The 288,358-nt window shown below is 46.0% G+C and overlaps 4 protein-coding genes and 2 long non-coding RNA genes across 8 annotated transcripts; 4 read left to right on the forward strand and 2 right to left on the reverse strand.

Annotated features, from left to right (window-relative positions):
- The first annotated feature begins 21,696 nt into the window (after window positions 1-21,696).
- On the forward strand, window positions 21,697-25,253 carry LOC138649023 (forkhead box protein A4-B-like). The gene is made up of 2 exons (XM_069739101.1): window positions 21,697-21,765; window positions 24,116-25,253. The coding sequence occupies exons 1-2, from the start codon at window positions 21,697-21,699 to the stop codon at window positions 25,244-25,246; spliced, it is 1,200 nt and encodes a 399-aa protein (XP_069595202.1). The 3' UTR covers window positions 25,247-25,253.
- Window positions 25,254-41,093: 15,840 nt separating this feature from the next.
- Window positions 41,094-136,604, reverse strand: LOC138649047 (dentin sialophosphoprotein-like). Of its 2 annotated transcripts, none has more exons than XM_069739131.1 (8): window positions 136,452-136,604; window positions 87,374-87,476; window positions 85,858-86,214; window positions 84,091-85,606; window positions 57,575-57,631; window positions 48,322-48,435; window positions 48,196-48,236; window positions 41,094-42,207 (listed from the first exon to the last, which is right to left on the reverse strand). In XM_069739131.1, the coding sequence occupies exons 1-8, from the start codon at window positions 136,569-136,571 to the stop codon at window positions 42,110-42,112; spliced, it is 2,406 nt and encodes an 801-aa protein (XP_069595232.1). In that variant the 5' UTR covers window positions 136,572-136,604; the 3' UTR covers window positions 41,094-42,109. The 2 variants fall into 2 exon arrangements, with proteins under 2 accessions (XP_069595232.1, XP_069595231.1); XM_069739130.1 differs by having other exon boundaries at window positions 87,266-87,476.
- Window positions 136,605-145,982: 9,378 nt separating this feature from the next.
- Window positions 145,983-186,049, forward strand: RELA (RELA proto-oncogene, NF-kB subunit). 2 transcript variants are annotated; one of them, XM_069739722.1, is made up of 11 exons: window positions 145,983-146,147; window positions 159,702-159,740; window positions 160,208-160,356; window positions 161,578-161,726; window positions 161,984-162,075; window positions 162,174-162,308; window positions 172,174-172,278; window positions 173,279-173,491; window positions 173,937-174,017; window positions 176,269-176,328; window positions 185,036-186,049. In XM_069739722.1, the coding sequence occupies exons 1-11, from the start codon at window positions 146,141-146,143 to the stop codon at window positions 185,626-185,628; spliced, it is 1,623 nt and encodes a 540-aa protein (XP_069595823.1). In that variant the 5' UTR covers window positions 145,983-146,140; the 3' UTR covers window positions 185,629-186,049. The 2 variants fall into 2 exon arrangements, with proteins under 2 accessions (XP_069595823.1, XP_069595824.1); XM_069739723.1 differs by having other exon boundaries at window positions 145,987-146,147; window positions 173,282-173,491; window positions 185,036-185,774.
- A 20,213-nt stretch (window positions 186,050-206,262) lies between these two features.
- On the reverse strand, window positions 206,263-260,493 carry LOC138649703 (uncharacterized). The gene is made up of 3 exons (XR_011315348.1): window positions 260,443-260,493; window positions 258,011-258,532; window positions 206,263-207,152 (listed from the first exon to the last, which is right to left on the reverse strand). It is a non-coding gene; the product is annotated as an uncharacterized lncRNA (long non-coding RNA).
- LOC138649475 (protein spinster homolog 1-like) lies at window positions 217,759-256,774 on the forward strand. The gene is made up of 12 exons (XM_069739951.1): window positions 217,759-217,812; window positions 224,993-225,215; window positions 225,390-225,455; window positions 225,604-225,740; window positions 248,112-248,263; window positions 248,515-248,584; window positions 251,731-251,873; window positions 251,964-252,107; window positions 253,837-254,026; window positions 254,245-254,310; window positions 254,679-254,943; window positions 256,764-256,774. The coding sequence occupies exons 1-12, from the start codon at window positions 217,759-217,761 to the stop codon at window positions 256,772-256,774; spliced, it is 1,521 nt and encodes a 506-aa protein (XP_069596052.1).
- LOC138649702 (uncharacterized) lies at window positions 258,364-261,839 on the forward strand. Its single transcript, XR_011315347.1, has 3 exons — window positions 258,364-258,494; window positions 260,986-261,062; window positions 261,547-261,839. It is a non-coding gene; the product is annotated as an uncharacterized lncRNA (long non-coding RNA).
- Window positions 261,840-288,358: the final 26,519 nt, after the last annotated feature.

Raw genomic sequence — 288,358 nt, forward strand, 5'->3', positions numbered from 1 at the left:
ATTCCCCCTTCACACCACATACTGCGTTCGCACCCATTCTCCCCATTCTGTATCCTCACCGATTCCCCCAGTCACCATACTGTGTCTGCACCCATCTCCCCTTCATACTTTCCCCCTCGCTCATCATACTGTGCCCACACCCACATCCCCACTCACCATACTGTGAATGCACCCATCTCCCGCACCCTCCCCCACACTAAAACTGCCCCATCCCTCCTCCACCTTAAATATCCCCCACCCCTCCCCCCACACAAACTGCCAAACCCACCCCCACACTAAATCTCCCCCCACTCCCACACTAAATCTCCACCACCACTCCCGCACACAAAAACTGCCCCACCCTCCCCCACACTAAATCTCCTCCCTCACTAAATACCCCCACACTAAATCTCCACTCCTCCATACTAAATCTCCCCACACACTAAATCTCACCACTCTAAATCTCCCCACACCTTCACACTAAATTTTGTCCACCCCTCCTCCCACGCTACATCTCCCCTCCTCCACACTAAATCTCCTATACCCCTCTTCCCAACAATAAATATCCGCCCACCCCCCACTAAATCGCCCCCACGCAAAATCTGCCTCACACCTCCCCCACACTAAATCTCCCCTCCCCACACAATCTCCTCCCACAATAAATCTCCACCCCTCCTTCCCACACTAAATCTCCCCCACACGAAATCTCCCCAGACTAAATCTCCCTCCATTCCTACACTACATGACCTGATAACGCTGCTGACGTCGCCCTGACCTGGCTATCAGAGCTTCAATTACGCAAGTACAATTGTTCACAGGAGTCAGTGCACTGCACCTTCTTTAGCTGGCTGTCTCCTTGACAGATAGCTTAGAGAATGGCCGACTACCAGTCCAGTGGGCGACAAAATGCAGCCCCGCCTGCTCCCCCTCTAGATTTGCCTTTGTGTATAAGGATTATCTTATCTGAGTCATGTGACCTTTGATACTATGATTATCGTTTCTGTATGCTGCTTGAAGCCTGTCTGTGGAGTTGTAGTCATGTAACCACTTGCTGATGACATAGCTGCCATGCAACTATCAGATGATTTTGGCGCCATGTCCTGAATTGGATGCATGCGCATATGAGATGCACTACCATTGGCTGATGAACCGACATATGGATATGTGATTCTGCAAGCGTCTGGGATTCACCTGAGGTTACCTGGACGACAAAGAAGCTGCATGGTGATTGGATAATAGAGCAAAGGGCCTATGGCTGGTCGAAACGTCGCATCTATGGCAGAATAAATGGAACCTTGAAGTTTTGTTCGCCTGAATTGGACGGTCACTCTTTGTGACTGCAGACTTGTGAATCCCCACATCGCGCGCACTGTGCGCTGTAAAGATTCGCTGGCGCCAGGACCAGGCGGTCTCGCGATTAGCATGCTTCCGGCCTCACTCAATACACTTTTATTAAGCAAGGCCGCACACATCTCGTCGGCACGTGACCGTACATCTGAAAATTGTATGACCGCCTGATCCCGATTCCAGCATCAGATAATCCTCACAGCGCACAGTGCGCGCGATGTGAGGAGTCACAAGTCTGCAGTGACATAGAAATGAATAAGGTCCCACAACAAGTGGGAAACGTCTCAGTGGTCATGTTCCTTGCCTATCATGGATTTTATAATGAACCCTGAAATTTTAAGTGGTTTATTTATTACTATACTTTGCTTATATAACACCATCATATTCCACAGCACTTTACAGACATTATTATCACTGGGGCTCACAATCTAGATTCCCTATCATTATGTCTTTGGAGTGTGGGAGGAAACCGGAAAACCCGGAGGAAATCCACGTAAACATGGGGAGAACATACCAACGCCTTGCCGATGTTGTCCTTGGTTGGATTTGAACCCAGGATTCCAGCGCTGCAAAGCAACAGTGCTAACCACTGAGCCACCGTACAGTGCTAACCACTGAGCCGCCATATACAGTGCTAACCACTGAGCCACCATACAGCGATAACCACTGAGCCACCGTACAGTGCTAACCACTAAGCCACCATACAGTGCTAACCACTGAGCCACCATACAGTGCTAACCACTGAGCCACCATACAGTGCTAACCACTGAGCCACCATACAGTGCTAACCACTGAGCCACCGTACAGCGATAACCACTGAGCCACCATACAGCGATAACCACTGAGCCACCATACAGCGATAACCACTGAGCCACCATACAGCGATAACCACTGAGCCACCGTACAGCGATAACCACTGAGCCACCGTACAGCGATAACCACTGAGCCACCGTACAGTGCTAACCACTGAGCCACCATGCTGCCCAAAAGATAACTGAATGCTGGACATTATTCATTTTCTAAATATCTCATGACTGCACAGCTTACTGTAGTATTTGGTGTTATTATTGGACGTACAGTAGTTAGTGGCTTTATTTGGGTATATTATACAGTACATTATTTTCCGTAGCTGCATTTATATGGCTAAAATACCCATGTGCAGGAGTTCTATCTGTATCATAGATACACGGTTGTATACAGAGAGTATTTTGCAGCAGGCCCCACAAGCCTATACCACCGGTTGCCATGGGTGACGGCTCTCGTGTACTAACCCTACGTGTTTGGCCTGCAATCTCTAATGGATGCCAGGCTACATCTATGTTACTTCTCATGGAACAACAAGTCTGTCTATGTATCGTCTTTGCAGTAGAGCAGTAAAAAGTCCAGATCTTCCTCTTTGGGCCTCATTATATCTGAGGTTTGGTCCTTTAGTTTTTTTCCACTCAGGACATCTGTGTATTAGGTGTCAGTCTGGCCCCACTTCTACCTCCTCTTTGTAACAGTGGCTGGAAGAGGTCTTCACATATAAAGACCCCCTGTGTTCTTGCTAATTTTCTGTATTCAGGAAGACCCCATAATGCTGATTTGCTCAGCGGGAAGCCATTAGGAGGGCATACAAAAGCCTGAAAACCCTTCCCACTCAATTAGGATGCATTTAAACAGCTGGGTGATGTGTGTGGGGCAGCAGTGGAGGATCTGCTTCCTCTTCTCTGTTTTAACCCTTCTGCTTCTATCATTAGGCCATGTTTCTATTGTATTGGTCTGACCCATTATTCAAGTTGATGTAATGAGTCCAGCTTCTTTTATGCAGTCTCCAACAAAAGAATGAATCTATCTATCTATCTATCTATCTATCTATCTATCTATCTATCTATCTATCTATCTATCTATCTATCTATCTATCTATCTACAGTCATGGCCAAAAGTTTTGAGAATGACACCAAAATTATATTTTCACATGATCTGCTACCCTCTGGTTTTTATTAGTGTTTGTCTGATGTTTATATCACATACAGAAATATAATTGCAATCATATTATGAGTACCAATAGGTTATATTGGCAGTTAGAATGAGTTAATGCAGCAAGTCAATATTTGCAGTGTTGCCCCTTCTTCTTCAAGACCTCTGCAATTCTCCCTGGCATGCTCTCAATCAACTTCTGGACCAAATCCTGACTGATAGCAGTCCATTCTTGCATAATCAATGCTGGCATTTTGCCAGAATTTGTTGGTTTTTGTTTGTCCACCCGTCTCTTGATGATTGACCACAAGTTCTCAATTGGATTAAGATCTGGGGAGTTTCCAGGCCATGGACCCAAAATCTCTATGTTTTGTTCCATGAGCCATTTAGTTATCACCTTTGCTTTATGGCAAGGTGCTCCATCATGCTGGAAAAGGCATTGTTGGGCGCCAAACTGCTCTTGGACGGTTGGGAGAAGTTGCTCTTGGAGGACATTCTTGTACCATTCTTTATTCATGGCTGTGTTTTTAGGCAAGACTGTGAGTGAGCCGATTCCCTTGGCTGAGAAGCAACCCCAGACATGAATGGTTTCAGGATGCTTTACAGTTGGCATGAGACAAGACTGGTGGTAGTGCTCACCTCTTCTTCTCCGAATAAGCTGTTTTCCAGATGTCCCAAACAATCGAAAAGGGGATTCATCAGAGAAAATGACTTTGCCCCAGTCCTCAGCAGTCCACTCCCTGTACCTTTTGCAGAATATCAGTCGGTCACTGATGTTTTTTCTGGAGAGAAGTGGCTTCTTTGCTGCCCTCCTTGAAACCAGGCCTTGCTCAAAGAGTCTCCGCCTCACATGCGTGCAGAAGCACTCACACCAGCCTGCTGCCATTCCTGAGCAAGCTCGGCACTGCTGGTAGTCCGATCCCGCAGCTGAAACAGTTTTAAGATATGGTCCTGGCGCTTGCTGGTCTTTCTTGGGCGCCCTGGAGCCTTTTTGACAACAATGGAAGCTCTCTCCTTGAAGTTCTTGATGATGCGATAGATTGTTGACTGAGGTGCAATCTTTGTAGCTGCGATTCTCTTCCCTGTTAGGCCATTTTTGTGCAGTGCAATGATGGCTGCACGTGTTTCTTTAGAGATAACCATGGTTAACTGAAGAGAAACAATGATACCAAGCACCAGCCTCCTTTTAAAGTGTCCAGTGATGTCATTCTTACTTAATCATGACTGATTGATCTCCAGCCCTGTCCTCATCAACACCCACACCTGTGTTAACGGATCAATCACTAAAACGATGTTAGCCGGTCCTTTTAAGGCAGGACTGCAATAATGTTGAAATGTGTTTTGGGGGTTAAAGTTCATTTTCTGGGCAAATATTGACTTTGCAAGTACAGTAATTGCTGTTAAGCTGATCACTCTGACATTCAGGAGTATATGCAAAGTGTCATTAGAAAAAATGAAGCAGTAGACTTTGGAAAAATTAATATTTGTCTCATTCTCAAAACTTTTGGCCATGACTGTATCTATCTATCTATCTATCTATCTATCTATCTATCTATCTATCTATCTCATATCTATCTATCTATCTATCTATCTATCTATCTATCTATCCCATATCTATCTATCTATCTATCTATCTATCCCATATCTATCTATCTGTCTGTCTGTCTGTCTATCTTTGTGGGACCCGATCCAGCAGCCACATCCCTAATTTTTGGCCATTGGATGGGAGCGCTGATAATCTCCTGGCATCTACATCTGGCATGGCATGATGTCACGATTAGAGATGAGCGAGTATTTCAATATTCGGTCCGGAAACCATCATCAAACATAAATTTGGTACAAATATGCAGCGCCCCAGGGTCCTGGTCATTGCAGTAATATCATTCTCCTCTAGGGGGGAGTGATGTTACGTTTGGAGGCAATAAAGGAGATCTCTTTACCAGGTATCACAAACATACAACACATTTCATACTCCAGTCCATCAGGGGGAGCTTTGCTCCTATTTATTAGGGCACTCTTCACAATTAGGGAAAACTGGTGGCCTGGATAGGAAGTTAGGCAGTTGCTGGCTGAGCTTTGCTCAGGTAGTTGGTCCCTGACAGGGGTGGGAGCCTGTCAGAGGCCTAGAGAGAAGGTCATGGAGCTGCGCCTGCCCCACGTGCGGCAGTTCCTAAGAAAGGACACAAACAGAGAGCTGTATTGTAGAGAGGGTGAAGAAGTCATAGCAAAGGAGTGGATACCAGAAGGAGTTCTGCCCTGCACAGGCTGCCTCCTTCTGAGGCGCAGGATCCCGGTAGCTGGAACACTGAGGGAGCAACAGTCCTTTATGCCTTGCTCCAGAGACCAGCAGAACAGCTAATTGCAAGTTACTGATCCGCCCCATACCCAGGAGGCAAGGTGGCACTCACGAGAGGATGGGGCATGATAGATGCCCTGTAAAAAGCTTCAAGCCACCAGTCATACGGGTTTGTCCTATCCATCTGGGGGACAGAGAGAGAGAGAGAAACATAACATCTACAACATCTGTGAGGACCTTATGAGAGGCTTAGCAGTAAGATACTACAACACCAAGGCGCTAAAGGAAGGCTACTGATTTCTATCTGGATAAGGGGACCCTGGATTTGCCTCCAAACCGGCCGGACTCTGCCTGCCCTGTGGTCTGGTGCTCTGGACTGTGGATGCTGAAGCCTTCAGTAAAGGTAAAGAGACTGCAACCTTGTGTCCTCGTTCTTCACTGCGCCTCACACCATCTACTCACTGAGAAGCCCTGGGGACACACTTTACCTGTGGGAAGGTATACCATCTAGCTGCCATAACATCACCCCAGCGGACCCCTAAAGAAGCGTCGGTCACCCTGACCGAATACCACAGGTGGCGTTACGAACATTATCCCTTTAAAGACCTTTCCCTTTAATACTGACGTCCCAGGGCCACGGACCGGGTCAGCCACCGTGACATCCCCCTTGAGATCCGAAGGATCCGGTACCGAGTACCCCTAGCCCTTGGGGGCGCTCCATATCTGGTACAAATATGGCAAATTCGGCTCCAGCCATCGTTTTCCGAACATATTCGCTCATTTTTAGTCACAATGACGACACGCTAGGCCAGCTAATGAAAAGTGGAGGACTCACATCGACGGCCACAGAATACTGTCTGCATGTAGCAACAATCTTTTTTAGCTCCCCCGTAAACATTTAGGCCGGGGTCACACTTGCGAGTGCAATGCGAGAAACTCACGCGAGTCTCTCGCCTCAATACCCGCCACTGCCGCTGGCACTCGGGACCTGAGTGTGCGGCTGTACGTATTTCTATGCAGCTGAACGCTCCAGCCACAAGTGCTGGCGGCAGTGTCGGGTATTGATGCGCGAGTTTCTCGACTTGCACTCGCAAGTGTGACCCCGGCCTTAGTTTCAACTCTGCCAAGCAGGCATGTCTAATGTCTATATTAACAAATAGGAGGAAAAAATGCAACATTGGCCAATCTGCTATGGAAAATATAGAGATATTATTTCTCCCACGCTTCCAGTTCTTCTTTTCTCTCACTTTTATGGACATCTTGTGAGTTTTACGTATGAACACGAGCAGTGGAAAAATTTCTTCTCACACTATAAAAGGTGGAAGAATTTTATTATTTTTCACTTTTACCAAACAGACTATAATAAAAGCCAGCACCTGCTATTTTATGTATAAAATATGGGAACTATGAGTTTGAGGAGAATATAATTCGTTTATTATAATTATTTTTTATTATTATTATACATTTTTATAGCGCCATTTATTCCATGGCGCTTTACATGTGAATACGAGGCAAATATAGACAAATACATTAAACATGAGCAGATAACAGGCACACGGGTACATAAGGAGGGAGGACCCTGCCCGCGAGGGCTCACAGTCTGCAGGGGATGGGTGATGAAACACTAGGAGAGGGTAGGGCAGGTTGCGCGGCGGTTCAGTAACTTCAGGATCACTGCAGGCTGTAGGCTTGTCAGAAGAGGTGGGTCTTCAGTTCTTTTTGAAGGTTTCTATGGTAGGCGAGAGTCTGATATGTTGGGTTAGAGAGTTCCAGAGTATGGGGCAAGCACGGGAGAAGTCTTGGATGCGGTTGTGGGAAGAAGAGATGAGAGGGGAGTAGAGAAGGAGGTCTTGAGAGGATCGGAGGTTGCGTGTAGGTAGGTACCGGGAGACCATGTCACAGATGTATGGAGGAGACAGGTTGTGGATGGCTTTGTATGTCATTGTGAGGGTTTTGAACTGGAGTCTCTGGGTGATAGGAAGCCAGTGAAGGGCTTGACATAGGGGAGAGGCTGGGGAATAGCGGGGAGACAGGTAGATTAGTCGGGCAGCAGAGTGTAGGATGGATTGGAGCGGTGCCAGAGTGCTAGAGGGGAGTCCAGAGAGTAGGAGGTTGCAGTAGTCGAGGCGGGAGATGATAAGGGCATGCACTAGCGTTTTTGCGGTGTCGCGGTCAAGGAAAGCACGGATCCGGGAAATATTTTTGAGTTTGAGACGGCAGGAGGAGGCAAGGGCTTGGATATGTGGCTTGAAAGAGAGGGCAGAGTCGAGGATCACCCCGAGGCACCGGGCGTGTGGGACTGGGGAAAGTTTATATTGTCACGTCCATGGATGTGGCTGAGAAGACAAGCTATAAATGCATAAAACAAAGCCAATATATTTAGCTTGCCCTACTAATAATAGAAACACGTGTTAGCATAACCAAATATAAGTTGCCATGTGAGCAGCCTGAAATTACAAGGATATTTTTTGTTGATCATATTCCTCAGGGGCAGGGCTCTCTCTCTGTATGCCATCCATTTACACTGATTGCACAATTATTAGGCAATTTATTGTTTTATGTTTTACATTTATTATTAGGCAATGTACTTTTGATGATTCATTTTATTATTGCACAACTACAGTGATGTCTGTCAATCCAAAAGGGCAAAAAACCTGAGACCTGAGTATTTAACCCCTGAAGCCCTGCTTTGTGTAGAACAGGCCATTGAATGATCAAAGCTTCCAGTCTCCCATGAAGAACATTGAAGCAAGTGAAAAGTAAAAAAAAAAAGTTTTAAAAAATATTTAAAAAAAAATAAAAGTTTAAATCACAACCCTTCCACACATTCAAAATAAAACAATTAAAAATATATTTTAAAAAAATCACATATTTGGTTATGCTGCATTCAGAATTGCCCGATCTATCAAAATATAAAAAGAATTAATCCGATCGTAAACAGAGTAACTAAAAAAAAACAAAAAAACGCCAGAATTACTTTTTTTGGTCAGAGCAACTCGGCAATAACGGGCCATGAAAACATCGTATCTGCACCAACATGGTTTCAATAAAAAACGTCAGCTCGGCACACAAAAAATAAGCCTTCACCCAACCCCAGATCACGAGAAATTGAGACATTACGGGTCTCGGAAAATGGCACCACATTTTTTTTAGGTAAGCTTTGGAATTTTTTTTACCACTAAAATAAAAAAGAACCTAGACATGTTTGGTGTCTATGAACTTGTACAGGAAAGAAATATATCTTGGTACCGTGTTAGCCAGTAGATAGAAAAATATTTAGAATTGAGAGTCCTCAGTGGTTGATACCTTTTAATGGCTAACTGAAAAGATGGTAACAAATTGCAAGCTTTCGAGACTACACAGGTCTCTTCATCAGGCAAAAACTAAAAGAAATTCTGAAGAATCACATATTTATGCACAACATAGCATAAAAAAAAGGAAAAACCATGGATAAGACAGGTGACATGAAGCAGAATTACCATGAGTGATAAACAGTTATGTCCATAAATGTTGGGCCACTTCTTAGATAAGGATTGTTTTATTGGGGTCTGGTTCTGTTGTGATGACCCCTCATAGTCTGAGGGGCAAGTTCCTTAGTTGATGTAAAAAGACATAAATCCATGCGACACATTCATTCCTGCAGTGAGAGTGTCAAAGTGGTAACAAATTGCAAGCTTTCGAGACTACACAGGTCTCTTCATCAAAGGCCGGCTTCACACTCAGCGTATGAAAATACGGTCCGTATATTACGGCCGTAATACGCTGAAATGCCCCGAAAATAGTGGTCCGCAGCTCCTCCGTAGGCAGGGTGTGTCAGCGTTTTTTGCGCATGGCATCCTCCGTATGTAATCCGTATGGCATCCGTACTGCGTGGTTTTCTCGCAGGCTTGCAAAACCAACATACCGCTATAGAAATGATCCATGTGTCCCAAAAAGAAAAAAAAAATATATATATACTGTCTATATATATATATATATATATATATATATATATATATATATATATATATATATGTCATTAGACACATATATGTATATATATTAATATTTATTCCAGCGCTATACAGCTTGAAAGCCGGTAATTCAATTACCGGCTTTTTCTTTCTCCTTCTTGAAACCCGACATGATTTGAGACATGGTTTACATACAGTAAACCATGTCTTCTCTCCATTTTTTTTGCAGATTCCACACTACTAATGTCAGTAGTGTGTATCTGGAGGAGAGAAGGTTTTTCCACCAACATAGAAGAGGATTCTTTACTGTTAGGGCAGTGAGAATCTGGAATTGCTTGCCTGAGGAGGTGGTGATGGCGAACTCAGTCGAGGGGTTCAAGAGAGGCCTGGATGTCTTCCTGGAGCAGAACAATATTGTATCATACAATTATTAGGTTCTGTAGAAGGACGTAGATCTGGGTATTTATTATGATGGAATATAGGCTGAACTGGATGGACAAATGTCTTTTTTCGGCCTTACTAACTATGTTACTATGTTACTATGTATCTGCAAAATTTGGCCGTTCTAGCTCTTAAAATAAAGGGTTAAATGGCGGAAAAAATTGGCATGGGCTCCCGCGCAATTTTCTCCGCCAGAGTAGTAAAGCCAGTGACTGAGGGCAGATATTAATAGCCTGGAGAGGGTCCATGGTTATTGGCCCCCCCCCTGGCTAAAAATATCTGCCCCCAGCCACCCCAGAAAAGGCACATCTGGAAGATGCGCCTATTCTGGCACTTGGCCACTCTCTTCCCATTCCCGTGTAGCGGTGGGATATGGGGTAATGAAGGGTTAATGCCACCTTGCTATTGTAAGGTGACATTAAGCCTAATTAATAATGGAGAGGCGTCAATTATGACACCTATCCATTATTAATCCAATTGAATGAAAGGGTTAAATAAAACACAAACACATTATTTAAAATTATTTTAATGAAATAAAAACAATGGTTGTTGGAGTATTTTATTCTACGCCCAATCCAATCACTGAAGACCCTCGTTCTGTGAAAGAAAAAACATAATAAACCAACAATATACTTACCCTCCGCAGATCTGTAACGTCCAACGATGTAAATCCTTCTGAAGGGGTTAAAACATTTTGCAGCAAGGAGCTTTGCTAATGCAATGCTACTCCTCGCTGCAAAACCCCGGAGAATGAGTCTAAATATAGATCAATGAGCTATATTTAGCTTCATTTGCGGTGAGGCGCCCTCTGCTGGATGTTCATAGATCGTGGGAAATTTCCTAGAAAGCTCCCAGGCTTTCTAGGCAAGTTCCCACGATCTATAAACAGCCAGCAGAGGGCGCCTCACCGCAAATGAAGCTAAATATAGCTCATTGATCTATATTTAGACTCATTCTCCGGGGTTTTGCAGCGAGGAGCAGCCTGCATTAGCAAAGCTCCTTGCTGCAAAATGTTTTAACCCCTTCAGAAGGATTTACATCGTTGGACGTTACAGATCTGCGGAGGGTAAGTATATTGTTGGTTTATTATGTTTTTTCTTTCACAGAACGAGGGTCTTCAGTGATTGGATTGGGCGTAGAATAAAATACTCCAACAACCATTGTTTTTATTTCATTAAAATAATTTTAAATAATGTGTTTGTGTTTTATTTAACCCTTTCAATCAATTGGATTAATAATGGATAGGTGTCATAATTGACGCCTCTCCATTATTAATTAGGCTTAATGTCACCTTACAATAGCAAGGTGGCATTAACCCTTCATTACCCCATATCCCACCGCTACACGGGAATGGGAAGAGAGTGGCCAAGTGCCAGAATAGGCGCATCTTCCAAATGTGCCTTTTCTGGGGTGGCTGGGGGCAGATATTTTTAGCCAGGGGGGGGCCAATAACCATGGACCCTCTCCAGGCTATTAATATCTGCCCTCAGTCACTGGCTTTACTACTCTGGCGGAGAAAATTGCGCGGGAGCCCACGCCAATTTTTTCCGCCATTTAACCCTTTATTTTAAGAGCTAGAACGGCCAAATTTTGCAGATACACACTACTGACATTAGTAGTGTGGAATCTGCAAAAAAAATGGAGAGAAGACATGGTTTACTGTATGTAAACCATGTCTCAAATCATGTCGGGTTTTAGGAAGGAGAAAGAAAAAGCCGGTAATTGAATTACCGGCTTTCAAGCTGTATAGCGCTGGAATAAATATTAATATATATACATATATGTGTCTCACTGACATATATATATATATATACCTATTCTATGTGTACACATTTATTCTACCTATTGGACTGTAAGCTGTCAGTGTGATTTTACTGTACACCGCACTGAATTACCGGCTTTTCTCTCTAACAGCGCTGCGTATTTCTCGCAAGTCACACTGCTTGTCCGTGTGAAATCCGTATTTTTCACGCTTCCATAGACGTTCATTGGCGTATTTCTTGCGCAGTACGGTGACAAACGCAGCATGCTGCGATTTTGTACGGCCGTAGAAAGCCGTATAATACTGATCAGTAAAATACGGCAGATAGGAGCAGGGGCATAGAGAATAATTGTGCCGTATTTTTTGCGAGTTTTACGGACGTAGTTTCTGCGCTCTTACGTCCGTAAAACTCGCAAGTGTGAAGCCGGCCAAAGACTAAAAGAAATTCTGAAGAATCACATATTTATGCACACTTTGACACTCTCACTGCAGGAATGAATGTGTCTCATGGATTTATGTCTTTTTACATCAACTAAGGAACTTGCCCCTCAGACTATGAGGGGTCATCACAACAGAACCAGACCACAATAAAACAATCCTTATCTAAGAACTGGCCCAATATGGTTCTGTTGTGATGACCCCTCATAGTCTGAGGGGCAAGTTCCTTAGTTGATGTAAAAAGGCATAAATCCATGAGACACATTCATTCCTGCAGTGAGAGTGTCAAAGTGTGCATAAATATGTGATTCTTCAGAATTTCTTTTAGTCTTTGCCTGATGAAGAGACCTGTGTAGTCTCGAAAGCTTGCAATTTGTTACCACTTTGACACTCTCACTGCAGGAATGAATATGTCGCATGGATTTATGTCTTTTTACATCAACTAAGGAACTTGCCCCTCAGACTATGAGGGGTCATCACAACAGAACCAGACCCCAATAAAACAATCCTTATCTAAGAACTGGCCCAATATTTATGGACATAACCGTTTATCACTCATGCTTCATGTCACCTGTCTTATCCATGGTTTTTCCTTTTTTTCCCTATGCTATGTTGTGCATAAATATGTGATTCTTCAGAATTTCTTTTACTTTTTGCCTGCTGAAGAGACCTGTGTAGTCTCGAAAGCTTGCAATTTGTTACCATCTTTTCAGTTAGCCATTAAAAGGCTCAACCACTGAGGACTCTCAATTCTAAATATTTTTCTATGAACTCGTAATGACCTGGAGAATCATAATGGCAGGTCAGTTTTAGCATTTAGCTATCATGGTAAAAAAAAAAAAAACAATTGAGGAATTACGGTACACTTTTTTGCAATATCACCGCACTTTGATTTTTTTTTTCCCGTTTTTTCAGTACACGATATGGTAAAACCAATGGTGTAATTCAAAAGTACAACTCATCCCACAAAAGACAAGCCCTCACATGGCCATGTTGACAGAAAAACAAAAAAAAGTTATGGCTCTGGGAAGAAGGGGAGCAAAAAATGAAAATGCAAAAATAGAAAACCCTATGGTCGTGAAGGGGTTAAGAAAATAAAAGTGAGGTTTTGTCCTAGGAGGATATCGGTGAGAGGAAAATTATTGGGCAACTATTACTGTCCAGAATTATTATGCAACTAAATGAAGTGTACATTTTCCCATCTCAAATGTTTATTTTCACCTGTTACAGCGAGAATAAGAACCAAATGGCTCAAAATATACAACAATATATGGAGTGCCCCCGTGAGCAGTGGGGTACTCGGTACCGGGTCCTTCGGTTCTCAACGGGGAATGACCGACGCTGCTTTAAGGGGGTCCGCTGGGGTGATGTTATGGCAGCTAGATGGTATACCTTCCCACAGGTGAAGTGTGTCCCCAGGGCTTCCAAGTGTTTAGATGGTGGATGGTGTGAGGTGCAGTGAAGAACGAAGACACAAGGTTGCAGTCTCTTCACCTTTTACTGAAGGCTTCAGCGTCCACAGTCCAGAGCACCAGATCACAGGGTAGGCAGAGTCCGGCCAGTTTGGAGGCAAATCCAGAGTCCCCTTATCCAGGTAGAAATCAGTAGCCTTCCTCTAGCGCCCTGGCCTTGCTTTCAATCACAGTCATAAGCCTTCCATCCATGGCATCTGTCACTTCCCAAAATTGTTGACAATCAACTTTTTAGGTAGCAGTAACCCCGGCCCCCAGACACTGATCAGAGAGGTGACTGTTTTCCTTCCCCATAAATCTCCCAGAAATTCATAAATTTATTTGCTTGTAAGAAGACAAAGTTCACGCATAGGCAGCATCAATAGTAAAAAGAGAAAGAGAGTGCATGCGCTCTTTGAAAAGACGGGACCCGTCGCTGGATTCCTACTTTTCACAGGCAGCGACGCATCCTGCGCCCATAATATAATAATAATAATAATAATTTTTATTTATATAGCGCCAACATATTCCGCAGCGCTTTACAAATTATAGAGGGGACTTGTACATACAATAGACATTACAGCATAACAGAAATACAGTTCAAAACAGATACCAAGAGGAGTGAGGGCCCTGCTCGTAAGCTTACAAACTATGAGGAAAAGGGGAGACACGAGAGGTGGATGGTAACAATTGCCCATAGACTTCCATTGTAGCCAGTGGCGGGCAGCGCAGGATGCGTCGCTGACCGATTTTCCGATGTGCAGAAAAAACGTTCCTCTGAACGTTTTCTCTGCCCGACGGACCTTTTTTTAATGCAGGATCCAGTGCACGACGGATGAAACATGAGGCCATCCGTCACAGTCCGTCGCTAATACAAGTCTATGGGAAAATGCAGGATCCTGCATTCTCAAAAAAAACGACAGATTGTGACAGGAGCTGAAAGACGGAAGTGTGAACGAGGCCTTAAGCCCCCATCACACATAGCGAGATCGCTAGCGAGATCGCTGCTGAGTCACAAGTTTTGTGACGCAACAGCGACCTCAGTAGCGATCTCGCTATGTGTGACACGTAGCAGCGACCAGGCCCCTGCTGTGAGATCACTGATCGTGTCGGAATGGCCTGGGCCATTTTTTGATCGTTGAGGTCCCGCTGGGTAGCACACATCGCTGTGTTTGACACCTTATCAACGACCTCGTTGACAGGACGTCCCATTGAATCGTCATGAAATAGCATCGTTCTACAGGTCGCTACAGTTCGCCGCATCGCTGCTGCGTCGTTGGGGAGATCGCACTGTGTGACATCTCACCAGCGACCACATAGCGACGCAGCAACGATCCCTGACAGGTCGTATCGTTGTCGGGATCGCTCAAGCGTCGCTATGTGTGACGGGGCCTTTACATGTCTCACACCCATAGATCTTAACGGCTCATTTACACATTAAATATGTGGACTTCTCTGAGATAAGACATCGGATCGCAGTATTATTTTATTAGGCTTCCTATGACCTATATGCCCGTATGGACGGCTCAGAAGGGTCGAAGCTACTGACAGATTCCCTTTAATTTAACCTTTTTAATATTAGCAACTAGCTGTAGGCAGCAACTGCCACTATAAATGAGATAGATCATGGGAGGCAGAAATGTTCACGATAAGAATATACTTTCTCCGTCTCCTCCGCAGTTATGCTGTGATCCTCTCATGTGACAAGATCGGAGCACAGAGCACGGACACGCGGCTCCCACTCGCAGCAGTGCAGGAGCCGAGGGTCAGTAGCATATTCCACCCGACGCTCTCGCATGGGATGTGATACATTAATTTGATTCTGGCCTTTGTAAAATAGTTTCGGCATAATGGTATTATTAGGTTAAGTTCACACTAGGCGTTTTTGCAGCATTTTTTAAATTCATTTTTTTAAAAGCAAATTTTCAGCTGCGTTTTACAGTACCAGAAAAGCCTATCAGATTTCAGAAACCTCATGCACACAGCTTGGGTTTTTTTGTCATCAGGATTTTGCGCTTTGAATGTTTTTTGAACAATGGAACATGTCACTTCTTTCAGCATTTTTCACCCATTGAAATTAATGGGCGGTACAAAACAGGAGCAAAAAGCACACAAAAATGCAGCAAAAACACTCAAAATGCAGCAAAAAAAACACAAAAATACAGCAAAAACACACAAAAATGCAGCAAAAAAGCATACAAAAATGCAGCAAAAACCACACGAAAAAAACAAGGAAAACCTGCTTTGCTTTTTTTCTGCAGCTTCTTTCCTACCAAGAGATTAGGTTTTTATGCAGAAAAAAAAAACGCTAAGTGTGAACATATCCGTACCTTTTGTGTGGCAACATTATGGCTAAGTCATTAACATTGATGGTTTGCAATTCTGGGGTCTTGGGTTCAAATCTCATCAAGGACATATGCAAGGAGTTTGCATACTCTCTCTGCCCCTGACTTGAGGGTTTTTTAAGTAACTTTTCTTTTTTTTGTCTTGTAATATTCGCTAAGGCTTAAGGTACCAAATTCATCAAAATGGTGCACACAGTTTATCATATATTTTTTCCTGTTTTTAGCCAATTGTGCTACTTTTTTGGGGGGGAAAAATACATCTTTTTCAAAATGTCACAAACAAATTGGACTTTTTGCTTAAGATACAGAAAATTACTCCAGAGGGGACTGGAGTAGAGTTATGCCAAATTTTGTGACTTTTTATAAAGTCATAAATAAAGAATCCACCGAAAACATCAAGAATCACTAAACTCTGCCTGCAATGCAGAAAATGGAAAAAACAAACAAACAGGTGAGTGCATGTAGAATAGGTAAAAAAAGGTGGAACTAGAATAATGATTTGGGTGCAAACAAAAAAAAACAGATGCAAAGGCAACGAAGAATCGGAGCCCCTGTGTCTATATGGGATTCCTCCAGGTTCTCCGGTTTCCTCCTACACCCCAAAGACAATACTGATAGGGAATTTAGCTGGTGAGCCCCAATGGGGACAGAGATGATGTCTGTAAAACTCTGGTGAATAAGTCTGCCGTCACACTAGCAGTATTTGGTCAGTATTTTACATCAGTATTTGTAAGCCAAAACCAGGAGTGGGTGATAAATGCAGAAGTGGTGACGTGTTTCTATTATAGCTTTTCCCTCTGATTGTTCTACTTCTAGTTTTGGCTTCCAAATACTGATCATATACTGAATGTGTGAACATGGCCTAATTGTTAGAGCACCTATAAAACCAATCACTGAAAATGCCACAGTGCAGGGTGATGCTCAGCAGGCTGAAGCACAGAGCTCTTGCCTGAGTGTGCACTTACCTATGTAAAGGCTCAATATGCAAATTGCCTCTTCGGAGAAGAAAAGAACTAGAACTCTGTTGTCACCTATTGGAAGAGGAGTCTATATCGACGCTAAATGACTTAGGATAAATGCAAAAAACACATACTCTATTTGCAGACACATGTTTTGGAGTATTTGCCCTTCCTCAGTGCAAAGCAAGAGATCTGATTTTGCTGTGTTTTGCTGTGTGAGAGGCTTCTGTTTGGGGTCTAAGATGTAATGTCTTTCCTGGTTGATAGTGACATGCCTGACATACCAGCGTAAGGAGACTTAAAGGTCTTGCAATGCTCCTCTGAGAAATTAAATATGCATATTGCCTCTTCAGAGAGGAAGATGACTAGAACTTTAGTGCCACCTACTGGAAATAGAACTCTTCAAAGTCAATATCGACCCTTTAACAAACTTTGCCACATGACTTAGGATAAAAGATAAACCAGATATACTGTTTGCAGACATGTATTTGGAGTGTTTGCCCCTCCTCAGTGCAAAGCAAGAGATCTGATTTGGCTGTTCAAGAGGCCTCTGACTGGGCCTAAGGTATAATGTCTCTCCTTGTGGAGCATGACGTGCTTTATATGCTGGTGTAAGGAGACTTATAGGCTTTGAAATGTTCCTCTGGGAAATAAAATAAGTAAAAGTAATCCTAAAAGTCAATATCAACACTTTTAAAAAGTCTTGCGAGATGACTTAAGATAAAAGCCAAACCAGATACTCTATTTGCAGACATGTGTTTTGGGGGTCCTTACCCTCCTCAGTACAAAGCAAGAGATCTGATTTGGCTGTACAAGAGACCTCTGACCGGGTCTAAGGTGTAATATCTCTCCTTGTGGAGAGTGACATGCCTGACCTGCAAGTGTAAGGAGACTTATAGGCTTTGCAATGCTCCTCTGGGAAATTAAATATGCAAATTGTCTATTCAGTGAGGAAGATGACTAGAACTTTAGTGCCACCTACTGGAATTAGCAATTCCGAAATTCAATATTGACACTTTATTGAGCTTTGCCAGATGACTCAAGATAAAAGCCAAACCAGATACTCTATTTGCAGACGTGTGTTTTGGGGGTGCTTACCCTCCTCAGTACAAAGCAAGAGATCTGATTTGGCTGTTGGGAAGCCACGCTCATGCCGAAGCATCAGCCTTCATAGTTGCACGAAACAAAGGGACTGTTGAGCGATCGGCGGGGGTCTGACGACTCAAATCCATACAGAACTACTACACATATTAGGTAGTACCCAATATTTAAACAAAAAATAAATGATAGATACTCTTTAAGTCCTTGACCTGACATAAAAATTAGACCTGTATGAAAGGAAGAACTATCTCTCCGTGGCAACATGATTGTTCCTGATGTTCCAGTTTAGTCATGATTTAAAGCAAAATGTGGGAAAAAAGAAGAAACTCAAAATGTATAAATGCCCATGCATCCGATATTTGTGGTCCCATTAAGGACTATAAGGTTCAAATTGTGGGCATAAGGATCATTGTGCGAGATCCCCGCCATTTTCAGGTTTTCACGCATTAAAATACTTATTAAATGAATTTGGCAACTAAGTATGGAAATGATAACTGCCTATAATTAATGCACATCTGGTTAATTTCTCAGTGTGAAATATAAGGCTATATTCACATTGAGCTTTTTTAGGAGTAGCAGCTTTTGGGAGGGGATCCACTCTTAAACCCACCAAACGCTTGGAAAACTATTTTAGGCCGGTTTCACACGTCATTGGCTCCGGTACGTGAGGTGACAGTTTCCTCACGTACCGGAGACACTGACTCACGTAGACACATTGAAATCATTGTGTCTCTGCACATATCAGCGTGTTTTCACGGACCGTGTGTCCGTGTGCAAAACACGGAGACATGTCAGTGTTCGTGGGAGCGCACGGATTACACGGACCCATTAAAGTCAATGGGTCCGTGTAAAACATGTACTGCACACGGACGCTGTCCGTGTGCAGTCCGTGTGCCGTGCAGGAGACAGCGCTACAGTAAGCGCTGTCCCCCCCCACGTGGTGCTGAAGCCGCGATTCATATCTTCTCTCCAGCAGCGTTCGCTGGAAAGAAGATATGAAAAATCCTTTTTTTTTTTTTTTTTCGTGTTTTAAATAAAGATCCCTGTCCCCACCCCCCTCCCATCCCCTGTGCGCCCGCCCGCTGTTAATAAAATACTCACCCGGCTCCCTCGCAGCTTCCTCTCAGCGCCAGCTTCTCCTGTATGAGTGGTCACGTGGGTCTGCCCATTACAGTCATGAATATGCGGCTCCACCCCTATGGGAGGTGGAGCCGCATATTCATGACTGTAATGGGCAGACCCACGTGACCGCTCATACAGGAGAAGCTGCGGCGAGGACAGGAGAAGCTGCGGCGAGGACAGGACGCTGCGAGGGAGCCGGGTGAGTATTTTATTAATAGCGGGGGGGGGGGGCGCACAGGGGGTGGGAGGGTGGTGGGGACAGGGATCTTTATTTAAAACACGAAAAAAACAAAAAAAAAGGATTTTTCATATCTTCTTTCCAGCGAACGCCGCTGGAGAGAAGATATGAATGGCGGCTTCAGCACCAGATGCAGGGGACAGCGCTTATCTCTAGCGCTGTCTCCTGCACGCTCCGTGTGGTACCCAGTCGGCACACGTGTGCCTCACGGATGGCCTACGTGAGCTCACGGACACGGATAACTCCGGTACCGATTTTTTCGGTACCGGAATTATCTAGATGTGTGAGACTGGCCTTATAGGAAATCCATTCTGCTGTTCATATCAGCTTTTGAGCATTTTTTTTCCTGAAGAGGTTTTTTAAAAAATTACTTATGGAAAAATAACGTGAACCTTTATGAAATTTGCTTCAAACTAGCCAAAAGCCAGCAAAATAAAAATATTGTCAATTAAAAGTCTGCAAAAACAAAGTTCCCCAAAACCTTCAAAACTGCTTCAGGAAAAGAAAATGCACCTGTAACAACTCTTCAAAAAAGGAGTGGCTTCTGATTTTAAAAAAAAGCTCAGTTTGTACACAACTTTAGGTGATGTTTTTTTCTGCAGCCAAAATCTCCTCTCTTGGCAGGAAAAATGCTGCGTTCAAAACAGCCATTTTTCAGCGTTTTTGCTGCATTTTTCTCTTTTTTTTGCAGCACTTTTGAGAGCAGTTTACGTGCGTACTTCACTACGGTACATGTTTAATAAAGTTAGTTTTTCACCAAAAAAGGCTTAAAAAACACTTAAAAATGCCATTGTGCTTTTTCAGAGTTTTCATCACTTTCTCATTGCTAAAAAAAATCACTGCAGATTTTTAAAAAAAATGCTGCAAAAAAGACAAGCCTGTGAGTAGATTTCTAAAATCTCATAGCTTTTGCTGATAGCCTAAAAAGCAGCTGTTAAAAAAAATTAGAAAAAAAAAAAGTTGCATGTGAACATAGCCTTAGGCTGCATTTACACTGGCCGATTGCGTCTGCTGTAAGCCAATAGGTGGCTGTTTAGTAGTCTATTAAGGTCGGCAGACTGCACTTCCATGTGCACAGAAGAATTATTTATCTGATCGCTCTGTGCTCATTTTCCTTGGCAGCACGTCTGGTCACGTTCACACTATCAATATTTGGTCAGTATTTTCCATCAGTATTTGTAAGCCAAAACCAGGATTTGTTGAAAAATTCAGAAGTGGTGGCGTGTTTCTATTATACTTTCCCTCTGATTTGTCCAGTCCTGGGTTTTGGCTTACAAATACTGATGTAAAATACTGACCAAATACTCAATGTGTGAACGTGGCCTACAGCATGATGTGAGGCCTACAGGGATTTTTAAGCAAGCTTAAAATTTATTTCACCTGATAAGCCAGCGTTTTGCTAGTTTGTTGGGTGATTGGCAACCTGCTTAGACAATCTGATATTCAGGAAAGGATCGTTCTTATGAAAGCTCATTCCGGACTATAAATCCACCCTAAAGTCCTCCATACACATTAGACTAATGTCAGTCGCTCCCGCCAAAATGAATGGGTTAGGCCGACACTCGCATGGAGGTGATGGTAAAGTGATTATTGAGGGAGATGTTGATCGGGCAAGTCCGATTTCGGACTGCCAATCACTTTGTTCTCCAGGAGATAAGTTGACGGCAGAGACGTCTGTAGAAGACTTTCTCATGGAGGACACAACCAAGCTCCTGTGTATGGGAGATGACTGGGCTTTTTTTTTTTGGAAGGCTGCATGAAGGACAGGGAGTAGTTCCTTTTCACTTTCACTTCATGGTGGTCAGGTGAAGTTTCTGTTCCATGAGGATTCCCACCACATAGTAGATCTCTTGAAATTGAGACAGGAAGAGCTTCTTGACCATTCTTTTCCAGAATGAAAATACCACCCTCACCCTACATCTTTAGGCATGGAGAACTACTTGATCCTATTAGCATTTTGATGAGACAGACTAGTGATTGAAAAAAAAAGAGATGGGCAGGAGGTGTGTGAATGAAAGGAGTCAGGGGGGCGCTACTGACTTCCTTTGTTTTGAAGTGATTTAGCTCCACAGGTAGCCGGTGTAGAGGTCATACATGGATTGAGGAAAAAGGGTGGAGATTTCTAGAAGGACAGGCCTATTTAAATGACCTGGTGGGTACATATCTAAATATCTCAGAGGATTGTTTCTCCAGGACACTTGGAGTCAACATTAGAAGACACACCCAGGGATTGGGGAGCACAAAACGCTTTTTTTTTTTTAGGGAGGCAGGACAGGTTTCTGTTCAACCAGGCCGAAGTCCAACTATGCTCAACAGAATCAAACTGGAAACGAAAGACCAGATGGACTGGAATTCTATGTACTCGGAGAACGAGGTAAGGTGCATTCCTTGGAATAAAATCACAAATATTAGTCAGGGACGCTATTCACTCAATGGTATTTCTATGCCAAAGCCAAGCGTGTCTCCAAAATGCAGAACAGGTTTTAATCATAGTTTTTATTTTTTTGTAAGGACTCGCTCAGTATTTTACATCAGTATTTGTAAGCCAAAACCAGGAATGGGTGAAAAATACAGAAGTAGTGATGTGTTTTTCTATTATACCTTTTTTTGTTTGTTCCACTCCCAATTTTTGGCTCACAAATACTGATGTAAAATAGTGACTGGCCTCCGTTCCCCACCTGGTTTAGACTTTGAACCACAATTCAAAAATACTGATGTGCGAATAAGCCCTTAGCTTAAGTTCCCACAATGAGTTTTTGACGCTGAATATTTTCACTGAGCAAAAAAAAAATGACAGGTCTTTAAAGTTCCGGCAAAGTGGTTGGGCTTCATTGAAATCTTCTTCTTTAATACCCAATTTTTTTTTGTTTAACCCTTGCGTGTATCAATAGTCTTGTCGGGAACTATCCAAAACTTTATTATTTGGGACATAAAAAAAAAAAATACAAACTACTAACTTTTTTTTAGCTACTGTAATGGGTACAAAAAAATCTGCAACATCAAATACTCCTTGTTGGAACATAGTCTTATCAATTAAGTTTTTTATGATTTGAAATGGTCTACTGTAGCGTTATATAGTAGGGAAGAGCAAAATTTATTAAAATATATGAATAATCTTTAGAATAAATGGGCTCCAAAGTGTGTATTTGTCTACAAAAGCTACATGGTATTGGGGTATGTTCACACTGCAGATTTTCAGAGTAATTTTTTTTTTCTTTTTTTTCCGGTCAGTATGAACCTAATGATTTCTATTTAAAATGATTTGCTGTTCAGACGTTTGAGCTTCAGGTTTTCAAAAGATGCCAAGCTTTTAAAAGAAGTGACCTGACCATGCGTCAGGCAATCTTTACAATACAAGTCAATGGGAAGGTAAAAATAAGACCCCCAGAAGATGCCTGGGCATCTTATTTGCTCCTTTCCCTAAGGTTTTCTTCATTGTTTGAGGCAGAAAAAATGTATTTTTTTTTTTTCTTGGTCATGAGTTGACTCAAAACAAAAGGAGTTTGCTTACAATTGTTGTGTGTCATTCAGGTCATGCCAGCCTTTGCCCACTTTAATGCCAGTTCTGATGCCCGGAACCCATTTGGCCAAGGCTGGAGTGACATGAGTTATATGTAGGGCATAACCATCTGTGTGTCCGCATTGCGAGATCAGTGGCCTAAAGTCGTTTAACCCTTTCAATAACGCCCTTCGGTGGGCACCTCACTTTAGAGTAATTTTGTTAATTAAAAAAATTGCTGAAACTAACTCCAGCATTGTCGCAGAACAATCGTTAATAAGATCGTCCTGTGCACATAGAATATATATTGTTCTTGGCAGCACATATAGGACAACGTGCTGCTCGGAATAATAACTTTTAAACTGGCTTAATAGCGTTTTAGGCAGAAGTTTATATGGCCTGACCATTGGACACCAGCGGTCTAGGGACGCTTATTCCCCAATTAACAGCCAGTCTAAATGCAGCAGTCTAGAATCTCTGGATTGGTTCTCATGGCAAATTTGCTCAGCTGCACTTGTTGATGACTCTTTGTTCGATTAGTAAAATATATTGGGGAGTAGCTGTAAATCCAAGTTCTTAATTGTGCATGTGAGGCCTTCAAAACCTGAATGTTCTTGCATGGACATGTAATAGATCTAGTCCTCCGCCTGATGATTTTTTTTTTTTCTCTACCGAGAAGACACTGGCCAAGTTATATGGTGCCTACAAATGCCAAGTTGTGGTGATTCTACAAGAATTTCTAACTGACCAGGACATACTATAGGTTTGTTGTAGGAAATGGTTGGGACATGGAATACACAGGACATTGCCTTCTATGTCTGGGTCTGAGAAGGTAAAGGACAGTAATTTAGCAAGTAATTAAACCTTATTGTTATTCCAATACCTTGTGTTTAGAAACTGCAAGTTCATTTGGTATGCCATTGCCAGAGAGAAGGAAGTGGGAGAAACTGTGAAGGGTCTAATCCTTTTATGCATATTAGCTAGCTGGCAGGAAAGATGTAGCCTACCTTGCAAAGTGACAAAAAAGCCCCCTCATAGACACATCACCCCAGCCATTATTAAAGGTATTTTCTAAACCTAAATCCATCAGACAAGAACATGTTTGATATCATTTTAGTCCATTCTCTTATATCTTTTATTTTTATTGAGAAGACCACCTAAAAATTACACTTATTATTGAATCAGATTGTCTCACTTTACATTCTATTGCTTTATTTCATTTAAGGTCTACTCTGGATTACACAACATGACTAATGGCCTCCAACCCACCTCCTTTATGTCTAGTGATGCCTCCACTGTAACGTCAAACATGACTTACATGAACAATACCATGGCAGCGCCCGTCAACAGCATCCAAAACAACCTTGTCTCTCTTGGCTCCTTGCCACATAATATGATAGGAACAATGACCTCTTCAGCATCGTCCTCTTCTTATCCACTTGACTATTGCCAAGGAGAGGCCGAATTTCAGAGAGATCCTCGAACCTACCGAAGGAATTACACTCATGCCAAGCCCCCTTACTCTTACATCTCGCTCATCACAATGGCCATTCAGCAATCCCCGAATAAGATGATGACGCTCAATGAGATTTACCAATGGATCATTGACCTCTTCCCCTATTACAGGCAGAACCAACAACGTTGGCAAAACTCCATCCGTCATTCATTATCATTCAACGACTGCTTTGTTAAGGTTCCACGTTCTCCAGAAAAACCTGGAAAAGGCTCTTATTGGACTCTCCATCCAGAATCTGGAAATATGTTTGAAAATGGCTGCTACTTGAGACGACAGAAGAGGTTCAAATGCGAAAGGTCCAAAATTGGGTCTTCAGACCAAGAAAAAAATGCTTGCAAGGTTGAAAATGAAGCGCGCTATGGTTTGCAAGAGGCTTCTAGTTCTTATGATGAGAATTCTTCATCTGAGTCTCCAAAAACTGTCTCAAACGTTGGTGAGAGAGACTCGTTGCTGCCAAACCTTCCACAATCTAATGGAGCCTCTCCAGCATGTATGAGCCCTGATTCAGAGCAAGGTGGGTCAAGCTCACAGCTCCTATATCCACTAAGCTTGTCTAATGATGGTTACCTCGGAATGGGAGAAGATCCACATCTGAAGCATGACCCTTTTCCCGGTAGACACCCATTTTCTATAACCCAACTGATGTCTTCTGAACAGGCTCAGACCTATTCCAGTAAAATGGATGTGTGTTCAACTGCTAATAACCTCGTCCACTATCCCAATTATACTACGGACTATCATAATAATATGGCGACAAAAAATGGAATGGACATGTCTACATCTCCCAATGACGGTTACTACCCAAACATGTATTCCAGGCCTATAGTCAGCTCTCTGTAATGTCATCTGCAGTTATGCTGGCTTTTTGGGGCTTTTTAAACTATTTTTAAAGGGAATGTGTTGTGATTTTAATGTTATTAATAATATAATAGTTATTGAATATTTTTAATACAAATTAAATGTACTGCTTTAACATTTTTATTTCTGGAGGGGGTGGGGTGCTGCCATTTTTTATTCGCTGGTGTGTAAATGTCTGAGCATGACACTTACACACCGCAAATATGGCAGCCCATGGGTATAGGAGACTGCAGTCAGTGTTTGACAGCATTGGCTGCCTCCAGCTGTGAACTAGGCACGGATTCTGCTCTTCTGGCTCAGTGTGACGCCTCATTCAAACGCCCATGCATTGGGCATCTGAAGGAGGCGCTATACGGACATGGCAGAACCGCGTATCTAATCTCATCATGTTTGAACCTCACACAGTGCCATGTATCTCATGCCCATGTGTGATCCAGCCCGCAGAGATGTGTCTAATCACAGTGCGAGACGCTCCCTGTATCCAGTCCCAGTGAGTGATACAGAGATGTGCATCTAATCCAAATGGGTGATGCACTCCCGGTATCTAATCCCATCTCGTGATGCAGCACCAACTAACAGAATCGACGCTGCTGGCCGTGCTCCTTCCACATCTCAGTATCACTTTGTAGTTACCAAGAAAATGGTGCCGCACTGGGATCCTAAACTTCTTCATCTCTTATCCTTTTGCAAACGCCCAAAAGGGGAGGAGAGGAGTGACATCACACACGTGAGCAGACCCCGCCCACATTTACTGTAGCCATAAAGTGAGCCAGCAGTACTCTAGGTTTTCATGGCAAACTTCATCAGCAGCTTCCCCTAGCCTAGCGTTTAAAAAATGTAAAATATCAATCTTTTTTTAATGGTATAAAATCTAAAAAAAAAAATAACATTTAGAAAAAAATAAAGCATGAAAATGTAAGTATTAAAATTGTTTTTTTTTTTTTATGGCACATTCCATTTTTAGGGGGTTTGTCGGGGCATACTGTATTGATGTCCTATCTGCTGGATAGGTCATTAGTAGCAGATCGGTGGGAGTCCGACACCTGGCGCCCCTACCGATCTGCTGGTTTCGGCGCTGGCCAGATGTAAACACTATAAACAGCTGCTGAGCACAGCTCCATAAATGTAGCGGCCGCCAGTGGCTCTTGCAGCACAGCGTCTGTGCAAAAGAATAGGAGCTGTGCTTCCGCAGCCGGCAGCGACCGCTACACTTTGAATAAGGCAGCACTTGGCAGTTGTGGCCAATGTGTCTCTTTACATATGGCTGGAGCAAAAGAAAAAGAAGGAAAAATAAAAACCCAGCAGATCAATGGGACCCCCCATTTCACTAGATAGGTCCTCAATACCGAATGCTTGGGGACCACCCCCCCTCCCCCCCCCCCATTTTAATTTATCCTACACATTTCTGCAAGACTCCAGTCTGCCAGCTTTGTAGAAACCCTAACTTTTAAAGACCGCTACCATAATTTCTTCATTTACAATTGAGATTAGGGTAATAACTTTGTAGTATTTTATGCTTGTCTCTAATACATACTTTGCTGATAATGGTGTTTAATGGTTTTAGTATTTGCTCTAAGACACCAGACAATGTTGACACAGACATTTCGAGTCAGCGCTTTTTGCCTTTTATAAAGTTTCTATGTACCTGATAGCGATCTGTGAGCGACTGCTGAAAATCAACATTTCCTACCACGGGAAGCAACATTTTAATGTTTGGAACTTTACAAATGGAAGATTTTTCACAAATCTTAACAACTTTAAAGTGTCTAAAATTTATAATGCTGGAACTGCCCAAATGACTGAGTGCCAATGTACTGGAGGATTAAGCCAGACTCAAGATTTTCTAAATCTTTGCAATTTTTTTTCCTCTTTTTAAATATGTATATAAAATGTGACATTTTTGCTTTTTTTTCATTTAATTTTGGAAAACTTGTTTGATATTGAACTTTGTTGATATTTTACATGTATCCTGTTTTTTTCATTTTCGTGTTTGTTTTGTTTTTTTTGAATATTAATATATTTTGCATAATTAAAACTGCTGTGTCTGTTCTTTAAATACAATTAAGTTCCAGTAATATCTGACAGGGGGAGGAAATGACGAATCTGGGTCTTATAGCTCTGCCAAACCTGAAGGGAAAACTACAGCTGCAGAATTCTGCTGCTTAGAGATTGTCCACCACTTTAACAATGGCTTAACCTTAGGATGTGTCATCCATGTCTGATCTGTAGGGGTGCGACATCCAGCACTTTGGGTGTTCTCTGTGCCGACTGGAAGTGCTCAGTTATGGAGCTGTAGAAGGTGCCACCTCCATGTACTGCACATCTGCCCCCTATTTAGATCACTGTGGGGCAGCTCCGTAATTGAGCGCTTCTGGCCGGCACCAAGAACAGCTGATGGGCAAGAGTGATAGGTGTCACACCTCCACCGAACACACATTGATGCCCTATCCTAAGGATAGGGCATCAATGATAAAGTAGTGGACAACCTCTCATAAGGTCCCCAAACACATTCAACTAACAGGTTGAAACTGCAGTTATTGGCCCAATCGGTCTATAGTCTGTGTATGGGGCCTTCTGCCTCTTCCTTGTTAGCTTTTTCCTGCCTCAAAATAATTAACATTTCTGATTTTTGGACTGCCGATCCTTTTTTGTTCTCTAGGACAGAGGTGTCAAACTGCATTCCTCGAGGGCCGCAAACAGGTCATGTTTTCAGGATTTCCTTGTCTTGCACAGGTGATAATTTAATCACCTGCACAGAATGATTCCAGCACCTTGTGCAATACAAGGAAATCCTGAAAACATGACCTGTTTGCAGCCCTCGAGGATTGCAGTTTGACACCCCTGCTCTAGGAGATAAGTCACTGGCAGCAGCTCTTTAATAGAACACAGGAGCGCTCAGCCGAACAAGAGTGGGTTTAATCCTGCAGGGGGTTGGACACTATGACCCTTGAGGTCCCTTCGGCTCTAACATTCTATGGGTTGTATTTTTGCTGTATATTGTAGACTGTATGTAGAACTAAATAAACACTAGACAGGGATATTTAGGTGTGTTGCAGTATTATTTGGACACTAAGAGGCCGATTCATTAAAGACTGGTGTAGGGCACACCAATCGTAATGATGGGTTCACTGGAGCACAATGCACTGACTTAGGAGGCGCATGCCACTTAATTAATTTGGCACATCTTGGGTGGGTGCATTGCCAGAAATGCTACTCCTGGCAAGGACACTGGGATTTTATTTAATTGGGTGTGGTTACACCTGACCCACCCATTTCGGCAGAGCTTTTTGAAACAGGCGTGAATGCGACAAGTCACAAATTTTGCACCACCCACCCGTTGTACAAAAATTTTACTCTTCAATGGCCCTGCGCTAGCTTTCTAGTTCAAACATTTTTATGAATCGGCCCCTATTGTACCAGTTTTTATTGGGCACAGAATAAAGGTATTGTGCATGTGTGATATAAGGCAGTGTTTTGACCCTATATGGTAATAGTATTTTGTGTGTATATTTATTATTTAGGGATACCCTACGTTTGCAGAAATAACTTTAGAAAAAAAAACAATAGTTTGTAAAAAGGGAATATGGCACCCCACACCATAATCATGGGAGTAGGAAGAGTGTGACGTACCCTAGTGAAGATGCCTTAATGGCTTTACCCATGTTACATTAATTTGGTGGTGGAACCAACGGTATGACTCTCAAATATCCCAAGAGCCATTTTTTCAACACAACAATGCCAGGCGGCATCCTGCTGGTGCTACTATGAGCAGCCTGCGTGGCCTAACTGTGCTACCATATGGCCTGCAGCATCCCCAGACTTGTCTCCTATTGAGCACATCTGGGAGGCGATTACGCAGGGAGCTGCCAGCAGCAGATCTTGATGATTTGCAAAAATGTGTTCCCCCATAGCAGAACATTCCTCAGATGACCATTAGTCACCTCACTGATGGCAGCCAAGATGTGTAAGTGTTGGGATTTTGGCGTGTGGCGCTACACCATACTGAATAAACTGAGGTGTTTTTTTTTAGGTTTCCATCTTGTGATTTCCATAATTCCATCGTTTTTCCTTCTTGATATTGCAATTTCAATGGTAAAATTTAATTAAATGGTTTTCTAGACTAAAGACTTCATTGTTTTGCTTCTACTTAGGGCAGGTGCATATGACTGATTTCTTTCCATCTTAGAAAACTGGTCCGATTTATGCTATGCGATCCGATTTAGGAACAAAAGGCAAAAAAACAAAAACATTCCTCCACCTTCTCAAAACCACAGATAGAGCTCATCTGGTTGAAATGGTTGTCTGCACAATCCCTAGTAATGGTGCTATTGCTATTAATCTGGGAGAGCCCTAAGTGGCAACTTTGGTTGACCCTGAGTAGCACTACTAATTTTTGCTTGTACTATGTGAGTAGGATTACTTGGCGCGGGTCACTATGTGTTTGGTGTTTTCAGGAACTCTATGCGCATCTTTGCATTGGTATTATGGCAGCAACACCTGGACCTCCAATGATTTAACTCAATTACTTAGAACAAAATAGCTCCTTTTATAGTGGTTTGTCAAGTTTAATAATGAAACAAAATCATGCAAAATAGCTGTGATCTGTGGAGGCTTTCTGTAGTGCAAATTTTAGAGTGACAACTGCAGTCCACAAACGTGCACTTAAATGCATGTAACTCGGGTAATAATCAGGACTGCACCAGTACCTGAAAATTATAATGTGGAACGTTAGAGAAACAACATGGACAATACTGTCTTTTTTTTTTTTTTTTTTTCTTAAGACATGAATGTACTTAAAATTAGAAAATGGTAGCATATTCCCCTTCCAGTGCCCCCAATGGATCCATTGCATGCTCCTCTGGAGATCTGTGCCAGCTCCAAATATTGTTTGGAAGTCGGGAGGATCACTGCAGCAGGTGACCTTCTAGTCCCGCTATTGGAGAAACCTCAAGTCTGGGGCACAACTATGCTGGAATTGGGCTATGAAACTATTTTATTTTAAGAGCATCCATGTCTTATTATTATTATTTTTTTTTTTTTTTCTTTCAGAAATTGGACAACCCCTTTTTATGTGGAGGGTTCCTGCTCAGAGGTTTGGTTAGTTTTCTCAAATGATTCATGGGCATTGTTGGTGCCCAAGATCAAGGTCTCCGGCCCCAGATCTCTAGCGAAAGACACTTTTCGAATGTATCGGTGACAAAATGACAGTGATATAGTTGGGTCCCGTTGTAGGTCTCTAGCCTTCCGCTCTTTCTTGTAGCCTGCAGACTTACAAGATGTCCTAGAGGCGGTGGCACGATGATATTAGTGCAGGCTGAGCTGGTTTGCTCTTGTGTGGAAGGGGAGAAGAGGTCTCGGTGGCTGTCTACTCCAGGGAAAAAGGATTGTGTGAGTCTAAACTTTATTTTCTGTAGGGGTTGAGGCACTTTGAGGGGATTATTAGAAAAAGGTCACTTTTGGGGGCATAATTATAGAAGGTGATAGCAAAGGCATATTATTATTATTATTGGAAAGGGCATTCTAGGGGGATTATTAGAGAAGGGGCTAGTAAGGATGCATTATTACTGGAGAGGGCACTTCTCTCTTCATACAGGTAAACATATCATTCATTCTCTGAGCTGAACTATCCTGCATGTCTATTGCTCCAGTCCCTGACAGCAAGCAGCTTGGATGGTAAACATATCATTCATTCTCTGAGCTGAACTATCCTGCATGTCTATTGCTCCAGTCCCTGACAGCAAGCAGCTTGGATGGTATCTGAGTCATTCTATCTTCAGCATTGAATCCTGCATGTATCTATATATGTTAGTCATCCTATTATGCATTTGTTTGTGTTTATAGATATTTAACTCACTTTTGCATGTCCTTACTCAGAGAGATCACATAACTGTTTCAAAGCGGTTTATGATCCATGTAGGCCTGGACATTTGTTTATCTGATCACTACATTTATTGTGTCCTGTTGTCTCAACTGAGTTAGATTGATTGCTAACGAGCTTTAACACAAAAAAAAAAGGAAGATCTAAGGGCTAGCCTTCTATAAATGTAGACTTAGCTTGGGGATGCATTCATGCAGGGGTGCATTCGTGCACTTGTATTCGTGTATTTTTATTCAAAGTACTTTTTTTTCTAAGTACTCGGCAGTTATAACATGGCAGAATATAATCAAGCATCTCTTCTCTCTTCATACCTTCATGCCTTACACTATAGCTGGTCCGAATAACTAAAGCAATTGTTACCATCCACCTCTCGTGTCTCCCCTTTTCCCCATAGTTTGTAAGCTTGCGAGCAGGGCCCTCACTCCTCCTGGTATCTGTTTTGAACTGTATTTCTGTTATGCTGTAATGTCTATTGTCTGTACAAGTCCCCTCTATAATTTGTAAAGCGCTGCGGAATATGTTGGCGCTATATAAATAAAATTATTATTATTATTATTATTATCTAGGGATATTATTATTATTGGAGGGGGTAATCTGGAGCCATTATTACCAGAGGGAGCATTCTGGGGCATTATTAATGGTGAGGGGTACTCTGAGGTCATTACAAGAGGATGTAATCTGAAGCATTATTACTGGAAAGGGTAATCTGGATGCATTATTATTGGAGGAGCACTCTAGGTGCATCATTACCGGAGGGGGAACTTTGGGAACATTTTTTATGATGGAGTCACATTGTTACTGAAGGGACACTCTTGGGGGGGAGTAATCAAGGGGCACTATAACTGGAGAGGAAACAGCGGGGGCACTATTACGAAAGGAGAAAATCAGGGGGATTATACCTGGTTGGTGTACTCTGGGAGCATTATTACTGGATGGGGCAATCGGGGGGCATTACTACTGGAGTTAGTTTTCCTGGGGGCATTATTACTTGAGGAGTCAGTTTTATAGGCATTAGTAGGGAAATCAAGGGGCATTACACTTAGAGGGGGTAGTAACGGGGCATTATTGCAAAACGAGGTAATAAGGGGCATTATACTTAGAGGGGGTAGTAATGGGGCATTATACTTAGAGGGGGTAGTAATGGGGCATTATTGCAAAATGAGGTAATAAGGGGCATTATACTTAGAGGGGGTAGTAATGGGGCATTATTGCAAAACAAGGTAATAAAGGGCATTATACTTAGAGGGGGTAGTAATGGGGCATTATACTTAGAGGGGGTAGTAATGGGGCATTATTGCAAAATGAGGTAATAAGGGGCATTATACTTAAAGGGGGTAGTAATGGGGCATTATTGCAAAACGGGGCATTTGTACTGAGTGGGCACTGGGGAATTTTTACTCAGCGCATTATTCCTGGAGAGGGAATTCTGCAGACATTGTTACTATCGGGGATAATTACTACTGGAGAGGGCACTCCTGGGGCATTATTATTGGATATTGTAATTAATGTAATCACCTATATGGTTTCCAGAGTGGGTATCTATGACTATATGGTCACTGTATGTATAAATCCAGCTTTATAGAATATTTCTTGTTGTGAAGTAGAGACCACAACTGTGATTATTGTGAGCGATTACATAATTGTAAGCATCGTTGTAAAAAGTTCATGTAAAAATGAAATAACTAAGTAATAAAATAAAACTGGTTCGCAGACTTTGCAAAAAGCGAGCACAAACACCTTGTGTGATCCTGGCCTAAAAGAAATTTGCAATAGTATCAGGAATGCTATTCGGGGTAAAGGTTTTCTAAGTTTATTTAGCATTAGTTTATTTTAGGCTCCTCCAGCAGCGACCGCCATTGTTTGCTCCATGTCGCGCTGAGTTCACTTTGTTTGCTATTCCAGAAGCAGGACCTTCTGAACTTCATTCCCCCTGGTGCCTTGTTAGAGGAGCTGGCCCTGCGCTGTCACCCTCCTGTTAGATTTTATACAGGGCGACAATCATCCTGAGCAAACAAAGCGTTTAAACAGGTGTAACCTATGTGTACTGGGGGAGGTGGCACCGAAAAGGACAAGATGTCGGAGGCTAAATACAAAATGGCAATAAAAGTAAAGGCTTTTTTAGCACAGGAAACAATTTGTCGTTTTTTTTGGGGGGGGGGGGGGGGGTTATTTACAGTTTGGTTTGCAGATTACTAAGAATACTTGCAACCTGACACATGAAATCTCTCAAAAAATGAAATTTTAAAAGTTTGTTTTTCTAAAGCTATCATTGCATAAATCATTGGATAGGACTGTAGCGCCGGGATTATCAACCCTCACATATCTGCATAGCTGTAATTTGGAAGTCTACAGGATTCTTCTGCATATTTTAAGCTTTAAGGGGGAATAACCCCCAAAATAGCAGCAATGGAGTGTAACAAGGCAGCACATGGCGGCCCTGTGACTCCATAATACGGAGGGGCAGGGATTCCATGAGACCCTGGATATCTTTCTATTAGTGATGAACGAGTTTCCTTGGATAAGGTGTTATATAAGGTGTTATCTGAGCATGCTCCTTTGCTAATCGAGTGTCTTCGGCGTGCTTGAATAATACGTTCGAGTCTCCGTGCCTGCATGTCTTGTGACTATTAGACAGCCGCAACACATGCAAGGATTGCCTAACAAACATACAATCCCTGCTTGCGTTGTGACTGTTGAAAAGCCACGAGACATGCAGCAGCGAGGACTTGAACATATTTTTCGAACACGCCGAAGTCACTCGATTAGCATCTGAGCATGCTCAGATAACACCTTATCCAAGCATGTTTGCTCATCGCTAGTAGGCTACATCCCCACGGTTACTATTGGGCAGCGCTTTGGATGCAGCACATGTCTGCTCCATCCAAAGCGCTGCCGGCTATTGAACGCAGGTGATTCCGCATGTGTTATTTGAACCATGTGGAATCACTGCATCCAATACATTGTACTGTGATATTCATCTTGCGGAGACTGAGCGTCTTCGCAATATAAACAGACATGCTGCAATCTGGAAAGAAATTTTGGTTTTTGCAGCAAGGATTGTAAGGCCATAATCACTGCCTAAATGCCTCTATTGCACTATTCCTACTCCAACAGCTAGCTACACACGAATTGCAGATAAGAGGGGTATTCTTGGACAGTACAATTTGTTAAAATTGTCCCTGGAAGGACTTTTGCTTGTACGTGGCGGCAGCACCAAGGACTGTAACGCAATGAACCCTGCCTAAATGCCTCTAGTACACTATCCCTACTCCGGCATCTAACCCTACACTAATTGCAGCGGTATTATTAGAGAATAGAATCTATTTGGATTAGCCCTAAAAAGGGCTGTTGTTTTAATGTTGCAGCAGAAGGTACTGTAATGTTATAACACACTGTTCCTTCTGCAGCAGAAACTCCCCCGACACTATTACCGGGTACAATGCGCCCAGCATGGCATCACCAGGTCTTATAAAACCCGATGACGCTATGTAGCCGGCCAATCACAGTCATGTCAGTAGCCAACATGGCAATGTTTAACCCTGCTGTGGAACCATGAGAAAAATCACTGCTTTGGTACCAGGGGGTCTATATGACCCCAGGCTCAAAATCGTCATATTTCATTAAAATGAACATGCTGGCTGTTCAGAATAATCAGTTTTTTTTCTGTCATCATTTCAGAACACAGTTATGAAATCAAACGTAACTCTGAAGTGATTTATTTGTCATCATCAAACACAAACTGAAATTTATACCAAAATGCTTTACTAATAAGTAAAAGTATTCAATTAAAAAAAAAGCACAATAACTGCAACTGTGTGGATTTTAGTAAAAACATAATGACAGCGAACGATCTGGCAATAAATTTAACCCTTGCATTCACTGCACGTCATAGTGCCATGTTCTTCACCAAGGAACTTTTTGCAGTCATTGCAAACAAATCTCGTCTTTTTGTCCTTCGATCGAGGACAAACACAGCACCGTTTGCGCTGTCCTGTAACACTGCTGGTGTCATTTGGAAGTGATTAGCCATTGTTAATTTACAATTATATTACAAAACCTGTGACTAAATAGAATATATATAAAAAAAAAAAGTCAGACAATAAAGGTACTATGGGGTCAGGAGAGTCCCAAACACGGAAAATTAAAAATAACCTTGAAACAAAATTGAAAAACAAGTTCAAAATATCATCAACATAAGCAGAAATATATTACTTGAAAATACAAAGAAGGTCAATGTCTGAGATTGACCAGTTTTAGAAATATTTCAATTTATTCGGCGCTGGGGTCTATATGACCCCATGGTTCCACAGCAGGGTTAACCCCTTACCGGCATCAGACGTACTATACCGTCCGACGCCGGCTCCCCTGCTTTGATGCAGGGCTCCGCGGTGAGCCCGCACCAAAGCCGGGACATGTCAGCTGTTTTGAACAGCTGACATGTGCCCGTAATAGGCGCGGGCAGAATCGCGATCTGCCCGCACCTATTAACTAGTTAAATGCCGCTGTCAAACGCAGACAGCGGCATTTAACTACCGCTTCCGGCCGGGCGGCCGGAAATGACGTCATCGCCGACCCCCGTCACATGATCGGGGGTCGGCGATGCGTCTGGATGGTAACCATAGAGGTCCTAGAGACCTCTATGGTTACTGATCGCCGGTGGCTGTGAGCGCCACCCTGTGGTCGGCGCTCACAGCACACCTCCATTTCTGCTATATAGCAGCGATCAGCAGATCGCTGCTATGTAGCAGAGCCGATCGGGTTGTGCCTGCTTCTAGCCTCTCATGGAGGCTATTGAAGCATGGCAAAAGTAAAAAAAAAAATGTGAAAAAAATAAAAAAAACATAAAAGTTTAAATCACCCCCCTTTCGCCCCAATCAAAATAAATAAAAAAAAATCAAATCTACGCATATTTGGTATCGCCGCGCTCAGAATCGCCCGATCTATCAATTAAAAAAAAGTATTAACCTGATCGCTAAACAGCGTAGCGGGAAAAAAATTCGAAACGCCAGAATTACGTTTTTTTGGTCGCCGCGACATTGCATTAAAATGCAATAACGGGCGATCAAAAGAACGTATCTGCACCGAAATGCTATCATTAAAAACGTCATCTCGGCACGCAAAAAATAAGCCTTCACCCGACCCCAGATCATGAAAAATGGAGACGCTACGAGTATCGGAAAATGGCGCAATTTTTTTTTTTTTTTTTAGCAAAGTTTGGAATTTTTTTTCACCACTTAGATAAAAAATAACCTAGTCATGTTAGGTGTCTATGAACTCGTACTGACCTGGAGAATCATAATGGCAGGTCATTTTTAGCATTTAGTGAACCTAGCAAAAAAGCCAAACAAAAAACCAATGTGGGTTTGCACTTTTTTTGCAATTTCACCGCACTTGGAATTTTTTTCCCGTTTTCTAGTACACGACATGCTAAAACCAATGATGTCGTTCAAAAGTACAACTCGTCCCGCAAAAAATAAGCCCTCACATGGCCAAATTGACGGAAAAAATAAAAAAGTTATGGCTCTGGGAAGGAGGGGAGCGAAAAACGAACACGGAAAAACGAAAAATCCCCCGGTCATGAAGGGGTTAATGGCCAAACATCAGCCTCAAAACATGCGGAGCGGGGCATTGAGCATTATTATTATTATTAATTTATATAGCACCATTAATTCCATGGTGCTGTACATGAGAAGGGGTTACATACAAATTGCAGATATCACTTACAGTAAACAAAACTAACAATGACAAACTGATACAGAGGGGCGAGGACCCTGCCCTTGCGGCTTACATTCTACAGGATTATGGGGAAGGAGACAGTAGGTCGGGGGTTGCAGTAGCTCCGATGGTGTTGAGGTGGCCGTGTGGTCTTTACAGGCTGTAAGCTTCCTTGAAGAGGTGGGTTTTCAGGTTTCTTTTGAAGGATCCAAAAGTAGTGGATAACCGGACGTGTTGGGGCAGAGAATTCCAGAGGATGGGGGATATTCGGGAGAAGTCTTGGAGGCGATTGGGTGAGGAATGAATAAGCGTGCAGAAGAGGAGGTTTTGGGAGGACCAGAGATTACGTGAGGGAAGATATTGAGAGATTAGTGTGGAAATTTACGGAGGAGAAAGGTTATGGATGGCTTTGTAGGTCAGTGTTAGTAATTTAACCTTCGTCCGGCTGAGTAAGTACAATTGTAACTATTCCGTTTTAAAATTGCAATAACTTTTTTTTTCGAAAAGCCGTAGAGGGCTGAAATTTCGTGACATCTCTGCAGTTTTGGTCCAGAATATATTGGCCAAATTTCAATAAAATATATATGAAGGTACAATTGTACCTCTGCAGCCTGTTAACGTTGTAAAATCATGCAGCCTGACGAAGGTTAAACTGGATACGCTGGGAAATTGGGAGCCAGTGAAGGGATTTGCAAAGAGGTGAAGCTGAGGAGTAGCGAGGAGAGAGATTAATTAGTCGGGTAGCAGAGTTAAGGACGGACTGGAGGGGTGCGAGAGTGTTAGAAGGTAGGCCACAGAAGAGTATGTTGCAGTAGTCCAGGCGGGAGATGATTAGGGCATGTACGAGCATTTTGGTAGAGTGTGGGTTGAGGAAAGGACGGATTCTGGAAATATTTTTGAGCTGGAGGCGACAGGAGGTGGCGAGAGCTTGGATGTGCGGTTTGAAGGACAGGGCAGAGTCAAGGGTTACTCCGAGGCAGCGGATTTTGGGGACAGGGGAAAGTGTGATTTCATTTACTTTGAGGCATAGCGCCTCAATACCCAGATACTCGATTGAGTACCGAGCGTCTCGAGCGCCAAGGTGCTCAATCAAGTACCGAGCAGTGCCGAGCGCGATCACCCATTACTAATAGGAATGTGACCTTAACTATATATTTAAAGCTGTGTGGCTTTTGCAATGGCCAAATTCCAAAATTTATAGGAGGTGACTGCGATATCTGGTGGATTTTACTGTCACGTTGGTGGGAAAGAAATCGTGTAGTATAATAGGTGATGTAGGATTACAATGGCAGGGTCCAGGGGGGAGGAGAGTACACCAGCCTTTCTTTCTAACAGGCCTCTAAGAAACAGAAATACAGAATGATAACAATTGACCATTGATACAGCTAGAGGGAAACATCTTGCTGCTAAAGGATTTCATCACAATGGAGGGCAGAGAAAGAGAGAGGAGATTAGAAGACCTACAGATCTGCTTACAATAGCGCCTGCTAATCTTTCCTTTTGTAAGGTAATTAGAGCAGCTCATTGGTCCCAAATAATCTCTGTGTAAATGTCTATTGTAACTCATTATCCCGTCTGATTTATAAGGTCATAATAGGGCCGCGAAGCAAGGGTGGCATAAGTATCAGAAACCGAATACACGGTAACCTGAAGAAGGAGGTTAGATCACGTAGCACCCTAAAGGGTCTGCAGAAAGTCATAGATACTTGTACTGGTGATCTTGGGTATGTAAGTCCTTTAAAAAATAATAATAATAATTTCCAACTAAAATTGCCAACATTTTAATTATTGAAGAAATACTCACCGACAGTGCAAACTCCAGGAGTTGGCAGCTTCACAGGATAGAGAAAAACCACTGACTCAGTCCAGAAGGAGAAAATTATCGTCAGTCGATACCACGTAGATGCTAATCTTTTATTCCAGCCTGAATAGACAAAGCAGGGCAGATAGAGTCCCAGTAAGTAACGAGGAGCATTAGTGCCATGTGGGTATTAACCTGGAGTCAAAAGTTTGGATTCTATGGAATATCTTAATGTTCTTCCTGCTTTGTCTGAGGACATCCGTACAATCTAAAAATATGCGGATACCTTTTTTTTCATATGAAATTGAACTTAAGGATTCACACGCCACTGTTGGTGTGTTCCGGAGGCTGTGACTGTCGGTGTGTTCCAGAGGCTGTGACTGTCGGTGTGTTCCGGAAGCTGTTGACTGTCGGTGTGTTCCAGAGGCTGTGACTGTCGGTGTGTTCCAGAGGCTGTGACTGTCGGTGTGTTGCAGAGGCTGTGACTGTCGGTGTGTTCCAGAGGCTGTGACTGTCGGTGTGTTCCGGAAGCTGTGACTGTCGGTGTGTTCCAGAGGCTGTGACTGTCGGTGTGTTCCAGAGGCTGTGACTGTCGGTGTGTTCCAGAGGCTGTGATTGTTGGTGTGTTCCGGAAGCTGTGATTGTTGGTGTGTTCCGGAGGCTGTGACTGTCGGTGTGTGTCGGAGGCTGTGACTGTCGGTGTGTTCCGGAGGCTGTGACTGTCGGTGTGTTGCGGAGGCTGTGACTGTCGGTGTGTTCCGGAGGCTGTGACTGTCGGTGTGTTCCGGAGGCTGTGACTGTCGGTGTGTTCTGGAGGCTGTGACTGTCGGTGTGTTCCGGAGGCTGTGACTGTCGGTGTGTTCCGGAGGCTGTGACTGTCGGTGTGTTCTGGAGGCTGTGACTGTCGGTGTGTTCCGGAGGCCGTGATGAGCGGTCACATTACTGATGTCACCACTCAGCACTGCATTCCAGTGTAGCAGAGTCAGGGATCATCTTGGGATGGAATTATGGGGGACCCCTTTGGATTATTTTATTTTTTAAAGGTGATAAATAGGTAAAAGAGGGTTGGGGAGTGCTTTTTACAATTAAAGGACTTTTTTATGTGTGTGTGTTTATTGCTTGCGACTAAGGGGTTAGTAATGGGGGTGTCTTATAGGCGTCTCTCCATTACTAACCCCTGGGCTTGTTGTCAGCGAACAGTAGAGATGTTATTTATAGGCTGGGAAGATTCACGGATATTGTCCTCTTCTCGGAATAATAACAACCTGTCTGCTTTCCCTCAGCTGGGTATTAAAAATTAGGGGGACCCCACACCATGTTTTTCTTTATTTATTAGCTAAAAGCTAATGAAAAAAAAAAAGCTGCACACTCACTGCACTAGTTATATATCTCACTATCATCTAGCTATATCTGCATATAAGATTGTTTGAAAACTAGATTGAAATGACAGAGAATTACTGTCTGTAAAAGCTGATGTTACAATTGCATTGCATACACATACCAGGTGAGAAAGATCGCATTGTACTCTCATGACACTCGTCCTACTTTTCAGGAACAACATTGGAGCTATGTTTTTTACGCAGACTAGTGTGAGCCCTAAGGCCTCGTTACCGCTAATGTATAAAAAATCCTGGAAAGTGGGATGATTTTTTTTTCTCACGCGTCATCCGTGTGCAATACATTTTTTTACTCAGTAGCTATTAATCTTTTACATGACCAGTTACAGTTTCCTGTGCTACAGAATTGTGATGTTTCCGTAAAAACCGGATGCCACTTTGACGGTCCGCATAACAACATTTTTTTTTTTCTCACACACATCTGATTTCGGAGTGATTTTTTTTTTTTTTTCCTCAGCTCGATTCCAGATGACACATTGACTAACAGAGGTGCGAGTGCAATGCAAATTTTTTTTCTTGTGTTTTCATACAGAAGTGGGAACGAGTCCTAATAATGTGAATAAGAACGGTGTAGTCTACAGACATGGAAAATGTGAGAAAATACGTGGTGATTAGGCTACTTTCACACTAGCGTCGTACTCGGCCCGTCGCAGTGCGTCGGGCCGACGTACCGACGCTAGCAGTGAATGCGCCGCACAACGGGGGCAGCGGATGCATTTTTCCAGCGCATCCGCCGCCCCATTGTGAGTTGCAGGGAGGTGGGGGCGGAGTTCTGGCTGCGCATGCGCGGTCGGAAATGGTGGACCGTCGGCAGCAAAAAACGTTACATGTAACATTTTTTTGCTGCCGACGGTCCGCCACAACATGGCGCAACCGTCGCACGACGGTTGCGATGTGTGGCAAAGCGTCGCAATGCGACGCTAATGCAAGTCAATGGAGAAAAAACGCATCCTGCAAGCACTTTTGCAGGATGCGTTTTTTCTACAAAACGACGCATAGCGACGTGCAGTGCACGACGCTAGTGTGAAAGTAGCCTTAGTGATGAGTGAGCGTACTCGGATAAGGTGTTATCGGAGCATGCTTGAGTCCTAATCGAGTATTTTCGGTGTGCTTGAAAAAAAAAAATGCTTGGGTCACCGAGAGACTGCATGTCAGACAGCTGCAGCACACGCATGGATTGTCTGTTTGTTATTCAATCTGATGCTCGCTCATCACTAGTGGTGATATGTTGGGCTTGGGTGTTCAGTTCCTTTCATTTATTTTATTTTTCCCTTGGAGACAAACATATTTTCAAACATATATAGTTTTCCTATTAAAAATAAATACATGTTATGTATTGGTAGTCACAGTAATACAGAATTCACAGTTGTCTTCTTAAGTTCACAGACATTGGGAGTCAGAATAGTCCTACAACATAGACATGGGGGCACCATACCTTTCAACCCCTTGTAATAACCAGACTCCTCCTATACAATGGTTGATCTGCTGAAGGTGACATTGTGTTGACCCTTATCTATGTACCATTGTGTGTCCATCTCCTTTTCCACCTGTGACTCTCTCTCCTCTCTCTCAGCCAGTCTCTGCAGTCATAAAATCTTGATTGACAGGTCATCTGCACCCATTACCTATTGTCTTTTTGGACGAGTCATTGTCACATGAAGAATGCCTGGTCCCTGGGACATCACACCTGATATGGAGACTATTTCATGTCATTATTGCATTGTTCCTCTTAATTTAACTTTATCTCTAGGAACTGAAATCATATTCTTGTGCATTCTTTTTTAACTTAAAACATGTTGGCCAGATGTGCAGAGGTTGGGTTGGAACATATTTTTTATCCTAGCTACTTTTACCTAGACAGACCGCATATATATGCATTTTTGCAACTTATAACATTTGTTGGACAGAAGCCTGACTTTCGCCAGAAACATGCTCTTTCATAAGAGATTCCCACAGTTCAGAATTCGAATTAAGAATTCATTCACCAGTATGTTCGTAATGCAGACAGCAGATAAAAGGTGAACAGACGAAGTGCAAGAGTCCAGCGTTACAGGTCAGTCATAGAAGGAGTGCACATCGTCTTCTGAGTCTGACCGGCCAGGACTTGATTTTTCAGATTCCTTTTCATTATGAGAAAATTCTTCACTTGAGTCTGGAACAGAAAGTTGAAAGATATCAAAATAATTTTAATTTGCAATAATTGCCTTAATTTATACATATGGCAAACATTTTGTAAACTGCTTCACTTTTAGCAAGAAGATACACATGATATTTGATTACTGCAACCCCCTGCTCTGTGGCCTTCCCTCTAACACTCTCGCACCCCTCCAGTCTATTCTAAACTCTGCTGCCCGACTAATCCACCCTTCCCCCCGCTATTCCCCGGCCTCTCCTCCCTGCCAATCCCTGCACTTTCTCCCCATAACCCAACGACTCCAGTTCAAAACCCTAACCATGACATACAAAGCCATCCACAACCTGTCTCCTCCATACATCTGTGTCTCCTGGTACTTTCCTACAACCTCCGATCCTCACAAGATCTCCTTCTCTACTCCCCTCTTATCTCCTCTTCTCACAATCGCATACAAGATTTCTCTCGCGTATCACCCCTACTCTGGAACTCTCTACCACAACATATCAGACTCTCGCCTACCATCGAAACCTTCAAAAAGAACCTGAAGACCCACTTCTTCCGACAAGCCTACAACCTGCAGTAACCACCGATCGACCAAACCGCTGCACGACCAGCTCTACCCTCACCTACTGTATTCTCACCCATCCCTTGTAGATTGTGAGCCCTCGCGGGCAGGGTCCTCTCTCCTCCTGTACCAGTCGTGACCTGTATTGATAAAGATTATTGTACTTGTTTTTATTATGTATACCCCTCCTAACATGTAAAGCGCCATGGAATAAATGGCACTATAATAATAATAGTAATATTTGTCACAACTTCATAGACATGTTACAAACTCGTCTTTCTTTCTCCTGGTGAAAAACAGTGAACCTGAGAAAATACTTTTAAGAGGTTGTCCACTACTTTAGCATTGATGACCTTTTCCTTAGTATGGGTCATCAATGTCTGATTGGTATGGGGTCCGACACATGGTACCCCCGCTGATCAGCTGTTCTCAGTGATGGCCGCCTTCCGGAAGTGCTCATTTACGGAGCAGGCCGTCTTCTGGTAGTGGCCACGGCAGGGTACTACACAGTCACACCCTATTGAATTGAACAGGAGGCGGATGTGTAGTACCCTGCCGCGGCCACTATCAAAAGACGGCCAGCTCTGCAAGTGAACGTTTCCGACGGCCTCAGTCTCTGTCACTGAGAGCAGTTGATCGGCGGGGGTGCCGGATGTCAGACCCCAATGAAAATATATATATAAGGGGTGCACCTCTGCACAGATCAGAAAATAGGGTGCAAAACCTGGTCTGTAAAGTAACATGAACAAAACATAGAAAAAAGACAAGACCAAAAGAACGGTATGCACTCCCAATCATAAAGGTCAATATAAACTTTAATGACACCTCGAAAAACAACAAACACACAAATATAAAACCATTTAAAAAGGGCCTAAGTATAGGACCAGTAGGCCCCACCCCTATACAATAATACAAAATATGGCATAGTGAAACAAAATCCCAAAGACAATATCATGAATGGCAAAATATGGCTACATAAAGTGTCCCTAATGCATAAAGTATAATGCAGTACTGATCTAACAAAACATGTGGCACAGAATTCTAACTGACCCGAAGGCACGGCTAAGAAAAAATCACAGTATACAATATATTTCAAATATACCAAAATATCAGAAAATATTTGCCAAAGAATGCACACATAATTACTGCCTGTAACAAATAAAAGGCATGTGCATACATTAATGGTACCATTTCAATGTGGATCCTGGCGCACCCATAATAAGGTGCAGCCCGGGCTCTTGCCTCACCCCTTACTTGGCTGTGTGTCCCACTGACTTTGGGGTACGGACTTGAGCTGTTAACACTGGCGCTGCCTCTTCCAATCTTTCTGGTAGTATCAGTTGTTTTATGGTACTGACCTTATTTTGGGTTCCTTTTGTCTGTAGGCTGCACCTTATTATGGGTGCGCCAGGATCCACATTGAAATGGTACCATTAATGTATGCACATGCCTTTTATTTGTTACAGGCAGTAATTATGTGTGCATTCTTTGGCAAATATTTTCTGATATTTTGGTATATTTGAAATATATTGTATACTGTGATTTTTTCTTAGCCGTGCCTTCGGGTCAGTTAGAATTCTGTGCCACATGTTTTGTTAGATCAGTACTGCATTATACTTTATGCATTAGGGACACTTTATGTAGCCATATTTTGCCATTCATGATATTGTCTTTGGGATTTTGTTTCACTATGCCATATTTTGTATTATTGTATAGGGGTGGGGCCTACTGGTCCTATACTTAGGCCCTTTTTAAATGGTTTTATATTTGTGTGTTTGTTGTTTTTCGAGGTGTCATTAAAGTTTATATTGACCTTTATGATTGGGAGTGCATACCGTTCTTTTGGTCTTGTCTTTTTTCTATGTTTTGTGGATGTCAGACCCCAATTGATCACATGAGAGAATCACAGCACGGCCGCGGAGGAGACGGAGAAAATAATTTCTCCATCTCCTCTGCTGTCGGCGGAAATCTCACTGCACTCGGGTGATATCCGAGTGCAGTGCAATGTTTCACACACACCCATAGACTTATATGGGTGCGTGCGATCCAAATCTTGTATGGAACTGCAGCAAGATTTTCCCGTCCGTTCACAATCTGATCGGAGCAGAGAAAAAAAACCGCCACCGAGAACATCATCGGATTGCCTTCGTCCGATTTAGTCGCAGGTGGCAGCGAGCCCTTTAGTTGATGTTCATAAGAGACCATGATTTTTGTTATTCATAGCAGTGCTGTGTATAGTAGAAGCAATCGGATGATCGCAGCTTCAAGTCCCCTAAAGGAACTAACAAATACAGTAGAAAGCGACATACAAAAAAGTAAAATATGAAAAATAAAATTTTAAAAAATTCAAATCACCCCCCTTTTGCCCCATATAGAATAAAAAATAATCCAATCTAATAAAAATAAATGTATCTGATAAATAAACGTCTCAACAGGAAAAAAAAAATACAATGCCAGAATTAGATTTTTTTGGCCGCTGCATCATTGCAATAAAATGCAATAAAAGGTGATCAAAACATTGTATCTACCCCCAAAATTGCATAATTAAAAATGATAGCTCAGGGTGCAAAAAATAAACCCTCACACAGCCTCAGGTCTTGAAAATGAAAAATGATGCGGATCTTGTAAAATGGTGACACATGCAAACTTTTATGTTTTTTTACAATTTTCCAAATTTTTCTTCACCACTTAAATAAAAAAAAAAGGTTTGGTATCTGCGTACTAGTACTGACTTGGACAATAATATTGAAAGTTCAAGTTTACCATATAGTGAACATGGAAAATAAAAAAAAAAAAAAAAACAATTGTGGAATTGCACTTTTTTTTGCAATTTTCACGCATCTGGATTCTTTTTCCCACTTTGCAGTGCATTTCCCTTTAAACCTGCCTTTGCACTGCGAGCACGCGTACACAGTGTTCACTACTGAACGTTGCGTGTACATGCATTGAAGGATTATGTCCTCACGCTCACCAGTGCCAGCATCAGGAATTACTTTTTGGGTGGAGCTGGAGCGCAAAGCTTTTCACACTTCTCCCCTGGAATTTTGGACCACTCTTCTCTTGCAGATTGCTCCAGGTCTCTCATATTTGAAGACGCCTTCTCACAACAGCAATTTTAAGATCTCTCTACACGTGGTCAATGGGATTTAGATCTGGACTCCTTGCTGGCCACTTTAGAACTCTCAAGCACTTTCCATTAATTTCTGGGGGCTTCTTGAAGTATGCTTGGGGTCATTCTCCTGCTGGAAGACTCATAACCTAGGACGCAAACCCAGGTTTCTGATATTGAGCACTGCATTGCAACCCAAAATCCTTTGGTAATCTTCAGATTTCATGATGCCTTTTATACATTCAAGACACCCAGTGCCAGGGACAGCAAAACAACCCCAAATCATATTTGACCCTCCACCATATTTGACTGTAGGTACTGTGTTCTTTTTTGTAGGCCCCATTCCATTTTCTGTAAACAGTAGAATGATGTGCTTTACCAAACAGCTCTATCTTGGTCTCATCTGTCCACAAGACGCTTTCCAAGAAGGATTTGGGCTTACTCATGTACATTTTGAAAAACTGCTGTCTAGCCTTTTTATGTCTGTGTGTCAGCAGTGGGGTCCTCCTGGATCTCCTGCCATAGTATTTCACTTCATTCAAATGTTGATGGATAGTTCGCGCTGACACTGATGTTCCCTGAGCCTGCAGGACAGCATGAATTTCTTTGGAGCTTGATAGGGGCTGCTTATCCACCATCCAAACCATTCTTGAGTTGAAACCTTTCATAAATTTTTCTCTGCCGTCGACGTCCAGGAAAATTAGCTACAGTGCCATGGTTTGTAAACTTCTTGATTATGCTGCACACTGTCTAAAAGAGAACATCAATATCTCTAGTGATGGACTTGTCACCTTGAGATTGTTGATATTTTTTTTAACAATTTTGGTTTTCAAGACCTCAGACAGTTCTCTTCTCCTCTTTCTGTTCTCTATGCTTAGTGTGGCACACACAGACACACAATGCAAAGATTGAGCCAACATCTCCACTTTTTATCTGGTTTCAGGTGTGGTTTTCATATTGCCCACACCTGTTACTTGCCACAGGTGAGTTTGAACAACCATTACATGCTTGAAAAAAAAGTTGTTTCTGGGACTTGGCCATGGCTGAGGATGCAAAGAAGAGTCCTTATTTGCATATAAAATAAAAGTTGGTTTCTGTGTCACTAAAACACTAAATGTATACTGCTGATATTTTTATAGGATCTAAGTATCCTATATAAATGTTTAAGTAGTTTCATTTGCATTTTTTTGGTGCACAGATTCCTTTGGATAAATGACATACTTTAAAATTTGCAGAACAATTGCTGAAAAATGATTATTGTTATTGGTCTAAGTTATTACAATTAAAAAAAACATGATCAGGCTCTCAACACCCAGCGGAGCATAGACATCAGGGATTTGCTGTAGCTTTACTTGTAGATTGGTGTTTGTAATCATAATATTCTTGGGGTTCCATTGTATGATCCACAACTAAACTTTAAGTTTTATATTGTATTTTCTGAAAAGGAACATGTCACCTGATTCATGCTGTCCAAACTGAAGCATTCACCTAATCCTGCTATATGAGAGACCTGTCGATCACCTGAAACAGCGCTGGAAGAGCCGGTCTAGGTCTCGCCTGGGAAGAGCCGGTCTAGGTCTCGGCTGGGAAGAGCCGGTCTAGGTCTCGGCTGGGAAGAGCCGGTCTAGGTCTCGGCTGGGAAGAGCTGGTCTAGGTCTCGGCTGGGAAGAGCCGGTCTAGGTCTCGGCTGGGAAGAGCCGGTCTAGGTCTTGGCTGGGAAGAGTTGGTCTAGGTCTTGGCTGGGAAGAGTTGGTCTAGGTCTTGGCTGGGAAGAGTTGGTCTAGGTCTCGGCTGGGAAGAGCCGGTCTAGGTCTCGGCTGGGAAGAGCCGGTCTAGGTCTCGGCTGGGAAGAGCCGGTCTAGGTCTCGGCTGGGAAGAGCCGGTCTAGGTCTCTGCTGGGAAGAGCCGGTGTAGGTCTCGGCTGGGAAGAGCCGGTCTAGGTCTCGGCTGAGAAGAGCCGGTCTAGGTCTCGGCTGGGAAGAGCCGGTCTAGGTCTCGGCTGGGAAGAGCCGGTCTAGGTCTCGGCCGGGAAGAGCCGGTCTAGGTCTCGGCTGGGAAGAGCCGGTCTAGGTCTCGGCTGGGAAGAGCCGGTCTAGGTCTCGGCCGGGAAGAGCCGGTCTAGGTCTTGGCCGGGAAGAGCCGGTCTAGGTCTCGGCCGGGAAGAGCCGGTCTAGGCCTCGGCTGGGAAGAGCGAAAACTTCATGACTGCAGTTTTCCAATTGCCCACTTCAATTGAAATCTGTGCAAAGATTTTCTGTTGAGTGTGAAAGTCAGTTGAATCTGGGATTAACATTTAAAATATGTGAGTGGGGCCCTAAAAACCCCAAATTACCTTCTGACGGTGCCTTGATAACAGATGCAACTTCTGTATGTCTGCCGGAAAGAAAAACAGACTCGGTCAGATAGATCTCATCCAGTATAATTGTCTAATTACTCTAGGCACCAAAATTTGTCTTACCTGGAAGTAGGACTTACTGGAGACTCCTGTTCCGGAAATGAAGACCTGGATTCAACAGGATTCAGCTGAAGTAAATCCATAGATCCATCCTCACTGCATCTTTTTCGTTGTTGCCTATTTAAAAAAAAAAAAAAAAGTAACAGATCATTTTAACAAGCAGTAGATTTCACTATAAGGGTGCATTCACATTGTGTTTTGCCACCTGCTTGGGGCTTACGTCTGAACCCACCACAAAACAGAATTTTGGAGTAGGCGCAAACGAGACCATAGACTATAATGGTGCCGAGAGAGTGAACATGTGCTCTGCCGTGCACCATTTTCGGGCTTATACGCCTACTGGAGGAAGACACTCAGACGCGGTCTACTATATCTGGGTGTCGGCCTCCAATAGGCATATGAGCCGGAAAATGAAGCATTTGCTCCATCGGCGCATTCGCCCGAATCCCGTTTTGCGGACACAAGCCTAGACGTTACCAAAGAACGCGTGGCAAAACGCAATGTGAAAGCACCCTTAGGTATACTGAACATTGACTATTGTATTCAAGGTTAATAAAACATCTTTGCCTAATTTTTGCTCAATGATATATTCCTTTTGTATTAACAATTGAACAACCCACACAGAAAATGATCAGCATATTTTTATTTACAAGATTACGGAGTTGTCAAATTTTGGGAACACTTTTTTTCTGTTTTTACTCAAATGCATGTATTTTGGGGTAAAAATCATTTTTACAATTGGGTTTAATGACAAATTTTGGACTGTTTAGGCGTTTACAGACTCTTTGTTTTCCTGCACATTCAACTTTTAGGTGATTTGTGGTCATAAATCAGCTGAGAGCCTATTAAGGGTAAGTTCACACAGGACTTTTTTGCTGCATATTTTTGCTGCATATTTTTGCTGCGTTTTTTATGCTAATTTAGGTGTGTTTTTTGGTGCGTATTTGGTGTGTTTTTTTTTTTTGGTGCGTTTTTTTTTCTCTTTTTCCAGGCTAATGTCCTTGGATTTTCAGCAGCAAAAACGCAGCAAATAATGATACCTGCGTTTTTACTGCGCTTTTTTCAACACCCATTCAAGTCAATGGGTGAAAAAACGCAGCAAAAACGCTGAAAGAAGTGACATGCTCTATGTCCAAAAAACACAGCAAAGCACAAAATACTGATCAAACAAAAAACCAATGTGGTAGCATGAGATTTCTGAAATCTCATAGGTTTTGCTGGTATTGTAAAAAGCATGCTCACAGATATCCACCCTATATTAAAAATATCATCCTTTATTTAAACCTTAATAAATATCAACAACACACCAAACACCACAAGAAAGAAAAAGAACCAGGGGTATGCCTACCCCTACACTGGCCTAGCTTAACCTACCTATTTGCGGAGGTTGGCACCCTAAAAACCTGCGCAGTGACGCCCCCGCTCCTCGACGGCTCTCCCTGCTCACCCTATTGGGCCCTGTAGTGGCAGGGGGTGAGGAAGATGATGAATAGGCTGGTGAGAAAGAAAAGAGGTATGTATGCAGTATAGATGTCTAAATTGGTATTGTTTGTTGTAATGACTAGACTGATCTTATGAAGAAGATGCTATATTGTAATTATAGTTGTCCTCAGTCAATTTAGCTAATATGACTTGATGTACCAGCTAGACTAATATTCTAATAAAGCTGCTGGACTAGGGTAATATAGACCTTGTCAGTCCTTCTCTACAATAAACTATCTATACAAGAGTTTCTATGCTCTGCTCAATGTGGCCGGACATCTTATGGGATAATCCTATTAGGAAGATGACTTCGATTTACTACACCCTTGCAAATCCTAATATAAAAAGGTGTATTCAGAATATATTTAGAAGGAGATATTCTATATATCCTATGGCGTACTCTATATATAAACAGAGGCAGAAGATCCTATCAATCTAAATGTGTACCAATTTGTGTGATATTAATCCGCATACATAGGCCAGGAAAACACAATATATACATAAATCAAAAAAAGAAAACACCTAACACCTCTAAAACCAGTATCAAATAATACACCAATCTCTAGACATCTATAGCCTAGGCCCTATACCGGTCGGAAAGACCAAAAATCGTTCTCTATCCACTCTCACTGTAGAGTATATTTATCTAGTCCTGTCTCCTCCTAAGATTTGAGTGGGGAGATATCTAATGGAGCTATACTATGTGAACCTCCCCGATTTTCCCATTGCCAAATCAATAAGTATAAAAGAGTAAAAAGAAGATTGATGGGCATTTACGACTCAAATATAGCGTACTAAGTGTCAGCATGGCCATTTTCAAGCTTCAATGGTACTAGCGTCATCCATTCTCTTTAAATTGGCTGATATATGAGATATGTACTTACGTCACTTCTATTTATGAGGCCGGCATATTCCGATATTATACCCACTTACTTAATAAATGCGTGTCCATTTTATATCAATAATATCTATATCAGGGCTACGTACACACATATCACATTTATTTGTTGTTATGAATCGGTATATTTTATAAATGTATCCTCTATATCTGCATATGGGGCAGTAGGGGGCGGACACCTGCGCCTCTTATGGGCGGTATATCTCAGCGAGGGGTGGACCGCACACTCCATTAATATGTTGGTCTGACATGTATCGTTCTCTAATTAGCCCCATCTCTATGTACCTACGCCTCATGTGGGCGGTATACCTTAGTGAGGGGTGGATTACCCTTTGAACACGATGGTCTGACAGATATCGCTCTCGGATTAGCCCCAGCTCTGTGTATTTTATACTAGGGGGCGGATACCTACGCATCACATGGGCGGTTCAGCATAGCGAGGGGTGTAATGCACATTCCCTGTGCACTTTGGTCTGACATGTAGCCTCCGCCAGGTATACGCCCCACTTTTGCATATTGAGTATGAGGGGGCGGACACCTACACATCATATGGTCGGCAATTATACATCTTAGCGAGGGGTGGACCGCACAGTCCCAAGACACACCGGCCTGACACGCACGCCGACTCATGCTGTCATCTCCAGGCGCTGACTGAAACCGGAAGTGCGGCGTTGCAGATGGTAACGTGCATTACACTGTTGATAGTGCATCTATATAAGAGGGGAATACGGGCGGTTCAGCTCCATGGCATCACACCGAGACAGGGGATTGTCCCGACCACTGTATTGAATCGATTCACATTAAGGTACCTTCACACATAACGATATTGTTAACGATATCGTTGCTTTTTGTGACGTAGCAACGATATCGTTAATAAAATCGTTCTGTGTGACAGCGACCAACGATCAGGCCCCTGCTGGGAGATCGTTGGTCGCTGAAGAAAGTCCAGAACTTTATTTCGTCGCTGGATCTCCCGTGCACATCGCTGGATCGGCGTGTGTGACACCGATCCAGCGATGTCTTCACTGGTAACCAGGGTAAATATCGGGGCCGCGCTTAGTAACCCGATGTTTACCCTGGTTACCATCCTAAAAGTTAAAAAAACAAACACTACATACTTACCTAACGCTGTCTGTCCTCCAGCGCTGTGCTCTGCACTCCTCTTGCACTGACTGTGAGCGTCGGTCAGCCGGAAAGCAGAGCGGTGACGTCACCGCTCTGCTTTCCGGCCGCTGTGCTCACACAGACAGTACAGGAGGAGTGCAGAGCACAGCGCTGGAGGACAGACGGCTGAAGGTAAGTATGTAGTGTTTGTTTTTTTTACTTTTAGGATGGTAACCAGGGTAAACATCGGGTTACTAAGCGCGGCCCTGCGCTTAGTTACCCGATGTTTACCCTGGTTACCGGCATCGTTGGTCGCTGGAGAGCGGTCTGTGTGACAGCTCTCCAGCGACCAAACAGCGACGCTGCAGCGATCCGGATCGTTGTCGGTATCGCTGCAGCGTCGCTTAATGTGAAGGGGCCTTTAGACCTGTATCTGCAGTGATAAAGATAAGTACCTCGTTTACATCCTCCTCCTGATGAACCTCGGCTAAGAGGGGAAACGCGTCGAGTAATTCACTTTAACTTGGTACATAATATATATGGGCAATATGCCTTGGAAGTCGTTTGTTGACTTAAATATCCAAAAAGGGGCATAATGGCTACATGATATCTTGGGTTGCCATTTGACCAATATTATTTGATACTGGTTTTAGAGGTGTTAGGTGTTTTCTTTTTTTGATTTATGTATATATTGTGTTTTCCTGGCCTATGTATGCGGATTAATATCACACAAATTGGTACACATTTAGATTGATAGGATCTTCTGCCTCTGTTTATATATAGAGTACGCCATAGGATATATAGAATATCTCCTTCTAAATATATTCTGAATACACCTTTTTATATTAGGATTTGCAAGGGTGTAGTAAATCGAAGTCATCTTCCTAATAGGATTATCCCATAAGATGTCCGGCCACATTGAGCAGAGCATAGAAACTCTTGTATAGATAGTTTATTGTAGAGAAGGACTGACAAGGTCTGTATTACCCTAGTCCAGCAGCTTTATTAGAATATTAGTCTAGCTGTTACATCAAGTCATATTAGCTAAATTGACTGAGGACAACTATAATTACAATATAGCATCTTCTTCATAAGATCAGTCTAGTCATTACAACAAACAATACCAATTTAGACATCTATACTACATACATACCTCTTTTCTTTCTCACCAGCCTATTCATCATCTTCCTCACCCCCTGCCACTACAGGGCCCAATAGGGTGAGCAGGGAGAGCCGTCGAGGAGCGGGGGCGCCACTGCGCAGGTTTTTAGGGTGCCAACCTCCGCAAATAGGTAGGTTCAGCTAGGCCAGTGTAGGGGTAGGCACACCCCTGGTTCTTTTTCTTTCTTGTGGTGTTTGGTGTGTTGTTGATATTTATTAAGGTTTAAATAAAGGTTGATATTTTTAATATAGGGTGGATATCTGTGAGCAGTCTATGTATAATCCCTCTAACCAATTACGTACGAGTTGTTTAAATTTACTGTAAAAAGCAGCTGAAAATTAGCATAAAAAAACGCAGCAAAAATACGCAGCAAAAAAGTCCTGTGTCAACTTACCCTTAGGCCGGCTTCACACTCAGCGTATGAAAATACGGTCCGTTTTTTACGGCCGTAATACGCTGAAAAGTCCCCAAAATAGTGGTCCGTAGCTCCTCCGTAGGCAGGGTGTGTCAGCGTATTTTGCGCATGGCATCCTCCGTATGTAATCCGTATGGCATCCGTAGTGCGTGTTTTTCTCGCAGGCTTGCAAAACCGACATACGGCTATACAAGGGATCCATGTGTCAAAAAAAACCAAACACATGTACTGTATATATATATATATATATATATATATATATATATATATATATGTCAGTAGACACATATATATTAATATTTCATCCAGCGCGATATAGCAGAAAGCCGGTAATTCAATTACCGGCTTTTGCTTTCTCCTTCCTAAACCCGGCATGATATGAGACCTGGTTTACATACAGTAAACCATCTCATATCCCCATTTTTTTTGCATATTCCACACTACTAATGTTAGTAGTGTGTATATGCAAAATTTGGCCGTTCTAGCTATTAAATTAAAGGGTTAAATGGCGGAAAAAATTGGCATGGGCTCCCGCACAATTTTCTCCGCCAGAGTAGTAAAGCCAGTGACTGAGGGCAGATATTAATAGCCTGGAGAGGGTCCACGGTTATTGCCCCCCCCCCTGGCTAAAAACATCTTCCCCCAGCCACCCCAGAAAAGGCACATCTGGAAGATGCGCCTATTCTGGCACTTGGCCACTCTCTTCCCATTCCCGTGTAGCGGTGGGATATGGGGTAATGAAGGGTTAATGCCACCTTGCTATTGTAAGGTGACATTAAGCTAAATTAATAATGGAGAGGCATCAATTATGACACCTATCCATTATTAATCCAATACTAGTAAAGGGTTAAAAAATACACAAACACATTATTAAAAATTATTTTAATGAAATGAAAACAAAGCTTGTTGTAATAATTTATTCTACGCTCAATCCAATCACTGAAGACCCTCGATCTGTACCCAAAAAAAACCAACAACAATATCCATACCTTCCGAAGATCTGTAACGTCCAACGATGTAAATCCATCTGAAGGGGTTAAAATATTTTGCAGCCACGAGCTTTGCTAATGCAACATTGCTCATGTCTGCAAAACCCCGGAAAATGAAGGTAAAGTAGGTCAATGACCTATATTTACCTGCATTTGCGGTGAGGCGCCCTCTGCTGGCTGTTCCTAGATCGTGGGAACTATCCTAGAAAGCTCCCAGGCTCGAGTACATGAGAGGCGCCCTCTGCTGGTTGTCCTCATATGAACATGTCCTCATATCCTCATGTCCCCATCCCCCTCCCACCCCCTGTTCGCCCCCCCCCGCTGTTCTTAAAATACTCACCCGGCTCGCTCCCTCGCTAGCGCTGCTTCCTGTCCTGGCCGCACCTTCTACTGTATGAGCGGTCACGTGGGGCCGCCGATTACAGTCATGAATATGCGGCTCCACTTCCCATAGGGGTGGAGCCGCATATTCATTACTGTAAATGAGCGGCCCCACGTGACCGCTCATACAGTAGAAGGTGCGGCCAGGACAGGAAGCAGCGCCAGCCAGCGAGGGAGCCGGGTGAGTATTTTAAGAATAGCGGGAGGGGGGGTGGGTGGGGGAGTGCACAGGGGGTGGCATGGGGTTGGGGACATGGAGCTTTATTTTAAACACGAGAAACTTAAAAAAAAAAAGGAATATTCATATCTTCTCTACAGCAAACGCTGCTGCAGGGAAGATATCAATGGCGGCTTCAGCACCAGATGCAGGTGCGTGTGGTACCCAGCACGGTGCATGTGGTACCCAGTGGGCACACGGGCGGCACACGTGTGCCGCCCGTGTGCCACACTGATGTGCCACAGAAACGCATGGGCACACGGACACGGATAATTCCGGTACCGGAATTATCTGGACGTGTGGGACTGCCCTGACAGACAGTGGTGAAACTGAATCGCCAGAGACCCCAAAGCACCATTTTTGACTGGGACTCCCTCTAAGGAAGAAGACTAGAACTCTAGCACCAACTATTGGAGGTAGCAATCCTAAAGGTCAATATCGACCCTTTAAAGAGTGTTGTCACATGACTTAGGATAAAAGCCAAACCAGAATCTCAATTTGAAGATACAGTGTTTCGGGCTCCCGTAGCCAAACCAGTTCTCACACTTTGCACTGATGAGGTGCAGCACCCTGAAACACTGATCATAGTAGTGGAAAACTCCTTCAAGAAAACATTTTACTTTGGTGATGAAGATAATAATTTCCAAAGAAAATCTGACACGGATCACAAAAACATCCAAATGTATTTGTGAGGATTAACTAGGGAAAAGATGGAAAGTGGACCCACTGGACCGTGATGACGATCCCCCCACGGACGAGCAGACCAGGTGGACCGCCCCCTGTACAGGGAGAGTTAGGGGCAGGCCCGTGAGGGACTATCACCACGGAAGCTGGGGAAGCAAGATGGAACAGACAAAAGGATACGTGGGACCGGAGGAAACAAAAGAGGCACCAGACTAACGGGAGGCGGTGAAACACAGGACTGCAGTGATACAGGACTGGTAACACAGGGACGGCAGGAGGACTGCGGTGATACAGGACTGGTAACACAGGGATGGCAGGAGGACTGCGGTGATACAGGACTGGTAACACAGGGACGGCAGGAGGACTGTGGTGATACAGGACTGGTAATACAGGGACGGCAGGAGGACTGCGGTGATACAGGACTGGTAACACAGGGACAACAGGAGGACTGCGGTGATACAGGACTGGTAACACAGGGACAACAGGAGGACTGCGGTGATACAGGACTGGTAACACAGGGACGGCAGGAGGACTGCGGCGATACAGGACTGGTAACACAGGGACGGCAGGAGGACTGCGGTGATACAGGACTGGTAACACAGGGACGGCAGGAGGACTGCGGTGATACAGGACTGGTAACACAGGGACGGCAGGAGGACTGCGGTGATACAGGACTGGTAACACAGGGACGGCAGGAGGACTGCGGTGATACAGGACTGGTAACACAGGGACGGCAGGAGGACTGCGGTGATACAGGACTGGTAACACAGGGACGGCAGGAGGACTGCGGTGATACAGGACTGGTAACACAGGGACAACAGGAGGACTGCGGTGATACAGGACTGGTAACAGGGACGGCAGGAGAACTGCGGTGATACAGGACTGGTAACACAGGGACGGCAGGAGGACTGCGGTGATACAGGACTGGTAACACAGGGACGGCAGGAGGACTGCGGTAATACAGGACTGGTAACACAGGGACAACAGGAGGACTGCGGTGATACAGGACTGGTAACAGGGACGGCAGGAGAACTGCGGTGATACAGGACTGGTAACACAGGGACGGCAGGAGGACTGCGGTGATACATGACTGGTAACACAGGGACGGCAGGAGGACTGCGGTGATACATGACTGGTAACACAGGGACGGCAGGAGGACTGCGGTGATACAGGACTGGTAACACAGGGACGGCAGGAGGACTGCGGTGATACAGGACTGGTAACACAGGGACGGCAGGAGGACTGCGGTGATACAGGACTGGTAACACAGGGACGGCAGGAGGACTGCGGCGATACAGGACTGGTAACACAGGGACGGCAGGAGGACTGCGGTGATACAGGACTGGTAACACAGGGACGGCAGGAGGACTGCGGTGATACAGGACTGGTAACACAGGGACGGCACCGAAAGAGGAAAAGGGAGAACCGGAAACAAAACAGCATACAGCACAGACGAGAGGCCAAGAGCACTAGTAGAACACAAGTGATCTTCAGGCACAGAGGGGCGGACGGAAGCAGCTTACATACCAATGCAGCTAGGCACTTCCGGGAAGATCCTCCAAGACGAAAGAGAGGAGGGAATGAGCGCCACCAGGAAGGTTAGAGGTGCGCGCCAGTGCTGAATCTGGCGTGCACGCGCACCCGACAAGCAACAGAAGCCGGGAGCGAGCGCAGAGAGGAGGACGCCGCAGGAGAGGATGCGTGCCGAAGAGAGGTGAGTATGAGTAGGCGGCAACGGCAGCGGCGTAACAGTATTGCTACCTTCATAGCAACTATTGACCTACGGTAGGTAACGAGATGCAGATATTTCAACCATGTGTCTGATTCAGCCATTGGTAGCTGATCTTTCTCCATTGTCCTCCCCCCACCCACCCTCTCAAGAAACATTTAGAGATGAACATATGTAAATGAAAAAAATAATAACCTTTTCTTATGACCCTGAGTGCGAGAACATGATTTCAGGCAGCATAACCAGAGGGGCCTAAACGAGAAAGAGATGGAAGAATGGATTATTACCCTTCCTCACATGTAAAGCACCATGGAATAAATAGCTATATAATAAAAACAATTATTATAATTATTACACATAGAAAAAATGAGGTTTTTCATACAACGGGGTTAAGAACATCAGTGTCTGCTTCCACAGACAACCCAAACACCCAACAAGAGCTGTAGAAGTCGTGCCCATGCTTACATGTTACAACCTCAGAAGGAAAGGTCTTCTTCAACCAGAAGTTAAAAAAAATGACAAGAAAATAATATTCTATGTAGTTCTTCTTCTAGTTTGTCACCATCCTAAGACCTTGGACTGACCTACTGGAGAACTTCAACACGAGATCCAAGTTTTGTCTTTTAACTGTTAAAGAGGGTGTGGTGCTCCATTTTGATACTGGAACAAATGTTTTTTTTCAGATAACCCAACTATGTGTGCTAGATACAAACTTTAGGCTATATGCACACGTTCAGGTTTTTTCGTGTTTTTTTCGTGGTAAAAACGCTATAAAAACTCATTAAAAACGCATACATTATGCATCCTATCATTTAGAATGCATTCTGCATGTTTTGTGTACATGATGCCTTTTTTCCACTAAAAAAAAGCATCGTGGTAAAAAAAAAAGCAGCAGTTCATTAATTTTGTGGATTTTCTGCGTTTTTCCCGCTATTCTATGCATTTGGGAAAAACGCATAAAAAACGTGGGAAAAACGCGGTAAAATCACGGTAAAAACACATGCGGATTTCTGGCAGAAATGTCCGGTTTTTGTCAGGAAAATTTACATTACACATTACAGTGATGAATATACGGCTCCACCTCCCATAGGGGTGGAGCTGCATATTCATCACTGTAATAAGCGGCACCACGTGACCGCTCATACAGGAAGAGCTGCGACGCTGAGAGGATGGAAGCGCCGAGGGAGCTGGGTAAGTACTTTAATGCCAGCGGGCGGGCGCACAGGGGGTGGGTGGGGGGAGATTACCGGGAACTTTATTTTAAAAACAAAAAAAAATTTTTTTAAATTATTTTTCATTCCTTCTCTCCAGCTAACGCTGCTGGGAAGAAGGAATGAATTCTGAATTCAGCACCCAAAGCAGGGGACAGCGCTTAACTTTAGTGCTGTCTCCTGAACGGTGCGTGTGGTACCCAGTCGGCACACGGACGGCACACGGCTGCCGCATGTGTGCTACACTGATGTGCCACGTGAGCACACGGACACGGATAACTCCGGTACCGATTTTTCCGGTACCGGAATTATCTGGACGTGTGGGACAGGCCTTAAATGGATGTATTAAGGGCTAAAAATAATTTTGGCAATTAGGTTCCATAAAACATTTTGCATCGTTTGGCTTTTACAAGCTTTTTGTTTCGCTGGACATTTAGCTTTGATTTGGTCTGTGGTCATAAATCAGCTGAGAGCAGCTCAGGATAAAACAAATAAAAGAATTAAGCTCAATCTGAAAGAGCTCGTTGATGGATAATCAATGAATTTATTCTTCAGCCACTAATAAACAGGCTTTACACGGTAAAAGATGCAAAAAAAAACTTTTGTGAAACACAATTGTAATGTTTTTTAGCCCCAAAAGCATGGATTTAAGAAAAGGGTTGCAAAAGTGGAGAACCCCTTTAAATAATATTGAGATATAATTTCTAAAAATTGACGCTATATAGTTCGCAAATAACCTGTATGGGTCACTTTCAGTTGCAGGGTGGACTGATGGTTTAAAAGGAATCCGCACTGATTTAATCTCAGAGCAGCATAATGTAGGGGGCAGAGACCCTGATTCCAAGGGATGTGTCACTTTCTCAGCTGCTTTCTGTAGTTTTAATACAATCAATGTTTTATCAGCAGGAGATTATCACTGAAGGACTAGGTGGTCCGTGACAGGCAGTCCAGCTAATCTGTTTAAGCCCGCCTCCACCACTGATTGGCTGCTTCCTGAGAATGTGCAGTGTCCACAGTGGTGTGGGCGGGGTTATACACAGCTCAGCAATTTGGGCACTGCTATATGTACAGAAAAGAAATCAGGGATTTTATTAAAACTGCACCAACCAGCCCAGTAAGTGACACATCGCTGGAATCAGGATCTCTGCCCTTACATCTTGTTTCTCTCAGATTATATAGCAAAAACCTGCTGACAGATTCCCTTTAATGCTAAAAAAATGGATACATGCCTTTTAAGATGTACCTCTGATTTTCTTAGTATGTTGCTCATCTTCGCTCAGCGACTGATAACTCGCTGCAGCTATGTCAGATATCAGAAAAAAGGAAACAACATACAATGTAGGAAACACTAACATTGCATGAGAAATAGCATGTCTCAATCTCTACATGCTCACACTAAACATTACTTCCCATCTCAGTTTTCAGCCATTTAATTTATCTTAGGATGCAATTACAGTAGCATTCCTAGCAATGCTCATTTCCCGACAGTGGGCCAGTGTATACAGGATGGAAATCACTGGACGAATGAGCTAAATGCAGTGAAATAATTTTGAAGCTTGTGTAAACAGGACATGTGCTGCCAAGAACAATAACAATTAGAAATAAATCCATAAATCCATAAAATAAAAAGCTCAAAAGGAAAACAAAGCCATTTAGCAAAATTCTCAAATACATATATGGCTCAAAGCAACTCCAAAAATTTAGCAACAAAAGAAGAACAGTAGGAGTTAATGCTCACATTAAATTTTATTACATACTATAAAGTACCAAGTGATAGAAATAAAAACTACTAGTGACTGTGGGTGCCTACCCAATCCCTCAAACTAGTGGGGGCCCTAGTCTATCCCTGTCCCACGGATTACTCCTGAAGGTGGAGATGCCGGGGTCACGTGCCTTACTGTGCTCTATTATTATCACGTATCTGTTCCCTCCCCCACCCAGGCAGGCGTGAGGCTGAAGTGTATAGGATAACACTAATGGATAAGGATAAATGAAACTCACAATCACACAAAATACACTCACCAAACAACAAAGTGGAACACGGGGGTATAGGAAGGTGAAACCGAATAAGAGAGGATTAGGATAAAAACTCAAACAAACTCAATGTAACAGCTTTCCAAAAGCATACTCCAAACACAAATGTAACCTCCAACTCCTAACCAGGCAGGAAGAACCTTCACTGGCAATTCTCAAGTGCCAGTGGTGAGCACATATAAAAGACGGGAGTGGCCAACACTGAACAGCTGAGACGGTCCAGGTTGGAGAGCTCCAGGAGAGCAAATGAACTGATTGACCCTTGCACTGTCAACAGGGAAAAAAAACTGCACTGTTTAATAAGATGGCGAAGCAGTTCTAATCAGTGCAAGAGTCTGTGAAAACAGATGCTGCAATCTTCTGACTCCTCTTTGTCACGGTATCCCTGTGACAAACTCATTATGAAAGGAGAAAACGCAGCACAAAAAGCCTATGAGTATAGAAAGATCGTGTTAACGATCGTTCTGTGCACATTGAAGCGAGGTCGGCCCGTCTATGTAGCTGATCGGCGGTCGTTTAATGCCACTAAATTCATCCTATGACTTAATTTACGCTACATGATCGTGCCCAGTAAACGATCGACGATCAGATACATGCAGGCTGATTTGTGGTCATTTATTTGTCTGTTTAGATAAGCTGACCACATTATCACGAGAGCAGAATAATCGTGAACGCAAACCTTCTGTACATAAAGACGGTCATTGTTTTCCATTTAGCAAATGCTATAAATTCATAGACCCCTGGTCTAACAGCTAATTTACTATAACTACACTATATATTAAAATATCTCTAAATATGACATTTTTTTTTCCATATTGTCTTACCACACATTAGCTTTAAAAATGTAAATTTCTTGTGGTCCAGACAAATATACATCGCCTCCTGACGAAGGGACGAAACGCGCGTTGGGGCGCTTGGGGAAGACCACATACAACAGACCACCCCTAATGTAAGTGCTATCTAGTAATATACTCTATTATGGTCTCATGAGGACACAGTCGATACTTGAGACAGGATATTTTATGGTGTTCGAAGCTCTGTCCAACTTTGGCCTAAAGGTAAAACCATCCAAATGCCATCTGTTAAAGCCCAAAGTGCAGTACCTGGGCTATGTGGTGAGCGCTGAAGGAGTGGCCACAGACCCTGACAAGGTCACTGTGATCAGAGACTGGCCAAAGCCCAGCAACCTCCATGAAGTCCGGCAGTTCCTTGGGTTGGTAGGTTACTACAGAAGATTTATCAAGGACTTCACCAAAAAAGCCGCACCACTACATGACATGATAGTGGGCCAATCCAAGTAAACCAAGGGTAAGAATACCCCATTCAACTATGATGATGGACTGGAGAGATCCTTCACTCGTTTGAAGTTGGCTCTGATGGGAGATGAGGTGCTGGCTTACCCTAAATATGACCAACCGTTTGTGCTGTACACGGACGCCAGCAACATGGGACTAGGAGCCGTGTTGTCCCAGGTCCAGAAAGGCAGAGCAAGGGTAATCGCCTATGCCAGCAGGAAACGTCGTCCCACCGAAAGGAACCCTGAAAACTACAGTTCCTTTAAGTTGGAGTTCCTCGCCATCGTCTGGGCAGTGACAGAGAGATTTAAGCACTACCTGGCCTCGGCAAGATTTACCGTCTTCACGGAAAACAATCCCCTGACACACTTAGACACAGCCAAACTAGGTGCCTTGGAGCAACGGTGGATGGCTCGGTTGTCCAATTATGATTTCACCATCAAGTACCGTGCAGGGCACAAGCATGCGAATGCCAATGCATTGTCCAGAATGCCCAACTTGCCGGAAATAAGAGAAGATTCAGAAACACTCGAAGAAATAGAGTTACCAGCTTTCCATCGCCCCAGGGCGACTCAGTATTCCCATCATGTGAGGAACGGGCACCGAAACAAAAACAAGCCAGACGCCACGCTGAGCCCATTGCCCCACCATGGGTGGGCAGAGACCCAGGACAGTGACCTTGCGGTCCGTCTGATGAAAGAACTCCTGACGCAGGCTGGTTCACACCCTGGTCCAGATGATCCACAAGAGACGCAACAACTGTGGAAGGAGAAAGGCAAACTATTTATCTACGATGGTAAGCTGGGCCAGAGAAACATCGACCCACGCACTCATGAGTTAGTTTGGCAGATAGTGGTCCCAAGACAAGATGCGCCAATGGTTCTGGAAGCGTACCACGATGGAGCAGGACACTTCGAATGGAAGAAGTTAGAGATTCTACTTCGTGGAAGGTTCTACTGGCTTGGCATGAGAAAAGCCATTGAAAAGTGGTGCCAAGAGTGTGGCCCATGTAGCCTACACAGGAAGGACCATGACAGTCAGAGGGCTCCCCTACAGCCCATAGTCACCAAACAGCCACTTGAACTGGTGGCCTTAGACCACGTGAAGCTAACACCCAGCCGATCAGGTTATGTCTATGCTCTCACCATTGTGGACCATTACTCCAGATTCCTGGAAATTGTGCCTGTCAAGGACCAGACAGCAAAGACAGCAGCCAAGGCCTTCCAACAGCACTTCTGTAGACCACACAGATACCCAGAGTAAAGGTACCTTCACACATAACGATATTGTTAACAATATCGTTGCTTTTTGTGACGTAGCAACGATATCGTTAATGAAATCGTTATGTGTGACAGCGACCAACGATCAGGCCCCTGCTGGGAGATCGTTGGTCGCTGAATAAAGTCCAGAACTTTATTTCGTCGCTGGACTCCTGCTGACATCGCTGGATCGGCGTGTGTGACACCGATCCAGCGATGTCTTCACTGGTAACCAGGGTAAACATCGGGTAACTAAGCGCAGGGCCGCGCTTAGTAACCCGATGTTTACCCTGGTTACCATCCTAAAAGTAAAAAAACACAAACACTACATACTTACCTACAGCCGTCTGTCCTCCAGCGCTGTGCTCTGCACTCCTCCTGTACTGGCTGTGAGCGTCGGTCAGCCGGAAAGCAGAGCGGTGACGTCACCGCTCTGCTTTCCGGCCGCTGTGCTTGTTCTGCCCATTCTAGCGAAGGTCAGGTTTCGTATCTAGCTTTAAAAAGGTTTAATACCATAGTTTTGGTTTTGCTGTGTTATAGCACCACCCAGTGGTGGTTAAATTTATTACCTGTGTTTTTCAGTAACTATTAGAGTGTTGCATTCTGGGATTCACCAAGGTATCATGGGAAGGGGAAACTCCATTTTCTCTCTGTGTATTTCCCTGGACACACGTGTTAATCTGCTGTGTTGAACTACCTCACTTACTTGCCATTCCGGTTAAGATTATCCGGTAAGGCTACGTTCACATTGGCGTTCCGCCAATGTGCGTCGCTGTTGCGCCGGCGACGCAGCGGCGACGCGCCCCTATGTTTAACATAGGGGACGCGTGCGTTTTTTGGGTGGCGTTTTTCGACACGTGCGTCGTTTTCGACGCTAGCGTCGGACGCAAGAAAATGCAACAAGTTGCATTTTCTGTGCGTCCGATTTTGGTCAAAAAACTACGCACGCGTCGCAAAACGCGCGCGTTTTTGAGTGCGTTTGCGGGCGTTTTTTCGTGCGTCGCGCGTTGCGTCGCCGACGCAGGGCGGCGCAACGCTAGTGTGAACGTAGCCTAAGACCATTATCCCTGTTCTTGCTATGTAATGTTGTACAGAGTGTGATTAACTGTATAGCAGCTAGTACACAGGAAATGTGATTTTTGGTTACCTGCTGTATGTAGTTATTATAGAAGTTGCATCATCCTGTATGCTTTCCCTGTTAGTTGCAGTCATGTTATTATTTGCCCAATACTTATACAAATCGTTTGTATTCTTATAGTTTTACCGCACTCATGTTTACCAATAAACAAGTTAGACTACAGAGAACAGTCTGCTTATTTGGGAGACAGAAGTGGTTTATGCCGTATGTCGGATCACACACCGTATCAACGTGTATGAAGACAGAACAGTAAAACGGATTCTTGACGCCAGCTTGGCCAGTAAAACGGATTCTTGACGCCAGCGGAGGCCAGTAAAACGCAGGCTAGATACCAGCAAGCAGTAAAACAGAAGCTAAATACCAGCGGAGGCTAGCAAAACCAGGCTAGACGCCAGCAATAACAAGACCACTTACACAGCCGCTTGTACCTCACCGCACAGCCTGCAGATACCGCAGCGGCCGCCATATTGCCCGCCAAGCGCTACACGTCTCAGTCTACGCTGAAGTCATTCCTACCCGCTCTGAGACGTCCTACAGCCTGCAAACGGACACACGATGTCTGCAAGTCGAGCATCCTCAGTCAGGACGAGGTCTCAAACAAGCCGCTCTAGCAAGTCTTCCTCGAAAAGGTCTGTCACCCTCGCCCGAGCAGAAGCTGAGGCGGCGAAGGTAAGATCCTCCTTCGCTGCACAAGAGATGCAGTTAAAGTTAAGACAAGCAGAGCAAGAAGCAGAAAGAGCCCGCCTGCAAGCAGATAGAGAAGCAGAAAGAGCCTGCCAAGAAGCAGAAAGAGCCCGCCTGCAAGCCGAGCAAGAAGCAGAAAGAGCCCGCCTGCAAGCCGATAGAGACGCAGATACAGCACGCCTGCGAGCGACCTTAGAAAGGCTTTCCGCCGAAAAAGAAGCAGCAGCCGCAATAGCCAAAGCTGAGTTCTTAGAAACCGTGGAGTTTCCCGAATCTGAGCGTGACAGCGACGTACGTGGACCAGACCTTGATCATCAGGACCCTGCTCAACGCGTCTCAGAATATGTCCACCAACATCCCGGAATAGAAGACAACTCTGATCCGTTACACCAACCAGCCTATACAGATTACCAGAGATCCTTCCCCCAAACACCGTACTGGAAGCAGGAAGGTATACTGCGAAACGACGTCGACCACCACTACCATCTTACAGAACAGAAGGTACGGCCTCCTCCCAGACTGACAGGGACACCCTTCGCTTCAGAACGGTTTTATACAGACTTTCCTAAGCCAGAAGCTCCTACCAGGTATGAGGATGCACCACACACACCGCATGACAACAGCACACCAGCTCATGTTGGCACTGACTCAGCCACTATGAACTTTGCAAGGTTCTTTACCCACCGGGAGCTGGTGACCAAGGGACTTGTAAAGTTCACTGATCAAGCTGAAAGCTACAGAGCATGGCGAGCCTCCTTCCAGAATGCCATCAGAGACTTGCATCTTTCCAGTAGTGAAGAGTTAGATCTACTGGTTAAGTGGCTTGGGAACGAGTCAGCTGAACACGCCAAAAGAATCAGGAACATTAAAGGGAACCTGTCACCTGAATTTGGCGGGACAGGTTTGTGGTCATATGGGCGTGGTTTTTGGGTGTTTGATTCACCCTTTCCTTACCCGCTGGCTGCATGCTGGCCACAATATTGGGTTGAAGTTCATGCTGTGTCTTTCTATAGTACATGCCTGCACAAGGCAATCTTGCCTTGCGCAGGCATGTACTACAGAGGACACAGCATGAACTTCAATCCAATATCGCGGCCAGCATGCAGCCAGCGGGTAAGGAAAGGGTGAATCAAACACCCAAAAACTCCGCCCATATGACCCAAAACCAGTCCCGCCAAATTCAGGTGACAGGTTCCCTTTAACATAAAGTACCCACACACAGGACTTCGCATGGTGTGGGAGAGACTCGAAGAATGTTATGGGTCAATAGAAGCTATAGAAAATGCTTTGTATAAAAGAATTGATGATTTCCCCAAGATAGCAAATAAGGGTTATCAAAAGCTCAGGGAACTGAGCGACTTGTTAATGGAGGTACATGCTGCTCAGGCAGAAGGTGACCTACCAGGGTTGGCATTCCTGGACACTGCCAGAGGTGTCAACCCGATTGTCCAAAAGCTCCCTTACAATTTACAAGAAAAGTGGGTCAGTCACGGGTCCCGTTACAAACAGGCTCATAAGGTGCCATTTCCTCCTTTCAGGGTGTTTGTAGACTTTGTTGCTCAGCAGGCTAAAGTTAGAAATGACCCCAGTTTCGATTTCACTATGTCATGTACCACTGCCTCCGGTGTAAAACCCAGTAAAACACCAGTGGCAGTACACAAAACTAATGTTACCTCCACAGGTTTTCCTTACAGGGCAAGTAAGTCCTCCCCAGAGGAGGACAAACCTCAGGATCTCAGCAAACACTGCCCCCTACACAAGAAACCTCATCCTCTACTAAAATGTAGAGCCTTCAGGGAGAAGCCTCTAGATGACCGTAAGAGCTTCCTAAAGGAAAACAAGATATGCTTCAGATGCTGCGCGACTACCTCACACTTCGCCAAGAACTGTGAAACCAGTGTGAAATGCGCAGAATGCAGTAGTGCGGAGCACAACACGGCTCTACACCCTGGACCACCCTCAGGGGTATCGTCGCGAGTAGAAGAGTCTGCCGAAAAACAGATGGACACTGACATTGACACCCCAGTGGTCACTTCTCAGTGTACAGAGATCTGCAAGGAACTTGTAGCAGGAAGATCCTGCTCGAAGATCTGTCTTGTCAGAGTATTCCCAGCGAGCCAACGGGATAAGGCAATCAAGGTATATGCAATCTTGGACGATCAGAGTAACAGGTCTCTAGCTAAGTCCTTTTTCTTCAACACCTTCAACATTGCTGGTCCCGGCTCTCCGTACTCCTTGAAGACATGTGCAGGTACTGTCGAGACGGCGGGGAGAAAGGCGACCGGATTCAAAGTAGAGTCTATAGACGGTCAAACCTGCTTATCCTTGCCATCGATACTGGAGTGCAATCAAATTCCCGACAACAGGTCGGAGATACCTACACCAGAGGTAGCAGCTCATCATACCCACTTGAAATGTATAGCTCACCTGATACCGGAGCTTGACCAAGGAGCTCCTATCGTCTTACTCCTCGGAAGAGACATTTTACAGGTCCACAAGGCTAGAGGACAGATCAACGGCCCACAAAACACCCCATATGCTCAGAGACTTGACCTAGGATGGGTCATTGTGGGAGACGTCTGTTTGGGTGGAGCACACAGGCAGACATCAGTCAACAGCATGCTCACCAATACCCTCGAGAATGGACGCCCATCTCTCTTCCAGCCATGCGAGAGCAGTTTCCTGATTAAAGAATTGCCACACAACGCCCTTCCACCTTGTCCGTTAGCTGATGCTTCCTGTGAAGATCATGCATGCGATGGTGAGGAAGATCATATAGGGTGCACAGTTTTCCACAGGACAAGAGAAGACAACCAGGTAGCAACGTCCATAGAGGACAGACTGTTCTTGGACATCATGGAACGGGAGATAGTAAGAGATGAATCAAAGAGTTGGGTCGCACCCTTACCATTCAAACCACAGAGGCAACGCTTACCCAACAACAGAGAACTTGTGTACAGTCGATTTGTCTCCCTTACACGCAAACTGCAGAAGTCACCAGAGACAAAAGAACACTTCTTTACCTTCATGGAAAGAATATTCCAGAATGGCCACGCGGAAATTGTACCTGCACTTCAAGATTCCGAGGAATGTTGGTACTTACCTATTTTCGGCGTGTATCATCCGAAGAAACCTGGTCAGATAAGAGTGGTATTTGACTCAAGTGCCAGATACGAAGGTGTTTCTTTAAACGACGTCTTTCTGTCTTGTCCAGACCTCAACAACAGACTTCTGGGAGTACTTCTTCATTTCCGCAAAGATGCAGTAGCATTTATGGCTGACATACAACAGATGTTTCACTGCTTCCTTGTTAAAGAAGAACACAGAAACTACTTGAGGTTTTTCTGGTACCGCGATAATGACCCCTACAAGGACATCGTGGAATATCGTATGAAGGTACACATCTTCGGGAACAGCCCTTCCCCTGCTGTCGCTATCTATGGGCTTAGACATTCAGCCAGAGAGGGTGAAGCAAAGTACGGATCGGATGTAAGATCTTTTGTGGAAAAGGATTTCTACGTAGATGACTGCCTGAAATCCACACCCACAGATGAGTCGGCAGTTAGTCTCCTGAAAAGGGCACAAGAAATGCTCGCTTCATCCAATTTGAGGTTGCACAAAATTGCTTCCAACAGCCAAAAACTAATGGCAGCCTTTCTCTCTCAAGATTACTCAACCGATTTAAAAGACTTGGATTTAAGCACGGACTCCCTTCCTATGCAGCGGAGCCTGGGTTTACTTTGGGATTTGAAGAAGGATGCATTCACCTTCCAGATCAGCGAAGAAGAGAAACCTTTCACGCGTAGAGGCGTCCTGTTCGTTGTGAACAGCTTGTACGATCCTCTGGGATTTGTAACTCCTGTAACTATCCAAGGTAAAATGATGTTGAGAGACTTCACCCAAGAGACGTCCGATTGGGATGATCCGCTTCCCAGTGAGAAAAGAGACTTGTGGGTAAGATGCAAGAACTCTTTAGAAGCCCTGTCAAGTCTCTACGTTGCACGACCATATGCTTCTGTGCCATCAACAGAAATCAAGATGCAAAGGCTTTGTATCTTCTGCGATGCCTCAACCAAAGCAATTGCAGCAGTGGCGTATTTGAAAACTACTGACATCAATGAACAATGCCACGTGAGGCTTGTTATGAGTCGGACAAAATTGGCCCCACTCCGTGAACACACAGTACCCAGACTGGAACTCTGTGCAGCTGTGTTAGCAGTAGAGTTAGCCGAGCTTATCTCGACAGAAATGGACCTGGAGGTCAAAGAAATCGAGTTCTACACCGACAGCAAGGTAGTGTTGGCGTACATTTGCAATGAAACTCGTCGTTTCTATGTCTATGTCAGCAATCGGGTGCTAAGGATCAGGAGATCCACCGACCCTAAACAGTGGCATTATGCAAGACACCTTAAGGACACAACCTGGACTTTCAATCTTCCACACACTTCTCACATGGGAGGTGCTTGGGAGAGGATGATAGGAATGGCACGCAGAATCCTTGACTCCATCTTCTTGCAAGCAGGTAGCGCAAGACTCACACATGAAAGTTTAACCACATTCCTGGCAGAAGTTTCGGCCATCATTAATGCTAGACCATTGACTTCACTTTCTAGTGACTCTGAGGATCCGACCATTCTCACTCCTGCCATGTTACTTACTCAGAACGCCAGCGTTCTCAGCGCTCCACCTGGAGAATTTAGCAACCAGGACCTCTACAGACGACAATGGAGACAAGTCCAAAGTCTCTCCAATACCTTCTGGGACAGATGGAGGAAGCATAACCTCTCCACCTTACAACCCAGGAAGAAGTGGCAGACCGACAAACCAAACATCAAAACCGGCGATGTCGTTCTCATGAAAGACAGCCAGTCTCACCGTAATGATTGGCCACTAGGCCTCATCACTAAAATATTCCCAAGCAAAGATGGGAAAGTGCGTAAGGTTGAGGTCAAAGTAGGCAAGTCCGGGGAGAGTAAACTATTCCTCAGACCAGTTGCGGAACTTGTCTTACTGTTTTCGCCAAAAGAACCTGTGGGTGGCATCGGTTGATGCCAAGCGGGGAGTGTTCTGCCCATTCTAGCGAAGGTCAGGTTTCGTATCTAGCTTTATAAAGGTTTAATACCATAGTTTTGGCTTTGCTGTGTTATAGCACCACCCAGTGGTGGTTAAATTTATTACCTGTGTTTTTCAGTAACTATTAGAGTGTTGCATTCTGGGATTCACCAAGGTATCATGGGAAGGGGAAACTCCATTTTCTCTCTGTGTATTTCCCTGGACACACGTGTTAATCTGCTATGTTGAACTACCTCACTTACTTGCCATTCCGGTTAAGATTATCCGGTAAGACCATTATCCCTGTTCTTGCTATGTAATGTTGTACAGAGTGTGATTAACTGTATAGCAGCTAGTACACAGGAAATGTGATTTTTGGTTACCTGCTGTATGTAGTTATTATAGAAGTTGCATCATCCTGTATGCTTTCCCTGTTAGTTGCAGTCATGTTATTATTTGCCCAATACTTATACAAATCATTTGTATTCTTATAGTTTTACCGCGCTCATGTTTACCAATAAACAAGTTAGACTACAGAGAACAGTCTGCTTATTTGGGAGACAGAAGTGGTTTATGCCGTATGTCGGATCACACACCGTATCAACGTGTATGAAGACAGAACAGTGCTCACAGCCAGTACAGGAGGAGTGCAGAGCACAGCGCTGGAGGACAGACGGCTGTAGGTAAGTATGTAGTGTTTGTTTTTTTTTACTTTTAGGATGGTAACCAGGGTAAACATCGGGTTACTAAGCGCGGCCCTGCGCTTAGTTACCCGATGTTTACCCTGGTTACCGGCATCGTTGGTCGCTGGAGAGCGGTCTGTGTGACAGCTCTCCAGCGACCAAACAGCGACCAAACAGCGACGCTGCGGCGATCCGGATCGTTGTCGGTATCGCTGCAGCGTCGCTTAATGTGAAGGGGCCTTTAGTGCTTACTGACCAAGGACCAGCCTTTGAAGTGGAAGTGTTTCAAGAATTCTGCAACCTGTATGGATGCAAAAAGATCAGAACAACACCGTACGACCCACAAACCAACGGAATCTGTGAAAAGATAAACCAAGTAGTGATTGACCGACTGAAAACCTTACCTATACAGGAAAGGAACTTATGGCCAGAAAAGTTACCAGACTTGGTAGACTTGTACAACCACATCCCAGTGAATTCCACCAACTGCACACCAGCATACCTTAAGAGAGGAAGATCCAGCAAACTCCCTGTTGATCTAGACATGGGAGTCCTAACCCCAGAAAATACCTAATCTGATGCAGATTCGGATACAGAAAGACAACAAAGGTACCGCCAAGTACAAGAGTGCATAGAGAGAAGTCTATCACAAGTGAGACAAAAGCAAGAAAGAGACTATAACCAACATGCCCCTGCAATTCCCTTGTCACCAGGTGAACAAGTGCTCAAACGTAAAAGAAGACTGCACAAACTTGATGACCAGTGGGAAGCAGAACCTTACACTATTGTACCTTCCAACTTTGACAATACGAAAGTCTGCCTTATCAGCAAAGATGGAGGAGAAACTTCAACTGCAGTATCCCGAGACCATCTCAAAATATGCCCTGATAAATTGAGGAACATAGCAACAGACCCAGGAACATCTCCACCCATGGAACCAGAGGAAAACAAGATTCGCACTGTTCTTGGAGATTTTCCCCAGTCTTGGACTCAAATACATCAGGCCATCGTGATACCTGTCTTGACTTTTCCCCAGCTGGAAATACCAGAACAAAATGTTATTCCAGACCATCCTGAACCAAAAGAGACTCTGCACCAACAGATTCAAGCAGCAAATGTCACCCCAGCAGTGGAACCAGAAAATCCACCCTCTGCTATAGGTGAATCTGTTAGACCTATGGTGAATCTAAGAAGACGCAGACTCTTGCCCAATTTACCTACACAATGCAGGCCTACAGATAGAACACACACTAGTGGGTCCACTACAGTAACAGCAGACATGTTAGATCAGGAACTACGCATGTCTACTCGTAGTACCAAAGGTCAAATCCCAGCTCGTTACAGGGACTAAAAATGTCAATAATTGCTGCTATTTGTTTGAATTTCTTTGCTTACATTTGTTACAGATTATATGGACATTGAGGTAAAGGACAGTGAATTACCCAAAGACTTTCATTGTAAATAGTTTGGCACCCTGAAGGTGCACCCTGGTTCTGCCCACTTTGCCGGCATGGGCAGAGCCTTTCTTTATTACTATGGACCAAAGACAACACCATATGTACTTTTATAAACTTGTTTTTGCAACGTTCAAGTGTCCTCACCTCCCATAAAGGGAAGCCAAAGTTTTATAATTGTTCCAATATGTTTTTCAGAATTGTTTTTCAAATTGTTTGCATTATTTAACATTATTGTTGTTCTTCTTTTCCCAGTCCGGGAGTACTGGATTTAACGGGGGGGAGTGTGGCGTTGCAGGGTCCTGGTCATCACAGTAATGTTGCTTTCCTCACGGGGAGAATGATGTTATGTTTGGAAGCAACGAAGGAGAACTCTTTGTCAGGTAACACAATGCATGCAACATGTTCACACTCCAGACCAGAAGGGGGAGTTCTAAGCCTGTTTAAGGTGAACTCCCCTATAAGAACATCCTGATCTGGAGGGAAAGAGTTCAGTTCCTGTCAGAGAGACAGAGGGAAAGGAAGTAGAGGAGCTATGTAGCCTGAAGTGCTACAGCTCCTGGAAGGAGACATTTCAGAAAGCAGAATATGTTGCAGTGAGCGTGCAGGAAAGCAAAGCACAGGAGAGGATACCAGAAGGGGACCAGCCCCGAACAGGCTGCCTCCTTCTGAGCCGCAGATAACGGCGGTAGCCGAAACACCGAGGTAGTAAGGAACTCTACGCTTTACTTCAGAGACCGGCAGGACAGCTAATTGCACATTACCTGTCAGCACCTACACCCAGGAGGCACGGTGGCACCCCTCAGAGGCTGGGGCATGCTAGAGTCCCTATAAACCGCCTCAAGCCACACGGGTTTTGTCCTATCCGACTACGGGGGACAGAGAGAGAGAGAGACACAACATCTGTAAGAACCTTATTTAAAGCTTAGGCAGTAAGGGACTACACCTCTACAGCACAAGGGAAGGCTATTGATTTCCACCAGGACAGGGGACTCTGGACATGCCTCCAAACCGGCCGGACTCTACCCGCCCTGTGATCTGGTGCCCTGGACTGTGGCTGCTGAAACCAACAGTAAACAAGGTAAAGAGACTGCAATCCTGTGTCCTAGTTCTTCACTGCCCCTCTCACCATCCACCATCTACATACTGGGAAGCCCTGGGGAAATACTTCACCTGTGGGAAGGTATACCATCTAGCTGCCATAACATCACCCCAGCGGACCCCTTAAAGCAGCGTCGGTCACCCTGACCGAATACCACAGGTGGTGTCACGAACATAAACCTTATCCCTTTAAAGACCTTTCCCTTTTATATGGACGTTCCAGGGCCACGGACTGGGTCAGCCACCGTGACATCCCCTGTGAACCACAGGACCCATTACCGAGTAACCCCCTTGCCCTGACGGGGTGCTCCATATAAACTTTGTTTTGTTTAATTTAATAAATGTTGTACCTTTTTATTTGGCACGCTATACTGGATTCTCTTTTGTGGCTATTAAACTATACATCTTGTATTACTTTTTTTTTTACATACATAAAAAAGACGAGCTAGAGAATCTTAAAGTAAAATAAATACATCAATACGATTGCATATGTGACAGCATTTTAATACTGAAGTTGTGTAGAAAGTAAATGAAGGCATCTGTTACGGGTTATTTTTCATTTATTTTGCCAAATAAAGCTTTTCAGCTAAAGAAAAAACTCTTGTAATAGCACACTTGGCACATTTTAAAGGGGGTTTTCTGAGCTTATTAAAATGCAAAGAAATATTTATATGTGTCTAAATGCTCACGAGATAATGCCACTAGAAATGAGCGGCTAATGTTATGATTAGGTAATTCAGTACCACAATGGACATAGAAGTCAGAGCACATACAGTGACCTGACAATAACCCAAAAACATAGAACGAGCTCTGAGACGTGGGAACTCTGCTGACCGCAATCCCTAATCCTCTCCAACCACACTAGAGGCAGCTGTGGATTGCGCCTAACGCTCCCTATGCAACTCGGCACAGCCTGAGAAACTAGCTAGCCTGAAGATAGAAAATAAGCCTACCTTGCCTCAGAGAAATACCCCAAAGGAAAAGGCAGCCCCCACATATAATGACTGTGAGTTAAGATGAAAAGACAAACGTAGAGATGAAATAGATTTAGCAAAGTGAGGCCCGACTTTCTGAACAGAGCGAGGATAGGAAAGGTAACTTTGTGGTCAACACAAAACCCTACAAACAACCACGCAAAGGGGCAAAAAGACCCTCCGTACCGACTAACGGCACGGAGGTACACCCTCTGCGTCCCAGAGCTTCCAGCAAGCAAGAAAAACCAAATAAACAAGCTGGACAGAAAAAACAGCAAACAAAAATAACACAAGAGCAACTTAGCTATGCAGAGCAGCAGGCCACAGGAACGATCCAGGAGGAAGCAAGACCAATACTAGAACATTGACTGGAGGCCAGGATCAAAGCACTAGGTGGGGTTAAATAGAGCAGCACCTAACGAATTCACCACATCACCTGAGGAAGGAAACTCAGAAGCCGCAGTACCACTCTCCTCCACCAACGGAAGCTCATAGAGAGAATCAGCCGAAGTACCACTTGTGACCACAAGAGGGAGCTCTGCCACAGAATTCACAACAGTACCCCCCCCTTGAGGAGGGGTCACCGAACCCTCACCAGAGCCCCCAGGACGACCAGGATGAGCCATATGAAAGGCACGAACAAGATCGGGAGCATGGACATCAGAGGCAAAGACCCAGGAATTATCTTCCTGAGCATAACCCTTCCACTTAACCAGATACTGGAGTTTCCGTCTTGAAACACGAGAATCCAAAATCTTCTCCACAATATACTCCAACTCCCCCTCCACCAAAACCGGGGCAGGAGGATCAACAGATGGAACCATAGGTGCCACGTATCTCCGCAACAATGACCTATGGAATACGTTATGGATGGAAAAAGAATCTGGAAGGGTCAAACGAAAAGACACAGGATTAAGAACCTCAGAAATCCTATACGGACCAATGAAATGAGGTTTAAACTTAGGAGAGGAAACCTTCATAGGAATATGACGAGAAGACAACCAAACCAAATCCCCAACACGAAGTCGGGGACCCACACAGCGTCTGCGATTAGCGAAACGTTGAGCCTTCTCCTGGGACAAGGTCAAATTGTCCACTACATAAGTCCAAATCTGCTGCAACCTGTCCACCACAGTATCCACACCAGGACAGTCCGAAGACTCAACCTGCCCTGAAGAGAAACGAGGATGGAACCCAGAGTTGCAGAAAAACGGCGAAACCAAGGTAGCCGAGCTGGCCCGATTATTAAGGGCGAACTCAGCCAAAGGCAAAAAGGACACCCAGTCATCCTGATCAGCAGAAACAAAGCATCTCAGATATGTTTCCAAGGTCTGATTGGTTCGTTCGGTCTGGCCATTAGTCTGAGGATGGAAAGCCGAGGAAAAAGACAAGTCAATGCCCATCCTACCACAAAAGGCTCGCCAAAACCTCGAAACAAACTGGGAACCTCTGTCAGAAACGATATTCTCTGGAATGCCATGTAAACGAACCACATGCTGGAAGAACAATGGCACCAAATCAGAGGAGGAAGGTAATTTAGACAAGGGTACCAAATGGACCATCTTAGAGAAGCGATCACAAACCACCCAAATGACTGACATTTTTTGAGAGACGGGAAGATCTGAAATAAAATCCATAGAGATATGTGTCCAATGTCTCTTCGGGACCGGCAAGGGCAAAAGCAACCCACTGGCACGAGAACAGCAGGGCTTAGCCCGAGCACAAAACCCACAGGACTGCACAAAAGAACGCACATCCCGCAACAGAGATGGCCACCAAAAGAATCTAGCCACTAACTCTCTGGTACCAAAGATTCCAGGATGACCAGCCAACACCGAACAATGAACCTCAGAGATAACTTTATTCGTCCACCTATTAGGGACAAACAGTTTCTCCGCTGGGCAACGATCAGGTTTATTAGCCTGAAATTTTTGCAGCACTCGCCGCAAATCAGGGGAGATGGCAGACACAATTACTCCCTCTTTGAGAATACCCGCCGGCTCAGATAAACCCGGAGAGTCGGGCACAAAACTCCTAGACAGGGCATCCGCCTTCACATTTTTAGAGCCCGGAAGGTACGAAACCACAAAGTCAAAACGGGCAAAAAACAGCGACCAACGAGCCAGGATTCAACCGCTTGGCAGACTCGAGATAAGTCAAGTTCTTATGATCAGTCAAGACCACCACGCGATGCTTAGTTCCTTCAAGCCAATGATGCCACTCCTCGAATGCCCACTTCATGGCCAGCAACTCTCGATTGCCAACATCATAATTTCGCTCAGCAGGCGAAAACTTCCTGGAAAAGAAGGCGCATGGTTTCATGACCGAGCAATCAGAACTTCTCTGCGACAAAACAGCCCCCGCTCCAATTTCAGAAGCATCAACCTCGACCTGGAACGGAAGCGAAACATCTGGTTGACACAACACAGGGGCAGAAGAAAAACGACGCTTCAACTCTTGAAAAGCTTCCACAGCAGCAGAAGACCAATTGACCACATCAGCACCCTTCTTGGTCAAATCGGTCAATGGTTTAGCAATATTAGAAAAATTGCAGATGAAGCGACGATAAACATTAGCAAAGCCCAGGAACTTTTGCAGACTTTTCAGAGATGTCGGCTGAGTCCAATCATGGATGGCTTGGACCTTAACAGGGTCCATCTCGATAGTAGAAGGGGAAAAAATGAACCCCAAAAATGAAACCTTCTGAACACCAAAGAGACACTTTGATCCCTTCACAAACAAAGAATTAGCACGCAGGACCTGAAACACCGTTCTGACCTGCTTCACATGAGACTCCCAATCATCCGAGAAGATCAAAATATCATCCAAGTATACAATCAGGAATTTATCTAGGTACTCTCGGAAGATGTCATGCATAAAGGACTGAAACACTGATGGAGCATTGGCAAGTCCGAATGGCATTACTAGATACTCAAAATGGCCCTCGGGCGTATTAAATGCAGTTTTCCATTCATCGCCTCGCTTAATACGCACAAGATTATACGCACCACGAAGATCTATCTTGGTGAACCAACTAGCCCCCTTAATCCGAGCAAACAAATCAGATAACAGCGGAAAGGGGTACTAAAATTTAACCGTGATCTTATTTAGAAGGCGGTAATCTATTCCAGGTCTCAGCGAACCATCCTTCTTGGCCACAAAAAAGAACCCTGCTCCTAATGGCGACGATGACGGGCGAATATGCCCCTTCTCCAAGGACTCCTTCACGTAACTCCGCATAGCGGCGTGCTCAGGCACAGATAAATTAAACAGTCGACCTTTTGGGAATTTACTACCAGGAATCAAATCGATAGCACAATCACAATCCCTATGCGGAGGCAGGGTATCGGACTTGGGCTCATCAAATACATCCCGGTAATCAGACAAAAACTCTGGAACCTCAGAAGGGGTGGATGACGAAATAGACAGAAATGGGACATCACCATGTACCCCCTGACAACCCCAGCTGGACACAGACATGGATTTCCAATCTAATACTGGATTATGGACTTGTAGCCATGGCAACCCCAACACGACCACATCATGCAGATTATGCAACACCAGAAAGCGAATATCCTCCTGATGTGCAGGAGCCATGCACATGGTCAGCTGGGTCCAGTATTGAGGCTTATTCTTGGCCAAAGTCGTAGCATCAATTCCTCTCAATGGAATAGGACACTGCAAGGGCTCCAAAAAAAACCCACAACGCCTAGCATACTCCAAGTCCATCAAATTCAGGGCAGCGCCTGAATCCACAAATGCCATGACAGAATAAGATGACAAAGAGCAGATCAAGGTAACGGACAAAAGAAATTTTGACTGTACTGTACCAATGGTGGCAGACCTAGCGAACCGCTTAGTGCGCTTAGGACAATCAGAGATAGCATGAGTGGAATCACCACAGTAGAAACACAGCCCATTTTGACGTCTGTGTTCTTGCCGTTCAAACTCTGGTCAAAGTCCTATCGCACTGCATAGGCTCAGGTTTATGCTCAGATAATACCGCCAAATGGTGCACAGATTTACGCTCACGTAAGCGTCGACCGATCTGAATGGCCAAAGACATAGACTCATTCAGACCAGCAGGCATAGGAAATCCCACCATGACATCCTTAAGGGCTTCAGAGAGACCCTTTCTGAAAATAGCTGCGAGCGCACCTTCATTCCATTGAGTGAGTACGGACCATTTTCTAAATTTCTGACAATATACCTCTATCTCATCCTGACCCTGACACAGAGCCAGCAAATTTTTTTCTGCCTGATCCACTGAATTAGGTTCATTGTACAGCAATCCGAGCGCCAGGAAAAACGCATCAATATTACTTAATGCAGGATCTCCTGGCGCAAGAGAAAATGCCCAGTCCTGAGGGTCGCCACGTAAAAAAGAAATAATGATCCTAACTTGTTGAACTGGGTCACCAGAGGAGCGAGGTTTCAAAGCCAGAAATAGTTTACAATTATTTTTGAAACTCAGAAATTTAGTTCTATCTCCAAAAAACAAATCAGGAATAGGAATTCTTGGTTCTAACATAGAATTCTGAACCACAAAGTCTTGAATATTTTGTACTCTTGCCGTGAGCTGATCCACACATGCAGACAGACCTTTAATGTCCATCGCTACACCTGTGTCCTGAACCACCCAAATGTCTAGGGGAAAAAAAAGGCAAAACACAGTGCAGAGAAAAAAAAAATGGTCTCAGAACTTCTTTTTTCCCTCTATTGAGAATCATTAGTACTTAGGGCCTCCAGTACTGTTATGATTAGGTAATTCAGTACCACAATGGACATAGAAGTCAGAGCACATAGAGTGACCTGACAATAACCCAAAAACATAGAACGAGCTCTGAGACGTGGGAACTCTGCTGACCGCAATCCCTAATCCTCTCCAACCACACTAGAGGCAGCCGTGGATTGCGCCTAACGCTCCCTATGCAACTCGGCACAGCCTGAGAAACTAGCTAGCCTGAAGATAGAAAATTAGCCTACCTTGCCTCAGAGAAATACCCCAAAGGAAAAGGCAGCCACCACATATAATGACTGTGAGTTAAGATGAAAAGACAAACGTAGAGATGAAATAGATTTAGCAAAGTGAGGCCCGACTTTCTGAACAGAGCGAGGATAGGAAAGGTAACTTTGCGGTCAACACAAAACCCTACAAACAACCACGCAAAGGGGGCAAAAAGACCCTCCGTACCGACTAACGGCACGGAGGTACACCCTCTGCGTCCCAGAGCTTCCAGCAAGCAAGAAAAACCAAATAAACAAGCTGGACAGAAAAAACAGCAAACAAAAATAACACAAGAGCAACTTAGCTATGCAGAGCAGCAGGCCACAGGAACGATCCAGGAGGAAGCAAGACCAATACTAGAACATTGACTGAAGGCCAGGATCAAAGCACTAGGTGGAGTTAAATAGAGCAGCACCTAACGACTTCACCACATCACCTGAGGAAGGAAACTCAGAAGCCGCAGTACCACTCTCCTCCACCAACGGAAGCTCATAGAGAGAATCAGCCGAAGTACCACTTGTGACCACAAGAGGGAGCTCTGCCACAGAATTCACAACAGGCTAAGGCATAATTCGAATCTACCTGTTTGTGCAATTTTTCCCGGGAAAATTAGATTTGCGGAAAAGTTATTCTCTGCGAATTTAATGTCCCTTATTACAAAATAGCATAATAACTGTAATATGTAAAAAATACTTATACTCATTCTCCCCTAGCCTCTCAGGCTCCTTTGCAACGCACCGCCACCCATCCAGTCCTCGCTGCATCTACTGATCCCCCATCACTCTCGTTGGAGTTTTGAGGCCTCTAACACTGTGCCAGATTTCCGGCCTTCATGGCGCCTGGGAGGGCACTGGGCAAGCGAGTGGGAGGTCAATGTAGTCATGACGCACACCGTGACTTTCCTGCTTGCATGCACAGAATCCTACCAGGCGCCATGACAGCAGGAAATCAACACAGTGGAAGAGATGAAAGTGAGAGGCGGGGGGTGGATTTTGTAAAATTCAAGTAGAAATCAATCAACTTGAATTTATTCGCTCATCACTAAATGCCACCATAGCCTGGAAGTACTTATTTTGCTTTCTTATTATCTTGAATAGCTCAGTATAACAGCTTTGTTCTCATGCTGCCAGGGGTACTATAAGTGAGGAACGAGAGGCAAGAGCTTAAACTTATAACTCTGTGCAAACTGTTGCCTCGTGTAGGAATGTTTGTAACCACCAAGCACATTGTCCTATAAGAGAATTTGTAACCATCAAGTTTGCGGCGTCTTTCCGAGTAAAGTTATTGTGAATTGTCGTAGGACGTTGATCCGGGGATTGCCAAATTTGGAAGCGGAAGGGAATTTTTTCCCTAAAGGGGTACTTGGCGTCTGCCTCATGTTTCTAACTTGCTACCTTCCTCTGGATCAACACATTGTAGATTTGAGTCTTTTTTTCAATTGTATCTACAACGTCTGAAACATTCTTGCAATTTATTTACTGCTTTCTTGTGGTTTTTAAGGGCTGATTTTGAGTTATTGGCCAGTAGTTAATGTGAACTGTTAAAGAAGAAATGCAGGTAAATCCTAATCACCTTTTCTTCCGGTTGAGCTAATTCTTCTTCCCTGCAATGAAAATCCAATTCAGTTACCACAAACATCTCTAATGAATGTAGCTAGTCCAAACATCCGGCAGAAAGGAAAACAGCGACATTTGTGTGTATGAATATTACATTGCGATCTGTAATTTATATTATATACTTCTAGATTTCCTTCAGCTTTTTCTACTGAGTTATCAATTAAAGAGAATCTGTCACCTAATTTTGGCCCTATAAGCTGTGGCCACCGCCATTAGGAGCTAATCTACAGCATTCTGTAATGCTGTAGATAAGCCCCCGATGTAACCTGCAAGATAAGAAAAACAGGTTATATTATACTCACCCGGGGGGGCGGTCCCGGTGCGGTCCGGTCCGATGGGCATCGCGGTCCGGGTCCTGCGCCTCCCATCTTCATACGATGACGTCCTCTTCCTTGCTTCCTATCGCGGCTTCTGCGCAGGTGTACGGATTTGCCTTGTTGAGGGCAGCGTAAAGTACTGCGGTGTGCAGGCGCCGGGCCTCTCTGACCTTTCCTGGCGCCTGCGCACTGCAGTACTTTACTCTACCCTCAACAGGGCAGACAAAGTACGCCTGCGCCGGAGCTGCGGCGTGAAGACAAGAAGAGGACGTCACCTCAACAGGGCAGATAAAGTATGCCTGCACTGGAGCCACGACAGGAGGCAAAGAAGAGGACGTCATCGCATGAAGATGGGAGGCGCAGGACGCCCATCAGACCGGACTGCCCCCCCAGTGAGTATAATCTAAGGGTACCGTTACACTATACGATTTACCAACGATCACGACCAGCGATACGACCTGGCCGTGATCGTAGGTAAGTCGTTGTGTGGTCACTGGAGAGCTGTCACACAGACAGCTCTCCAGCGACCAACGATGCCGAGGTCCCCGGGTAACCAGGGTAAACATCGGGTTACTAAGCGCAGGACCGCGCTTAGTAACCCGATGTTTACCCTGGTTACCAGCGTAAAAAAAAACAAACAGTAAATACTTACATTCCGGTGTCTGTCCCTTGCCGTCTGCTTCCCGCACTCACTGACTGCCGGCCGTAAAGTGAAAGCACAGCACAGCGGTGACGTCACCGCTGTGCTCTGCTTTCACTTTACGGCCGGTAGTCAGTCAGTGCGGGAAGCAGACGGCAAGGGACCTGACGGACACCGGAATGTAAGTATGTACTGTTTGGGTTTTTTTACATTTACGCTGGTAACCAGGGTAAACATCGGGTTACTAAGCGCGGCCCTGCGCTTAGTAACCCGATGTTTACCCTGGTTACAAGCGAACGCATCGCTGGATCGGTGTCACACACACCGATCCAGCGATGACAGCGGGAGATCCAGCGACGAAAGAATGTTCCAAACGATCTGCTACGACGTACGATTCTCAGCAGGATCCCTGATCGCTGCTGCGTGTCAGACACAGCGATATCGTATGGATATCGCTGGAACGTCACGAATTGTACCGTCGTAGCGATCAAAATGGCACTGTGTGATGGTACCCTAACTTGTTTTTCTTATCTTTAAGGTGTTACATTGGGGGCTTATCTACAGCATTACAGAATGCTGTAGATAAGCCCCTGATGGTGGTGGCCGCAGCTTATAGGGCCAAAATTAACTGACAGATTCCCTTTAATTGAAAATATTAATCTGGGACATCTTAGTCTTTGAAGAGGGAAAGACATAGAAATTTCCACCATATTTGATAAAAATATACATTCTAAAGTGTGAGTAGACCGAAGGAAAGAGATAGCGAGATCCGGAGCAGAAGTGATTGAGAGACAGAGTGATCAATGGGAGGTGGGTCCTGGGAGAGGACGCCTAGCAGATAGGTCCAGAGTTTAACACATTAATTTAGGGAACTTAGACCCTATATATATATATATTACCTGTATAACAGACTTCACTAATGTCTCTTTAATATAAAAAAAAATTACATATGTAAATGAGGGAACCTCGGTGCACCCTTACCCGGGCCAAAGGATCATTGCACCATTCTGCCCCTTTAATTACAATTCTCCAAACCTCCCCTTATGATGATTTACAGCTCTTGCTTTTGAGAACTGCTTCAATTGAATCCCCAACTCTGCACATACTGACACTGCAGGAGCGGAGAGCACACACAGTGTCAGTGTGTGCTGGTGTGTTCTCCTCCTTAGCTCCTGTCTGCAGTGACCCATTATGACAGGAGAGAGGGATGAGAGCGTGCCTACACTGACACCACAGGGTCCAAGCACATACAGACACAGTATCAGTGTGTACATTCTCTCATCCCTATTTTCTGTAAGCATCGTTCCCACACGATTGTCCAATCCAGTGTGCTGTGAGCAGATGCTGCAGACAGGAGAGAGAGATCAGAGCACACCTGCACTGACACTGTGTGTGTGCTTCGGTCCTGCAATGTCAGTGTGTACAGGGCTTGGGATTCAATTTAGGCAGTGCTTTTACATGAGTGCTGTCAATCACCATAAGGGGAGGCGCAGAGGATTGTAATTAAAAGGGCAGAATGGTGGACTGAGCGGTTGGCCACGCCCAGAGTGCGCTGAGGTCCCCTAACAAAGTAATAAAAGAAAGAAGACATGGTACATTGATTGTAATAAGTCCATGATCTATCTTTAAAAATAACATAGCTCACATTCCCAGATATGTGTGCAAGGTTCAGGAGTTCACATAAATTTGCTGTAAAGTTATTTTCGGCTGTAAATTAATCTAATAAATAATTATTTTGCTTTTATAAGGCCCTTTCATGCAGGATGATGATCGGGTGGAACATTGCATACTGTTTTGCATAAAGTATTATTTGTGAAATATTTTGTCTCCATACAGATTCATTATTGTTGGCAGCACATCCGATGAGGCATCCTATGTGCCCCAAACATAGCATTAATGTTCCTGTATTGCCCTTGCTTGGGCCTTCAGACTGGATAAGATTGGATAAGTGCACACATCTCAATAATATCAGTTTTAGATGTAATGGGTTTCTAATTAAATATTTAATTGAAAAGTCTCAGTATGCTGGTCTTTGAAATAAACATACTCTACTGAATTGCCTTGTTATTTTACCCCCTTCTATCCCCTTGGTGCACTCAGGAGAACAGACGTGGTGGTGACCCAACAGTCTAACTTAAATATTCAGACTAGTACATAATTTATTTTCTTATTACTAAATTAACTAAATAGACTACATATGCACACAATTGTTATTCCTGTCATGAAGATCAAACGATAAATGTACCTTATGGAAGTCTCCATGTTAAGGTCTCCATCCTCGCTCATGTTCTTTAGGCTTAAATTGTGATCTGACTCCCCCATTTCTAATCCCTTGTCTTTATTATCGCACGCCAACAAGTTTTCTTCGTCTTCTGATCCTTCAGTGTCTTCTACTTCATCTTGGTCTTTAGAAGATGATTGCTCTTCTTCTTGTTCGCTTTCATCCTCTCCTTCATTGATAGCTTCATTATCATTATTCTCAATGCTACACTTCTCCTCAAGGTCATCATTATTTTGGATTCTGTCACCTGTTTTTCCATCTTCTCTAGATATTGTACTAAATTCATCATCATCAACATCATGATCATCATCATCTGCCTCATTAACATCTTTCTTATCAACGTCATCATCAACTTTCTCATCATTGTCATCATCATCTTTCTTCTCACTGCTTTTGGTATCCTTGATCTCCACATCATTTGCAACAACAATGTTTGCAATTTCACATTGAGGATCATTTCCATCAATACTTTCTTCATCATCTTCCTCTTCTGAATTGCTGGTCATTTCTGATTTCCCTCCATACATTAGACATTTTTTAGCCTCTTTGGTTTTTGATATTCTAATATCTGCGTAACTCAGTTTTCCTTCTAACATTTCCTCATCATCATCATCTTCTCCTTGTTCTTCACGTTGACTGTCACGTTCTCCTCGTATTTTGTCCTCTTCTGTTTCATCATTCTGAGTAATAAAGTTACGTCTTGAAGGTGTACTCAATTCACACTGAGCTTCCCCACTAACATTCTGGTGTTCTTTCACTTGGAAACATGCATCGGATACGGACTGTCTCCCACCACTTTCACTACTACTATCGTTCTGAGATGAATCTGACTGGACTCTTCCTTCATTCTGGGTCTGGTTGTTTTTAAGTGAATTTTGTCCATTTAACAACTCAGCTAATAATGGTGTAGGATTTTTTGCCTTTCCTTTTACAAGTTCATTATCTTTTGAGTCACTGATTTCTTCGAAGTCATTGATTTCTTCAAACAAGCCATTTTCAACAATCCCTAAGAGCTCAACATCGTGAACTTTCTCAAATTTAGTCGGAAGCGTCTGATTATTCAAATCCTTTACAATGGGTTGACTTTCTACTTCTTTTCCATTGTGTTCCATTTTAGAATTAGATTTCAATATTTTTTTCTTATGGGATTTTTGTAATGTTTCTGCCATTTGACCATTTTTATTTGATTTGCAACTTCTTTTTTCTTTATACTCTTGAGCCTCAACTTCTAACTCTTCTTCTTTGTAGCCATCAAAGTTTTTGCTTAGAATCTGTTGGTGGCTCAGTTTTCCTGCTCCTTTATGTAAATTTTCTGTATCACCATCATCGTCATCACGGTCATCATCGACATCATCGTCATCATCGTCATCACATTTAGGACATATCAAAGCTGACGAAAGGTGTTTTAACTTGCAGACAGATCCTGAAGGGTACTTCCATTCTGAAACAAAGGAATTCGATGGAACTTCTTGATGTAACGCTAAGAAATAAAGAAAAAGTATGTAATATGCCCCTGTTCTCAAAAAGTAAAACTAAATAATTCACATTGTTATTGCTTTCTGGATCTATAAGGGAATTTTTCCACGTCGACATGTTTGGCGGTAATTAATAAGTCAGAAGTTAACATAATTACATAGTTTGTAAGGCTGGAAAAATACATAGGGAAGAATTCATTACTAGTAATGAGCCTGATGAGCTCTATTTACAGATAAATGATAGTAATGTTCTTACCTAATATTTCCCTGCGATTTTCTTTAAAAGATTTCCTCACTTCGAATTTAACCTTGTTTTTCACATCGTCTTCCCGTGCTCCAACTGGACCCTTTTCACCGGGATCTTTATTCCATTGTCGTGGAGGCATTGTGCTTGATGCAATGATTTTATTTGTGTATTCTGGATACTGTTGGGTTCTCACATCTTTTCTGTTAAATCTATATTCTCGGTGGAATAATAAATCATTTGTAGAACATCGTTCTTTCTGGGACACGTTGGTCTGCGGAGAATCCGACATCTTGCTGTTACACGGCACAAAACCATCATCAGAAAAGGGATACACACACCGACAATGCGCAGAACGGCTGCAACTACCTAGGAACAAACACAAAGATATCAAATACAAAACTAAGGGCTTTCAGGACACTTTTATTGATCAACTTCAAAATTTACGCCTCGTGTTTTTATTACATTTTAAAATCGGCACCATTTTACAGCACCGGCAAAATGTTCATGGGTCAGTCAAAAAGTAATCTCATCCGCATGTTGCATTTTTATGCAGAGTCAGAAATAGGGTTTTATTGCATTAAAAAAAAAGAAGAAATTCCCATCTTTTTAATTTTTGTAGCAGAAATGCAACAGAACCCATTCATTTAATTCTTGTTGTGTTTTTTTCTTGTGTTTCCACATTAAAAAAAAGGCACATAAAAACGCATGTATAAGTGTGGAAAATATGCATGCGTTTTAGAAGTATAAATTATTATTATTATTATAGGGCCATTTATTCCATGGCGCTTTACATGTGAGGAGGGGTATACATAATAAAAACAAGTACAATAATCTTAAACAATACAAGTCACGACTGGTACAGGAGGAGGGAGGATCCTGCCCACGAGGGCTCACAATTTACAAGGGATGGGTGAGGATACAGTAGGCGAGGATAGAGCTGGTCATGCAGTGGTTTGGTCGAAATGAAGGATATATCATTTTAGAAATACAAGCTTAAAATTTACACCAAATACGCGACATGGGAACAAGCCTAAAAAGAAGCTAAAGATATTAGAGGGGTTGTCCAGACATGGCGCTCAAGTCTGCAGTCACTCTATGTGACTGTAGACTCGTGAATCCTAACAGCGCGCACAGTGTGTACTGTCAGGATTCTACAGTGTCAGCGCCAGGAGGGAACATCATGTGACGGCAAGTTTGCAATTTGTATACTTCTGGCTACATCCCAACTAGACGTGTCTGGCCGCCCACATCTAGTTGGAATGTGACCGTATGTATGCAAATCGGACTTGCGGTCAAGCGCCCGCGCACTGGAATCCTGACAGTGTGCACTATGCATGTTGTGAAGATTGGTCCTGAACCCCAAGACTGGACAACCCCTTTAAAGAATCATCATGCCATTCTTTTCAAAAACTGGTACCTTGTATCCCTATGAGGCGATTTGGCCATAGCGCTTTGCCAGAACGATCCATGGAATCTGTGGGATGGCATTTCTTAGTAAAGCTACTACAGTCTGCTGGCAGGTTACCTATGACTGTGTGGCAGGATTGCTTGCTTATCGCACAACTACTAGGCGTAAGATACTCATAATGCATTGGGATGATAGTTTGCAACTGCTTCATGTAATTCTCCTGTAAAAGAGAAAATAGATCAGAAATTCCGAAAAATATTTACACAGAATAGTAGACGTGAAAAGAAGCAACTTTGTATATATCTTATCAGAGAAATAAAAAAAAAATCAGCATCTCCTATAAAAAATGCAATATTAAAAGCAACATAAACATCGTATGGACGCTAAAACGGTAACAATAAAAGTGACAGCTCGTGTCAATGGGAAGAGAATAAAAAGTTCTGGATCTTGAAAGGAAATAAAAAAAATGACAAAAATGAAAAAAAAAAAATGTCCTGCTTCTTGGCAGTAAAAAGCAGATTTTTATGTCATCCGATTGCAGTCTGATATTTTCTATTGGCACATTGACTTGCATGGCCGAGTGCGATCTGAATATCACATGAAACTTGGAGATTCTGCAAGTTTTCCTTGGACCGGCTTGGTCTGAGGCAAAAATCGGACGTGTGCATGGCCCCACAGAAGAGCATTGGTCTGAGTGTGATCCTCTGTTATTGTTAGGGTAGGGTCACACGACCGTTGTCGCCACATCCGAGAAAAACAGTCCAGTTATTCTGATCAGAGTTTGATTAAAGTGGCAAAATTGGACCTGTGCTCAACCCCATTGAATATCATGGGTACGAGTGTTATCCGGGAAAACCACAGATATCACTCATCTGAGAAAATCGGCCATGTGCAGGAGCCAAGAGGATTCCATTTTGTTTCACACTCCTGGAGTTTTTCATGTGGTTGTTCACATGTGACTTGCATTCTTGTATTCACATGCCAACTGCTTTCCCTTCTGCTTCTCTCAATGGTCAACCATCTTTTCTAGGTGTAAGGAGATGGACATGCTGCCCACGTTAACTATTACAGCAAAAACTTGTTTCTTCAATATGTTATGTGATGTAATGTGAACTGTGATGTATAGTGTGAATTTTGATATGCATTCAAAGTGTTAGTAGGATTGGTAAAGTGTGTAGCGTGGCAATAGAAAAAGTGAGAGTTAATGTTTGGAACAAGCCCATATTGGGAAGGGATATGTTGAAGGGAAAGTGACAATTTCCTGTCAGAGCGGCATATAGGGCATAAGAGTCCATAGAAAGAGGACTTAAGGTCCATTGTGAGCAGTTCCACATTCTGGGGGTGTCCTTAAAGTAAGAGGAGACTGAAGGAAAGAGATAGTAAGATCCGGAGCAGAAGTGATTAAGAGACAGAGTGATCAATAGGAGTTTGTAATTCATGAAGGCAACGTGTCCAGACAGGACTGAATACGTGAGAAGTCCCTCGTGGGAGTTCCAGTGTCAGAGAGCTTGAAGCTAAGTCCGGCCATACTGGCACTCTGAGGGGAGGGAAGACATGAAACCGCAGGGCGAGGAAAGGGCTCTTACCAAACAGGACTGTAAAGTAGTGAGAAAAAGTGGAAACAGGAGGACAAGTAGAAATAGTAAAGGTGAAGATAGAGGTGTAAAGAAAACGGTCATAAGACTGTATACTCACTATCTCTTGTATATATTCTCTACCAAACTCCCCTTCAGTAAAAAGTTCATTTTCAAATGGTGGTATTCCTCACTGAACTATCCAACATCTGGTCCTGGCCAACCAGCAATATCGGTTACACTCGCCTGTACGGGCGTAGCCCTCTCAAAGCACAAGTCCACACACCCAGCCAGGACCTTCATGTCACCTGTCGGGGTGTAACAGACGAGTACCCGGCCCACGTCTACCTCCCCGCGCCTTGTTACACTAGTGCCTATCTAATTATGCATTGATTTATAATGGGATAATGTAGAAGGGCAATGTACCGCAATCAGCTAAGGGGATTTCCACGTCAAACTGTTTTTAGCGCACAGGTTTGCTCTGTCTGAAAATAACAACATTCTTTCTTGTGATGAACGCAAGCTTGAAATTTAGCTACCATGATCTGGAATTGATGGGGAACAATAGCTGCCACGAGAGGTGGTGAGTTCTCCTTCAATGGAGGCTGGACAGACATATGTCTGAAATGGTTTTAGTGAGTCTTGCATTGAGCAGGGGGTTGGACACGATGACCCTGGAGGTCCCTTGCATCTCTAACATTCTAGGATTCTATCAGTGGAACTTTGCGACAAGCACCTTAGTGAATTTTATAGAATTACATTAGAGTCTTGAAATCAGCCATTGTGGTGATACGCATGTATTGTGTTGCGGGGTATTGATGTAGCAGCCGAACGTATCCGTTCTGAAAACCGAATGACAGACATAAAGGGTATGTGCACACATTTTATCTTTTCCACAATTCTCCTGAAAAAAACAGTAACTAAATGTTCAAAAGAATGACCATACCCATAACTAAGTAAAAACGACTCGCTTTTTTTGAGCGTCTTGATGCCAAGTGGATAAAGGAAGAGAGATGATCTATCTTCAGGCATTCCCAATGCGAAGACTCAAAAAGAAGCCCGGATGATGCAAGGACATCTGTTGGAGCTTCAAAAACCACTAGCGGAGGTAAAATAATAAAAAAAAAGTTTGTAAAACATCAGAACAAGAAACGCTCCAAAAACTATGGGAAAATGCTAAAAGAAACCAATGGAAGTAGAAGACACTAAAATAAGAGCTCAGGAAACAACCCAAAAAAGTGATTGAAAAATGCGTTGTAAACATCTGAAACTCTTGAAAAACTCGCCTGGAAAAGATGTTGTGTGAACATACCCAAAAAGAGAATTAAGTCCCAAACCTGATTAATTCTGACATTATCAGTCTTTGCAGCCAAATGTGCCAGTTCATGTTCAATTCTTTGGAAGTCCCGCAGCAAATCCTGATTTCTTCGCTGTGCCTCACATTGTCTCTGGCACACGACGTCCAGCTGACGGCACAGCTGCATTTCTTTGTCCCTGCAGAGAAAAGAAGTACAAACCGAGATATACAATAATAAAACCCACAAAGGGATTGTTAGAATCTGGAGCATCGGGGGAGTGAATCAGTAGGTATTTGGTATTTTAGTATTTTTTTTTTAATACATTTAATATTTGCCCGTTTAAGTCTTGGTAAAATCCTTCAACCCCTGAAAGGGGTAAAGGTCTGCAGTCACTCTACGTTTTTTTCAAGATTCGAAGGATTGCGACTGATAGCAAAAAACTGATGTGTGAAAGTGGCCTAAAACATACAAAGACGGTGAGTCAAAAATCCACCAGGTTCTGCTCCTTCTCTGACCCAGGCCTGGTCATCCTGAGGTCAAATGATGAGATAACACAGTGGAGGCTTGTGAGACCATGGCTGGTCACCTTTTCATTTAATATTTAACCTGTTCAAGACCAGGCCATTTCGCCCCATCCTAACCAGGCACATTTTGGGGGCTTTTTCATACATGCCGTTTAAAAACCCGTAAAAAGTTTTCTTGTTCACAAATTCAAATCATTTTTTCCTATCGCCACGACAGCACCCACAACGAGAGAGGGGATCCGCCCACCTTCCGGACAGGAACCTACAGGTTAAAAAGGGGCGGTCCCCCTCACCCTCCAGTTTGGGTTCCTGTCCGGACGGCGGGAGCCTACAGGTTTCGTTCGCTTACCCGGGTCCGCCAAGCCTCTGTGCGGTGTCTGGGGAGAACGGCAGAGTCGGGGGCCCGGAAGCAGCGTCGGGGGAAGTCCTGTGTCCAGCTTCCCCCCTCGTCTGGCAAGGAGCGGTGGCGTTCCCGGGGGAAGGCACGCCGCCCTGGGTCGCTCACACGCGCGCGACGCTGCAGGAGCAGGTCGGCGCTTATGACCCGGAAGTAGAGGTAACAACTTCCGGAGGAGACCGGGAGGAGGAGCGCGGGACTTTTGAAAGGAAGCAGCGCTCAGGTGAGTGTGTGTGCGGCAACATGTCTTCGGCAGGAGACGCCGAACACCGACAGATAGGAGAGCACAGCAGGTCTCATAGTGGTGATGTGGTACGCGGGCAGCAGGACCCTGGCAACCCGACGTCACGTCGCACCTGACCCCCTCAAAAACCGGTACTCTATATTTGTCAGCAGTGGTGAGCAGTGTTGAGCGATACCTTCCGATATCGGAAAGTATCGGTATCGGATAGGATCGGCCGATATTCAAAAAATATCGGATATCGCCGATACCGATACCCGATCCCAATGCAAGTCAATGGGACCAAAATATCGGAATTAAAATAAACCCTTTCTTGCCTTGTAGGTTCATTCTACATGAAGGAAAACAACTAAGAATAATGTAGGATGTATTGTGGGAGGTGGCGGAGACATTAAAGGCAATGAGGTTTAGCCCAATCAAATAGAATAGCATGTTTTTGTTTTTTTTTAAGACGTTCGGAGTGAAAAAGATATTGAGTATGTAAATTTTTTTTTATTTTGTCAGATATTGATGTTTCACTATTCCACGCCCTTCCCCTTCTTTTTTTTTCTATTTTTTTTTTACTTTTCCCACACTTTCATCTTCATCATCATCAGCATCTTTGACATCAACTTCTTCTTCACCTTATTCATCTTCTTCTTCATCTTCTACCTGTTTTTTTTTTTTATTACATTCTTCATATTCATTTTATTCAACTATTATTATTCTTCCTATTCTACATATTCTTTTTATTCCACTGTTATTATTCTTCCTATTCTACTTCTTCATCATATTCTCATTTGTGACAGGCATTCCCGTAGTTGTTATCTATAAAAGTTGGAAGATTACACCTTCCGTTCTGCCAGTCACAAAAGTTACATTTGTCCGCGTTCAGTTTGGCCTGCAGCATCAGGCTTTATCCAGGGGCACCACGAGGAGGAACGGACTCACCCCCATACACTGCTTAGTCTTCTTCTGCATATAATTTAGATAATATCTTTTGCTCTGATATTAAGTCTTATGCTTAATGTTCTTCTGCTCTTTGTTCTGCAGCCTCTTGTTCTTCTGCTTCTCGGTCTTCCATGTCGTCGTCTCCAGGGTCGTCGTCTCCAGTGTCGTCATCTCCGCCGTCGTCGTCTCAGTCGTCGTCGTCTCCGCCGTCGTCGTCGTCGTCATCGGGGTGGTCTTCCGGGTCGTCGTCGTCGTCATCGGGGTGGTTTTCCGGGTCGTCGACTTTAGGGTCTTCAACTTGGAAATGTAGCAGAAGGTACAAGAAGGCTGAGAAAATGCCAAGAACCAGCTGATGGAACTGGAACTCGGATGGCTACCCGAAGGTTCAAGAGCCTATGGAACTACCGAGGACCAGCTGACGTTACTGGAACCCGGTTACTAAGCAGGAGGTACCCGTGCTAAAAAGCACTACCAAGGACTGCCTGACGTTGGCGGAACTCGGATACCCAGTAGGAGGCACCTAAGCCAAAGGCTCTGCCCGGAACCAGCTGACGGTACTGGAACCAGGATGGGGAGCAGAAGGTACAAGAGCAAAAGACACTGCCGAGAACCAGCTGACAGTACTGGAACCCGGATGGGTAGCCGAAGGTCCAAGAGCCAATGGAACTACCGAGGACCAGCTGACGTTACTGGAACCCGGTTACTAAGCAGGAGGTACCCGTGCCCGAAAGCACTACCAAGGACCACCTGACGTTGGTGGAACTTGGATACCCAGAAGGAGGCACCTAAGCCAAAGGCTCTGCCCGGAACCAGCTGACGGTACTGGAACCAGGATGGGGAGCAGAAGGTACAAGAGCAAAAGACACTGCCGAGAACCAGCTGACGGTGCTGGAACCAGGTGGTGGACCTGAAGGTCCACAGGAGAGGAGAGAACAGCTAGGCCGCGAGGCAGCCGCAGTTACCGAACCCCAACAGTCCTACAGGGGGAGCTGGGCCTACTGGCACTACAGAACCAGCCTTGACTACCAGTTCACGCAGCCCACATAGGAAGCTCCTAAACTGGAGGCACCCTGGAGTTGGCTAACCCGACCGCACCACGACGGGGCAAGCATAGGCGTCTCAGTGAGCTTGACACAACCCGGAAACAGCTGGCGGTGCTGAAACCAGGCTTGGCACGAGGGAGTACCTGTGACAAGAACACTGCCGAGAACCAGCTGGCGGTGCTGGAACCCAGATGCGTTGCCCCAGTGTGCAAGAGCCAATGGCACGACCGAGGACCAGCTGGCGGTGCTGGAACCCGGTTACTAAGCTGTAGGTGCCCGCGCTTAAAAGCACTACCAAGGACCGCCTGACGTTGGCGGAACTCGGATACCCAGGAGGAGGCACCTAAGCCAAAGGCTCGGCCTGGAACCAGCTGACGGTGCTGGAACTAGGTGGTGGACCTGAAGGTCCACAGGAGAGGAGAGAACAGCTAGGCCGCGAGGCAGCCGCAGTTACCGAACCCCAACAGTCCTACAGGGGGAGCTGGGCCTACTGGCACTACAGAACCAGCCTTGACTGCCAGTTCACGCAGCCCACATAGGAAGCTCCTAAACTGGAGGCACCCTGGAGTTGGCTAACCCGACCGCACCACGACGGGGCAAGCATAGGCGTCTCAGTGAGCTTGACACAACCCGGAAACAGCTGGCGGTGCTGAAACCAGGCTTGGCACGAGGGAGTACCTGTGTCAAGAACACTGCCGAGAACCAGCTGGCGGTGCTGGAACCCAGATGCGTTGCCCCAGTGTGCAAGAGCCAATGGCACGACCGAGGACCAGCTGGCGGTGCTGGAACCCGGTTACTAAGCTGTAGGTGCCCGTGCTTAAAAGCACTACCAAGGACCGCCTGACGTTGGCGGAACTCGGATACCCAGGAGGAGGCACCTAAGCCAAAGGCTCGGCCCGGAACCAGCTGACGGTGCTGGAACCAGGTGGTGGACCCCAAGGCCCACAGGAGAGGAGAGAACAGCTAGGACGCGAGGCAGCCGCAGTTACCGAACCCCAACAGTCCTACAGGGGGAGCTGGGCCTACTGGCACTACAGAACCAGCCTTGACTACCAGTTCACGCAGCCCACATAGGAAGCTCCTAAACTGGAGGCACCCTGGAGTTGGCTAACCCGACCGCACCACGACGGGGCAAGCATAGGCGTCTCAGTGAGCTTGACACAACCCGGAAACAGCTGACGGTGCTGAAACCAGGCTTGGCACGAGGGAGTACCTGTGACAAGAACACTGCCGAGAACCAGCTGGCGGTGCTGGAACCCAGATGCGTTGCCCCAGTGTGCAAGAGCCAATGGCACGACCGAGGACCAGCTGGCGGTGCTGAAACCCGGTTACTAAGCTGTAGGTGCCCGCGCTTAAAAGCACTACCAAGGACCGCCTGACATTGGCGGAACTCGGATACCCAGGAGGAGGCACCTAAGCCAAAGGCTCGGCCCGGAACCAGCTGACGGTGCTGGAACCAGGTGGTGGACCCCAAGGCCCACAGGAGAGGAGAGAACAGCTAGGCCGCGAGGCAGCCGCAGTTACCGAACCCCAACAGTCCTACAGGGGGAGCTGGGCCTACTGGCACTACAGAACCAGCCTTGACTGCCAGTTCACGCAGCCCACATAGGAAGCTCCTAAACTGGAGGCACCCTGGAGTTGGCTAACCCGACCGCACCACGATGGGGCAAGCATAGGCGTCTCAGTGAGCTTGACACAACCCGGAAACAGCTGGCGGTGCTGAAACCAGGCTTGGCACGAGGGAGTACCTGTGTCAAGAACACTGCCGAGAACCAGCTGGCGGTGCTGGAACCCAGATGCGTTGCCCCAGTGTGCAAGAGCCAATGGCACGACCGAGGACCAGCTGGCGGTGCTGGAACCCGGTTACTAAGCTGTAGGTGCCCGCGCTTAAAAGCACTACCAAGGACCGCCTGACGTTGGCGGAACTCGGATACCCAGGAGGAGGCACCTAAGCCAAAGGCTCGGCCTGGAACCAGCTGACGGTGCTGGAACCAGGTGGTGGACCTGAAGGTCCACAGGAGAGGAGAGAACAGCTAGGCCGCGAGGCAGCCGCAGTTACCGAACCCCAACAGTCCGACAGGGGGAGCTGGGCCTACTGGCACTACAGAACCAGCCTTGACTGCCAGTTCACGCAGCCCACATAGGAAGCTCCTAAACTGGAGGCACCCTGGAGTTGGCTAACCCGACCGCACCACGATGGGGCAAGCATAGGCGTCTCAGTGAGCTTGACACAACCCGGAAACAGCTGGCGGTGCTGAAACCAGGCTTGGCACGAGGGAGTACCTGTGTCAAGAACACTGCCGAGAACCAGCTGGCGGTGCTGGAACCCAGATGCGTTGCCCCAGTGTGCAAGAGCCAATGGCACGACCGAGGACCAGCTGGCGGTGCTGGAACCCGGTTACTAAGCTGTAGGTGCCCGCGCTTAAAAGCACTACCAAGGACCGCCTGACGTTGGCGGAACTCGGATACCCAGGAGGAGGCACCTAAGCCAAAGGCTCGGCCCGGAACCAGCTGACGGTGCTGGAACCAGGTGGTGGACCCCAAGGCCCACAGGAGAGGAGAGAACAGCTAGGCCGCGAGGCAGCCGCAGTTACCGAACCCCAACAGTCCGACAGGGGGAGCTGGGCCTACTGGCACTACAGAACCAGCCTTGACTACCAGTTCACGCAGCCCACATAGGAAGCTCCTAAACTGGAGTCACCCTGGAGTTGGCTAACCCGACCGCACCACGACGGGGCAAGCATAGGCGTCTCAGTGAGCTTGACACAACCCGGAAACAGCTGACGGTGCTGAAACCAGGCTTGGCACGAGGGAGTACCTGTGACAAGAACACTGCCGAGAACCAGCTGGCGGTGCTGGAACCCAGATGCGTTGCCCCAGTGTGCAAGAGCCAATGGCACGACCGAGGACCAGCTGGCGGTGCTGGAACCCAGTTACTAAGCTGTAGGTGCCCGCGCTTAAAAGCACTACCAAGGACCGCCTGACGTTGGCGGAACTCGGATACCCAGGAGGAGGCACCTAAGCCAAAGGCTCGGCCTGGAACCAGCTGACGGTGCTGGAACCAGGTGGTGGACCTGAAGGTCCACAGGAGAGGAGAGAACAGCTAGGCCGCGAGGCAGCCGCAGTTACCAAACCCCAACAGTCCTACAGGGGGAGCTGGGCCTACTGGCACTACAGAACCAGCCTTGACTACCAGTTCACGCAGCCCACATAGGAAGCTCCTAAACTGGAGGCACCCTGGAGTTGGCTAACCCGACCGCACCACGACGGGGCAAGCATAGGCGTCTCAGTGAGCTTGACACAACCCGGAAACAGCTGGCGGTGCTGAAACCAGGCTTGGCACGAGGGAGTACCTGTGTCAAGAACACTGCCGAGAACCAGCTGGCGGTGCTGGAACCCAGATGCGTTGCCCCAGTGTGCAAGAGCCAATGGCACGACCGAGGACCAGCTGGCGGTGCTGGAACCCGGTTACTAAGCTGTAGGTGCCCGCGGTTAAAAGCACTACCAAGGACCGCCTGACGTTGGCGGAACTCGGATACCCAGGAGGAGGCACCTAAGCCAAAGGCTCGGCCCGGAACCAGCTGACGGTGCTGGAACCAGGTGGTGGACCCCAAGGCCCACAGGAGAGGAGAGAACAGCTAGGCCGCGAGGCAGCCGCAGTTACCGAACCCCAACAGTCCTACAGGGGGAGCTGGGCCTACTGGCACTACAGAACCAGCCTTGACTGCCAGTTCACGCAGCCCACATAGGAAGCTCCTAAACTGGAGGCACCCTGGAGTTGGCTAACCCGACCGCACCACGATGGGGCAAGCATAGGCGTCTCAGTGAGCTTGACACAACCCGGAAACAGCTGGCGGTGCTGAAACCAGGCTTGGCACGAGGGAGTACCTGTGTCAAGAACACTGCCGAGAACCAGCTGGCGGTGCTGGAACCCAGATGCGTTGCCCCAGTGTGCAAGAGCCAATGGCACGACCGAGGACCAGCTGGCGGTGCTGGAACCCGGTTACTAAGCTGTAGGTGCCCGCGCTTAAAAGCACTACCAAGGACCGCCTGACGTTGGCGGAACTCGGATACCCAGGAGGAGGCACCTAAGCCAAAGGCTCGGCCTGGAACCAGCTGACGGTGCTGGAACCAGGTGGTGGACCTGAAGGTCCACAGGAGAGGAGAGAACAGCTAGGCCGCGAGGCAGCCGCAGTTACCAAACCCCAACAGTCCTACAGGGGGAGCTGGGCCTACTGGCACTACAGAACCAGCCTTGACTACCAGTTCATGCAGCCCACATAGGAAGCTCCTAAACTGGAGGCACCCTGGAGTTGGCTAACCCGACCGTACCACGACGGGGCAAGCATAGGCGTCTCAGTGAGCTTGACACAACCCGGAAACAGCTGGCGGTGCTGAAACCAGGCTTGGCACGAGGGAGTACCTGTGTCAAGAACACTGCCGAGAACCAGCTGGCGGTGCTGGAACCCAGATGCGTTGCCCCAGTGTGCAAGAGCCAATGGCACGACCGAGGACCAGCTGGCGGTGCTGGAACCCGGTTACTAAGCTGTAGGTGCCCGCGCTTAAAAGCACTACCAAGGACCGCCTGACGTTGGCGGAACTCGGATACCCAGGAGGAGGCACCTAAGCCAAAGGCTCGGCCCGGAACCAGCTGACGGTGCTGGAACCAGGTGGTGGACCCCAAGGCCCACAGGAGAGGAGAGAACAGCTAGGCCGCGAGGCAGCCGCAGTTACCGAACCCCAACAGTCCGACAGGGGGAGCTGGGCCTACTGGCACTACAGAACCAGCCTTGACTACCAGTTCACGCAGCCCACATAGGAAGCTCCTAAACTGGAGGCACCCTGGAGTTGGCTAACCCGACCGCACCACGACGGGGCAAGCATAGGCGTCTCAGTGAGCTTGACACAACCCGGAAACAGCTGACGGTGCTGAAACCAGGCTTGGCACGAGGGAGTACCTGTGACAAGAACACTGCCGAGAACCAGCTGGCGGTGCTGGAACCCAGATGCGTTGCCCCAGTGTGCAAGAGCCAATGGCACGACCGAGGACCAGCTGGCGGTGCTGGAACCCGGTTACTAAGCTGTAGGTGCCCGCGCTTAAAAGCACTACCAAGGACCGCCTGACGTTGGCGGAACTCGGATACCCAGGAGGAGGCACCTAAGCCAAAGGCTCGGCCTGGAACCAGCTGACGGTGCTGGAACCAGGTGGTGGACCTGAAGGTCCACAGGAGAGGAGAGAACAGCTAGGCCGCGAGGCAGCCGCAGTTACCGAACCCCAACAGTCCTACAGGGGGAGCTGGGCCTACTGGCACTACAGAACCAGCCTTGACTGCCAGTTCACGCAGCCCACATAGGAAGCTCCTAAACTGGAGGCACCCTGGAGTTGGCTAACCCGACCGCACCACGATGGGGCAAGCATAGGCGTCTCAGTGAGCTTGACACAACCCGGAAACAGCTGGCGGTGCTGAAACCAGGCTTGGCACGAGGGAGTACCTGTGTCAAGAACACTGCCGAGAACCAGCTGGCGGTGCTGGAACCCAGATGCGTTGCCCCAGTGTGCAAGAGCCAATGGCACGACCGAGGACCAGCTGGCGGTGCTGGAACCCGGTTACTAAGCTGTAGGTGCCCGCGCTTAAAAGCACTACCAAGGACCGCCTGACGTTGGCGGAACTCGGATACCCAGGAGGAGGCACCTAAGCCAAAGGCTCGGCCCGGAACCAGCTGACGGTGCTGGAACCAGGTGGTGGACCCCAAGGCCCACAGGAGAGGAGAGAACAGCTAGGCCGCGAGGCAGCCGCAGTTACCGAACCCCAACAGTCCGACAGGGGGAGCTGGGCCTACTGGCACTACAGAACCAGCCTTGACTACCAGTTCACGCAGCCCACATAGGAAGCTCCTAAACTGGAGGCACCCTGGAGTTGGCTAACCCGACCGCACCACGACGGGGCAAGCATAGGCGTCTCAGTGAGCTTGACACAACCCGGAAACAGCTGACGGTGCTGAAACCAGGCTTGGCACGAGGGAGTACCTGTGACAAGAACACTGCCGAGAACCAGCTGGCGGTGCTGGAACCCAGATGCGTTGCCCCAGTGTGCAAGAGCCAATGGCACGACCGAGGACCAGCTGGCGGTGCTGGAACCCAGTTACTAAGCTGTAGGTGCCCGCGCTTAAAAGCACTACCAAGGACCGCCTGACGTTGGCGGAACTCGGATACCCAGGAGGAGGCACCTAAGCCAAAGGCTCGGCCTGGAACCAGCTGACGGTGCTGGAACCAGGTGGTGGACCTGAAGGTCCACAGGAGAGGAGAGAACAGCTAAGCCGCGAGGCAGCCGCAGTTACCAAACCCCAACAGTCCTACAGGGGGAGCTGGGCCTACTGGCACTACAGAACCAGCCTTGACTACCAGTTCACGCAGCCCACATAGGAAGCTCCTAAACTGGAGGCACCCTGGAGTTGGCTAACCCGACCGCACCACGACGGGGCAAGCATAGGCGTCTCAGTGAGCTTGACACAACCCGGAAACAGCTGGCGGTGCTGAAACCAGGCTTGGCACGAGGGAGTACCTGTGTCAAGAACACTGCCGAGAACCAGCTGGCGGTGCTGGAACCCAGATGCGTTGCCCCAGTGTGCAAGAGCCAATGGCACGACCGAGGACCAGCTGGCGGTGCTGGAACCCGGTTACTAAGCTGTAGGTGCCCGCGGTTAAAAGCACTACCAAGGACCGCCTGACGTTGGCGGAACTCGGATACCCAGGAGGAGGCACCTAAGCCAAAGGCTCGGCCCGGAACCAGCTGATGGTGCTGGAACCAGGTGGTGGACCCCAAGGCCCATAGGAGAGGAGAGAACAGCTAGGCCGCGAGGCAGCCACAGTTACCGAACCCCAACAGTCCTACAGGGGGAGCTGGGCCTACTGGCACTACAGAACCAGCCTTGACTGCCAGTTCACGCAGCCCACATAGGAAGCTCCTAAACTGGAGGCACCCTGGAGTTGGCTAACCCGACCGCACCACGATGGGGCAAGCATAGGCGTCTCAGTGAGCTTGACACAACCCGGAAACAGCTGGCGGTGCTGAAACCAGGCTTGGCACGAGGGAGTACCTGTGTCAAGAACACTGCCGAGAACCAGCTGGCGGTGCTGGAACCCAGATGCGTTGCCCCAGTGTGCAAGAGCCAATGGCACGACCGAGGACCAGCTGGCGGTGCTGGAACCCGGTTACTAAGCTGTAGGTGCCCGCGCTTAAAAGCACTACCAAGGACCGCCTGACGTTGGCGGAACTCGGATACCCAGGAGGAGGCACCTAAGCCAAAGGCTCGGCCTGGAACCAGCTGACGGTGCTGGAACCAGGTGGTGGACCTGAAGGTCCACAGGAGAGGAGAGAACAGCTAGGCCGCGAGGCAGCCGCAGTTACCAAACCCCAACAGTCCTACAGGGGGAGCTGGGCCTACTGGCACTACAGAACCAGCCTTGACTACCAGTTCACGCAGCCCACATAGGAAGCTCCTAAACTGGAGGCACCCTGGAGTTGGCTAACCCGACCGCACCACGACGGGGCAAGCATAGGCGTCTCAGTGAGCTTGACACAACCCGGAAACAGCTGGCGGTGCTGAAACCAGGCTTGGCACGAGGGAGTACCTGTGTCAAGAACACTGCCGAGAACCAGCTGGCGGTGCTGGAACCCAGATGCGTTGCCCCAGTGTGCAAGAGCCAATGGCACGACCGAGGACCAGCTGGCGGTGCTGGAACCCGGTTACTAAGCTGTAGGTGCCCGCGCTTAAAAGCACTACCAAGGACCGCCTGACGTTGGCGGAACTCGGATACCCAGGAGGAGGCACCTAAGCCAAAGGCTCGGCCCGGAACCAGCTGACGGTGCTGGAACCAGGTGGTGGACCCCAAGGCCCACAGGAGAGGAGAGAACAGCTAGGCCGCGAGGCAGCCGCAGTTACCGAACCCCAACAGTCCGACAGGGGGAGCTGGGCCTACTGGCACTACAGAACCAGCCTTGACTACCAGTTCACGCAGCCCACATAGGAAGCTCCTAAACTGGAGGCACCCTGGAGTTGGCTAACCCGACCGCACCACGACGGGGCAAGCATAGGCGTCTCAGTGAGCTTGACACAACCCGGAAACAGCTGACGGTGCTGAAACCAGGCTTGGCACGAGGGAGTACCTGTGACAAGAACACTGCCGAGAACCAGCTGGCGGTGCTGGAACCCAGATGCGTTGCCCCAGTGTGCAAGAGCCAATGGCACGACCGAGGACCAGCTGGCGGTGCTGGAACCCGGTTACTAAGCTGTAGGTGCCCGCGCTTAAAAGCACTACCAAGGACCGCCTGACGTTGGCGGAACTCGGATACCCAGGAGGAGGCACCTAAGCCAAAGGCTCGGCCTGGAACCAGCTGACGGTGCTGGAACCAAGTGGTGGACCTGAAGGTCCACAGGAGAGGAGAGAACAGCTAGGCCGCGAGGCAGCCGCAGTTACCAAACCCCAACAGTCCTACAGGGGGAGCTGGGCCTACTGGCACTACAGAACCAGCCTTGACTACCAGTTCACGCAGCCCACATAGGAAGCTCCTAAACTGGAGGCACCCTGGAGTTGGCTAACCCGACCGCACCACGACGGGGCAAGCATAGGCGTCTCAGTGAGCTTGACACAACCCGGAAACAGCTGACGGTGCTGAAACCAGGCTTGGCACGAGGGAGTACCTGTGACAAGAACACTGCCGAGAACCAGCTGGCGGTGCTGGAACCCAGATGCGTTGCCCCAGTGTGCAAGAGCCAATGGCACGACCGAGGACCAGCTGGCGGTGCTGGAACCCGGTTACTAAGCTGTAGGTGCCCACGCTTAAAAGCACTACCAAGGACCGCCTGACGTTGGCGGAACTCGGATACCCAGGAGGAGGCACCTAAGCCAAAGGCTCGGCCTGGAAACAGCTGACGGTGCTGGAACCAGGTGGTGGACCACAAGGCCCACAGGAGAGGAGAGAACAGCTAGGCCGCGAGGCAGCCGCAGTTACCGAACCCCAACAGTCCTACAGGGGGAGCTGGGCCTACTGGCACTACAGAACCAGCCTTGACTACCAGTTCACGCAGCCCACATAGGAAGCTCCTAAACTGGAGGCACCCTGGAGTTGGCTAACCCGACCGCACCACGACGGGGCAAGCATAGGCGTCTCAGTGAGCTTGACACAACCCGGAAACAGCTGACGGTGCTGAAACCAGGCTTGGCACGAGGGAGTACCTGTGACAAGAACACTGCCGAGAACCAGCTGGCGGTGCTGGAACCCAGATGCGTTGCCTATTAAAGATTGTCTTCCTAGAGCCCCAACTAGCGGTGTTGGAGCTAAGGGTAAGCAGGGGGAGCAGAGTGTAGGCCGAAGCCTGCACTGGAGGCAGCTTTGTGTCTGCGTTGCGTTTGCAGGACACTTTGCCGGCTACACAGTGGGGGAACAGCTGGCGTTGCTGAACCCCACTAACACAATGGCGTGCGTTTTTCTCTGTGCAGCTAGCACTTGCGGTCAAAAACTAGCGATGTTAGAGCCCGTGTTGAAGCAGGAGGAGGAGTAGAGGAGCAGAGTGTAGGCCGAAGCCTATTTGAACCAATTTCAAAGGAAACCTTTAACCCCCCCTCAGGTGTTACAAAGTACAAGAGACACACCTTGTGCAGTATTAATGCTGCACAAGTGAAAGGTTGCTCTATTAATTTGTCTACTTGCACACGCTGAATGAAAGACGTACACAATTTAGCCCATTCTACAGTCAAACTGTAGTGGATGCGTGACTTGGCTTTTTAAGGAGACGCAGCACAGGTGTCCCAAATAACGCCTTGGTGCTTGGCGCAGCTACCTGAGCGTTGTTATTTGCTGTACAGGAGTCTGCGCTCTTGTGTTATCCCTTGGCAATGCCCTGTTAGAGCTGCCCGTCTTATGACCTCATTTCATGTTGGCCGGTGCGGTTAACGATGGCCATAAATCCCAGACCCACAGTGCCTTTTCATAAAGTCACACTGCGGTGCTGTGATTCGTGGCCTTGAGCAGTAAATATTTTGGCCGCTCACACACGTCCTTACACCTGCTTCAGACTGGGCGGCCTCTGCTGATCCCTTCTCGCATGCCGCGGCCATGAGGCTGCACAGTCTGAAGAAGGCGGAAGGAGATGAGTTAAGACAGGTGAAGATATGCACTGCTCGTGCCCATCAATCACACCCTCGCAGTCAAAATAAGACAACGAGGAGCATTGTTTCAGGCAGGGCGGACGCACAGGGGCAACAAGCCAACCAATGATGTCAGAAGACGGGAAGCGCTACCAAGGGGGGTGCTGCGTATCATTAGAAAGGAAAGTCACACCTCAGGGACAGTGGAATGGTCTCAATGAGACACATTTTGTACGTTTTGAGTTCCACGTGGGCAAGGACAAAAAGTCAGCCACCTTGTACAAATGCAGCAGTACTGCTGTACAAGGTGGCTGTTATACATAGAAACACCTGGGGGTGGGGGGCAGGCTCCCTTCAATTTCAGTTCATGTGCCTGCGTGGCGTTTGCAGGACACGTTGCCAGCTACACAGCAGGGGAACAGCTGGCGGTGCTGAACCCCACTAACACATTGGCTGGTGTTTTTCTCTGTGCAGCTAGCATGTCCGGGCAGAAACTGGCGTTGTTTGAGCCCAGGGTCAGCAGGAGGAGGAGAGGAGCAAAGTGTAGGCCGAAGCCTGCACTGGTGGCAGCTTTTGTTCAGTTGTGCCAGCGTGGCTTGTGCTGGACACGATGCCGACTACACAGCAGGGGAACAGCTGGCGGTGCTGAACCCCACTAACACATTGGCTGGTGTTTTTCTCTGTGCAGCTAGCATGTCCGGGCAGAAACTGGCGTTGTTTGAGCCCAGGGTCAGCAGGAGGAGGAGAGGAGCAAAGTGTAGGCCGAAGCCTGCACTGGTGGCAGCTTTTGTTCTGTTGTGCCAGCGTGGCTTGTGCTGGACACGTTGCCGACTACACAGCAGGGGAACAGCTGGCGTTGCTGAACCCCACTAACACATTGACTGGTGTTTTTCTCTGTGCAGCTAGCAGTTCCGGGCAAAAACTAGCGGTGTTTGAGCCCAGGGTCAGCAGGAGGAGTAGAGGAGCAGAGTGTAGGCCGAAGCCTAGTTGAACCAATTTCAAAGGTTACCTTTAACCCCCCCCTCAGGTGTTGCAAGGTACAAGAGCCACACCTTGAACAGCATTAATGATGCAGAAGTCAAAGGTTGCTCTATTTAATTTTGCTCCTTGCACACGCTGAATAAAACACGTACACTATTTAGCCCATTATACTGTCAAACAGTAGTGGAGGCGTGACTACTAGTCTTTTTAAGGAGATGCAGCACAGGTGTCAAAATTTACACCTAGCTGCTGTGCGCAGATTCCTGAGCGTTGTTATTTGCTGTACAGGAGTCTGCGCTATTGGGATCCCTTGGCCATGCGCTGTGAGCGCTTCCTGTCTTCTGACCTCATTTAATGTCGGCCGTTACAGTTAGCGATGGACATGAATCCCAGACCCACAGTGTGTTTTCAAAAAATCACACTGCGTGGCTGGGATTCGTGGCCTTGTTCAGTAAATATGTTCGCCGCTCACACATGTCCTTACACCTGCTTCAGACTGGGCGGCCTCAGCTGATCCCTTATCGCATGCCGCGGCCATGAGGCCGCACAGTCAGAAGAAGGCGGAAGGAGGGGAGTGAAGACAGGGGAACATATGCACTGCTCGTGCCCATCAATCACACCCTCGCAGTCAAAATATATGAGACAACGGGGGGCGTTGTGTCGGGCAGGGGGGACGCACAGGCACAGCCAGCCAACCAATGATGTCAGGAGACGGGCAGCGCTAACAATGGGGGTGCTGCGTATCATTAAAAAGGAAAGTCACACCTCAGGGACATTGTAATGGTCTGTAATGAGACACATTTTGTACTTGTTGAGTTCCACGTGTGCAAGGAGAAAAAGTCAGCCACCTTGTACAAATGCAGCAGTACTGCTGTACAAGGTGGCTGTTATACATAGAAACACCTGGGGGGGTGGGGGGCAGGCTCCCTTCAATTTCAGTTCATGTGCCTGCGTGGCGTTTGCAGGACACGTTGCCAGCTACACAGCAGGGGAACAGCTGGTGGTGCTGAACCCCACTAACACATTGGCTGGTGTTTTTCTCTGTGCAGCTAGCATGTCCGGGCAGAAACTGGCGTTGTTTGAGCCCAGGGTCAGCAGGAGGAGGAGAGGAGCAAAGTGTAGGCCGAAGCCTGCACTGGTGGCAGCTTTTGTTCAGTTGTGCCAGCGTCGCTTGTGCTGGACACGATGCCGACTACACAGCAGGGGAACAGCTGGCGGTGCTGAACCCCACTAACACATTGACTGGTGTTTTTCTCTGTGCAGCTAGCATGTCCGGGCAGAAACTGGCGGTGTTTGAGCCCGGGGTCAGCAGGAGGAGTAGAGGAGCAGAGTGTAGGCCGAAGCCTGCACTGGTGGCAGCTTTTGGTCGGTTGTGCCAGCGTGGCTTGTGCTGGACACGATGCCAACTACACAGCAGGGGAACAGCTGGCGGTGCTGAACCCCACGAACACATTGACTGGTGTTTTTCTCTGTGCAGCTAGCAGTTCCGGGCAGAAACTAGCGGTGTTTGAGCCCAGGGTCAGCAGGAGGAGTAGAGGAGCAGAGTGTAGGCCGAAGCCTAGTTGAACCAATTTCAAAGGTTACCTTTAACCCCCCCCTCAGGTGTTGCAAGGTACAAGAGCCACACCTTGAACAGCATTAATGATGCACAAGTCAAAGGTTGCTCTATTTAATTTTGCTCCTTGCACACTCTGAATTAAACACGTACACTATTTAGCCCATTATACTGTCAAACAGTAGTGGAGGCGTGACTAGTCTACTAGTCTTTTTAAGGAGATGCAGCACAGTTGTACAAATTTACACCTAGGTGCTGTGCGCAGATTCCTTACCGTTGTTATTTGCAGTACAGGAAACTGCGCTCTTGTGTTATCCCTTGGCAATACCCTGTTAGTGCAGGCCGTCTCATGACCTCATTTCATGTTGGCCGCTGCGGTTAACGATGGCCATAAATCCCAGACCCACAGTGGCTTTTCCTAAAGTCACACTGCGGTGCTGGGATTCGTGGCCTTGTGCAGTAAATATGTTCGCCGCTCACACATGTCCTTACACCTGCTTCAGACTGGGCGGCCTCAGCTGATCCCTTATCGCATGCCGCGGCCATGAGGCCGCACAGTCAGAAGAAGGCGGAAGGAGGGGAGTGAAGACAGGGGAACATATGCACTGCTCGTGCCCATCAATCACACCCTCGCAGTCAAAATATATGAGACAACGGGGGGCGTTGTGTCGGGCAGGGGGGACGCACAGGCACAGCCAGCCAACCAATGATGTCAGGAGACGGGCAGCGCTAACAATGGGGGTGCTGCGTGTCATTAAAAAGGAAAGTCACACCTCAGGGACATTGTAATGGTCTGTAATGAGACACATTTTGTACTTGTTGAGTTCCACGTGTGCAAGGAGAAAAAGTCAGCCACCTTGTACAAGTGCAGCAGTACTGCTGTACAAGGTGGCTGTTATACATAGAAACACCTGGGGGGGTGGGGGGCAGGCTCCCTTCAATTTCAGTTCATGTGCCTGCGTGGCGTTTGCAGGACACGTTGCCAGCTACACAGCAGGGGAACAGCTGGCGGTGCTGAACCCCACTAACACATTGGCTGGTGTTTTTCTCTGTGCAGCTAGCATCTCCGGGCAGAAACTGGCGTTGTTTGAGCCCAGGGTCAGCAGGAGGAGGAGAGGAGCAAAGTGTAGGCCGAAGCCTGCACTGGTGGCAGCTTTTGGTCAGTTGTGCCAGCGTGGCTTGTGCTGGACACGATGCCGACTACACAGCAGGGGAACAGCTGGCGGTGCTGAACCCCACTAACACATTGGCTGGTGTTTTTCTCTGTGCAGCTAGCATGTCCGGGCAGAAACTGGCGTTGTTTGAGCCCAGGGTCAGCAGGAGGAGTAGAGGAGCAGAGTGTAGGCCGAAGCCTAGTTGAACCAATTTCAAAGGTTACCTTTAACCACCCCTCAGGTGTTGCAAGGTACAAGAGCCACACCTTGAACAGCATTAATGATGCACAAGTCAAAGGTTGCTCTATTTAATTTTGCTCCTTGCACACGCTGAATAAAACACGTACACTATTTAGCCCATTATACTGTCAAACAGTAGTGGAGGCGTGACTACTAGTCTTTTTAAGGAGATGCAGCACAGGTGTCAAAATTTACACCTAGCTGCTGTGCGCAGATTCCTGAGCGTTGTTATTTGCTGTACAGGAGTCTGCGCTATTGGGATCCCTTGGCCATGCGCTGTGAGCGCTTCCTGTCTTCTGACCTCATTTAATGTCGGCCGTTACGGTTAGCGATGGACATGAATCCCAGACCCACAGTGTGTTTTCAAAAAATCACACTGCGTGGCTGGGATTCGTGGCCTTGTTCAGTAAATATGTTTGACGCTCACACATGTCCTTACACCTGCTTCAGACTGGGCGGCCTCATCTGATCCCTTATCGCCTGCCGCGGCCATGAGGACACCCAGTCTGAAGAAGGCGGAAGGAGATGAGTGAACACAGGCAAACATATGCACTGCACATGCCCATCAATCACACCCTCGCTGTTCAAAAAAATAAGACACCGAGGGGCGTTGTTTCGAGCAGGGCAGACGCACAGGCGCAGCTAGCTAACCAATGATGTCAAAAGACGGGCAGCGCTAACAAGGGTGGTGCTGCGTATCATTAGAAAGGAAAGTCACACCTCAGGGACAGTGGAATGGTCTCAATGAGACACATTTTGTACGTGTTGAGTTCCACGTGGGCAAGGAGAAAAAAGTCAGCCACCTTGTACAAATGCAGCAGTACTGCTGTACAAGGTGGCTGTTTTACATAGAAACACCTGGGGGTGGGGGGCAGGCTCCCTTCAATTTCAGTTCATGTGCCTGCGTGGCGTTTGCAGGTCACGTTGCAAGCTACACAGCAGGGGAACAGCTGGCGGTGCTGAACCCCACTGACACATTGACTGGTGTTTTTCTCTGTGCAGCTCGCATGTCCGGGCAAAAACTAGCGGTGTTAGAGCCCAGGGTCAGCAGGAGAGGAGCAGAGTGTAGGCCGAAGCCTAATTGAACCAGTTACCTTTAACCCCCCTCAGGTGTTGCAAGGTACAAGAGCCACACCTTGTGCAGCATTAATGCTGCACAAGTAAAAGGTTGCTCTATTTGTTTTGCTCCTTGCACACGCTGACTAAAACACGTACACTATTTAGCCCATTATACTGTCAAACAGTTGTGGAGGCGTGACTTGTCTTTTTAAGGAGACGCAGCACAGGTGTCAAAATTTGCACCTAGGTACTGGGCGCAGATTCCTGAGCGTTGTTATTTGCTGTACAGGAGTCTGCGCTATTGTGATCCCTTGGCCATGCGCTGTGAGCGCTTCCTGTCTTCTGACCTCATTTCATTTCGGCCGTTGCGGTTAGCGATGGACATGAATCCCAGACCCACAGTGTGTTTTCAAAAAATCACACTGCGTGGCTGTGATTCGTGGCCTTGTGCAGTAAATAGGTTTGCCGCTTACACATGTCCTTACACCTGCTCCAGACTGGGCGGCCTCAGCTGATCCCTTATCGCCTACCACGGCCAGGAGGCCGCACAGTCTGAAGAAGGCGGAAGGAGATGAGTTAAGACAGGCGAACATATGCACTGCTCGTGCCCATAAACCACACCCTCGCTGACAAAATAGATATGACAACGAGGGGCGTTGTTTCTAGCAGGGCGGATGCACAGGCGCAGCCAGCTAACCATGATGACAAAAGACGGGAAACGCTACCAAGGGGGGTGCTGCGTATCATTAGAAAGGAAAGTCACACCCCAGGGACAGTGGAATGGTCTCAATGAGACACATTTTGTACGTGTTGAGTTCCACGTGGGCAAGGAGAAAAAGTCAGCCACCTTGTACAAATGCAGCAGTACTTGTGTACTAGGTGGCTGTTATACATAGAAACACCTGGGGGGGTGGGGCCAGGTTCCCTTTAATTTCAGTTCATGTGCCTGCGTGGCGTTTGCAGGTCACGTTGCCGGCTACACAGCAGGGGAACAGCTGGCGTTGCTGAACCCCACTAACACATTGGCTGGTGTTTTTCTCTGTGCAGCTAGCACTTCCGGGCAAAAACTAGCGGTGTTTGAGCCCAGGGTCAGCAGGAGGAGGAGAGGAGCAGAGTGTAGGCCGAAGCCTGCACTGGTGGCAGCTTTTGTTCTGTTGTGCCAGCGTGGCTTGTGCTGGACACGTTGCCGACTACACAGCAGGGGAACAGCTGGCGGTGCTGAACCCCACAGACACATCACCTAGTGTTTTTTCTGTGTAGACAACACTTCCAGGTGGCAACTGACAGTGTTGAAACCCAGGGAATCAAAGAGGAGCAGAGTGTAGGCCGAAGCCCGCAGTGGAGCAAGTTGAAAGGGAACCTTTAACCCCCCCCCCCAGGCATTTGTTGCTGAAAGAGCCATCTTGTACAGCAGTAATACTGCACATGGAAAATGGTGGCTCCGAAAATTATGCTCCTTGCAAACGCTGAAGTACACACTCATATAATGTGTCCCCTCACACCGTCAAACCATCCCGGAAGTGGGACTTTCCTTTGTAATGTGACACAGCACAGCCGTCATTCTAACCCCCTTGGTGCCGGGCGCCACCTCCTCAACGTTGTTTGGTTCTGTCACGGAGCCCGCGCTGTAATGTTATCCCTTGGCCATGCACAGTTAGCGGTGCCCGTCTTCTGACATCATGTAGGTGTCAGGCTGGCAGTGCCTGTGCGTCCAAGCTGCCCGAGATCCAACCTTGCAGTGTCATCTAATGTAGTCTCACTGCGGGCCAGGGATCCATGGGCATGCGCAGTGCATATCATCGCCTCTCACTCACCTCCTTCCTGCTTCTTCAGACTGTGCGGCGTCACGGCCATGGCATGCTATTAGGAATCAGCTGACGCCGCCTAGTCTGAAGAAGCGTGAAGAAGGGGAGTGAGAGGCTAGTATATGCACTGCGCATGGCCATGGATACCAGGCCCACTGTGGGATCACATTAGACGACACTGCGAGGTGTGATTTCGGGCAGCGTGGACGCACAGGCGCAGCCAGGACGACAACAAATGATGTCAGAGGACGGGCAGCGCAAACTGTGCATGGTCAAGGGATAACATAACAGCGCAGGGTCCATGACGGAATCAAACAACGCTAAGGAGGCAGCGCACGGTGCCAAGGGGGTAGCAATGACGGCTGTGCTGCGTCACATTACAAAGGAAAGTCCCACCTCCGGGACGGTTGGACGGTGTGAGGGGACACATTACATGAGTGTGTAGTTCAGCGTTTGCAAGGAGCATAATTTCAAGAGCGACCTTTCCCTTGTGCAGTATTAGTGCTGCACATGGTGGCTCTTTCAGTAACAAACGCCTAGGGGGGGGGGGGACAGGTCCCCTTACATTTTAGTTGTGCCAGCGTGGCGGTCGCATGACACGTTGCCGGATACACAGCTGGGGATCAGCTGACGTTACTGAACCCCAATAACAGAGGAGCGACTGTTGACTGTGCACACAGCACTTCCAGGCACCAACTGGCGGTGTTAGAGCCCAGGGACAGCAGGAGGAGCAGATTGGAGGTATTGCCGCACACACAGCTGGGGATCAGCTGACGTTACTGAACCCCAATAACAGAGGAGCGACTGTTGACTGTGCACACAGCACTTCCAGGCACCAACTGGCGGTGTTAGAGCCCAGGGACAGCAGGAGGAGCAGAGGAACAGAGTGTAGGCCGAAGCCTGATTGGAGCAAGTTGAAAGGAAACCTTTAACCCCCCCCCCCCAAGACATTTGTAGCTGAAAGAGCCATCTTGTGCAGCACTAAGGATGCAAAAGGAAAAGGTTGCTCTTTTAATTATGCTCCTTGCAAACACCGAAGTAAACACTAAAAATGTGTCCCTTTATACCGTTAAACCGTTCCGGAGGTGCGAATTTCCTTCGTAATGGGACACAGCACAGCTGTCATTCCTATCCCCTTGATGCCGTGCGCTGCCTCCTCAGCGTTGTTTTAAGCTGTCACGGAGCCTGCGCTGTTCTGTTAGCCCTTGGCCATGCCCAATTAGCGCTGCCTGTCTTCTGACATAATTTGGTGTGAGGCTGTCAGTGCCTGTGCGTCCGCGCTGCTCCAGATCCCACCTCGCAGTCTCGTCTAACGTAATCCCACTGCGGGCCTTGGAACCATGGGCATGCACAGTGCATAACCTCGACTCTCACTCCCCTCCTTCCCTCTTCTTCAGACTGTGCGGTGTCACGGCCGTGGCATGCTAGGGATCAGCTGACGGCGCACAGTCTAAAGAAGGCGGAGGGAAATGAGCGAGAGCCCGAGGGGAAGATATGCACTGCGCATGCCCATGGATCCCAGGCCCGCAGTGTGACTCAATCAGAAGACACTGCGAGGCGGGATCTCGGGCAGCGCGGCCGCACAGGCGCAGCCAGCCTGACACCAAATTATGTCAGAAGACAGGCAGCGCAAATAGGGCATGCCCAAGGGATAACAGAACAGCGCAGGCTCCGTGACAGCTTAAAACAACGCTGAGGAGGCAGCGCATGGCACCAAGTGGGTAGGAATGACGGCTGTGCTGCGTCACATTACGAAGGAAAGTCCCAGCTCCGGGACGGTATAACGGTATCAGTGAACACATTTTATAAGTGTTAAGTTCTGCGTGTGCAAAGAGCTAAAAAAAAAAGAGCTACCTTTTCCTTGTGCAGCATTACTGCTGCACAAGATGGCTCTTTCAGTAACAAATGACGGGGGGGGGGGGACAGGTTCCCTTACATTTAGGTTGTTGTGCCAGCGTGGCGGTCGCAGGACACATTGCCGGCTACACAGCTGGGGATCAGCTGACGTTACTGAAACCCAAAACACTGGGTCGTATGTTTTTACTGTGCAGCCTGCACTTCTGAGCCGCAACTGGCGGTGTTGGAGCCCAGGAATAGCAGTTCAGGTGGTAGAAAGATGAACACAGCAGGAGACCTGGATGACACCCAATTACTTAATCAGGCAGAGGAGTGGCAAATTCCTGCGAGATCCAGGCCTGGTTCATTTTCAGGAAAGTAAGCCGGTCAACGTTATCGGAGGATAGTCGCATGCGACGGTCTGTTAGTACACCACCTGCGGCACTAAAGACACGTTCCGATAAGACACTAGCCGCAGGGCAAGCCAGCACCTCCAATGCATACTGGCTTAGCTCTGGCCATGTATCCAGCTTAGAGACCCAAAACTTGAACGGGGAAGAGCCGTCTGGGAGTACAGTAAGAGGGCAAGCCATGTAGTCTGTCACCATCTGACGGAACCGTTGCCTCCTGCTGACTGGAGCCGCCGGTGATGGTGTAGACATTTGGGGCGGGCACACAAAAGTGTGCTAGAGTTGTGCCATACTGGGCTTGCCTTGGGCAGAGGCACTGCTTCTGCTCCCTCTTTGGGCAGAGCCTCCCCCACTGCCTCGACGCACTGAGCTGCTTTGTAAAGCACTAGCAGCACTCCTCTCAGTTGGACAGGAGAAGATGATGGAATTCACCAGTGTGTCGTGGTACTCCCGCAATTTACGCTCCCGGGTCAACGCAGGGATGAGGTTTTGGACGTTGTCCCGGTAGCGAGGATCGAGGAGGGTGAACACCCAATAATCAGGCATGTTGAGAATGTGGTCGATGCGGCGGTCGTTTCTCAGGCACTGCAGCATGAAATCCACCATGTGCTGCAGAGTGCCAACTGGCCCAGAAACGCTGTCCCCTGCTTGAGACATGATCTCTGCCCGCTCGTCATCACCCCACCCTCGCTGTACACACTGACCACTGGACAATTGTGTCGCTCCCTCCTCTGGACGGAGCTCTTCCTCCTCCATTGACTCCTCCTCATCCTCCTCACAAATTGGCCCCTGCGTACCCCTTTGTGAGGAACCACGTGGCGCTGACTCTCCAGAAGCTGATGGAAAAGGTGACTCCTCATCCTCCACCTCTTCCACCACATCATCCCTTAACCCTTGCAAAGTTTGCTGAAGCAGGCAGATAAGGGGGACAGTCATGCTGACTAGTGCATCATCTGCACTTGCCATCCGCGTGGAATAATCAAAAGGACGCAAAACCTGGCAGACGTCCTTCATAGTGGCCCACTCTGTGGTTGTGAAGTCTGATCGGCGCTGACTGCGACTTCTTTGCGCCTGATGCAGCTGGTACTCCATAACTGCTTGCTGCTGCTCACACAACCGCTCCAACATATGTAACGTGGAATTCCACCGGGTAGGTAGGTCACATATGATGCGGTGTTCCGGAAGGCGGAATTGGCGCTGCAGAGCAGCAATGCGGGATCTGGCCAAGCTGGAACGCCGCAAGTGAGCACACTCTAGGCGGACCTTGTGCAGCAGGGCATCAAGATCCGGATAGTCCCTCAGAAAACTCTGCACAACCAAATTGAGCACATGTGCCAGACATGGGATGTGAGTGAGGTTGCCAAGGGCCAAAGCTGCCACCAGATTTCGGCCATTGTCACACACTACCATGCCTGGCTGGAGATTCGCTGGCAGTAACCACACATCGCTCTCCTGCTTGATGGCATTCCAGAGCTCCTGCGCTGTGTGGCTTCGATGCCCCAATGAAACTAGTTTCAAGACGGCCTGCTGACGTTTGGCCACGGCTGTGCTCATGTCGGTCATAGGTAAACGTTCACGGGTCCATGTGGAGGTGGACTGTGACGGATCCTGCAGAGAGGAATCAGAGGAACTGGTGTAAGAGGAGGAGTCGATGCGTACAGACTGGATTCCTGCAATCCTTGGAGTGGGCAGGACACGTCCTGCGCCACTCGCACGATCTGTACCTGGCTCAACAACATTAACCCAATGGGCAGTGAGGGAAACATATCGCCCCTGTCCATGCTGACTGGTCCACGCATCGGTGGTGAGGTGGACCTTGCTACTGACGGCGTTCAGTAGCGCATGTTTTATGTTTGCCTCAACATGCCTGTGCAGGGCAGGGACAGCCTGCCTGCTGAAGTAAAAGCGGCTGGGCACCTTGTACTGTGGGACTGCCAATGCCATCAAGTCACGGAAGCTGTCAGTCTCCACCAGCCTGAACGAGAGCATTTCCAGGGACAACAGTTTGGCAATGCCTGCATTCAGAGCCTGTGCTCGGGGGTGGTTGGCCGAGAATGCCCGCCTTTTCTCCCATGCCTGGACTACCGATGGCTGTAGAGTAGACTGGGAGTGTGAGGATGACTGGGAAGGTGGTGCTGTGGGTGGAATTACACTAGGTCTCTGGACAACAGTGGAGGAAGAGGCAACACGAGATGAAGAGGTGGTAGCTGCCGCTGTTGGTTGGCCTACGTCTTCACTGTGTTTCTGTAACTCCACCGCGTGCCTGTTCCGCACATGTTTCCACATATTTGTGGTATTGAGGTTGCTGACACTTTTACCTCTTTTTACTTTCTGATGACACAGCTTGCATTTGACAAAACAAATGTCATCTGCAACTGTGTCAAAAAAGGACCAGGCACTGCAAGTCTTGGGAGCGCCCTTTTTGGCTTTGGAAAGAGACAGGCTCCTAACGGGTGCCAAAGTGGAGGCTATAGGCTCCGCAGTCTTCCCCCTCCCTCTCCCTCTTTGGCCCGTAAGGGGAAGCTCTTCCTCAGAGCTGCTCCCACCACCTTCCTGTTCCTCACGCCACGATGGGTCAAGGACCTCATCATCTCCACTACCCTCTGCCACCAACTGCTCCTCCTGGGTAGTCTCGGCAGCACAGTACGCATCAGAAAGCGGCACCTGAGTTTCATCATCAGATGCGTACTGCGCTGTGGTCACCGGAGGCACTGGCCCACCTGCCTCTTCAGAGTCAGAGAGATAAAGCTTTTGGGCATCACTGCACACTGCCTCTTCTTCCATTTCTCCAATGCTGCTTGGCTGGCCCCCTGTTTCCAAGCCAAGAGATTCAGAGAACAGAAGTAGAGACGGCTCCTGTCCTGGGCTCTCTGACTGCCTGGCCAATTTGGCAGGTGGTGAAGAGACAGATGGCTGCTCTCCAGTGCTCTGTGCCTGAGAGGATGTGGCACTAACTGAAGTCGATGCCGAGGCGTTAGCTGCCATCCACCCGACAACGGCTTCAATTTGGTCTTCACGTAGCAGCGGTGCACGGCGCTCTCCGACAAAGCTGCGCATGAAGGACTGTTCCCTGCTGAAACTGAGTGACGACGAGTCACCGGCGCCCGCAGCAGGCACCGAATCACCACGTCCTCTCCCTGCTCCTCTCCCTGCTCCGCGCCCACGCCCACGTGCCTTACTCCCTGCCCTCTTCATCTTGGTTGACAGATAAAGATAAGCAGAAAAGTACTAAGGCCTTAGTGTGCTTATTCCTGAAATGCTCCTCCTAACAGGTGTAAGAAACACTAATGTTGTAAATTGTGGACTAAACTTTATTATTTTTCAAATGTGGCCTACACAAGTGTTAAGTTGTGTTTGGTGAACTTAACTTTTTTTTTGGTGCAGATCGGGCTACAGAGCTAGTTTAAATCACACGGAGACCGTGTAGACAGCCGTAAACGGCGCTGCAAGGCCAAAAAACCCTCCTCTCGGTTATCCTATATAGTGTTTTTCCACTATTTAGCTGGATACGAGTGGAAAGACACTAATAGGAATTTTTTTTTTCAAATTTTAAACAGGCTGCACTATTTGAAAAAAAGTAAAATTTTTCTCAAGGTATGAGGCAGTAACGAACCCTGAGCTGAATCCTACCGGCTATGGCTGCACACAGACTACAGGGCGAGCTGGGCTCACACGGAGACCGTGCAGACAGCCGTAAACGGCGCTGCAAGGCCAAAAAAACCTCCTCTAGGTTATCCTATATAGTGTTTTTCCACTATTTAGCTGGATACGAGTGGAAAGACACTAATAGGAATTATTTTTTTTTCAAATTTTAAACTGGCTGCACTATTTGAAAAAAAGGAAATTGTTTTTCAAGGTATGAGGCAGTAACGCACCCTGAGCTGAATCCAACCAGCTATGGCTGCACACAGACTACAGGGCGAGCTGCGCTCACACAGAGACCGTGCAGACAGCCGTAAACGGCGCTGCAAGGCCAAAAAACCCTCCTCTAGGTTATCCTATATAGTGTTTTGCCACTATTTAGCTGGATACGAGTGGAAAGACACTAATAGGAATTTTTGTTTTTCAAATTTTAAACAGGCTGCACTATTTGAAAAAAAGTAAAATTTTTCTCTAGGTATGAGCCAGTAACGAACCCTGAGCTGAATCCAACCGGCTATGGCTGCACACAGACTACAGGGCGAGCTGGGCTCACACGGAGACCGTGCAGACAGCCGTAAACGGCGCTGCAAGGCCAAAAAACCCTCCTCTAGGTTATCCTATATAGTGTTTTTCCACTATTTAGCTGGATACGAGTGGAAAGACACTAATAGGAATTTTTTTTTTCAAATTTTAAACAGGCTGCACTATTTGAAAAAAAGTAAAATTTTTCTCAAGGTATGAGCCAGTAACGAACCCTGAGCTGAATCCAACCGGCTATGGCTGCACACAGACTACAGGGCGAGCTGGGCTCACACGGAGACCGTGCAGACAGCCGTAAACGGCGCTGCAAGGCCCAAAAACCCCCCTCTAGGTTATCCTATGTAGTGTTTTTCCACAATAGAGCTGGAGACTGGTGGAAAAACACTAATAGGAAATTTGAGAAAAAATGTGCAGCAGGCTGCACTAAGAGCAAAAAAGGACAACTGTGTGAGGCAGTGTGAACCCCCCCTGAGCTGAATACAACCGGGTATATGGCTGCACACAGACTACAGAGTGAGCTGCACACACACACACACACAGAGACCTTGCAGAACGCTGTTAAAACAGCGCTGCATGGCAAGAGCAAGGTGAACAGTGAAGAACACACAGCGTTTTGCTAAATTAGCCTTTGGAAAGGAAAATAAAGCAATTAGCTAGCTCGACTGGCCCTCAGTTAGAACACAGCGTCCTGTCCCTAACTGAAATCACAGCAGAGTGAGCGCAAAATGGCGGCAGCGTTTTTTATAGTGCAGAGTGACATCATTTCAGCAGCCAATCCAAGCCTTGCCAGTACTTACATGCCCACCATGCTAAACAGGATGTGCCCACACTTCCAATCATTCCTCATTGGCTGCTGCGTTCAGTTTGAATTCTGGGAACTTCCGATTCCGGTATCCGATACGCGGGAAGTATCGGAATTCGGTATCGGAATTCCGATACTTGCGGTATCGGAATGCTCAACACTAGTGGTGAGTGTAATATGTAAGCCATTGCCTGATACAGCTGTTTTTTCTATACTATGCTTTGTTGTAGGGGAAAAAGGTCTCCAAATCTAAGCATAAGCAGTGTGCTTTATGCACAGAGCCTCTACCTGACACCTATGTAAAGAAATTATGTCAAACATGCATATGCCGTACGTTAGAAGAAGAGGCCCCTCTCCGGGTATCGGATTTGAGGGAGGTAATTAGGGAAGAAATAAAATCATCCCTTAAAACCAGACGGCATGAAAAAAGCAGTGTGGAGTTGGTGTCCGATTCCAGCCCTTCGGTACAAGAGGGTGAATGCTCGGAAAGTTCTTCGGCATCCTCTTCAGATGAGGAGGGAAGGCCTTGCTTTTCCACGGATAGTATGGAGACCTTAATTAAGGCAGTCCGTGCAACTATGGGGGTTGCAGAGAGTAAAGAACCGAAAACAACCCAGGAGATCATGTTCGAAGGGCTGAGCCAGAGAAGTCGCAAAGCTTTCCCAGTGGTAGATTCAGTTAAAGATCTGGTCAGACGGGAGTGGGACAAGCTGGATAAGGGGTTTTTACCTTCAGCCGCAAAAAGAAGGTACCCCTTTGAGGATGACACTTTATCCCAGTGGATGAAGGTTCCGAAAATAGATGCGGCAGTAGCCTCTACTTCAAAAACAGCCTCACTTCCATTAGAAGATGTAGGGCTCCTCAAGGATCCTTCAGACAGAAAGGCTGACATGCTCCTTAAAAAACTATGGGAGTCATCATCTGGAGCCTTTAAGCCCGCTATCGCAGGCACCTGTACGGCTAGATCAATCATGGTCTGGGTGACTCAGCTGGAGGAACAGCTCAAAGCAAAGGTACCCAGGGATAAATTGTTGAATTCCCTGTCTCAGGTCAGAGAAGGAGCGGCTTATCTAGCTGATGCCTCGATTGATTCCCTGAAATTGGCCGCAAGATCGGCGGGTCTTTCAAATGCAGCCCGACGGGCACTATGGCTAAAGACCTGGAAGGGGGATGCTCAGGCTAAAGCTAAATTGTGCTCCATTCCATGTAGGGGTGAGTACCTATTCGGCCCAGTGCTGGATGACATCCTTGCAAAGGCAGAAGATAGGAAGAAGGGATTTCCTAAAACGTTTAATCCCACTTTTAGGAACGCCTTCCGAAGACGCATGCCCTTCAGAAGATTCCAGTCAGACCAGCAGGGATATAATCGCGACTGGGAAACATCGGATCAAAAGAAGAAAGGTGGATACTATAAGAACCCTTCATCTTTCTCAAGACGTAGGCGTAATTACAGATAAAACAGATCTACCAGTAGGGGGAAGACTAAAGTTCTTCTCAGATAAATGGAAAAAGATTACTTCTAGTGCCTGGATAATGGGGGTGGTTGAGTCAGGATTAAAATTAGAATTTTTGAGAACTCCCCCAAATCATTTTGTGATAATATCACTGGACACTCCGGCCCAACAACAGGCCTTAGAATTAGAGATTCAACAATTGCTTACAAAGCGAGTTATTGAAGAAGTACCAAAACATCAGGAGAAGACGGGCTTTTATTCTCCGCTATTCTTAATCTCTAAACCTGATGGGTCCTTTAGAACTATCATAAATTTACGTAAATTGAATAAATATCTTCAGTACAGCGCTTTTAAGATGGAATCCATTAAATCAACAACTAAGCTTTTGTTCCTAGGTGCTACATGTCGGTCTTGGATCTAAAAGATGCGTACTACCATCTTCCAGTTTACAGAAATCACCAGCAATTCCTCAGGATGGCAGTATGGGTAAACCATCAGATTAAACATTTCCAATTTTTGGCAATGCCCTTTGGCCTGTCCATGGCACCTAGAGTTTTTACAAAGGTTGTTTCGGAAGTAATGGCCCATATCAGGGAAAAGGAAACCCTTGTGGTGCCCTATCTAGACGATTTTTTGATAGTTGGAAATTCAATTGCTCAGTGTACGTCTAGGGTAAATGCCATAATATCATCCCTACAGGAACTCGGATGGATAATCAACTGGGAAAAGTCAAAACTGGAACCCACAAGACGTCAAATGTTCCTAGGAGTTCTTCTAGACTCAGAAGATCAGTCATCCTTCCTACCAGAAGAGAAGAAGCAGAAGATCATTCAAAGGATCACGGCAGTAAGGAAAGTTACAAACTTAAGTTTAAGAGACGCAATGTCTCTACTAGGATCTTTGACTGCATGTATATCGGCGGTGAGATGGGCTCAGGCTCATACCCGAATGCTTCAATACGAAGTTCTTCAAGCAGAAAAAGATCTTCACGGTGCTCTGAGCAGAAAGTTCAAATTATCACCCGCCACTCTTCACGATCTGAGATGGTGGCTCAATCTAGCACATTTGTCAAAAGGAGTTCTCTGGACCATCACTCCGGACAATATAGTTACAACAGATGCCAGTCCGTTCGGTTGGGGAGCCCATATGGGAGACATTCTAACCCAAGGGCGATGGTCGATTCAAGAGTCCCAGAATTCCTCAAATCTAAGAGAGCTTGCTGCAGTCAATCAGGCTCTTCTTTCCTTACTACCATCCCTGAGGAATATGCATGTACAGATACAAACAGACAATATGACTGTGGTAGCCTACATCAATCATCAGGGGGGGACAAGGTCTCGATCCCTGATGACCACTACAGCACAGATATTGTCTCTGGCCGAGAAACACTTACAATCCCTGTCGGCAGTTCATATAAAAGGGGAACTCAATATAGAGGCGGACTACCTCAGTCGCCATTCCCTTCGTCAGGGAGAGTGGTCCCTAAACCAACAGATATTCGATCAGATAGTCAATCTGTGGGGGTTGCCGATAATAGATCTATTTGCTACGAGGAAGAACAGGAAGGTCAGAAGGTTCGCATCTTTACACATAGCAGACCAACCATTTACAGTGGATTCCCTTCGTGTCCGTTGGGACTTCCAGCTGGCATATGCCTTTCCCCCAATGTGTCTGATTCCGATAGTTCTCAGAAAGATCAGGGAGGAAAGAGCCAGAGTGATCTTAATCGCCCCCTTCTGGCCCAGGAGGCCTTGGTTCTCTCTCCTCAGGACAATGTCTGTGACCGATCCCTGGGCGTTGCCAGTGGTTCCGGAACTCCTCTCTCAAGGTCCATTTCATCATCCAAATTTGGAGACTCTTCACTTAACGGCTTGGAACTTGAGAGGGAGCTTCTGAAGGAGAGGGGGTTCTCTAATGCTTTGATAACCACCTTATTGAAAAGTAGGAAGGAGGTCACTACAAAGATCTACACAAAAATTTGGAAAAAATTCCTTATGTTTTATCAGCAACCATTAGGAGATAAGGCTCCGATTTCAGCTATTTTAGAATTCCTTCAGAAGGGCTGGGAATTGGGTTTAGCAGTCAACACTTTAAGAGTTCATGTTTCAGCCTTGGGGGCTCTGTATAACAGTGATATAGCTGGTAATAGATGGGTTGCTAGATTTATTAAGGCATGTCAGCGTTCTAACCCAATCCATATTGTAAGAATACCCCCTTGGGATTTAAATTTGGTGCTTGAGGCATTGACTGAACCTCCTTTCGAGCCATTAGACTCTATTTCGATGAAAAATTTAACCTTAAAAACAGCTCTACTTTTAGCATTAACCTCTGCCAGGAGGGTCAGTGATATACATGCGTTATCAGTAGATCCTCCCTATCTAATAATTCTCCAGGATAAGATTGTCTTAAAACCTGATCCCGCATACTTGCCAAAAGTAGCAACTAAATTTCATAGAAGTCAGGAGATTTATTTACCATCTTTCTATGAAAATCCAGGTTCAGAAGAGGAGAAAAAATATCATACCCTAGATGTAAAGAGGGCGATATTAGAATACTTGGATAGGACACAAAGCTGGAGGCAGAGTAGGGCTCTGTTTGTTTCTTTCCAGAATCGGAAAAAGGGTTCTGGTGTCACGAAGAACTCTATCGCTAGATGGATTAGAGAAGCGATATGTCTTGCCTACTCTGCCAGGGGAGTAGCACCACCAGAAGGCATCAGGGCGCACTCCACTCGGGCTATGGCATCATCCTGGGCGGAGAAGGCAGATGTCCCCATTGAAATGATATGTAAGGCGGCAACTTGGTCATCACCTTCCACCTTTTATAAGCACTATCGCCTTGATCTATCTGCTAATTCCAGCTTACAGTTTGGCCGTTCAGTACTTAGTGCTGTGGTCCCTCCCAGTTAAATAGTCTTTGAAAGTCTCTCGTTGTGGGTGCTGTTGTGGCGATAGGAAAACCGGTTTTTACGTACCGGTAATAGGATTTTACAGAGTCCACGACAGCACCCATACATTCCCCCCCGTATTTAGTTACTTATTCCTGCACTCTGTTGGAAGGTGTGCCTTAGAGATCACTCTATAGAGGTGGTGGTATTTCGTAATGTTTAAGATAATATTGTCATGTACTGATTCATTGGCGGTATCCCTTGTACTCTGGAACACAAACTGGAGGGCGAGGGGGACCGCCCCTTTTTAACCTGTAGGTTCCTGTCCGGAAGGTGGGCGGATCCCCTCTCTCGTTGTGGGTGCTGTTGTGGACTCTGTAAAATCCTATTACCGGTACGTAAAAACCGGTTTTGCATTTTTTTTCCTGACGTGTGGGCTCTAATTTTTATGTTATTTTCATATTCTTTTTTATTTTTAATGCCAATATCTGTAGGAAAATAAAGGAAATACGTGTCTGCTTTTCACTTTATTTGTTATGACCACAAAGGATAACCCTTAGGCTATGTGCACACGTTGCGGATTTGGTCCTGCGGATTCACAGCAGTTTTCCATGCGTTGAACAGTACCATGTAAACCTATGGAAAACAAAATCCGCAGTGCACATGCTGCAGAAAATACTGCGCGGAAATGCTGCGTTGTATTTTTCTGCAGCATGTCAATTCTTTGTGCGGATTCCACAGCTTTTTACACCTGCTCCATAATAGGAATCCACAGGTGTAAAACCGCAGAAAAAACGCACAAAATCTGCGGTAAATCCGCAGGTAAAACGCACTGCGTTTTACCTGCGTATATTTCAAAAACGGTGCAAAAAAATCACACGAATCCGCAACATGGGCACATAGCCTTAATAATTTTTAAAATGCATTGCACCTTTCAGTGACTATTATTTTTATATATTAGATGCAGGGAGGAGGGTATTAGAGGGGGTTTTAAGGGGAATGTGGCTTGTATCTACAGTATGGTTTGGATTGGCAGTGTTTTTTTCTGTTTCTTTTTTATCATTTATTTAAAGGGAACCTGTGACGTAAAAAAAGCTGTTAACTTGCAGATATTGGGTTAATCTGCAGGTTAGTAATGTTCTGACACCATGCTGTGCCTGCACTAGGAGCCCCGCTGCTGGGAAGAAATGAATTTTATCCCCCCCATCCTCAGCAGCATTCTGATTCCAGTCATGGGGGGGGCTCCGATGCTGGTTCAGTCACCACACCATGTATAGAGAGCGGCGTCTGTAACCACGTCCCTGGTACTGACTAAGGCCGGCCTCACACTCAGCGTATAAAAATACGGTCCGTATTTTACGGCCGTAATACGCCACAAAATTTAAAAAATCGTGATCCGTAAGTATTCTGTAGGCAGGGTGTGTCAGCGTATTCTGCGCATGGCATCCTCCATATGTAATCCGTATGGCATCCGTACTGCGAGATTTTCTCGCAGGCTTGCAAAACCGACATACGAACATATAATGGATCCATGTGCTCAAAAAATCGTAAAAACATATATACTGTCTATATATATATATATATATATATATATATATTTATGTCAGTGAGACACGTGTATATATATATATATATATATATATATATATATATATACTGTATATATATATATATATATATATTAATATATCATACAGCGCTAGATAGCTTAAATGCCGGTAATTCAATTGCCTGCTTTTCCTATCTCCTTCTCAAACCCAACATGATATGAGACATGGTTTACATACAGTAAACCATCTCATATTCCTTTTTTTTGCATATTCCACACTACTAATGTTGGTAGTGTGTATGTGCAAAATTTGGGCGCTCTAGCTATTAAATTAAAGGGCTAAATCGCAGAAAAAATTGGCGTAGGCTCCCGTGCAATTTTCTCTGGCAGAATGGTAAAGCCAGTGACTGAGGGCAGATATTAATAGCCTGGAGAGGGTCCACGGTTATTGCCCCCCCCCTGGCTAAAAACATCCGCCCCCAGCAAACCCAGAAAAGGCACATCTGGAAGATGCGCCTATTCTGGCACTTGGCCTCTCTCTTCCCATTCCCGTGTAGCGGTGGGATATGGGGTAATGAAGGGTTAATGTCACCTTGCTATTGTAAGGTGACATTAAGCCAGATTAATAATGGAGAAGCGTCAATTATTACACCTATCCATTATTAATCCAGTAGTATGAAATGGTTAAAAAACATACACATACATTATTACAAAGTATTTTAATGAAATAAATACACATGTTTTTGTAATATTTTATTATACTGGTAATCCACCTGAAGACCCTCGTTCTGTAAAAAAGGTAAAATACAAAAACAACAATATCCCATACCTTCTGTCGTTCTGTCACGTCCCACGATGTAAATCCATCTGAAGGAGTTAACTAATTTTACAAGCAAAAGCTCTGCTAATGCAGCTCTGCTCCTGCCTGTAAAACCCCAGCGAATGAATGGAATGTAGGTGAATGACCTGTACTTACCTACAGTTGCGGTGATGCGCCCTCTGCTGGATGTCCTCATATGAACTCGAGAGTGGGAAAATATTCTGACAAGTTCCCAGGCTCGAGTTCATATGAGGACATCCAGCAGAGGGCGCATCACCGCAACTGAAGGTAACTACAGGTCATTGACCTACATTCCATTCATTCCCCGGGGTTTTACAGGCATGAGCACAGCTGCATTAGCAGGCTTCTGCTTGTAAAATTAGTTAACCCCTTCAGATGGATTTACATCTTGGGACGTGACAGAACGACGGAAGGTATGGGATATTGTTGTTTTTTTATTTTACCTTTTTTACAGAAAGAGGATCTTCAGGTGGATTACCAGTATAATAAAATATTACACTAACCTGTGTATTTATTTCATTAAAATACTTTGTAATAATGCATGTGTGTGTTTTTAACCATTTCATACTATTGGATTAATAATCGATAGGTGTCATAATTGACGCCTATCCATTATTAACCTGGGTTAATGTCACCTTACAATAGCAAGGTGACATTATCCCTTCATTACCCCATATCCCACCGCTACACGGGAATGGGAAGAGAGTGGCCAAGTGCCAGAATAGGCGCATCTTCCAGATGTGCCTTTTCTGGGGTGGCTGGGGGCGGATGTTTTTAGCCGGGGGGGCAATAACCATGGACCCTCTCCAGGCTATTAATATCTGCCCTCAGTCACTGGCTTTACCATTCTGGCGGAGAAAATTGTGCGGGAGCCTACGCCAATTTTTTTCGCGATTTAACCCTTTAATTTAATAGCTAGAGCGCCCAAATTTTGCACATACACACTACTAACATTAGTATTGTGGAATATGCAAAAAAAAAAGGGATATGAGATGGTTTACTGTGTGTAAACCATGTCTCATATCATGTCGGGTTTGGGAAGGAGATAGCAAAAGCCGGCAATTGAATTACCGGCTTTTTTGCTATCTAGCTCTGTATTAAATATAAATATATATATGTGTGTGTCTTACTGACATATATATATATATATATATATATATATATATATATATATACATACACCGCTATACTATGTGTAGACATTTATTTTAGCTATTCTATTGTAAGCTGTCAGTGTGATTTTACTGTACACCGCACTGAATTACCGGCTTTTCTATAGAACACCGCTGCGTATTTCTCGCAAGTCACACTGTTGGTCCGTGTGTAATCAGTATTTTTATCACCCCCATAGACTTTCATTGGCGGATTTTTTGCGCAATACGGTGACAAACGCAGCATGCTGCGATTTTGTACGGCCGTAGGAGACCGTATAATACGGATCAGTAAAATACGGCAGATAGGAGCTGCCCCATAGAGAATCATTGTACATTATGCAATCCGTATTTTCTGCACCTCTCATACGTCCGTAAATCTCGCTAGTGTGAGGCCGGCTTCACTCATCTTGCTTGTGCACCTAGAGCAGTGACTACCAACTTCCAGCTTTCTGTACTTTGTCTCCATCTAGTGTTATGAGAGGGTCGATAACGATCTTCTAATATCTTGATGACAAAACAGTAACAATTAATCCTTGTGGAATGTTGCATTAATTTTGGGTTTATTTTAAAATTTTCTTTTCATTGACTCAATTTTTAATGGGTGGAAATCTGAGTGACGGGACCATAATCCTCCTAAATTCACTTTAATTAGAACAACAGAAGGTTCTCTCATTTCTACTTGTGTTTCTAGTGTTAGAAATATTTATGGTAACGCACGGTCAACAAACAGCAGTAGGAAATAACAACGGAAATCAAAAGGTTATGGTCGGAGTGGAATATAAAGAAATCCTGGCCAAGAATTGTATCATCTTCTGATCCTGGTTCATGTTATATGTGGTTGTTTTTACCACTAACTAAGGGCCCCTTTCCACTTGCGAGGAAAACGGACGAGTGCAATCCGATAAAAAATCGGATTGCACTCGGACCAATGTTAATCAATAGGTGACATTCCATTTGCGATTTTTTTCTCAGCCGAAATCGGACTGAGAAAAATCTGTGTCGGCTGAGAAAAAAAATCGCAGCATGCTGCGTATTGCTGCGATTCTCGGACGAGACTCGCCAATGCAAGTCAATGGGTGCGAGAAAAAAAACGCACAGCACTCGCACCATGCGAGTGCTGTCCGATTTTTACGCACCCGTGTCCTTAGAAACGCCGGCAATTCAGCGTAGAGTACAGTAAAATCACACTGACAGGTTAGATTAGAGTAGATATATACTCATAGAATAGGTATATATGCATATATATATATGTCAGGGAGACACCTATATATATATATTTAATGCAGCGTGAGATAGCTTTAAAGCTGGTAATTCAATTACCGGCTTTTGCTTTCTCCTTCCTAAACCCGACATGATATGAGACCTGGTTTACATACAGTAAACCATCTCATATCACCATTTTTTTTGCATATTCCACACTACTAATGTTAGTAGTGTGTATATGCAAAATTTGGCCGTTCTAGCTAGTAAATTAAGGGGTTAAATGGCGGAAAAAATTGGCGTGGGCTCCCGCGCAATTTTCTCCGCCAGAGTGGAAAAGCCAGTGACTGAGGGCAGATATTAATAGCCTGGAGAGGGTCCATGGTTATTGCCCCCCCCCCTGGCTAAAAACACCTGCCCCCAGCCACCCCAGAACAGGCACATCTGGAAGATGCGCCTATTCTGGCACTTGGCCACTCTCTTCCCATTCCCGTGTAGCGGTGGGATATGGGGTAATGAAGGGTTAATGCCACCTTGCTATTGTAAGGTGACATTAAGCCTAATTAATAATGGAGAGGCGTCAATTATGACACCTATCCATTATTAATCCAATACTAGTAAAGGGTTAAAAAAAACACACACACATTATTAAAAATTAATTTATTGAAAAAATCACAAAGGTTGTTGTATTAATTTATTCTACTCTCAATCCACTCACTGAAGACCCTCGATCTGTAAATTAAAAAAAAAATAATAAACCAACAATATACATACCTTCCGAGGATCTGGCACGTCCAACGATGTAGATCCATCTGAAAGGGTTAAAATATTTTGCAGACACGAGCTCCGCTAATGCAGGATGCTCATTTCTGCAAAACCCCGGCGAATGAAGCTAAATATAGGTCAATGATCTATATTTAGCTTCATTTGCGGTGAGGCGCCCTCTGCTGGCTGTTCCTAGATCGTGGGAACTTTCCTAGAAAGCTCCCTGGCTCGAGTTCATAAGAGGCACCCTCTGCTGGTTGTCCTCATATGAACTCGAGCCAGGGAGCTTTCTAGGGGCCCTTAGGGCAGTCCCACACGTCCAGATAATTCCGGTACCGGAATTATCCGTGTCCGTGTGCCTCTGCGTTTCTGTGGCACATCAGTGTGGCACATGTGCGGCACACGTGTGCCGCCCGTGTGCCCACTGGGTAACACACGCACCGTGCAGGAGACAGCGCTAAAGTTTAGCGCTGTCCCCTGCATCTGGTGCTGAAGCTGTCATTCATATCTTCTTTGCAGCACCGTTTGCTGTAGAGAAGATATGAATTTTTTTTGTTTGTTTGTTTCTCGTGTTTAAAATAAAGCTCCATGTCCCCACCCCCCTCTCACCCCCTGTGCACCCGCCCGCTGTTCTTAAAATACTCACTCGGCTCCCTCGCTGGCTGGCGCTGCTTCCTGTCCTGGCCGCACCTTCTACTGTATGAGCGGTCACGTGGGGCCGCTCATTTACAGTAATGAATATGCGGCTCCACCCCTATGGGAGGTGGAGCCGCATATTCATGACTGTAATCGGCGGCCGTACCGGAGACACTGACTCACGTAGACACATTAAAATCAATGTGTCTCAGCACATGTCAGCGTGTTTTCACGGACCGTGTGTCCGTTTGGAAAACACGGAGACATGTCAGTGTTCGTGGGAGCGCACGTATTACACGGACCCATTAAAGTCAATGGGTCCGTGTAAAACACGTACCGCACACGGATGTTGTCCGTGTGCAGTCCATGTGCCGTGCAGGAGACAGCGCTACAGTAAGCGCTGTCCCCACAGCGTGGTGCTGAAGCCGCTATTCATTTCTTCTCTCAAGCATCATTCGCTGGAGAGAAGATATGAAAAATCTTTTTTTTTTTTGTGTTTAAAAAAAAGATCCCTGTCTCCAACCCCCTCCCACCCTCTGTGCGCCCCCCCCCCCTCCCCTCGCTGTTAATAAAATACTTACCCGGCTCCCTCGCTGCTTCCTGTCCTTGCCGCAGCTTCTCCTGTATGAGCGCTCACGTGGTGCCGCCCATTACAGTGATGAATATGCGGCTCCACCCCTGTGGGTGAAAACTATAGTTATAGAAAAACGGAGAAGTGCCAGTGGATTGATTAACCCGATTATTAAATGTGACCTCAGCCACGGGTAACAAGGAACACCAATCATCCTGCTGAGACATGGCAAGACACCGCAAAATCTGTTCAAGTGACTGATTGGTCCTCTCCATCTGACTGTTGATTTTGGGATGGTAGGTCGAGGAGAAGGGTAAGCTAATACCCAAGCTCTTACAAAATGCCCTCCAAAATTTGGACACGAATTGCACCCCTCTGTCAGACACCAAATTCAGAGACACGCCATGCAACCGCACAATGCGCTCAATAAACAACTTAGATAGTGTTTCAGAATTAGGTAGTCCTGCCAAAGGTACAAAATGCACCTGTTTGCTTAATCTGTCAACCACTACCCAGACCACAGTTTTGCCACTGAAAGGAGGGAGATCGGTGATAAAATCCATGGACAAATGAGTCCAAGGTCTATCCGGAATTGGCAATGGCACCAATTCCCCGGCTGGCCGGTTATGGAAGACTTTAGTGGAGCGCCCCCAGACACAGGGCCACAGGTTACTCGGTACCGGTCCTTTCTGTCTCAGTTCTGGGGTTGCCACGGTGGCTGGACCCGGTCCGTGACCCTGCTAAGGGGCGTCCAATAAAAGGTGATAGGAGTCTGTCAAGGTTTCGTGACGCCACCTGTGGTGTTCGGTCAGGGTGACCAACGCTGCTGTGGGGTCCGCTGGGGTGATGGAATGGCAGCTAGATGGTATACCTTCCCACAGGTGAAGTATGTCCCCAGGGCTTCCCAGTAGGGTGGATGGAGATGGTGTGAGGTGCAGACAATAACGAGGACACAGGGTTGCAGTCTCTTTACCTCTTTACTGAAGACTTCAGGATCCTCAATCCAGAGCACAGTTAACAGGGCTGTCTGAGACCGGCCGGTCCGATGGCACATCCAGAGTTCCCTTTGCAGGTGGAAATCGTTGCCTACCAATACCACCTGTGTGTTGTAGTGCTACCCTGCTGAGCATTCGGTATAGTCCTCACAACTTCTGTTCTAGTTCGTTCGTTCGTTCTTTCTAGTTCTTTCTCTTTCTTTCTATTTCGTTCCAGATGTTACTAGTTTCTCGTCCCCCAGGTATGTTACGGCTAGGATGCACCCGTATGACGGGAAGGCTCGGAGCTCTTCCGGGACCCTAGAGACGCCCCTCTCCACGCGTTGCCCCCTATGTCTGCGTAGGAAATTTAAGGTAGACAGCCAACCTATAATTAACTGTCCTGCGGAGTTTGAAGTAAGGCATAGAGTCAGTTACTTCCTCGGTGTTCCGGCCACCGGTTACGCGCCTCAGTAGGATGTTGCCGTTCTTGGGGCACGACTCCTACTGGTTCTCCTTTGTGCTTGATCTCGTTTCTCACTGTTCCACAATATCTTTCGCTTTGTGTCTCTTTCTTAGGATACCGCTGCAAGGTAGTGCAGGCGCGGTTCTGTTCTGTTTGCTAGGTACCTGCCAGGTTCCCACGCCTGACAGGCACCCCCCTGAATCTTCTCCCTGCAACACCCCCTGCCACGGGATGTTGCCTGAATCCAACCCAGTCAGCTTCTGACTAACTTCCTATCCAACCCCTAGTTTTACCAGTGTGAGGAGTAGCCCAATAAATAAAGCCTTTTTCTCCCCCTAGTGGCCAGAGTGTGAAGTGTAATGTGTGCTGGTGATACCTGGTCAGTAGAATTCCTTCAGTGCCATCAGACGTACCATCACTCCCCTTAGCGGCAGAGTGTCATACTGCAATGACCAGATCTCTGGGGCGCTGCATTAGCATGGGCACACGTATCACAGGCAGACACAAACATGGAGATGTCAGAAGACATGTAGGACCACCAAAACAGTCTAGCAATAGCTCTCCAGGTGGCCGCAACTCCTGGGTGTCCACTGAGAGCAGATTCGTGGAACTCCCCGAAAATCGATACTGAACTGGGATGAAGAACCTGTTATCGGCCAATGACGGAGCAGTAAGAGACTGAGCCTCACGGATTTCAAGTTCCATTTCAGATGACACCCCAGCCACCACCACCCTATGCTGAAGAATGGAAGAGAAGGAGGTTTAGGAGGAGATATCGGATCCATGATGTGAGATAAGGCATCGGCCTTGACATTCTTGGAACCAGGCGGAAAGGTGATAGATAAATGAAAACGTGAAAAAAAAGCGACAACCTCGCCTGTCTAGGAGTCAAACATTTGTCAGACTCAATGTAAGACAGGTTCTTGTGGTCCGTAATCACCGTGATCCAATGAACAGCCCCCTCCAAAAAATGCCTCCATTCTTCAAAAGCCAATTTTATGGCTAATGACTCCTGATTCCCGACATCATAATTTCTCTCAGCAAGAGAAAATTTCTTGAAGAAAAAGGCACAAGGTCTTGAGTTAGTCAAAGTGACGGGTCCCTGAGACAGCACCTCCCCCACTTCCAGCTCCGATGCGTCCACCTCTACAATGAATGGTTCAGAAGTTCCACAATAAAAACATAATCTCCCTTCATGTCGTCAATTCCTCTCCTTCTTCTTGAGGTTGGTCTCAACCTCCATAGGTTCCGTATATGGCATCACATCAGAATTAGCAGGATGTACAGGAACCATTCGCTGAATTACACCTCTCTCCTGCAATCTCCAATCCATACAAATGGCCAGAGTCATGGCCTCCTCCAAGGAGCTGGGTGGCGGATGGAGAGTCAGAACGTCCTTAAGATGATCCGACAATCCTCTCCTGATCTGACATCTTAGCACAGAGTCGTTCCAGGACACTTTGGAGGACCACCGTCTCAACTCTGAACAATACCATTCGGCAGTGAGTTTACCCTGGGAGTGACCCATGATTGTGACCTCTGCTTCAAAGAACCTAACCACAGACACAAGTTCAGGGGCAGTAGCAGGTAAACAAAAAGCCCAAGTTTGAGGACCCTCCCAGAGTAATGAAATAATTATCCCCAACTGTTGACTCTTATCACCTGAGGATTGTGGTCTAAGGGAGAAAAGCAGCTTACAACTCTCTCTGAATGTACAGAACTTCTTCTTTTCTCCAGAGAAAGTATCTGGGAGCCTGACCGTAGGTTCAGGAGAATGTAACAAGACATCCATGGGGTTCGAGTGCTTACAGGCTGATTGTGTAGTAGAACCCTGAAAAGACTTAACCGTCTCAGTAAGCTCCCAATGGAGTTGATTATGGGAAGTGGCCAGGGCTCTATGTTCCACAGACAATTCCTGCATAATTAGAGTCAAATTAGACATCTGATCCGCCAGGGTACAAAGCGGATCCATAAAGAGAGGAACAAACGAGAAAAAAAAGTCTGTCTAGGGTCAGTTATAATGTCACGCTGCTGCTCTGCAGATAAATGCAAACTCAACTCCACTAGATGGCAGCAGAGTGGAGAGAGGGCTGAAATCCTGCTCAGAGCAGACCAGCAGAACTGCAGCGAGACTACCACCAAGTGGCAGCAGAATAGTCAAACAAGCCGGGTCGATACCAGAGAGTAGCGTAGTACCAAGGGGAATTCAAAACACAGAGTCAGAGGAGCACCAAAAGATCAGTACCTGTCCAAAGTAGAAGTACCCAAAGGAAGAGACAGAATCAGGTCAGAGCCAAAGCAGAGTCGAGTAACGGGGAGTCCAAACACAAAGGGAAACACAGAGTCAGGGCGGGAGGAGAGGAATGAACAGACACGGGTAAAGACAGCTAAACGCAGCAGGACAAATAACCAGAGCCAGCTATACACGCCGTAGGCAGGAAATATAACTGACACTGCCTGCAGGATGCAGTGCAGAGAAATAGCAGACCTGACACCGGAACGAGGCAGAGAAAGTTAACCCCTGCCATGACCTGACCGGGGAAAGGAGAGACAATACCCAAAACCCGGTCTGGATCATGACAGTATCGTTACAAACACTTTCAGATCACACCTGACAGCAGTGTGGGGGAAAGGTGAGATCTGGAACTGTTTGTAATGATGCATAACTCAGTTCTGATGTATCTCTACACAGTAGCTGAAGAAATCAGTAAAGAGAGAAGGATGTATCATTTCCTTTGCACAGAGTAGTGTCTGAAACTGAGCAAGAGCCTCCTCTATGGCTGGAAGTCGAATGCTTCTGGGGGGAATAAAGTTAATTTCCTCCCAGCAGCAGGGCTCTCAGTGCGGGCACTGGGTAGGTTCAGAACGCTATTAACCTGCAGATTAACCCCATATCTGTAGGTTAATAGCATTATTTTACATGACAGGTTCCCTTTAAGCATACATCTTTTTCCTGGTTTTCTGGCTAGTATGGGGATTTTTTTTTCAATTCCTGATCGAAGATTCCAATCAGTATAACACTGAGTCACCGTCACTATTTATTTTACTTGTTTTCACTTCTGTAGAGTTGGCGTCCTTGCACACTTCCCATCCTCCTCTTCCACAGCAGAGACGTCAAGTTACTCACCACCCCAGCCCTCATCCCGTGCATCCTCCTTCTCTTGGTGCGTCCTGAGGTCTGCGCTTGCCTGACAGATTCCTGGGCACTGACCTTAGGGCACATGTTTGCCCTCGGTCTTTTAAAGAGACAGTGCACACAGTCCAAAAGAGTCCCGAGCCAATGGCTGGGAAACACTTATCATTTAAGGCACGTCCACCTGTTGGAAGGTGCCTGAGCAATGTGTATAGTCAGTTAGTCTGCACACTTGTGAGTTCTCAGGTCCCCTGTCTGTTAGTATCTGCCAGCATTCTTTAATGCCTACCAGTACCTGCTTGTTCTTGCCTGTCCCTGCTTGTGTCTTCCAGCATCTGCCTGCCTGTGTACCAGCCATACCTGCCTGCACCTGCCTTGTCAGTCTGTATACTAGTTGTACCTGCCTGCACTTTCTCTGCCAGTCTGTATACCAGCCGTCCTTCTTGCACCTGCTGTGTCAGTCTGTATACCAGCCATACCTGCCTGCACCTGCTGTGCTCATTTGTGCATCAGCCGTGCCTGCCTGCACCTGCTGTGCCAGTCTGTATACCTGTCGTACCTGCCTAAAAATGCTGTGCATGTCTGTTTACCAACTGTACCTACATGCACTTATTTTGTCTTCCAGTACTCCTGCTGTGTCTGCCTGTACTTGTCCAAGTCCATCCATTTTAACTACCTACCCCTTTGAAGGGTCAACTGCCGTGTGTCCAAGGTTTGCTCTGGAGTAGAACCTGGAGTCCATCTGGAGCCAAGTCTAACCCTACACCTAGTGGGAGCCCATTAGTCTATGACCCTTGCTGCTGCCTTTTGGCTCAGAGAGACAGTGTGGTTTATTGGAGGCATTTCTCCTTTCGGAAAAGGCTGCAATGGACTGCATCCTAGTGCACTTTTTTGTGTCACTTAATCACTTTTTAAAGGGCATTCAGGTGATAGTGCACAGTTATTGGGATAAAACTCAACAATGCAAATTTATGGGTCCGTGAGAAATTAGCACAGCTCTCGGATGCCATCTGTGTGCTGTCCATTTTCTTGGACTGTTTCTTAGAAGCTTGAGAAACCTCCATCCATCTGATGAAACGTTAACCAAACTCAGTTTTTATCATCAGACACAGACCAAACTCTGATAAAGCTCGTACTGTTTCTTTTATCATGCAATAACAATCACTGACGTCTGAGTGAACAATAAGTCCCTATTATTATTCTGCTTATTTTGCACCTTTCATATCAGAATTCTTAAGTTCTTTAGACCTCGACTTTAACTTTTGTACTTGTCACTTATACATGATAAATAATTTTCAAATGCCTAAACTGTGAATATAAACACCTTCTACGTCTATAAGGGATGTCACAAAAATATCTAAAAAGAATAGGAATGTATTAACAAAACATGACTCTTACTGTATTAGTCTATTCTAGACTACTAAAAGTTATGTTTTATTTATTTCTTTTAGCGGACCCTATATACCTTTCTTTGTCCAGTATTTCTTTTGAGTGTATTAAAAGTGGTTATTTCACGACCAATAGTTTTTAGAAAAAGTACCGTACCTGTTAACTATCTGGTCTCTCTGGACCAGATATCACCTCCCTACTAACCAGAATCCCTCAATGTCTGTCTGCTATTTCATCCTTCTTCTCCACTAGATTTCTAAAACTTAACATGGACAAAACAGAATTCATCATCTTTCCCCCATCTCACGCGATCTCCCCAACGAACCTATCCATTACAGTAAACGGCTGCCCACTCTCCCCAGTCCCACAAGCCCGCTGTCTTGGGGTAATCCTTGACACTGATCTCTCCTTTAAACCACATATCCAAACCCTTTCCACTTCCTGCCGCCTCCAACTCAAAAATATTTCACGGATCCGCACATTCCTAAACCAAGAATCTGCAAAAACCCTAGTCCATGCCCTCATCATCTCCCGCCTTGACTACTGTAACCTCCTGCTCTGTGGCCTCCCCTCTAACACTCTTGCACCCCTCCAATCTATTCTAAACTCTGCTGCCCGACTAATCCACCTGTCCCCCCGCTATTCCCCGGCCTCTCCCCTCTGTCAATCCCTGCACTGGCTCCCCATCACCCAGAGACTCCAGTACAAAAGCCTAACCATGACATATAAAGCCATCCACAACCTGTCTCCTCCATACATCTGTGACCTCGTCTCCCGGTACTTTCCTGCACGCAACCTCCGATCCTCACAAGATCTCCTTCTCTACTCCCCTATTATCTCCTCTTCCCACAATCGCATACAAGATTTCTCTCGTGCATCCCCCCTACTCTGGAATGCTCTACCACAACATATCAGACTCTCGCCTACCATCGAAACCTTCAAAAAGAACCTGAAGACCCACCTCTTCCGACAAGCCTACAACCTGCAGTAACCACCGATTGACCAAACCGCTGCACGGCCAGCTCTACCCTACCTACTGTATCCTCACCCATCCCTTGTAGATTGTGAGCCCTCGCGGGCAGGGTCCTCTCTCCTCCTGTACCAGTTGTGACTTGTATTTTTCAAGATTATTGTACTTGTTTTATTATGTATACCCCTCCTCACATGTAAAGCGCCATGGAATAAATGGCGCTATAATAATAAATAATAATAATAATAATAATAACTATTTTTACTAAACAGCTCCATGCCAAAATAAATGTACTTTGTTCTCCTTTCAATGCATACTGATTGCATCTTTTTCTACATACCGTATGGTATAGCTCAATATAAAAGTAAAGGGGTAACTACTGGGGTGGAACCTTCATTGAGCACCTTCACGCATCATCTCTCCTTCTTTAAAGTCAATTTTGCATTTTAGATACATTAGAACTATAAGAAATTGGAATCGAAGGTGTACATGGGTCCTAGTCTCTAAAATTGTAGGTGGTCTTAAAAGCAATCTCTCAGTGCAAAATGACTGTTCAAACCAAGCACAGCAACCTGCAGAGGACATAATAATCTTACCTTAGTGTCCAAATTCGTGGCTGCATTTCCCAGTAATCGTTTCCTCTATGCTATGGAGGGTCTTGGTGCGCCCTTGTCAAGGTTTCAGCGCACCTCCACCCCTACAAGCTTCCATCTACCTCCCGCTCTCCTCTTGTTCCTGTTAAAGACAGAACTGTCAATCAAAGAAAACGAGGGAGGAGACCGATACATAGTAAGGAGGTGGGAAGGAACTTCTGGTCCGTCCCAAGGAAGTACCACCTTCCCCATTAAAATATCCGACTTAAGAGCACAACGGATTTGGACACCAAAGGTGCAATTTTTATTAGGGCCATGTCCCCTACAAGGTGCTGTGCTTGGTTTGAGCAGTTATTTTGTGCTGACGGACTCCCTTGAACTTGAGTGACCAGCAAATACAGCGCATTGATTAAACCTTATTATTCATCTTACCTCATCTGCTGCTGTTTCTTCAAAACCCTCTGTAGACTCCGCAGATTGGTCTCTGCTTGAGGCAATGGCAGAAAAGGGAAATATCCACCTTTCTCCATTCATGCATGTAGAATGCATCATATGTCTGCTTGTTTTACCAGACAGAACATAACGACTCTTAAAAGCTGCTTCTTAGCTCCAGGAAGATTAAGAGACTTGGTAAATCTTGTCACCTTCCTTCTGGCCCTGTCACTCTAAGGACAGGCATCGTAAGCATATTAGCGCTTTAACTTTCCATCCAGCCGACACCTTTAACTTTGAATAAACCAATATAAAACCATGCTGCAGTCCCATTCTGCAGTTTTGTAGGCTATAAGCCTTAATGGGAATCCGTCAGCATGATGTAGGGACAGAGACCCTGATTCCAGCAACATATCACTTAGTTTACTGGCTGTAGCAGTTGTAATACAATCACAGTTTTCTCTTCTGCAGATCTAGCAGAGCTCAAATGCTGAGCTGTGTATAGCTCTGCCCACACCCTTGATTGGCAGCTTTCTGAGTACACAGTATATTGACAAATATAAGGTTGGACCAGGAGGCACAAGACACCTAGTCCTGTAGTGATAACCTGCTGCTGATAAAACACTGATTTCATTGAAAGAGCATAAATGAGCACAGTAAGTGACACATTGCTAAATCAGTGTCTGTGTGCACACATCATGCTGCTCTCAGATTACATAGGAGAAAACTGCAGATTCCCTTTAAAGGGTATCATTTCAAATATTCTTTCACAACGAGTTGTCATGTGTGCGTACATGAGAAATATCACTATCTTTGGGCATTATACTCTGCATTTTCACCAGTTTCAGTTTTCCCCTCTGCAGGTTCTATCTCTTAATTTGCACTTAACTGTGAGCTGGTGAGTGTAGCTGACCTGCTATAATGTCTCCTATACGCACTATATCACAAAGGGAAGGATTCCTGCTCTTCATTTCTCAGCTCACAAAGAGAAGCAAAAGCTTAGAGGAAATGATGCAGTACTGAGCTGTGTATAGGTGAATCCAGCTCTGTATTGAGGTAAAAGACTTATTAGAAAGCTCAGCATGATCTTTCTTTGCCCTCCCTTTTTATGTTTGCTCACTCTGTTCTTCACTCCTCCTGCCCTCTCCACAGAGTATTACAGGCTGTATTTTGTTCTTGTGCTGTCTTTCCTCCCCACAGGGACCTTATCTCAAAGATGGAAGTGGTTTCGCTGCATCCGTAAATGTCAGGTGTATCAAAACATAAAATTAATTGCCGTAACTCCAACAGAAAATACCATAAATAGGAAAATAATCAAAATACCAGAATTGCGTTTTTCGGTTACCTAATCTCCCTAAAAAAAAAGTTACAAAAAATGAATAAAACATCCCTCACAAATCTACGGTGATGGAAAATTAACATTTTTATGGATCTCTGAAAGTGTGACTTATCAAAGCCTTCTATGCCCGAATACTGGAGTTAAAGCTCTGATGGCCCGGGCCTTTGGTTTTCATGACAAATATGAGCAATTGCTCACCCTAGTATTTAACAGCTGAACACACAAATATGGGGTTTTAAACATTTTTTGTATTTTATACCTTAAAAAATGTTTACTTTTTTGACCCCTTCCCGATATCTGCCGCACATGCATGGCAAAAGTCGGGAGTGGGTGGATGAAGCTGTTTACATGACTTGATTCACCAAAAAGAAAGCATTGCACACAAAAAAGGGGGGATACGTCAGTTTTTGATACAGATCAAAATCGTACATTCAAGTCCATGGGTCCATGAAAAACTCAGACCGAACACAGATGAATATTTGCTGGTACTTTAAAGTGCATTTTTTTTAATAGGCCAAAAAAATGCAGAGTGTGAACATACTCTAAGGCTACATTCCCACGATGAGCTTTTGGTGCGTTTTTATTTCTGCACCTATTACTCAAATTAGTTTACTTGTAGAATTGAGCGAATTTTTCAAAATTCTGTTCCAATTACGATCGGCGGCAAATATTGCGTTCGCATTATTTACCAAACACTGCCGAACGTCATTGGAATAAAAATGAATGAATATGTTCCGAGCCGATCATCAATAATTTGGTACAAATAGAATACCAATATGGCAAATTCAGATTTCGCGACCGATTCCGAACATATTCGCTCAACTCTAATTACTTGCGCTTTTTCATCGTGTTTCTGTGTGCGTTTTTTATCGCTTTTTTTTTGTCTGTTTGATAAGTCATGCTTTAAATAAAGCTGCTTTGTTTTCGATACTTCTTGTTTTTTTTTTTGGTTGACAAAACTTTATTGCTATGGTTTAGGTGTGGATTACATGGATTTTTGTCATATTGAACAAATTTTACCACTATCATAAAGTACAATATGTCACGAAAAAAAAACAACAACTCTGAATCGGTAGGATCCTTTGAAGCGTTCCAGGGTTATTAACACATGAAGTGACACTGGTCAGAATTGTAAAGTTTGGCCTGGTCATGACAGTGGAAATAGGTTTTGGGGGTGAAGGGGTTAAAACACTTGAACAGTCTAGAAGCCGATAGAGATATCATATGTGAGATAAGAGTTGTCATGGGCACTTTTACACCTGAATCTCATTATTTTAGTTGAGCGATGTGGGTATAAATACCTGGTACTTTCCACTGAACCTTGGATGAAGAGGATCTGTGAAATGAACTTGGTGATAATTGTGTAATGAATGTTTGAAGTTTATTTGTTGTGGTTATTGTCGTATACATTTTTTTTATTGCTATTTTAGCCTGTTTAGTGTTGTGTCACCCTTTATTATAAATTTGTATTTTGATATCAGAGTAGGCTTGCAGTAATAATTATTTTCCATTTAGAATTTTATACTATGGTGTTTTGATTTCCATTTAACATCCAAGTGTTATGGGGTTTTTTTTTTCAAATTTTTCCTTCTCTGGCTCCATAAAGCTGGTTCTGTTAATCAACAAAGAGGGGAAACCAAGTAGGTGGGATGTGCACTGAACTGTTTGGCCATCCATGGTGCACCTAAGGGTATGTTCACACTAGCGTTGCGCCGCCCTGCGTCGGCGAAGCAACGCGCGACGCATCGAAAAACGCGCGCAAACGCGCGCAAAAACGCGCGCGTTTTGCGACGCGTGCGTCATTTTTGACCAAAATCGGACGCAAAGAAAATGCAACTTGTAGCGTTTTCGTGCGTCCGACGCCAGCGTCGGAAACGACGCACGTGGCGAAAAACGCAACCAAAAAGACGCACGCGTCCCCTATGTTAAACATAGGGGCGCGTCGCCGCTGCGTCGCCGCTGCGTCGCCGCTGCGTCGCCGACGCAACAGCGGCGCAACGCTAATGTGAACTTAGACTAAGGCCGGGGTCACACTTATGAGAAACTCGCACGAGTCTCGCATCTCAATACCCGGCACTCGGGACCAATACGTGCAGCTACATGTATTTCTATGCAGCTGAGCGCTTCGGTCCGAGTGCCGGCGGCAGTGCCGGGTATTGAGATGCGACACTCGTGCGAGTTTCTCACAAGTGTGATCCCGGCCTAACGCCTATTCTTCATTTGATCAGTAATTTTGTGCTGACAGTCCCTTAAGGGCACAGTCAGACGCAAGGCAGCCATCAGGGCATTACTGCCCTTACTGGCGTATGGGGCCCGATGAAGAGGCTGCTGCATTATACTATGGGGCATTGAGGTGCATTATATCCCTATGAGGCTGCTGCATTATACTATGGGGCATTGGGGTGCACTATATGCCTATGAGGCTGCTGCATTATACTATGGGGCATTGGGGTGCAGTATATCCCTATGAGGCTGCAACATTATACTATGGGGCATTGGGGTGCAGTATATGCCTATGAGGCTGCTGCATTATACTATGGGGTGCATTATATCCCTATGAGGCTGCTTCATTATACTATGGGGTGTATTATATCCATATGAGGCTGCTGCATTATACTGTGGGGTGCATTATATCCCTATGGGGCTGCTGCATTTTACTGTGGGGTGCATTATATCTCTATGGGGCTGCTGCATTATACTATGGGGCTGCTGCATTATACTATGGGGCTGCGGCACTATACTATGGGTACATTATACTATGGGGCTGCTGCCTTTTACTATGGGTGCATTATACTCTTATGGGGGTGCATTATACTGCTATGCGGGTGCATTATATTTTTTTGGTGGTGCATGATAGTACTATAGGGTGCATTATATTATATATGACTATGGGGTACATTATACTATTATGGATGACTGGGGGCAATATGGAGAGACATGGGGGAAGAATGGAGAGACATGAGGCAGAATGAGAGGACATGTGGGGCCCAGAATGTGGGATATTATTACTTTAGGGGATAATTAAAGGATATTATTTTTGAGGATACTGTTTTCAGTGTCGGGGAGGAGATGTCCTGTTACTGTGCATGGTGACACGGTTGCTTATTTTCTACATCTGGTGTAGTGTGGAGGTTGATGAAAAATTGGGGAATGTGCTCTAGATAACTGTGTTATTTTCTACAGAGATGAGTCCTGGCTGGAAGAAGTGATGGCGATGTGTGCTGAATGAAGATGAAAAGCGAAGTGTCAAAGGACTTCATCTAGAGATGTCACCGGTGAGTCAGTGTGCTACCTGTACACTGACACTATACACTGTATACTATATACAGAGCTCCCGAGTATGTCACTGGTGATTACTGTATTACCTTCACACTGACACTATATACAGAGCTCTTGTGTATAATTTCAGCAGTGACCACTGTATTACCTGTATAATGACACTATATACAGAGCACCTGTGTATAATGTCAATAGTGATCATTGTATTACCTGTACACTATATACAGAGCTCCTGTGTATAATGTCACCTGTGATCACTGTATTACCTGTACCTGTACACTGTATACAAAGTACAGATCTCCTGTGTATAGTGGCACTTATGGTGATATTAGCATTGTGTTTTTGCTATTAATGATTAGTATTGTAGTATTTGGTCACTATGTTGTGGTAATATGTGACCTGGTCCTGGTGTGGCGGTATTTGTTCCTTGTGTTTGCTATTATTTGGTCACTGTGGTGGTAATATGTGGTCTGGTCATGGTGTGTCAGTTTTTGCTACTTTTAAGTGGTATTATTTGATCACTATATGGTGGTAATATGGTGTCTGGTCATGGTGTGGCGGTATTTGTTCCTTGTTTGTGATATTATTGGTCATTTTAAAAATTGAAAAATAAATAAAAATATACCTAAATTGTATTGGATATTTTAAAAAATGTTTAATAAGTTACAGTAAAGTCCAGCCAAAAGAGTTGACATTGTTGTGGTGGACTGTGGATGGTTGGAGGGGTGGAGGTGGAGCCAGGGCGGAATCTCAAGGGGGGCCCTGAAAATTTTGCCAGTATAGGGCCCTGAAATTCCTAGTGGCAGCCCTGGCCAGACTGCTGTATAATTTGGAGCGAGATCAGACTGCAATGCTCAGACCAGCAGGCAGCTCTCCTGACCCAAGTGTGACAGCTTCATAGATTTCCATGCAGCTGTCCCACTCTGGTCAGGACAGTCACCGGCCAGTCTGTGCATTGCAGTTTGGTCTTCCTCAGATTTATACAGCCGTCTGACTGCACCCTTAAGCAATGAATAAAATGATGTGCTTTTTTTGTTTGTTTTTTTAGGCAAAACTGCTTTTAAAGTGCTAAAAAAAGATACCTGGGTGTATTTCTAGCATCATATTTACACATAACAAAAAGATTTACCTTCCCATTGACTCATATTTTAAAGTATGGAGTGGCTTCATAGCATAGAATACCTACTGAGTGGTCCGCTCACTTCTTTTGGTGTTTTTGGAAACAAAGTTGTTAAAAAAATGTTCAAAAACCTTAATGTATGAACACCAATGTTGTTTGAGGCTATGGTCCCCCGATAAGCTTTTGATGAGTTATTGACACTGCCAAATTTCTGCACGTATTATCTAAGTTGAGTTACTTAAGGTTTTTTCATTGCGTGTGTTTTTTTTTTTTTCTTGTTGGTGTCATACTTTACATAAAACTGCTTTGTTTTTTTATACTACCTGGTATGCAACAAAACTCTATTGCTACACTACTGTGTTGATTACATTTTTTTTAATGCGTTTCCGCTGTGGAAACACTAAGGCCGGCTTCACACGAGCGTATTTTACTGACGTAAGAGAGGTGCTGAAAATACGGATTGCATACGGTACAATGCTTCTCTATGCCCCAGCTCCTATCAGCCGTATTTTACTGATCCGTATTATACGGTCTTCTACGGCCGTAGAAAATCGCAGCATGCTGCGTTTGTTACCGTATTGCGCAAAAAATACGCCAATTAAAGTCTATGGGGGCCAGAAAAATACGGATTACACACGGACCAACAGTGTGACTTGCGAGAAATACGCAGCGGTGTTTCTATAGAAAAGCCGGCAATTCAGTGCGGTGTACAGTAAAATCACACTGACAGGTTAGAATAGAATATATATATATATATATATATATCACCATCATGGTGGTGTGGTGTGGTGATGTATCAGTGAGACACATATATGTATATATTAATATTTCATACAACGCTAGATAGCTTAAAAGCCAGTAATTCAATTGCCGGCTTTTCCTATCTCCTTGTCAAACCCGACATACAGTAAACCATTTCATATCCCTTTTTTTTTGCATATTCCACACTACTAATGTTAGTAGTGTGTATGTGCAAAATTTGGGCGCTCTATTAAAGGGTTAATTCACGGAAAAAAATGGCGTGGGCTCCCGCGCAATTTTCTCCACCAGAATGGTAAAGCCAGTGACTGAGGGCAGATATTAATAGCCTGGAGAGGGTCCATGGTTATTGGCCCCCCCTGGCTAAAAACATCTGCCCCCAGCCACCCCAGAAAAGGCACATCTGGAAGATGCGCCTATTCTGGCACTTGGCCACTCTCTTCCCTTTCCCGTGTAGCGGTGGGGTATGGGGTAATGAAGGGTTAATGTCACCTTGCTATTGTAAGGTGACATTAAGCCAGATTAATAATGGAGAGGCGTCAATTATGACACCTATCCATTATTAATCCAATAGTATGAAATGGTTAATAAAACACACACACATTATTACAAAGTATTTTAATGAAATAAATACACAGGTTGTTGTAATATTTTATTAGACTGGTAATCCAACTGAAGACCCTCATTCTGTAAAAAAGGTAAAATAAAAAAACAACAATATCCCATACCTTCCGTCGTTCTGTCACGTCCAACGATGTAAATCCATCTGAAGGGGTTAACTAATTTTACAAGCAGAAGCTCTGCTAATGCAGCTGTGCTCCTGCCTGTAAAACCCCGGGGAATGAATGGAATGTAGGTCAATGACCTGTAGTTACCTTCAGTCGCGGTGATGCGCCCTCTGCTGGATGTCCTCATATGAACTCGAGCCTGGGAACTTTTCAGAAAATTTTTGCGCAAGAGAAACCGACTTGCTGCAGACTTGAAATGCGCACCGCAGGTCGATTTGCCTCGCGTTAGAAATCTCATGCTTATTGTGCTTATTATCATTCCCATCCACTTTGCTGGAACTGTTAGACGCTCCGCTGCAGATGCGGCGAAAATACGCAGTGTCAAATAACGCAGCAAAAGCTCATTGTGGGAACGCAGCCTAAGGCTAGTTTCACACTAGCGTTTACCTTATCTGCGGCGGGCTGCGGACTTCCTCCGTGAAGCCCCGCCCTCCGCCGCACCTCCGCTGCTAGCTCTGCCTACATCTGCATGCGGCCCGCATGCGGCCTGCGTACCTATATTTAACATTAGATACGCAGGTCGTGCGGCTGTATGCGGATGGTGCCTCATGCGTCGTTTTGACGATGCGGAAAAAAAAAAGCTACAGGCTGCGTCCTACGCTGGTCGCCGCATCGTCAAAACGACGCATGCGGCAGCATCCGCATACAGCCGCACGACCTGCGTACCTAATGTTAAAGATAGGTACGCAGGCCACATGGGGGCCGCATGCAGATGTAGGCGGAGCTAGCGGCGGAGGTGCGGTGGAGGGCGGGGCTTCACGGAGGAAGTCCGCAGCCCGCCGCAGATCAGGTAAACGCTAGTGTGAAACTAGCTTTACAATACCAATAAACATGGAGTCATTCAAGGAGAAGTAATTTACAATACACTGCAATAGATTCCTTATATGAACCAATACAAAATATAGAAAAAGTCATATCATAAGAACATAAAAAATTGCACGTTGTATTAATATCCCAATGAATAAAATATAATATTTATCCCATACAATTTTCTTGCTCAAAAATGTACAGATCTTTGAAGGTGAGGAGGAAAATTGAAAAAGAGAAGAGGCCCCCACAGAGGATTTCACCGCCCACCCACACCCCTGGGCCACATATTTAGCTATAAACATACATACTGTACTTATTTCTGTAAAGGGGTTTATTTGATGTGAAAAAAAAGTGCAGGATCAGTGGCCATGGGGTGCTCTTAGGCTACTTTCACACTAGCGTCGGATTCGGCCCGTCGCAGTGCGTCGTGCCGAGATTCCGACGCTAGCGTTTGATGCACCACACAACGGGTGCAGCGGATGCATTTCTCCGGCGCATCCGCTGCCCCATTGTGAGGTGCGGGGAGGTGGGGGCGGAGTTCCGGCCGCGCATGCGCGGTTGGAAAAAGCGGTCCGTCGGCAGCAAAAAAACGTTACATTTAACGTTTTTTGCTCCCGGCGGTCCGCCACAACACGGCGCAACCATCGCACGACGGTTGCGACGTGTCAATACGTCGCAATGCGTCGGTAATGTTACTCTGTGGGGCAAAAACGCATCCTGCAAACAACTTTGCAGGATGCGTTTTTCCCCCTAAATGACGCATTGCGACGTATTCAAAACAACGCCAGTGTGAAAGTAGCCTTACATAAAATGGAGCGGATGTGCACATCCCTAACCGCCGCTCTATTATCTGCCGTAAAAAGCTGCGCCAAAGGGATAAAAGTGCCCAAATCGATTTACCAGTTGAGGGTCCCTGCGATCAGACCCCCAACAATCAATAGATTGTTTTCACTGGACAGCCCCTTTAAATATGGCCTCTATGCTAGGACAGTAGGTTTCAGCAGGGAATGGGAAACTCCTTTAACTAGTGCATTTCACAGGACATTTTTGTTGTTTTTTTTTGCGCACAGATACAAGGCAGTTGACCCCTCATTTTGCAGCGTTCTGACACGAAAAAAAATCTTCTAAATTCAGTTCTCCGACTCGCACCAAACATGGCCACCAAAACATCCGCGTCACACCGAGAGCATTTTTTTTTTTTCAAACTAGAAAGGAACATTTTTTTTCTCTCTTTTCACGTTTCGGGAAACGAGTGTTAATTTCTCCCCAGTCCCTGGCGACTTCCCGCAGTTCGCCTGTTTGTTTGAATAGAACGTCGAGGGAATGCGACGTCCGGGGCCGCTGATTGGCTGCTGCCTAGGACGGGAGCACGCGCACTGGTCAGGGCGTTCCATCGATGACGTCATTTGGGTATTTCCGCAAAGCTTCAAGGGACCGTCTGTATTTTCTCGTGTAGAGAGGGGGGCGTGGGGTTAAAAGAAGCCAAAGTGAAGTGGAAGGAGAAGAATTGATTTCGATAAACTACAACTGTTAATTGCCGCACGTGAACCGTTCTCCCCTATATCCCGGCCTTGAAGGGCTGACTGCACTGAATATGGAGGGTAAGGGGGGATTTAGGGAGTGGGAGTCTGTGTGTCGGGTACGATCCCTGGATCTGGGCCTGGTCTATGGGGTTTCAATACAGTTTGGAATTATTTTTTTTTTTTTTTAAGGAGCTGGTTCTACTTTCTCTGTGTGATATTAATGTGTGGATGGTTGTAAAAGTGATACAAGTTGTTGGGTCGATGTATCAAATAGCAATCCTGTGTCCAGCTGCTCCTCCTCCTCCACAATCCATGGCTGTGCTTGTATCTGTTACTTTATAGTTACTAATATGTATCGTTCTGCCGAATGTTGTATGTTTGTACTGTTTATTTACTAAATATTGGGTGGCTCTTTGTAAATATTTACATTTCTTGCCTTTTTGAGTCTTCCTGATTTTGAAGGAAGGTGAGGAGATAGGGTATGTGCACACGTCGGTGGGATCTCTGCGGATTTTTCCGCACCTGTTTTTGTAAAGTCCGCAGGTAAACCGCACTGCGGATTTCCATGCGGATTCCACCGGTGGTTTTACACCTGTGGATTCCTATTATGGAGCAGGTGTAAACCACATGCTGCGGAATAAGCAGTACTACGTTTCCGCATGTTTTTTTTTTCCGCAGCATGGGCACTGCGGATTTTGTTTTCCATAGGTTTACATGGTACTGTAAACTCATGGAAAACAGCTGCGGATCTGCAGCAAAATCCGCAACATGTGCATATACCCTAAGGGTACGTGCCAACGTTCAGGAAACGCTGCGTGTTTGACGCTGCATAGAGATGCAGCGTCAAACACGCAGCGTCCAGATGTTACAGCATTGTAGAGGGGATTTTATGAAATCCCGTCTCCACTATGCGTGGTAACACGCACACGGCGGCCCTGCGATTCCGGACATGCGGCGCGTCTTTTTAGATCGCAGCATGTCCGTTTACCTTGCGGCGCCGCCGCAAGGTATAACACAAGGCCCTATGTGTGGGGTGCGATGATTCTGGATGTGTGCAATGAACACATCCGGCATCATCGCGTCTCCAGAAGGGGGCGGAGCTTTGGGTGGAGCGAGTTCGCCGCTCCGTCAAAACCGACGGCCATCCTGAACGTGGACACGTACCCTAACTTTTCGGCTGTGTGCCCACGTTGCTGATTTTTTGAGTTTTTTTTTTGCTATAAAAACGCTATAAAACCGCAAAAAAACAGCATACATTATGCATCACATCATTTAGAATGCATTCTGAAATTTTTGTGCACACGATGCGTTTTTTTTTTTTCCACGAAAAAAAAAAACCGCGGTAAAAAGCGCAGCATGTTCATTAATTTTGCAGATTTTTTGAGGATTCCCCACTATATAATGCATTGGGAAATGTCTGGAAAAATCCGCAAAAAAAAAAAAAAAAAAACGCGCAAAAAATGCATGCAGATTTCTTGCAGATAAAATTTCCATTTTTTTCTCAGGAAATTTCTGCAAGATATCCTGAACGTGTGCACACAGCCTTCCTGTATCTTCCATCTCACTCTCTAAATGCTCCGTTTTGAGCAAGGCCTGTGGGTTTTTTCCCCCACCACATAGGTCTCCTGTCTGTGGCTTGTATGTCCACTAAAAAATCTTGGAAAACTTTTGTGTTGTGTGTGTGTGTGTGTTTTTTTTTTTTTTATCAGTGCTATAGACCTGAATTATTTATACACTTTAGCGTCTGTAGGCCTCATTCAGACGTCCATGTTGTATGTATTTTTTTATTATTATTACACATTATTTTTAGTGACTCTATAGCGACAGGGTCTGTTCCGCAGGACTGGCGCATGGCAAATGTGGTGCCAATATTCAAAAAGGGCTCTAAAAGTGAACCTGGAAATTATAGGCCAGTAAGTCTAACCTCTATTGTTGGTAAAATATTTGAAGGGTTTCTGAGGGATGTTATTCTGGATTATCTCAATGAGAATAACTGTTTAACTCCATATCAGCATGGGTTTATGAGAAATTGCTCCTGTCAAACCAATCTAATCAGTTTTTATGAAGAGGTAAGCTATAGACTGGACCACGGTGAGTCATTGGACGTGGTATATCTCGATTTTTCCAAAGCGTTTGATACCGTGTCGCACAAGAGGTTGGTACACAAAATGAGAATGCTTGGTCTGGGGGAAAATGTGTGTAAATGGGTTAGTAACTGGCTTAGTGATAGAAAGCAGAGGGTGGTTATAAATGGTATAGTCTCTAACTGGGTCGCTGTGACCAGTGGGGTACCGCAGGGGTCAGTATTGGGACCTGTTCTCTTTAACATATTCATTAATGATCTGGTAGAAGGTTTACACAGTAAAATATCGATATTTGCAGATGATACAAAACTATGTAAAGCAGTTAATACAAGAGAAGATAGTATTCTGCTACAGATGGATCTGGATAAGTTGGAAACTTGGGCTGAAAGGTGGCAGATGAGGTTTAACAATGATAAATGTAAGGTTATACACATGGGAAGAGGGAATCAATATCACCATTACACACTGAACGGGAAACCACTGGGTAAATCTGACAGGGAGAAGGACTTGGGGATCCTAGTTAATGATAAACTTACCTGGAGCAGCCAGTGCCAGGCAGCAGCTGCCAAGGCAAACAGGATCATGGGGTGCATTAAAAGAGGTCTGGATACACATGATGAGAGCATTATACTGCCTCTGTACAAATCCCTAGTTAGACCGCACATGGAGTACTGTGTCCAGTTTTGGGCACCGGTGCTCAGGAAGGATATAATGGAACTAGAGAGAGTACAAAGGAGGGCAACAAAATTAATAAAGGGGATGGGAGAACTACAATACCCAGATAGATTGGCGAAATTAGGATTATTTAGTCTAGAAAAAAGACGACTGAGGGGCGATCTAATAACCATGTATAAGTATATAAGGGGACAATACAAATATCTCGCTGAGGATCTGTTTATACCAAGGAAGGTGACGGGCACAAGGGGGCATTCTTTGCGTCTGGAGGAGAGAAGGTTTTTCCACCAACATAGAAGAGGATTCTTTACTGTTAGGGCAGTGAGAATCTGGAATTGCTTGCCTGAGGAGGTGGTGATGGCGAACTCAGTCGAGGGGTTCAAGAGAGGCCTGGATGTCTTCCTGGAGCAGAACAATATTGTATCATACAATTATTAGGTTCTGTAGAAGGACGTAGATCTGGGTATTTATTATGATGGAATATAGGCTGAACTGGATGGACAAATGTCTTTTTTCGGCCTTACTAACTATGTTACTATGTTACTATGTATTCTAATCTATCATATCCTCGCCCATCTCTTGTAGATTGAGTCCTTTCTCCTCCTGTACCAGTCGGTAACTCGTTTTGTTCAAGATTATTTTATTTATGTATATCCCCCCCTTCACATGTAAAGCACCACGGAACAAATGGCGCTATAATAATCTATGGGACTGTTCATCTGTCCATGCTTATCACAGTCCATGTGTCAGTACAAAACACACGAAGACATTTTTTTTAATTTTTTGCGTCAGCACGGGTGACAAGGGCCAATACAAGTCTATGGGTCCGTGAAAAACACGGATGGCATTCGTGTGCTGTCCGTGTTTAACATTGCAAAGTATAGGAGAAGCTTTGTAACGGTTTTTTTTTTTTTTTATATTATTCTGTGAGAAACACAGATGGTAAAAATGAACAATGACACTGGTACCATTTTTCCACATGTTTAAACACGGACTTGTGAATGAGGCCTAAGGCCATGTTCACACTTTGCGGTTTTTACCGCGGAACCGCGGCGATTTTGCAGCTGCGGGTCCGCAGCAGTTTCCATAGCGTTTACAGTAACATGTAAACCCTAAACCGCAAACCGCTGTGCACATGCTGCGGGAAAAACCACGCGGGAACGCAGCGGTTTACAACCCGCAGCATGTCACTTCTTTGTGCAGAATCGCAGCGATTCTGCACCCATAGGAATGCATTGATCCGCTTACTTCCCGCATGGGGCTGTGCCCACCATGCGGCAAGTAAGCGGATAATGTGCGGGTGGTACCCGGGGTGGAGGAGAGGAGACTCTCCTCCAGGCCCCAGGAACCATATTTGTGTAAAAAAAAAAAAAAAAGAATTAAAATAAAAAATAAGCTATACTCACCTCTCAGCGCTGCACGCGGCTGTCCGGTCTCAGGTTTGCTATGCGACCAGGACCTGCGGTGACGTCGCAGTCACATGACCGTGACGTCACGAAGGTCCTTCTCGCACAGCATCTTTGGAACCGGACCGCCGCCCGCAGCGCCCAGGAGATCGGGACGTCAGAGGGTGAGTATACCATTATTTTATTATTTTTAACATTACTATTGATGCTGCATATGCAGCATCAATAGTAGGAGTAAAATCCCGCAGCGGAACCCGCAGGACAAAACGTGATAAATCTGCAGGGATAACCGCAGCGGGTTTGCCCTGCAGATTTATCAAATCCGCTGTGGGAAAACCCGCAGGGACAGGACGCAACATGTGAACATAACCTTAAAGTGTATGGGTCTGCGAAAATCACAAAAATCACTAACGTGCTGTCCAGGATTAAAATGACTATGTTTAGGAGAGGATGTGTAAGGTTTACCGGTATTTATTATGCTCTCTTATATAGCACCATCATATTCCATAGCGCTTTACAGACCTCGTCATCACTGTCCCCATTGGGGATCACTATCTAGATTCCCTATCAGTATGTCTTTGGAGTGTGGAGAAACCGGAGGAAACCCACATGGGGAGAACACACAAAATCCTACTGCCCATGTTATGATAAAAAAAAATTATATATACATTTTTTTTTTTTTTGTAATTTATGAAAATCACTAATGGTAAAAACTGGCACGCTGATGAGTCAGACCATTTATTTGCAAACTAGATGGTGGCCCGATTCTAACGCATCTAGAATATGCATGTATGTTTGTATTTATATAGCAGCCACATAGTATATAGCACAGGCCACGTAGTATATAGGAGCCATGCAGTATGTAGCAGACAAATACTACGTGGCCTGTGCTATATACTATGTGGCTGCTATATACATCCATATTGTAGAATACCTGATGTGTTAATACAGGCCATGCAATATGTAACAGTGGTCACGCAGTATAGAACACAGCCACGTACTATATAACACAGCGCACACAGTATATAGCAGCCACGCAGTATATAACACAGGCAAAGTAGTATATAACACAGGCCACACAGTATATAACACTGGCCACATAATATATAGTAGCCACGCAGTTTATAACACAGCTCACGCAGTATATAGCAGCCACGTAGTATATAACAGTGGCCACGTAGTATATAGCACGCAGTATAGAACATAGCTCACGCAGTATATAGCACAGCCCACGCAGTATATAGCACAGCCCACGCAGTATATAGCACAGCCCACGCAGTATATAGCACAGCCCACGTAGTATATAACACTGCCTATGTAGTATATAGCAGCCACGCGGTATCTAACACAGCCCACGTAGTATACAGCAGTGTGGGCACCATATCCTTGTTAAAAAAAAAAAAAATAATTAAAATAAAAAATAGTTATATACTCACCCCTGGGATCCAGCGAAGCTCCGGCGATACGCGCACAGCTGCCGCCATCTTCCGTTCACAGGATGCATTGCGAAATTACCCAGATGACTTGGCGGTCTCGCGAGACCGCTAAGTCTTCTGGGTAATTTCGCAATGCATTGCCGGGACCGGAAGATGGCGGCAGGCGCGAGCCGCTCGGCGGACAACGGAGGGTGAGAATAGCAGTTTTTTTTGTGTTTTTAAAAAAATATTTTTAACATTACATTTTTTTACTATTGATGCCGCATAGGACCTGTAAGTGGCCAATCGTCAAAATGACAAACAAAAACCCAAAAGAACAAAAGACGATCCATAGGCCAGGAATTAAATATAAAAATATACAACTTTATTAGAGAACATAATATGTTATATAAAACCAGACAGGATCAGTGGATAAGACCATAGTGCATATAAACAAAACTGGATGGGATGGGTGATCCGCGGCTGAAGATAATACATAGCATACATACAAGACATGCCATGCATAGAATAGAGAGATGCGCATTTATCATAACATTTGTAATGGTCATGACATGCCTAAGTGATCTGCAAATATAAGTATAAATAACTCCGTAACCCCAACGGATAGTATGATGGAAGACACAAAAATATATGTATATATGTTTGCCACAAACAATAGATGGAATAGAAGGTGCTGGCAGGATACAAGTACCCTAATGACGCGTACCTCTAAAATATATGAATAAATTACCACAAACAATGGTTGAAATGCAAGGTGCTGACAGGATACAAGTACCCTAGTGGCGCATACCTCAGACCGGAGAGAAAATCACACGGAGTGGCAACGGAGGGGTACAGAGGAGAGTCCGCGGTCACCACATCACCCCGACGCGCGTTTCGGCGGAGCCTTCGTCAGGGGGCGTGGTGATACAACAGGATGTGCGGTTTAAGAAGGGGACCCAACCAATGAAAAGAAACCGGAAGTGATGCGGAGTGTACAAACGAGAGAGGCAGTGCCGGATGCCATAAACATAGTAAAATGATGCTGGTAATTTATATTATGATAATAATCCTAAATGTTAATGTACGCCACATCCACCGGGCGAAAAAACAAATAGAGCACAAGAGGGATGTTGCGAAGGCGGCGCATGCGCACTCAACTCCCAACCTCGCACATCGGCGTCCACGTCAAAGGGAGGCGGAGCCGCAATGCATATGAGCACGGCGAGAGCCACATCACCATGGAGACGCGGAAAGCCGAGTAGCGCGGCGGGCAGGGCGGGCATGCGCACACGAACAATCCCAAAAGATGACAAAAATATAACACACATGGCATGGAAAATATAAGTATGGCACAAATGTAAGAACAGTATAGGCACATCGACAAAGGCACTACATACATGGAATAGAGCAATCAAATATATTATATATCAGAAGAAAACTGTATAAACGATGTAGGCATCAGACGTTTTCCGGATACATGATCCAACGGACGAATCAGATGATAAACCGAACAAAGAAATAAAGTGGTGGGACCTCAAACTAAAAAATAGGAAAATAACAAATAGTTAAAAATGAAAAAACACACATAAATAAAAACACACATATTGTTATAGCACAGATGGAAAGACTAACAATGCAGCAGGACGGCTTCACAAAAAAAGGGGCAAAACTGATTTGTTCATTAAGTCCCTTAGGATGTAATGTACCCAGCCTCCATATCCAGCGGCACTCGAGCTGGGCGAGACGCTGTGATACCCTACCCCCACGAATATTAGTTGCCAGTGTATCAATACCCCTAATCTTTAAAAGGGTGGCGTCGCAATTATGATGAAGAAAGAAATGACGGGGGATAGTTTTTAATACGGAGGGATCAGTGGTCCCAGCTGCAGCTGTTATCCCCAGAACATGTTCCCTAATGCGAATTTTGAAAGGGCGGGTAGTTAATCCAATATAGATTAGTCCGCAGGGACATATGGCAAAGTAAATAACATTGCGTGTAGTGCAGTTGATGGATTTCCTAATATCAAAATTTCTGGATCTATCGGAATTGAAAAAGGAATTGCATTTCTCCACATTAGGGCAGGCCACGCAGTGTCCACACGGGGTGCAACCTAATTTACGAGGATATTGGTCCAAAAAGGTAGTTTTAGTGTTGCCAACATAGTGGCTGTGCACCAAAAAATCACGTAAATTTTTGGATCTTCTTGTAGTAATGGCGGGCCTGCTCGGTAGATATTGGGACAGAATAGGATCCATACGTAAAATTGGCCAGGATTTATTAAGGACTGCTCGAACAGCTGGAAATTGGTTATGGTAGTCCGTAACAAATCGAATCTTCCCGTCGGGTAATTTCGCATTAGATTTGTAGATCAAATCATGGCGGGAGGAATGCCTAGCTCGATTGTACGCCTTTTTAACCATACGATGGCTATACCCCCTTTGATAGAATCTCTTTTTCAAATCATCTGCTTGCCTTTCGAAATCCCCAATGTCAGAACAGATCCTCCGAAGACGGAGGAATTGTCCTGTGGGTACGGATTGAACAACATGTCTAGGATGGGCAGAGGAGGCGTGCAAGAGAGAGTTAGTAGAAGTGGATTTCCTGTAGATGTCAGTTTGTAATAAATTAGCACTATCACGCTTGATTAGGACATCCAGAAATTCGACACTATGACTATCATGATGGTAAGTAATACGTACATTAATTGAATTATTGTTCAAAGTACTCATAAACTCCTGTAAAGAGTATATGGGGCCCTGCCAGATCATGAAAACATCGTCTATGTACCGCGTCCAAAGAGGGATATGGTCGATAGACGAGGCAGGGTCTGACAGGGAGAGGTCCCTCTCCCACAGCCCAAGGAACAGATTGGCATAGGACGGCGCGAAGGCCGCTCCCATTGCTGTTCCTTGGAGCTGTAGGAAGAAGGACCCCTTGAAAGTAAAAAAATTATGGGTCAAAGCAAATTCAAGTAACTCCAAAACAAAATTTTGAAAAGAAATAGGGAAATTAGACATATTGAGGTAATATTTGGTCGCCCTGAGGCCGTCATGGTGCCTAATGCTAGTGTACAAAGATTCAACATCGGCCACCACCAAGACGGACTCAGGCTCAATTTCAATACCATCGATTAATTTGAGGAAAGCACCTGTATCTTTAAGGAATGATGGAAGACTCTCCACGCAAGGTTGCAAGATAGAATCAATCCATCGACCGACATGCTCCAAGAAGTTCCCCCCTCCGGAAACTATAGGACGTCCAGGTGGTGAAGTGCTATTCTTATGAATAAAGTTGTATATTTTTATATTTAATTCCTGGCCTTTGGATCGTCTTTTGTTCTTTTGGGTTTTTGTTGGTAATGCAAATACAGATACATAATGTCTCTTGTACATAGAGCTAATACATCAAATAGCAAGAAAAGATGATCAAACCAACATAATACAAATGATCAATCAAAAAAGTAGCGCACAGTAGACTATGATCATAAATGAACATAGTGATGTCCCCATGTGTTGAGCATGCTAAGTTGCAGTGTTATGTGGGCATGCTCAGTACCTAGATGATAATGGTACCGATATATCACAGCATAAATTGAGGATCTATATATATACATACATACATACATACATACATACATACATACATACATACATACATATAGATAGAACCTGGTCAAGCTAAATAGTGATGGCGCCAACAGTAATTAAATCTAACAGAGAGCAGAATACACTGTCAATTCATAATGAAAGAAGGTGAGCTCACAAGTTTGAACAGGATGGAACAAAAGTGCCAAAGGAAAAGAATATATACAGCACCGGTGCTGAGGGGTACCGCAGGTGGAGGTGCCCAGAGGGAACAAGAGACAGAGTAAGGGGTGAGGCAGAAGCCCCACGCGTATCGCTGCGGCTGCAGCTTCGTCAGGGGGAGTGAGGTGGTTAATATACAGATGCAAATGAGAAGAGTACAAACCGGTGTGTAGTCATGGTTCAAAACGGCAGTGGGAGCCGCCGCATGGAGCGCACCGGAAGTAGCTATATCCGGAAGTGTATGCCGTTGTCATGGTGCTAATGCACATGCGCAATGGCAACACTAGGGGGAGAGAGACCGACCAACAACGAAAATCTGCTTTGTCAGGTATCGGTTCCACCTATGTTTTCGTCAGCCTGATCTCACAGGTGCTGTCGGGCGAAATTCAAATAACGGAATAAAGCACTATTGATTTAGAGAAAAGGTAAAAATGCATTGGTTCTCTTAAACAGAACTGTTCCCCCCCCCCCCCCCCCAAAAAAAAAAAAGGGTCAGAGAAAAAAAAAAAGTTCTTTAGGTCCGTTTCCTACATCCATGATGGCCGGGTCTTCGAGCCTAAGCAAGCTATGAATCTATGAAACAGTTAGCAAATATTGGGAAACCTTGATGTCAAGTTGGGTCTTCTGATGCAAGATTGGTTTGTGACATTTCAAAGCTACCTATTCAATAGTGAAGCCTCAATCCAATGAAACTGTGTTGTTGTTTTTTTTTCGCTCTATCCAGAAACCCCACATTTTGCAGTATATTATCACATGATCACAACCTTTTGGCTCCCATAACAGTCAATATATTGTGGACAGCGCATTCATTGTCTCCACAGGAGGTTGTTTTATTTTTGGGGGTGACTATTAATGATAAGCGAACCTGTGGATGTTGGGGTCTGGCGGGTTCAGCCGAACAGTTTTAAAAAATAAAATAATTTTTGTTTCTGGTAACGGAACGGTACCCGGACCCCATTCACATCTCTTTTTTGCCACGCTGTCATCTACACGACAGCGTGGCAAACGCTGCCTCTGATGGACGGTAACATCATTACTAGTGATGAGCGAATATACTCGTTACTCGAGATTTCCCGAGCACGCTCTGGTGTCCTCCGAGTATTTTTTTAGTGTTTGGAAATTTAGTTTTTCTTGCCGCAGCTGAGTGATTTACATCACTAGAGGTGGGTGGACACCTGGATGTTCGGGTTCAGCCGAACAGTTACAAAAAGTTCGGGTACAGAACCCGTACCCCATTCACTTGAATGGGGGGCCCGAACATCAAGTGTTTGCCACGCTGTCATGTGTCATGACGGCGGTGACGTCATCGAGGTTACCACCGGTCAGTGAAGCTGCGTTCCCAGCCAGGCTGAACTGTGGTGACCTCAGCACCGTGGGGACAAGTCAGTGATGAGGTCACCGCAGTTCAGCTCAGTGAGTTCGCAGCAGATCACTGTGACAATTTCTCACCGTGACCCTAAGCCAGTGTAGTTATTTTAAAGGCAATCCTGAGGTTATCGAAGAGGCTTTTTATTCTTTGTTCCTGTCCCTACCGGGATCAAGGGTCAACCTCCATGAGATACAGTTATAGTGGAGTCACGAAAACCAAATTATGAGTGAGTAGAAAAAATGCTTTCTTATAGATAAAGCTAACCAAGTACACGTAATTGAAATGGCTGAAACCATAATTACCTAAAACTAAATGCGAGCGTTGTTGGCATTGTGGTTGTCCATTTAATGTGTGCTTCTGGCGACCGCCGGAGCTGACAACAGCTGACTGGGTTGCGCTTGTCGTACTAAGACCAATCTGAAATTGTTGACCTATTCTAGACTACAGTATAAGCCTATTCTACTTGGCACAGGCCTTAAAGGGAACCTGTCACCCCGAAAATCGCGGGTGAGGTAATCCCACCGGCATCAGGGGCTTATCTACAGCATTCTGTAATGCTGTAGATAAGCCCCCGATGTTACCTGAAAAAGGAGAAAAAGACGTTAGATTATACTCACCCAGGGGCGGTCCCGCTGCTGGTCAGGTCGGATGGGTGTCTTCGGTCCGCTCCGGCGCCTCCCATCTTCTTTCCATGACGTCCTCTTCTGATCTTCAGCCACGGCCCTGTTGAGGGCAGACAAAGTACTGCAGTGCGCAGGCGCCGGAAAGGTCAGAGGCCCGGCGCCTGCGCACTGCAGTACTATCCTCTGCCCTCAACAGGGCAGAGCAAAGTATGCCTGCGCCGGAGCCGTGGCTGAAGATCAGAAGAGGACGTCTTGTAATGAAGATGGGAGGCGCCGCAGCGGACCAGAGACGCCCATCTGACCTGACCAGCAGCGGGACCGCCCCTGGGTGAGTATAATATAACCTCTTTTTCTCCTTTTTTCAGGTAACATCGGGGGCTTATCTACAGCATTACAGAATGCTGTAGATAAGCCCCTGATGCCGGTGGGATTACCTCACCCGCAATTTTCGGGTTGACAGGTGCCCTTTAAGAAAGGTCCATCGATGGACTGAAATGTTGGCCACCATTGACATTGTAGATGCTTGCCTTATGCTGCTCTTTCTGTAAAGAAGATACGTATCAAGTGTGCCTTGGCTTTACTGATCCTATAACAATTTTAAGGATAGATCCTCCCTGCTATTAGACCAAACAACCTTGTTTTTGGGGGAAAAATATTAGAAAACTGTTCTAGAAGAGAATGTCATGAGAAGGTTCACAGGATTAGTGGAATCTGTATCGTCCTGTGCCTTTTGTAGCAGTTGTAGGAGTAATGGTGGTGGTGGGGAAGGGGATCCCTCAACTTAGAGATTTGGATCTCAAAATGCATAAACACTAAGTATTTTAGATGGTAATTAGTGATGAGCGAGTGTACTCGTTGCTCGGGTTTCCGAGTATTTATGACTGCTCGGAGATTTAGTTTTTCGTCACCGCAGCTGAATGATTTACAGCTAGTAGCCAGCTTGACTACATGTGGGGATTCCCTAGCAACCAGGCAACCCTCACATGTACTCAGGCTGGCTAGTAGCTGTAAATCATTCAGCTGTCACTATGAAAACTGAATCTCCAAGCACTAAAAAATACTCGAAGACAACCCGTGCATAGTCAGGAGAACCCGAGCAACGAGTACACTCGCTCATCACTAGTGGTAATTTAATGGTGTGCTTTTTGAACTTCTGGGATAAAAGGGAGTCAGTTCGAACCCACTAAACTAAGAAAGCACTTGTATTTGATGGCAACAAAGGTCGGATTCTGGGGTTCGGGTAACATGAGCTTAAAACACTTTATTCCTATCCATTAGCTTAGAGACCGAATTTTAATATTTGATTTTGACGCAAAGGTGAGCGTTAAATCTCATGACATTCAAACTCTAGTTAAATTGTGAACTCCTTATTTGTGAATGATTCAGCAATATTCTTAACAATGCTCGTAATTGTTTGCGCAAGCTGTTTCTAGTTATAACAAGCCTTGCAGTAGCACGGCTAAAGCACCTAAGATACAGTTGTTAAGATCTATGTGCTGAGAAACCAAAGAACGGCACAAACAAGATGAATCTAAAACTCGAAACTCATGTTCTGCTCTGAAACGGAAGAATGGCAGTAATCCTGAGCGACTTAAAGGATTACTGCCATGTGCATGGATGATCGGCGGGGGTGCTGGGTGTTGGTACTGCTTGTAAAAAATACATAAATAAAAATCATATTTACAATATACTGATTAACATTCTAGCCCTCTGCCGATGTCATTAAAGGCTTTTGAAGAACTTTGTTTCCACCTATATTTAGAAGTGGCTATTCTGCAAGACCATTATTAACCCTATTTTTTTTTTTTTTACCGTGCCTATTCTGATCTTGCAGGTATCATTGTGTCTTTTTGATCGGAGCTAGAAACAGTGAACTCTGCCAAAATCGTTGAGTTTTTTTTTTTTTTAATCATTTTTTTAATTTATTTATTTTTTCCATGCAAGAAAAGTAACTGATGTCTGATCTTATCTCTTCCGAAGTGTGAATGAGGACTTGCTTTCAGCTATCGGCGGAGATAACTGTTGCTTGTTGGGGTATGCGGAGTGATGGACCCCCACAGGTCTGATATTCATGATTTACCGTCAGTTTAGGTCATAGATATCAAGTTGGACAATCTCTCTCTAGCTGGACAGAATGATGTGCGGTGATAAAGTTTTGTGTTTCTGAACCGTATAGTATTATCTATTACACCTTGATTTTATAATTTAATGGGTTTTCATTTTATTTTATTTTTTCTCTTTTCTTTCTAGATATAATTAATTCTTTTACGAAAGACTGGATTGTGTCAAGTAAGAAATTATCTATCATCTTTAAAGGAAACTCCCGTCAACTCGAAAATGGTCTCCGAACTGCCGGCAGGAGGAGCGGATCAGATTATTCATATTTCTGGAAAAAAATTCAGTAAAACTAATTTTATTTACCGGAATCCCTGGTGTTTATATGTACATAGGAGTCCAGTGGGCGGTGCTACTAGCTATTTGTGTATGCACAGTCCTACTAGAAGGAATGTTGTTAACTAGTAGGACTGCCCACTGGACTTCCGATGTTTCCAGTAGGTCCGCCCACTGGACTCCTACATATAAACAACAGGGATTTCGATGAATAAAATGAATTTTAGTCTATGGATCTGATCAGCTCCTCCAGCCTGCGGGTCAGAGACCATTGTCATCTTGACACTGTTTCTTCAATCATAAATGTTGATGTTCTTTCTATTTTGGGATTTTCTTATTTATTCTCCTTTTTCCTGTGCATACAGGCCAGTCTCCTTCGGTTCCATATGTGGAGATTATTGAACAGCCGAAACAGCGAGGGATGAGATTTCGGTACAAGTGCGAGGGCCGTTCTGCTGGAAGCATTCCTGGGGAGCGAAGTACAGATACAACTAAAACACATCCCACTATTAAGGTCGGTACTTACTCAATGTTTGATTGGCAGCTTTCTGCCTATGCACAGTGCACACAGAAAGCTTCCAATCACTGGTGGGGACAGGGTTATACAGAGCTCATGAATATAAAGGACTACATTACATCAGGTTTACTAGTCTCCTAGATGATAAAACTGTTATTTTTATCAAAGCTTCAGCAATGAGGCCATCCTTGGAATCGGGGTCTCTGCCCCTGCATCTTACTGCTCTCAGATTGGGTTGCAAAAACATTGTCACAGATTCCTTTTAAAGCCCCCATACATAGATAAGTTGGCCAACTGACTGCAGCAGGATCGGACCACCATTTAATGCTTATGGGGGTCTCCCAAATTTATGTTGTTGGACATAAAGATCGAGATGTTAGAATTTAATTGGGTGGAGAGAAGTTATCGGGGACCTACCTATCTGACAGCATTGAATCATTTACTGGGAAGCGCCCCAGTGCTGTAGATGTATCAGTGATCGGAGTGCTGAGCTCTGTGTAACCCCGCCCACACCAATGATTGGTAGCTTCCTGTGACAAAGCTACCAATCGGTGATGGGGGCGGGGTTACACAGATTAGCTGGACTTCCTGGCACATGACACCTAGTCTTCCAGTGATAAGCTCCTGCTGATAAAACACTGATGGTATTGAAACTACAGCAACCTGCTGAGAAAGTGACACATCTCTGTAATGAGGGTCTCTGCCCCAACATTACATAGCAAAAACATGGCGACAGATTCCCTTTTAAATATGTATCCAACATTTTTCACAAGACTGATAGTGAAAATAAAAAATTGTGGCATATAAACCAATGTTTAGGTGTACGGTACAAGCTTGACGAACTAGGTTAGGTTCACATTTTATATGTTGTAAGCCAAAATGAGTTTATTAAAGAGGGAAAAAAAAATCGCTTGTATCAAACTAACCACAAGAGTGAGCAGTCGATCATCGAGCTTAGACCGCCCCCTGTACTGACGAGCCCATAGTCAGAAACCTGTAGATAATGCACAAAGCTATAAATATTAGTACATTATGAAAATATATTTAATATTTGGGTCTTCTGCAAGGCAAGTTTTTCTAAGACAGGACAATATGTGGTGATCGGTGGAAGCAAATTATTAGGTTTTATATTCCAAATTGAGACTTTTTTTTTTTCTTATTCAAAATTTTTATTGTTTTATAATACACAGCAAAGACTTTTTTTTTTTTTAACGTCAGGTAAACAATTACCAAGGTCCAGCCCGGATCAGGATATCTCTGGTTGCGAAAGAGGCCCCCCATAAACCCCACCCTCATGAACTGGTCGGGAAGGATTGCAAAGATGGTTATTATGAGGCCGACCTGTCGCCTGATCGTAATATTCACAGGTAATTATTAACGTGGCCATGTGGAAATCTTCCTTCACCATAAAGCCAATGCACAGTGGATTGCTTCTGTGCAGCCTTTACGGAGAAGTAGCAAAAGCAATCGTGAGAAAACAAACAATACAATAATCATTATTATTATTACTTTTTTATTATTGTTATTATTTATTATCTTGTCTTTTTTGTAGTTTATGTTATATTGTGTTTATCCAGCACGGATTTGCGTCTTCATGTTTTGCATTAATATATTTTTTATCCAGTTTCCAGAATTTGGGAATTCAGTGTGTGAAAAAGAGGGAAGTGGAAGAAGCCATCGCACAACGAATTCGGACCCATAATAACCCATTTAACGGTAACCTATAAGTATACGTAGTCTTGCCGTACGGTCCTATTTATGCTGCTGCTTTAGATTGTTATATATTAATACTTTTTGTTTGTTTTGTTTTGTAGTCTCTCCTGAAGATCTGAAGTCTGAGTATGACCTGAATACCGTCTGCCTTTGCTTTCAAGTTTACATACGTGACCAGAGTGGAGGGCTCGCCCCACTCGTTCCATTTGTGGTTTCTCAGCCCATCTACGACAACAGTAAGTCCCTGCTCAAGACTAGTGATGAGCGAGCGTGCTGGGATAAAGTGTTATCTGAGCATGCTCGGGGGCTAACAGAGTGACGTCAGCGTGCTTGAATACTATGTTCCAGTCCCCGCTGCTGCATATCTCACGGCCGTTTGACAGCTGCAACACATGTAGGGATTTCCTGTTTTAGGCCATCCCTGCATGTGTTTCAGCTGTCGACCAGCCATGAGACATGCAGCCGCGGGGACTGGAACTTAGTATTCGTGCACGCCGAAGACACTCGGTTAGCACCCGAGCATGCTCAGATAACACCTTATCCCAGCATGCTCACTCATCACTACTCGAGACCTTTACATTCAATGATACAAAATGTAAAATTCTATTAGTCGTCGTGGTAATCGGTAAATGAGAGTTTTTGATAATTTGATGTTATTCTGTGTGTTGAACCCAGAACGGCAAAGTGATATAAATTTTAACCATCTCAAGGTATTTTTCTGATTTAAGGGAAAAAAAAAAGTTTCAAATACTGTGTTTTTTATTTGGGAGTTATACCCTAATCAAGCTCCTTGCATCTTCTCGCCCAACCACTTGCACCAGTGACCCCATTCCGTCACATCTCCTCCAGTCCCTTTCCGCTGCTGTCACCTCTCACCTAAAGGTACCGTCACATTTAGCGACGCTGCAGCGATCTAGACAATGATACCAATCGCTGCAGCGTCGCTGGAGAGCTGTCACACAGACAGCTCTCCAGCGACCAACTATGCGAAGTCCCCTGGTAACCAGGGTAAACATCGGGTTACTAAGCGCAGGGCCGCGCTTAGTAACCCGATGTTTACCCTGGTTACCAGTGCTAATGTAAAAAACAAACAAACAAAACATACTTACATTCCGGTGTCTGTCCCTCGGCGCTGTGCTTTCCTGCACTGACTGTGAGCGCCGGCTGGCCGTAAAGCACAGCGGTGACGTCACCGCTGTAATCTGCTTTCCGGCTGGCCGGCGCTGACAGTGCAGGGAAGCAGAACGCCGGGGGACGCGACAGACACCGGAATGTAAGTATGTAGTGTTTGGGTTTTTTTACATTTACAATGGTAACCAGGGTAAACATCGGGTTACTAAGCGCGGCCCTGCGCTTAGTAACCCGATATTTACCCTGGTTACCAGTGAAGACATCGCTGGATCGGCGTCACACACGCCGATTCAGCGATGTCAGCGGGAGATCCAGCGACAAAATAAAGTGCTGGACTTTCCCCAGCGACCAACGATCTCCCAGCAGGGGCCTGATCGTTGGTCGCTGTCACACATAATGATTTCGTTAACGATATCGTTGCTACGTCACAAAAAGCAACGATACCGTTAACGATATCATTATGTGTGACGGTACCTTTACCCTAACATCATGTCCTCCCTCTATCTGAAACTGAACCTGTCAAAAACTGAACTCCTCGTGTTTTCTCCCTCTATTAACCTACCTTTGCCTAACATTGCCATTTCTGTGTGCGGTTCCACCATTACTCCAAAGTAACATGCCCGCTGCCTTGGGGTCATACTTGATTCCGAGCTTTCCTTCACCCCCCACATCCGATCACTGGGTCGCTCTTCTTATCTGCACCTCAAAAACATTTCTAGAATTCGACCCTTTTTTCCTTTCAACTCAGTAAAAACTCTTACTGTTTCACTTATTCATTCTCGTCTGGACTATTGTAACTCTCTACTAATCGGCCTCCCTCTTACCAAACTCTCCCCGCTCCAATCTGTCCTGAATGCTGCAGCAAGGATCATATTCCTCACCAACCGTTACACCGGTGCCTCTACCTTGTGCCAGTCACTACACTGGTCACCCATCCACTCAAGAATCCAGTACAAAACTACTACCCTCATCCACAAAGCACTCCATGGCTCAGCACCACCCTATATCTCCTCTCTGGTCTCGGTCTACCACCCTACCCGTGCCCTCCGCTCCGCTGATGACCTCAGGTTAGCATCCTCAATAATCAGAACCTCCCTCTCCCGTCTCCAAGACTTTTCCCGTGCTGCGCCAATTCTTGGGAATGCACTACCCAGGTTAATACGATTAATCTCCAATCCCCACAGTTTTAAGCGTGCCCTAAAAACTCATTTGTTCAGACTGGCCTACCGCCTCAACGCATTAACCTAACTATCCCCGTGTGGCACATTCAAAGAACTTAAACCATAATCAGGTTCCTCGCATCATGTTCTCATTCACTTTCTGCAGTTAATAGCCCTCTGTGTCTGTACTGTTACATACTTAAGCAGTTAACTGGTTCATGCAGCTTTACATGAACACCTGAGCCTTACACTATGGCCGGTCCGAATAACTAAAGCAATTGTTACCATCCACCTCTCGTGTCTCCCCTTTTCCTCATAGTTTGTAAGCTTGTGAGCAGGGCCCTCATTCCTCTTGGTATCTACGGTATTTTTATCTGGGATTATTGTTATGCTGTAATGTCTACTGAATGTACAAGTCCCCTCTATAATGTAAAGCGCTGAGGAATATGTTGGCGCTATATAAATACAATTATTATTATTAATCATTTTCTATGCTTTAGTTGTTAATTTGATGTACAATTACAAAAGACTTTCAAGACACCTAAGGGGGACTAACAAAAACAATGAAAAAAAGTGAAGTAAAATATTTCAAACAATTTCAAAAAAACAATTTCAAATCACCCCCATTTATTCCCACCAAAAATACATATGTGGTATCGCTGTGTTCAGAAGTGACCAATTTATCAAAGTATAAAAATGATTAACCCCATCATTAAACGAAAAAATTCAAGAATGCCAAACTTAAGTTTCTGTATCGCCTCTCATTGGGGGACAGAGGAACCATGGGTGTATGCTGCTGCCACTAGGAGGCTGACACTATGCAAATAAAAAAGTTAGCTCCTCCTCTGCAGTGTACACCCTACCGACTGGCATTATGCACTCCAGTTTAGCTTAGTGTCAGTAGGAGGTGGATACGGGTCTTTCATTAGACCCTTATCTACCTCAATGTGCGTCGTTTCTTTTCAGGTTTTCAGGAGGGATACAGGGTGAGCAGTCACACCTGTAGTCCCACTATACGGACTATGAGTACAGAGTGTACTGCCACCCCGTATCCTCATAGATCCCTCAGCAGGACCATGATCCTAGCACACAAGCGTGCTCAGAAGTCCGCTCCTGGCACCGTCCCCCACCCACTCGCCCACCAGAGCCTGTCGGTTGAGGAGACGAGGACGTCCATCATAGCTCCCTGGACGTCTCATACCTCTTTCAGGTTAGTATCGGCGTGGAATGTTTAAGGTGAGTATTTCCCCCATCCCATCCCAGACCTTTCATAGGGGGGTCTTGTTAGGGGCTCCCAGACGGCGGCCCTCTTATACCTGGTCGTCGTTTGCATCCATACAGCAGCACGGCCCGGGATTGCTGCGTCGCACAGTGGCCTCCACAGGCAGGCGCGTTTCTTTTCCCCATGCGGCACGCGGGGCCTTTACGGGCTGCCGCGCCGCTTCCTATCCCCGGGCGGTTTTCAGGACACGTCTCAAACCCTGGTACACCTTCTGTCAGACAGCCCTAACAGGCTGCCGTGCGCCTCTCCCCACGCTGCGGTTTTCATGGGGAACCTCCACAGCCGCTTCTCCCTGCGGCGCGCTGCTGTGGCACCGCAGGGGTTTTTTCACTGCGGCGCCCCTCAGCGGTACAGCCCGGTAGGCTGCTGCACCGCCTTTTTCCTTACGGCGCACTTTTCCGGTGCACTATTCCGGCGCCGCGGCTCCTTCCTAGGCCGCCGTCTCCTAATTTAGTTTACTTCTGTTTTCGCGCTCCCCCACTTCCGCTTTCATCGGGCGGGCTTTTTCCCGCCCGACACATACTGTGTCCTGCCCACCGGCGCCTCTGTCTGACTCCGCCCCCTTCCTCCAGGGAAAACGTCTGTGTGTGTTCGCCGCTTCTCAGGAGCAGGAGCTCACGCACCGTGCAACGTCCTGTAACAGCAAACTTCCCTCAGGTCAGTCCTCTCCGCTCTGTCAGGCCTGCAGCAACCCGATTGTTCCCACCGCCCAGGATCCTCCGGCCGGTCCGCCCGAGAGTGATACCCCCATCCCAGGCTGGGCTTCCTCTCTGTCACAATCAGTGGCCGATTTAACATGGGTGTCTCAAACCCTGGTGTCCGTGCTGGATCGATTACCTCTGCAGACCCCTGCAGTGGCCAGGGGGTCGCAGGAGCCTCCTCCCGAGCCCTCCCTGATAAACCACAAAAGGTCCACACAAGAACGTCGGTCTGAGTCCTCTTCTCGCTCCATGTCGCCACACGGCCCTCCTCTGCGGTCGGGGTCCCCCGACCCTCCTCCCCTGAGTCAGGCGAGGCATTCTCTGATGCGCCCTCGGAGGATATTTCGGAGCTGGATTCTAACCAAATCGCCACCATGAGGGATATGGTCCAGAATCTCATTGGAGCTATAAACCAAACCTGTGGCATCAAGGATCCCTCTACAGAACCCGCAGATCAGGCGGTTTCGTTTAGACGGGCTAAACCACCTTCCAAGTTTTTTGCTCCTCATCCTGAATTCGATGAAATCATGTCCAGAGAGAGAGAGAACCCGACCAGACGTTTTCAGAGGGGAAAACGCCTGGGTGTGTTATATCCCTTTTCTCCAGAACTTACCGCCAATTGGACGGTCTCTCCCTCGGTGGATCCCCCTGTTTCCAGGCTGTCCACCAACACGGTGCTTCCACTGTCCGGCGGAGCATCTCTGAAGGATTCTAACGATAGTTATAGAATCCTTTGCTCAGTCAGCCTTTGAAGCGGCTGCAGTTGCTCTATACCCAGCTTTTGCTTCCACTTGGGTTTCAAAATCCATTTCCAAATGGGCCAAAGATCTCCGCCGAGATATCCTGGACGGGGCGCCTCCCGTGCAACTGGCGGAGCTTGCCAACCAGATTTCCCACGCTGGTGAATACCTGGTCTCCGCCTCCCTGGATGCCGCGTCTTGTGCGGCTCAGGCGTCCAGCAATGCTGTTGCCATCCGCTGGACCGTTTGGCTCAAGGCCTGGCAGCCGTACCTATCTTCCAAAAAGTCCCTTACCAGTCTGCCCTTCCAAGGCTCTCATCTCTTTGGTTCCCAGCTGGACCAAATCATTAAGAATGCCACCGGGGGTACAAGTTCTCTGCTCCCCCAGGCTAAGCCTCGTCGCCCTCCTCCTCCTAGACGGCAATTTCGATCCTTTCGGCCTTTTCGTCGCTTCGCGGCGTCAAACTCCTTTTCCCAGCAGCAACAGAGGCCACAGGCACGTCAAGAGAAGAAAGCGGTGTCCTTTAGGCCCACTCCGTCCTGGCGTCCTCGCTACTCCCAGGGTAGATCCTCCAGGCCCAGGACTGGAAGATCCACCTCGGCATGACTCTCGGCAAGACCCCAGCCCACCTCCCAGGTTGGGCGGCCGTCTTCTCTTCTTCAGGGACGTCTGGATCTCCGCAGTAGAGGACGCATGGGTCAGGGAAGTTGTATCCTCGGGATACAAGATAGAGTTTGTTTCACGACCCCGGGATGGTTTCTTCGAATCCCGTCCTCCAAGAGATCCCGCTCTAGTTCCGGGTTTCTTCGCAGCCATCGCTTCTCTTCTCAAAGCCAGGGTAATAGTTCCTGTCCCAGAAAAAGAACGGTTCACAGGTTTCTACTCGAACCTTTTTGTGGTACCTAAAAAAAGACGGCAAGGTTCGCCCCATTCTGGACCTCAAATTGCTAAACAGGAGAGTTTGTCTGAGACACTTCAGGATGGAATCCCTTCGTTCAGTAATTGCTTCCATGGAGGCTCAAGAATTTCTGTGTTCCATAGATATTCAGGACGCCTACCTCCATGTACCGATATTTCCCGGACATCACCGATAACTGCGCTTTGCGGTGCTCCAGGAATATTTTCAGTTTGTCGCCCTGCCGTTTGGTCTCGCAACCGCTCCAAGGGTTTTCACGAAGATCATGGCGGTGCTGATGGCCATCTTGGGAGTCAGAGGCCTGGTCCTATTTCCATACCTCGACGACATCCTCATCAAGGTTCCGTCCTTTTCTCAGGCTCACGAAAGTCTGTCCATCGTTCTCGACACCCTAGCCTGTTTCGGGTGGCTGGTCAACCGGAAGAAGTCCTGCCTTATTCCTTCTCAGCGCATCATCTTTCTAGGCATGCTCTTCGACAGACCAAAGTCTTCCTTCCCAAAGACAAGAGATCCACTCTTTGTCGGGACATACGCATGCTCCAGGGTCCTCGGCCTCCCTCCCTCTGATCGGCCATGAAGGTTCTGGGGGGGATGGTAGCAACATTAGAAGCGATTCCCTTCGCCCAATTTCATTCGCGACCCCTTCAGCAAGCCATTCTATCTCAGTGGGACAGGTCTGTCTTCTCCCTGGATCGTCCGATCCGACTCTCTTATCAGGTCAAACGGTCTCTCAACTGGTGGCTGTCGTCACCTCTCATCTCCCAGGGCAGGTCCTTCCTTCCAGTTCACTGGCAGGTGGTGACGACGGACGCCAGCCTGCTCGGCTGGGGTGCGGTTTTTCGCCACCTGACGGTTCTGGGCCGTTGGTCGACGCAGGAGTCTTCTCTGCCAATCAATGTCCTCGAGATTCGGGCCATCTTTCTGTCCCTCCGCCACTGGGAAAGGATTCTCAGGGGCCTGCCAATCCGGATCCAGACGGACAACGCCACGGCTGTGGCATATGTCAACCATCAGGGGGGACCCGGAGCTCCTTGGCCCTTGCCGAGGTATCCAAGATCCTCCTTTGGGCAGAGGCAACGGTTCTGGTGATATCCGCGGTGCATATCCCCGGCGGGGAGAATTGGGCCGCCGACTTCCTCAGCCGCGAGGGCCTCGCGGCAGGGGAATGGTCCTTGCATCCGGAGGTCTTCCATCAGATTTGTCTTCGATGGGGGACTCCAGACTTGGATCTCACGGCGTCTCGACTGAACAGGAAGGTTCCGCAGTTCGTCTCCAGGTCTTGCGATCCTCTTGCAGTGGGCGTCGATGCTCTGGCCATTCCTTGGTCACAGTTCGAGCTGCCCTACCTGTTCCCACCCCTTCCATTACTTCCCAAACTGTTGAAAAAGATCAAAGCGGAAGGGGTGCCGGTCATTCTGATCGCCCCGGATTGGCCCAGGAGAGCTTGGTTTGCGGAGCTTGTCAATCTTCTCGCGGACGCTCCCTGGCGCCTTCCAGACAGGCCCGATCTGCTGTCTCAGGGTCTGATCTGCCACCCGAATTCTCGGTCGCTCAGTTTAACGGCGTGGCCGTTGAGACCACAGTTCTAAGAGCGTCCGGCCTTTCGGACCGGGTGATTCACACCATGTTTCCGGCTAGGAAGCCTTCGTCTTCCAGGATCTACTACTGTACCTGGAAGGCTTGCACCAATGGAAGTGAGTCTAACCGCGTTTCATCTGTCCTTTTCCCTGCTTTCTATTTTGGCCTTCCTTCATGCAGGACTGGATTCGGGCCTGGCTCTTAGCTTCCTGAAGGGCCAGGTCTCTGCGCTTTCCATCCTCTTTCAGAAGACTTTAGCTTCTGGGCCACAGGTTAAGACCTTCCTTCAAGGAGTAGCCCACGCTGTCCCGCCGTACAGGGCCCCTGTGGATGCATGGGATTTAAACCTGGTACTGGACGTTCTGAGGGTTTCCCCCTTTGAGCCTGTCAGGGAGATTCCTCTATCAGTTTTATCTTGGAAGGTGGCCTTTCTTGTGGCCATCACTTCTATTCGCCGCGTTTCCGAGTTGGTGGCCCTGTCTTGCCGACCTCCGTTCTTGGTCATTCACCAGGACAAGGTGGTCCTCAGGCCTCCACCTTCTTTTCTTCCTAAGGTGGTTTCAACCTTCCACCTCAACGAGGACATCGTTCTACCTTCCTTTTGTCCAGCTCCGACTCATCCTCTGGAGCGATCGTTGAACAAGCTGGACCTCGTCAGGGCAGTGAGGATCTACCTGGATAGAACGTCCACTTTCCGGAAGACTAATTCTTTTTTCGTCATTCCTGATGGCACGCGCAGAGGCCAACCAGCTTCTAAGGCGACTATTGCTCGCTGGATCAGAACGGCAATTTTGGAGGCTTACCGGGTCAAGAACAGAGTGCTCCCTCCTGGGATTAAGGCTCACTCTACCCGGTCAGTCGGCGCCTCCTGGGCGGTGCACCACATGGCTTTCGCCCTACAGCTTTGCAAAACGGCAACTTGGTCTTCCATCCACACGTTCGCCAAATTTTACAAGGGTCCATACCTACGCTTCGGCGGACGCCAGCCTAGGCAGAAGGATCTTGCAGGCGGCAGTGGTGAGTCCTCTGACCTGATGGAAGTCTGTTTTTCCCACCCTAGGGACTGCTTCGGGACGTCCCATGGTTCCTGTGTCCCCCAATGAGAGGCGATAAAGAAAACAGGATTTTTGGTTGCTTACCGTAAAATCTGTTTCTTGGAGCCTCCATTGGGGGACACAGCACCCTCCCAATGTTTCTCAGTTTCTGTTGTTTTATATTCTATGACTGTTCTCACGTTTACAGTTCTCATGTTTGTGGTTATGTTTCAACCTTGTGGTTTTTCGCCTGCTGCTTTCTCACTAACTGAAGTGCATAATGCCAGTTGGTGGGGTGTACACTGCAGAGGAGGAGCTAACTTTTTTTTGTGCATAGTGTCAGCCTCCTAGTGGCAGCAGTATACACCCATGGTTCCTGTGTCCCCCAATGGAGGCTCCAAGAAACAGATTTTACGGTAAGCAACCAAAAATCCTGTTTTTGCTTTTCTTTTAGTCGCTGTAATTGGCTATCAAAACGTCATCCATACCAAAATGGTATCAATAAAAACGTTGTCTTGCCCCGTAAAAAATAAGCGGTTACCCGGCTCCATCAACCGAAAAATAAAAACATAATGGTTCTCAGAAAAATGGCAACAAAATAAAATATTTTCCAACTTTTTTTTTTTTTTCACCACTAAAATAAGGATAAAGATTGGACATGGTTCAGTATCGCCAGAATCCCACTGTCAAGGAGAATTATATTGTTCGTTTTTACCACAATTTACACAGCAAAAAAAAACAAATTCCCAAAGAAGCATGTCAGAATTGTATATTTTTCACAATTTCTCCCCACTTGGATTATTTTTTTTCCCCATTTTCCTGTAGACTGTGGGAAAGTGAATGGTGTCATTCAAAAGTACAACTGGTTCCGAAAAAACACAAGCCCTCGTATGTCTGTGTGGATGGAAAAGTAATAAAGTTATGGCTCTGGGAAGAAGGGGAGGAAAAAAATTAACTGCTTCCTGAAGGGGTTAAAATAAAAAAAAATCTAAAATGGGAGAAGGTTGGTGCATAAGATTTGCGCCATTTTTAGAATGTTGCAGCAGGGCCCCCGTTCCTGTGTCTTCACCACCCTATGCCACGACATATAATGAACATGTAGGTATTTTATATTTTTTCACACTGGTCTCTCAGGACACGTTCTCACGGTCAGTATCTCCCATCAGTATTTGAAAGCCAAAACCAGGAGTGTAAAAGCATCATAGAAACTCATCACCACTTCTGCATTTTTCACCCACTCTGGATTTTGTCCATTTATTTGCACCGGAGTTTTGTATTGTACGTCTATCTAGAACACACAGATTTAAAAAAATAAAAAATAAAAAAGTGTATTTTTGTCTGCCACTCAAAAAAAAAATTATGCCATTAACATAATTACAAAAAAAATTACTTTTACAAAAGTGTTACTAATAAAGGCAAAATTTAAATACATGGGATAATAAATATTGTATAAGCATATTAAAATAATATATATAGGTGTTATCATGTAACCGTTATTTGCTTGTCACTGGTGGTACAGTTGGGTTTACTTCTGCGTTTTTATTGTATCGCCTTCTAGGAGCTCCTAACACTGCCGAACTGAAGATTTGTAGAGTGAACAAGAATTCTGGAAGTTGCTTGGGAGGCGATGAGATATTTTTACTATGTGATAAAGTGCAAAAAGGTACCGTGTCGTATAGGCCTCCAAATGTCTTTTTGATGTTGCGTTTCCATAAAAGTACTTTTTTTTTTTTTTTTTTTTTCTTTTAGAATTCTGTTGCTATTGTTGTTTTTATTTTGGTGTAATTCTTAAAGGGAACCTGTCACCCCCCCACCCTCTCAAAAGATCCACCTTGTGCAGCAGTAATGCTGCATTCTGACAAGATGGCTCTTTTAGTTATTGGTGCTGTAAATGCCGAAATAATGGGTTTTGTAATTTCTCCAAAATACCTGTCTTCAGTCCTGGAAGCAGGTCTTTCCCCCCCCTGCTGCACACGCCACACAGCCGTCACTCAACTGTCTTCTCGGCGTCGGGCGCCGCCCCCTCCACGCTGTTTTCAAATCATAAGGCGCCTGCGCTCTTTTGTCCTGCCTGGGGCAGGCGCAGTGAGCGCTGCCCGTCTGTCCTTATATGCAGTCTCGCTGACTGCGCCTGTGCGGCCGCCCTGCTTATGAATCCCAGCCCCTCAGTGTCTTATGATTTATTCACATTGCTTCGAAATTTTGGGTAAAAAAGTGCGTCTTATCTGAAAAATATGGTATTTAGATACTCGCATCATTCCATTTGGATAACCAATTCAATTCCAAGTGCAAGGGAGGAAATCTTAAGTTGTGCAGTCCGGTTATGTGATCAGAGCTCAGAGCAACCGGTTGTAACCTGTAAACCAGTGTCATCTCGCTTGCAGTGGCTATCCCAAGAAAGGTTAAAAAAAAAAAAGTTTAGAAAACACACACCCTGCACTTTTTCAGCGTGCAGACGCCACACTGCCTCTGCTTGCAGAGTCTGAGAATGCACAGTTCAGCCCAGTGGTGCACCATACCGCCATCCTGAACTGTCAAAGGGGAATATGTTGAATGCCGTTGATCACTTTGCAGGAAACAAATGTTTAAGAAATGTAGATATTTATCAAGTAAAAGGGTTGTTAAAAAATAAAAGATAACTAGTTCTTGTTTTAACTTCCCAGAAGACATTGAGGTTGTGTTTGTACATGGAAACTGGGAAGCACGAGGGTCATTTTCCCAAGCAGATGTTCACAGGCAGGTAGCTATAGTCTTCAAGACGCCCCCCTACCAGGATCCAGAAATCCGGCACCCTGTGAAAGTCCAGATGCAGTTGAGAAGGCCATCTGACAAAGAAGTCAGTGAACCGATGGAGTTCCAATATGTACCGTATGAAGGTATGTTGGCTCTCACGGCCGAAGATTCTCTCATCCATGAAATTTGGGCCGATTTATACTAATGACACCAGGGCAGGGGTGTACTCAGGCAAGTGGATCAACCCTTGTTACTATAATAGTTTTCTGAATAACAAAAAAAAAAAAAATGCAAACCATATATTCCACGGACATTACGTTGTGCCTCAGTATTATAGATAACTTGCATGTTTTAACATTTCCTTACTTTACACTTATGGATGCAAAAAAGTTTGAGTGACACGTTCCCAACACTTGTGCCTATATTTACTTACTCTCCTAAATATACCGAAAAGCTCATTTTTTTTTTAGAATTCTCCAATTGCATCAGTAATTTCTTCACTGCACACCTGCAAAACGTGAAGACCTATCTACATTTGGCAACTTCAAAATATCATAAGAAAGAAATTGTTTGTATTTTATTGTCTAGGCGATCTTCATCATATTGAAGAAAAAAGGAAAAGAAGTTTAGAAAGTTTTAAGCATATTGTGAAAAAAAGCCCTTTTGCTGGTAAGCCTACTCTGCGTTTACTATTGTCACCGTGTATGCGAGAACGTGTGTTGGACATTGCTTGATATATTTACAAGTCAGTGTTTTTTTTTGTTTTGTTTTTTTCTTTTTTTTAAATATACTTGAGTCTCCTCCTTGCCCTATGGATACTTGTGACATCAAACAATGCACTGCGTGCAGAATTATTAGGCAAGTTGTATTTTTGATCACATGATACTTTTTATACATGTTGTCCTACTCCAAGCTGTTCAGGCTCGAGAGCCAACTACCAATTAAGTAAATCAGGTGATGTGCATCTCTGTAATGAGGAGGGGTGTTGTCTAATGACATCAACACCCTATAAAAGGTGTGCTTAATTATTAGGCAACTTCCTTTCCTTTGGCAAAATGGGTCAGAAGAGAGATTTGACGGGCTCTGAAAAGTCCAAAATTGTGAGATGTCTTGCAGAGGGATGCAGCAGTCTTGAAATTGCCAAACTTTTGAAGCGTGATCACCGAACAATCAAGCGTTTCATGGCAAATAGCCAACAGGGTCGCAATAAGCGTGTTGGGCAAAAAAGGCGCAAAATAACTGCCCATGAATTGTGGAAAATCAAGCGTGAAGCTGCTGAGATGCCATTTGCCACCAGTTTTGCCGTATTTCAGAGCTGCAACGTTACTGGAGTATCAAAAAGCACAAGATGTGCGATACTCAGGGACATGGCCAAGGTAAGGAAGGCTGAAAAATGACCATCTTTGAACAAGAAACATAAGATAAAACATCAAGACTGGGCCAAGAAATATCTTAGGACTGACATTTCAAGGGTTTTATGGACTGATGACTCTTGATGGGCCAGATGGATGTGCCAGAGGCTGGATCAGTAAAGGGCAGAGAGCTCCACTCCGACTCCGACGCCAGCAAGGTGGAGGTGGGGGACTGGTATCGGCTGGTATCATCAAAGATGAACTTGTGGGACCTTTTCGGGTTGAGGATGGAGAGAAGCTCAACTCCCAGACCTACTGCCAGTTTCTGGAAGACTTCTTCAAGCAGTGGTACAGGAAGACGTCGGTATCGTTCAAGAAAAACATGATTTTCATGCAGGACAATGCTCCATCAGATGCCTCCAACTACTCCACAGCGTGGCTGGCCAGTAAAGGTCTCAAAGAAGAAAAAGTAATGACATGGCCCCCTTGTTCACCTGATCTGAAACCCATAGAGAACCTGTGGTCCCTCCTAAAATGTGAGATCTACAGGGAGGGAAAACAGTCCACCTCTCGGAACAGTGTCTGGAGGCTGTGGTGGCTGCTGCACGCAATGTTCATCGTAAGTAGATCAAGCAACTGACAATCTATGGATGGAGGCTGCTGAGTGTCATCATAAAGAAAGGTGGCCATATTGGGCACTCATTTTTGGGGTTTTGTTTTTGCATGTCAGAAATGTTTATTTCTAAATTTTGTGCCGTTATATTGGTTTACCTGGTGAAAACAAACAAGTGAGATGGGAACATATTTGGTTTTTGTTAAGTTTCCTAATAATTCTGCACAGTAATAGTTACCTGCACAAACCGATATCCTCCTAAGATAGCCAAATCTAAAAAAAAAACCCACTCCAACTTCCAAAAATATTAAGCCTTGATATTTGAGTCTTTTGGGTTGATTGAGAACATAGTTGTTGATCAATAATAAAAATAATCCTCTAAAATACAACTTGCCTAATAATTCTGCATGCAGTGTATAATGTACAACTGTGTATTAATTAAAAGCGGGGAGAAAACTATTTTTACGAAAATTAATTTTTAGAATATAGGATAACTTAAAATGAGAATATATTTAATACATTTTATAATATTGGAATATAATTTATGTTTTATAATTAATATTTTAATAGTATTTTAGGCACAATTTTATTTTTGTTACAAAATATCTTTTTTTTTTTTCTCTCCTGCTTCGGTGACACACATTTTTACATTATATTAGTTTTTGCTATTAAATTCCAAATGGTATATGTATACTTCTTTAACTTTTTTTAATTATTTTTTTTATTATTATTATGAAAGCAAAACTTTTCATTATTAAAAGTAATACAAAATTATGGTATTTCATTTTTATTTTCATTGCCAGGACCATTAACCTAACCTCAAATTCCCCTAACAACTCACTTTGTCTATGTTTTTTTTTTTTTTCCTTCCTTTCAAAATTGTTTCAATGCAAAAGTGAAGCCTGACATGTTTGGATCAAACTTTAAAGTCAGTTTCTCATTTGTGCTTTTATAGGGGTTGAATTAAAGACCCAGCGAAAAATTGCTATTCCAAACCGGAATATTGCAAAGATTGGTATGTATGGTTATGGTGCCTATAGTATTTTTAGTACTGTGACATGCAGGCGTGTGTTAATTGCAATATATAAATGAAAAAATCTTAATTTATATGCAGAAATCTTAGGCATGTGTGGGGAAAATGCTGCAAAGCAAGAATGCATTAAAAAAATTCTAAGTGTTAATAATAGTTATTTTATTCCATTAGCATAATGCAAATTGAATTAAGAGAAATTGAAATCCAATCAATATTTGATGTAACTGCCCTTTTGCCTTCAAAAGTTTATCAAATCATCAATTCTTCTTGGTACTGTTCATTTGCACACAGTCAGGGATTTTGTAGGATTATAGTCAGGTTTATGAGTAACCAATTCTACCAAACAGGTAATGATCATTTTCGTGTGGAGGTTGAAACGGTGATTAACTGAAACATCATCTGTGTAAGAGACTTTAATACTGGGTCAGGAACAGACAAACTGTTACAAAGGTGAGGTTGTGGAAGACAGTTTCACATCACAGGTCATACACCATAGCAAGACTGAGCACCGCAACAAGACACAAGGTAGTTGTACTGCATCCAGAAGGTCTCACCCAGGCAAAGATTTACAAAGATGTCCAGCTGTGACATTAGCTCAGACCTGTGAGATCCAGCTACACCCATCAATTGTTTAGAGAAGTGGTCTTCATGAAAGAATTGTGGCCAAAAACCATACCTTCCACATGGAAACAAAGGCAAGCGGAAACACGGGAACTGCAGAAGAATGGCAGCAGGTGCTCTGGGCTGTGAAATATTTGCCTGTAACACAATTTAATTTTATTTGTCGAATGCCTGGAGGGCGGTTCAGTAATAAGTGCAGGAACAAGTGAAGCATGGTGGAGGCTCCTGCAAGTTTGGGGCTACATTTCAGCAAGTTGATTTGGGCAGGATTAATGGTGTCGCCAGTCATGAGAAATACAGGCTAGTTACTTAGTTCTCCTAGATATTTGGAAAAACCTCCCTGCTGAGTTCTTTCAAAAACTTGTGAAAAATTGCTGCTGTTTTGAAAGTACAAGGCGATCACACCAAATATTGATTCGCTTTAGATTTCTCTCTTGTTCATTTACTTTGCATTTTGACAATTGATAAAAATAATCTATTAACACTTCTGTTTTTGGAAGATTCTTGATTTGTAGCATTTTTCTTTATCGCCTCTCATTGGGGGACACAGGAACCATGGGTGTATGCTGCTGCCACTAGGAGGCTGACACTATGCAAATAAGAAAGTTAGCTCCTCCTCTGCAGTGTACACCCCACAGACTGGCATTATACTCTTCAGATTAGCTTAAGGTACCTTCACACATAACGATATTGTTAACGATATCGTTGCATTTTGTGACGTAGCAACGATATCGTTAATGAAATCGTTCTGTGTGACAGCGACCAACGATCAGGCCCCTGCTGTGAGATCGTTGGTCGCTGAACAAAGTCCAGAACTTTATTTCGTCGCTGGATCTCCCGCGGACATCGCTGGATCGGCGTGTGTGACACCGATCCAGCGATGTCTTCACTGGTAACCAGGGTAAACATCGGGTTACTAAGCGCAGGGCCGCGCTTAGTAACCCGATGTTTATCCTGGTTACCATCCTAAAAGTAAAAAAAACAAACAGTACATACTTACCTACCGCTGTCTGTCCTCCGGCGCTGTGCTCTGCTCTCCTCCTGCACTGGCTGTGAGCGTCGGTCAGCCGGAAAGCAGAGCGGTGACGTCACCGCTCTGCTTTCCGGCCGCTGTGCTCACAGCCAGTGCAGGAGGAGTGCAGAGCACAGCGCTGGAGGACAGACAGCGGTAGGTAAGTATGTACTGTTTGTTTTTTTTACTTTTAGGATGGTAACCAGGGTAAACATAGGGTTACTAAGCGCTGCCCTGCGCTTAGTTACCCGATGTTTACCCTGGTTACCGGCATCGTTGGTCGCTGGAGAGTGGTCTGTGTGACAGCTCTCCAGCGACCAAACAGCGACGCTGCAGCGATCCGGATCGTTGTCGGTATCGCTGCAGCGTCGCTTAATGTGAAGGGGCCTTTAGTGTCAGTAGGAGGTGGACACGGGTCTTTCATTAGACCCTTATCTACCTCCATGCGCGTCGTTTCTTTTCAGGTTTTCCGGAAGGGATACAGTGTGAGCAGTCACACCTGTAGTCCCACAATGCGGACTATGAGTACGGCGTGTACTGCCACCCCGTATCCTCATAGATCTCCATCCAGGACCAAGATCCTAGCACACAAGCGTGCTCAGAAGTCCGCTCCTGGCTCCGTCCCTCACCCACTCGCCCACCAGAGCCTGTCGGTCGGAGGAGACGAGGACGTCCGTCACCAGCTCTATGGTTGTCTAATACCTTCCACGTTTTTTTAAGGTTAGTACCGACTGTGTGGGAAGTTAGGTATTTTGTGCTCCCTATCAGTCTCCTTAGGGGGCCTCTGTGGATCCCCTGCCTTTCCTGCACAGCTTTACTCTGAGTGGCGCGGCGCCTTACAGGCAACCGCACTGCAATTTCTGCAGCCGCACTTCTATCCCTGCGGCCGCACCTTTTCTGCAGACCCACCGCAGCACTGGGCGACAGGCCCCGGTTTTTCCCTATCTTTTGCGCGGCGGCCCTGATGACTGGCCGCGCTGCTTCCCACGGCGGCCGCATTTTTACAGGCAGTCGCACTACCTTACCTGCGGCCGCATCCTTTTCATCTCTGCCCTGTAGGGGGCCATGTCGTTTTTCTCGGTGGCCGTACCTTGGGAGGTGACTCGCGTCCGCGGTCCTCTCCAGCGGCCACCGGCTTCTAATATAGGCCCTGGCTTTTCCCGGGGCCTACTTCCGGCACCGGCGCTACCCTTTCCTGCGGCGGGTGCCGCGCCTATCAGCCGGGCGGCGCCCGCACTGTTTTTTGCGCCTCACCGCTGTTTACCACCATTTCGGCGGTCACCGGCTTCTAATTTAGGCCCCGGCTTTCCCCGGGGCCTACTTCCGGTGCCGCGCTCCGCCCACTTCCTTGTTCATCGGGCGGGCTTTCTCCCGCCCGACAAGCTCTGCCCTGCATTCCCCACCCACCGGCGCCATCTTTGCTGGCTCCGCCCCTTCCCCCACGCCGTTGCTGGACACTCAGGGCACGAGTTTTCTCCATCGTGCCACGCACCAGCGCCGGAGAACTTCGCAGTGCGCTCTTTTTTGGGGACAGCACGCAATCTGCGCCGGAGATCCACAGCATCTTCCTCCAGGCCTGCAGCATCCTGGTATCTGGGTTTTTTGTCTGCCGTGAGTAGCTCGGCACTGCAGACTGACACCCCCCTCTGCCCCACTGTCCCCTAACCTGCTGGCATTTTCTTCAGGGACCTCTTCAAAATTTCTAACTCTAAAGGGTGCCGCTCTCGTCCTCCCACTTCTTCCTCTTCTGCCTTAGTCAAGTACGTTCCATGTTCGTCCTGTAACACCAAACTTCCCTCAGGTCAGTCCTCTCCGCTCTGTCAGGCCTGCAGCAACCCGATTGTTCCCACCGCCCAGCATCCCCCGGCCAATCCGCCCGAGAGTGATACCCCCATCCCAGGCTGGGCTTCCTCTCTGTCACAATCGGTGGCCGATCTAACTCGGGTGTCTCAAACTTTGGTGTCCGTGCTGGATCGGTTACCCCTGCAGACCCCTGCAGTAGCCAGTGGGTCGCAGGAAGCTCCATCCGAGCCCTCCATTGCTAGCCACAAAAGGTCCAGACAGGAACGCCGGTCTGAGTCCTCTTCTCGTTCCATCTCGCCACTCGGTCCTCCTCGGCGGTCGACGTCATCCTGATCCTCCTCCCCTGAGTCAGGCGAGGTGTTCTCTGATGCGCCTTCGGAGGATGTTTCGGAGCTGGATTCGAACCAAATCTCTACCAGGAGGGATATGGTTCAGAATCTCATTGGAGCGATTAATCTAACCTGTGGCATCAAGGAGTCTCTACGGAACCCGCAGATCAGGCGGTTTCGTTTAGACGGGCTAAACCACCTTCCAAGTTTTTCGCTCCTCACCCGGAATTTGAGGAGATTATGACAAGAGAAAGAGAGAACCCGACCAGACGCTTTCAGAGAGGAAAGCGTCTTGGCATTTTATATCCCTTTTCTCCGGAGCTCACCGCTAATTGGACTGCTTCTCTTTCGGTGGATCCTCCAGTTTTCAGACTGTCCACCAACACGGTCCTCCCACTGTCCGGCTGAGCATCTCTGAAGGATTCTAACGATAGTCATAGAATCTTTCGCGAAGTCAGCCTTTGAAGCGGCCTCAGCTAGTCTTTGCCCAGCCTTTGCTTCCACTTGGGTTTCAAAATCCATATCCAAATGGGCCAAACAGCTCCGTCAGGGCATTCTGGACGGGGTTCCTTCCGGACAGCTGGCGGAACTTGCCAACCAGATTTTTCACGCGGGTGAATATCTGGTCTCCTCCTCCCTGGATGCCGCATCCTGTGTGGCTCAGGCATCCAGCAACGCGGTTGCCATCCGTCGGACCATTTGGCTTAAGGCCTGGCAGGCGGGTTTGTCCTCTAAAAGTCCCTTACCAGCCTGCCTTTTCAGGGGTCTCGTCTTTTTGGTTCTAAGCTGGACCAAATCATTAAGGACGCTACAGGGGGCACAAGCTCCCTTCTTCCCCAGGCCAAGCCTCGTCGCCCTCCTCCTAGACATCAATTTCGGTCTTTTCGTCGCTTCGCGGCATCAAACTGCTCCCAGCAGCAACAGAGGCCACAGTAGCGTCCTCGCTACTCCCAGGGTAGATCCTCCAGGTCCAGGACTGGAAGAACCACGTCGGCCTGACTCTCAGCCAGTCGACGGCCCACCTCCCAGGTTGGGCGGCCGTCTCCTCTTCTTCAGGGACGTCTGGATCTCCTCAGTAGAGGACGCATGGGTCAGGGAAGTTGTATCCCCGGGATACAAGATAGAGTTCGTTTCACGACCCCGGGATCGTTTCTTCGAATCCTGACCTCCAAGAGACCCCGCTCTAGTTCCGGGTTTCTTAGCAGCCATCACTTCTCTCCTCAAAGCCAGGGTAATTGTTCCCATCCCAGAAAAAGAGCGGTTCACAGGTTTCTATTCCAACCTTTTTGTGGTACCGAAAAAAAAGACGGCATTCTGGACCTCAAATTGCTGAACAGGAGAGTTCGTCTGAAGCACTTCAGGATGGAATCCCTTCGTTCAGTAATTGCTTCCATGGAGGCTCAGTAATTTCTGTGTTCCATAGATATTCAGGACGCCTACCTCCACGTTCCGATATTCCCGGGACATCACCGATACCTGCACTTTGCAGTGCTTCAGGAACATTTTCAGTTTGTCGCCCTGCCGTTCGGTCTTGCAACCGCCCCAACAGTTTTCACGAAGATCATGGCGGCGCTGATGGCCATCTTGAGGGTCAGAGGCCTGGTTCTGCTTCCATACCTTGACGACATCCTCATCAAGGCTCCGTCCTTTTCTCAGGCCCATGAAAGCCTGTCCATCGTTCTCGACACCCTACCCCGTTTCGAGTGGCTGGTCAACCGGAAGAAGTCCTGCCTTATTCCTCCTCAGCCCATCATCTTTCTGGGCATGCTCTTCGACACTCGTCAGACGAAAGTCTTTCTTCCCGAAGACAAGAGATCCATCCTTCGTCGGGATATAGTCGTGCTCCAGGGCCCTCGGTCTCCCTCCTTCCGATCGCCCATGAAGGTTTTGGGGAGGATGGTAGCAACATTGGAAGCGATTCCCTTCGCCCAATTAAACTCGCAACCTCTTCAGCAAGCCATCCTGTCCCAGTGGAACAGGTCTGTCTTCTATCTGGACCGCCCGATCCGACTCTCTCCCCGGGTCAAACGGTCTCTCAACTGGTGGCTCACATCACCTCTCGTCTCCCAGGGCAGGTCCTTCCTTCCAGTTCACTGGCAGGTGGTGATGACGGACGCCAGGCTGCTCGGCTGGGGTGCGGTGTTTCGCCACCTGACTGTACAGGGCCGCTGGTCGGCGCAGGAGGCAACCTTGCCGATCAATGTCCTCGAGATCCGGGCCATTTTTTTGTCCCTTCGTCACTGGGAAAGGATTCTCAGGGGTCTCCCAATCCGAATCCAGACGGACAATGCCATGGCGGTGGCATATGTCAACCATCAAGGGGGGACTCGGAGCTCCTTGGCCGAGGTATCCAAGATCCTCCTCCGGGCAGAGGCAGTGGTTCCGGTGATATCCGCGGTGCATATCCCCGGCGTGGACAATTGGGCCGCCGACTTCCTCAGCCGCGAGGGCCTCGCGGCAGGGGAATGGTCCTTGCATCCGGAGCTCTTCCATCAGATTTATCTCCGATGGGGAACTCCGGATGTAGATCTCACGGCGTCTCGAATGAACAGGAAGGTTCCGCAGTTCATCTCCAGGTCTCGCGATCCTCTCGCAGTGGGCGTCGACGCTCTGGCCATTCCTTGGTCACAGTTTGTGCTGCCCTACCTGTTCCCACCCCTTCCATTACTTCCCAAACTGTTGAAAAAGATCAAAGCGGAAGGGGTGCCGGTCATTCTGATCGCCCCGGATTGGCCCAGGAGAGCTGGGTTCACGGAGCTCGTCAATCTTCTCACGGACGCTCCCTGGCGCCTTCCAGACAGGCCCGATCTGCTGTCCCAGTGTCCGATCTGCCACCCGAATTCTCGGTCACTCAGTTTAACGGCGTGGCTGTTGAGACCGCAGTTCTGAAAGCGTCCGGCCTTTCTGACTGGGTGATTCACACCATGATTCAGGCTCGGAAGCCTTCGTCTTCCAGGATCTACTATCGTACCTGGAAGGCTTACTTCCGTTAGTGCAAGTCCAACCGCGTTTCACCTTTGTCCTTTTCCCTGCCTTCCATTTTGGCCTTCCTTCAGGCAGGACTGGATTCGGGCCTGGCTCTTAGTTCCCTGAAGGGCCAGGTGTCTGCGCTTTCCATCCTTTTTCAGAAGACTTTAGCTTCCCAACCACATGTTAAGACCTTTCTTCAAGGAGTGGCCCACGCTGTTCCTCCGTACAGGACCCCTGTGGATTCATGGGATTTAATCCCGGTACTAGACGTTCTGAGGGTTTCCCCCTTTGAGCCCCTCAGGGAGATTCCCCTGTCAGTCCTATCTTGGAAGGTGGGCCTTTCTTGTGGCCATCACTTCTATCCGCCGCGTTTGAGTTGGCGGCTCTATCTTGCCATCCTCCATTCTTGGTCATCCACCAGGACAAGGTGGTCCTCAGGCCTCCGCCTTCCTTTCTTCCTAAGGTGGTTTCCACCTTCCACCTCAACGAGGACATCGTTCTACCTTCTTTTTGTCCAGCTTCGACTCCTCATCCTTTGGAGCGATCGTTGAACAAGCTGGACCTCGTCAGGGCAGTGAGGATCTACCTGGATAGAACGTCCACTTTCCGGAAGACAGATTCTCTTTTCGTCATTCCTGATGGCCCGCGCAGAGGCCAACCGGCGTCTAAGGCGACTATTGCTCGCTGGATCAGAACGGCAATTCTGGAGGCTTATTGGGTTAAGAACAGAGTGCCCCCTCCTGGGATCAAGGCTCACTCTACCCGGGCAGTCGGCACCTCCTGGAAGGTGCACCACAGGGCTTCCGCCCTACAGCTTTGCAAAGCGGCAACTTGATCTTCCATCCACACGTTCGCCAAATTTTACAGGTCCATACCTACGCTTCGGCGGACGCCAGCCTAGGCAGAAGGATCTTGCAGGCGGCAGTGGTGAGTCCTCTGACCTGATGGAAGTCTGTTTTTCCCGCCCTTGGGACTGCTTTGGGACGTCCCATGGTTCCTGTGTCCCCCAATGAGAGGCGATAAAGAAAACAGGATTTTTGGTTGCTTACCGTAAAATCTGTTTCTTGGAGCCTCCATTGGGGAACACAGTTCCCTCCCAATGTTTCTCAGTTTCTGTTGTTCTAAGTTCTATGACTGTTCTCACATTTGACTGTTCTGACGTTTACAGTTCTCAAGTTTGTGGTTATGGTTTTTCAACCTTGTTATTAATCTCCTACTGCTTTCTCACTAACTGAAAAGTATAATGCCTGTCGGTGGGGTGTACACTGCAGAGGAGGAGCTAACCTTTTTATTTGCATAGTGTCAGCCTCCTAGTGGCAGCAGCATACACCCATGGTTCCTGTGTCCCCCAATGGAGGCTCCAAGAAACAGATTTTACGGTAAGCAACCAAAAATGCTGTTTTTCCCATTCCTGCCTAAAGTTTTACACATTATTTTACATTGTATGGTTGCTTTCACAAAGTGTTCTGGAACCCGTTGGTTGCACGTCGGAGCACACGTTTGCTATGTTGACATCATTATAGTCTATAGCCTCGTCAGTGCATACGTCCAAGTAATGTTTTACGGGAGGGTTAGGATGCAAGTCCTGGTGGGACCAACGAATGGGTGTAAAAACGCAGTGTGATTGCACCCTAATAAAAAAAAAAAAAAAGTGGGTTCCCTGTCATCCTATGGCTGGTATTGATAATCCAATAAATAATTACCTTTTTCCAGGCTACACAATCTGATTGCTATATAGTGTCAACCATCAACCCAAGTCTATAATAATATTAATAATCTTTATTTTTATATAGCGCTAACATATTCCGCAGCGCTTTAAGTCTATGCCTTGCCTACACCGGTATCTTATTCGTGGGGGGGGGGGGAGGGGTTAGTAGACTAGCTGTGGGCTTGGGAAGGGGGATTGGTTACTTTTTAGAACATTCCATGATTCTGATTCTATTATTTTTCTTAGAACCTTTACCGATCTCTGTTCAGAGAACCCCTCCGATGCCTATGCAGATCGGTCCTTCAGTCTCTCCATACCCAGTCACTGTGGTGAAAGCGGATGGTGGAAGTTCGATGACCCCGCTCTACACTGTAAATGCTAATGATTTTAGCAACCTGGGATTTTCTCCGCTACCTCCTGCTCCGCAGCCTCCAGCGTTGGTAGAGGAACGTTTGGACTCTATGTTGGGCTACCCGTCCTTCACAGATGATGGAAATCTTGACCTAGTAAACATGCTGCAGAACGACCCGGACAGCCACTGTGCAAGTCTGAGTTCTATTGACAATAGTGATTTTGGGCAACTTCTCAGTGAGTCTCAGTCTTCAAGTACTCTTTCACAAGGTCTTCATGAGCCTGGGACTAGCCAAAATACCCTGATGGCTTATCCCGAATCTATTACTAGGTTGATGACTACTGGACCCAATGAGGTGGCAGGAAGTGAAAATTCAGAAAGGCTCGACAGTGCACTAATGAATGGGTTTTTTGACATGCAACAGGCAGAATGCTTAAACTCAATGTTGGATCTTGACTTTGCATCTTTCATTGGCTCTATGAAATGAAACGTAACCCTACGAAGGCACTATGCGTAACTCCATGCTGGGCGACGTACATTCAGATACATGGATCTCCTCGAGAGAACTGTGACCTACCGAAATGCTGTCGTCTCCTCAATACTGGAACTCCGATTGTGCTGGCCCAATTACATTAACATCCGTTTGAGAAGAAGCTTGGTTTTGGAAAACAACCATACAGTCTGGAAATCATTGCAGGAACTGGGGCTTAATGACTTCTTTTGGAATTTTGAACAGAAGGTGCAATTTTTCATCAACTATAGGGGTCTTTTGTATTTTTTATACTCTAATTAGTGAATCTTAATTCATGAGGCTTTTCAATGAATGTACACGATTTTACTCCTCATGTTGGCTATTCTTCAAATACTGAATTGTTGGTTAAGAGGATGGCCAAGTTATCATTGCCTCTCCCAATTTGCAGAAAACAAGCACTATTAGCAATATAAATATACACATACACGCGCATTGTGTGCACATGTGTATATATTACACACAGAACATGTGTATTGGTGTATATAATTTATATATCTATACACAGTGTGTGTATATAATGTTCATACAGTGTGCAATATATACACACGCAGGCACACATTGTGCGTGTGTATATAGTGTGTATGCGCGTGCATGTGTATACATTATATACCATATGTATTGTGTAAATATATATATATATATATAATATACGCACTGTGTGCGCATGTGTATATAATACATACAGAACATATTTTAGTGTCTATAATTTTATATATATATATATATATATATATATATATATATATATATGTATGTGTGTGTGTGTGTGTGTGTGTATATATACATACATACATACATACATACATACATACATACATACATACATATACACACACACACACACACTCACGGCCAAAAGTATTGAAACCCCTGCAATTCTGTCAGATAATACTCAGTTTCTTCCTGAAAATGATTGCAAACATAAATTCTTTGTTATTATTGTCTTAAATGAAAAAAACACAAAAAGAATTGTCCTAAAGCCAAATTGGATATAATTCCACACCAAACATAAAAAAGGGGGTGGACAAAAGTATTGGCACTGTTCGAAAAATCATGTGATGCTTCTCTAATTTGTGTAATTAACAGCACCTGTAACTTACCTGTGGCACCTAACAGATGTTGGCAATAACTAAATCACACTTGCAGCCAGTTGACATGGATTAAAGTTGACTCAACCTCTGTCCTGTGTCCTTGTGTGAACCACATTGAGCATGGAGAAAAGAAAGAAGACCAAAAAACTGTCTGAGGACTTGAGAAACCAAATTGTGAGGAAGCATGAGCAATCTCAAGGCTACAAGTCCATCTCCAAAGACTTGAATGTTCCTGTGTCTACCGTGCGCAGTGTCATCAAGAAGTTTAAAGCCCATGGCACTGTGGCTAACCTCCCTAGATGTGGACGGAAAAGAAAAATTGACAAGAGATTTCAACGCAAGATTGTGCGGATGTTGGATAAAGAACCTCGACTAACATCCAAACAAGTTCAAGCTGCCCTGCAGTCCGAGGGTACAACAGTGTCAACCCGTACTATCTGTCGGCATCTGAATGAAAAGGGACTGTATGGTAGGAGACCCAGGAAGACCCCACTTCTTACCCCGAGACATAAAAAAGCCAGGCTGGAGTTTGCCAAAACTTACCTGAAAAAGCCTAAAACGTTTTGGAAGAATGTTCTCTGGTCAGATGAGACAAAAGTAAAGCTTTTTGGGCACAGGCATCAACATAGAGTTTACAGGAGAAAAAAAGAGGGATTCAAAGAAAAGAACACGGTCCCTACAGTCAAACATGGCGGAGGTTCCCTGATGTTTTGGGGTTGCTTTGCTGCCTCTGGCACTGGACTGCTTGACCGTGTGCATGGCATTATGAAGTCTGAAGACTACCAACAAATTTTGCAGCATAATGTAGGGCCCAGTGTGAGATCGCTGGGTCTCCCTCAGAGGTCATGGGTCTTCCAGCAGAACAATGACCCAAAACACACTTCAAAAAGCACTAGAAAATGGTTTGAGAGAAGGCACTGGAGACTTCTATGGTGGCCAGCAATGAGTCCAGACCTGAATCCCATAGAACACCTGTGGAGAGATCTAAAAATGGCAGTTTGGAGAAGGCACCCTTCAAATATCAGGGACCTGGAGCAGTTTGCCAAAGAAGAATGGTCTAAAATTCCAGCAGAGCATTGTAAGAAACTCATTGATGGTTACCGGAAGCGGTTGGTCGCAGTTATTTTGGCTAAAGGTTGTGCAACCAAGTATTAGGCTGAGGGTGCCAATACTTTTGTCTGGCCCATTTTTGGAGTTTTGTGTGAAATAATCAATGTTTTGCTTTTTGCTTCATTCTCTTTTGTGTTTTTTCATTTAAGACAAATTATATGAAGATAATAATACCAAAGAATCTGTGTTTGCTATCATTTTCAGGAAGAAAATGAGTATTATCTGACAGAATTGCAGGGGTGTCAATACTTTTGGCCATGACTGTATATATATATATTACACACACACACAGTTTGTATGTGTGTATGTTATATACAGTATATGTTTTCATGTATATAATATATGCACATATGTGTATATTATAGTCACTAATCTATTCTGTATTTTTCGGACTATAAGATGCACTTTTTTCCCCAAAAAACTTTGGGGGAAAATGGGAGTGCGTCTTATAATCGGAATATACTTACAAATAATGTAGGAGTCTGGCGATTCTGTGGCGGACCCAGTCCAACGCTGCGATGATCACACACCCTTCCCAGGCTGGTGCGGCAGGTTCGGCGGTGGTTCTGTGTGGTGCGGGGGGCTCCGCCAGCATTTTGTGAAAGCACGGAGGCCCCCGCACATCAATTGCTGCGATGCGGTTGCCTTCCGGGAAAATGGCCGAGATCTCAATCGGAGCATGTACCGCCCCTGGCGGCCATTTTCCCGGGGGCAACTGCATCGCAGAGAACCACCGCCACGCCAGCCTTGGATGGGATTTCCTGGAGGCCGCTGCACCACCGAACACCCCCTGTGACCTCGCTTCACCAGCGCTGCCGATTTCGCCCAACCCCCCTTTCGGTAAGCTGAATTCAGACTGTCTGTAAGACGGACCCCCATTTGGTGCAATAATTTTTCTTTCCCTATTTTCCTTCTGAAAATTTGGGGTGCGTCTTATGGTCCGATGCGTCTTATAGTCCATAAAAAACTATATATATACACATATATATACACACACACACATATATTATACACAGACGCTATATATAATGTGCCAGTATGTGTGTGTGTGTGTGTGTGTGTGTGTGTGTGTGTGTGTGTGTGTGTGAAGATAACATATCTATTTTCACACACACATATATTAACAATATTATTTTGTAAATAATATTTGTTGATCAAGGCCATATCCTAAATCACTTCACAGAGGAGGACATTTGGTGATGAGCATCTAATAAAGATTAGTAAGTTGCCTATAGTGATGTTTCCAGCATATTAAAAAAATAATGATAAATTTGTCAACCCCTTGAATATATGCATTTTTTTTTCTTTAACAAAACCGTATGTATGACATTATATCGTATGCATTCACTAAGAATCAGTCTTATAAATCTTGTAGTTTGGTGTGCTGATTTTTAACAAACAATATACTTCAGTCTCTTGATCTCGGCTGTATTTCTTTTTTTCTTATTAGTAGAGATTAATTGTATGAATTTACCTGAACTTTACAGTGTATGGTATGAATCTGACCCTCAAAGCTCTTAACGTTCTAAATGTTTTATTATGGAAGGAAATTAAAATATGAATTCTAATCAGTAATTGATGCGGTTAAGCACTCAACGAAGCTAAAGCCATACCACTTTTGAGTCATAGTCCCTGCCTCTCTTAGAGGCCTTGGTTTGATCTGATATTCAGCTCGCGCTCAGTCATGCAAGTAAATGCGTGTGTGGAAACCATTGGGCTGCACTCAGATGACATCTGAGTGCAGTCTGATTTCTGCACACTGACACAATGGACAAGATGGGGGAAAAAAAATGTCTCCATCTTCTCATCTGACCTCACAATTTGCCTGACTCTCTCAGGTGAGGGACTCAACGGCCGTTTCGCACCAGTCTGTCTACATCGTATGTGGGTCTTTTTCTCACGCCTGCGACATGGACAAATGATCATAAGACCGAGTTCCACAGTGAAAGTACAAAAAACCTGAATTTATGTAAATATGTACCCAGAATGGAATCAATGTAAACTAAAACGTGTAGCACAAAAACCATAGCATAAAACAAAACAACTATGCAAATATTGCTCGTCATTTTGGCGATACAGAAGGAATAAAATATATATTTAATGTTGTAGCTAGAATTAAAGTTTAGGTGTCAATTATCCTGGATAGATAAGATAAAAACAGATACCAAGTATTACTAAAGTTAATCACTATATAAGAGTTTCTGCTCTCTGCATATATGCAAAAAGGGAAAAAAAAACATTTTGAAGTCCATCACATCCAGTACATAAAGGTCATCACCATTGTCTGTATATGTTGGAATCTTGATCAAATGTCTGCGCGTTTTACAAAATAAAATAACTTTGTGTGAGTTGTCCTTACTTTTTTCATTTGACTGTTGATGCCAAACTGTCGATTTGTCAAATTTATTCCACATCCATTGTGCTGCAATAGAAATGGTCATTTGAGATCATTGCTACGTTCCCACGATGAGTATTTGATGGGGCAGAATTTCTGCACTTGATGTAAATTAGGCTACTTTTTTTTTAAAATGCGGTTTTATACTCTCAGTTTTTATGTTTTATATAAAGCTTCTTTGTTTTTGATACTGCATAGTATAGCTCAAGTGATCAGATGATCTCCGCTTCAAGTCCCCTAAGGGGACTAACAAGTAAACAAAAACAAAAAAAAAGTTGGAAATATATTAGAATATATTATTTAAGAAAAATTCAAATCACCCCCATTAAAAATCAAACCTGTGGTATCAGAGTTCAGAAAAGTCCACTCTATCAGAATAATAATAATTAAACCGATCAGTAAACCAAAGCCAAAATTACGTGTTTTGTTTTGTTTTTGTTACGTCGTCATTCCACAATAAATACTATAGCAAGCAATCAAAGTGTCTCATGTCATCTCATTCTGCAAAACAATAAGCAGTGACCTAGCTCCATTGGCTGAAAAATAAAAACATTACTTTTTTTTTTTCACCACTAAAAAAAAAAACTGGACATGTTGGGTATTGGTGAAATTGTATTGATGAGCAGAATTATATTGCAAGGTAATTTTTTTTCCATAAAATGTACACTGTAAAAACAATTCCCAAAACACTATTTCAGAATGGTGAGGTTTTTTTCTTTATCGCCTCTCATTGGGGGACACAGGAACCATGGGTGTATGCTGCTGCCACTCGGAGGCTGACACTATGCACAAAAAAGTTAGCTCCTCCTCTGCAGTGTACACCCCACCGACTGACATTATACACTTCAGTTTAGCTTAGTGTCAGTAGGAGGTGGACACGGGTCTTTCATTAGACCCTTATCTACCTCAATGTGCGTTGTTTTCTTTCAGGTTTTCCGGAGGGATACAGGGTGAGCAGTCACACCTGTAATCCCACAATACGGACTATGAGTACGGCATGTACTGCCACCCCGTATCCTCATAGATCCCTCAGCAGGACATGATCCTAGCACACAAGCGTGCTCAGAAGTCCGGTCCTAGCTCCGTCCCCCACCCACTCGCCCACCAGAGCCTGTCGGTTGCGGAGACGAGGACGTCCATCACCAGCTCCCAGGATGTCTCATTCCTCTTCAGGTTAGTAACGGCGTGGGATGTTTGAGGTGAGTATTTTCCCCATCCCATATTACTCGCAGATGTGGGGGCCTTTTTCAGCGGCGATAAGGGGTCCCTCTGGAGCTACGCTGCTCTAATTTAGGTCCCAACTTCTGCCCGGGCCTACTTCCGGCGCCGCGACTCCGCCCACTTCTGTTTTGCTTGGGTGGGCTTTTCTCCAGCCCTACTATCTTTCTCCCAGCATTCTCCGCCCACCAGCGCCATCTTGGTGCTCATGGGCGCACGGCAGACTCCACCCTCCCCACTACACCGCCGCTTTGCGCCACACATCGCCGATCCACCCCTTGCAGAGCGCGCATTCTGGCGTCCTCATTGGCCACCATCTGCATGTTCCCACTTCTTGGATTGCGGCAGGAGCTCACATTGCCTTCCTGCCTAAAGGGCTACTTCTCCGGAGGTCTACCCGCAAGCCGGACAGCTTCCTCCACCTGGAATCCGTTTTTGTCTGCCGTGAGTAGCTCTGCACTGCAGACTTACCCTTGCCTCTGCATGTTCGTCTTGTAACTGCAAACTTCCCTCAGGTCAGTCCTCTCCACTCTGTCAGGCCTGCAGCAACCCGATTGTTCCCACCTCCCGGGATCCCCCGGCTGCTCCGCTTGAGAGTGATACTTCCTCTCTGTCACAATCGGTAGCGGATCTAAGTCAGGTGCCTCAAACTCTGGTGTCCGTGCTTGATCGATTTCCCCTGCAGGCTCCCGCAGTAACCAGCGGGTCGCAGGAGCCTCCGTCCGTGCCCTCCATTATAAGCAGCAAAAGGTCCAGACATGAACGCCGGTCTGAGTCCGCTTCTCGTTCCATCTCTCCCCACAGTCCTTCTCTGCGGTCGGCTTCCTCCCGGTCCTCCCCTGAGTCAGGCGTGGCGTTCTCTTATGCGCCTGGATCGCCCCCACGTAAAGCCAATGGGGTACTCTGTACCGGGTCCTTCAGTTCCCTCGACGGGGATGTCACAGTGGCCCGACCCGGAACGTGGCCCTATGAGGGGCGCCCAATAAAAGGCAGAGTCAATAGATAACAGTAGTGTTCGTGACACCACCTGTGGTATTCGGTCAGGATGACCGATGCTGCTTAGGGGTCCACTGGGGTGATGTTATGGCAGCTAGATGGTGTACCTTCCCACAGGTGAAGTATGTCCCCAGGGCTTCCCAGAAGTGTAGATGGTAATGGTGATTGATGTAAGGCGCTGCAAATGATGAGGACACAATGGGTGCAGTCTCTTTACCTTTACTGAAGGCTTAAGCATCCACAGTCCAGAGTGCCAGATGACCGGGTAGGCAGAGTCCGGCCGGTCTGATGGCAATTCCAGAGTCCCCTTATCCAGGTGGAAATCAGTAGCCTTCCCCTTGCGCACAGTAACGTAGTAGGTCCCTACTTGCATTAGCTACCATAAGGTCCTCACTGTTGTTACTTCTCTGTCTCTGTCCCCCAGATGGATAGGACAAACCCGTATGACGGTGATGGCCTGAGGCTATTTTATAGGGACCCTAGTGACGCCCCTCCTCCGCAATTGCTATCATGTCTGCTTAGGTGTTTAGGTCGGACAGCCAACTTGGAATTCACTGCCCTGCCAGTCTCTGAAGTAAAGCGTAGAGTCTATTACTCCCTCGGTGTTCTGGCCACCGGGTCTGCGCTTCGGAGGGAGGCAGCCTGCCTCTAGCTGGTCTCCCACCGATGTTTCACTCCTGTTGCTATGACTTCTTTGCTCACTCACTACAGCACATTTCCTTTCTCGTCCATGCTTAGGATGCTGCCGCATGGGTTGCAGGCGCAGCTCCGTATCCCTCTTTCCTTCTTCCTCAGATTCAGTCTGGATCTGACCAGGGATCACCCCAGCCAGTTCGCCCGGGAGATCTTTCCTCGTCGGTCCCCAGCCAGGAACTCTCCTCTCCTCCGACTCCTTCTAACTCTGACTAACTTCCTAACCAACCCATCAGTTTTACCCTATGTGAGGAGTGGCCTAGTAGATAGAACCCTTAGCTCCCCCTGGTGGACTGGAGTGTGAAATGTGTATGTGGCGGTGATACCTGGAAAGGTGAACTCCTTTGGTGCCATCAGACGTAACATCACTCCCCATGGTGGAAGAGCGACATTACTGCAACAACCAGGACTCTGGGGCGCTGCACGCCCTCGGAGGATATTTCGGAGCTGGATTCTAACCAAATCGCTACCATGAGGGATATGGTTCAGAATCTCATTGGAGCGATTAAATCAGACCTGTGGTGTCAAGGATTCCTCTATGGAACCCGCAGAGCAGGCAGTTTCGTTTAGACGGGCTCAACCACCTTCCAAGTTTTTCGCTACTCACCCTGAGTTCGAGGAGATCATGACCAGAGAAAGAGAGAATCTGACCAGACGTTTTCAGAGGAGAAATCGTCTTGGCGTTTTATATCCCTTTTCTCCAGAACTTACCGCCAATTGGACTGATTCTCCCTCGGTGGATCCTCAAGTTTCCAGGCTGTCCACCAACACGGTCCTTCCACTGTCCAGCGGAGCATCTCTGAAGGATTCTAACGATAGTCATAGAATCCTTTGCGAAGTCAGCCTTTGAAGCAGCTGCAGCTACTCTATGCCCGGCTGTTGCTTCCATTTGGGTTTCAAAATCCATATCCAAATGGGCCAAACAACTCCGTCGGGGCCTCCTGGATGGGGCTTCACCTGGACAGGGCTTCACCTGGACAGCTGGTGGAGCTTGCCAACCTGATTTCTCACGCGGGTGAATACCTGGTCTCCACCTCCCTGGATGCCGCGTCTTGTGCGGCTCAGGCGTCCAGCAATGCTGTTGCCATCCGCCCGACCGTTTGGCTCAAGGCCTGGCAGGCAGATTTGTCTTCTAAAAAGTCCCTTACCGGCCTGCCTTTTCAAGGTTCACGTCTGTTTGGTTCTAAGCTGGACCAAATCATTATGGACGCCACCGGGGGCACAAGTTCTCTTCTTCCCCAGTCTAAACCTCGTCGCCCTCCTCCTAGATGACAATTTCGGTCCTTTTGGCCTTTTTGTCGCTTAGCGGCCTCAAACTCCTTTTCCCAGCAGCAACAGAAGCCACAGGCACGTCAAGAGATGAAGACTGTATCCTTTAGACCCACTCCTTCCTGGCGCTCTCGCTACTCCCAGGGTAGATCCTCCAGGTCTAGGACTGGAAGATCCACCTCAGCATGACTCACGGCAAGACCCCAGCCCACTTCCCAGGCTGGGCGGCCGTCTCCTCTTCCTCAGGGATGTCTGGATCTCCTCAGTAGAGGAAACATGGGTCAGGGAAGTTGTATCCTCGGGATACAAAATAGAGTTCGTTTCACGACCCAGGGATTGTTTCTTTGAATCCCGACCTCCAAGAAACCTTGCTCTAGTTCCAGATTTCTTCGCAGCCATCGCTTCTCTCCTCAAAGCCGGGGTAATCGTTCCCATCCCAGAAAAAGAACAGTTCACAGGTTTCTATTCCAATCTTTTTGTGGTGCCGAAAAAAAGAAGGCAAGGTTCGTCCCATTCTGGATCTCAAATTGCTGAACAAGAGAGTTTGTCTGAGACACTTCAGGATGGAATCCCTTCGTTCAGTAATTGCTTCCATGGAGGCTCAAGAATTTCTATGTTCCATAGATATTCAGGATGCCTACCTCCATGTCCAGATATTCCCGGGACATCACCGATTCCTGCGCTTTGCAGTGCTCTAGGACCATTTTCAGTTCGTCGCCCTGCCGTTTGGTCTCGCAACCGCTCCCAGGGTTTTCACGAAGATCATGGCGGCGCTGATAGCCATCTTGAGGGTCAGGGGACTGGTACTTTATCCTTACCTCGACGACATCCTCATCAAGGCTCCGTTCTTTTCTCAGGCTCACGAGAGCCTGTCCATCGTCCTCGACACTCTAGCCCATTTCGGGTGGCTTGTCAACAAGAAGAAATCCTGTCTTGTTCCTTCCCAGTGCCTCATTTTTCTGGGCATGCTCTTCGACGCTCGTCAGACCAAAGTCTTCCTTCCCGAGGACAAGAGATCCATCCTTCGTCGGGACGTACGCTTGCTCCAGGGTCCTCGGCTTTCCTCCTTCCGATCGGCCATGAAGGTTCTGGGGAGGATGGTAACAACATTGGAAGCGATTCCCTTCGCCCAATTTCACTCACGACCTCTTCAGCAGGCCATCCTGTCACAGTTACAGGTCTGTCTTGTCCCTGGATCGTCCGATCCGACTCTCCTCGGGTCAAACAGTCCCTCAACTGGTGGCTGACGTCACCTCTCATCTCCCAGGGCAGGTCCTTCCTTCCAGTTCACTGGCAGGTGGTGACAACAGAAGCCAGCCTGCTCAGCTGGGGCGCGGGGTTTCGCCACCTGACTGTTCAGGGTCGTTGGTCAGCGCAGGAGTCTTCTCTGCCGATCAACGTCTTCGAGATTCGGGCCATCTATCTCTCCCTTCGTCACTGGGAAAGGATTCTCAGGGTTCTACTTATCCGAATCCAGACAGACAATGCCACAGCGGTTTCATATGTCAACCATCAGGGGGGGACTCGGCAGTCCTTGGCTGAGGTATCCAAGATCCTCCTCTGGGCAGAGGCAACGGTTCCGGTGATATCCGCGGTGCATATCCCCGGCGTGGACAATTGGGCCGCCGACTTCCTCAGCCGCGAGGGCCTTGTGGCAGGGGAATGGTCCTTGCATCAGGAGGTTTTCCATCAGATTTGTCTTCGATGGGGGACTCGCGTCCCGAATGAACAGAAAGGTTCCTCAGTTTGTCTCCAGGTCTCGCGACCCTCTCGCAGTGGGCGTCGACGCTCTGGCCATTCTTTGGTCGCAGTTTGTGCTCCCCTATCTGTTCCCACCCCTTCCCTTGCTTCCCAAGCTGTTGAAAAAGATCAAGGCGGAGGGGGTGCTGGTCATTCTGATCGCCCCGGATTGGCCCAGGAGAACTTGGTTTGCGGAGATCGTCAATCTTCTCCCGATCTGCTGTCTCAGGGTCTGATCTGCCACCCGAATTCTCGGTTGCTCAGTTTAAAGGCATGGCTTTTGAGACCGCATTTCTAAGAGCATCCGGCCTTTCGGACCGGGTGATTCACACCATGATCCAGGCTAGGAAGCAGTCTTCCAGGATCTACTATCGTAGCTGGAAGGCTTACTTCCGTTGGTGCGAGTCCAACCGTGTTTCACCTATGTCCTTTTCCCTGCCTTACATTTTGGCCTTCCTTCAGGCAGGACTGGATTCGGGCCTTGCTCTTCGTTCCCTAAAGAGCTAGGTTTCTGCGCTCTCTATTCTTTTTCAGAAGACGTTATCTTCTCGGCCACAGGTTAAGACCTTCCTTCAAGGAGTAGCCCATGCTGTCCCTCCGTACAGGGCCCCTATGGATTCATGGGATTTAAATCATGTGCTAGATATTCTGAGGGGTTCCCCTTTGAGCCTCTCAGGGAGGTTTCCCTGTCAGTTCTATCTTGGAAGGAGGCTTTTCTTGTGGCCATCATTTGTATCCGCCACGTTTCCGAGTTGGCGGCCCTTTTCTTGCCGACCTTTCTTGGTTATCCACCAGAGCAAGGTGGTCCTCAGGCCTCAGCCTTCCTTCCTAAGGTGGTTTCCACCTTCCACCTCAACGAGGACATTGTTCTACTTTCCTTTTGTCCAGCTCCGACTCATCCTCTGGAGCGATCGTTCAACAAGCTGGACCTCGTCAGGGCAGTGAGGATCTACCTGGCTAGAATGGCTGTTTTCCAGAAGATGGATTCTCTTTTCGTCATTCCTGATGGCACGCATAGAGGCCTGCCGGCTTCCAAGGCGACTATTGCTCGCTGGATCAGATCGGCAATTTTGGTGGCTTACCGGGTCGAAAACAGAGTGCCCCCTCCTGGGATAAAGGCTCACTCTACCTGGGCGGTCAGCGCTTTCTAGGCGGTACACCACAGGGCTTCCGCCCTACAGCTTTGCAAAGCTGCAACCTGGTCTTCCATTCACACGTTCACCAAATTTTACAAGGTCTATACCAACACTTCGGCGGACGCCAGCCTATGTAGAAGGATCTTGCAGTGGTGAGTCCTCTGACCTGATGGAAGTCTGTTTTTCCCACCCCAGGGACTGCTTTGGGACATCCCATGGTTCCAGTGTCCCCCAATGAGAGGCGATAGAGAAAACATGATTTTTGGTTGCTTACCGTAAAATCTGTTTCTCGGAGCCTCCATTGGGGGACACAGCACCCTCCCATGTTATTCAGTTTCTGTTGTTCTGTGTTCTAGGACTGTTCTCACGTTTCCAGTTCTCATGTTTGTGGTTATGTTTCAACCTTATTGATTTTCTCCTACTGCTTTCTCACTAACTGAAGTGCATAATGCCAGTCGGTAGGGTGTACACTGCAGAGGAGGAGCTAACTTTTTTTGTGCAGAGTTTCGGCCTCCTAGTGGCAGCAGCATACACCCATGGTTCCTGTGTCCCCCAATGGAGGCTCCGAAAACAGATTTTACGGTAAGCAACCAAAAATCCTGTTTTTCTCACAATCTCTCTCCACTTGGATTTTTTTTTTTCATTTTTCCAGTACACTATGTGGTAAAATGAATGGTGTCATTCAAAATTACAACTTGTTTATAAAAAAAAAAAATAAACCCTCATATGGCTATGTGGACAAAAACATTTTTTTAAGAGTTATGGGTCTAGGAAGAAGTGGAGGCAAAAAAGCGAAAATTGGCCCCGTCGTGAAGGAGTTCCTTTGATTATCAAAAAAAGTTTTTTTTAATGTTTTTATTAAGTAGTCTGTATATTAAATGTGTTTTTCCACTGCAGAATTGCAATATAAATGTATAATACGTATTTGGGATGCAGATATGTAGTAAATGGGGGAAAAGCTGCAGAAGTCTGCAATCTCTGCCCTGCAAAATGTAACACAAAGACATCATTGGTTTATTACTTTTCCATCACCCTCCTCATACTCCAAAACCTCTACTCAAATCATATACCGTATTTTTCGGACTATAAGACACACTTTTTTCCTCCAAAATTTGAAGAAAGTTGGGGGGGGGGTGTCTTATAGTCTGGATGTGGGGGGAACTGATTCCTGCTGTTAAAGAAAATGAATATTCTCTGCTCTCCACTCCCATAGTCCCGGGCGTGGAGAGCAGTGAATATTCTGGCAGCTGATCTCGGCATTTGGGCACCTGGCAATGACGTCAGTTTTGTGGTCGGTGCCAAGTGAAATGACGTCATTTCACAGAGATGAAAGCCACAAAGAGTTCTTGTGACTCCAACGTGATGCTACTCCAACGTGATGCTATAAGCATTATACCCTAGATGATAGTTGTGTTTTAGGGCACTATTGTTTTGTTTTTACAAAGTTATTCTCATTAAGATAATCCAGAATAACATCCCTCAGAAACCCTTCAAATGTTTTACCAACAATAGAGGTTAGACTTACTGGCCTATAATTTCCAGGTATGCTTTTAGAGCCCTTTTTGAATATTGGTACCACATTTGCTATGCATCAGTCCTGTGGAACAGACCCCGTCGCTATAGAGTCCCTAAATATAAGAAACAATGGTTTGTCTATTACATTACTTAGTTGTCTTAGTACTCGTGGGTGAATGCCATTCGGACCTGGAGATGTATCTATTTTAATCTTATTTAACCGGTTTCGCATCTCTTCTTGGGTTAGATTGGTGATCCTTAATATAGGGTTTTATTTGTCTCTTAGCATTACATTTTCCACCCCGAATACCGTGGAGAAGAAGGTGTTTAATCTATTAGCTTTTTCCTCGTCATCTACAACCATTCTTTCCTTACAATTTTTTAAGGGGCCTACACTTTCACTTATGATTCTTTTACTATTGATATAGTTGAAGAACAGTTTGGGATTAGTTTACTCTACTTAGCAATGTGCTTCTCGGTTTCCTTTTTGGCAGCTTTAATTCATTTTTAGATAAAGTATTTTTCTCCATATAGTTTTTTTTTAGAGCTTCAATGGTGCCATCCTGCTTTAGTAGTTTTAAATGCTTTCTTTTTACTGTTAATTGCCTGTCTTATTTCTTTGTTTAGCCACATTGGGGTTTTCCTATTTCTTGTCCTTTTATTCCCACAAGGTATAAACCGCTTACAGTGCCTATTTAGGATGTTCTTAAACAATTCCCATTTATTAGCTGTATTATTTCTGAGGACATTGTCCCAGTCAACCAGATTAAGGGCATCTTTAAGCTGGTCAAACTTTGCCTTCCTAAAGTTCAGTGTTTTTGTGACTCCCTGTCAAGTTCCCCTAGAGAAAGACAAGTGAAACTGTACAATATTGTGGTCGCTATTTCCTAAATGCCCGATGACCTGCAGATTTGTTATTCTGTCAGGTCTATTAGATAATATTGGGTCTAAAAGTGCTGCTCCTCTGGTTGGATTCTGCACCAATTATGAAAGATAATTTTTCTTAGTTATTAGCAGAAACCTGTTGCCTTTATGGGTTTCGCAGGTCTCTGTTTCCCAGTTAAGATCCAGGTAGTTAAAGTCCCCCATAACCAGGACGTCATTATGGGTTGCAGCTTCATCTATCTGCCTTAGTAGTAGACTTTCCATGATTTCTGTTATAGTTGGGGGTTTGTAACAGACCCCAATGAGAATTTTGTTACTATTTTTCCCTCCATGTATTTCGACCCATATGGACTCGACATTCTCATTCCCTTCACTAATATCCTCCCTTAAAGTGGACTTTAGACAAGACTTTACATAAAGACAAACCCCTCCTCCTCTCCGATTTTTATGATCCTTTCTTAACAGATTAACCCTGTAAGTTAACTGCCCAGACATAGCTTTCATCTAACCATGTCTCGGTTATTCCCACTATGTCGTAGTTACCTGTAGATATTTCTGCTTCTAGTTCTTCCATTTTGTTTGTTAGGCTTCTGGCGTTTGCGAGCATGCAGTTTAGAGGATTTTGTGTTGATACAATCTCCCTGGGCCCAGTGAAGAGTCTGACCACTGTATGGAAGGTTTCAGTGATTTGTATATAAAACTCAGAGTAATTCCCCACGTGGGGTTTAATGGAGATTAAGTTTAGAGGGTGCACTCTAAAGTTGTCCGGTATATCCCGCAGTACCAAGCCTACATAAAGTCTAACTTGAGTAATAGTAAAGTTATCTCTCGCCAGCATTGGGTATTTCAAGACAGTGTCTTCCAAAGTAAGAGGACATTGATTGTCCGCTAACATGTCACAAACCAGCCTACATTCATTGTTCCCAAGCACACGATAGATGGGAGGTGGCCTGCCCTGTAGAAAGGAGGGATTGCCTCGGAAAGGAAGAAACACCGAAATATGGGGGTCAAGTCCACTAATTCGTCTGGCATAGCGCCATCCCAAGATTACTGACCACAGTAGAGGGTTATCCCTAATGTCCACTGGGACCTCGGCTTATCGTAGGTGGAGCAGAGCAGGGAGCCTAATCTACACATCGCCTCATCTATTGGAGTATTGGTGAAGCAGGTGAAGGCGTAGATCCAGTCCAGGGAGTGGCGGAAGACAGCCGCTATCCTATATAGACGTACATTAGGGAGATTAGGGCCACCTAAGGATTTAGTTTGTTGCAGCTTAAAAATACTAATTCTAGAGCCCCAATTTGAGCCTCAAATAAATTGATGGAAGGACTTTTGTTAAAAACCTGTCATCAGTTTTAGATAATAGAACCGGCAGCGTCTGTAAGGGAAAAAGTATTTTAGGGAAAGAGATAATTTTAATCGGATGGGTCTTGCCCGCAAAGGACAGTTTAAGGGATTTCCAGGATTGTATTTCCTGTACAACCGCAGAAATGAGGGATCGAACATTCAGTTTATAAACATCATGGGGTTTGAGGGTAGGTAGATTCCAAGATAATGCAGGGAGTCCCTCCTCCTCTGAAAGGGGAAAGGGAATGGGCACCATTTCTGAGTAGTTTGGAAGATAGCCAAAGAATGAGATTTGTCATAATTTATGCGAAATCCCGAAACTGCTCCAAACTCGTTAAAGGCATCCATTATAGAAGGAATGGATTCCTTAAGGTTGGCTATCATGAGTAAAATATCATCAGCAAGTGCCATTGTTTTAAGCGTATGGCGACCAATCCTAATGCCCCCAAAGGAAGGGATCATCTCCAGGTATCTCAGCAAAGGGTCCAGGGAAATATTAAATAACAGAGGTGACAAGGGACATCCTTGCCTCATACCCCCGAAGATGGAAAAAGAGGTTGATTTGAATACCATTAAGCCAAATTGAAGATTGGGGGTTGGTATAAATTGTCCTTACAAAGTTGAAAAAGGTAAAGCCAAACAATCTATACTTAAGGGTTCGAATGAGGTGAGACCAAGACAATCAAAGGCTTTATTAGCATCAAGACAATGACGTTCTAATATTATAAGTGATAGACCGACCATGGACAAAACCCGTTTGAGATGAGGTGAGAATATCAGGAAGTATAGACTGAAGTCAATTAGCCATGATTTTGGTAAGCAATTTAAAATCAACATTTATGAAAGAGATAGGACGATACGATGCAGGGAGAAGCGGGTCCTTGCCTGGCTTTAACAACAAAGATGAACAAGCTTCGTTGAATCGGTCAGGCATAGAACTCGAGTCAATAATATGAATAAAAAGAGAAGCAAGGTGGGGGAGTGTGTAAAGGTTGTAACATTTTATAGAATTCAACCGAAAACCCATCCGGGCCAGGTGCTTTAAGCAACTTAGAAGACTTGATGACTGATCCCACCTCCACAGGAGAGATCGGCTGATTTAAAATTTCCCTTTGGGAAGTGGAAAGTTTTGGCGGATCAATCTTATGTAAAAATTTGTATCCATCCTCCTGGGAGTCTAGGGATGGGCCATAAAGGTCTGCATAAAAATCTCTAAAAACCGCACAGATTTTAGTCGGGTCACGGGTGATCGAGCCATCGAGTAATGCAATATTAGAGACTCTAGTAGCTGCTTTGAATGGATTCATTAGGAATGCCAAAAGATGGCCTGGTTTATTACCCCACTGAAAATATCGGTTGCGTTGATGAGCTAACTGATTGTGTGCCTGTTCATGCAATAGGATGTTTGTTTTGTTTAGCCGTAAGGTAAGCCTCTCTGAAGGAGGGAGTATTATGTCATTTAAAATCTCTATATGATTGAGTAAGTCGGTCTAAGAGAGGCCGCAGGGAGGACAACAATTTCTTTTTTTTTTTCTGGACACAAAGGAGATAATATGTCCTCTAAGCACATCTTTACAGTGGCCCAGAATAGGTTGATATCGTCTAGGTGTTCCAGGTTATCCTCCATGAAAGTCTCCCACCAACCACTCATATAGTGTTTGAGGTCACCTGAAGTGTAAAGCTATGAGGGAAAATGCCAACGCAAAGCTACAGTTCTAGTGAGGAGTGGTCCGAAATAACCGATGGGAGGATATCAACTGTTTTTAAGACTGAAAGAAGAGGGGCAGAGCTTAACCAATAATCAATACGAGTATGAATGTCATGTACTCTAGAATAAAAGGTGTATTCTCTCTCCGTAGGGTGGCAGCATCTCCAAGCATCAACTAGATCAAGCCTGTCTAGTAAGGTAGAAATCGCTCCAGTTGAATGAGATACTGGCAGAGGAAGATGTCATAAAGGGTATTTAAATCTCCACCTAATAATATATTAGTGGGATGCCAGCCATGAACAACTTCCAAGAGTCTAGCAAAAAAGGAAAGATTGGCAGTGTGGGGTGCATAAACATTAATGAGGCAATATTCCCGCTGTTTGATAAGGACTCTGACTAGTAAATTTTGTCCTGCCTTATCTCTCACTACATCTTGTATGGAGTATTCGAGGTCCTTATGAAACAAAATGGTGGCCACCCCATGCTGTTTCCGTGAAAAGGAAGCCTCCAAGCACTCCAAATAATGTCTATTATGGAGTGCTGGGTGACCTATGCAAAGCCAGTGAGTTTCTTGTAAAAAGAATATGTGGGCATAGGCGGGTAATATTGTCTAATACCTTTCTGCGCTTTACTGGCGAATTAAGACCAGACGCATTCCAGGATAACAGTTTGAGAGAGTCTATATTAATATGAGAAGCTATGTCATCAAAGGTAGCCATGTTAGCCTATCCCACATGGAGGCCAAAAAGTAGAAATAGTAAAAAAAAAAAAAAGACAAATGGGCAAACCTTAATACCCAAATTAACCAAAAAAACACCAGCTTTCCTTTAAGCACCACCTAGAAGCTTGCAGGGTATAGAAGGGCAAAACGTGTGCCCCTGTCATGTAACAGTCTACAAATTGATGAGAAAGCATGGCACTTGGCTGCCACCAAAACGGAGAAGTCCTGAAACATGAGAAGGGAGTGACACTAATACTTCGACGAAGAGACGACTTCAAACGCCCGAAGCAGTGGCATTTAGTCCTGGTAGTTGAGCAACTTAAAAATAGCAGGGCATGGGCGGGGTTTTGGATCAGAAAGCTCATGTTCAGTCCTGTGGGCTCGTTCCACTACCATGGAGCCAGGCAGGTCAGACAAATCGAGTGCCCGCGGAAGCCAGGAGGAAGTAAAGTGATGAAGGTCTTTAATTGACTCAGGGATGCCAATGATCCGGAGATTGTTTCGATGACTCCGATTCTCCAAATCATCAAATTTTTCCTGGAGCTGCTTTATTGCATGGGCTCTGTCCTTTACTTGAGCAGTGTAGGATTGTATAGTATCCTCCAAATCGGAAATCCACTGCTCTGCCGCTAAGGTTTTACTGGTGTGTTTAGTCAACTGGGATGTGATTGTTTCCAGCGAGGATTGGAAAGACTGAAGTCTGGCGTCAATCTCCGGCATGAGTTTCATCGTAGTAGAAGCGGCAATGGCTTGCAGAGATTCCTCAGACTTGGCAGTATTAGAGTCCGGTGTTTTAGGAGGAGTTTTGGCAACCTGAGCTCTGGTTTTAACAGATTTAGAGCTATTAGGGTTCACAAATGTATCCATGGGAGATGGAGAGGAGCATGTAGTCACAAGGTATGCATGTAAAAGAGAGGACACTACAGCCGAGATTTAGCTGAAGCAGCTTACATAGTCTATATAATAGGTTTAGACATCAGAGAGAGACAGGTAGGATTAGTTCCAAATTGTTTACTAAATATGAACAATAGATTAGGGCTCAGCAACAAACAGGCACAAACACATCCCAGGTAGGGCCGGGGTCAACCGCAATACAGAAGGTGAGCCCCAATGGAGGGGGGGCTTTATCTGTTATTTATCCAATGACGTGTAGGTAGGCGCCATTATAAAAAAGCAGTAATCACTATCTGGAAATAGCAGATAGAAAGTTCACATCAGCAGCAGGCTCAGAAGCAGTGTTTGATGTTGGTTCAAGGTATCATAGAGCCTCAGAGAGAGGAAGAACACTTCAAATGGCAGCAGGGGCAGTAATGAGGTAGGAGAAATGCTGACCCAGGGGCTGTACTTACTTTATGGATATTAAAGGTATATGGGCCAAAAAAAGAGGGCCCTCAAAAGAATCTCTGGTACAAACTAGACCTTCTGCTAAGATCGTAGGAACAGATGCTGCTCTGGTGTGCCACGTTCAGGAAGGGTGAGAGTGAGCTGGGGACAGTCCCACTAGTGATCACAAGTGAGTGGGGTATATTTTTGTCACCACCATCGTCTGATGGCTGTGCTAGGAGCTGAGGATAGGGAACTATTTTAATGAGGCGCAGGGATCTGTGGTGTGGCTCCACTCACCAGCCTGAAGTGTCCGGTCCTTCTGGATTTCAAAGCCATTTATTTCACTGCATGCACCTGTAAGGGGGTAAACTATGTCCTTGCATTTCCTGTTTGTCCGGGTACCATAAGTTATAGCGAATAATTATGTAAAACGTAATGCTTTACCTTTGTGTACTTCTGTTTGGTATAAGAAGATGTTCATTGTTTGTCATAGGGAAAGTGTAGTACCCAAGTTTATCCACAAGATGGGGTACATTATAGTTTCAGATACAGCACTGTAAATAGTTAACATAGGAGGGGCACAGTGGGATAAGGCAGGAAGGACTTCCTGGTAGAGTCAGTTAGGGCCAGGGCACCCATGCAGCTCACTTGGGCTGACTAGCCCTGGGCAACACCGTGCCACGCATTGTTGAAGAAGAATAAGGCTTAGCCATATAGCATCCCTGGACAGGACCTCATTAGGAGGAGCAACTAGCAGTGCAGTATTAGTGGCTAGAAGAGGCTCCCAATGCAAAATCTCCAAAAGAGTGCCAACTATTGCAGGTCTTTAGTAGCAATAATCTCATCATAAGAGTCAAAGGGGTCTTTTGGGCCCCCTAGGCTTCATTGCCCGAATGTGATTGCAACCCCTACACCTATTACAGTTACACCCCTGGTTGCAGCTCAGCCGACAGTGTGACATTGACAACTTCAAGACCCTCATATACATTTGACTAAAGTCTGCCAAGCCTATCCATATTGGTCTGATTGACCACCAATCTATTGTGTATGGGGGCCTACCAACTCTTCACTGGCAGATGGTGTCAGGGGAGATAAGGATCAGCACGTTGGATTTCCAGCCACCGATGAGATAAGATAAGCCTTATTTCCAGCCTCCGTGAGATAAGGCGCTGCCCGAGGAGTGCTAGGCTATGCCGAGCTTCCCTGTGTATGAGGGAGTCAGGGGAGATAGCCATGGACCAAACCATCATTCATCCGACAACCATCTAGTGTGTATGGGGCTTTATATACATCGACTCAACCGACAGCATCAAACAGCGTAGATAACTTTGATGTGGAAATTTGGGTTGGATAAATCTATCCTGTGTGTGCTGCGGCCGTTCCCAATAAGACTGAGTATTTTGAGCGCTTATCAAGAATGAGTCTGTACACCATTGTGACAGGAAAGCATTCCATCAATACTGATACTTTATTTCCTGATACATAGTTTTATAAATGCATATAGAAAGGAGTGGTTAGGGGTGGTTAGTTAATTAACATATTGTCTAGCTCCTCTTTTATTGGTTATCTGAATATATATGGAATATTGTGATTAATGCACAAATGACTGCTGATTAAGCAACTAAAATGAAGTTCTCTGCATCTGGGACAAAGTTGAGACATCTCATCAGCACTTAATACATCTGGAGTTCTTCTGCTTTTCGGGTGGAAATCACCGAACAGTCTGTCTGGCTTATATCAGTTTACGTCAGCCATTTTAAGCAATTGATTATAGTGTATATAGATATTTTTGCGTTTATAAGAGTATATATGATTATAGAGGAGTATACATGCAAGTGAGATCTACATGATATAAATATTTCTATCACAAGCCCCCCTTAGATATCACTTGCCCTAAACCTAGCCTCCTGTCCCAAAGCGCTGCAACTCTTTTGTGCTGCCGGTGAACTGGTGCAAGCCTAGTGCCTACGCCCTACACCGTACAGACTTTTCGCAAATGGGCGGTCAGGAGATCTGTCCCTAACGAGGGTTAGTTGCAATCAGTCTCTTAGTCAATAGCATGTGTAGTGTATTCTTTATCAGGTAGGTCATCTATTCGTTCAGGCAGGGCATCCACAACATCGTTCTGGCTTGGGTGTCAACTTCTGGTAGGGGAGCGTTCTTGCAATGCGATGCATGGAACCTCCAACTTCACAGAGGTTGGTGTCATCAGCGGCACTTGGACAGGACCATCAGATCTGGGATCGAGTGGTGTTCTCCTTACAAACTTTTTTCACCAACACCCAGTCTCCTGGCTTCAAAGAGTGCGTACCGGACACTGAATCTAGATCTGGCAATGAAGAAAAAACTCGAGAATGGATATTAGCAAGTTTCTTGGTGAGTTCAATTACATAAGCAGACAAAGTATCATATTACATAGTCAGCTGCTGAGGGAAAGAATACCCCTAATCTGGGACTAGACCCAAACAAAATTTCATATGGTGACAGCTTTTCTGGGCCTCTGGAAGTGTGCCTTACACTAAGTAGTGTGATTGGGAGTGTCTCATGCCATGGTTTGCGTGTCTCTTGGGCAATTTTCAACATCCTGTTCTTAAGTGTCCCTTTCAGTCTATCTACTTTCTCGCTACTCTGGGGATTGTAGGAAGTGCGTAGGCCTAAGTCTGACCCTACTGCTCACCAGATCGCTCGTGTGAGATTTGCTGTGAATGCGAGTCCCTGGTCACTGCCTATCACTTCTGGGACCCCATATCTGCGTATCTCATCTCTGAGGGTAGTCTCTTTGCAGTAGTCTTTGCTGACTGGTTCTTCACTGGGAAAACTTCTGGCCATCCTGAGAACACGTCCACGACCACAAGGGCATATTCAAAACCTCCACTTGGCGGCATCTGGATGTGGTCTATCTGGATCCTCTGGAAGGGGTACAGCGGGCTGGTAAGATGATGTGTGGGAACTTTCTCCATTCTTCCAGGGTTGCATTTGCCGCAGTTCAGACAGCTGCTAGTGAACTTGGCTGTTAGGGTGGAGATCCCTGGAGCGAACCAGTAAGCACCAATCAGATCATTCATCTGTGTCTTTGATCTGTGTGTGGGCCCATGTGCCCACTGGACCACCATAGGATACATGCTTCGGGATAAACAGGGTTTGTAGTCCATTGCGTATACCCTTCCTTCTTCATGTGTTGCTCCCTTCCGCATCCAGCATTCCTTCTTGTCCTTTTTTGGGGCATGCTCTTGCAGCTTTTTGAGCAGATCCCAGGACGTCATCTGGTCAGGTTTCTTGTCTTCAGTCGTCATGTAGTAGCCGTCCGGCTCTACGACCTCTCCCACTTCTCCATTTTGCCTTCCTTTGGCTGCTTCTTTGGCTGCTATATCCGTCATGTTGTTACCCCGTGCCTCTCAATTTTCCATGTGCTTTGACTTTTAGTACTGCCACCATTTTTGGGAAGTTGGAGTGCATCCAGCAGGTCCTTGATGGCTCCATGATGCTTCACGGTTGTTCTGCTTGCTGTGATGTCTCTTGCAGTCCAGACGGGTCCAGAGTAGTGTGCTATGCCATGCGAGTACCTTGAATCGGTGTATATGTTCGCAGTTTTGCCTTCAGCAATCTGGCAGGCCTTCGTCAGCGCTATCAGTTCTGCTTCCTGAGCTGACAGACTAGGCGGCAGACTTCTGGACCACAGGATCTCTTGATTGCTGGTCACTGCACATCCCGTGTGAAATCTTCCTTCATCATCTGCAAATCTGGAGCCATCCATGTAGAGGATCAACTCTGGTTTGGTCAGTGGCTCTTCTGCCTCCTTAGGTAGTCCTGCTGTTTCCTGTTGCATGATGCTGAAGCAATCATGGTCATCCGTCCGGAGCAAATCCAGATCCCTGCGGAAGGTATCATGCAGATTTTGATCAGAATTTTGATCTGAGGGTCCATATCTGTATCCCCCCTTGGGAGTGGGAGTAGAGTGGACGGGTTGAGGACTGTGCATCTGGAGATGGTGACATTGTCGGGCGGGAGTAGAGCGCACTGGAGGTGAAGATGCCTGGCGGTGGAGAGATGTTTTGGCTGGGTTTGGTTGAGGATTGCTGAGATGTCATGCAGGAGGGGGCTTCCCTTGCAACTGGATCCAAGCAAGCTGAAAATTAGCCCAAAGGTCTCGGCTTTCCCCCCTGAAGCTGCGTCAGGACTCCAGTAGCAAGGTCTTCTTTTTCCATCAGGTAGAGACGGAATGGCTTCTCGTAGTCAGGTAAGCCTAGTGCTGGCACTGGGACTACAGAGTCTTTTAACTTCTTGAATGAGCTGAAGGCTGCATCTGTCAGGAGGAACGGGGTTATGTTGACACAGTCATACAGAGGCTGCATTAGGACTGAAACATCAGGGATCCAGGCTCTGCAATACGAAACTAGACCAAGGAAGGCCTGTAGCGCCTTTGGAGTTGTTGGAGGAACCATCTTCTCCACTGTGGTCTTCCGGTTATCTGTCAGATGTTTCGTCTGGTGAGCAACACAGTGTCTCTGGAACGTAACTCGCTTCAGACACCACTGGACTTGGTTCTTTGAGACCTTGCAATGCTGCTCCACCAGGTAGAGTAGGAAAGACAAGGAATGGGCTTTACACGTGCACAAAGGAGTAGATTGTCCACGTATTGTAGCAGGGTTACTTCTGCATGTTCTGTGACCCAGTTGTTGAGGACTGTGCACATTGCTTTGCTGAACTGTGAAGGGCTGATCTGGGCCCGCTGTGGCATCACTGTCCATGTGTGCTGTCCCCCCCTGGTGCGTTAAGGCAAACAGGTACTGGTCATCCGGGTGAAGGGGAACACTGGAGAAAGCATTAGCCAGGTCGGTCACTGTGAACACTTTTGCTGTGGAAGCCACATTTGAGAGCAGAGTGTGCGGATTCGGCACAATTGGAGTTTCAAACACCGTGGCGTCATTCACGTCTCTCAGGTCATGTACCATTTTGATCTTGGCTGGCTCTCCTTTTACAGTTTTTTTTTTTCTTGACTGGGAAAAGCGGGGTATTGCAAGGCGATGTGCAAGGAACAATGATTCCTATTTCCAGGTAGACCTTCAGTTGGTCAGAGGCAGCTTGACTCTAAGCCTGGCCTGGGCCTTACGAGGGTACGGGGTACCTGGCTTGAGTGACACCCGTACTGGGGCAACTTGAGGTTTTCCCATGTCCTGGGGTCCCTTAGACCATAGACTCTCTGGTAGTATGTCCAGTACCTCCTAGGGTAGGCCTCATCGGTTGTTTGAGGTTCTTGTAGGGCCGCCAGCATGATTCTTCTTGGGTTAGGGATGAAGAAAGTGTCACGGTCCCATCTTCCTGGAATACTGTGGTTGTCTTCAGCTTCTGCAGTAGGTCCGCTCCCAGCAGGTTGAGTGGCAGGTTCTTGACAACACAAACTGGGACAGGATAGAGTGTCCTGGCTGAATGCACACGCTCAGAGGCTTTGTAAGCTGAGAATGTCTGACTTGACTATCAATGCCCATGCGAGACACATAGGATTTTGATAGGCAGGTGGGATCAGCGAGTTCCACAGGTCTCATCACACTTCTGGCTGCACCGGTGTGCAGAAGAAAAGATCTGACAACGCCATCCACTTTCAGAATAATTTGAGGTGTCGGTCCTGCAGATGGGGTTTTACATGTCAGGAGCGTAGTGTCTTGCGGACCTGGCTTGCTTGTTCCTGTCCTATGGACGGGGTACTTCGCTGCCTTCTGTTCTTCTTGCTTGACCTGTTTCTCTGGACCAACTCTTGGGTTGCATGGGTGCTCTGCACAGGTTCCAGAAATGGCCAAACCTGCCATAGATGTAACACTTGACACTTCTTCTTTGTAGGGTGGTTGCACTTCCAGGTCAGTGGTCACCATGAGAGGGGCTGTCTTCTGCATTCCTGGTTGGGACTCAATCCCTTTGGCTACTGTGGACAACGGCATGATGGACACTGTAGCGGCAGCGGGGTCCGGCCTGCTGATTGAAGCTGCGGTGGTAAGATGGGGCCTGCAGGTGCATCCGTGTCGAGGCCCGGGGGTGCCATGAGACCGGTGGCTGCATCCAACCCGAGGTCTTAGGGCATTACAGGGGCTGCGGCTGCATCTGCCATCACTTCTTCCCCCTGCTTTGACAAAACTTCTCCCCTTTGCTAACCTTATTGAGGTCGGTGTCTCCTCTCCGGAGTCTGCAGCGGTTCTTCCGGTGTGTCGTTCGGCACTTTGCAGCGTCTTCACCTCTGGCTCCCCTTCTGGCATTCTCAGCAGCACGGAATCCGTTTCCTTCTTCACGCTCTTTGTGGCGCTATAATGGCAGCAGTTTTGGTGACAATTGGCAATAAACAGTAATAAACAGTCTCCCAGGCGCACATAACCCGTTTTGCTGGGTCAGTCCACTGCTATTGACCTGTTCTCATCAGTGGTTTCCTGATTGGTTGTCTCAGTCCATGCACAAAGGCCTGTGCCAACATTTGCATGTGTATCTGGTCATGAATGGTGAAGCTCAAGCTTGGAAAACTTGCACCATTCTGCCATGAAACTTCTCCACAGACATGTTGTCCTGCCAATCTGCCTTTGGCCCACTCTCTGAGCTGTTCAATTAGCTGTGGCCCTGACTCCCAAGCGTGTACATCTAATTCTGCTGGAAGTGTGAATTGTTCCTTCATGATTGGCCAGAGTGCATCACCTGCTTTTATTTCCATTTATGGCCCAGAGATCATTCCAGGTGGCTATATATGTTCGCTGGTTCTGCTACATTCTTCAGCAAAATGGCATGGGATGCATGTCTGGGTCTGGAAGATTGATGTTCCCTCCTCATCTTCATCAGAGGAATAGTTGTGATAGCGTGTGCTGGGGTCATACACTGGCTGATTTTTGGACTTAGAAGCTGCCTTTTTGTGTGAGGATGTCTCCCCCTTGCTGAAGCTGTGGTGGACTAGGCTTATAGCTCTATGTTGATGTGAATGTAGGCAGCTCTGACCGATGCTGAAGTTGTACATTATCAACAGATGGCGAGTCCTCCCCCCTCTGCACCCAGGGCTGAGCTGTCTGCTGCCTGATGTGTCTGTATCTTGGGGGGTGCCTTCTACTGGGGGATCTCCACCTTCCTCCCCCGATACCATGACTGTCAGAGGCTGGGCTGTATTGGGAACATATAATGTGCCTTGTGCTGTGAGCACTGGATACAGAGACACCTCACTGCTTGAATCTGGCATCTGCCCAGCAGGCAACAAAGCAGGAGAAGGAGAGTGTGAAACAGGAAGAAATACATGGTGCAGAGGAAAACAAGGAGGTAGAGATGTAAGGTGCGCAGAAGGCGGGACGTGCGGAGGTGAAGAGTGAGGGAGGGGAGCTGATAAAGCAAAAGACAGGTGGTTTAGAGATGGGGGGAGAGAGAGAGAGAAGGAGGCAAAGGGTGTGGCAAAAGAGAAGGAGGAGGTGTGGAGTGTGATGTAGAAGGAGGGAGGAGAACAGAGGGAGGAGAAGATGGGAGGTGTGGAGGAGAGGAGAAGAGAGGCGTGGAGATGGGTGTGGAGAAGGAAGAGCAGGAGGAGATAGGTGTGGTGGGGGAGTGAAGAAGGAGGGTGAGTGAAGGAGGAAAGAGTTGTGGAGAAGGAGGAGTAGATGTGTAGAGGAGATAGAGAAGGAGAGAGAGAGAGGAAAAGAGAGTGAGAGAGGAGAAGGAGGAGAGAAAGAGTGACAGAGAAAAAGGAGGATAGAGAGAAGAAAGATGGAGGAGAAAGACAAGAAGAAAATTCCTTCTTCTTTGATGGCAGATGCAGCCTGAGACTGCATGGTCAGAGCAACAGCGCCATCTCCATGTACAAAGGTTGGGCGGGGTGCACCACATACTGTGCAAAAACTCCCTATACCATGGATTCTGCTGAGAGCAGACTGCGCAGATCCAATATCTCCCGTCTTATACACACAAAAATCACTTCCTGGTTTGCTCACATATCTCTCTGTACCACCTAAACGATGTAAGCTCTGCTGCTACTGTATACCATGTATCAGCATTGAGCAATGTAACATCAGCTAACTTCCCTTATTTCCTTTCTATGTCATGCCATTCTGCAGCTTGAATTCTGCCGTTCTGATGAATTTCACATAGTTTATACCTTCTAAAATTCTTCATGTACTTAACACCTTCGTGTTCTACCACTATCTGGTTGGCCGTTTTCTCATCAGGAAGTAAAAGACCCTCCTGTTGCTTGGCCACCTTATTCCCCATGGCAAAAACCAAAATGAAAAACAAACAAAAAAAAGGAAAAAAAAACAGCAAAAACTTCTATGGGTATGTTCACACGTTCCTGATTTCCATCCTTTTTTTCAGGACTAAAAACCGCAGCTCTTTGCAGAAATCGCAGGTCCTTTTTTTGGTGCTTTTTTGGTGCGTTTTTTGGTGCGTTTTTGGTGCGTTTTTGGTGCGTTTTTTTATGCAGTTTTCTATGCAGAGTCTGTGTGTTTTCTAAGAAGTTTTTTAGGGTTAAAATTGCTGAAAATACCCTAACCCTACCCCTAACCCTAACCCTACCCCTAACCCTACCCCTAACCCTATTCTAACCTTAGTGAGAAAAAAAAATAAAATTCTTAATTTTTTTTATTGTCCCTACCTATGGGGGTGACAAAGGGGGGGGGGGTGTCATTTACTATTTTTTTTATTTTGATCACTGAGATAGATTTCAAAAACCTGACCTGCACATCCAAACATAGACTGAGTGTGAACAGGTGCTGAACCCAGAGTCGCCAACTCGTATATAGTTAAGTAAAAAGGGCAGCACACTGCAGCGCCAAAACATGCAAACTTGAAAACACGAAATTTGAACTGCATTACTGCACTAGAAATATGAAAAATGAGAGCTTTTAGCGCATAAAAATGGCCATATTTATGTGTACCTCGTAGCCACTTTACGGCATCTCTCTTATACGAGGTCCTACGCTTGACCTACCTCACCGAGAATAAACGTCTCCATCTGAATGGGTACATGTACCCATTCAGATGGAGACGTTTATTCTCGGTGAGGTAGGTCAAGCGTAGGACCTCGTATAAGAGAGATGCCGTAAAGTGGCTACGAGGTACACATAAATATGGCCATTTTTATGCGCTAAAAGCTCTCATTTTTCATATTTCTAGTGCAGTAGATCACTGAGATATAACCTATCTCAGTGATCAAAACTCACTTTGGAACGAATCTGCCGGCCGGCAGATTCGGCGGGCGCACTGCGCATGCGCCCGCCATTTTGCAAGATGGCGGCGCCCAGGGAGAAGACGGCCGGACGGACACCAGGAGGCCGGGTAAGTATAAGGGGGGGAGATTAGGACACAGGGGGGGCATCGGAGCATGGGGTGGGGGGCATCGGAACACGGGGGTGGGGGGCATCGGAGCATGGGGGGGGTGGGATCGGGGCAGCCACACTCCGCCCACGCACTTCCGCCCGCTTCCCCGCACTTCCTGCTGCAGCGGTTCGGCACCACAAACCGCAATAAAACCCGCAGATATATTTTTGATCTGCGGGTTTTACTGCGGGTTTGACCTCACAATGGAGGTCTATGGGTGCAGAACCGCTGCGGCTCCGAAAAAAAGAAGTGACATGGTACTTCTTTTTTACCGCAGCTATTCAGCGCGGCTTTTTTTCCCGATTCCCGCATCATGTGCACAGTGGTTCCTGTTTTCCATAGGGTACAGTGTACTGTACCCTGCATGGAAAACAGCTGCGGAGCCGCAGCGGCAAAATCGCGGCGGTTCCGCAGTAAAAAACGCACTGTGTGAACATGGCCTTAAAATGAGTATATAAAAACTCCAAAAAAAACCCAAAAGAACAGAAAACAATCAAAAACCAGGTACACGATCAAAAACTCAAAATTTTGATACAAAAGGAAAAAAAACTTTTTTAAAAAGTAAAAAGTAAAGAGATTGAAGGAAAACTTTGGAAAACTTAATTAATAAAAAAAAACTTAAAAAACTTTAAGAATATGAAAAACCAGAATAAAGACATTCAAAAGAGTAAAGAGTAGCAAAAACACAAAAACAGCTATTTTTTTTCTTCTCTCTGCACTCAAATGCAGTCAGAGACACACTTCCCCTTTTTATAAGCAGCTGCTGTTTTACAAAAAATCACGTATGTCATATCAAAAATGATATAATTTAGTTTCACCTCTTCAAATAAATGTTATACCATAGATACCAGATATATGCAAAAATAGGAAACTTAGCAACAAGGAAAAAGAAAAACACAAAAAAAAAAAAAAAACCGTTGTGACAGTGTGATTTACAATGCATATATCTCTCCTAGCTGCATGGGGGAGGGGAAGTTCAGAAGAGAGAATAGAAGGGGAGAGAAAAAAAACTTTCTTTTTCAATTCTATGCAGTTAAGCAACAATACGTGACATTAACAAACAAAATATCGACGTCCGGGAGACTCGATGCCCTCTTTATAATTTTGTGACACGTGCAGGTTGCGCTGGGAACAGACTACTGCCAATCGCACTGGGCACACCTGTACCCGGGCCGCCTGAGTGAGAAACACAGCAAGCGGGAAATCTACCACCCCGGTCCGTCATCCTAACTGGATAGCCGGCACTACGGGAATCTGCAGTAGCCCTCTAAGTTATCACTACCCGTGCCTGGATATGGAGCCACCTGCCCCGGAACTGAGCTATTCCTCCTATGCACGGGAATCCTGCAATAACTTATCGAGCGATTTGACCTCCTGCGGTCTGTTACCCAGCAACTACAAGCAGTCACTGTTCCATCCAACTGTCTCCCGGATCTTACACAAGCACAGAACACATACACGGCACACAGCAGACACCTTGATCCCAGGGTTTTGGGTACAGGCTTTGGACTTTTTACACTACCTGGTAATGCGGTGGTGACCACACCTGACCGGCAAGAGGTATAGACCCAGACTGGGCACAGGGGACTTTCAGGTAAATGATAACATTTTCTTACCTTACTTATGGAGCTGCGCAGTCTCCGTCCCGTGAACCAAGGCCGTGGCCAACACCTCCGTTTCTCCGGTCAGCAGGGTCCCGTGTGTTTTGTCCATGCCGTGCAGTTGGGGGCCATTTGATATGGAAATTTGGGTTGGATAAATCTATCCCGTGTGTGCTGCGGCCGTTCCCAATAAGACTGAGTATTTTGAGCGCTCATCAAGAATGAGTCTGTACACCATTGTGACAGGAAAGCATTCCATCAATACTGATACTTTATTTCCTGATACATAGTTTTATAAATGCATATAGAAAGGAGTGGTTAGGGGTGGTTAGTTAATTAACATATTGTCTAGCTCCTCTTTTATTGGTTATCTGAATATATATGGAATATTGTGATTAATGCACATATGACTGCTGATTAAGCAACTAAAATGAAGTTCTCTGCATCTGGGACAAAGTTGAGACATCTCATCAGCACTTAATACATCTGGAGTTCTTCTGCTTTTCGGGTATAAGCCAGACAGACTGTCTGGCTTATATCAGTTTATGTCAGCCATTTTAAGCAATTGATTATAGTGTATATAGATATATTTGCGTTTATAAGAGTATACATGATTATAGAGGAGTATACATGCAAGTGAGATCTACATGATATAAATATTTCTATCACAACTTATCTCAGCAGCCAGTATCACACATGATAGACTTAGATACATTTGGGGCAATCTACCAAGACTGGAATTTTGTAAAAGTAAGGTGCGGCACATTCATTAAGCCGCAGTCTCATGGTATATGTGTCGCACCTTTGGGTTGTCCGTTCTCCAGAACATTACATGTACAGTATTCAGGTAATGAGCTGGCAGATTCCTCCAGTTTTCTGGCGTGCTTGATGGGTAAATCTGTTGCACAGTAGTAAGCTAAGCCCCATTTTACTAGACAATGTCTACTTTTTGTAAAAGTGTCAGAGCCAGCGCAGAATGTGTCGCAAATATCACTTGCAAAAATGTTGACTTTTTACACCAATTTTTAGTCAATAAGGGACAAATCACCTGTTTGCTACAAAACTTGGGGGAAAAAGTCACACGTGGGATTTGCGAGAAGTTATGTAACTTTTTACCCTTTACGTTGGCTCTGACACTTTTATAAAAATTACCATAACCGAACACTGGCACATGTAGCTGAATGTTGTACCAGCTGTGACTGGCGAACACTCCATTTTCTGTTGCCCAAACAGGTTACAAATTTAGTAAAAAACCTGCGACAATCAATAAATTTTGCCCGCTCTACTCCAGCGATGTAAGAAACGCCGTCATTGATAAATTTGCTGCCATATTATAAACTTATTGGTCACTACATTCAGCCTTGTGCCGGACTATCAGATGCCAGAATAGGAGATAAAGATGAGCAAATCCATCCAATGCAAATCAAATCCGTGTGGAATTTTTAGGACTTCGCTGATTCTGGCGTAGTCAAACAATTTGCAATGTGTTTTGCAAGAAATGTCTATTTTACAAATTGCACAAGATTGCATCAGCTAGAGAAAGCTCATACATGACCTCAGGCACGGCTGCGGAGGCTTCCCCATAATGCCTTGCAACTATCACAACACATGGTATAACACAGCCAATCATAAGGGACTATCACATGCACTATAAAAGACAAGGCGAGGAATGCAGCAGCCCCTTAGTGGTGAATTTAGATAGTGATAGAATGTTACAGCTCACTGATTAGCCATAGATATAGGGAAAGAAGGCTACAAAACACTGAATTAACATAACAGATAATGTGTGACAGGACAGCTGTGAAGAACAGCTGCCATCCATTTACCCATAGATATACAGCAGGTGAAATAAGTAATTAGCACTTCACCAATTTTCCATGAAAATATATTTCTAAAGGTGCTATTGACATGAAATTCTTTTCAGATGTAAGTAGCAACCAATCCAATCCACACAGGCAAAGATATCAAACCATAGATGTCCTTAAATTATGCTATTTGTTATATTACGAAATGACACAAGGAAAAAGTATTAAACACATGAAGAAAGAGATGCAGAAATACCTGGTAATTATAAAGCAATCCCACCACTTAAACAACAAATAATATCAGCTGGTTCAACTATTAAAAGGAGTCTCATTACCAAGGTACCACACAAGGAAGAGCTCATGATGGGTAAAACCAGTGAGCCATCTCATGACCTTTGCAACCTTATTGTTAAAAAACATACAGCATCGGGCACAACAGGGAAGTAGGTAGCAGGGCACAACAGGGAAGTAGGTAGCCACTACCTGCCTGTTAGTATTTAGGCACGTTTTTCTTTTCTTTTTTTTTTTAAGTCCTGGATATCCCCAATAATCTCCATGGCCAGCATGCACACTCACCACACATTTACAGTTTGCTCAACAACAGTTAGATAAACCTGTGAAATACTGGCAGGATATAGTCTGGTCAGACGAGACCAAAATTGAACTTTTTGAATGCCATAAGACACATTATGTTTGGAGGCCAAAAGGCACTGCCTATCACTCCAAAAACAACATACCAACAGTGAAGTTTGGAGGTGGGAACAGCAAGATGTGGAGCTGTTTTTCAGCATTCGGCACTGGCAAGGAGGCATCTTGAAGCTGTTATCACCAACAATGGTTTTTATACCAAGTATTAAATACATTTCAGTAAGCATGTTCATTATTTTTTCCCTGTGACATTTCTCATTATTACACGTATACATGCAGTGTGTAAAGGTACCTTCACATTTAGCGACGCTGCAGCGATCCAGACAACGATCCCGATCGCTGCAGCGTCGCTGTTTGGTCGCTGGAGAGCTGTCACACAGGTACCTATAGCTTAATTTATGGACATCAATGGATTGATTTCAAGGCCTATGTGGATTGGATGGGTTGTTACTGACATCTGGTGAGAATGTCATGTCAATAGCACCTTTAGAAATAGATTTACTTAGAAAAATGGTCATGTGTTCAATATTTATTTCACCAGCTGTATATGTTGCAGCCACTTTATTTTCTGTTACAGAGCTTTAATACAGTCCTAGGAGACCTTGAAGTGTTATATACATCTTTTCAGGGCAATTGAGGCTTTGCAATACTTTTAATTTGTGTCAAATCGATGACAAACTCGAATTTCAAAAGATTAGATCAGCTCAGATCGCAGCTATCTCCAATACTGGTTCTTGCCGAAGGAGCAGGTGGATTATACCCCGCACCTACTGAAATCTCATAGGTACATTGGTCAGTGCCCACAATATTGTAGTGATGGATATAACCATTGCTGGACTGGAGTCAGCACCCACTGATATCAGATATAACTGGCATCAGTCGTTATGAGGCTTAGAATAGTAAGCGGTGCATGTGCAGTGATGTGCTGTATGCTATGCCCACAGTTGGGCAAAGCATAATGCGCAGGCGCAAGAGCAGAATGCACTGCGCAACTGCCAAAAAAGAGCGCGATCTGTGCGATTCACAGATCGAATTTACGTCAGACACGCCGGGGAGAGAAACAGGGATTTAACCACGCCCATTTGACCAGCGTGATTGACAGGCGAAAACGGCGACTTTAGTAAGGTATTTCGGCAGCATAGGTGGGGAATCAGGGGACAAAAAATACACTATTCTAAAGCACAGCTCAGGCCCTATTTAGCGGTATTTTTATCTCATATTGAAAAAACAGGGTGACAGGTTCCCTTTAAGTTCTAGATGGACTATTATGTGGCTGCTGTACAGCAGTGCTGTATTGGTCATCTATGGAACCGTTATGTAGCTTCTGTGTGACACTATTAGGTATGTACTGTATGGCAATATTACGTAAGCTCCATTACATACGTATGTTCTATATAGCGCTATTATGTTGGTGCCGTATAGCATTATTATCTAGGTATTCCTGATGGCATATTATATTAACTACGGTGTACACCCATCCTAGTTACTGAAATGCTTCCATATTAAAAACCAGTGATCACAAAATAATCTGAGAAGTTATAGTGCTGGAAGTGTCGTGCTGCGGTTTCTGCTTCCCCCTTGTATTTTCAGTAGCGTATATACTCGAGTATAAGCCGACCCGAGTATAAGCCGACCCCCTAATTTTGCCAGAAAAAATTGGGAAAACTTAATGACTCGAGTATAAGCCTAGGGTGGAAAATGCAGCAGCTACCGGTAAATTTCAAAAATAAAAATAGATACCAATAAAAGTAAAAATAATTGAGACATCAGTAGTTTAAGTGTTTTTGAATATCCATATTGAATCAGGAGCCCCATATAATGCTCCATAAAGTTCATGATGGGCCCATAAGATGCTCCATATTAAAGTATGCCCCATACAATGCTGCACAAATGATTATGGCCCCATAAGATGCTCCTTAGACATATTTGCCCCATATAATGCTCCACAAATGCGGATTATGGCCCATAAAGCTATTTGCCCCATATATATGCTGCACATGGCCCCATAAGATGCTCCATACAGATATTTGCCCCATATATATGCTGCACATGGCCCCATAAGATGCTCCATACAGATATTTGCCCCATATATATGCTGCACATGGCCCCATACAGATATTTGCCCCATATAATGCTGCACATGGCCCCATAAGATGCTCCACACAGATATTTGCCCCATATAATGCTGCACATGGCCCCATAAGATGCTCCATACAGATATTTGCCCCATATGCTTTTGCTGCAATTAAAAAATTAAAAAATCACATACTCACATCTCGTCGCTCAGGCCTCGGCACTTGCTATATTCACCTGCTCCCTATTCCAGCGCCGACCGCCGCTGTGTCTTCCCCGTCCTTTGCACTGACCTGAGCGTCAGAGCAGAGGACAGGGAAGACCCAGCGGCGCCGACGGTGGAACAGGGAGCAGGTGAATATCGCGCACTGCCCCGTCATCCTCACCTGCTCCCAGCGCTGTCCCTTCACGTCTGTTCCCTGGCGTCGGCAGCTTCTTCCTGTAGTGAGCGGTCACATGGTACCTCTCATTACAGTAATGAATATGCGACTCCACCCCTATGGTAGTGGAGTGGGGTCCATATTCATTGCTGTAATGAGCGGTACCATGTGACCGCTCACTATAGGAAGAAGCTGCCGGGGAACCAGGGACGAGCAGGAACCGCGCCAGGAGCAGGTGAGTATGATTACACAGCTCCACTCCCCCTCCCCTGCCGACCCCTGGGTATGACTCGAGTATAAGCCAAGAGGGGGTCAATTTCAGCCTAAAAAAAATAGGCTGAAATTCTCGGCTTATACTCGAGTATATACGGTACTTCTGATACCTTGCCCCATAAATACGCACAGGATGTAGCCATACCTTATGTAGGCACTACTATATAGCTATGGTATGGCACTATCATTTTAGAATCGTATAGCATAATATGGTAGATATTTTATAGCATTGTATAATACTTTTACATTCATGGCCGAAAGTGTTGGCACCTTTTAAATTGTTCCAGAATATGAAGTGTTTCTCCCAGAAAATGATTGCAATTACACGTTTTGTATACACATGTATACTTCCCTTGTGTGTATTGGAACAACACAAAAAATAGAGAAAAAAAGGCAATTTCTACATAATTTCATACAAAACCCCCAAGATGGGCATGTCAAAATTGTTGGTACCTTTCCAAAATAGTGGGTAAACAACTTTCTTTCAAGCATGTGATGCTCGTTCAGTCTCACTTGTGGCAAGTAACACGTGTGGGCAATATGAAAATCACACCTGAAACCAGATAAAAAGGGGAGAAGTTGACTCAATCTTTGCACTGTGTGTGTGTGCCACTCTAAGCATGGAAGACAGAAAGAGAAGAGAATTGTCTGAGGACTTGAGAACCAGCATTGTTGAACAATATTAACATTCTCAAGGTTACAAGTCCATCTCAAGAGATCTTGATAATCAAGAAGTTTACAACCCATGTAGCTAATCTCCCTGGACATAGAAGGCAGAAAAACATTGATGGAAGGTTGCAACGCAGCATAGTCCAGATGGTGGGTAAGCAGCCCCAATCAAGCTCCAAAGAAATTCAAGCTCAGGGTGCATGAGTGTCAGCCCAAATTATCTGTCCACATTGGAATGAACAGCAGGAGACCCGAGAAAACCCCTCTGCTGATACAAAGGCATAAACAAGCTAGACTGCCAAAATTGACATGAGTAAGCCAAAATCCTTATGGGAAAGCATCTTGTGGACAGATGAGACCAAGGTTGAGATTTTGTTAAAGCACATCATTCTACTGTTTACCAAAAATGGAACGAGGTCTACAAAGAAAAGAACACAGTACCTACAGTCAAATATGGTGGAAGTTCAAATAGGTTTTGGGGCTGCTTTGTGGCCTGTGGCACTGTGTGCCTTGACAGTGTGCAGCGCATCATGAAACCTGAAGATTACCACAGGGTTCTGGATTGCAATATAGTGATCAGTGTAGGAAAGCTGGGTTTTGTATCCTACATCATGGGTCTTCCAGCAGGACAATGTGCGTCCTGTGGAGAGATCTTAAAATTGCTGCTGGGAGAAATGAGAGATGTGGAGCAGTTTGCAAAAGAAGAGTTTTCCAAAATTCTAGTTGAGAGGTGTAAGAAGCTCGTTGATGGTTACAGGAAGCGATTGCAGTTATTTATTCCAAAGGGTGTGCAACCAAATATTAAGTTGAGGGATCCAACACTTTCGCCTGGCCAATTTTTGGAGTTTTGTGTGAAATTATGTCCCATTTGGCTTTTTTTTCTCTGGTTTTATGTTGTTCCAATACACACAAAGGAAATAAACGTGTGTATGACGAAACATGTGTAATGGCAATAATATTCTGGGAGAAATACTTCATTTTCTGGAACAATTTGAAGGATGCTAAAACTTTTGGCCATGACTGTCTGTATGTACTGTACATGCATTGCACGATGACATCACAATAGAACAATCGGATACACGCTGATGATGTCACAATCAGCCCAGGTATAAACCTCCGAGCGACGGCCTGATTCCAGTCACTTTCTAGTGTGTGTTGCAGTCACGAGTTGTCTTGCAATATCTGTTATAGAAAGCGACAATTATTCTGAAAGCGATAATTATTTCTGTTATAGAAAGCGATAATTATATCAGCGCCCTCCGGTGGACAGAGAGAGAAAGGTACGTCTGAACTTAGTCTAATGAGTTATGAGGGTCTTTCCCGGGGGGGAGACACGACCTGGGACAGATATAGATTTCCCTATAGAATTATCCCCAATAACAGTACAGACACATTCTTATAAATCACCATTAACCCTTTGTAGAGCAAGGTCAATATTTCCTCCTCGGCCTCATTTCTCCCGTCCCACAGTCAGGTGAAAGCTTGTTTTTTGTGAGACGAGTTGCTGTTTTTAAGAACAACTTCATTTTACCTTATATTATACTGAAAATGGAAAAAAATTACAACTGGGGTAAAATTGTGAAAAAAAAAAAAGAAATGATGCAGCTGTTTTTGTGCTTCCATTTTACCTCATTCATTTGGGGGAAGATTGAACTAGAAAAATGATTCAGGGTCAGCGAGATTACAGCAATACCAAATATATTGTTTATTATTATTATTATTATTATTATTATGGTTACAAAATTTTCAAAACTTTGAAAAAAAAAAAGTTTGTTTTTCACCATTTTCTGAGCCCCTGCAGTATATATTGAAATTGATGTTTTCATCGTGCTGTAGTACCACAGCATTCAGCATGCACTTCTAGAAAAGTATAGCACTACAAGTGTCAGCATGTTCTGTCATCAGAGTTTTCATCATTCTGTAGTACTACAACACTCAGCACGTACATCTGGACAAGTATAGAACTGGCGCGCTCCATCCTCGAGCTTTTCATTGTGCTGTGTTCTATATTGAAATTAATGTTCCTCTTTATGGATAGAAAGATAGATGATAGATAGGTAGATATGGGATTTGTAGTGCTTCACCACTGATACACAGCTATTATCTTATGTTAGCATGTCTCTCTCGCTATACTTGTGAAAGTGCATGTTTGTACATATAGGTCAGCATGAGAGTATATGTGTATATACATTATATATATATATATATATATATATATATATATATATATATATATATTAATGATTGTGTCCAGGGGTGAACACTGACAGCTCGGGGCCCCTGTTCTACAATGTATCTGGGCCCCCTTCCTTTTCTGATGAATAGTGTTACATGGCGCCCGCCCCTGTCCTTTACATGTCGGATTCTCTTGTAATCTTTGTTATTTTTGTGTTTTATTACATTCCGCCCTCTCTTGTTAGATAATGTAATGGAATGACGGGTGATGGAGCATGGGAAAGCGTCTGTCCTGATGGAGGAGCTGATGGACTGGTCTTCTGCTCAGATGCCGCCCCATCAGCAGTCATTTTATATCTAATAAGAGAGGACTATGTGATAGAGAGAAGGCGCTGTGAATAATAGTAATAAAGGAGGACACTATGTAATTAAAGGGGTGTTCCCATCTCCACGATCCTATCCCAGTATGCGGCAGGTGTAGTAATAGCAAATGCCTACAATTAGGAATGTACAATACGATGACATCACAGTGGCTTAGTACCCCCAGTGACGCACTGATGATGTCACAATTGGCGGTCCCTGCGTCTACCTATGGGCGACGGCCTGAGCCCAGTCACTTTCTATTGTGTGTTGCAGTCACGAGTTGTGTCTTGCAAAATCTGTTATAGAAAGCGATAATTATTTATTGTTATCAGCGCCCTCCGGTGGAGAGACAGAAAGGTGCGTCTGAACTTAGTATGCAAATTGCCTCTTCTGATAAAAAGAGGACTTAACTCTATAGCGCCACCTGTTGGAAGTAGCGATCCTACAAGTCACAATCAACCCTTTATCGAGTTGTGCAATATGACTTAGGATAAAAGCCAAATCACTATCTCAATTCGCAGACACGGTGTTTCGGGCTGTTGGCCCTCGTCAGTGCGAAGCATGAGAACTGATTTGGCTAGGTGAGAGGCTCTGGACTGGGGTCTAAGGGTCTGAACTTAGTCTAATGAGTTATGGGGGTCTTTCCCAGGGGAAGACACGACCTGCAGATGATGGTAGAGGGACAGATATAGATTTCCCTATAGAATTATTGATTTTTACCTTATTTTTTAGTCCCCTTAGGGAACTTTAACTTATTATTCTTTGCTTATTATACTATATACTGCATTACCACTGAATTTCCACACCACAGACTGAGATTAATGTAATATTTTTTATTTCTTGTGTGTTTTTCTCTAGTGTTTGCAGGGCTCTGTGAACATGGCGTCTCTCTGCAATTCCACCCAAAAAATGCCAATTCCATCTGTGGAAAAAGTCATTGACATTGAAGAGCAGGATGAGAACGGTGAAACGCAGGACCTGCACGAGCGGACTGGAGTTTCCGTCACCCGTTCCTTCTTCACAGTAGGCATTCTAACCTTCATGTATTTAGTCATCACCATGGCTACCTTCACTGTCGCAGGTAGGTAGGGGTACACGGGTTATGTCGGGGGGCTAGGTGTATAAGGCCCCTAACTGCAATGTAATGGACAGAAACCTTCATGGCTAACGAGACGGCTCGTTACTTGCTGTGACGTCTGTTCCTGCACTTCTCTCATTACAGTAATCACTTGTGTTCCTCTTTTTGTTCTGACAGGAGCGATGCCTTACCTGCAAGCCGCCTTTAAAATAGATGACAGTAAATCCGGCCTTATAAACCTAGGTAACACTCCAACATAAAATCTTATTCTAAAGTGAGGAGGACGGGAGAAGTGTTTAAGTGAAACCGCCTAAATAATCCTCAAATATAACAGAATGCAATAATATAGAAATGTTTTTATTGACCTCTTGTTTTTTCCTTCCCATTTTAGTATACACAGTCAGCAATGCTTTGTGTGGACTAATCTATGGATACCTGGGAGACCGCTGGAGCAGGAAACACATTGTGTGTACAGGAATGGCCATCTGGTCAGCCACAATTATCGGCCTGTCCTTCGTTCCCAATGAGGTAAACTGAACATAAAGAGATCCTGTCAGCCCCCATGCCCTCCACCCAGCAGCACTCACTTATCTAGGAGTAAATCCTCTGCCTACCAGCCCTGTAGACCATGAACATAAAGAGAACCTGTCAGCCCCCCATGTCCTCCACCCAGGAGCACTCACTTATCTAGGAGTAAATCCTCTGCCTACCAGCCCTGTAGACCATGAACATAAAGAGATCCTGTCAGCCCCCCATGCCCCCCACCCAGCAGCACTCACTTATCTAGGAGTAAATCCCCTGCCTACCAGCCCTGTAGAACGTGAACATAAAGAGATCCTGTCAGCCCCCCATGTCCTCCACCCAGCAGCACTCACTTATCTAGGAGTAAATCCCCTGCCTACCAGCCCTGTAGAACGTGAACATAAAGAGATCCTGTCAGCCCCCCATGTCCTCCACCCAGGAGCACTCACTTATCTAGGAGTAAATCCCCTGCCTAACAGCCCTGTAGAACGTGAACATAAAGAGATCCTGTCAGCCCCCCATGTCCTCCACCCAGCAGCACTCACTTATCTAGGAGTAAATCCCCTGCCTACCAGCCCTGTAGAACGTGAACATAAAGAGATCCTGTCAGCCCCCCATGCCCTCCACCCAGGAGCACTCACTTATCTAGGAGTAAATCCCCTGCCTACCAGCCCTGTAGAACGTGAACATAAAGAGATCCTGTCAGCCCCCCATGTCCTCCACCCAGCAGCACTCACTTATCTAGGAGTAAATCCCCTGCCTACCAGCCCTGTAGAACGTGAACATAAAGAGATCCTGTCAGCCCCCCATGCCCTCCACCCGGCAGCACTCACTTATCTAGGAGTAAATCCCCTGCCTACCAGCCCTGTAGAACGTGAACATAAAGAGATCCTGTCAGCCCTCCATGCCCTCCACCCAGCAGCACTCACTTATCTAGGAGTAAATCCCCTGCCTACCAGCCCTGTAGAACGTGAACATAAAGAGATCCTGTCAGCCCCCCATGTCCTCCACCCAGCAGCACTCACTTATCTAGGAGTAAATCCCCTGCCTACCAGCCCTGTAGAACGTGAACATAAAGAGATCCTGTCAGCCCCCCATGTCCTCCACCCAGCAGCACTCACTTATCTAGGAGTAAATCCCCTGCCTACCAGCCCTGTAGAACGTGAACATAAAGAGATCCTGTCAGCCCCCCATGCCCTCCACCCAGGAGCACTCACTTATCTAGGAGTAAATCCCCTGCCTACCAGCCCTGTAGAACGTGAACATAAAGAGATCCTGTCAGCCCCCCATGTCCTCCACCCAGCAGCACTCACTTATCTACGAGTAAATCCCCTGCCTACCAGCCCTGTAGACCGTGAACATAAAGAGATCCCGTCAGCCCCCCATGCCCTCCACCCAGGAGCACTCACTTATCTAGGAGTAAATCCCCTGCCTACCAGCCCTGTAGAACGTGAACATAAAGAGATCCTGTCAGCCCCCCATGTCCTCCACCCAGCAGCACTCACTTATCTACGAGTAAATCCCCTGCCTACCAGCCCTGTAGAACGTGAACATAAAGAGATCCCGTCAGCCCCCCATGCCCTCCACCCAGGAGCACTCACTTATCTAGGAGTAAATCCCCTGCCTACCAGCCCTGTAGAACGTGAACATAAAGAGATCCTGTCAGCCCCCCATGTCCTCCACCCAGCAGCACTCACTTATCTAGGAGTAAATCCCCTGCCTACCAGCCCTGTAGAACGTGAACATAAAGAGATCCTGTCAGCCCCCCATGTCCTCCACCCAGGAGCACTCACTTATCTAGGAGTAAATCCCCTGCCTACCAGCCCTGTAGAATGTGAACATAAAGAGATCCTGTCAGCCCCCCATGTCCTCCACCCAGCAGCACTCACTTATCTACGAGTAAATCCCCTGCCTACCAGCCCTGTAGAACGTGAACATAAAGAGATCCTGTCAGCCCCCCATGCCCTCCACCCAGCAGCACTCACTTATCTAGGAGTAAATCTCCTGCCTACCAGCCCTGTAGAATGTGAACATAAAGAGATCCTGTCAGCCCCCATGCCCTCCACCCAGCAGCACTCACTTATCTAGGAGTAAATCCCCTGCCTACCAGCCCTGTAGAACATGAACATAAAGAGATCCTGTCAGCCCCCCATGCCCTCCACCCAGCAGCACTCACTTATCTAGGAGTAAATCCCCTGCCTACCAGCCCTGTAGAACATGAACATAAAGAGATCCTGTCAGCCCCCCATGCCCTCCACCCAGCAGCACTCACTTATCTAGGAGTAAATCCCCTGCCTACCAGCCCTGTAGAACGTGAACATAAAGAGATCCTGTCAGCCCCCCATGTCCTCCACCCAGCAGCACTCACTTATCTAGGAGTAAATCCCCTGCCTACCAGCCCTGTAGAATGTGAACATAAAGATCCTGTCAGCCCCCCATGTCCTCCACCCAGCAGCACTCACTTATCTAGGAGTAAATCCCCTGCCTACCAGCCCTGTAGAACGTGAACATAAAGAGATCCTGTCAGCCCCCCATGTCCTCCACCCAGCAGCACTCACTTATCTAGGAGTAAATCCCCTGCCTACCAGCCCTGTAGAACGTGAACATAAAGAGATCCTGTCAGCCCCCCATGTCCTCCACCCAGCAGCACTCACTTATCTAGGAGTAAATCCCCTGCCTACCAGCCCTGTAGAACGTGAACATAAAGAGATCCTGTCAGCCCCCCATGCCCTCCACCCAGGAGCACTCACTTATCTAGGAGTAAATCCCCTGCCTACCAGCCCTGTAGAACGTGAACATAAAGAGATCCCGTCAGCCCCCCATGCCCTCCACCCAGGAGCACTCACTTATCTAGGAGTAAATCCCCTGCCTACCAGCCCTGTAGAACGTGAACATAAAGAGATCCTGTCAGCCCCCCATGCCCTCCACCCAGCAGCACTCACTTATCTAGGAGTAAATCTCCTGCCTACCAGCCCTGTAGAATGTGAACATAAAGAGATCCTGTCAGCCCCCATGCCCTCCACCCAGCAGCACTCACTTATCTAGGAGTAAATCCCCTGCCTACCAGCCCTGTAGAACATGAACATAAAGAGATCCTGTCAGCCCCCCATGCCCTCCACCCAGCAGCACTCACTTATCTAGGAGTAAATCCCCTGCCTACCAGCCCTGTAGAACGTGAACATAAAGAGATCCTGTCAGCCCCCCATGTCCTCCACCCAGCAGCACTCACTTATCTAGGAGTAAATCCCCTGCCTACCAGCCCTGTAGAACGTGAACATAAAGAGATCCTGTCAGCCCCCCATGTCCTCCACCCAGCAGCACTCACTTATCTAGGAGTAAATCCCCTGCCTACCAGCCCTGTAGAACGTGAACATAAAGAGATCCTGTCAGCCCCCATGCCCTCCACCCAGCAGCACTCACTTATCTAGGAGTAAATCTCCTGCCTACCAGCCCTGTAGAACGTGAACATAAAGAGATCCTGTCAGCCCCCCATGTCCTCCACCCAGCAGCACTCACTTATCTAGGAGTAAATCCCCTGCCTACCAGCCCTGTAGAATGTGAACATAAAGAGATCCTGTCAGCCCCCCATGCCCTCCACCCAGCAGTGCTCACTTATCTAGGAGTAAATCCCCTGCCTACCAGCCCTGTAGAACGTGAACATAAAGAGATCCTGTCAGCCCCCCATGTCCTCCACCCAGCAGCACTCACTTATCTAGGAGTAAATCCCCTGCCTACCAGCCCTGTAGAACGTGAACATAAAGAGATCCTGTCAGCCCCCCATGCCCTCCACCCAGGAGCACTCACTTATCTAGGAGTAAATCCCCTGCCTACCAGCCCTGTAGAACGTGAACATAAAGAGATCCCGTCAGCCCCCCATGCCCTCCACCCAGGAGCACTCACTTATCTAGGAGTAAATCCCCTGCCTACCAGCCCTGTAGAACGTGAACATAAAGAGATCCTGTCAGCCCCCCATGTCCTCCACCCAGCAGCACTCACTTATCTAGGAGTAAATCCCCTGCCTACCAGCCCTGTAGAACGTGAACATAAAGAGATCCTGTCAGCCCCCCATGTCCTCCACCCAGGAGCACTCACTTATCTAGGAGTAAATCCCCTGCCTACCAGCCCTGTAGAATGTGAACATAAAGAGATCCTGTCAGCCCCCCATGTCCTCCACCCAGCAGCACTCACTTATCTACGAGTAAATCCCCTGCCTACCAGCCCTGTAGAATGTGAACATAAAGAGATCCTGTCAGCCCCCATGCCCTCCACCCAGCAGCACTCACTTATCTAGGAGTAAATCCCCTGCCTACCAGCCCTGTAGAACATGAACATAAAGAGATCCTGTCAGCCCCCCATGCCCTCCACCCAGCAGCACTCACTTATCTAGGAGTAAATCCCCTGCCTACCAGCCCTGTAGAACATGAACATAAAGAGATCCTGTCAGCCCCCCATGCCCTCCACCCAGCAGCACTCACTTATCTAGGAGTAAATCCCCTGCCTACCAGCCCTGTAGAACGTGAACATAAAGAGATCCTGTCAGCCCCCCATGTCCTCCACCCAGCAGCACTCACTTATCTAGGAGTAAATCCCCTGCCTACCAGCCCTGTAGAATGTGAACATAAAGAGATCCTGTCAGCCCCCCATGCCCTCCACCCAGCAGTGCTCACTTATCTAGGAGTAAATCTCCTGCCTACCAGCCCTGTAGAACGTGAACATAAAGAGATCCCGTCAGCCCCCCATGTCCTCCACCCAGCAGCACTGACTTATCTAGGAGTAAATCCCCTGCCTACCAGCCCTGTAGACCGTGAACATAAAGAGATCCCGTCAGCCCCCCATGCCCTCCACCCAGCAGCACTCACTTATCTAGGAGTAAATCCCCTGCCCACCAGCCCTGTAGAACGTGAACATAAAGAAATCCTGTCAGCCCCCCATGCCCTCCACCCAGGAGCACTCACTTATCTAGGAGTAAATCCCCTGCCTACCAGCCCTGTAGAACGTGAACATAAAGAGATCCTGTCAGCCCCCCATGCCCTCCACCCAGCAGCACTCACTTATCTAGGAGTAAATCTCCTGCCTACCAGTCCTGTAGAACATGAACATAAAGAGATCCTGTCGGCCCCCCATGTCCTCCACCCAGGAGCACTCACTTATCTAGGAGTAAATCCCCTGCCTACCAGCCCTGTAGAACGTGAACATAAAGAGAACCTGTCAGCCCCCCATGTCCTTCACCTAGCAGCACTCACTTATCTAGGAGTAAATCCCCTGCCTACCAGCCCTGTAGAACGTGAACATAAAGAGATCCTGTCAGCCCCCCATGTCCTCCACCCAGCAGCACTCACTTATCTAGGAGTAAATCTCCTGCCTACCAGCCCTGTAGAACGTGAACATAAAGAGATCCTGTCAGCCCCCCATGCCCTCCACCCAGCAGCACTCACTTATCTAGGAGTAAATCCCCTGCCTACCAGCCCTGTAGAACGTGAACATAAAGAGAACCTGTCAGCCCCCCATGTCCTTCACCTAGCAGCACTCACTTATCTAGGAGTAAATCCCCTGCCTACCAGCCCTGTAGAACGTGAACATAAAGAGATCCTGTCAGCCCCCCATGTCCTCCACCCAGCAGCACTCACTTATCTAGGAGTAAATCTCCTGCCTACCAGCCCTGTAGAACGTGAACATAAAGAGATCCTGTCAGCCCCCCATGTCCTCCACCCAGCAGCACTCACTTATCTAGGAGTAAATCCCCTGCCTACCAGCCCTGTAGAACGTGAACATAAAGATATCCTGTCAGCCCCCCATGTCCTCCACCCAGGAGCACTCACTTATCTAGGAGTAAATCCCCTGCCTACCAGCCCTGTAGAATGTGAACATAAAGAGATCCTGTCAGCCCCCCATGTCCTCCACCCAGGAGCACTCACTTATCTAGGAGTAAATCCCCTGCCTACCAGCCCTGTAGAATGTGAACATAAAGAGATCCTGTCAGCCCCCCATGTCCTCCACCCAGCAGCACTCACTTATCTAGGAGTAAATCCCCTGCCTACCAGCCCTGTAGAATGTGAACATAAAGAGATCCTGTCAGCCCCCATGCCCTCCACCCAGCAGCACTCACTTATCTAGGAGTAAATCCCCTGCCTACCAGCCCTGTAGAACATGAACATAAAGAGATCCTGTCAGCCCCCCATGTCCTCCACCCAGCAGCACTCACTTATCTACGAGTAAATCCCCTGCCTACCAGCCCTGTAGAATGTGAACATAAAGAGATCCTGTCAGCCCCCATGCCCTCCACCCAGCAGCACTCACTTATCTAGGAGTAAATCCCCTGCCTACCAGCCCTGTAGAACATGAACATAAAGAGATCCTGTCAGCCCCCCATGCCCTCCACCCAGCAGCACTCACTTATCTAGGAGTAAATCCCCTGCCTACCAGCCCTGTAGAACATGAACATAAAGAGATCCTGTCAGCCCCCCATGCCCTCCACCCAGCAGCACTCACTTATCTAGGAGTAAATCCCCTGCCTACCAGCCCTGTAGAACGTGAACATAAAGAGATCCTGTCAGCCCCCCATGTCCTCCACCCAGCAGCACTCACTTATCTAGGAGTAAATCCCCTGCCTACCAGCCCTGTAGAATGTGAACATAAAGAGATCCTGTCAGCCCCCCATGCCCTCCACCCAGCAGTGCTCACTTATCTAGGAGTAAATCTCCTGCCTACCAGCCCTGTAGAACGTGAACATAAAGAGATCCTGTCAGCCCCCCATGTCCTCCACCCAGCAGCACTGACTTATCTAGGAGTAAATCCCCTGCCTACCAGCCCTGTAGACCGTGAACATAAAGAGATCCCGTCAGCCCCCCATGCCCTCCACCCAGCAGCACTCACTTATCTAGGAGTAAATCCCCTGCCCACCAGCCCTGTAGAACGTGAACATAAAGAAATCCTGTCAGCCCCCCATGCCCTCCACCCAGGAGCACTCACTTATCTAGGAGTAAATCCCCTGCCCACCAGCCCTGTAGAACGTGAACATAAAGAGATCCTGTCAGCCCCCCATGCCCTCCACCCAGCAGCACTCACTTATCTAGGAGTAAATCCCCTGCCTACCAGCCCTGTAGAACGTGAACATAAAGAGATCCTGTCAGCCCCCCATGTCCTCCACCCAGCAGCACTCAATTATCTAGGAGTAAATCCCCTGCCTACCAGCCCTGTAGAACATGAACATAAAGAGATCCTGTCAGCCCCCCATGTCCTCCACCCAGCAGCACTCACTTATCTAGGAGTAAATCCCCTGCCTACCAGCCCTGTAGACCGTCAACATAAAGAGATCCTGTCAGCCCCCCATGCCCTCCACCCAGCAGCACTCACTTATCTAGTAGTAAATCCCCTGCCTACCAGCCCTGTAGAACGTGAACATAAAGATATCCTGTCGGCCCCCCATGTCCTCCACCCAGGAGCACTCACTTATCTAGGAGTAAATCCCCTGCCTACCAGCCCTGTAGAACGTGAACATAAAGATATCCTGTCAGCCCCCCATGTCCTCCACCCAGGAGCACTCACTTATCTAGGAGTAAATCCCCTGCCTACCAGCCCTGTAGAACGTGAACATAAAGAGATCCTATAAAGGCACAGATGATTGGCCTCGGGGAGACCAAAACATCCAATACCACGGAGACACCATCACGTGTTTCTCAACGCAGTGATTCCAGAACACTGCCCCCATCCCTTATGGGAAATATGCAGATGCATGTAAAGAAGCTGCGGAGACACCATCACGTGTTTCTCGACGCCGAGAAAGACGTGATGGTGTCTCCGCAGCTTCTTTACATGCATAAAGAGATCCTGTCAGCCCCCATGCCCTCCACCCAGGAGCACTCACTTATCTAGGAGTAAATCCCCTGCCTACCAGCCCTGTAGAATGTGAACATAAAGAGATCCAGTCAGCCCCCCATGCCCTCCACCCAGCAGCACTCACTTATCTAGGAGTAAATCCCCTGCCTACCAGCCCTGTAGAACGTGAACATAAAGAGATCCTGTCAGCCCCCCATGCCCTCCACCCAGCAGCACTCACTTATCTAGGAGTAAATCCCCTGCCTACCAGCCCTGTAGAACGTGAACATAAAGAGATCCTGTCAGCCCCCCATGCCCTCCACCCAGCAGCACTCACTTATCTAGGAGTAAATCCCCTGCCTACCAGCCCTGTAGAACGTGAACATAAAGAGAACCTGTCAGCCCCCCATGCCCTCCACCCAGCAGCACTCACTTATCTAGGAGTAAATCCCCTGCCTACCAGCCCTGTAGAACGTCAACATAAAGAGATCCCGTCAGCCCCCCATGCCCTCCACCCAGGAGCACTCACTTATCTAGGAGTAAATCCCCTGCCTAACAGCCCTGTAGAACGTGAACATAAAGAGATCCTGGACCTGTCAGCCCCCCATGCCCTCCACCCAGGAGCACTCACTTATCTAGGAGTAAATCCCCTGCCTACCAGCCCTGTAGAACGTGAACATAAAGAGATCCCGTCAGCCCCCCATGCCCTCCACCCAGCAGCACTCACTTATCTAGGAGTAAATCCCCTGCCTACCAGCCCTGTAGAACGTGAACATAAAGAGATCCCGTCAGCCCCCCATGTCCTCCACCCAGGAGCACTCACTTATCTAGGAGTAAATCCCCTGCCTAACAGCCCTGTAGAACGTGAACATAAAGAGATCCTGTCAGCCCCCCATGCCCTCCACCCAGGAGCACTCACTTATCTAGGAGTAAATCCCCTGCCTACCAGCCCTGTAGACCGTGAACATAAAGAGATCCCGTCAGCCCCCCATGCCCTCCACCCAGCAGCACTCACTTATCTAGGAGTAAATCCCCTGCCCACCAGCCCTGTAGAACGTGAACATAAAGAAATCCTGTCAGCCCCCCATGCCCTCCACCCAGGAGCACTCACTTATCTAGGAGTAAATCCCCTGCCCACCAGCCCTGTAGAACGTGAACATAAAGAGATCCTGTCAGCCCCCCATGCCCTCCACCCAGCAGCACTCAATTATCTAGGAGTAAATCCCCTGCCTACCAGCCCTGTAGAACGTGAACATAAAGAGATCCTGTCAGCCCCCCATGTCCTCCACCCAGGAGCACTCACTTATCTAGGAGTAAATCCCCTGCCTACCAGCCCTGTAGAACGTGAACATAAAGAGATCCTGTCAGCCCCCCATGCCCTCCACCCAGCAGCACTCACTTATCTAGGAGTAAATCTCCTGCCTGCCAGCCCTGTAGAACGTGAACATAAAGAGATCCTGTCAGCCCCCCATGCCCTCCACCCAGCAGCACTCACTTATCTAGGAGTAAATCTCCTGCCTGCCAGCCCTGTAGAACATGAACATAAAGAGATCCTGTCGGCCCCCCATGTCCTCCACCCAGGAGCACTCACTTATCTAGGAGTAAATCCTCTGCCTACCAGCCCTGTAGAATGTGAACATAAAGAGATCCTGTCAGCCCCCCATGTCCTCCACCCAGCAGTGCTCACTTATCTAGGAGTAAATCCCCTGCCTACCAGCCCTGTAGAATGTGAACATAAAGAGATCCTGTCAGCCCCCCATGTCCTCCACCCAGCAGTGCTCACTTATCTAGGAGTAAATCCCCTGCCTACCAGCCCTGTAGAACGTGAACATAAAGAGATCCTGTCAGCCCCCCATGTCCTCCACCCAGCAGCACTCACTTATCTAGGAGTAAATCCCCTGCCTACCAGCCCTGTAGAACGTGAACATAAAGATCCTGTCAGCCCCCCATGCCCTCCACCCAGCAGCACTCACTTATCTAGGAGTAAATCCCCTGCCTACCAGCCCTGTAGACCGTGAACATAAAGAGATCCTGTCAGCCCCCCATGTCCTCCACCCAGGAGCACTCACTTATCTAGGAGTAAATCCCCTGCCTACCAGCCCTGTAGAACGTGAACATAAAGAGATCCTATAAAGGCACAGATGATTGGCCTCGGGGAGACCAAAACATCCAATACCACGGAGACACCATCACGTGTTTCTCAACGCAGTGATTCCAGAACACTGCCCCCATCCCTTATGGGAAATATGCAGATGCATGTAAAGAAGCTGCGGAGACACCATCACGTGTTTCTCGACGCCGAGAAAGACGTGATGGTGTCTCCGCAGCTTCTTTACATGCATAAAGAGATCCTGTCGGCCCCCCATGCCCTCCACCCAGCAGCACTCACTTATCTAGGAGTAAATCCCCTGCCTACCAGCCCTGTAGAACGTGAACATAAAGAGATCCTGTCAGCCCCCCATGTCCTCCACCCAGCAGCACTCACTTATCTAGGAGTAAATCCCCTGCCTACCAGCCCTGTAGAACGTGAACATAAAGAGATCCCGTCAGCCCCCCATGCCCTCCACCCAGGAGCACTCACTTATCTAGGAGTAAATCTCCTGCCTACCAGCCCTGTAGAACGTGAACATAAAGAGATCCTGTCAGCCCCCCATGCCCTCCACCCAGCAGCACTCACTTATCTAGGAGTAAATCCCCTGCCTACCAGCCCTGTAGAACGTGAACATAAAGAGATCCTGTCAGCCCCCCATGCCCTCCACCCAGCAGCACTCACTTATCTAGGAGTAAATCCCCTGCCTACCAACCCTGTAGAACGTGAACATAAAGAGATCCCGTCAGCCCCCCATGCCCTCCACCCAGGAGCACTCACTTATCTAGGAGTAAATCTCCTGCCTACCAGCCCTGTAGAACGTGAACATAAAGAGATCCTGTCAGCCCCCCATGCCCTCCACCCAGCAGCACTCACTTATCTAGGAGTAAATCTCCTGCCTACCAGCCCTGTAGAACGTGAACATAAAGAGATCCTGTCAGCCCCCCATGTCCTCCACCCAGCAGCACTCACTTATCTAGGAGTAAATCCCCTGCCTACCAGCCCTGTAGAATGTGAACATAAAGAGATTCTGTCAGCCCCCCATGCCCTCCACCCAGCAGCACTCACTTATCTAGGAGTAAATCCCCTGCCTACCAGCCCTGTAGAACATGAACATAAAGAGATCCTGTCAGCCCCCCATGCCCTCCACCCAGCAGTGCTCACTTATCTAGGAGTAAATCCCCTGCCTACCAGCCCTGTAGAATGTGAACATAAAAAGATCCTGTCAGCCCCCCATGTCCTCCACCCAGCAGTGCTCACTTATCTAGGAGTAAATCCCCTGCCTACCAGCCCTGTAGAATGTGAACATAAAGAGATCCTGTCAGCCCCCCATGCCCTCCACCCAGCAGCACTCACTTATCTAGGAGTAAATCCCCTGCCTACCAGCCCTGCAGAACTTGAACATAAAGAGATCCTGTCAGCCCCCCATGTCCTCCACCCAGCAGCACTCACTTATCTAGGAGTAAATCCCCTGCCTACCAGCCCTGTAGAATGTGAACATAAAGAGATCCTGTCAGCCCCCCATGCCCTCCACCCAGCAGCACTCACTTATCTAGGAGTAAATCCCCTGCCTACCAGCCCTGTAGAACGTGAACATAAAGAGATCCTGTCAGCCCCCCATGTCCTCCACCCAGCAGCACTCACTTATCTAGGAGTAAATCCCCTGCCTACCAGCCCTGTAGAACGTGAACATAAAGAGATCCCGTCAGCCCCCCATGTCCTCCACCCAGGAGCACTCACTTATCTAGGAGTAAATCCCCTGCCTACCAGCCCTGTAGAATGTGAACATAAAGAGATCCTGTCAGCCCCCCATGTCCTCCACCCAGCAGTGCTCACTTATCTAGGAGTAAATCCCCTGCCTACCAGCCCTGTAGAATGTGAACATAAAGAGATCCTGTCAGCCCCCCATGTCCTCCACCCAGCAGTGCTCACTTATCTAGGAGTAAATCCCCTGCCTACCAGCCCTGTAGAACGTGAACATAAAGAGATCCCGTCAGCCCCCCATGTCCTCCACCCAGGAGCACTCACTTATCTAGGAGTAAATCCCCTGCCTACCAGCCCTGTAGAACGTGAACATAAAGAGATCCCGTCAGCCCCCCATGTCCTCCACCCAGGAGCACTCACTTATCTAGGAGTAAATCCCCTGCCTACCAGCCCTGTAGAACGTGAACATAAAGAGATCCTGTCAGCCCCCCATGTCCTCCACCCAGCAGCACTCACTTATCTAGGAGTAAATCCCCTGCCTACCAGCCCTGTAGAACGTGAACATAAAGATCCTGTCAGCCCCCCATGCCCTCCACCCAGCAGCACTCACTTATCTAGGAGTAAATCCCCTGCCTACCAGCCCTGTAGACCGTGAACATAAAGAGATCCTGTCAGCCCCCCATGTCCTCCACCCAGCAGCACTCACTTATCTAGGAGTAAATCCCCTGCCTACCAGCCCTGTAGAACGTGAACATAAAGAGATCCCGTCAGCCCCCCATGCCCTCCACCCAGGAGCACTCACTTACCTAGGAGTAAATCTCCTGCCTACCAGCCCTGTAGAACGTGAACATAAAGAGATCCCGTCAGCCCCCCATGCCCTCCACCCAGCAGCACTCACTTATCTAGGAGTAAATCCCCTGCCTACCAGCCCTGTAGAATGTGAACATAAAGAGATTCTGTCAGCCCCCCATGCCCTCCACCCAGCAGCACTCACTTATCTAGGAGTAAATCCCCTGCCTACCAGCCCTGTAGAACATGAACATAAAGAGATCCTGTCAGCCCCCCATGCCCTCCACCCAGCAGTGCTCACTTATCTAGGAGTAAATCCCCTGCCTACCAGCCCTGTAGAATGTGAACATAAAGAGATCCTGTCAGCCCCCCATGTCCTCCACCCAGCAGTGCTCACTTATCTAGGAGTAAATCCCCTGCCTACCAGCCCTGTAGAATGTGAACATAAAGAGATCCTGTCAGCCCCCCATGCCCTCCACCCAGCAGCACTCACTTATCTAGGAGTAAATCCCCTGCCTACCAGCCCTGCAGAACTTGAACATAAAGAGATCCTGTCAGCCCCCCATGTCCTCCACCCAGCAGCACTCACTTATCTAGGAGTAAATCCCCTGCCTACCAGCCCTGTAGAACATGAACATAAAAAGATCCTGTCAGCCCCCCATGTCCTCCACCCAGCAGCACTCACTTATCTAGGAGTAAATCCCCTGCCTACCAGCCCTGTAGAACGTGAACATAAAGAGATCCTGTCAGCCCCCCATGTCCTCCACCCAGCAGCACTCACTTATCTAGGAGTAAATCCCCTGCCTACCAGCCCTGTAGAACGTGAACATAAAGAGATCCTGTCAGCCCCCCATGTCCTCCACCCAGCAGCACTCACTTATCTAGGAGTAAATCCCCTGCCTACCAGCCCTGTAGAACGTGAACATAAAGAGATCCCGTCAGCCCCCCATGTCCTCCACCCAGGAGCACTCACTTATCTAGGAGTAAATCCCCTGCCTACCAGCCCTGTAGAATGTGAACATAAAGAGATCCTGTCAGCCCCCCATGTCCTCCACCCAGCAGTGCTCACTTATCTAGGAGTAAATCCCCTGCCTACCAGCCCTGTAGAATGTGAACATAAAGAGATCCTGTCAGCCCCCCATGTCCTCCACCCAGCAGTGCTCACTTATCTAGGAGTAAATCCCCTGCCTACCAGCCCTGTAGAATGTGAACATAAAGAGATCCTGTCAGCCCCCCATGTCCTCCACCCAGCAGTGCTCACTTATCTAGGAGTAAATCCCCTGCCTACCAGCCCTGTAGAACGTGAACATAAAGAGATCCCGTCAGCCCCCCATGTCCTCCACCCAGGAGCACTCACTTATCTAGGAGTAAATCCCCTGCCTACCAGCCCTGTAGAACGTGAACATAAAGAGATCCTGTCAGCCCCCCATGTCCTCCACCCAGCAGCACTCACTTATCTAGGAGTAAATCCCCTGCCTACCAGCCCTGTAGAACGTGAACATAAAGATCCTGTCAGCCCCCCATGCCCTCCACCCAGCAGCACTCACTTATCTAGGAGTAAATCCCCTGCCTACCAGCCCTGTAGAACGTGAACATAAAGAGATCCTATAAAGGCACAGATGATTGGCCTCGGGGAGACCAAAACATCCAATACCACGGAGACACCATCACGTGTTTCTCAACGCAGTGATTCCAGAACACTGCCCCCATCCCTTATGGGAAATATGCAGATGCATGTAAAGAAGCTGCGGAGACACCATCACGTGTTTCTCGACGCCGAGAAAGACGTGATGGTGTCTCCGCAGCTTCTTTACATGCATAAAGAGATCCTGTCGGCCCCCCATGCCCTCCACCCAGCAGCACTCACTTATCTAGGAGTAAATCCCCTGCCTACCAGCCCTGTAGAACGTGAACATAAAGAGATCCCGTCAGCCCCCCATGCCCTCCACCCAGGAGCACTCACTTACCTAGGAGTAAATCTCCTGCCTACCAGCCCTGTAGAACGTGAACATAAAGAGATCCTGTCAGCCCCCCATGCCCTCCACCCAGCAGCACTCACTTATCTAGGAGTAAATCCCCTGCCTACCAGCCCTGTAGAACGTGAACATAAAGAGATCCTGTCAGCCCCCCATGCCCTCCACCCAGCAGCACTCACTTATCTAGGAGTAAATCCCCTGCCTACCAGCCCTGTAGAACGTGAACATAAAGAGATCCCGTCAGCCCCCCATGCCCTCCACCCAGGAGCACTCACTTATCTAGGAGTAAATCTCCTGCCTACCAGCCCTGTAGAACTTGAACATAAAGAGATCCTGTCGGCCCCCCATGCCCTCCACCCAGCAGCACTCACTTATCTAGGAGTAAATCCCCTGCCTACCAGCCCTGTAGAACGTGAACATAAAGAGATCCCGTCAGCCCCCCATGCCCTCCACCCAGGAGCACTCACTTACCTAGGAGTAAATCTCCTGCCTACCAGCCCTGTAGAACGTGAACATAAAGAGATCCTGTCAGCCCCCCATGTCCTCCACCCAGCAGTGCTCACTTATCTAGGAGTAAATCCCCTGCCTACCAGCCCTGTAGAACATGAACATAAAGATCCTGTCAGCCCCCCATGCCCTCCACCCAGGAGCACTCACTTATCTAGGAGTAAATCCCCTGCCTACCAGCCCTGTAGAACGTGAACATAAAGAGATCCTGTCAGCCCCCCATGCCCTCCACCCAGCAGCACTCACTTATCTAGGAGTAAATCTCCTGCCTACCAGCCCTGTAGAACATGAACATAAAGAGATCCTGTCAGCCCCCCATGTCCTCCACCCAGGAGCACTCACTTATCTAGGAGTAAATCCCCTGCCTACCAGCCCTGTAGAACGTGAACATAAAGAGATCCTGTCAGCCCCCCATGCCCTCCACCCAGCAGCACTCACTTATCTAGGAGTAAATCTCCTGCCTACCAGCCCTGTAGAACGTGAACATAAAGAGATCCTGTCAGCCCCCCATGCCCTCCACCCAGCAGCACTCACTTATCTAGGAGTAAATCCCCTGCCTACCAGCCCTGTAGAACGTGAACATAAAGAGATCCTGTCAGCCCCCCATGTCCTCCACCCAGGAGCACTCACTTATCTAGGAGTAAATCCCCTGCCTACCAGCCCTGTAGAACTTGAACATAAAGAGATCCTGTCAGCCCCCCATGTCCTCCACCCAGCAGCACTCACTTATCTAGGAGTAAATCCCCTGCCTACCAGCCCTGTAGAACTTGAACATAAAGAGATCCTGTCAGCCCCCCATGTCCTCCACCCAGCAGCACTCACTTATCTAGGAGTAAATCTCCTGCCTACCAGCCCTGTAGAACGTGAACATAAAGAGATCCTGTCAGCCCCCCATGTCCTCCACCCAGCAGCACTCACTTATCTAGGAGTAAATCCCCTGCCTACCAGCCCTGTAGAACGTGAACATAAAGAGATCCTGTCAGCCCCCCATGTCCTCCACCCAGCAGCACTCACTTATCTAGGCGTAAATCCCCTGCCTACCAGCCCTGTAGAACGTGAACATAAAGAGATCCTGTCAGCCCCCCATGCCCTCCACCCAGCAGCACTCACTTATCTAGGAGTAAATCCCCTGCCTACCAGCCCTGTAGAACGTGAACATAAAGAGATCCTGTCAGCCCCCCATGCCCTCCACCCAGCAGTGCTCACTTATCTAGGAGTAAATCCCCTGCCTACCAGCCCTGTAGAACGTGAACATAAAGAGATCCTGTCAGCCCCCCATGCCCTCCACCCAGCAGCACTCACTTATCTAGGAGTAAATCCCCTGCCTACCAGCCCTGTAGAACGTGAACATAAAGAGATCCTGTCAGCCCCCCATGTCCTCCACCCAGGAGCACTCACTTATCTAGGAGTAAATCCCCTGCCTACCAGCCCTGTAGAACATGAACATAAAGAGATCCTGTCAGCCCCCCATGTCCTCCACCCAGGAGCACTCACTTATCTAGGAGTAAATCCCCTGCCTACCAGCCCTGTAGAACGTGAACATAAAGAGATCCCGTCAGCCCCCCATGCCCTCCACCCAGGAGCACTCACTTATCTAGGAGTAAATCTCCTGCCTACCAGCCCTGTAGAACTTGAACATAAAGAGATCCTGTCGGCCCCCCATGCCCTCCACCCAGCAGCACTCACTTATCTAGGAGTAAATCCCCTGCCTACCAGCCCTGTAGAACGTGAACATAAAGAGATCCCGTCAGCCCCCCATGCCCTCCACCCAGGAGCACTCACTTACCTAGGAGTAAATCTCCTGCCTACCAGCCCTGTAGAACGTGAACATAAAGAGATCCTGTCAGCCCCCCATGTCCTCCACCCAGCAGTGCTCACTTATCTAGGAGTAAATCCCCTGCCTACCAGCCCTGTAGAACATGAACATAAAGATCCTGTCAGCCCCCCATGCCCTCCACCCAGGAGCACTCACTTATCTAGGAGTAAATCCCCTGCCTACCAGCCCTGTAGAACGTGAACATAAAGAGATCCTGTCAGCCCCCCATGCCCTCCACCCAGCAGCACTCACTTATCTAGGAGTAAATCCCCTGCCTACCAGCCCTGTAGAACGTGAACATAAAGAGATCCTGTCAGCCCCCCATGCCCTCCACCCAGCAGCACTCACTTATCTAGGAGTAAATCCCCTGCCTACCAGCCCTGTAGAACGTGAACATAAAGAGATCCTGTCAGCCCCCCATGCCCTCCACCCAGCAGTGCTCACTTATCTAGGAGTAAATCCCCTGCCTACCAGCCCTGTAGAACGTGAACATAAAGAGATCCTGTCAGCCCCCCATGCCCTCCACCCAGCAGCACTCACTTATCTAGGAGTAAATCCCCTGCCTACCAGCCCTGTAGAACGTGAACATAAAGAGATCCTGTCAGCCCCCCATGCCCTCCACCCAGCAGCACTCACTTATCTAGGAGTAAATCCCCTGCCTACCAGCCCTGTAGAACGTGAACATAAAGAGATCCTGTCAGCCCCCCATGCCCTCCACCCAGCAGTGCTCACTTATCTAGGAGTAAATCCCCTGCCTACCAGCCCTGTAGAACGTGAACATAAAGAGATCCTGTCAGCCCCCCATGCCCTCCACCCAGCAGCACTCACTTATCTAGGAGTAAATCCCCTGCCTACCAGCCCTGTAGAACGTGAACATAAAGAGATCCTGTCAGCCCCCCATGTCCTCCACCCAGGAGCACTCACTTATCTAGGAGTAAATCCCCTGCCTACCAGCCCTGTAGAACGTGAACATAAAGAGATCCTGTCAGCCCCCCATGTCCTCCACCCAGGAGCACTCACTTATCTAGGAGTAAATCCCCTGCCTACCAGCCCTGTAGAACTTGAACATAAAGAGATCCTGTCAGCCCCCCATGTCCTCCACCCAGCAGCACTCACTTATCTAGGAGTAAATCCCCTGCCTACCAGCCCTGTAGAACTTGAACATAAAGAGATCCTGTCAGCCCCCCATGTCCTCCACCCAGCAGCACTCACTTATCTAGGAGTAAATCTCCTGCCTACCAGCCCTGTAGAACGTGAACATAAAGAGATCCTGTCAGCCCCCCATGTCCTCCACCCAGCAGCACTCACTTATCTAGGAGTAAATCCCCTGCCTACCAGCCCTGTAGAACGTGAACATAAAGAGATCCTGTCAGCCCCCCATGTCCTCCACCCAGCAGCACTCACTTATCTAGGAGTAAATCCCCTGCCTACCAGCCCTGTAGAACGTGAACATAAAGAGATCCTGTCAGCCCCCCATGCCCTCCACCCAGCAGCACTCACTTATCTAGGAGTAAATCCCCTGCCTACCAGCCCTGTAGAACGTGAACATAAAGAGATCCTGTCAGCCCCCCATGCCCTCCACCCAGCAGTGCTCACTTATCTAGGAGTAAATCTCCTGCCTACAAGCCCTGTAGAACGTGAACATAAAGAGATCCTGTCAGCCCCCCATGCCCTCCACCCAGCAGCACTCACTTATCTAGGAGTAAATCCCCTGCCTACCAGCCCTGTAGAACGTGAACATAAAGAGATCCTGTCAGCCCCCCATGCCCTCCACCCAGCAGTGCTCACTTATCTAGGAGTAAATCCCCTGCCTACCAGCCCTGTAGAACGTGAACATAAAGAGATCCTGTCAGCCCCCCATGCCCTCCACCCAGCAGCACTCACTTATCTAGGAGTAAATCCCCTGCCTACCAGCCCTGTAGAACGTGAACATAAAGAGATCCTGTCAGCCCCCCATGCCCTCCACCCAGCAGTGCTCACTTATCTAGGAGTAAATCCCCTGCCTACCAGCCCTGTAGAACGTGAACATAAAGAGATCCTGTCAGCCCCCCCCCCCCATGCCCTCCACCCAGCAGCACTCACTTATCTAGGAGTAAATCCCCTGCCTACCAGCCCTGTAGAACGTGAACATAAAGAGATCCTGTCAGCCCCCCATGCCCTCCACCCAGCAGCACTCACTTATCTAGGAGTAAATCCCCTGCCTACCAGCCCTGTAGAACGTGAACATAAAGAGATCCTGTCAGCCCCCCATGCCCTCCACCCAGCAGCACTCACTTATCTAGGAGTAAATCCCCTGCCTACCAGCCCTGTAGAACGTGAACATAAAGAGATCCTGTCAGTCCCCCATGTCCTCCACCCAGCAGCACTCACTTATCTAGGAGTAAATCCCCTGCCTACCAGCCCTGTAGAACGTGAACATAAAGAGATCCCGTCAGCCCCCCATGTCCTCCACCCAGGAGCACTCACTTATCTAGGAGTAAATCCCCTGCCTACCAGCCCTGTAGAATGTGAACATAAAGAGATCCTGTCAGCCCCCCATGTCCTCCACCCAGCAGCTCTCACTTATCTAGGAGTAAATCCCCTGCCTACCAGCCCTGTAGAACGTGAACATAAAGAGATCCTGTCAGCCCCCCATGCCCTCCACCCAGCAGCACTCACTTATCTAGGAGTAAATCCCCTGCCTACCAGCCCTGTAGAACGTGAACATAAAGAGATCCTGTCAGCCCCCCATGTCCTCCACCCAGCAGCACTCACTTATCTAGGAGTAAATCCCCTGCCTACCAGCCCTGTAGAACGTGAACATAAAGAGATCCTGTCAGCCCCCCATGTCCTCCACCCAGCAGCACTCACTTATCTAGGAGTAAATCCCCTGCCTACCAGCCCTGTAGAACGTGAACATAAAGAGATCCTGTCAGCCCCCCATGTCCTCCACCCAGCAGCACTCACTTATCTAGGAGTAAATCCCCTGCCTACCAGCCCTGTAGACCGTGAACATAAAGATCCTGTCGGCCCCCCATGCCCTCCACCCAGCAGCACTCACTTATCTAGGAGTAAATCCCCTGCCTACCAGCCCTGTAGAACGTGAACATAAAGAGATCCTGTCAGCCCCCCATGTCCTCCACCCAGCAGTGCTCACTTATCTAGGAGTAAATCCCCTGCCTACCAGCCCTGTAGAACGTGAACATAAAGAGATCCTGTCAGCCCCCCATGTCCTCCACCCAGCAGCACTCACTTATCTAGGAGTAAATCCCCTGCCTACCAGCCCTGTAGAACGTGAACATAAAGAGATCCTGTCAGCCCCCCATGCCCTCCACCCAGCAGCACTCACTTATCTAGGAGTAAATCCCCTGCCTACCAGCCCTGTAGAATGTGAACATAAAGAGATCCTGTCAGCCCCCCATGTCCTCCACCCAGGAGCACTCACTTATCTAGGAGTAAATCCCCTGCCTACCAGCCCTGTAGAACATGAACATAAAGAGATCCTGTCAGCCCCCCATGTCCTCCACCCAGGAGCACTCACTTATCTAGGAGTAAATCCCCTGCCTACCAGCCCTGTAGAATGTGAACATAAAGAGATCCTGTCAGCCCCCCATGTCCTCCACCCAGGAGCACTCACTTATCTAGGAGTAAATCCCCTGCCTACCAGCCCTGTAGAATGTGAACATAAAGAGATCCTGTCAGCCCCCCATGCCCTCCACCCAGCAGCACTCACTTATCTAGGAGTAAATCTCCTGCCTACCAGCCCTGTAGAATGTGAACATAAAGAGATCCTGTCAGCCCCCCATGTCCTCCACCCAGCAGTGCTCACTTATCTAGGAGTAAATCCCCTGCCTACCAGCCCTGTAGAACGTGAACATAAAGAGATCCTGTCAGCCCCCCATGTCCTCCACCCAGCAGTGCTCACTTATCTAGGAGTAAATCCTCTGCCTACCAGCCCTGTAGAACGTGAACATAAAGATCCTGTCAGCCCCCCATGCCCTCCACCCAGCAGCACTCACTTATCTAGGAGTAAATCCCCTGCCTACCAGCCCTGTATAACGTGAACATAAAGAGATCCTGTCAGCCCCCCATGTCCTCCACCCAGCAGTGCTCACTTATCTAGGAGTAAATCCCCTGCCTACCAGCCCTGTAGACCGTGAACATAAAGAGATCCTGTCAGCCCCCCATGTCCTCCACCCAGCAGTGCTCACTTATCTAGGAGTAAATCTCCTGCCTACCAGCCCTGTAGAACGTGAACATAAAGAGATCCTGTCAGCCCCCCATGCCCTCCACCCAGCAGCACTCACTTATCTAGGAGTAAATCTCCTGCCTACCAGCCCTGTAGAATGTGAACATAAAGAGATCCTGTCAGCCCCCCATGCCCTCCACCCAGCAGCACTCACTTATCTAGGAGTAAATCCCCTGCCTACCAGCCCTGTAGAACATGAACATAAAGAGATCCTGTCAGCCCCCCATGTCCTCCACCCAGCAGCACTCACTTATCTACGAGTAAATCCCCTGCCTACCAGCCCTGTAGAATGTGAACATAAAGAGATCCTGTCAGCCCCCATGCCCTCCACCCAGCAGCACTCACTTATCTAGGAGTAAATCTCCTGCCTACCAGCCCTGTAGAATGTGAACATAAAGAGATCCTGTCAGCCCCCCATGTCCTCCACCCAGCAGTGCTCACTTATCTAGGAGTAAATCCCCTGCCTACCAGCCCTGTAGAACGTGAACATAAAGAGATCCTGTCAGCCCCCCATGCCCTCCACCCAGCAGCACTCACTTATCTAGGAGTAAATCCCCTGCCTACCAGCCCTGTAGAACGTGAACATAAAGAGATCCTGTCAGCCCCCCATGTCCTCCACCCAGCAGTGCTCACTTATCTAGGAGTAAATCCTCTGCCTACCAGCCCTGTAGAACGTGAACATAAAGATCCTGTCAGCCCCCATGTCCTCCACCCAGCAGTGCTCACTTATCTAGGAGTAAATCCCCTGCCTACCAGCCCTGTAGAACGTGAACATAAAGAGATCCTGTCAGCCCCCCATGTCCTCCACCCAGCAGCACTCACTTATCTAGGAGTAAATCCCCTGCCTACCAGTCCTGTAGAACGTGAACATAAAGATCCTGTCAGCCCCCCATGTCCTCCACCCAGCAGTGCTCACTTATCTAGGAGTAAATCCCCTGCCTACCAGCCCTGTAGAACGTGAACATAAAGATCCTGTCAGCCCCCATGTCCTCCACCCAGCAGTGCTCACTTATCTAGGAGTAAATCCCCTGCCTACCAGCCCTGTAGAACGTGAACATAAAGAGATCCTGTCAGCCCCCCATGTCCTCCACCCAGCAGCACTCACTTATCTAGGAGTAAATCCCCTGCCTACCAGTCCTGTAGAACGTGAACATAAAGATCCTGTCAGCCCCCCATGTCCTCCACCCAGCAGCACTCACTTATCTAGGAGTAAATCCCCTGCCTACCAGCCCTGTAGAATGTGAACATAAAGAGATCCTGTCAGCCCCCATGTCCTCCACCTCCCTTGTCTGTATCTACCATAGATCAGTATTTTCCATTAGTATTTGCGAGACACAAGCAGGAGCGGCTCCAAAATTAGGGAAAGTTACAAATCTCTCTATTATGGTATTTCTTTAGGTGTCTAAGAAAACTTTCTGAAATAAGCACTGAATATTTTTTTATGTTTTCACAGAATTTTACAGCTTTTCTGGTGATCAATGGACTGGTGGGAGCAGCAGAGGCGAGCTTTACAATAATTGCCCCCTCAATCATTGCCGACATGTATGTGGGAGACCGGCGCAGCCGCGCGCTCTCCTGTTATTACGGAGTAGCATTTATTGGCAGGTGAGTGTGGACCTATTTAATGGTTAGAGTCATTCCGACAATTTGCCTATTTGTTGTGGACTATTTTCGGCCCAGATTGCGCTCCGCAGATGCATCATGTACAAGACATGGATGGCATCTTACCAAATCCTCCGCAAGTAATGAGGAATCATTAATCAGGAAGGAGGAGTTGGAGAAAGACACTCACACATTTACAGTATATGTGTATATGTGTGCAGAAATGATGACAACTTTCTTTTTGTTTATTACAGTGGCCTTGGTTACATCGATGGCTCTAAAGTGACAAGTGCGGCCTCTGGAGACTGGCGTTGGGCCTTTCGGGTAAGTAATAGGTCTAAGGGATCTTGTGGACAAGCTGTGAATCTGAATTATAACTCCTATATGGTTTTAAAGTTTTAAAGGGATTCTGCCAGTAGGTTTTTATCATTTAATCTGAGAGCAGGGATCCTCTGTAGGGGCAGAGAACCTGATTCCTGCGATGTGTCACATATTGCTCCCTCTAGTTGTTTAGGAAAAAAAAATTACTATTTTATCAGCAGGAAATTATGAGGAGGGGACTAGTTGTCTCATGCCACGTAGTCCTCCTCCTCTGTGTAACCCCTCCCCCACCACTGATTGGTAGCTTTCTGCCTATGTACAGTGTACATAGGGGGGTACATTTTTTAAACATTTTTTTATGGGGATCATAGACACCCTTGCCAAAAAATTGACTAGCTGTAGCAGCACAGAATACGTTAACCCTGGTGATCTAGTGTCAGTGGATGATGAGCTGTGGAGGAAGGTCTCATTAAAAAGTAGGCCCAATTTAAAGGAGTGGGTCTCCTAGACTTGAAATGCCCATACACAAAGTGTATGGGCTGCCTGACCAACATTTCCCCATGGGGGTAAATTAAAAAAAAAAATTAATCAAAAAATAGTGTTTACTGTTTTGAGCTAGGGTAACACACAGGAAAAAAAGGAGAATGGAAGCCTCAAAAGCACACTTTGTAGCACACATATAGATGAGGCGTGTCACGGAACTATCACACTGTAAACATTTTTTTGTTTTAACCAAGATAGTGTATAGACCTAGGGTATTAGACCAAAAATTGGAATGTATGCATGAAAAAAAACTATTTTTACACCATACATAAAACGGCCGTCGGACGGAGATAACAAACTGTTTCAATATGTGGCCTGTATTTTTAAAAATTTTCAAACCACAAAATACTGTATAAACCAAGGGTATCAGACCAAAAACTGGAATGTATGGCTGAAAAGCCAAGATTTGAAGACCACAGATAGACCAGATGTGTGACTGAGATAACAGACTGTTTCTATTTGTGGGATGTTTTTTAAAAATTTTTAAAAACCACAAAATACTGTATACACTAAGGGTATCAGACCAAAAACTGGAATGTATGGCTTAAAAGATTTGAAGACCACTGATACACCAGACGTGTGACTGAAATAACAGACTGTTTCCATATGTGGGATGTATTTCTTTAAATTTTAAAAATACTGTATACACCGAGGGTAGCAGTCTAGCAGATCAAAAAATGCAATGTATGCCTGCAAAGCAAGGATTTGGACACCACAGATACACCGTGCGTCTGAAGGAGATAACAGAGTGATCAAAATGTGTTCTTGATTTTTTTTGGCCCACCAAAATTGTGTCCATAAGTAGGCTCTGACACTAAAATAAAACATTTGCAGTACTAAAATTGTACAAACATTTCCCCATGGGGGGTACATTTGAAAAAAATATTTTATGGGCATCACATACACCCTTTCCAAAAATTGGACTGGCTATAGCATCACAGAACCCGTTAACCCTGGTGAACTAGTGGCAGAGAATGAGGAGACATAATGAATGATCAATCATACTGAAATAAAAAAATGAATAAAGGATGTGAATCCACCTATGAAAGAAAATAACAAAAGGGAGGGGGAACACAGGTTCATAGATATGAAGCCAGAATGTGTCCAACGAGATATGTTGGTCCCTAGCAACAGCTCAGAGACAGGGGATAAAAATAAAAATATAATGTAATAGTATTTAAAAAATGTTTAGACTGGAGAGGTATACACTAGGTCATAAGAGGATGGTCTAGAGATAGGAAAAATGGAAAGATCGTGTGGAATACATGGTGGCTAAGTGACTAGAAGCATTATCCGTTATCCAACCATCAACCGTTTCACACTGCTCTGGTATCAATAGTGGTGTGCTGGGGTCCCGTAGAAACTGGGACAGGAAGGTCGAGCGGGAAGATGTGGGTCTTTCTTGTGGGCCACTTTCAGCTTGGCCACTGCCTCGTCCTTTGCATGCACCATCAGCATCACGTCCACTTCCTCGTCTCTTGCCTTTTGCCTTGCCCATTTTAAATGGACTACTGAAATATTTGTAAAGCTCAAGACAAATGGATTTATTGGGAGAAAAATGATATGTGATCAGTATGCCTGAAAAGCAAGTATTTGGAGACCACAGATACACTGAGTGTCTGACGGAGATAACATAGAGTACATTTAATGTATTATTTTTTTAGATTTTTTAAACCAAAAATAATTAGTAGACCAAGGCTAGCAGACCAAAAAATACAAGGTATGCCTGCAAAGCACGGATTTTGACACCACTGATACAGCAGGTGTCAGCCAGAGATAACAGACTGATCAAAATGTGGCCTTAATTTTTTGGGCACACCAAAATTGTGTCAACAAGTTGGCTATGACACAAAAAAAAAATGGAGTACTAAAATTGTAAGATATTTAGCACAATGATATGCGATGCGTGTGGCTTACAACTCACAGTGAACTGTAGCTAAATATTTTTGTGCCAGCTACAGATTTTAGGGCAGCAAAATGGTGATAAAAAATGTTGTAAGACACTACAAAATATTACATAGTACCACAAACAAAAAGGACAGATTTTTTTGGCGCACTCACATCTGGTGCCTGGGACCAAAAAAGAATGGGAAAAAATTAGATTTTCACGCTCTTCTATTGCAATGATCTGGCTGTAGTCTGCAGCTAGACTCCCCTGCCTACCTAGCGCTGCAATCTCTGGACCCCCGAATTAGCCCTAAAAAGGACTTGGTTTCTCAGGAGTTGTGGACTGAACACTAGCAGACCCACACTAACTAATAAAAGAAAGAATCTGACCCAATCTCTCCCTAAGCACTCGCTAAGTCCGGAGCAGAATGCGGCCTAGACCTGATGACGCTGTGCGGCCAGCCAATCACTGTAATACCACAACAAAGATGGCTGCGGCATTACAGTGCGTGGCAGACAATCCCTGCATTGCCATTGGTGCTCTAAAGAGTGCCAGAATTGCAGGGTAGAGACCCGAGATCCCGCCGAATAATCCTGGAAATACTCAGTGCTCGCCGAGTACACCGAGCCTAGTGATTGTGGCGAAGCACGTTCGCTCATAACTACTGATGACACCTCTGTATATTTAACATGTGATGTCTCCTTCTTCATCTCCACAGATCTCCCCTGCTCTGGGCATGATAGGAGTCCTGCTCATGTTTGTGTTTGTAAAAGAACCGACCAGAGGAGCAACAGAAGAAAATAACAGCAAACCGCCGAGCTCCAAAACATGGATTTCAGATGTGAAACAACTCCTGAAAAAGTAGGTGTTTTCTGTGCACTGATTGATGTCACTGATCCACCCCGTGACTTCTGCGTTATTTACATGTTTTTCCCTTTTCACTTTCTGCAGCTGGAGTTTTGTGTTTTCCACACTTGGGATGACGGCTGTAAAGTTTGCGGCCGGAGCCATCGGCTTCCACGCTCTCACTTTCCTGAAGCGTGCCCGGGACGTCATTCAGCCATGTCAGACCGAAGTCTGCGACTCTCAGGACAGGTACAAGTTTATCAAACTTTGATTTGACCATCACTGGTGGAAATTTAATATCCCCCCTACCCCAGTTTTATATTGAAAAAAATATTTATATTTCAAATGATTATTACCGTATATACTCGAGTATAAGCCGAGATTTTCAGCCCATTTTTTGGGGCTGAAAGTCCCCCTCTCGGCTTATATCGCGCCAGGAGCAGGTAAGTATACGGGGAGGGGAGCGCTGTGCAATATTTACTGCTCCTCGTTCCGGTGCTGCTCCGTCTCCAGCGTCCTCTGGCTGTGACGCTCAGGTCAGAGGGCGCGGTGATGCGGTCAGTGCGTGCCCTCTGCTGAGCGTCAGTGCTGGAGACGGAGCCGCACGAGGAGCAGGTAAATATTGAATGCGCCGGTGTCCTGAGCGAAGAGAGGTGAGTATGTGATTTTTTTTTTATTGCAGCAGCAGCATTATATATGGCACAGCATTATATATGGAGCATCTATGGGGCCATAATGAATGGTGCAGAGCATTATATGTGGCACAGCTTTATATGGAGCATCTATGGGGCCATAATGAACGGTGCAGAGCATTATATGTGGCACAGCTTGATATGGAGCATCTATGGGGCCATAATGAACGGTGCAGAGCATTCTATATGGCACAGTTTTATATGGAGCATCTATGGGGCCATAATGAACTGTGCAGAGCATTATATATGGGGCACAGCTTTATATGGGGCATCTATGGGGCCATAATGAACGGTGCAGAGCATTATATATGGCACAGTTTTATATGGAGCATCTATGGGGCCATAATGAACGGTGCAGAGCAATATATATGGCACAGTTTTATATGGAACATCTATGGGGCCATAATGAACGGTGCAGAGCATTCTATATAGCACAGCTTTATATGGCGCATCTATGGGGCCATAATGAACGGTGCAGAGCATTATATGTGGCACAGCTTTATATGGGGCCACACTGAACGGTGCAGAGCATTATATGTGGCACAGCTTGATATGGAGCATCTATGGGGCCATAATGAACTGTGCAGAGCATTATATATGGCACAGCTTTATATGGGGCATCTATGGGGCCATAATGAACGGTGCAGAGCATTATATATGGCACAGTTTTATATGGAGCATCTATGGGGCCATAATGAACGGTGCAGAGCATTCTATATGGCACAGTTTTATATGGAGCATCTATGGGGCCATAATGAACGGTGCAGAGCATTCTATATAGCACAGCTTTATATGGAGCATCTATGGGGCCATAATGAACGGTGCAGAGCATTATATATGGCACAGCTTTATATGGAGCATCTATGGGGCCATAATGAACAGTGCAGAGCATTATATATGGCACAGTTTTATATGGAACATCTATGGGGCCATAATGAACGGTGCAGAGCATTCTATATAGCACAGCTTTATATGGAGCATCTATGGGGCCATAATGAACGGTGCAGAGCATTATATGTGGCACAGCTTTATATGGAGCATCTATGGGGCAATAATCAACGGTATGGAGCATCTATTTTTATTTTTGAAATTCACCGGTAGCTGCTGCATTTCCTACCCTAAGCTTATACTCGAGTCAATAAGTTTTCCCAGTTTTTTGTGGCAAAATTAGGGGGGTCGGCTTATACTTGGGTCGACTTATACTCGAGTATATACGGTATATCAAATTATTTATATATCATTAATTCAAGCTCCTTGACTAATCTTGTTACTACTTTTCTTTGCAGTCTGATTTTTGGTGGAGCTATGGTCATCGCTGGCATCTGTGGAGTTGTCTCAGGAGTGGAGATAGCCAAAAGATACAGCAAGTACAACCCTCGTGCCGACCCAATAGTGTGTGCGTCTGGCATGCTCTGCTCCGCCATTTTCCTGTACTTCGCTATATTTATGGGAAACATCAGTCTGGTGGCCACTTATGTAAGTACCTGATGTGTAGATTGCTTTCATTCCCTTACTGGGTCTCGGACATAGGACGGATGTAATGAGCAAGTAGAAATCATAGAGTATGGCAGGGGCACTGTATGAATGTATGGAAGCTGGGGTGGATGAATGGATTAAAAAGACAAAACCTATAGAGGATAGGAAAGTGTGTAAGAAACAAAACTCTATATATGTATTGTTCTTTATCTCTGCAGGTGTGTTTATTCCTCGGAATCTTATGTCTGACACTGAACTGCTCCGTTTCGGCTGCTATTCGCCTGGTGAGTGGAGAAAAGCGCTAAACTTAGCACAACTAAAATTATGTATATGCAGTCAGCCTGTATGTTCTGTTTCACCCATCAATGCCCCTCAACCCTTTAGTGACAGCGCCAAATGCCCCTTAATCCTGGCTGTATCCAAGTGTTTGTTGGATAATTCCCAACTAAACTCCAAAATAGACTTAGCGCAAGAAGATTAAAAACTTCTCTAATGAAATCTCAGTCCACAACGCGTTTCTGGGCTTCTTTTCCAATCCTGGCTGACTGTGCTCTTTCCTTCTGTTTCATGTATGTTTACTTTGCCAATGTTCTCTTAATTTGCCGCATCCAGTGACTTCCTTCTGCTCACTCAGAATATTCTCTTGTTTCAGAATGTGGTACCTCCTGCAAGCCGATCAACAGCAGAGGCCATATTTATGATAGTGTCCGACCTCCTGGGAGCTGCCGGAAGCTCTTATATCATCGGGCTGGTAAGTAACTGTTACATATTTTCACATCACTTTAAGGCTACATTCACACATCTTTTTCCATTTGTACATCCTAGAAACAGAGTGTTAAAGTTGGAAGGGACCTCCAGGGTCACCATGTCCAACCTCCTGCTCAATGCAGGATTCACTAAACCATCTCAGACAAGATGTCTGTCAAGTCTCTGTTTGAAGACTTCCATTGAAGGAGAACTCACCACCTCTCGTGGCTGCCTGTTCCACTCATTGATTACCCTCATTGTCAAAAACTTTTTTCTAATATCTAATCTGCATCTTCAACCTTCAATTTCACTCCATTGTTTCTCGTGTTTCCATGTGCAAATGAGAATAAGGATGATCCCTCTACACTGTGACAACCCTTCAGATATTTGTAGACAGATATTAAATCTCCTCTTAGCCTTTTATTTTTTGCAAGATAAACATTCCCAGATCCTTTAACCGTTCCTCGCAGGACATACTTTGCAGTCTGCTCACCATCCTGGTAGCTCTTCTCTGAACTTGCTCCAGTTTTCAATGTTTCTTGTAAAATGTGGTGCCCAGAACTGAACACAGTATTCCATATGAGGTCTGACCAAAGAGGAGTAGAGGGGGATATTTACTTCACGTTATCTAGGCTCTTTTCTGCTTCTCTTAATACATCCTAGAACTGCGTTTGCCTTTTTTGCTACTTTATCACACTGTTAACTCATGTGCAGTCTGTGATCTATTAGTATACCCAAGTCTTTTTTCAAACGTGCTGTTGCTTAGTTCTATTCCTCCCATTCTGTAAATGGAATTTTAGTTTTTCTTGCCCACATGTAGAATCTTGGATTTCTCCATGTTAAATATAATTCTATTAGCCCCTGCCCATTATTCAAGTTTATCTAGTCCTTCTGAATCCATTCTCTGTCTTCCTCAGTGTTAGCTATTCCTCCTAGCTTTTAATTGTCTGCAAATTTGATCAGTTTACCTTCAGTTCCCTTATCTAGATCCTTTATAAAAATGTTGCACAGCATTGAGGCCAGGAAAGAGCCTTGTGGTACCCCACTTGAATCACTCTTCCAATTGGATGTGCTTCCATTTATTACCACTCTTTGAGTACGATCACTGAGCCAGTTATGAATCCACCTAACCGTAGTTCTGTCAATTTCATACTTGGTCATTTTTTCAATAAGGATTGTATGAGATACTTTATCAAATGCTTTGTTGAAGTCAAGATATACTATATCTACCGCATTTCCCTGATCCACCCAGTCAGTGATTCCATCATAGAAGGAAATTAGATTAGTCTTTCATGACTTGTTTGCTACAAATCCATGCTGGCTCTTGTTAATTACTGTAATGTTATCAAAGTACATACATGCTGTTTAATAATTTGTTCAAAGATCTTTCCTGGTATAGAAGTAGGGCTCACTGGCCTGTAATTTCCTGGTTCCATCGTCTTTCCTTTTTTGAAGATAGGGACATTTGCCCTTCTCTAATCTGATGGGACGTCTCCTGATCTTTCAGGATTTCGGTTAGTGGCTCTGCCATTTCTTCTGCTATAACTTTCAGGATGTAATTCATCTGGACCAGGAAATTTAAATTCATGTAAATTGGCTAAGTGTTCCCTCACTATATCTCTGTTTATGGATAGTGTGAATTCATTTATTCCTTCGATAGTATACCAATGATCATTTGATGTTACATTTGCTCTCTTAGAGAACACAGATGCAAAATATGAATTTAAAAGTTTGGCCTTCTCAACATCAATTTTGACAGCTTGACTCTTTTCAACCTGTAAAAATCCTATAGCATCTTTGACTTTTCTTTTGCTTTTGGCATACCCCCAAAATCCTTTTTTACTGCTTTTGCTCTCCAATTGAAGCTTCATTTCATTACTGGCTTTAGCTGTTCTAACGCTTGCCCTGCATTCCCTGCAAACAGCATTATACTATTCTTTAGATATGCCCCTCTTTCCATTTGATATATATTTGTTTTTTTCCTTTTTAGCAAGTGTTTAAAAGTTCTGTGTTCATCCATCCTGGTCTCTTTAAAAACTTCCAATTCTTCCTTCTTTTTGGAATTGATACTGATTGTACAGTGAGAATTTCATTTATTAAAATCTCCCTTCCTTCTTGGACATTTGTGTCCTTTAGAGCATCCAGTCATTGGACCTTTCCTACCCTATGTCTGAGTCTTTTAAGATCTGCCTTTCTGAAGTCCAAGATAAGATCTGTCGCAAAGTTGCTTATTTTCACTTGTACTATTTGATTATTTTTATATAAAAATTAAAATGACAGTTACTCTTTAATGGCCAAATCTGATCCGCAGAACAGACGAGAATAGGACATGCTCTCAGTCTCTGAGATCAGAGACACAAGGAGTTCTTAAAACACGTTTGTATGGATCAAGAAAAAGACGGACAACACACAGACATGTACAGGGGATGTGGCTATAGCCGTATCCTGAGGTCTGACTGGTACAGTACCTTATGTAATGCTGTATTATTGTGGTGGTCTCCATGTCTACATAAAGTATCCTAACAGATATATACAGATGTAGCCGCGTTATATGACCTAGCGAGTCTCGCTGTGGCCTAATCATAGCATACTTAAAAGGGTTCACAGGACTATTTTTTTTTTACTATGGGCCTAAGAACTAGCAGGCGCAGAGTGCTCTGACCTCCGATTTAGCGGCTTCCGCTGATGTCACATCGACATAGCAGCATCTTCTCTTCCACTCTGCTCTGTTGATGCAGAGTGGTTGCTGACATCATGATGATTGACAGCCGGCTCCACGCTACCTAACTACGGGGAGCTGTCTGTCCTTCAGCATGGCCTCAGCACTCACGCCCCGTTAACAGAGCAGTTCAGAAGAAAAAGAGCTGCTCTGTTGATGTGGAACAGATGAATCAGTGGAAGGAGCGGTCTGTAATGGCTCTGAGCCTGCGCACAAGAACAAGCAGGTAACTGGCTGTCGTAGCAGCTACCTCAAGTGCTCGTTAGGTTTTAGGCTAATAGTAAAAATAATAGTCCTCAATAACCACTTTAAGCAATTAGATTTATTAGGTGGTCATATTTAGCAAATTAACAATTACTCAGGAATGTTGTGTCCTGCAAATAAATGTTGATGGCGTGATGATCATTTATTGTGCGACTTCTACCTCTGCAGACAGCGGACATACAAGCAGTATCCATACACATACATTACCCAGCAGGACTATACATGGAAGCTATGCACCAGCAAACTATTCTTACCTTGTGTGCACGGCAGGAGAACTCCAAGGACAAGATGGCCTGGAGTGATGTCATAGATCATCTGCTGAGGGAGGATGTCACATCAGTCCTGTCTCTAGGCAATGTGTAGTGCTGGGGCTGCGGAAACTGGAACCAGTGCTGTTCATGGTTTGGAGGATGAAGCTCCTCCACTATCTGCAGTGAGAACCTTCTCATTCTGTGATCACCAGATGCCACTGTTCTCCATTCACTGCTGTCAGTGTTAATGTGTCCAGTCAATTATGTTTTTTTCTTCCATTCACCACACAACTATTTATTTCATCATATCTTCAGATATCCGACCACATAAAACATCAAAATCCAGACACGGATCTATGGAAGTTCCACAGTTTGCAGTACGCCCTCATGGTTTGTCCCTTTGTCTTGGCTATCGGAGGAGGATTCTTTTTTGGATGTGCCCTCTTTATTGAAGAAGATCGTAAGAGGGCAGAGACAGAGTCTGAAGGTACGTGCACAAATATGTTCATTATCCATTCATATCTCCTGCAGAATTTGGATTAGCATTAGCTCCATAATCAGTAACGGTAATACCCAGCATCTGTATAATACATCTATCTCCATAACAAAGCGCCATAACATAAGAGTAACAAAGCTCCATCTACTATGTAATTGTCTAAGGGTCACTTCCGTCTGTCCTTCTGTCTGTCACGGTTATTCATTCGCTGATTGGTCTCGGCAGCTGCCTGTCATGGCTGCCGCAACCAATCAGCGACGGGCACAGTCCGGAAGAAATTGGCCGCTCCTTACTCCCCGCAGTCAGTGGCCAGCGCCCGCTTCATACTCCCCTCCGGTCACCGCTAACACAGGGTTAATGCCGGCGGTAACGGACCATGTTATGCCGTGGGTAACGCACTCCGTTACCGCCGCTATTAACCCTGTGTGTCCCCAACCTTTTACTATTGATGCTGCCTATGCGGCATCAATAGTAAAAAAAAGTAATGTTAAAAATAATAAAAAAACAAAAAACCTGCTATACTCACCCTCCGTTGTCCGGTGAGCCGCTCGCGCCTGCCGCCATCTTCCATTCCAGCGATGCATTGCGAAATTACCCAGAAGACCTAGCGGTCTCGCGACACCGCTAAGTGATCTGGGTAATTTCGCAATGCATCCTGGGAACACGAGATGGCGGCAGCCGCGCACCCATCGGCACAGCGCCGCTGGATCCCAGGAAGCAGAGAGACGGGACGCTGAGGAGCAGCGACCAGAATGGTGAGTATGTTAAACTACAAGGGGCCCTCGGATCGTTAGGTGAGTATGTTTATTTTTTATTTTTTAACCTGTTACATACGTGGCTGGGCAATATACTACATCACTGGGCAATATATTACGTGGCTCTGTGCTGTATACTACGTGGCTGGGCAATATACTACGTGGCTGGGCAATATACTACGTCACTGGGCAATATACTACGTGGCTGGCAATATACTATTTTGCTGGGCAATATACTACGTGGCTCTGTGCTGTATACTACGTGGCTGGGCAATATATTACGTGGCTGGGCAATATACTACAAGGCTGGGCAATATACTACATGGCTGGGCAATATACTATGTGGCTGGGCAATATACTACGTGGCTGGGCAATATACTACGTGGATGGGCAATATACTACGTGGCTGGGTAATATACTACGTGGCTGGGCAATATACTACGTGGCTGGGCAATATACTACGTGGCTGGGCAATATACTACAAGGCTGGGCAATATACTATGTGGCTGGGCAATATACTACGTGGCTGGGCAATATACTACGTGGATGGGCAATATACTACGTGGCTGGGTAATATACTACGTGGCTGGGCAATATACTACGTGGATGGGCAATATACTACGTGGCTGGGTAATATACTACGTGGCTGGGCAATATACTACGTGGCTGGGCAATATACTACGTGGCTGGGCAATATACTACATGGCTGGGCAATATACTACGTCCATTCCTGATATATTTCTCCCTGTATATTTATCAAGCATTTTAGCCAACTAGGCATGATCATCAAGATACTTCTCAAAAAGAGAAAAATGTAGAGGGTCACGCCCACTTGAAAAAAAAATACTAGATTTATATAAAGGGAGAATTGAGAACCCCAGGAATAAAGGACGAGCAACGATAGTTTCAGGAGAATGACGGCATTTAGAACAGGTGAAAAAAATAGTGAATTGTCCGGTCATCTTGTTCAATTGGTTTTATTTAACATTTCCAAATTTTACACCAATAATAATGTTAGCAAGGAGTATAAATTGGGGAGGGAGAAAAGGGAAGAATGGGGTAACAATGCAAAGTTACAGGAAAGAAAGTAAAGTGAAGGCTGCTCATTATTATTAGGAGTAAACCGACTATTATAATGTTGCATTTTGTACGTAATATTTATAAACATTTAATTTGGTACATACCTGGTATATTTTGGTAATACACCTCCTTTAGTATTTAAGTTGTGGGTTTAGCCTGTGTTAAAACAAAAAGAGTTACATCATGACAGTCATCCAACTAAATATGTTTAAAAAAAAACTTTTTTACCTAAGCACAAAGTTGAACTTATATATTGTGCGTTGATGCCCCTTCCATGGGATTTCTTCTACATCTTGTCATAATACTGCTAATTATGGAGTAATATTGGGTTTAGAAATTCATAGGAGTAAGTTCGAAGTTTCTTTGCACAATTTTTTTTAATAAGGAACAATTCCAAAATATGTGTAAATTTCCCCCGGTTTCCCACAGCCTCTCCAGCACAGAGGAGATTGGGAAGGAAATACTCTGTGGAGTTGCATTGGAGTAAAGTACGACCGTAACATAATGTCACAGTGTGTCTCATGGAGAGAAGCGCACGTAGCGGTAGAATACATTGGGTTTAATGCTTTACTGTATATAGAGATAATCCTCCTGTATTATTTTCTATAAAATCATTTTTTAATCCTGTTTCTATTTCTTCTTTATAGATTGTGTCCTGCAGGAGGTAATAGTTATACCTCCATAAATTAGAATTTTTAAGGCTGGACCTGAGGAATACTTAAAGGTAAGATAAGATAGGAATGGTCAGACTGTGTCTTTTGACCAATAGTCATTTTTTTACATTTTTGATAAGGAGAATATATTTGTGTGAACCAAATCGATTCTAGACAGAGTTTTATGTCTGTCGGAGAATTGTGTGAACTGCCTTGAAGAGACACCAAAATACATCATATAGTTCTTGTTTATTTAGCCCGTAGTCTAATATTTGGGATAGTTATCCTGTCTGAGCAGTCGAGTCTAAGTAACCATTTGGATCAATGTTAAAATCACCAAAAAGTAACAAATCTCCCTTCTGGAGTTTGTTGATAGTCATTTCTATATGAATGGGGGGTATAGTCCAAACCCAAGAATAAGCAAATATCAATTATCTTAAATATTTTCTCACAAGACAATAATTCAGTAACCAGGAGCACATTGTGTTCCACTTATATATGATATCCAGTTGTTCCATCTTCAGTCATAATCAGTCATATTTATTATTTCTGCAGATCACTATTCCCAGAGAAAGGCCTGAGTGTGACCGTCAATGAATATGGAATGCAGCCGGATGTGATGACTATTCTACAAGACGAAAACATGTCAGAAAAAAAGAGACAGATTCCGGGCTCGGTCTCTGCTCTCACTTATGGACATTTCACTTACTGGACTTTCCGCAGTCAGACGTACTCACGGAATAATGTGAGTTTCCTGCTGCAAAAAAAGAGACAGATTCCGGGCTCGGTCTCTGCTCTCACTTATGGACATTTCACTTACTGGACTTTCCGCAGTCAGACGTACTCACAGAATAATGTGAGATTCCTGCTGCATAGAGGCAGATTCCGGGCTCGGTCTCTGTTCTCACTTATGGACATTTCACTTACTGGACTTTCCGCAGTCAGACGTACTCACGGAATAATGTGAGATTCCTGCTGCATAGAGGCAGATTCCGGGCTCGGTCTCTGTTCTCACTTATGGACATTTCACTTACTGGACTTTCCGCAGTCAGACGTACTCACGGAATAATGTGAGTTTCCTACTGCAAAAAAAGAGACAGATTCCGGGCTCGGTCTCTGTTCTCACTAATCGACATGTCAGACATACTCACGGAATAATGTGAGTTTCATGCTGCATGAAGAGGCAGATTCCGGGCTCGGTCTCTGTTCTCACTAATCGACATGTCAGACATACTCACGGAATAATGTGAGTTTCATGCTGCATAGAGGCAGATTCCAGGCTCGGTCTCTGTTCTCACTTATGGACATGTCAGACATACTCACGGAATAATGTGAGTTTCCTGATGCATGAAGAGGCAGATTCCGGGCTCGGTCTCTGTTCTCACTTATGGACATTTCACTTACTGGACTTTCCGCAGTCAGACGCACTCACGGAATAATGTGAGTTTCCTACTGCAAAAAAAAAGAGACAGATTCCGGGCTCGGTCTCTGTTCTCACTTATGGACATTTTACTTACTGGACTTTCCGCAGTCAGACGTACTCACGGAATAATGTGAGTTTCCTACTGCAAAAAAAGAGACAGATTCCGGGCTCGGTCTCTGTTCTCACTTATGGACATTTCACTTACTGGACTTTCCGCAGTCAGACGCACTCACGGAATAATGTGAGTTTCCTACTGCAAAAAAAGAGACAGATTCCGGGCTCGGTCTCTGTTCTCACTTATGGACATTTTACTTACTGGACTTTCCGCAGTCAGACGTACTCACGGAATAATGTGAGTTTCCTACTGCAAAAAAAGAGACAGATTCCGGGCTCGGTCTCTGTTCTCACTTATGGACATTTCACTTACTGGACTTTCCGCAGTCAGATGTACTCACGGAATAATGTGAGTTTCCTACTGCAAAAAAAGAGGCAGATTCCGGGCTCGGTCTCTGTTCTTACTTATGGACATTTCACTTACTGGACTTTCCGCAGTCAGACGTACTCACGGAATAATGTGAGTTTCCTACTGCAAAAAAAGAGACAGATTCCGGGCTCAGTCTCTGTTCTCACTTATGGACATTTCACTTACTGGACTTTCCGCAGTCAGACGTACTCACGGAATAATGTGAGTTTCCTGCTGCAAAAAAAGAGGCAGATTCCGGGCTCGGTCTCTGTTCTCACTTATGGACATTTCACTTACTGGACTTTCCACAGTCAGGACGTACTCACGGAATAATGTGAGTTTCCTGCTGCCAAAAAAGAGACAGATTCCGGGCTCGGTCTCTGTTCTCACTAATCGACATGTCAGACATACTCATGGAATAATGTGAGTTTCCTGATGCATGAAGAGGCAGATTCCGGGCTCGGTCTCTGTTCTCGATATTTACCATAAATTTCATGCTGAGAAGTAACTTCTGTATCAAGTTATGTCTTCGTCATAAGGCCTATCATAAATAGGGCCACACTGAAGACTATTGGGCAACACGGTGGCTCAGTGGTTAGCTCTCTTGCTTTGCAGCGCTAGGGTCCAAACCCAACCAGAGAAAACAACTGCAAGGAGTTTGTATGTTCTCCCCGTGTTCGCGTGGGTTTCCTCCGGGTTCTCTGGTTTCCTCCCACACTCAGAATACATACTGATAGGAAATTGATAAATAAACAATTGAATATTATTCCAACTATTATTGAGAATTCTTGTCTTTGACACCTTGAATGAAGTTAATCGTCAGTATGATGACACAGCTGTGTACATGAGCCTCTGTATGGATCTTCACAGCGCTCAATAGATTCAAGTGGTGGTCAACCCAACAAATCATTGGAGCCTCATATATGGTCCATGATTCCACCCCAGGTCCACACATTACATTCCATGTCCTGAGCCCACATATGTGGTCAGTCCTTCATTATGGTAAATGGAAAATACATGCAGACAAAAACAATGAAAGGTCTAACACCTTACTGCCCTATGACATATATACTATTACTTCATGGGCACGTGGGATTTACCATGAACTCTGCTGTTATTTTGGCAATAGGGCAGTGCAGGCTTAGCAGCTGAGTCCATACTTCAAGGAGTATCAGCCCGTCACTGCCGAGCTAAGTGCTGGCAGATATCCCGACAGTTTAACCCTTTAGATGCAGCGATCAATAGAGATTGCCACATCTAGATGGTGGACAGAGGGAGAGGGAAGGTGTTCCCTCTGTACCTTCATTAGTACCCTCTTGCAATCATGGGGTGCTGATGGCTATCATGACTAGCCGAGACCTAACATCAGCCTCTGGCTCTACCAATAATGGAAGCCTATTAGACCCTGGTATCATGTACACAATTAACATGGAGTATAGAGTCCCTAGTATAATTCAAAAGAATATCTTTATTAATCATACAAAGGTATAAATAGAGATACAAGAACATGTAGTAATGCAAATTCATTATTGAAGCAAGGGTCGTGTGGGAAAGAGTGAATGTCACATGTGGTAAAGGGGCGGAAAGAGCAGCAGCAGATATTATATACATTAATATAAAGTGCTAGTGGTCAGTGCCTTACATATAAGAATGTATGAGGATGCAAAAGGGTTTATGGCATTAGATCTACTCTTTTAATAGAGTCATAGCTGTAAATCTAAAGGATATATAATAAACCGTGTGCAGAATTATTAGGCAAGTTGTATTTTAGAGGATTATTTTTATTATTGATCAACAACTATGTTCTCAGTCAACCCAAAAGACTCATAAATATCAAAGCTTAATATTTTTGGAAATTGGAGTGTTTTTTTTTAGGATTTGGCTATCTTAGGAGGATATCTGTTTGTGCAGGTAACTATTACTGTGCAGAATTATTAGGCAGCTTAATAAAAACCAAATATATCCCCATCTCACTTGTTTATTTTCACCAGGTAAACCAATATAACTGCACAAAATTTAGAATTAAATATTTCTAACATGCAAAAACAAAACCCCCCAAAATTAGTGCCCAATATAGCCACCTTTCTTTATGATGACACTCAGCAGCCTCCATCCATAGATTCTGTCAGTTGCTTGATCTGTTTACGACCAACATTGCGTGCAGCAGCCACCACAGCCTCCCAGACACTGCTCCGAGAGGTGGACTGTTCTCCCTCCCTGTACATCTCACATTTTATGAGGGACCACAGGTTCTCTGGGGTTCAGATCAGGTGAACAATGGGGCCATGTCATTATTCTGTCTTCTTTGAGACCTTAACTGGCCAGCCATGCTGTGGAGTAGTTGGAGGCATGTGATGGAGCATTGTCCTGCATGAAAATCATGTTTTTTTTGAACGATACCGACTTCTTCCTGTACCACTGCTTGAAGTCTTCCAGAAACTGGCAATAGGTCTGGGAGTTGAGCTTCACTCCATCCTCAACCCGAAAAGGTCCCACAAGTTCATCTTTGATGATACCAGCCCATACCAGTCCCCCTCCTCCACCTTGCTGGCATCGGAGTGGAGCTCTCTGCCCTTTACTGATCCAGCCTCTGGCCCATCAAGAGTCACTCTCATTTCATCAGTCCATAAAACCTTTGAAAAGTCAGTCTTAAGATATTTCTTGGCCCAGTCTTGACATTTTATCTTATATTTCTTGTTCAAAGGTGGTCGTTTTTCAGCCTTCCTTACCTTGGCCTTGTCCCTGAGTATCGCACACCTTGTGCTTTTTGTTACTCCAGTAATATTGCAGCTCTGAAATATGGCAAAACTGGTGGCAAATGGCATCTTGGCAGTTTCATTCTTGATTTTCCACAATTCATGGGCAGTTATTTTGCGCCTTTTTTGCCTAACATGCTTCTTGCAACCCTGTTGGCTATTTGCCATGAAACGCTTGATTGTTCGATGATCACGCTTCAAAAGTTTGGCAATTTCAAGACTGCTGCATCCCTCTGCAAGACATTTCACAATTGTGGACTTTTCAGAGCCGTCAAATCTCTCTTCTGACCCATTTTGCCAAAGGAAAGGAAGTTGCCTAATAATTAAGCACATCTTATATAGGGTTTTGATGTCATTAGACAACACCCCTCCTCATTACAGAGATGCACATCACCTGATTTACTTAATTGGTAGTTGGCTCTCAAGCCTGTATTAACGAACAAGACGTGCACTCTCGCTAATGGTGGTGCAGACTGAACATGGAGGGATACTCCAAACTATAGTCATACAACAACAGTCGCACTCAAGGAAAGATTTTCAGAGTTTCGGTTTTTGCTGAAAAACGTATTTTCTCTTTATTGTAAACACCAACATAAAGGTAAAGAAATCACCGCAGTGTTTTAAGGTAGGTAACGTTTCAACCCACAGGGTCTTTCTCAAACCTTACTTATAATTGTAGAAGCAGAGCGGAGGGCATAGATCCCTGGAAGGGTGTACGAGTCCCAGATCGGGGCTATAGCAGCGTAGGTTGCTTCCAGGGATCTATGCCCTCCGCTCTGCTATTACAATTATAAGTAAGGTCTGAGAAAGACCCTGTGGGTCGAAACGTTACCTACCTTGAAACACTGCGGTGATTTCTTTACCTTTATGTTCGGCTCTCAAGCCTGAACAGCTTGGAGTAGGACAACATGGATAAAAAGTATCATGTGATCAAAATACAACTTGCCTAAAAATTCTGCACACAGTGTAATTATAACAATGGCATCCATGAATATATCTACAAAAGGCTCGTACCCATTGTTCCCCAAATGCAACACCACACAAATAGCCCCAACACACGCTTCGCATTGGCTTCCTCAGGTGCCAATAGATGGAAGTGTGTCTCAGCTATTCTTTATATAATTCCCATCACAGGTGGGCAAACTATTGATCTTACATGCGGCGCATGTGTCACATTGTCCGCCATGGAAGTTGCATCCCATCCGGCCGCCCATGACAATGCGGGTCACGGGGAACTCCCCAAAGACGTCATGTCTCGCACGTTTCATAATCAGGCTCTGCAAGCAATGTTCCGGTGTGCAAGACGTCGGAGACATGCGCGCAGATAATTTCCTGTCCAGAAATACAGGAAGCGCCTATCCGATAACATGGGTACCATATTAGGTATGAGCAAGAAAGGGCAGATATGTAACATTGCACACATGATCCACAAAAAGAAGACATTTATAAAGATTTGACATAATCTAGAATTATGAATAATCGCTATAGCAGTGTACACAATGCAAAGTAAGTAAAGTGACAAAAATAGGAAAGGGGACTACAAATCTCAGTTTTATTTAAAGTGAAAGTGCATATAATAAGACAAATAAAACACAAACATACCACATTTCATAAATTACATAAACTCCATGTAGGAATAATGAAGTTCATACATATATTGTATAAAAGAATCAAAAAATGTGCAACTAAACAAAAACAACTGAATATATCTAGGGCCATACAGAATTCCTGATTGTAGTGACATAATCTTTAGTTCACTCTGATACATCTCTTGCTTGGTGAGGATGAACCTGGTATATGGTAGATGCTTTTATAGGAATGAAATCAATGATATACCTTGTCACACAATTAAACATTGGAAACAAAAGACACAAATTAAAATCAATCCAGAGACCACATATTCTTATAAAAAAGAAACGAAGCTCAGTTGTGTTCATGAAGACCCGCCGGCACCATAGTGTCCAAAACCTAAATCCATCAGCACTTCCTTTGTGCAAGAATACGTTCAGCATCCCCACCCCTGATCCCAAAATGTATTCTGTCAATTCCCCAGATTTTAAGTTCATTGGGGCTACAATTGTGGTAGGAATTAAAATGTCGTGGGATAATTTTTAAAGTGCCAGAGTCATCCACATCGCAGACGGCCACGATATCGCTTACGTGTTCGCGTGTTCTCACGTGTAACTCCCGAGATGTCAATCCAGTATAGACAGATTGCACGTACATCGGGCATAATATATCACGTGTGTTACTACCGGTCATATGGTCCTTCGTGTTAAATTCTCTGAGGCCGTCCGACGATGTAAATGATACAGATCGGACCCAGTTCCCACATGCCACCAAGTCACCACAGGGAAAGAAACCTGCTCTCTCGTTCCCTGAATTAAATATGTTTTGAGGTTTAGTCACATAACGGCTGTTGCACTTGATATCCTGGAGATGTTTGGGGAGATGTTTGGATAAGACGGAATTGGTCATAAGTATTCGCCAATGTTGATTCAGGATGGTGCACATGGTATTCCATTGATGATCATAGGCTGAAATAAAGCGTATTCCAAAATCATTTGTTTTCTTGTCTTAGATGCCAATAAATCATTTCTTGATGCGCTTTTATCCCTCAAGTATCCCTTCTTTATGCTCCTCTTCCTGTACCCACGGTCTCTGAATCTCTGCCCAAAGTCCACCGCCTACTTCTCAGATAAATCATCTGCACAAATTCTCCTAGCCCGCAGGAACTTACCCCCAAGAATGGCCTTGATGGTCGAGCTCAGGTGTGCCGATGAAGCATGTAATAGCGCATTCACTGAGGTCTGCTGACGATACATGTCTATGTATGGACCCATTTCTTTGTATCCTGAGCTCCACATCTAGGAAGAATATTACTTGATGGTCATAAGTATAGGTGAGTCTGATGTTAGAGCCGTTGTGGTTCAATACTGATATAAAAGTGTGCAGATCATTGGCAGAAGAGCCCTGTCTAATAAAAAGACTATCATCAATAAAACTAAAACTTCCAAGGATCTGGGGGCGGTGTGTGCATCATCTGGGAGTATTTCCCTTTCCCAGTAACTGAGAAATAGATTAGGACACGATGGTGCACATGCCGCCCGCATTGCTATACCATGTTTCTGTTAAAAGAAATGATCCTTGAATGTAAAAAAATTATGAGTCAGTATGAATCACAACAGCCCCAACACCAGCTCCCTTGTATCAGCCTCCAGATTGCTTGCCTCTAGAAAGAACTGTGAAGCTTCGAGTTCATCCTCGTGGACGATGCTAGTATACAGCGATTCGACATTCGTCGTGACCAGGAACATGTCAGAATCCAAAAATAGAACATCTAGCTGCAGGATGTCCATAATGTCTCTGACATAGGAGAGCAATGTCTGTGGCTTTAAATAATGTTCTATGAACTGAGATATGGGATTGAATAGCCCTCCAATGGCAGACACAATCGTATGTCCCGGGGCATGCAGGATCCCTGTGGACCTTGGGCAGGAGATAGAAGGTGGGGATAACCTGGAAGTTAACTGTTAGTTCCTCAAGTGTTTTCTTAGATATAATCCCCTCTCAAAAGCCAACTCCAGAATATACATTAATTTCTCTCTGAATGGTGGCAGAGGATTCTCGGTTAGTTGGGTATATGTGTCTCCGCAATTATTTAAAAGCCTCTCGCTCGCACTTTTCCATTGGCCATATCGCCATGTCCCCACCTTATCCACAGGTTTAATGACCACATCATCAAGTGATCTCAATTCTTCCAGTGTCGTTTGTTGGTGTGGGGTGAGATTATCCCTTTTTCTATTGTTTTTAATTGTTCTGAAGTCATCTGTCACCAGTTTAGTGAATATATCAACCTGTGGACACAACGACAAGGGGGAAAACGTGGTGGATTTGGTAAGAATGGGAGGTAAAGAAATACCTGTTAGTCCTGAATTGGACTCATGTTCCAATTCCTCAAGAGTGCGGATAGCCTCTTCCTCTGTAACAGCCAAAACAGAGGATGATTTGGAGTGTAGTTTTTTTTAATACTAGTTTCCCTGAAAACAATGAAGGTCCTTCAGGGCTGTAAAAAAAAATCTAAATAAGTACGTGGAGAAAAAGAGAGGCCAAGACCCAACCACACCTTTTGTGATTCATAGATATGGTGTGAGGATAATAATTACCTCTAGCATGTTTGTTTTTGCCTTTGTGTCATTCTGCGGAGAGACTGTCATCTTCCGTTTTTTTGTTATTTCTTCCCTTATTAAACCGGTTATCCTTATTATGGTCCCTTCTATCCCGTAGAGGTTTCACATTATTGATGTTTGGAGCTTTTTCTTCCACAGAGGATACAGATGAGAAAGACACTGAACGGGATCTTGGGTATGATCTATTGCTAACATTGCTTCTTTTCCATCTATAGACATGATCATTTTGGAGGTCGGCCATGTCACGTTGATATTTCTTTGTTTTGGACCATATCCTTTTCCCCTTTTTGTAGCTCTAGTTCCAAATAGTTTTTTCATGTTGTTGCCATTTCAGGAGTCAGTTGTTTATTTCTATCATCCTGTACGGCATTCAATTCAGTGTCCAAGTCATCTAATTTGCTCACATTAGACTTGATAAGAAGCTCCACGAATTTCCTGGAACATTGGGATGCAGTATCTCCCCACTGCTTTATAAAGTCATCCTCATTAGTGGGAAAAGAGGGAAAAACCTGTATTTGTCGTCCCCTTGGGAATAAGACCACAATACAGAGGAGTTGCAGGATATTATACCAGCAATCAAATGAGTAAATGTTCAAGAACCACAGGGAGACTAAAGAAAAAGCAAAAAAAGAAAACTACCTTAGAGAAAAAAAGTCTCCAAAATCACCCTTCTTTATTATCAGGTTCTTTATTCCTGGAAAAATTACAAAATATAAAATAAGGTATCGCCACGTCCATAGAGACCTGAAGTATAAATTCACTATGCTGTTTATTCTGCTCGATGAATTCTGTATTAATAGACTCCTAGAATAGCTGTTTTTCTCACCTTGCCTCAAAACAATTGAATAAAAAGCTATAAAATAGTCGCATGAATGCAAAAATTATGCCAAGAAAAACTACAGTTCATCCTACAAGAAAAAAAGGGTCACATCGCTCCACTGACAAAAAAAAGTTATGGCTCATACAAAATGGTGACTAGAGATGGGAGAACCTCAGGATGAGGAAGGCAGGAGTGAGAGGTGACTCAAAATGCCCAAGGTGCGGTGAGGAGGATGCAGATTTGATACATATGATGTGGTCGTGTGCTCGCCTCCAACCCTTTTGGGTGAAGGTGCTTAATTTGATCCAAGAGGTGACAGGGGTAAATGTGGTGCGTAACCCGCTGACCTGCCTTCTGGGCTGTATGGAGGATATTGCTACAGATGAATGTGGAAGGCTGATTATTGCAAGATTGTTGTATGCTGCGAGAAAGCTTATTGCGGTGCATTGGTTGGATGAAAAACCGCCAGGAAAAAAGGAATTTATTAATAAAAATTAATTTTATTGTCCTCATGGAAAGGAATATCTACATCAAGAGAGGTCAGAATACAAAATTTGGAAATGTGTGGGGTGGCTGGATGGATTACCCCAGGCGTGGCGTCTCCAGAGTTATTGCAGAGTAGAATGGGGGTCATAGTTACTTCCGGAGGGACGTTTACATGTACTGTTGGACAATTTTCAAGTGGTGATACGGTCAGTTGGTTGCATTGAACAATGGGTAGGGGACAGGGGGGAGGAAGGGTTGGTTATGGGGTAAGGGTCCTGGTTTCGTAAAATTATTATTATTTATTTATATAGCACCATTGATTCCATGGTGCTGTACATGAGAAAGGGTTACATACAAGTTACAGATATCACTTACAGTAAGCAAACTGACAATGACAGACTGATACAGAGGGGCGAGGACCCTGCCCTTGCGGGCTTACATTCTACAGGATGGTGGGGAAGGAGACAGTAGGTTGAGACAGGAGGGTTGCAGGAGCTTCGGTGTCGGTGAGGCGGTAGCTTCGGTAGTGGTGAGGAGGCAGCGGGGTCAGTGCAGGCTGTAGGCTTTCCTGAAGAGATGAGTTTTCAGGTTCCGTCTGAAGGATCCGAATGTGGTTGATAGTCGGACGTGTTAGGGCAAAGAATTCCAGAGGATGGGGGATATTCGGGAGAAGTCTTGGTTGGGTGAGGAGCGGATAAGTGTGGAGGAGAGAAGGAGGGTTGCAGGAGCAGGAGGTGGTGATGGCGAACTCAGTCGAGGGGTTCAAGAGAGGCCTGGATGTCTTCCTGGAGCAGAACAATATTGTATCATACAGTTAGGTTCTGTAGAAGGACGTAGATCTGGGGATTTATTATGATGGAATATAGGCTGAACTGGATGGACAAATGTCTTTTTTCGGCCTTACTAACTATGTTACTATGAGATCCTGGGGAGGACCGGAGGTCACGTGAGGGAAGATATCGGGAGATTAGTTCAGAGATATATGGAGGAGACAGGTTGTGGATGGCTTTGTAGGTCAGTATTAGTAATATGAACTGGATACGCTGAGGGAATGGGAGCCAGTGAAGAGATTTGCAGAGGGGGAAGCGGAGGAGTAGCGAGGAGAGAGATGAATTAGTCGGGCAGCAGAGTTAAGGATGGACTGGAGAGGTGCAAGGGTGTTAGCAGGGAGGCCACAGAAAGGGATGTTGCAGTAGTCAAGGCGGGAGATGATGAGGGCGTGCACAAGCATTTTAGTAGATTGACGGTTGAGGAAAGGACGGATTCTGGAGATATTTTTGAGCTGGAGGCGACAGGAGGTGGAAAGAGCTTGGATGTGCGGTTTGAAGGACAGGGCAGAGGCGAAGGTTACTCAGAGGCACCGGACTGAAAATGTATTAATAGGTTTTGTATTTGTTGTACCTGTCTGGAAAATGTGTCAGCGTGTCATTATGCTTTAATAAAAAAATTATTTGATTAAAAAAAAAAAAAGATGAGAGAACCTTCCAAGGTTCGGTTAGGTTCAGTTTGACAAACATACCCAAAACCCATTTACCCCTTAACGTCCAATGACAGACGTAACCCTTAATGACCGGGCGTCAGTTCCTGCACCAGGATGGGCTATGTCCGTCATGCATTTATACTGTCGCTGCATGTAAATGTGCAGTCACAGTTCTGTGCCGACAGCACAGCAGCAGATCGGCACGGGAAGAGGTGCACGGACCCATGCTGTCAGTCCCCGCACCCAGATCACTGTGATCGGTCAATCTGTTCACAAGTCTCGCGTATGGTATAAAATTCTTGGGGTACACCTCATCCAAGTGGCCCTATACAATTCCTTTGTACTGTATCAAAAAACTGGGAACCAAGGATCTTACCTTGAGGAAAAAGTAATAAAGCATTTGATATTTGGAGACCCAGGGAGGGTGGGGGGAGAATTATCTAGCGAGGCCGGCAGAATAACCCCCGGTCAGCATTTTCCCTCACAAGTTCCACCGACAACCAAATAAGGCCGACCCCAAAAGAGATGCAGGGTGTGTTACAAAGATGGAGTTATGAGGGAAACCAGTTACCGGTGGGACACTTGTCCTGATAAACCCGACCTCTGCATTAGGGAATGTTTCTGTCGCTGCCATACATCCCTAGAATATATGGATATATTGTTTTGCTGTTACCCTTGCCACCTTCTGCCATTTTCTCTCAGTCACTTTTTAGTTCTTCATCGCCCTTTAATAAATTGGAATACAACAAAAAAAAAAAAAAATTAAAAAATTAAAAAGTTGATGCTGGTCCTGCCCTCTGTCCTTCTCATAGTAATTATGCCTTCCTGTGCCTACTTTATCATGCAGCGCCCTATAGAAGTAATGTCCCCTGTGCCTCATTTAATTAGAATTCCCCTTTATAATAATAACCCAATACAAAAGAGGTCGCGATAACAACTCTACACGCTTTCATGACATCTGCAAATGCATTTTACTCTGATCAGTCTCATATATGCATAAAACCAATTTATGAGCCGATTATCAAAAAGTTTGCACAGGGAGGAAGAGAAATGCAGCAAAACTCTAGATTCCTGCTGCCAAAGGTATGGACAGCAATAATTTAATCACAAGTGCCATTTAAAGAGGTTGTCTGGTGAAAACAAGTTATTAACCACATGATAGGTAATAACATTTTTAATCGAAGGCTAGAGGTTTACATAGGAAACATAGCAAAAGTTTTAATCGGGACCTGCTGCTCCCACCCAAAAAATAAACAACCAAGTAAGAGCGGGTCATAACTCCCAACTTTTATAAACAGGTAGAGGCACGTGCATTGTGACATGTGTACAGTGATTATGCTCATGCTTGTAGTGAAAATAATATAATCACATCACTTATTGGAAACCGACGTCTCAATTTTTATTTCATAAATCAATAGTACATGTGAAAGTTAGGAATATGCTGTTACATCATGTCTCGTACACCAGTCACCTCTAGAGCTGCACTCACTGTTCTGCTGTTACACCATGTCTTGTACACCAGTCACCTCTAGAGCTGCACTCACTGTTCTGCTGTTACACCATGTCTTATACACCAGTCACCTCTAGAGCTGCACTCACTGTTCTGCTGTTACACCATGTCTTATACACCAGTCACCTCTAGAGCTGCACTCACTGTTCTGCTGTTACACCATGTCTTATACACCAGTCACCTCTAGAGCTGCACTCACTGTTCTGCTGTTACACCATGTCTTATACACCAGTCACCTCTAGAGCTGCACGCACTGTTCTGCTGTTACATCATGTCTTATACACCAGTCACCTCTAGAGCTGCACTCACTGTTCTGCTGTTACACCATGTCTTATACACCAGTCACCTCTAGAGCTGCACTCACTGTTCTGCTGTTACACCATGTCTTATACACCAGTCACCTCTAGAGCTGCACTCACTGTTCTGCTGTTACATCATGTCTTATACACCAGTCACCTCTAGAGCTGCACTCACTGTTCTGCTGTTACACCATGTCTCGTACACCAGTCACCTCTAGAGCTGCACTCACTGTTCTGCTGTTACACCATGTCTTATACACCAGTCACCTCTAGAGCTGCACGCACTGTTCTGCTGTTACATCATGTCTTATACACCAGTCACCTCTAGAGCTGCACTCACTGTTCTGCTGTTACACCATGTCTTATACACCTGTCACCTCTAGAGCTGCACTCACTGTTCTGCTGTTACACCATGTCTTATACACCAGTCACCTCTAGAGCGGCACTCACTGTTCTGCTGTTACACCATGTCTTATACACCAGTCACCTCTAGAGCTGCACTCACTGTTCTGCTGTTACATCATGTCTTATACACCAGTCACCTCTAGAGCTGCACTCACTGTTCTGCTGTTACACCATGTCTCGTACACCAGTCACCTCTAGAGCTGCACTCACTGTTCTGCTGTTACACCATGTCTTATACACCAGTCACCTCTAGAGCTGCACGCACTGTTCTGCTGTTACATCATGTCTTATACACCAGTCACCTCTAGAGCTGCACTCACTGTTCTGCTGTTACACCATGTCTTATACACCTGTCACCTCTAGAGCTGCACTCACTGTTCTGCTGTTACACCATGTCTTATACACCAGTCACCTCTAGAGCGGCACTCACTGTTCTGCTGTTACACCATGTCTTATACACCAGTCACCTCTAGAGCTGCACTCACTGTTCTGCTGTTACACCATGTCTCGTACACCAGTCACCTCTAGAGCTGCACTCACTGTTCTGCTGTTACACCATGTCTTATACACCTGTCACCTCTAGAGCTGCACTCACTGTTCTGCTGTTACACCATGTCTTATACACCAGTCACCTCTAGAGCGGCACTCACTGTTCTGCTGTTACACCATGTCTTATACACCAGTCACCTCTAGAGCTGCACTCACTGTTCTGCTGTTACACCATGTCTCGTACACCAGTCACCTCTAGAGCTGCACTCACTGTTCTGCTGTTACACCATGTCTTGTACTCCTGTCACCTTCAGAGCGGCATCTGATATCCTGCTGTCACAGCATGTCATATACTACAGTCACCTCTAGAGCTGCACTCACTGTTCTGCTGTTACACCATGTCTTGTACTCCTGTCACCTTCAGAGCGGCATCTGATATCCTGCTGTCACAGCATGTCATATACTACAGTCACCTCTAGAGCTGCACTCACTGTTCTGCTGTTACACCATGTCTTGTACTCCTGTCACCTTCAGAGCGGCATCTGATATCCTGCTGTCACAGCATGTCATATACTACAGTCACCTCTAGAGCTGCAGGATTAGGATGAGAGCATGGCATGGGGGATGTGGTTAACCTCAATTAAAACTCATTTTCGTCCTAGAGAGCAGGTAGAAAGAGATTTTCCCCATATGTTATCGTATGCTTTGCTTCAACCACGTTATTTATGAGACTTGGCGACTCTGATGAATGGTGTCGTTACTGATGTCACCGCCGTTCAGAGTCGCCAGCTGTGATTCAGTACTGCAAGCTTAGGTCACTTCCGGTCATGTCTCTCGCGCGATGACGTAACTGACGTGAGACGTGACCAATGAAGCGTCGTTGTCAGAACACTCCATAGGTTGTTGTACAGAATCGCGGGACGTCGTGAGAACCCAATGGATCACAGCAGAGTTGCGGGGATTTAAAAAAAAAAAAAAATTCATAATAAATGGGTGAAAGAGGGAGCGCCTTTTGTTTTTATTTCACCTCTTTTAGGTTCCCATTTTGGACTACTGTGGATTCACTGGATTTCATCGGATTTTATGTTTTGTTTTATTAAATGGGTGAACAAGGTGTGTTTTTGTTTTTGATTGCTGGGTCAGTAATGGAGGTGTCTGATAGATGCCTCTACTTTATTAATCCCTGGGCTTGATACCGGCAGACATTACAAAGCTGACATCATCCCCATAAAACTATTACCCCGATTGCCACCGCACCAGGCCAATTGGGAAGAGCCAAGGCAAAGCGCCAGAACTGGAAGTGCCCAATCCTGGGTCTGCTATGGTCTGGTATATTTAGACTGGGATGGGCCAGATAACTACGGACCTTCCCAGACTGTTACTAGCAGCTAACAGCTGTCTGCTTTGCCGGTTATCAAAAATGGGGGAGACCCCCCCCCCCCCCACATCATTTTTTTATGGTCTCCCCATGTTTTTATTTTTTCTTTCCAGCTAAGGCAAAGGTGTCAGCTGTAAGCTGATAACCATGGACCTTCCCAGCCTATTATTATCTGGCCAATCCGAGCCTGAAGATACAAACTCTCAGCTACCTGTTTTCCCTTAGCTGGTTATTAAAAACTAGATGGTGGCCCGATTCTAACGCATCGGGTATTCTAGAATATGCATGTCCACGTAGTATATTGCCCAGTCACGTAGTATATTGCCCAGCCACGTAGTATATTGCCCAGCCACGTAGTATATTGCCCAGCCAAAGAGTATATTGCCTAGTGACGTAGTATACAGCACAGAGCCATGTAGTATATTGCCCAGCCACGTAGTATATTGCACAGCCACGTAGTATATTGCCAAACACATAGTACATTGCCCAGCCACACAGTATATTGCCCAGCCACACAGTATATTGCCCAGCCACGTAGTATATTGCCCAGCCACGTAGTATATTGCCCAGTCACGTAGTATATTGTCCAGCCACGTAGTATATTGCCCAGTCACGTAGTATATTGCCGTCACGTAGTATATTGCCCAACCACATAGTATATTGCCCAGCCACGTAGTATATTGCCCAACCACATAGTATATTGCCCAGCCACGTAGTATATTGCCCAGTCACGTAGTATATTGCCGTCACGTAGTATATTGCCCAACCACATAGTATATTGCCCAGCCACATAGTATATTGCCCAGCCACATAGTATATTGCCCAGCCACGTAGTATATTGCCCAGCCACGTAGTATATTGCCCAGTGACGTAGTATACAGCACAGAGCCACGTAGTATATTGCCCAGTCACGTAGTATATTGCACAGCCACGTAGTATATTGCCCACACACAGTATATTGCCCAGCCACACAGTATATTGCCCAGCCACATAGTATATTGCCCAGCCACATAGTATATTGCCCAGTCACGTAGTATACAGCACAGACATGTAGTATATTGCCCAGTGACGTATATTGGCCAGTCGCATAGTATATTGGCCAGTCACGTAGTATATTGGCCAGTCACATAGTATGCACCATATCCCTGTTAAAAAAAAAGAATTAAAATAAAAATAGTTACATACTCACCTTCCGGAGCCTCCCGATCGAAGCGGCCGGTTACCGATGGTCCTCGCGTTCTCCGGTCTGAAGAGTGCATTGCGGTCTCGCGAGATGATGACGTAGCTACGTCATCATCTCACGAGATCGCAGCATGGACCGGTTACCGGAGCATCGCGAGCGGGAAAGGCCTGTTGTGGATCCGAGGGGCCGACGGACGGTGAGTATATAACGATTTTTTAAAAATTATTTTTAACATTAGATCTTTTTACTATTAATGCTGCATAGGCTGCATTAATAGCAGCGTTAACCGAGTGCGTTACACCGTGGTCAACGCTGCCATTAACCCTGTGTGAGCGCTGACCGGAGGGGAGTACGGAGCGGGCACTGACTGCGGGGAGGAAGGAGAGGCCATTTTCTTCCGGACTGTGCCCGTCGCTGATTGGTCGTGGCTGTTTTGCCGCGACCAATCAGCGACTTGGATTCCATGACAGACAGAGGCCACGACCAATGAATATCCGTGACAGACAGACAGAAAGATGGAAGTGACCCTTAGACAATTATATAGTAGATAAGGGACTCCACATGTCATTTTTTTTTTAATTATTTAATAAGTTAAATAAGGCTAAACACCCTTAGTGCCACATGAAAGTTACTAAAGCGTACTGGTTTATTATATGTAGGGAGGGCTTATGAAATTATATATCTACAAGATATCTATCTGTTCTATTGATCCATTTTTTATGTATTCTATTCTGGCTGTATACCTAATACTGGGAGTAACATACAAGTGTGGTCAGTTAGCTCCATAAGAAACTTATATTTTAAATAATAATTATCACAGCAGGCAAATATTATACAGTCATTTCCTGCTTAAGGCCCATCATATTAAACCCAATTTTTATTTATTTTCAATTGAAAAATAAATTGTGAATTTAAACTATTTAGCATAGTCATTCAGTGTTTTGTGTCTCTGATAGTCCGTGCTTTTCTTAAATCCATTGTCTCTGGGAAACAAAGCCTTGATATTCTTATTTTTATTAAAGTTAGGATAGCAAAACTAAAAGGAAGCAAAGTCCTTAGCTTTAGCAAATACACTTTTTACTTTTTTAAATGGCACATGTCCTGTAAAAAAAAAAAATACTATTAATCTGTAGATATGGGGTTAATTTGCAGGTTAACAGCAATGTAAAACAGCACGGCCACCGCACTGAAAGCCTCACTGCTAGGAGGAAATGAACTTTATTGCAGCCTCCGGCTTTCAGTCATAGAGGAGCGGTTGGAACGGTTTCAGTCACCAATCAGTACATAGTGAGTGGCAGCTGTAACCAAGCCCCGGCACTGACTGACAGTCTGCTCTGTACTGATGTAATGCAAAACCGTCTGTCAGTCAGTGCTAGTGTGTGATTAGAGCCACGGCTTACGGTATACTGAGCGGTTCTTGAAACCGCACCTCTTTGACTGAAAGATGGGGGCTGCTGGAAGGAATAAAGTTCATTTCCTCCTGGCAGCAGAGCTTTCAGAACAGCAGCCGGGTAGTTTTACAATGCTATTAAAGGAGTTGTCCACTACTAGGACAACCCCTTCTTAAAACAAATGTTAGGCCCCGATAAAATAATAAAGCTTATACTCACTTCCTGTGTCGGCACCGTTCTCGCGGTGTTGGCAGTCGATTTCCCTGAGGCTGTGATGCGACACGTGGCACCGGTGCCCAATCAGCACTGACGTCAGTATCTCCGCCTTCACACAAACTGAACATGAAGAGTAAGTCCGGGCTGCAGCTGATCCCCGGCTTCCTCATTTTCAGTTTGTCCGAAGGTGGAGACCGTGATGCTAGCGCTGATTGGGCACCGGCGCCACGTGTTACAACACCGCATCGCTGACCTGGGGACAGCGAGTGCCGACACGGCGGGAACGGCGACGACATGGAAGGAGAGAATAGGCTTTATTATTTTATTGGGGCCGAACATTTGATTTAAGAAGGGGTTGTCCTAGTAGTGGACAACCCCTATAACCTGTAGATTAACCCCATATCTGTAGGCTAATAGTGGAGTTTTTTTACATGGCAGGTTCCCTTTAAAAAATAAACCAAAAAACAATTGGAACGGAGCATATAACTGTTTGTCAACCAGAAAGAACCATGAAAAAATGCCCCTAAAATATCACTTTTATTCTATTAGGTAAAAATGACCTAAAAAGGGTCAGGAGACAAAAGTTAATCTTAACAATATAACTTAGACTAAAAAGGATAGAGGCATATAAAGTGAGGGGGTGCTCTTTCCCTTCCTCACCATACCTTTCTGCGGAGGATGGCACCCTAAATTCGACATGGCGCCCCCACTCGACGACGGCTCTCCCTTAACCCCTTAGCGACCGCCGATACGCCTTTTAACGGCGGCCGCTAAGGGTACTTAAACCACAGCGCCGTTAATTAACGGCGCTGTGGAAAAAGTCCATAGCGCCCCCCAGAGGCCGATTTTCTCCGGGGTCTCGGCTGCCGAGGGTAGCCGAGACCCCAGAGAACATGATTCGGGGGGTTTTTAACCCACCCCGCATTTGCGATCGCCGGTAATTAACCGTTTACCGGCGATCGCAAAAAAAAAAAAAAAAAGCGATCTCTTTTTAATTTCTCTGTCCTCCGATGTGATCGCACATCGGAGGACAGAGAAAAGGGGTCCCAGGTGGCCCCCCAATACTCACCTAGCTCCCCCGATGCTCCTCGTGTCTCCCGGTGGGCGCCGCCATCTTCAAAATGGCAGGCGCATGCGCAGTGCGCCCGCCGGCCGGCACCGGGAGAATCTTTGGGGTCTCGGCTGCCGGGGGTAGCCGAGACCCCAAAGAGCACGATCGGGGTCGGTATTACCGACCCCTGTTTTGCGATCGCCGGTAATTAACTGTTTACCGGCGACCGCAAAAAAAAAAAAAAAAAAAAAGTAAAGTGTAATTCTCTGTCCTCTGATGTGATCGCACATCAGAGGACAGAGAAATAGGGGGATTCGGGGACCCTAGCATACTCACCTAGGTCCCTGGATCCTCTTGCTGCTCCTCCTGGCCGCCGGCAGCAGAACATGGCGGACGCATGCCCAGTGCGCCCGCCATCTGTCTCCATCTGCCGGCCGGCAGGAGAACAGCAGTTGGGGCTAAAATTAGGGGTAGGGTTAGGGTTAGGGGTAGGGTTAGGTTAGGGTTAGGTTAGGGGTAGGGTTAGGGGTAGGGTTAGGTTAGGGTTAGGTTAGGGGTAGGGTTAGGGGTAGGGTTAGGTTAGGGTTAGGGGTAGGGTTAGGTTAGGGTTAGGTTAGGGTTAGGGGTAGGGTTAGGTTAGGGGTAGGGTTAGGTTAGGGGTAGGGCTAGGGTTGGGGCTAAATTTAGGGTTAGGGCTAAATTTAGGGTTAGGGTTGGGGCTAAACTTAGGGTTAGGCTTCTTTCACACTTACGTCGGTACGGGGCCGTCGCAATGCGTCGGCCCGACATACCGACGCACGTTGTGAAAATTGTGCACAACGTGGGCAGCAGCTGTAGTTTTTCAACACATCCGCTGCCCAATCTATGTCCTGGGGAGGAGGGGGCGGAGTTACGGCCACGCATGCGCGGTCAGAAATGGCGGATGCGACGTACAAAAAAACGTTTCATTGAACGTTTTTTTGTGCCGACGCTCCGCCAAAACACAACTGATCCAGTGCACGACGGACGCGACGTGTGGCCATCCGTCACGATCCGTCGGCAATACAAGTCTATGGGCAAAAAACGCATCCTGCGGGCACATTTGCAGGATCCGTTTCTTGTCCAAAACGACGGATTGCGACGGAATGCCAAACGACGCAAGTGTGAAAGTAGCCCTAGGGCTAGGGTTAGGGTTGGGGCTAAAGTTAGGGCTAGGGTTGGGGCTAAAGTTAGGGTTAGAGCTGGGATTAGGGTTAGGGTTTGGATTAGGGTTCGTATTAGGGTTAGGGTTGGCATTAGGGTTACGCTTGGGATTAGGGTTAGGTTTGGGATTAGGGTTAAGGTTAGGGTTGTGATTAGGGGTGTATTGGGATTAGGGTTAGGTTTGAGGTTAGGGTTGAGATTAGGATTAGGGGTGTGTTGGATTTAGGGTTTTGATTAGGGTTATGGTTAGGGTTGACATTAGGGTTGTTTTGGGGTAAGGGTTGTGATTATGGTTAGGGTTAGTGATTAGGATTATGGATGAGGTTGGGATTAGGGTTAGGGGTGTGTTGGGGTTAGGGTTGGAGCTAGAATTGGGGGGTTTCCACTGTTTAGGTACATCAGGGGGTCTCCAAACACGACAGCCAATTTTGCGCTCAAAAAGTCAAATGGTGCTCCCTCCCTTCTGAGCTCTGCCGTGCGCCCAAACAGTGGGTTACCCCCACATATGGGGCATCAGCGTACTCGGGATAAATTGGACAACAACTTCTGGGGTCCAATTTCTCTTGTTACCCTTGTGAAAATAAAAACTTGGGGGCTACAAAATCTTTTTTGTGAAAAAAAAAATATTTTTTATTTTCACGACTCTGCATTCTAAACTTCTGTGAAGCACTTGGGCATTCAAAGTTCTCACCACACATCTAGATAAGTTCCTTGGGGGGTCTAGTTTCCAAAATGGGGTCACTTGTGGGGGGTTACTACAGTTTAGGTACATCAGGGGCTCTGCAATCGCAACATAATGCCCACAGACCATTCTATCAAAGTCTGCATTCCAAAAAGGCGCTCCTTCCCTTCCGAGCTCTGCCGTGCGCCCAAACAGTGGTTTACCGCCACATATGGCGCATCAGCGTACTCGGGATAAATTGGACAACAACTATTGCAGTCCAATTTCTCCTGTTACCCTTGTGAAAATAAAAACTTGGGGGCTACAAAATCTTTTTTGTGGAAAAAAAATATTTTTTATTTTCACGACTCTGCATTCTAAACTTCTGTGAAGCACTTGGGCATTCAAAGTTCTCACCACACATCTAGATAAGTTCCTTGGGGGGTCTAGTTTCCAAAATGGGGTCACTTGTGGAGGGTTTCTACTGGTTAGGTACATCAGGGGCTCTGCAAACGCAACATAATACCCGCAGACCATTCTATCAAAGTCTGCATTCCAAAACGGCGCTCCTTCCTTCCGAGCTCTGCCGTGCGCCCAAACAGTGGTTTACCCCCACATATGGGGTACCAGCATACTCAGGACAAATTGGACAACAACTTTTGGGGTCCAGTTTCTCTTGTTACCCTTGTGAAAATAAAAATTTGGTGGCTAAAAAATCTTTTTTGTGGAAAAAAAAAATATTTTTTATTTTCACGGCTCTGCATTATAAACTTCTGTGAAGCACTTGGGCATTCAAGGTTCTCACCACACATCTAGATAAGTTCCATGGGGGGTCTAGTTTCCAAAATGGGGTCACTTGTGGGGGATTTCTACTGTTTAGGCACATCAGGGGCTCTCCAAACGCGACATAGCGTCCGATCTCAATTCCAGCCAATTCTACATTGAAAAAGTAAAACGGCACTCTTTCTCTTCCAAGCTCTGCGGTGCGCCCAAACAGTGGTTTACCCCCACATATTGGGTATCGACGTACTCAGGAGAAATTGCACAACAACTTTTGTGGTCTAATTTCTCCTGTTACCCTTGTGAAAATAAGAATTTGTGGGCAAAAAGATCATTTTTGTGTAAACAAAAGCGATTTTTTATTTTCACGGCTCTACGTTATAAACTTCTGTGAAGCACTTGGGGGTTCAAAGTGCTCACCACACATCTAGATAAGTTCCTTAAGGGGTCTAGTTTCCAAAATGGTGTCACTTGTGGGGAGTTTCCACTGTTTAGGTACATCAGGGGCTCTCTAAATGTGACATGGTGTCCGATCTCAATTCCAGCCAATTCTGCATTGAAAAAGTCAAACGGCGCTCCTTCACTTCTAAGTTCTGCGGTGCGCCCTAACAGTGGTTTACCCCCACATATGGGGTATTGGCGTATTCAGGAGAAATTGCATAACAAAATTTATGGTTACATTTCTGTTTTTACACTTGTGAAAATAAAAAAAATGGTTCTGAATTAAGATGTTTGCAAAAAAAAGTTAAATGTTCATTTTTTCCTTCCACATTGTTTCAGTTCCTGTGAAGCACGTAAAGGGTTAATAAACTTCTTGAATGTGGTTTTGAGAACCTTGAGGGGTGTAGTTTTTAGAATGGTGTCACACTTCATTATTTTCTATCATATAGACCCCTCAAAATGACTTCAAATGTGATGTGGTCCCTAAAAAAAAATGATGTTGTAAAAATGAGAAATTGCTGGTCAACTTTTAACCCTTATAACTCCCTAACAAAAAAAAATTTTGTTTCCAAAATTGTGCTGATGTAAAGTAGACATGTGGGAAATGTTATTTATTAACTATTTTTTATGACATATCTCTCTGATTTAAGGGCATAAAAATACAAAGTTTGAAAATTGCAAAATTTTAAAAATTTTCGCCATATTTCCGTTTTTTTCATAAATAATCGCAAGTAATATCGAAGAAATGTTACCACTAACATGAAGTACAATATGTCACGAAAAAACAATCTCAGAATCAGCGGGATCCGTTGAAGCGTTCCAGAGTTAACCTCATAAAGTGACAGTGGTCAGAATTGCAAAAATTGGCCTGGTCATTAAGTACCAAATTGGCTCTGTCACTAAGGGGTTAAGACCCTAAGGGGGACTAACAAAGAAACACCATCACCAACACCAGTATAATTAAAGTGCTAATGTGCTTTAAAAGCGATAAATAAACACCTGCATAGGTATATACCAATATTTTCATATACCAGTTTTTTTCTTTCAGGATTCCTTTTAGTATGAGTCCTGATGCCTTTTATAACTAAAGGTACCGTCACACATAACGATATCGTTAACGATATCGTTGCTTTTTGTGACGTAGCAACGATATCGTTAAGGAAATCATTATGTGTGACAGCGACCAACGATCAGGCCCCTGCTGGGAGATCGTTGGTCGCTGAGGAAAGTCCAGAACTTTTTTTTGTCGCTGGATCTCCCGCTGACATCGCTGGATCGGCGTGTGTGACGCCGATCCAGCGATGTCTTCACTGGTAACCAGGGTAAACATCGGGTTACTAAGCGCAGGGCCGCGCTTAGTAACCCGATGTTTACCCTGGTTACCAGCGTAAACGTTAAAAAAACAAACACTACATACTCACATTCCGTGTCTGTCCCCCGGCGCTGTGCTTCTCTGCACTGGCTGTGAGCGCCGGCCAGCCGTAAAGCACAGCGGTGACGTCACCGCTCTGCTTTCCGGCTGACCGGCGCTGACAGTGCAGAGGAAAGCAGAGCGCCGGAGGACAGACACGGAAGGTAAGTATGTAGTGTTTTTTTTTTTTTACGTTTACGCTGGTAACCAGGGTAAACATCGGGTTACTAAGCGCGGCCCTGCGCTTAGTAACCCGATGTTTACCCAGGTTACCAGGGGACTTCGGGATCGTTGGTCGCTGGAGAGCTGTCTGTGTGACAGCTCTCCAGCGACCAAACAGCGACGCTGCAGCGATCGACATCGTTGTCGGTATCGCTGCAGCGTTGCTTAGTGTGATGGTACCCTAAGGTGCAGCTGTGAGCAGAGATATATGGAATAGTATTTTAACAATAGGCTTACTAATTGCCGTATCTTACATCATTACATATGATTACCCTGTAGCGGGTTACATTGGCACCCCGGCACCTGACTGTCTTCCATCATGGGTAAGAAACCTTACTACTAACACCGTCACTGTATATCTTTCTCCCCTATATGGGTTCTGGTCACTGTGACAACCTTTGGGGTGTGTACCGCTTTACAGGCATTCAATGCTCTGACTTACACTGATGTCAGGCAATTGAGTGCCATAGAATTAGCATTATTTATGGTGTGGTGTATTAGTACCTTGATTTGGGCATATCTAAATATACTCATTGTACCGGGGTCTTATTTGTTTCTAGACTAGGGTTTTCGTCTTTTTTGTCATGTTTTTGTTATTCTAATGTATTTAATGGTATCTTTAATAAAAATGTAAAAATTTTAAAAAATTCTATGTATGGAACTCCATTTTTTCTATGTCTAAACGTGTATTGGGAGTATACATTTACTATCCAGTTACTGTATTTTCCGGCGTATAAGACGACTGGACGTATAAGACGACCCCCCAACTTTCCTAGTTAAAATATAAAATCTTCTTAAAAGTCAAGGGTCTTCTTATACGCCGTGTGTCATCTTATAAGGTGGGTGACCAATGTGCATATGGTGGGGTGGAGTGGTCCCGATGACGAAGAGAGGAGGCATCTCACAGGGAAGGTGTAAGTGGAGTTTCCCCATTACCTCATTGTAGCAGCGATGCTCTCTGTGCTGGGGGGGCGGTGTCGGTGGCAGCTCCTCTATGTGCAGCATGGGGTCTCCGTGCTGGGGTGGCGGTGGCTCCTTTTTGTGCAGTGTGGGGGCTCTGTCCTGGGGGGTTTCGGCTGCGTTGTATCTCTGTTCAGCATCGGGGCTCCGCCAGCATTTCCTCAAAGCTCGGAGGCACCATTTTCCTGGAAGCCACCGCATCGCAGCAATGGAGTTGTGTTGTGAGTTCTGTTTTTGGGCTCCCTCTGGTGGTTACTGATGGTACTGGGTGACTTGTGTTCTCTGCGGTCTCTGGTGTCCACCTGTTCCATCAGGTTATGGGTGTTTCCTATTTAACCTGGCTTTTTTGTCATTTCCTCGCCGGCTATCAATGTAATCAGCGTGTCTTTTTACCTCTGCTCCCTGCGTCTGTTATCTTCAGGACAAGCTAAGTTTTGATTTTCCTGTTCTACGTTTTGCTTACTTTTTGTCTTAGTCCAGCTTGCAGATATGTGATTCCTTGCTGCTGGTTGCTCTAGTGGGCTGAAATTACTCCTCATGTTCCATGAGTTGGCACATGAGTTCAAGTAATTTCAGGATGGTTTTTTGAAGGGTTTTTCGCTGACCGCGCAGTTCACTTTTGTATCCTCTGCTATCTAGCTTTAGCGGGCCTCATTTTTGCTTATTCTATTTTCATAACTACGTATGTGCTTTCCTCTCATTTCACCGTTATTACATGTGGGGGGCTGCTATTTCTGTGGGGTGTTTCTCTGGAGGCAAGTGAGGTCTGTGTTTCTTCTTATAGGGGAAGTTAATCCTTCGGCTGGCGCGAGACGTCTAGGAATCATCGTAGGCACGTTCCCCGGCTACTGCTAGTTGTGTGTTTAGGTTCAGGATCGCGGTCAGCTCAGGTTCCATCACCCTAGAGCTTGTTTTGTTTTTGTGCTTGTCCTTTTGTGATCCCCTGCCATTGGGATCATGACAGAGTTGCCAGTGCCTCCGGGCTTTGAGGAAATGCCGGCGGAGCCCCGGTGCTGCACAGAGATACACCAATGCCGCCCCCCAGCACAGAGAGCATCGCTGCTTTGCTACAATGAGTTAATGGGGATACTCCATTTACACCTTCCCAGTGAGACGCCCCCTCTCTTCGTCATCGGGACCACTCCCTCCACCCACCATATACACCCGCCCTATAAGACGAGACCCGGCGTATAAGACGACCCCCGACTTTTAAGAAGATTTTCAGGGGTTAAAAGGTAGTCTTATACGCCAGAAAATACAGTACTTTATGGGTATACATATGAAGCCAATTAGGCATTACCTTTTACTATATGGGACCCATTTTTTCTTTGCGAGTTTGAGTTCATCATTTCCACATATGTTTTCTCTGAAACATAACAGAATTAAAAAAAAAACTACATATTTGTAATCAGTCACAAGGTTTCAAAAGACAACGTACACATGTAAGGGAAATGATTACAATAATATGAGAATAATATATGCATAGAGTACATTCCTATTACTGCCACCACATGTGTACCATGGATATAGTGATAGGCATATCGGCGAAATTATGAACAAAAAAACGAGTTTAACCCCTTAATGACGAGAGCCAATTTTTTTTTAAATCTGACCAGTTTCACGTTATGTGGCAATAACTCTGGAAAGCTTCAACAAATCCCAGTGATTTTGAGACTGTTTTTCCGTGACACATTATACTTTATGATAATTATAAATTTAGGTTGATATTTTTTATTAAAAAAAAAAACAAAACAAAAAAAAACACAAAACATATCAGAAATTTGCAAAAAATGTAAACAAAATTAGCATTTTTCAAACTTTGAATGATTATCCCTTTAAGGCCGGAATCACACATGCGAGAAACACATCCGTGTCTCGCATGTGAAATCCAAGCTCTGGCGCCGGCACTGTGGAGCGGAGCGTGCAGCTCCATGTGTTCCTATGCGGCCGCACGCTCCGCTCTGAAGTGCCGGCGCCAGAGCTTGGATTTCACATGTGAGACACGGACGTGTTTCTCGCATGTGTGATCCCGGCCTAATCCACATAGTCACACCACAGCAAAACATTAATAAATAACCACATGTCGGCTTTACATCAGCACCATTTGTAAAATATTCTTTTATTTTGTTAGCATTTTAGGAGGTTTAAAAATGTAGTAGCAATTTTTCAT

Source organism: Ranitomeya imitator, chromosome 9 (genome assembly GCF_032444005.1).
Source record: "Ranitomeya imitator isolate aRanImi1 chromosome 9, aRanImi1.pri, whole genome shotgun sequence".
Classification (NCBI taxonomy): Eukaryota; Metazoa; Chordata; class Amphibia; order Anura; family Dendrobatidae; genus Ranitomeya; species Ranitomeya imitator.

Bases quoted from the DNA above. Each gene is read 5' to 3' on its own strand.
- LOC138649047 (XM_069739130.1), bottom strand. From the start codon at position 136,571: ATGATGCATTCTACATGCATGAATGGAGAAAGGTGGATATTTCCCTTT. The intron at 85,607-85,857 runs GTAAGAACATTA...TTTATTTCTTAG, and splicing joins AAATCGCAGGGAAATATTAG to CGTTACATCAAGAAGTTCCA. The intron at 48,237-48,321 runs GTAAGACAAATT...TCTTTCCGGCAG, and splicing joins CCAGTAAGTCCTACTTCCAG to ACATACAGAAGTTGCATCTG.
- RELA (XM_069739722.1), top strand. The intron at 160,357-161,577 runs GTCGGTACTTAC...TTTTAACGTCAG, and splicing joins AAACACATCCCACTATTAAG to GTAAACAATTACCAAGGTCC. The intron at 176,329-185,035 runs GTATGTATGGTT...TATTTTTCTTAG, and splicing joins CCGGAATATTGCAAAGATTG to AACCTTTACCGATCTCTGTT.
- LOC138649475 (XM_069739951.1), top strand. From the start codon at position 217,759: ATGACACAAGGAAAAAGTATTAAACACATGAAGAAAGAGATGCAGAAA. The intron at 248,585-251,730 runs GTAAGTAATAGG...TCATCTCCACAG, and splicing joins ACTGGCGTTGGGCCTTTCGG to ATCTCCCCTGCTCTGGGCAT. The intron at 251,874-251,963 runs GTAGGTGTTTTC...CACTTTCTGCAG, and splicing joins GTGAAACAACTCCTGAAAAA to CTGGAGTTTTGTGTTTTCCA.
- LOC138649023 (XM_069739101.1), top strand. From the start codon at position 21,697: ATGCTCAACAGAATCAAACTGGAAACGAAAGACCAGATGGACTGGAAT. The intron at 21,766-24,115 runs GTAAGGTGCATT...ATTTCATTTAAG, and splicing joins CTATGTACTCGGAGAACGAG to GTCTACTCTGGATTACACAA.